We start from the raw sequence: 238,363 nt of genomic DNA, 5'->3' as shown, positions 1-238,363 counted from the left end.
GTCACAGATGAAGGAACGCGTTGCTCAGATTGCAAATATTCTAGGAAGGAGCAATATCCCTCGTTGAGACGTTTGCAGTTGTCGGCTTGGAGGGTGCCTGGACCTCTAGATGTAGCTCTTGAGCTGTTGTACAAAGATGGAACTAGACGCATCTCCCCAACCCCCCCCCCCACGCTCCCTGCAGGGCCATTTTGTGCGAGCTGCCTCTCAGCGTGGCATCTGCCCAGGGACTGTCTTTTGCGTCCAATAGTTCTGCAAACATAACCTTAATTGGATCATCAACTGAATCTAATTTGCCGAGTTTTCCCCCCTCCCCACCCCGTGTTTCATTACGGGTCTGGGCAAGCGAGCAGCGTGCACGCCACTGCCAGCTGCGGGAGAGCTGCTGGCAGCTTCCAAGGATGAGGCTGGAGCATTTAGCTCTGCTGTAATGAACTTTCCTGCTAATTATTTTTAGGCACTCCCAGCTTAAATAAGAGCCATCGTTCCCTGCCGTGGCCTGGCTGGAAGGGGCTGGGCTGCTGCGTCTCTGCGGTGCAAGACTGAGCTTGCTTCGGTGCAGCCTGGAGGGTTTCGGGATGGAAGCGATGGTTTGTGCGAGGTCCTTCCTCAGAGAGGGGAGGGAGAGAACAAGGATGGATTCCCCCCCCCCCGCCCTGTATTTTAGCACAAAGTGCTTTTACTGAGCCTGGATGGGCTCGGAGGGTGCTAGCGTGTTTGCAAGGAGCCGTGCCTGCAAGGCAGAGGTGCTGCTGGAAAGCCCCACGCATGGTCAGAGATATTGGGGTGCTGGAACCCAAGGTTTGTGAGCTGCTGGGTTTTGCCTTGAACCCACCCAGGCTCTTTGCGGGTGCTGCACCCACGAGGGCACGAGCCCAGCAGCACCTTGCAGCTCCCTTCCGCTGCAGCACCCAGCAGCGTGGCAGCCCCGGGAGGCTTTCCATCCACGGGGCGAGCTCGGAAGGAATCGGACCAGTTTACTTTCCTGAGATGGCTCTGAAATGCAGATTGACCTCGTGGTCGGGGTCCCGGGACACAGAGGGTCCCTTCCCAGCTGGGCTCGTGACTTTGCTTCTCTTTTTTCTCCAGTTCTCCGCTGCTTTCAGCGGGATACCTTAGTGAGCTGCCCTGTGTCTCGGGGATGTTTGTCTCGACGCTGCAGCTTTACCCCTGCAACAAAACACCCGCGGTGAGGCCGGGCTGTGCTGGGTGCTTTCCGTTCTTCCGTGATGGTGAATTAATAGAGAGCAAGCGAGCTGTAGGAGCTCCCGTGTGCTTGGAGACCAAAGCAGGGAAGAGAAATTTTGGCTTGGCAATACAACTGAGGCCAAATTCCTCCGGGCATCCGCCACCTCTGATCTTTGCCCATGGGAGCAGCGGGGATGGCACCTGAGCAGGGAGCCTGGGGTGCTGCGTGCCTCCTGGCTGCTCTATAATAGATGAGGGAGCATGATTTATTCATGTTCACCAGCACCGGCTAGTATTTAGGTCATTATTTCCATGAAAGGTCTCAAAGAACATTTAAATGTGACAAAAACTCCGATGGCCTTCGCCTCAGCTGGGTGAGGTCTCCTTGTCTCTCTGTCGCTGCTCCTGCCTTTCCCTCTTTATCCGGAAACTCGGGCATGTCTGGCCCGTGGGTTGGCAGTCCTTGTCCTGACAGCAGCCCCCATGGGTGATTATAAAAGTGCCTTTTGTTCTTGCTAGGTCACAAAACTTGCCAACTTTGCTTTTAAAGGTTTTTTTTATTATTATTATTTTAAAGCAGCTTCTTTTCTGTCCCAAATGCATCACAGCCGCCTTCCTGTAGGTAGTTCTGCTTCCAATGGGACATGAGCGGGGAAATACTGATGGGTGATTGTTACCCTGATTCTTCTGATCCAGCCTCCTACCTCCACCTCCGGTTGCTTTAATGGTGGAAAAAGGAAGGGCAGCGGGCGTACGCCTTCCACGGGCTCTGTGCTGCTCCCAGCCAGGCTTGAATCTCGCCCGATGGGGATGGCTTCCATCACCAGCCCTTCTCCCGCCATCAAGCCCCAACTCCACGCCGATGGAGGCTGTGACCGAAGAGGAGAGATGCTGGGACGGGTCTGTCCAGCTGTGGTGATGGTAAATCCTGTGGCAGTGCCGAGGTAAAGCCTGCTGCCGCCGGGCAGTTCTGGCTGCCCGTCCGAGGGAGTTTCAATTCCTGGTGTTGGAAACTAGGCTCCCAGGTACGGCAGGACCCGGTGCTTGTGCTGGGATGGAGCAGGGGGGAGGCACTGGGATGGAGTGGGGAGGCACTGGGATGGAGCAGGGGGGAGGCACTGGGATGGAGCAGGGGGGAGGCACTGGGATGGAGCAGGGGGGAGGCACTGGGATGGAGGGGGGAGGCACTGGGATGGAGTGGGGAGGCACTGGGATGGAGTGGGGAGGCACTGGGATGGAGGATGAAGGTACTGGGATGGAGGATGAAGGTACTGGGATGGAGGGGAGGCCAGGAAAGCTGCTCATGGCAGTTTGGTGTAGAAAGGCAAGCGCTGCCTGGCTCCCGCGCTCGGTTCCTACGGAGCAGACCCAGCACGCCAGGCTGCTCGTGCCAGAGTGAAGGAAGGGCTCGGATACCTGAATTAAACCTTCTTCTTTCAAAAGGTGGATGCTGTCCTGAAGGTTTGCCTTCCATACGGCTCGGGTACAGGCACCAGCTGGGCTCTGCTGGTCCCTGTCCCTGTGTCCTGTCCCTGATGGGAGCTGCTCCGAGTTCCCTCCTGGAAGCAAGCCAGCCGTGGCAGGCGAAGCAGCAGCGGGGAAACAGCCCTCGGATGCAGGACCAGCTTGGAGGCGTCCAGGAAAGGAGCTGCCTGCTGCTCTTCCCCTCTGCAGCACAGAACGATACGATCCTCTTCATTACGGATAAGTTATAAATTTTACCAGCTTCCAGCAGATTTTTCCTGGTGGGTTGTTTGCTTATTTTTCCTTACTCTTAAAGCACTGACTGTAATGATTAATCACCACTTGCTCTGCACATTACACTTCCTCATCAGCCCCAGCGAGTTGACAAGAGTGATGGGAGCTGCAGAACGTCCAGAATCGGAGCTCAGCCCGTTTCGCTTTTCACTGAGCCAATTAGTGCCTGGTTTTATGGTTTTCAGTTGGCCCATTAAACCTGCTACCTTCAAACAAATATTTCAAAATCTACAGCATTGGAAAAACATACCGGGAAGGATCTTTCTCTTTTTGGGGGGGGTTGGAGACTTCTCCTGCCTGTTGTGAAATCCTTCTGTGAGGGGTCCCCGTGTCTCTAAGTCCAGTAGAGAAAAGCCAGGGTGAGATGCAAGGACCAGAAGCTTTAAGCAAGAGAAATGCAACACGGAAATGGTTTGCACGGGGTGAGGCTCACTGGATGTGCCCCAGTCTGGTGTTAGACAAACGGAGACCAGAAGTCAGGGGTGAATTTTTTTTTATTGTTTTTAAGTCATAAGAGTCATGAACCATAGAAACGGCTGGCCGAAAGGCAAGGAGGGTCTTCCATGCCTTAGCAGCTGCGTGTTTCCTTCTCAAATATCCATCCTAGCTCAGCCAGCGGCTGTTGGTGAGACTGGCTGGGTAATTGCGCTGGGACTGTGCTGGAGCAGGGAGATGTGATGGCATCCGCTGGCTTTGAAGTCCATGAAACCGCCCGGAGGCTTGCACCCTGCTGACCCTCAGGGAGATAAATGAGCTGCTCTGCAAGGAGCCGTTTAAACCCTCTGCTTCTTGTCCCTTAGAGACGAGTGGCAGGGAGCAGGAATTTTCCCTCAGCTGCTTTTGGTCCAGAAAACCCGGTGTGGTGGGCTGGGTTTTTCCTTCCTTGGATGAATAGCACCTAGATGATGAGCGGGGCTTTCTGCCTACACGCGCTTCGTGGCTCTCGGATGCAGGAATCATCCGGGGTTGCTTGCATCCACTGCTGCTTTTCTGGTTGGAAATGTTTCTCCCCCATTTTCCTCCCCAAAATGAACAGCAAGCGATGCTTTAGACGGCTCAGAGTTGCATCAATGGTGTTGGGTTGGGCAGGACAAGGGACACGCTGGGCGTATCTGACACGTGGGAGATGCTCAGCTGCTCAGGATCTTTGGGTCATGTTTGCGGTCCCCGGTCCCAGCCCCACGCCACCCCACGTCTCTGTGGATGTTCAGCCCTGCCCTCCCGCTGCTCTCTCATCTCCTTCCCTTCTGTCCTGACAGCAGAGCCGTCTTGCCATAATTTACTTATGTGCTTTAGTACTGAGACCTCGTTTGCCTCCACTGAACCAGTAGAGCTTGAAAATCCTATTACTCCTTTCTGCGTGCCTGTGTCCCCGTCCCCCCGCCATGCCCTGTCGTGGGTTTCTGCCCTGTGGGTGCCCTCCTGGGGCTCGTAATCCGGTCTGGTACCATCAGCATTTTCGTGTTGTCCTGGCACAGCTTCCCGGGGATGCGGAGATGTTATTAATGCGCAAATCCCGCAAAATTAGCGTGGAGCGTTTCAGCCCCCTTAACAAGCAAGGAGTAAATAAACCTGGTGGGTGAGGGTGGGCGAGGAGGGGAATGGCTTTCCCCCAGCTGGCCGGGAGCAAAGGTGCCAGGCTCCGTCTTGAGCAGAGGGACACGGTCCCCCGAGCCCCGTTAGCACCCAGCACAGCCTGGCAGGGAGCTGCCTACACCTGCCTGCGCCGTCCCACCCCGGTTGTAGCCCTCGCTGATGCTCAGCTGCATCCCAAGGCTCCGGAAGTTTCCATGGCAACTCCCCGAGCATCCACGCTGCTGTTGCTGCTGCGGAGAGCTCTGGGGCCCTGCACAGCGTTGCCTCCTCTGCCTGCCCTGCCTGTGCTCAGGGTGGGCTCAGCAGCTTGTCAACATACCCAAAAGTTTGGGCATTATTTATATTTTTTTAAAAAAAAATTATTATATTGATATATATTTTTATATCTATTTACATATTTTTTTCTATATATGTTTATATATTCTGTGCAACTCAGGAGAGCCCTCTAGGAAGGCGAACGGGGGGATTTTGGTTGCAGTGCTTGGGCGTCACGAGGCTGCGATGCTCGAGGATATCCAAAGGGCCACAGCTGGGGGCTCCAGGGACCAGGGCTTCGACGTGGCGGGGTGCCGTGCCCTTTGCGTTAGTCGGCCCAGGTACTTGTGCGTACTCAAGCGTGCGAGGACGCGTGCGTGGCTCCGGCAAACCGTGCGTGGGGTGATTTTTGGGCAGGTCTCATTCCTCCCTGCAGCTCGGATCTCTAAACCCACCGGTCCCGTTAGGATGCTTGGCCCATCTCTGATTCCTGCCGGCTCTTCTGCCCCTCATTGGAGATGATAAATAAGAAAGAGCTGGCAATTAGCTCGCAGTGAGCCTGCAGCAAGGCACCCGAGCCCTTTATTCGGAGCTGCCTGTGTGAACAAGACTCTGTCTGGCGCAAAAACTTGAAACCAGCCACCTGGCTTCGCAGGCAGAGCCGAGCCCCTCTCCTGCTGAATGGCACTCAAAGGCAGATGATGACCATTATCCCAATCCGTAGCAGCAAATGATGCATTTCCAGCCCTCCAAGTGCAGCCGCAATTAATCAGAGTCTATTTATGGCAGGCTATTCATCAAAAGGGAAGAAATCATCAACATTGTAATGGGAGGCTTTAATGTCCACGCATTCAGAAGCAAATCTCAGCAAGCTGCTTCCAATCTGCACAAACATCTCGCTGTCGTGGAGCGGGAATACATTTCCATATTAATGACCGGAGGGGCTGTTATTACTTCCAGGGAATGTGCTGCTCATGTGGAATGAGCGTGCTGGCTCCGTCAGGATGCGGCCCTGGGTGGGCAAAAGCAACGTGGCTTTGAATTTGGGCAGGTGTCTTTGCCTGTCCCCTCGTCCTCTGCTGTTGCGTGAATTTAATGACTTTTCAGCAATGCCAGAGGTGTGTTTTCAACTTGGGCCGTTGGTCCGGTTCATGATCTGATTCTACTGACAACCACGAACACGTAGATGGGGTAAAAAAAAGTCATGATCTCCTTTCTCCGTTAATTCAGCAGTTGAGTTGGTAGCTGGATCTACCCGTTTGCTGGATTTGGGCAGGAGTAACGTTGCTCATGAGGCTTCTGCTTCCTCGCATCTCCTCTTGGGAGGGAGAGCTGTCGTGCAAGGGCGTGTTTCATCTTAGAATCGTAGAATAATTTGAGTTGGAAGGGACCTTTAAAGGGCATCTAGTCCAACCCCCCCCTGCAATGAGCAGGGACATCTTCCACTGGATCAGGTTGCTCTTGGTGGTTTGCTTGTAGATGCTGGTGTTCAAGAGGTGGGATGGAGAGCCACGTGGCTTCCGGAGGAGCAGGCGGCAGGTTTGGTGATCCCCAGGCTGTTTTGGGAGCAATGCTCCATTCCTCCCTACCCAGCATCTCTAGTGGGTTATTTGGTAGGGAATCCCCTTCCCTCCCTGCTTTGCTGTTCAGTGGAGGCATCCAAGTCTCAGTAGTTTTCGACTGAATGAAGGGGGGAAAAAATCCTTTGCTTTTTTCCTGCTTATTTATTGTGCAAAGTGCTGAAAGAGCCAGAGCAGAAGGAAGAGGCCCCTTGTGCACAGACAACAAAATTACCCAGACATCAAGGCTTCCCACCAGGAACACTTGCCGGCAAAAAAGCTTTTTTTTTTTTTTTTTTTAATCCCTCTCCAGCAGTTGGAAATTTGCAGAGCAGGAGCCTGGCTGTGGCCCTCGGGGAAATCTTAATTTGAACAAAGCGGCTCTGATGATTTCTGGGGATGGCCAGGGAAACCTGGGAATTACTTGAAAGCTTCAGGGCCAGGTGGGGTTTACATCTTCTGTGACACACAAGGCTAAAAACTGCACGTGCAGCGCAGAAAGTAGGGGTCAGGCAGTGCTAGCGTCGTGATCACTGGGATGAACTAGTTCCCTCCTCTTCCTCTCCAACTTCATCTCTTCTGGAGCATCCTTCGTGCTGGGAGGTCTTTCCTGGGGCCATGTCTATCTGCTCTTGCTCCCTTTTATCTTCATGGAAGCTTCTGCTCCTGTTTGCCAGGAGCTTGCGGCAAAGGAGAGCGCTTGCACGCCAAGCAGAAGCATCTGCCATCGCTCGGGTCCCGCTCAGGGACGCGGCTTTGCATGGTGGTTGTTTCGGGGCGCGGGAGCAGGGGCTGCTCTCCAGATGAGCGTTATGCCGGGACGCTGGAGGCCACCCAAGGAGCAGACAGACCAGATGGAGACACGCTTCCAGCCGGGGTTCGTCTCTCTGTGCTGCGTTGGAGCTGGCTGTCCCAACCCCCTGTGCATCCGTGGAGAGAAACCGGCTCTTCTAGGCGATCCACCAGGTTTATGTGAGTGTCCTTCAAGAGGACCTGGGACTTTACTCCCTTAAACAAGCCTGTGGTCTCCTTTTGGATCAGCTACATCTGGAGCAGGGGCTGTGTCATTCGTTCTGGTGTAACAGGGCTTGATGTCGAAGCTACCAGATGATTTACAGTCCTCGCCGTCAACGATTCTATTCAGCCTGCGCAGAGATCTTGAGTGGTGCTTGCTTCAAACTTTTAATCAAGACGCCAAGGTTTGGCACGCGGTGAAGGGAGCCCCCGAGGTCCCCACTGAACGGACCAGGTGGATGTGAAGGACACCGAGGGTGAGACTGAGGGGTTCTGCAGGGCTGAGAGGTTCAGGCAAAGTGAGGGATAAACCCCACGGAGGTTTGCAGCCAGAGAAACGTCCTTCCCCTCTGCTCCCAGCTTTGTCCTCCTCATATTGCCCAGCCAGGCAGCAGGACAGCTTGAGCTGTCCTCCGTCTCCTGCTCCCCGGTGCTACGGGTGGACACGGAGCAGGCGGATGGACGGACAAAGCCGGATCTCAGGACAGCTCAACGCAAGCCCAGCCTCTTCTCATTCCTTCTCCTTGCCTCCTTCCCATGCTGTCCCCATCTGCCCTTCTCCGCAGTCATCGTTCTCGATGGTCCTTGCTTCCAATCTGCTTGCCGCTGCTCGTTCCCACTCTCGTCTGCTGGATTTGCTCTGTGCCCCCATCCCAGGTTTGATGATATTGCGATGGCTTTGGCACTCTCTGAATCCTCCTTAATCGGCTGCGGTTCGCTGCCTGGGATTGCAGATTGAAATAGCAAATTTTTTAACTTTTTTTTTTTTTTTCTTTTTTGGCTGCTGTTATGCTGAACAGCAGGAGCGCAATTAGCAGCAGCATTAACGGAGCAATCTGGAGCTGGTCCCCCTCTGCTATGCCCTCCTGTGCTGTGGCTTTTTTTCTCACCTCACTCTCATTTCTCACTTTCAGCAGCAAAATAACCCAGTGAGTTGAGAGGGTGCATCCCCCCCACCCCCAAATCACATCTGAAGCCTTTATTTGGAAAGGCAGCCTGCCATTAATCATTAATAAACCAGCCGGAGACGACGCTGGATTCCTAGAAGGTTTCTATTCATAACGAGCGTCAGTTAGAAAAGTTCATCATATGAACTCCGACGAATGGACTGCACCAACAGCTCTTGGACACCAACTCTCTGCCGATCGGCTCCTCCGAAAACCGACGTCGGATCCTCTGCCGATCGCTGGAGCTCGGCAGAGGATCCGACGTTGGTTTTCGGAGGAGCCGATGTCTTCAGCTGGGTCTCTCCTCTGCTCTGGCCACTGTTAGCCCTGCTCCTCCCTGGGTGCTGGGAACGCGTGTGGGTCCTGCTGGGTCCTGGGCACCCAGCTCCGTTCATCCCGGCACTGTCTGTCCAGATAATTAAGCTGCGTTTAAAAATATCCTGCGATGTGGCAGGGGGCGGGGGGGGTTTAGTGTTTTATTTCCATGATCTATTTAAATATGTATCTTACCTCTGCCCGGTGAGAGACAGGACAGCTCGTTAGCTGCAGATCTGGTGCTAATTGCCTGATAGGGAAGGTGAGTCATTCCCAAGCTGTTCCTTACTCATTCGACCAGGGAACCAGCACCAGCCAAAACAAAATCCTGCCTTCTCAATGCTGCCGGGATGCGGTTGCAAGGTGGGCGAGCCTGCGTGGATGGGGGGTCCTGGGGATACGTGGGTGCACGCAAGTGCGTGTGCTTGCTCCGAGACCCTCAGGGTGTAAGGATAAATCCCTTCGCAGCGATGATGCTCACCTGGCTGGACTCTCCTGGGGGGATGCTCTGGGGCATGGTACCCCCAGACCTGGCCGGTCCTGGTGCAGGCGCAGGCAGAGCAGCCCGGCTGGAGTCAGAGCCTCCAAGTACCTGCTCAGCTATAAAATATTCCCTCTTGTGGGTTATAAATAGTGTGAGATGTGATTGCAAGTGAAATCACTTTTAATATAAAGTAATGAGAAGAGGAGGAATGCAGGCAGGAAATATCGCTGCTGCTGGATCAACCTGGATTTAGCTCTGAAATTAAACAGCCTTGGGGGACCCCAGGATAAATAAAGGTGAACAAATGGCTCCGAAGAGGAGATAACATCGAGGCTGGGCTCATCGAGCAAGGCAAAGGTGCTCTGCTGGTCTGGCTGCCGTTTATGTAAATAGTCGGACCCTTCGAAGGGCAGCAGCTCAGTGCCTGCCCCTAAATAGATTAAAAATACACCTTTATTAGCTGTGTCATGCTGCAAGGTGGCACGTGGGCTTGACCTGCGTGCCTTCCTCTGCGTCGTGGGCCGTCGGGATGATGCTCGTAGCGTCCGCCTGGGCGCAGTGGAGGCAGAGCGTGGGCTGGCTCCTGCCTGGGGAGGCTGCGGGTCCGGTCCTGCTGCTGCCTCAGCCGGGCTCGGGCTCCATTGACTTCCAAGAGCTCCTGGACTTGCAAGCTCAGGAAGCACCTCGAGCGCGCCAACTTCTTGTTTTCCATTTTGGGCTATTTGAATGCACCAACCGGGACCGCCCAAGCTCCAACTGTAGCAACGAGGTGCAGAATAAAACATGGCAATGGTAGGGGAAGGTTTTGAGGGAGATGGGTAGCGTAAGAGCATCTCCTGAAGGACCTGAAGCCGGGAAGGAAACAGTTGAAACCGTTTAGGTACCTTCTTCATCCCATAGGCTCCAAGTGACAGTCGTGAAGCCTCCAGCTGCAGGAGGAGCAAAACAGGAATAAAATAAAAGCCGGACACTTCATGTGACAAGCCACAAAATTTTGGATGGGGACAAAAAGCAGCCAGAGGAAGCGAGGGCTTAATCACCTCAATCTGGAGATGGCTTCGTTATTATGGCTCTCATGGAAAACATCTATTCAAGGGCTAGACAAAAGGAACTGAGTATAATCAGGAGCCAGTGTGTTGAGCAGTGTTTCCCACACAAACAGCATCTTCAGAGATGAAAGAACAATTTACAAAACAAAGGCATGGCAATTCTTCCAACTGATAAAGAGTCCAACAATAGATATTTACCCACAAAACGGCTGTGAAGGAAATCTTAATGAGGAGCGAGGAGGTGAAATCGTGTCCAGCAGTGCATGTCAGGAAATCGCAGTGCTCGGCAGCATCTGGAAAGACGACGACTTCTGCGCCTGCCGCACGCCGGCCGGTCCCTTTTGGTGCCTCTAGAAAGTAACGGAGCAACATTGCATGGTACGTTAAAGAAACAGGGGAGAAAAGTGCTTGGAATTACAGCTGTCTCCTTTACACCCAAATATTGCAAACCCCTGCTGAGAAAATTAGTTGCCGTATAATTAACTCTGAATTATATTGGCAATAAATATGTAATTATATTTGTACTAGTATGGGCGGCTTGCGATCACAAGTGGCATTTAGCAAAACAAATGACCCAGCGAAAAGTCCATTGGCATCCTGTAAAATGCTGGTTGGCTTTTTTTTTTTTTTTTTAACTGATTTACCAGAAGACATGAAACACGTGAAGACCACCCTTCAGCATCGCCGTATCTGGATGGGGAACGGACTCCTGGTCTGCCAAGCCCAGGGCGTGTGTGGTTCTGTTGTCCTCTCTTGGCAAAAGTGGGATTCTGAGGGAGATGGACCCAAGTTCTCCAGCAATTTGCACGGACGCGCCCGGGATGCAGCAGCAAAGGCTCCTGCCAGCGTCCCCACACCCCAACCCATGGGGCAGCTCGGATGCTGTCTCTCACTGTCCCTAAAAGTACCTTCTTCCTGGGAAAACCTGCCCAGGGGAGGATTCGGGAAATTCTCAAGGGGATTTGGGCTTGGAAAAAGCCAAGTCTTGTCTTCCCTAAGCTCGCTTCGTCCCTCCCAGGACTCTTGGGCATTTTTGCTTTTGCCCCGCTTTGCAGAAGACTGTAAGGCTTCAGAATTGGTTCAGCAATGACTCCGGAAGGCAGCAGGATCCCTTGCGAGCCTCGGCAAAGCCCTTCCAGAGCGTCCCGGGGCTTTCACCAGGCTTTGCCGATGCCCGCGTGGGTCCTGGGTCCCTCTCGACTGGGCTGGGTGATGGGAAACCCTTCAGCTTCCTGCTTGGTTGCAGCCTTCCCCATAGGATTTATCTTCATGGAGTAAGCCCCGGCATCTGCAAGGTAACAGCTTTTTTGGGCTTCCCCTCCCTCCCTGTGATGAGGGGAAATGGGAAAAGGGCAGGAAAGTGGATCAGACATGTGAGAAAAGCTCTTTCCCACTGGAGATCAGGGCTTTCCTGGGCTGCACTCCCCCTTCTTTAACCCCCCTCTGGCTCCAGACCCCTTTGCTTCATAAGTTATTCCTCACTGCGAGTTAATTAAGGAGTTGAACCTGCTCTGAACCCATAAGGTGCCACATCTCACAGCTCTGGGAACCTTCAGCATTAATTCAACCTGTAATTAAGACTGTTTTTACTGACAGGGCAAGCCACCCCATTCTTCTCCAGGTAGCACGTGTCTGGTGTGGAGGCGATGCTCTGAGCGGTGAAAGCTTCCAGGGGGAGCGTGGCTGCAAGCCTAATCGGGCTCTCCTTGCTTTCAACCCCCTCCTTTTGAATGCAGAAGCTTTCTGGGAAGCAATTCCCTGGTGCTAGTGAAAAATACACTTTCATCGAACAAATGCCAGCCCCATCCATCCTGCTCTGACACGAGCTTGGGACAGGAGAGGATGGATTGAGGGAGGGCTCCCCTGTCACCCTCCCTACAATGCATGTTGCTTCCCTGTTTTCCTTGTAAGCCTGGGAGCTTCCAGTTTTCAGGTATCAGAGGGATGCTCGTGGAAAAATAACGTATGCACACACACGTGCATAAAGGCAATTTGGTGTGGAAGGGGATCGAAGCCCTACGGACTGCAGGGACCCTAATAAATAATACACACACATAAAACAGAGAGTCCTTGCCCCAAAGAGCTCATGGTTTTAATTACAGGATGCCTAGAGGTAATATGAGCGTGAAGGGGGTGTGTGTGTGCAAACACTCTGAAGCACGCCAGCCCCTTCCCTATTCAACAGGGAGAGAGTTGGGTTTAGGTATAAGCAGATCAGCTGCAGGCTGACAAGTTAAATATATGTTTGTAGGAAGAAAAAAAAAAAAAAAAGAAAAAAGAAAAACCCTGAGCAGGAAAGTGTCTGTGCAGGGAGCAGGCGCTGCCTCCGAACATCTGCCTGGGAAGCACCAGCAGTTGCAGAGGTAAACGCCGTGGTTGGGATAACAGATGGGGAAAAAGGCTGGGGATGATGGAGCCCGAGCGAAGGGGATGGGGCAGGCGGCAGCGCTCTCCCCCCGGGCAGAGACATCCCCTGCAGCACCGGGCTAACAGAGCTCAGCAATGCCATAAATATTTTTTTTTTGGTGCTCTTTTCCTCGAGGAGATCAGGTCTGTGCATCCTCTACGCTCCGCCCCATCCCTGCTCTGCTCCTTACCTTAAGAGTCGCAGCTCTGCGACTCTTCGTCGACAGTTTTGTAGCGGGCAGCCGGGAGCGTTTTCAGCTGCTCCTCGTGCTCCTGCCTGGCCCGGGCAGGGGCAGCTCTGCCTGCTTTTCCCTGCCAGCAGCCCCAGAGCCACGTCGGTCACCAGAAGCGGAGCATCAGCTGCACCCCAAGATGCCAAGCCAGGCTCTCCCATCGCTAGGCTTCACCCCTGGTCTCCAGCAACCAACTGGCACGGAGCTATCATCCCCCCGCAAAAATACCTCTGGTGGCCCAGCTCAGCCTTGAGCCAGCCCGAAGCCTCAGGAGGAAACCTGCGGCCGCACAATTTGGGGGTTGCATCCAGGCAGGGGGTACAGTACAGACCCCAGCTCCCGCTGGGGACCCCAGCTCCCCCTCTCCATCCCTGCGCAGGAGGGGGACTCATCTCAACTCCCCCCAGCGCATCAGGGACCCAGCTCCTGCTGTTGTGGCAGCTAATTTTAGAGCTTATTTATTAACATTTTAACACGAAACGTGCATGAAATATTCACCCAGTGTGACAATACATTTTTATGGCAAGGGAAGCCTTAAATATTTAAGAGGCATTTTGCAGTATCAGTGGCAGGAAGCATTTATGTCTGACTCACAGCACAACACTACAATTTGAGCTCAGCTAATCTTCGCCGCTGCTTTGAGCTACGTACCCCATTCTTGGGGTGCTGGTTGGAGGTGATGGGGGGTGAACACCCCCCCCCCCCATTCTGCTGAGGGGAGTGAGATGAGGAGCTGCTCGTCTGCAGGAGCATCTCTCCCAGGCTGCTTTTGCAACGGGGGAAGCAAAGTCCTTTCCCCTCTCTGTGCTCTTGTTCCCCCGGCCCCACAACTGAGCTGCTGGCAGCCCAGCAAAGCCAGGGACAAAGCCCCAAGGTTAAGGCTGGTTTCACATCCAAGGGACAAGCTGCATTTAGCTGACCAGAGGCACTAGCCAAATTTTCTTTATTCCACATTTCAAGAGCACAGACACTCTAGCAGCAGCTAGAACGGACACGCAGCTTAACAAAAACCTGCACGAACCATGAAACTCCCCATACCTGATCCTATTAGAAGCGTTTAGAAGGAGCCTAAGTTTTCTGGGCAGGGATGACAGGCTGTAAAGCACTTCAGAAGAGCCTGTTAGAAGAGCAACCTTCCCCTGGATCAGAGTAAACCAGCACCATCTTCTGCTGTGTTGAGAGAATAATTTGTGCCTAAAGCCACAAGATTAAGGAGGCGTTGAGCTGAGTTTAAGACCGTTACAAAGCTGAGCCTGTCAAACTGCAGCCAGAGAGAAGGTGAGGCTTGGTCCAGCCACAATTTGGGGCTCCCCACAGATTTTAAGCCAAGTTTGGAGAGATACGTCCCCAACCTCACCAGCATCGGAGTCCTGAGACGAGCAGCCACGAGGACGCGGTGGTGGCAGGTGGTTTTGTGGTCAAGCAGCCGCTGGCTCGCTGGAGGAAGAGCTGCCGAACATCTCCTGGGAGGCATAGGTCAGGTAGAGAAAGCCATCCTCATCCTTGTTGTCACGGTACAGCTCCTGCATGGTGATGGCCATGTTGGGCAGCCCTTTGTTGTTCACCAGCAGGTAGAAGGTCTGGGAGGAGGCCAGGCAGAGCCGTGTCCTGCCGAGAGGAAGGCGAAGACAGCGTGTGGGTGAGTATTGCCCAGCACCAGGCAACGTGGCAATCGGGGACGCTCCCGAAGGAGCACCCATCCACGGGGACACGGTGCTTGCGGTCCCTCCCAAGGGGACCGGGCTTCAGCATCACCTCCCTCTGGTGCCAGCTACCCACCAGCACCCACAGGCACAAGGGTGGGTGCTAGGGCACGGTCAGCTGCTCCCCAAAACATCTGTAAGGGCCAACCCCCAGCCACAAGCTCTCACCTCCATCTGTCCTGAACTGTGCTGCCAGGAGATGTTGGTCCTTTGGGAAGGTTTTCAAGCAGAGCCCAGAGTACGAAGGTTTCAAGTCAGCTGCAACGGTGCTGCTTGTTTGCAGGGCTGCTAATCACCTACCCCCAATTAACAATTCACCTGTACTGCAGGTCCCCAGGAAAAGAGCTAATTGTCACCTTTTATCCCAGCAAGGGAGGAGTGGGAATGGGTGGAGGAATTCTGCCATAAGGCACCCCATGCATTGGCAAGCAAAGGCTAATTGCATTAGGCTAAGTCTAAACCCTTGCCCACTAAACACTTGCCCAGTGGAGCAGCCAAAGTGGCTTCTAAGCCAAGCTGTTTCACAGGACCAGCTGCATCTAGACTGGGCTTTTGCACTGGTCCAGGGCTGCGGACCCCCCGCCTTGCCCCAAGCAAGCCTTGGCCCTGCTGTGTCACTAACGGCTTACCGCAGGGTGACAGCAAACTGGGACAGGGGCAGGTCCTGGGACACCAGAAACTTGGTCCTGTTCAAGGGAGGCAAGGTCTTCTCCTTCTGGTAGCGCTCCACAACCACCTGCAGCGGGGAGAAGATGCTGGAAGGGGAGACGGGGACTGGGAGGCTTTGGGACCACTCTTGCAGGGGTACCCAGGGAAGCAGAGCTGCGGTCTTCCGAGTCGAGCCACAAAGTCTTTAGCAAAGACTCTCAAAGTTTGCCTTTCAACTGGCCACAAAGAGAGCGGGGCGCAGCCCTTACCGGGATCTTGTTGGGATATTTGATCCGGATCTCCGTCACTTCGTGCATCCTGGTGGCTGTGGAAGAGAAAAGAAGGAGCAATAAGTGCAGCCCGTCCCAGTGCCTCTGCTCCGCTGCTCCCCTTGTCCCCAGTTATCTACCAAGGCTTTTCCTTTGCTTGAACGGGCGAGAGCTGCTGTCGCCTGGTTGCATTTTCTGGAAGGACAAGCAGGCAGCTCGAGGTGCAGGCAGGATCGGTTCCCTGAGCCCTGTCGTGGGCAGCTGCTGCTGGCAGAGCTCCTAATATAGGCTCATCCTGCTCCACCTGGGCTGGGGATAGGAGGAGCTGGGATGCTCAGCAGGGTGCTGGGATGGATGGAGGGATGGGAGAGAGAGAAAAGAGCTGTGGTTTGCTCCTTACAGACATTTTGGGGAGCAGCTGGCCATGCCCTAGCACCCAACCTCACGCCCGTGCGTGCCGTTGGGTGACCGGCACCAGAGGGAAGCGATGCTGAAGCCTGGTCCCGTCAGAAGGCACCGGTGATTTAAAGTCCTTCATTTTCCCACCAGACCGATGCGGCGCTTAACGAAGCAGATTCATCTTCCCTGGGACAGGACTCGGCGTGAGCACAGTGGAACCGGTGCCAGCCCAGCGTCCCTTCCGTGCGCCCCGGCAGGCTGCAGAGGCACTTTTCTTTTCTCCATGAGCCGGCTGAGCTGGTGTGCCAGGAATTATTGCTTTTTAAACCTCTTCTATCCCCTGGTTCATCTGAAGGGTCCTGGCCCCCACGCAGAAGCTGGGCGAACGATTCCAGCGATGAAACTACGCTGTGGATTAGATAATAATTGATGGTCTGAGGTGGTTATCGCAGCCAGCAATAACTCTCCGCTCAGCAAGCGGCTGCTGATGGAGTTACGGCTGCGGAAGGGAGTCTGGGGGTGTTTGCCCCCCTGCCCCACCACAGCCCTGTCCCTCTCTGGGGGATAACACCCTGCCCTGGCACATCAATCCCACCCGGAGTGGGACCCGGCTGCGGGCGCTGCCGCTACCCAGCAAATATCGGCATGCGTTATCCTGACAGTTTAATTCTTGCGCTATCTCTGTTTTGATTTAACGAGGGGCTTGTGTCAGGTGGGATCCATAAAGCTGCCGAGAAGCCGGCTCATTCGCATGCTGCAGGTATTTTTCACGCGGTGCCAATTCCCTGGGTCAGGAGAGAGGCGGCTTTTGAAAACAAATTAGACCCCATTACACCAATTAGACCCCATTTGTCTTTTTATATATATATATATTTTTTTTTTCCCCCTTCATTTTTCTTCCGGAGCTGCTCATGCGTGCTCCACCGGCTGCCACCCCTCTGCCACCTCGGAAAAGGGAGGAGGCAAAAGCAGCCCAGATCATTTAGACATGCCAAAGACTTAAATTAGCCTCGTTTAAATAAGCTCTTTGGCATAACGGGTCCTTTTGGGCTGCAGCTGCTGGAGGAAGGAGATGGCTTAGGAGGAGACGCTGCCTTCGGGAGGAGAAGCACCTCACTGCGCATCCCGGTCTTCTGCCGCCAGCGTTCTCCTCGGAGCAAGGCAAAATCCTGGCTGGGTTTGTCCCCACCTTGCACCGAGCATCTCAGCCCCTGCCCCGGGGTGTAACAGAGCACAGGGCAATCATCATCCTTTTTTTTTTTTTCCTGATGTTTCGTATACATTTTTAATATATTTTGCCATTGTGCAATATATTAGTCTGTATTACTTTGCCATAAAAAAAATAAATCCCTCAGACATGCTCATCACTGGTTTGGAAAATTACATTAGCAATATATATTCCATCTGTGTAGCGAGTTAAGCCATTATAAATTTATACCCCTAATAAATTGAGTTCTGGAAAGTTTGCGTGGGATTCCAAGTGGAGTTTCACGGGGGGGGCCCATTTTTCTCCCAGGTGATTTCTTAACAATAAACTGATAAATATTAAAGCGCCTCTCAATTTGCTAATAAAAGGAATTGATTACTGTTCGCTGACTTAATTCCGCTTCCAGGCAAGTGCTAATGGCTTTGCTGTGAGCAGAAAAAGTTGTGAATTTAGGAAAAAAAAAAATAAAATCTCCATTTTAAATTAGTTCATTAATGGTGAGCATCTATTATTTATTGGTTTAATTTCCAAATATCACTGCAGTACTGGGCTGGGAATCCCGGGTCGTCATGGAAATGTGATGCTTTCATTAGCATGAGCTAATTAATTAAAGATGAAGGGAAATTGCTTTTCCTGATTGGGGGGGGGGGAGGTTTTTTCCATCCATGCTTTGTCCCTGGCATTGTCCCCTCTGCTGAAATGGGGTTTTGCCAAATCTGAGCCGGGAACCTCACGTGGAACAGGAGCATCCGTAAGGAGCCCCTGAGATTAATTTCCTTGGAGAGTAAATATCACTGGAATAATCCAAATAAGATAAAAGAATAATAAAAAAAAATGCAGGCACAGAGCTGGGATATGGGAGGTAAAATTTATACCTGCAGCTTCCCCAGCTGCTGGCTTGGCCTGCGGGAAGCGGGATCTCATCTGTATTCCTGCCTGCCCGCTCCGGGCCCTCGCGGAGCAAATTTCAGCTGAAACTCATAAATAAATCCTCTTCTGCACAAGTTAAGTTTTATTCATAGCTCATTTTGTGATACACTGGAATAAAATAAAAAAAAAAAAAAAATCCCCCTAGATTTATCTTTAATCTCACATTAAATATTAAAGTGGGAATCTCAGCCCCAGCCCGTGGCCGGGCTGCCCCAGTGCTGGGGGGAGAGGAGCCCCAGCTGGGGGGCACAGGAGGTTTTTGGGGGTCTCTTGCCCCCCAGGCTCTCGGGGCTCCCCGTTATCTTCGCTGCGCAGCGGGAGGGATGCTCAGCCGTACCCCCAGCACCCCTCGAACCTGCCCTGGCGTTTCAGCGCTTCCCTGTGCGTGTAGGGCTATACGATATAGAACCTATCTCCGTATGTCACAGCTATCTATATAGATTATAGCTAACACGTATATATTATAGCTAAGATTTCGATACATTATAGCTAATATGTGTATATTATAGATAAGATTGCTGGATACATTACAGATAGCTGAATATATTCTAGAGCAGGTATCTGTAAGCGGGGTCGTGCCCCGCTCCCGGCTGCTGGTCCTCACCTGGGGAGCAACCGGGGATGCTACGAGGAAGCTAACAGACAGGTTCCTCCAACAGCAGCAATTTGGCCCTGGGGGGAGACCCCAACCCATCAATTACCTCCGGCGAGGGGCCGCCAAACCCATCCAGGGCAGCATCTCCCGCTGCCGGCGGCTAACGCAGCCCCTGCGTGGGCCGGCGAGCGGGCAGAGGGTCCCGAGGGCAGGGGGACGAGGGATTGAAGCCCAGCTTTTTCTTTTCCACGGCCTATTTTAGCAGTGACAGCTATACGCTCCCGCTGCTAACCGCTTCCCTTCCATAAATAAGCCTCAATTATTGAGCTCCCGCTGCTTTTTCGTTAGGGGGAAAGTCCCCGGCGGGCCGTGACGGGCGCAGCGGCTGCGAACACAACAATACGGCTCTGCAGTAAACATGATTAGTGCTGTATCCCCGGCTTGGGCAGGCGCGGGGGTGGATTTGCTGACGCTTAATGACGAAGCGAGTTATTAACGGAAGGGCTGGCGCTTGGCGAGCCAGCAGACGGTTACCCAGCCTTGGGTGGGTGTCCCACTGGGGTCCCGCTGAGCCCACGCCACTGGGGACCCAGCACGGGGTCCATCGTGGGGGGGGTTTCTCGCGACCTGGGCACCCCGGGGCATTGAGCACGACCGAAATATTTTGGAAACCCTTTTTTTTTTAACACCAGCCAAAGGAGCCACCGCCACCCCCAGCTCGAGCGCTGCATTTCCCCCCCACCCCCCCCACCCGCTCCATCCCCAGCCGGGATCGGTGCTGAATAACCAATTCGGCTCCTGTTAGGGCTGAGCCTTCGCGAGAATTACAATAAGCTGGAAAAACCCAGCCTGCAGGATGAGTGATTTCGGGCCGGGAGACAGGCTGTTTTCCAGAAGAGTTTCTACATGTGTAAGGTTATTAAATGCCTTGGGGTTTTTTTTTGTTTTTCCCACCCCCCCTTTCTTTTGTAGCCTAATAAATAGCGGCACAAAGGAAAAGCACGGGTTTTTTTTCCCCCAGCTGTAGGCACCGACCGAACGTGCCTCGAACAGCAGCTGCACTGCAGCACTTGCTGCGTCGCCTCGGTGGGGCCGGGGCTCCGGTCCTGTCCCTGTCCCCACACAGCGTCCCCCTCAAAGGACACCCGAGGCTAGGTGAGGCAGGGAAGGTGACCAAGGTCCCTGCGGGGCAGTTGGTGGCATCGTCCTTGCCCCGGTGCTCCCCTCCCGGCGAGCCTTTTCCCAAAGCTTTATCTCAGCCCCATCAATCTTCGTTACCGAGCCCGCTGGTGCTGCGGTGGCATTTTGGGAGATGAATCCAGCCTGGGTTTGAAGGTGGGGGATGATGGCCAGCACCGGTGGAGGGAGGAGAAGTGGGAAGAGTCTTGGAGAGATGCGGTGGGGCAGGGCTCGAGGTGCCGACGGCCGCCCCTGCGGCTCCGTGTCGGCCGCGGGGCCGCCCCCGCGGTGAGGGACGCAGCGTCCCTGACACCGGGAATGACTAACCGTGGCACGGGGCCCTCCTGCGCGGAGCTGCTGAGGATGCCGCGGTCCAGAGAGCCTCTGTGGTGCCCAGTCCTGTGCCGCTGGCACGGCCCCGTGCCCAGGGCTCGCTGCACGGGTGACAAGTGGCACTTGGGACACTTGTGTGGGACGGGATGGGGATGGGGATGGGATGGGAATGGGATTGGATAGGAGAGGATGGGATGAGGATGAGGGATGGGGATGGGATGGGATGCGATGGGATGGGATGCGATGGGATGGGATGGGATGCGATGGGATGCGATGGGATGGGATGGGATGGGATGGGATGGGATGGGATGGGATGGGATGGGAGAGGATGGGAGAGGATGGGAGAGGATGGGATGGGATGGGACTGGATGTGAGGGGATGCAGGTGAGGCAGGCAAGCATTCCCGCTCCCAGCCCCTTGCTGTTCCCTGCTCGCTTTGCACCCCAACAGCCAGCACCCCCCTGCGTGCCTCCCGCTGTGCTCACCTACTGTCAGGGGGGAAAAAAACCACCCACCCCTCACTTTGCTGGAAGCCACGGGGTGAGAAACAAGCGCTTCTCGCAGGCGAGCAGCAGCCGTGCTGCGTGCTGAGCCTGGATTAATATCTCGGTCCACAGGTCGCTTGGATACAGCCTCTGCCGAGATGGGGAGCCTTGCTCAGGCACTAATTGCTAAATAACTGCTGCAGGGGGTTTGCCAGCCGCTGCCCGGAGCCGGCAGGCGTGTGGCTGCACATTGCACACCCCTTGCACGGTGCAAAGTCCTCCATCCTCCTCCTCCTCACCTGGCTTTGCTCAATAACCATCCTCGCCGTGCCAAGCCGGGTGCCTGCTCTTGGCCGCTGGCCCGCACGTGCTTCCGACAGCAAATTAAACTCCCTGCATGAGCGAGCCTCAAGCCACCGTGTGAAAAGTGGCCGGCGGGGGCTTGGCCGAGCCACCCTCCACATCCTGCTCGCAGGGGCTGGGGCCGAGATGCTTCGGTCAGGGCTCGCAGCACGGCGTTAATCACCTTCCCGTGGTCACAGCCCGGCCGGGATGCGGGAACGAAGCTGGAAAAGCAGGGATGTGCTTCAGCGGACGCTGCCTGCGCAGGGTGGGGAAGCCCAGCACCCAAACCCAGCAGCACCCCAACGCACCCCCATCACCCAGATGGCGCCGGGGCCAAGGTGCTTCCCCGAGCGCCTGGACGATGCTCTGCAGAAGGGGCACTCAGGGGGCTTCTCCTCCCCCAGAACCTATTGATGACCCCTGCGACGAGCCCGTTAGCATGGGCGGAGGCGAGCCGAGCTTCCCAGCACCCCAAAACACACCGCCACGGGGGGGGGGCTGCTGAGATCTAGCATCGCTGCAGCCCTCCGAACCCACTCCTCTTGCACGCAACAGCTGATGGGATTAGCGGGGATTATCCTCTTGTTCCTCACTCCTCTCTCTCGAGGAGAATAAACGTCACAAGGTGCTTCCAGCCTTGATTTTATGCTCTCAACCCAGGTGCCGGCACCGTGACGCCGTCCTTGGGGCAGGGATGGGGTTCCAGGGTTGGACCGGTACCCCCCTTTCCCCTGCCCAAAGCCTGCAAAGGTCCCAGGGCTGCGACGGGGAACTGGAATCGGTGATGTGACCTCTGCGGGCTTTAACATACCCCGTCCCCATCCTTGTCCCCATCCTTGTCCCCATCCTTGTCCCCATCCTGCCAGCATCCCCACGCAGCTCTCTGCCCAGGTTTGGCGGGGAGGGGAAGGGCAGGGGTGTCTCTGCTTGCAGGAGTCCTCCCCCCAGTTTGCAAAGCATCTCGCAGGGTCCGGCCTGACCCGTAGCCCTGGGAAGCACAGCTCTGCAACTCGATTTTGTAGGCCCATTTTAAGCTTTATTACGCCTGACCGTGCTCACAGGAGGTTCGCCCGAGCGGCGAGGCTGCCTGCCGAGCCCCAGGCAGCGCTGCTCCCTCTGCCACCGCCAGCCCTGTGTCCCCTCCGTCCCTTTGTCCCCTCCCACCCCATCCCCTCCGCATCCCCTCCGCATCCCCCCCATCCCTCCCACAGCCCCTCCACCCCTCCTCACCTCTGGGCAGCAGGTTCCTGCTCTCCCCCGGGGCCAAGATCCCACTGCCCCAGCCCCGATGGGTGCTCATTTTGGGGCGAGCCACCCACGCAGGGTCTGCTCCCCCCCTTGCAGGGTCTGCTCCCCCCGCCCGCTCGCTGCAGCTGCACTATAATTTCCCTTCCCTTCCTCCTCGCCTCGCCCAGCTCTGCTGTAATTTCCCCAGCGCCGCACCCGCATGCATTAAACATGCCCATAAACAACATCGCTGGCTGCCAGCGCACATCTGGAGGAGAGGGCTGTAGATTAGAGCCAGCTCCTGGCATCTGCCGGCAGAGGGGATGCAGGAAAAGGGGGGGAAACCAAACCATCAAGTGACAAATAATAATAATTTTTAAAAAAAATTGGGGGGGAAAAAAAGTATCAGCATGAGCCCCATCAAATGTCAAAGAGACTGGTTTTATTTGCTGTGAAAATAAAGATGTAAATTGGAAAAAAAGAAAACAAAACCAAAAACAAACCAGAAAAAACAACCGAGGTCAGCTCAAATGAAGGCAGCAGAGATCCATGCGCCACGAACCGCGGGAAGAAACCAAAGAAATATTAAAAAAAAAATAAAAATCAAAGAGGAGGAGGAGGAGGAGGAGGAGGAGGAGGAGGAAGGCTCCATCCATCCCCTAGAGAGAATGGCTGAGGCTGAAGTGTAGAAAAATAAAGAGCTGGGGAGGGAGAGCACAGAGGAGTCCGGCGCAGGGTCACAGCTCACCCGACGTCTTTATGACGTGGAAGAGCGTGACGTTGTAGATGACCTGGTGGCCGTTGTTCCAGGTGTAGAGCACCCTCTCCCGCGGGTTGTAGTCCAGCATGGATATGTGGGAATACTGGTTGTGGAAGGGAATATCCGTGTATTCGTAGCTGGAAGTGTTTGTGTAGTAGGCAAAATAGATCTTGGCGCCGGCGAGGTGTGAGTTGGTGACGTAGAGCGTACCGCAGATCATGAAGGACTCTCCGGCGCTTCGTTTGGGGTAACCCGTGTCCCAGCTATGCAGGACCTCCAGCGTCTGGGGGTCCACCCGGCTCACCACGATGTTGCCGGCGTTTTGGTTGGTGGTGTAGACTGCCCACAGCCCGCTCTCGTCCACCATGAAGTCGATGTCGGAGAAACCACCCCAAGAATAAGGGAAAGTGTTGTTGTAGCCGGCGCCGGCGAGGCTGCGCTGCACCAGCACGCTGCGGGAGCGAAAGTGGTATTTCACCGCGATGTTGCTCTGGTATTTGTTGTAGTAGAGGGACCCGTTGAAGACCACGTGGCCGGTGCCGGCCCAGGGATGCGGCAGGAGATGCTGCACGAAGTTCTGCCCCGTCACGAAGTCGTTCAAGGTCCGAAACTCCAAGACGCGGCGGCCCTTGTAGTAACCGTCCATGTACCACACCTGCAGCAGGCTCAGGTTAGGGATGCCTGGCCAAAACCCGGCCCCCACCCCCATCAAGACTGGCTCCCAGGACAGACGGACGTGACCCATGTCCTGCACAGCCCCCACCCCAGCACATCGCAGCCATTTACACTGCTGCCACCTGCCAGGACACAACATTTTTCTGGCTTCCCCCTCCTTGAAACACGATTTCTGCTCTTTCTGCAGATCAAATGCTTGGCGAATTTTTAATAAGAGGGGGTGCTTCATCAGAAACACCCAGCGTGACCGAGCCCCCACCCTGCAGAGACTCCGAGGATGCTCCTGCCCAGGCTCCCACCACGGCGGCCCAGTTTGCTTCCTCTGCGCTTGGCAGAGCTCCGCAGAGGCAGCGTGTGCCCCACGCGCAACGGAGCAGAGGGTTTGCACCCGCACGCAGGCACTCCGGCAAGCGTGCACCCCGGCAAGCGTGCACTCCAGAGAACATGTACAAAGGTGCGTGCAGCCCGGGCAGCGTGCACAGGTAGCGTGCACCCCAGGGAGCGTGCAAAGGCAGCGTGCACCAATGTGCTTGGACCCCAGGAAGTGTGCAAAGGCAGCGTGCACCAATGTGCATGGACCCCAGGCAGCGTGCACAGGCAGCGTGCACCCCAGGGAGCGTGCAAAGGCAGCGTGCACCAATGTGCATGGACCCCAGGCAGCGTGCACAGGCAGCGTGCACCCCAGGGAGCGTGCAAAGGCAGCGTGCACCAATGTGCATGGACCCCAGGGAGCGTGCACAGGCAGCGTGCACCCCAGGGAGCGTGCAAAGGCAGCGTGCACCAATGTGCATGGACCCCAGGGAGCGTGCACAGGCAGCGTGCACCCCAGGAAGTGTGCAAAGGCAGCATGCACCAATGTGCATGGACCCCAGGCAGCGTGCACAGGCAGCGTGCACCAATGTGCATGGACCCCAGGCAGCGTGCACAGGCAGCGTGCACCCCAGGAGGTGTGCAAAGGCAGCGTGCACCAATGTGCATGGACCCCAGGGAGCGTGCACAGGCAGCGTGCACCCCAGGGAGCGTGCATCAAGGTGCATGGACCCCAGGGAGTGTGCACAGGCAGCGTGCACCCCAGGGAGTGTGCAAAGGCAGCGTGCACCAATGTGCATGGACCCCAGGCAGCGTGCACAGGCAGCGTGCACCAATGTGCATGGACCCCAGGCAGCGTGCACAGGCAGCGTGCACCCCAGGAAGTGTGCAAAGGCAGCGTGCACCAATGTGCATGGACCCCAGGCAGCGTGCACAGGCAGCGTGCACCCCAGGAAGTGTGCAAAGGCAGCGTGCATCAAGGTGCATGGACCCCAGGGAGCATGCACAGGCAGCGTGCACCCCAGGGAGCGTGCATCAAGGTGCATGGACCCCAGGGAGTGTGCACAGGCAGCGTGCACCCCAGGGAGCGTGCAAAGGCAGCGTGCACCAATGTGCATGGACCCCAAGCAGCGTGCACAGGCAGCGTGCACCCCAGGGAGCGTGCATCAAGGTGCATGGACCCCAGGCAGCGTGCACAGGCAGCGTGCACCCCAGGGAGTGTGCAAAGGCAGCGTGCACCAATGTGCATGGACCCCAGGGAGCGTGCACAGGCAGCGTGCACCCCAGGGAGCGTGCACCGAGGTGCACGGACCCCAGGCAGTGAGCACCCCAGGGAGCGAGCACCCCAGGGACGCACTCCCTCGTGGAGGCACAGCCAGGAGGGACATGGCAGCAGGAGCCAGGCAGGTTGCAGGGGACACGGTGCCCGAGGAGTGCTGGGGTTTTGCAAAAATTCAGAGCCCGGCCTGCCAAGAGAGGAGCTGCCCACCTGCAAAATTCACCTCTGCTTGGGCCTGGGAGAGTTTTAGGGAAAGCCACCCAGAAAAAAGCCACGCGGGAGCCACGGGAAGCCCAGGCAGGGCTGTCCGCTCCCGCCCCATCCCCATGGGTGCCCATGCCACTCACCCGGCTGTCGGCGCTGGGCGTCATCGTGTCGGTCATCCACGACCCAAAGCGGGAGCCCGATGCTCGGATGGTGATGGGATTGCTGACGCCCGTCAGCTTCCCGCAGCCTGGGGTGGGGACAGAGTTCAGGGTTAGGGGTGGGCATCCGGGACCACGACGTTGCCCAGCTCCCTCCGGTCCTGTAGGCATCATGCACCGAGCGGGTGCATGAACCAGGGCTCCCCTTCACCCCAGGGACCCCCCAGGAGTCTCAGGGGACAGGGGACAGGGCAGCAGGATGGGGGATGCTTAAGGAAAAGGCACCGCTGGGCTCCGGCAGCTATTCCTCAGCAAGGAAAGGCGGCTCCTGCACGGGTCCCAGGGCCCGGCCGTACCAGCAAACACCCCGCCGGCACATACTGGAGGATGCTGGGCTGCCGGTGTTATTATTATTCGGAAGAGATCGGCAGTGCAGCAAAACAGGAGGCCCAGCACGTGGGCAGAGCGCATGGCAGCTGCAGGCAGCAGCGGCGGCGGCTTGGGTTCTCTGAAACGGGAAGCTGGCAGCATTGGCTGCCTGCCCTGCCTGCACAAGGAGGGACCCCGGGCTTCCCTGCACGTGCGGGGACGCTGCTGTGAGCGGGGGACCTGGGTGCCCACCCACTCCGGAGCTGAGGTGGCGGGGACCGTACCCAGTTTTTGCATGCAGGCGTGCAGCCGTGCCTCCAGCATCAGCACCCGCTGCTGCAGCTCCTCGTAGTCGTAGGCGCCCATCTCCTCCTGGATGGCCAGCAAGCTCCCGGAGAGGTTCCTCACCTCCTCCTTCAGGTGCACGATCAGCCTCGTGTCCGACTTGTACTGATCCAGGACAGGCATCAGAGGCAGCAGCTCCGTCATCTTGTCCTTGAGCTCCTGTTTAAGGGGTGCAAGGGGAAAAAAAAACCAACACCCCCCCCCTTAAATTAAACCCCTGCCTGGAGCCTGGTGGTGCTTGTGCCCATGCCTGCTGTCCGTCTGTCCATCCCGCCGGGGGGGGGGGTAGCAAGGAGCTTTCCAGCACAGCGGCACTGATCGAGGAGCCTCGTTAACAGACCAGAGACGAGCCCTATTCCCTGGGCTGGTAATTAATAACAATTACAAGGCTTTGCATCTTCCAAGCGCTTGGGGAGCGGTAGCTAATGAATCACCCGCAGCCGATGCTATCGCCTCGCTCTGCAGCGTGGGAACCAGGCAGGATCCGGCCCCACTGTGGGGGTAGGGGGTGACATCCCCCCCTCCCCAGCCAGCCAGGAGCAGCGGGGTGGCTGGGCACGGAGCGATGCTCTACGCAAGAGGGATGCAGGAAGGTGCAGTGACAGCGCTGGGGGAATAAGAGCAACAGGCAGAGCTATAATGCCAGGTCCAGGGTTTCAAAAAATCTCCGCTTATTTTAGCACAAGGAGGAGGTTAAGAGGCGTTTTGACCTTGGCTTTGGAAGCAGCCAGGCAAAGGCTTCAGCCACCCGGCAGGCAAAGGCTGAGCAGGTCCCCAACAGCCAACATGGGAACGGGGTGCAAGGACAGGGTGGGGAGAGCATGCCAGGGATGGGTGATGGCTCCAGGCAACGGGTGCGCGTGCACCCAGCACCCTGCGTGCCGCAGGGACGCTCAGCTCTGGGATTGCCACGGGGATGCTCGATCCCGGGAGCCATGCGTGATCCTGCCAGGCTTGTGCCAGCCGCCGGACCGGCATGGCAGGGAAGCAGCGTGGGGGAAGCATGGCAGCGAGCCGGCCCTGGCTGCAAGCCGCTCCGCTGTCTCCTTCGCTCAAGGACGCTGTAAATCCACAGCCAGCGCCTCCGTCCCGCTCCGAGGCCCTGGCCCTGCTCGCCGTCCCACGGCTCAGCTGGTTTTCCTGGGAACAAGCCCGGCTCGCCAGCACCTTTCCTCCCTCCTCGCCTTTCATTTCAGGGCGGCATTACCGGGCCAGCATTCTCGCGTCTCAGCCGGATTGCATCCCGGTCACGGGGCTCAGCACCTCCCTGCTGTGATTAAACCAGCCGAGACATTTGCTGGAGCTCAGATGTTTAATCAATGTCTCGTCTCTGCAACTGTCAGCGCCCAGCGTCCACCCGAGCATCCTCCGGCCCGTTTCGGAGCCAAGAACCAGCCGCTCCGGAGACAGAAACACTCTTTAGCTGTCAGGATGAAGCCTTGAGGCTCCCAAAATAAACCAGTGCCCCGGGGGTGGGGGGGCAGGTAATGGGATTTCTTGGGGGTGCAGAGCCGCTGCACCACGGGCAGCATTGACTTGCAGGCTGCATCGATCAGCACACGGCGCTGGCGGCTGCCACGCGTCAGGTGGAAATCGTGGCTTTGCCGGGGAAGAGCGGTGTTTTGTTTAATTAAAGGTGTCGATTCGCAGCCAGATGGGCTGGGAATTGGCCATCTCTGCTGTCCCGTCACCGGCACAGCTCCCTCCATGGCACCCGGGCAGGCGGCAGGATGTGGCCCCGGGTCGGTTTGCCCTGAGCCTTGTCTGCGTGCCCGCCACGGCTGGGCACCCTCTCCTGCTCCTGCACCCACCCTGCACCCTCAGGTGACACAGGGATGCTCGGCCACCCGGACTGCCACAGGGATGCTCAGCTCTGGGACCACTCCAGGGATGCTCGGCCACCCAGACCACCGAAAGCAGGACCCTTCCCAGGGTGCCCACCCATGTCGTGGCATCACACAGCACGGCGTGCTCGGGGAGGGCTGCCGAACCTGGCAGCTGGTCCCACGGGGCACGAGAGGCATCGGGGGGGGGGGGGCACGGGCTCACCTGGAAGCTCTTGGCGTTGAGGCTCTTCTGGCTCTCAGCAGCCACCTTCAGCCTGGAGTCCAAGCCCTTCATCAGGGACTCGGTGTTGCGCACATATTGGAGGTCCCGGTAGGTCCGGAGGTCCAACACCTCCATGGACTGGGAGATGTTCTGCACCTGCGCGATGGGACGGCATGGGGGGGGTGATAAAGCCCTCGCTCTAATTAACACAGCCCCCTGCCCCATCTCTGCTGCTAACAAAGAGGCTGGAGCCGGGGAAATTTGGGGTGTGGAGGCAGAGAGGGGATGGGGAAGGCAGAGCAGCCCCCAGAACCAGCTCAAGGCCACCGGGTGCTGGTGGGGACACAGCCCCGGGAGACCCCACCCGGTGTCCCATCCACAGGGAGCCGCAGGACGAGCAGCTCCCCGCTCCACCGCACCAGCATTTATGTAAACGCTTGTGAGAAAACTCTTCCCCCTGCAGCTTTAATGTATAAAATAATGCGTTTTACTCATCCTGCTTCAGCTGTTATTTGTTTTTTTAAACCACCCGAGCGCACATTTCCCAGCCCGGTCTATGAGCTTTCATTCTTTAATTTCATCTGCCGCAGCCGGCAAAGTTATTTTATTTCCACGCTTTCAAATGACGTGAACATGGCCGTGTTCCTCAAACGGTTATTTATTTATTAGTGCCGGCCCCGCTGGTATTTACGGTGCCGCCGCCGCTTCGGAAGGGAGCTGCTTAAGAGGCGTTTTTGCAGCACGTTATAATAAAAGTTTAATCGGGTTTGCGGTGTGCCTGCCCGTACGGACGTGTAAAAACCAGGGGGAAATTAAATGAGCCCTGCTCAGGCACACGGCTCCCCGCGGCGGGGAGGGGAAGGCTAGTGGCTTCTGCCAGCATTTCTGCAGAGCCCACGGGGAAGGGGCCGGGAGCGTGGGACCTGCGGTGGGAAACCATACGTCCCCCGTTCCGCACGGGGAAACCACCCGAGCTCCATTAAGCATCATTTGGCTCATGGGGCCGCAGCCTAAAGCGTGCTTGGGATTTATCTCCCGGCTGATTTCATCTCCACGGCCACGTGGCGGGCTCGGTTCGTGCGGCGATGGCATCGCCACGTGCCGGTGGCACCACGGATGCACGGTGACACCCTTCCAGCAAAACCTAACGGCCACGCAGGAGGATGCGAGCGCTGCTCTCTGCAGCGGGACGCAGGAGTGGTAAGGATGCTCGTACTGGCAAACAGCAGCTCTTTGCACAGCGATATTACGCAGGGAGGGAGGGAGCTGCGGGTGTCCTCGCCGGGACGCGGTCACCACACGTCCCAAGGAAAGGGACGAGCCTGTCACACCCCGCCATGGGGTGCACCCACGCTGGAAGGGGCTCCCCCACCATAGAGGTCCAAGCTACCGGGCAAGGCTCTGCGTCTTCCCCACCCACAAATTAACCACTTCGTTAGCAGGCTCGGCTGGTAATGCCAATTAGCACCGGGCCGGCCAACGCTGACCTTCTCCATGAGCTGGCGGAGCTGGTGGCTGCGCAGGTCGCGGGAGCAAGTGCCCTGGACAGGGATGACGGCCGTGCAGAGGCATTTGCCGTCGGGGGCTTGTGCCGAGGTGTAAACCTGCCAGCCTTCGTCGGGGCTCTGGAAGAGGGTCTGCGGGAAAGAGGAGGGGAGATGTCAGGCCCCCGAAGGATGCCGGAGCCGCTCGCCCGCCCGCGCCAGGCTCCCCATGCGTGCCCGGGCTTCCCCAAAACCACAGGGCTGGGGCAGGGCTGGCAGGGCGGCATCGCCTTGGCAAGAGGCTGGAGGATCTTTCCCTCTTGCCGTCACCCGGCTGGGGACAAACCAGCCAAGGGAGCAACGTCGCAGCGCCAGGATGAGCCCACCAAACCCTTCCTGAAGCGTCACCATCCCCGCGTGGCGCCGGCAAAGCTCGCATCCTGCCACGGCGCAGCCCCGTGGTCCTGCCCTGCCCGCTGCCGCCTCCCACACAGCTCCTCCAAAACCCGTTCTCATCCCGGTGGATCTGAGCCGCTTTGCATTTTTCCCTCCTTTTAGGTTTTTATCCAGGTCATTTAATATTTTTTTCTCTCTCCAAGGCTCATTTCGCCACAGCGATCTGCTCCAAATACGGAGTTTTCAGCTTCCCAGCAGGTCCTGCGCTCCCAGGCCGGCCACGAAATGACAGCGGGATGGGAGGGAATGACGAGGAAACACTCTTCATCATCTCCCACCAGCCAGCTCCGCATCCCTCCTCTTCCTCCCGCAGACCCAGCCCAGTGTTATTTCCCACTAATAGGGTTGATGAGGCAGGAATTTCCTCTGCCGTGGCCATCTCGCCGCTGGAGGGGAGCGGAGCTACGAGTACAAATTGCTAATTCCTTCCCCTTGAATTTCGGGTCTCTTCGACAGTGGTGGGGAAACACCGGCACATCCCCCTGCGCGGGTGGGCACCCAGGTGGCCACCCAGGTGGCCACCCGGGCATCCCCAGCTAACCGAGCATCCCACCAGCCCCGCTGCCCTCGGAAAGCTGATTTTTGCCTCCAGCTGCAGCTTCTCCAAGCGGATCCAGGGTCGGGGTTTTGCTTTTGGTCTCCCAACACAGCCAAAGATGGGGGTGACCACTGCAGGCTCCCGCTGCCCCCCATTTTCAGCTGGGTCTCACCACGCTCGCCCCGAAAACCAAGCAGAGAAACATCCACCACCCCCCCTCCTTCCTCCCCTTTGCCTGATTTATTCATGCCATAAGCTGGCGTTTTTGCGCTGGGCCATTTAGCATTTCATGGGTAATTCATAATTATTAATTATGAAAATCAAGAGCAAACTCATCGCTCTCCAAGCGCCTTCTGCACCGAGCCAGGCGAAGATAAATGACCCGTTCCCTGTAACAAGCCAGGGACGATACTTTACTTTACACACAGCGGTTTTAACTTCATGTTTCACATCGGAAGGGATTTATTGGACACGGCGGTGGCTAAACACCGTTCTCTAACCTCCAGCGCAACGAGAATAAATTAACTGACGGCAGTGTAAAACTCGCCCTTAACCGAGTAAATTCCTGAGTTATCGCAGGCGGAGGTAAATAGAGGATTTATTCAGCCCAGCTCCAATGCAGCGGAGATGGAGCCTGGTCAGCGCGGGGGCCGGGAGCCCTCGGCAGCCCCGGCTGGTGACGAGCCACATCGTGGGATAACGAGTCCTTAGGAAGACGCCGGCGGATGGCGTCGTGCTGGCAGACGGCATCGTGCCGGCTGCTCGCTGCTACGGCAGGTGAATTAATATGATGAGCAATTATCAGAGATGCATGTTGGGAAAGACTGAATGGATGGCGATGTGTGCTCCTACCCACCAAAATTGGGGTCCCCATGGCAGGAGGGGGTCCCCCCCCCCAGCTGCTCCGGGCACGGCGTGGGGCTGGCACCCATGGCACAAGCACCCGCAGCCAGCACAGGCGCCACTCGATCTCCCACCCCCAGGATCCTGGGAACATCCTGTGCGCCAAAAGCTTCATTTCTGCCTTCAAAAAAAGCTACTGAAATGAAAAAGCCCAAAGCAAACCCGGAGCAACCTGGGCAGAGCATCCGCAGTCACCGAGGAACCATTTCCCTTTACCCAGGACCCTTCTGGCCGTGGCTGAGCAGCGTGCAGCCATGAATACTTTATAGAGGGCTAATGCATAATTAATGCCAGGCAGCAGCCTGTGGCAGGCAGGATGCGTGCAGGCAGCGCTCAGAGCCACCGATTTGGAGGCTGGCAGAGCTCCTCTGCCTGCCAGATTGGGCTTCGCACGGCGCGGAAACCCTGGTGTCCATCCCGAGCGACCCCGGGATGTGGGCGAGCATCCATGGGCGAGAGCCGGATCCCGGGAAGATGCAGTTCCACGGCCACGTCCAGCCCCCCTCCCTGCAGATAACCCCCAGGGATGGAGGTGGAGGGCAGCCCTGCCCGCGCCTGCCCACTGCGGCTCGGGGGCCCGGCGGCGGCGGCGGCTGCTGCTGGCGGTATTATTAGGTTAAACGCAGCCTGTGCAATCTGTCACTGGGTTATTAATTAGAGCTCCCCGGGAAAGCTGCCTGCTCGCAGCTCGGGAGAGGAGAAACTGCTGACACCCTCGGCCGCGGTGCAGAGAGATGCCAGGGAGCCGGTGACCGGTGCGGGGGGGGGGGTTGTCAGAGCACCCCAACCCCTCTCATGGGGGACATGGGGGTCCCCAAGCATCCAGGAATCCCCGCTCGGCCCCTTGCCTCAGCAAAGCAGCCATGGCTGGGGGCACTGGGGTCTGACCAAGCGCCCTTCGAAGCCAGGAGACCCCCAATTGGCACGGGCGGTAAAGGCAAGAGCCCCTCCACGCCTCTGCCCCCTCCTTCTGGAGAGGGACCGCTGGTGATGGAGCCGCTGCAGAGGATGCTCCGGTCTCTCCCCGTTGCCGGCCGGAGCATGGTGCTGCTCCTCCGGCAAGTTGAGAGCCGGTGCCTTGCTCCAGCACTGGGATCTGCAGCGACGGTGTCCCCGTCGTGCCACAGGGCCGAGCTGATGGGAGCACCCGGGCCTGGGCTGGACGAATCCAGCTCTGGACCTCAGAGCAGAAAAGGAACCGCTGTTCTCTAGAAAGGGGCTTCAAGAGTCCCTCAACAACGGCAAAAGGCCACGCCGGGCATCACCATGCCCGGAGCTGAAGCCAGGGAGGCCAGCATCGGCTTTTGGGTAAGCCCGGCTCATTTCGGCATCCAGCACTGCCTTGCTAAACCCAGGCGGGAGATCAGCTCCGCAACCAGCATGCCAGCTCCCCGCCACGGCTGCGCCAGCGGCCCCTCGCACCCCGTGGTCCGGCACGCCATCCCGGCGGCTCCGGTGGGCGGTTGCGCCAGCCCGTTACAGCCGCATTAGCAGCGCTCCTTCCCGGTGATTAATGATTTTACAACGAACACCAAAGAGTGACTAATGATTAGCCAATTATTGCAGAGCAGCGCCTGCTTTACCCCGAGCGCCGCTAATTGCCCTGCAACATGATTGCCTATTTGGTGGTGCCCGGTGAGACCCCATCGCCACGCGCAGGGCCGCAGCGACGAAGGCCACTGCTCTCATCCTCCGCAGAACCTCTGCCGGGAATGGCACCCCGAAAAAGATCCCTAGGGATCCCAGGGATCCCTGTGGAATGGGTCGAGGGTTGCGGGGAAAGACCCTCACGGCTGGGACTTGCACCGGCCAAGGTGGGGGGAGCCACCCGCTGAGCCCCCAACAGCTCTGCCGATGGCTCCGGCGGGGGGGGGAGGCCAGGGCAGTCGCTGCCAGGAGCGGGGGGCACGCAAAGCTGGTCGGCTACTGCCGGCGGGCAGCACGTCCGCCAGCCCAGCTGACGGCAGCGTCCAGATGGGCTGTGCCAGCTCCTTCCTCAAACACCCCCAAACCAGATCTCCCCCCCCCACACACAACCGAGATCGGCACTGGCAATGGCAAGAAGCGCCTGCCTTGGCAGGATTTCCCACCACAGCCCCCCAGACAGGGTGCCCAGTCCCACACGGGAAGGCTCCGGCTATCGGAGAGGTTTTCTCACGATGAAGGATGTGGCCCCACATCATGGCCCCCCCACCAGCATTACCGGCTACGGCTGGGTGCAAGCCAGGCCCCGCAGCACCGACCGCGCAGCCCAGCCCTTCCCGGGTGCGGCATCACCTGGGGCGCAGCCCAGCCCTGTCGCTGCCGTTGCAGCCCCCCAAAACATCCCCCCGCCCCCGCCACAAGCGTGTCCCCCTCCACTCCCAACTTGTTTTCATGCCGCACACCCAGCCCCGCTCTCACCGGGGTTTGCACCGAAGGGTTGACACCAGCCGCAGCCCGGAGAGTCCCAGGGGAAATTTGGGGTGCCCCAGCCTGGGGACAGCCACCAGCTCCCCAGGGTCCTGCGACCCAGGGGGCTCACCCCCCTTCCATAGCCAGGACCACCCCCCCGCGCAGGGGCCCAGCTCCCCCCCCCCAGCCCTGCCCCAGCCCCCGGGAACTGCCCAGCTCAGGTCTCCCGTGGGAAAGAAGGGGGTCAGGAGCCCCCCACACCCCCCGCAGGGGTCTCCTCCATTGGACAACCCCAGCCCCAGGCTCCCCAGTGAGACCAGCCCCAGTCGGGGGGTCCCCAGTGCCTGCCCTGCCCGGGGGGGAAGGCAGGAGGGGGGATCCTCGTGCCCCGGGGGGGTCCCGTGTCCCCTGCCCGGGGAGGGGTCCCCATGCCCGGGGAATCCCCGGTGGAGGGGGTCTTGTGCGCAGGGGGAAAGCGGAGGGGGATCCCGTGTCGGGGGAGGGGGTCCCCGGTGCACCTTGCCCGGGAGGAAGGGAGGATGGGGGGTGCCTGGGGGAAGGCGGAGGGGGGTCCCCACGCCCGGTGGGGGAAGAGGGGGGGTCCCGATGCGCCGCATCCCGGGGCCGCCCGAGCCCGGCGGGGGCCGGTACCGGTGGCGCAGCTCCGCGCCGCCGCCCGGGCATCCCCCCGCCCCAGCCCTCTCCCGCCGTACCCGCACCCCTTCCCCGGTGCTCCCCTCCCCAGTACCGGGCCGACTCACGATCTTCTCGGAGGTACCGGCCCGTGACACGGCGGTACCGTTGAGCCCCACCAGCGAGGGCAACGTCTGGGACATCCAGTTGGTGACCATGGCCATGGTGCTCAGCACGGCCCCGATCTTCAGCAGCGGCACCGTCATGTCGCCGTCGCCGCCGCCGCCTGCCCATCACACCCCGCCACCCGGTCCCGGTCCCGGTCCCGGTGCCGGTGCCCGCCGGGGCGAACCACGCACCGGCCCCGCCGCCTGCGGAGCCCCCGCGCCGCGCTCGCCCTTATAACGGGGCCGGCGCCGCTCCGGAGTGACGTCGGCGCCGCTGGCCCCGGGCCAGCCCGGTACGGCCCCGGTTTGGGGCGGGTCTGCCCGGCACGGTTCGGGGTGGTCCCGGTTGGGGATGGTCCCGATTCGGGGTGATCCTGCCCGGCACGGTTCGGGGTGGTCCCGGTTGGGGATGGTCCCGATTCGGGGTGATCCTGCCCGGCACGGTTCGGGGTGGTCCCGGTTGGGGACGGTCCCGATTCGGGGTGATCCTGCCCGGTACGGTTTGGTACAGTCCCGATTCGGGGTGATCCCGTTTTGGGGTGATCCTGTCCGGCCCCCGGTTGGGGACGGTCCTGCCCGGCACGGCTCGGTACGGTCCCGGTTCGGGGTGGTCCCACCCGGCACAGCACAGCACCCATCACCCCGGGCCCAGCCCCCCCAGCCCCCCTTGAGGCCCCACAAGCCCCCCCCCAGCTCCCTTTGGAGCAGCCCAGCATGGCCTGGGCTGGGGGAGCAGGACCCCCAGAGACTCCTGGTTTCGGGGAGCAGGACCCCCAGACACCCCCGGTTTGGAGGAGCAGGACCCCCAGAGACCCCCGGTTTGGGGGAGCAGGACCCCCGGAGGCCCCTGGTTTGGGGGAGCAGGACCCCTGAAGATCCCTGGTCTGGGGGAGCAGGACCCCTGCAGACCACTGTTTTAGGGGAGCAGGACCCCCAGAGCCCCTTGATTTGGGGGAGGAGAGCCCCAGAGACCCCCGGTCTGGGGGACCAGGACCCCCGGAGACCCCTGCTCTCCCTTACCCTCATCCCAGTATCAGGGACCTCAGCACCCCAGCCTGTTTGGAGGCTGCAGCCACCCCGAGCACCCATCACCCCGGGCCCAGCCCCCCCAGCCCCCCTTGAGGCCCCACAAGGCCCCCCCCCAGACACCCCAAATTCTCGTCTCCATCCTCACGACAGCCCACGGCTGCGGGGACCAGGGAGGATGCGACCCCTCCACGGCCCCCCACCTCCTGCCACCTCCCCCAGCGCACCCCATCCCCACAACAGCGACCTCCCTGGGGTCCCCCCGGACACCCCAAACCCTTTCAGCAGTTCTGCCGGTGGGTGCCCACCCTGAGCACCCCACGGGACCCGGCCCACTGGGTGCAGCGGGACCCCCGAGGCTTTGAGCATCCTCGCCCTGTTTTTGCCTCCCATCTCCCGTGCCACGGTCCCACAGTGCCACCGCGTGGGGACAGACACGCACAGCACAGGGGCAACCACGGGGAAAGCCCACACCCACCCACCCCCTCCCCACGGTGCCCCCACGCCGCGGGTTTCGGGGTGCTCCTGGGCTTTGTGCTGCAGACACCGGCTCGGCCACCACCGTGGAGGGGACAGGGAAGCACCCACAGGGGCAACTGTCCCCGTGTCCCCAGGGACGAGGCCCTGGTAGGTGGGGACGGCCAGCAGACCCCAGCAGGGACTGAAGGGTGGGTGCTCACCTCTGAGACCCTCCCTCAAGTGCCCAGGAATCCCCAAAGTGGGGATCTGGCCCCACGGGGGATCCACGCTGGGTGCAGCCGCCACCCAAGACACGGGTGTCCCCTTGCTGTGGCCTGCAGTGATGCGGCTGCCACATTAAGGACTCATTTTGGGGGGGGGTTGACCCCACGGCCATGGGGCAGGGCTTCCAAACCCCCCATCTCCCACCCGCCACGAGCCCTGCGTGCCACGTGCTCCCACGGGGACACCCACGGGGCGAGCGTGTCACTGGCACCCCGGGGTGCACGGGGCGGGCAGCTTCATCTGAGGGGCTTTGCACAACCAGGACAGCGTGGGAGGATGGGGGACCCCCCCCTTGCGACCCCAAAACCTCCTCCCCACCTCTTCATTACTCCGTTGCAGCGTTCCCTTCCAGCCCAGACGAGGAATCTGCCTGCAGATAGACAGCTCATTAACTCCAGCTCGTTAGGTGGGGCTGAGCACGGTGCTGGGGAACGAGGTGCAGATGCAGCAGGGCCTCGGTGGGGCCACGCACCCACCCCCCAAACCCACTGGGGCAGTGGGAGCAGAGCAGCTGTTTAGGGGGGAAAGGGGGAGATCCAGATGCGGCCAAGGCCCGCCCGGAGCTCCCCACATCCCAGCCATCTCCAGCCGGGTCCCCGCATCCCATCCCTGCCCCGTCACCCCCCAGATGAGCCCCCCGGATGGGTAGCACCCGGAAGAGGAGTCTGGTTTGGGGTCCCACCCCAGCCCCATCGCCTGTAGCTTGGGGACACACAGGGAACACGAGCAGGGAGGTGGCAGGGCCACGCTCTGGGCAGGCTGAGGACATAATTTCTGCCCGGAATTGGCCCTGATTCAGCCCCAGTGTCACCCCGCCACCCCACAAAAGCACCTCTGGGAAGCAGCTGCGGGGAAGACCTGGCCAGGCCAGCGCAGCCCCCAGTCTGGCAACCCCAGCTCATGCATATTCAACAGGCTGCACAACCGCCGCTGAATATTCAGCAGAGCCAGCTGCTAATAACGAACCACTTAATTGCAAATAACGCCAGGCCCAGCACACAGCTCTGGCTGCTGACCCACGGGCCCCAGGCGGTGCTGAACCCGGTGCACGGGGCTGCAGGGAGAGGACGGGGCCACCGCGGGAGCCCCCAAACCGGCCCTGTCCCCACGGCGGCTTGCGGCAGCCGCTGCGGGTTGACCTCCCGCAGCCCCGGAGGGCCGAGGCGCTTTGGAGGACGGAGGCAGCCCCAGGGTATAGGGAGGACACAGGGACACGGAGCTACGTCCTCGCCGTCTCGCCCCTTGGGACCTTCCCGCCTCGCCACCTCTGCCCCGGCACAAGGATGCCGCTGGCACGCGGGCGCTGGGACGGTGCCATCCCTGGTGGCACTGGGCGGAGGGAGGCGGGTGGTGGAGCCACGCTGGCCCTGGCCCCACTGGGACACGGCGCACAAGCCCGTGACACCCGCCTTGGCGGGCGCCTGCGCAGCTGCCACCCCCCCAGCAGTGCCGGGCACAGCTGGAGCACAGCTGGCTCTGGCGCACCTCCGAGGATGCTGGTCCCTCCCGGTGCTGTCGCGGTGGCTGCCCTCAGGGGACCCGAGTGACCCCTCTGTCCCCCCACGGGCAGATCATCCCGGCACAGAGCCAGCACCGGCCCCAGGCCCTGCCGGGGTGCACCTGTGGGTGCCTGCTCCCCCCCCAGGCTCCCCCCAGACCCACCCGCAACCCCACGGTGTCCCCCAGGGTGGGGACAGCTGGCACCCCACGTCCACACTGGTGTCAGGGGCCAGCCCGGGGCACGTGGCACGGCCCGGGTAAAGCGGGATCCAGGCCGTTGCCTTCCCTCATCCTCGATGGCCACGTGTGAAGGCGCTCCCATGCCAGTCCCACCAGAGCCATCCGTCACCCACGTGTCCCCACCACCGCACTGGCACAGGGCAAGGTCCCCAGCATCCCCCAGCTCAGACCGAGCACCCTCCTGGGGTGTCCGGGGAGGGGTTATGCCACCATCCCCGCACCCAGGTGGCCGCCCAGGTGGCCACCCCCGAGGCCGGGAGGGTGGTGGGACACCGGGGCGAAAGCCCAGCACTCACCCTGGGCTTGGGAAGAACCCCAGCACCCGAGTGCCACCCACAAACACCTTGGGGTGCCCGGTGTCCCCTGGGGTTGCCCAGTGTCCCCATCCTGGGGACATACCCAGGGCAGGTCCTGGCATCCCCACCGGCCCCGGTGCCAAACCGGCATCCCCGGGGGAAGCTGAGGGCACCGCCCGGCCCCCCCTCGAACCGATCCCCCCCTCCCCCCCCCACCCCCGGCGCCCCCGCCCTCCCTTACCTGCATCGCGGGGGAACCGGCGGAGAGGAGGAGGAGGAGGCCGGGGAAGAAGCGCATCCTGCAGGCACGGACCCCGCCGGGGCCGCCCCGCTGCTGCCGGTACCGGAGCCTCACCGGGCCGGGTCGGGTCGTTTCCCCGGTTGCTACCGGAGCCGCAGCCGCTCAGCGCCGCCGCAGCCGCATCCCCCGGCCGGGCCCCGCCGCCGCCGCCGCCGCCTTTGTCCGCGCCGCGCCCCCGCCCCGGCCGGGCCCCGCCGCGCTGCCGAGCGGGACCCGCCGCCACCGGCTGCAGCCGCGACACCGGCCCGGTGCAGGGGGCGGCGCGCCCGGTGGGGGAGGCTGGAGGCACCGGGTCGGACCGGGCCGGGCTGGGCGGAACCGAACCGGGCTGAGCTGGGCGGAACCGAACCGGGCTGGACCGGGAGGGAGGGAGGGAGGGAGGCGGCCGAGAATCCCCCCCCGGGGTACCCGCAGCCCGGCCGAGGGGTGCTCGGGGATGCTCCCCTCGCCGGGGTGGCCCCGGGTCCCCTCTCCGGGGTCCCTGGGGATGGAGGTTTGGGGGGGGCGGGGGGCAGCCGGGATGCCCGGGTCCCCTGGGCTCGGGTCCAGTCGCCACCGGTGCTCCTTGCCCAACCCTGCCCCTCGCATGCCCACCGCCCCGGGGACAGAGCCTTCCTAGTCCCCCCCAAAACTGTCCCACGGGGACACAGCAATGGGTCCCCAGGGTGGGGGCAGCTCTCTGGGACTCGGGGGGGGCTGGCAGTGGGTGCGTGCCCAAGCCAAATCCCTGTGCACAAGGGCCTCGCACGCCCTCGTGCAAGTGGGGACACGAGGCCGGCAGCCTCGGGGCGCCACGAACCCCAGTTTGGGGTGCGCAGCCCCCATCCATCCCGCAAAAGCTGCCCGTTTCCATGGAAATCGGCAAGGATCGGGGGTGGGAGACGGCTTCGATACAGTCGGTTTATCGTACAGTAACTGCAACGGCACCGGGACCGGGGCTGAGCCTCGCGTGCGGCCCCAGCCCTGTCCCCAACCTCCCCACGTCCCCTCTGCCGCGCGGGACGGGCTCTGCCGTGAGCTGGGGCGATTCCCCCCAAGGGGCAGGGGGGCTCCCCCCGCCACCCACTCCCCCCAAGGGGGGGGGCAGAGCATTGTGGGGGCGAAGGAGGAGGTTTAACTCCCACCACCCAGTCCCCCCCGGGTCGTGTCCTAGCCTGGCATGGGGACACCGGCTCCGTGGCAGCCGGGGAGGGGGCTGGATCCGGGCCCGTCCGGTCCCCGCAGGCGTCGGGATGGGGCTCACGGTGTTGCCGTGCCGAGGGTAACGTCCAGTGCTTCACTAAGGGGGCTCTCGGGGAGCGTTGTAGCACCACGGGGAGGGCGCTGGCTCGAACCCCCTCCCTACAGTTTGGGGCACCCTGCCCCAGCTTTCCCCCTGCCCCCCCAGGGAGCCGGCAGTATAAATAAGGGGGGGCCGTGCGGGCAGGAGGGGATGGCACTGCGGCAGCTCCAAGTCCTGAGTATGCCAGAGCAGGCCCCGGGTCACTGTCCCTGGTGCGGGGGGCGGCAGAGGGAGCGGAGACACCCGCCCCCAAGCCGTCCCTCCCCGCGCGCTGTCTGGGGCCGCGCTCAGCCCATGAAGCAGACGGGGCCCAGCTCGAAGCCGAATTTCTGGTTGGCGTCTCCAAAGTCAATGACGGCCACGTCCATCAGGGGCAGCCGCTCGACACGGGACGAGGTCACCTCCAGCACCGTCTGCTCCTGGCCATGGCGTCCCTGCGGAAAGGCGGCAAATGTGGCGTACGGCGTGGCCGGGTACGCCATAGGCAGGCTGGGACAAGCGATGGGGGGATGTAGGCGGTGTAGACGGAGATACGGCGTCCTCGTGGCGTGGGGACTCACCTGGCAGCCGTCGTGGAGGGCACGGACGGGGGCAGCCGGGTGGTTGTGCCCCAGCTCCTCTTCGTTGGCCCCGCGGAAGCGCAGGGCACGGGCAAAGGTGCCGGCGCGAGCGTCGTACCAGGCGACGGCGTGCTGGCAGTTCAGCGTGAAGTTCTGGCGGGCGCTGGCGCTCAGGAGACGCAGGAAGGTGAGTTGGGTCACGGGCACGGCATTCCCGTCCGCGTCCACGTAGGAGAACTGGGAGGAGGACGGCGCAGGGGCTGAGACACAGGCACCCATCTGCACCCGCCTGCCCAGAGGGCGATGCCACACGGGGCGGGGTCTGCCTTCCCCCCACCCCAAGGCCGGAGCACGAGGAGCTCCCACGCTCCCACCTTCTTGCCCCTTTTGAAGGTGCTGTACCACGTCCCCGGCTTCTCCCTGTTCCAGGCGGCCAGTCGGACCTGCGGGTGACAGAGACGGTGTCGGGGGCGAAGCCTCTCCAACCCCTGGCCCCACGGAGCGTGAGGAAAAGCCAGCCCCAAGCTGTCCCCATCGCATCCCCACTGGGAGGGCTGCTGGGGGGTGGTTTTGGACACCCAGATTCTCTCTGCCCTCGCTCAAACTCACAGCCTCGAACTTCTTATCGGGGAAAAGACAGGTCTCGCCGCCGGCTGTGAAGTTACAGAAAACCCGGAAGGCGTCTCGGGAGCAGCCCTGGTTGGGGTCAATCCAGTACTCGCCTGGGAAAGGAGGGCAGGAAGGACAGACAGACAGATGGTCTGGCTCCCTGCTGGCTCTGGCCGAGCCTTGGCCAGGGACACGCCACAGGGGCACTGCCTGGCATGATAAAAAGTCCCCCCCCCTCCCTCGGAGGGGGTGTCCTTCAAACTGACCCCCCCAAAACCTCACCGTCCTGGAGGTGCGGGTGGCAAAGCTGCAGCTCCCTGCAGACCCGCGCGGGGCTCTCGGCGGTGCCCAGGGGCCGTCTCAGCTGCTCCACCTCGGTGCGCAGGGAGCTGAGCGACGCGTACACCTCCTCCAGCCCCTCGTAATCCGGGGGGGCTCCCTGCTCCCCTGGAGCCCCTTTGGTTGCCCGCCGGTGCCTCCTGCTCCGGCTCGAGGGCAGCGGCTCGAGCAGCTCGGCTGGGCGGCCCTGGGACAGAGAGGGATGAAGAGGTGAGAGCAGGAGATGGAGGGACCGGGCGGCAGGATGAGGGGGGTCTGGGGACACCGGAACCCTCCCGGGAGGGGACACACATGAAGTGGTGTGTCTGTCCAGCGCATCCCTTTCTCACCGGTGGTCCCGGGGGGCCGGGGGGGCCTGTGTCACCTCGGGGGCCCAGAGCACCCTGCAAAAGAAGAGGACTCAGCACCACAGCACTCGTTCCCTGTGACGGGCCCCGGGTTCTCCCCTGGGAGCACATTAGGAGCTGCCCCCCCATCCCCATCCCTCGCCAGCACTCACCGGTGAGCCTTTGGAGCCCTTCTGGCCCAAGGGTCCCTGCGAGGAAGAGGAGAGAGGCGAGGGGCACTGGCTGGGCACGCGGTGATCCCATGGCAGCTACGCCCGACCCCTCCCCAGAGCTCGGGTTCCCCCCTGCCCCTCTCACCCTCCCGGGGATGAAGCCCCCAGGGGTCTGCGGAGGAGTTAAGGGCAGGCAGGAGACCCTTGGTGAACCCACACCGCGCAGGCAGATACTCACCGAGAGCCCGGGGGGGCCGGGGGGCCCAGCGGGGCCGGTGGGTCCAGCCAGACCCTGTGGGTAGAGACAGCATCAGCCCTGTGCTCGAGGGGGCTGCGCCCCATCGGCCCCTGTACCTTGTCTCCCCCCACATTCACCCAAGCCCGGAGCCCAGGGGAGACACCAAATACTCACAGGGTCTCCTTTGGGTCCCGGGGGGCCCTGGATGCCCGGGAGCCCCTGGTCTCCTTTCTCCCCCATCTCTCCCGGCGGTCCAATGAGCCCAATCAATCCAGCGTGGCCCTGGGGGCGAAGGGCAGCGTCAGGCAGCCCCCTTGCCAGGACCAGGGGGGGGCTCAGGGACGAGTCCGGGGTGAGGGACGCCAGCTCCTGCACGACCGTCACCTCATCTCACCTTATCTCCCTTGTGGCCAGGGTCTCCCTTGAGGCCGGGCAAACCCACGGGACCCTGCAAAAGGCCAAGAGGGTGTCAGGCACCCTGGACTGTGCCCAGCTCAGATCACCCGTGCCCAGGGCTCGCTCACCCTGACTTACCAGGGGGCCAGGTGGTCCCGCTTGTCCCGGAGCCCCCAGCAAGCCTTGTTCGCCCTGGAAGACATTCGGTGTTGGCGAGGGACCCGAGGCTGAGCCCCCCCAAAACACCCCTCCAAGCTGTAACCCCTCAGGCTACAGCCATCGTGCCCGAGGGGATGTCCCCCAGGGCTTTGGGGACACGGGCAACATCCCCCCCCGCAGTCCCCGACTCACAGCGGGGCCGGGGATCCCACGCAGTCCTTCGGAGCCCGGCCGTCCCGGCGGCCCCTGTACCCCCACGGGGCCCGTCTTCCCGGGTGGCCCCTCGGTGCCGGGCTGTCCCTGGGGTCAGGAGGACAGACAGAGCTGAGGCTGGCACCCCGCAGGACCCAGCCCCACCTCGTCAGGGGGGGCTCTGGTGCTGCCACAGGCTGGCGGAGGTTTTTAGTGGGTTTGGGGAGCTCTGGGGTGTACTGGCCACTGCTCACCTTGGCACCCTTCTCACCCTGACGGCCCTCGCGCCCCATCGGTCCCACGGGCCCCTGGACAAGGACACAAGGGACACCGGGAGCTGCGTGCTGGCCCGGGCCAGCCCCACCTGCAGTCCCACTTCACCCCGTGCTGTCCCTCCCCATTTCAACCCTCGCCCTTCCCCTACTCACCCTCCGTCCGGGGGGACCCGGGGGACCCGGCTCCCCTGATGCACCTGGTGGACCCTGAAATGAAGCCAGTGGGAATTTGGGGTGAGGGGAGAGTCCCCCAGTCGGGACTAGGGGAAGCACAGAGGACGAGGGATGCGTAAGAGCCCTGGGAAGCAGCACAGCTCAGCTAGAGCCCCTTGAGCCCCCCAGCCCAGGGTGGTCCCACTGGGAATGCGACCCCCCCTCGTGCAGCTGTGATACCCCCAGCTGCCCCACTCACCGGCAGACCGGGGTCCCCGCTGTCACCCTTCTCTCCAGCAGCTCCGTCCAGACCCTGTGACACAAGGGAGGGTGAGCACTCCCCTAGCCGAGCCCCCTCAGCCCACCCCCGGGCTGTCGGGGCACCGGGAAGCACCGGCGAGGTGGAGCAGGGAGAGAACCGTGGCATCCTGGCACCTCCCAACCCCATCACCACCCCAGGGTGATGGCAGCGAGGCAGCGGGTGACACCGGAGCGCCACAGGGGACGTGGGTGCTGGCCTCAGCCCTGGGGAAACCCCGGGAGTGGGGCAGCTTCTGCCCTGTGGCCTCTCTAAGGGGTGAAGAGGGGCTACTCACCGGCACGCCAGGGTCTCCGGGGGGGCCGGGATCACCAGGGAAGCCGACGGGACCCTGCAGAGAGAAGGGGACACGAGCGTGGGACTGGGAGGGAGCCCCAGACCTTCTGCGTGCTGGGAAAGCAGAGGCAGGGAAAGCGATTAGAGCCTGCAGGGCTATTGGGGGAGGATGCGGGGGCTCAGGGCAGCGTCCCCCGGCCCCTCCATGCTCGCTCCTTCCCTTACCAGGTTGCCTTTGGCTCCATCCTCTCCTGGTGGGCCCTTTTTGCCAGGGGGTCCAGCTGCTCCCGACTGCCCCACGTCTCCCTTCTCCCCCACATCTCCTTTCACACCCTGCGGAGGGACGGGGTGGTGGGTCATGTTAGAGCAGGGAAGGGGCGGTTGGGGCAGGAAAATGTTCACCAGGAGCTCTGCCCGTGCTTTTTGTGGTCAGCGAGAGCAGGATCTGGCCCCTGCTCTCCTTGGCTTGCCCCCTACAACACACCGTGTTCCCCTCTGCGATACTCACGGGTGGTCCGGGCTCCCCCGGGGCTCCGGGATCTCCCGCTTCACCCGGCTCACCCTGGGCGAGAGAAAAGCAACGGGGCAGATGCTGCCGGGTGCTGGGTGGCGCGGGCAGCTCTGCCCAGCCCCAGCACCCAGACTGAGACCCACGCCGCCCTCCCGAATGCAGACTTACCTTTTCTCCCACGGCACCTGGCTGTCCCACGCCGCCCGGCATTCCCTGGGGGCCCTAAAGGCAAGAGGATGGGGGCTACCCACGTTGGGGGCAGCCCCTGCATCCAGCAGCCCCCCGCCGAGCCCCCCAGGGACGTATTTACCTCGGCACCGCTGGGTCCCTGTGGCCCACGAGGTCCCGGCGCGCCAGGGGGGCCCTGTGGGAAGTACAGAGGGGGGTCAGATTGCAAAGGGCGGCCGAGCCGTGCAGCTCCCACGGGAGAGGGAGATGTGGGAAGCTGGAGACAGGGCGGAAGGAGGCGGAGGGGGAGCGGTGGGCACGCAGAATGGGACGGCCGTGGTGTTTCCTTACCATGGGGCCAACGTCTCCGTTCTCACCCTTCTCGCCTGGTGGGCCCGGCATGCCCTGCGGGGAGCGTGGGTTAGCCCCGGGGGGTCTGGAAGCCCCTCGGGCAAGGCAGAGGGTGCCCGGGCAGGCTGCGCAGAGCCCGGAGTCGCGTGTCCCTTGTCCCTTCTGTCCTGGCAGACCCAAGCCCACCCCTCTCCGCTCCTTACCTGCAGGCCAGGGGGGCCGCTTAGGCCGAGGTGACCCCGCGATCCCTCATCTCCTTTCTGCCCAAACATCCCCTGCTGCCCGCGGCGCCCCGGCTCCCCGTCCGCACCCTGCAAAGGGAGAGGTTGGGCTCAGCGCTGCCTGCCCCACAGAAACCCCGATGTGTGGGGTGGAAGGGTGGGGAAGGGAGCCAAGAAGGGAGGTGGGGTTCAGTTAAGGGGGTGGGAAGGGTGCTCGGCAGCTACTCACCGCAGGGCCAGGGTGCCCGATGGGTCCCTGGATTCCTGTCGGTCCCGGAGGGCCCTATGGGACAGGAGCACCCACATAAGGTTAGGGCAGCCCCCAAACATCTGCCTGACTGCTCCTGCCTCCCCCAGCTCCCGGAGCTGCTCTGCCCCTCGGAGAACTCCCCCTCTCAGGCAGAGCAGCCCCTCGGCACTCACCACCTCGCCCTTGTCGCCTTTGCTGCCCTTCTGTCCGGGAAGCCCCATCTCGCCCTGCCGCAAAGGGAAGACGGTGAGAGCCCGCGGCCAGCGAGAGACGGCGAGGAGGGAGTGCTGGCAGCCAGGGAAAGCTGCCATGGCTGGGGAGTCACGGCCAAGGAAATCCCGGCACTGGGGAAACCTGCCACCACCTGGGAAGCAGTGCCAAGGAAGCCTGCCAGGACCAACAGCCCGCTGCCGCCCGGGGAATCCCCACTCCCGGGAAGCCATAGGGGAAACCTGCCCCATCCCGGAGGTCCCCCAGCCCTGGGACATGCCCTCTGCGAGGGGACTTGTCCCCAACACTTGTCCCGGGGTCCGTTCCCTGTGCTGTCGGTAGCGAAGTGCAAAGGAGCCATTGCTGGAGGTGCTGACTTGCGTCCCCCCGACTTACCTTGTCCCCATCTTCTCCGGCGGGGCCGGGGGGTCCGCCCGGACCTGGCAGCCCCATGGGACCCTGGATCCCATCATGCCCAGCCGGACCCATGGGACCCCGCTCACCCTGCAAGCAGGAAGGGGAAGGGCTGAAAGCAGGGCTGGCCAGGACGCACGGGAGACACAGCTTGTCCCAGCGCTGCCCCACACCTCCTGCCTCACCCCACACACCCTCTTGCACCTACCGGGGAGCCCTTCTCGCCAATGGGACCGGGGGGACCCTGTGCACCCCCCCGGCCCGGCAGTCCAATGCCTCCAGCAGCCCCCGTGGGGCCTCGCTCTCCGGGGGAACCCTGGAGAGAAGAGAGAGGTGGGGTGGAGGGAAGAAGGCCCCGGCAGTCTTCCTCCTCTCCAAAGAAACCTTTCTCTTTATCAACTAGAATTTTAAGCAGGGTGGCAAAATTACTCCCCAATGAGTATATATATTCCGGGGCAAACCCCAAAACGCCAGATAACTCCTCAAATGTCACAATCCTTTGTACTCACTGTGGGTCCAGGGGGACCAGGGGGACCTTCCCCACCCTTCAAGCCAGGTGGACCCTGTAGGAGGGCAGGGAAAATGGTTAGAAAGGACCCTACTCCCCTTTCCCGAGGACCGTAACAGGCTGTGTCCAAGCCTGGGACAGCACTGACCGTCTCTCCGGGTGCCCCCCGTGTGCCGGGAAAGCCGTGGATGCCTGGGGGGCCGCTCTTACCAGGGATGCCAGCGGGGCCAGGGTCACCCTGCAAGGTGGAGAGGAGTAGCAGAGAGCTTTTCTTCGTCCCCAGCAAGCTGGGGAGAGCCCTCGTGCCCTGCAGAGCTCAGAGGGGACCCAGCCCCGCTTGGCTCAGGCTTGTGGTGGTCCGGGTGAGCGGTTGGACCCCCAGCACGGCTCCTACCTTGGCTCCTTCTCGGCCAGCAGCTCCAGGCAAGCCCTGCTCCCCAGGGGGACCAGGGGGGCCCGGGTGCCCCCTCTCTCCCACAGGTCCCGTCTCGCCTGATTTACCCTGTGGGGAAAGAGCAGGGTGAGCATCAGGGGGTGCCTCCATCCCACCGGGCTCTCTTCAACACAAACACCTCCTGCCTCCATCCCCAGTACTCACCTGGGGTCCCACCACCCCTGTGGGGCCGGGGGGGCCGGTTTTGCCATGAAACCCCTGCAGAGGAAAGAGAAGTTAACGCTGGGTATTGCCAGGCGTCCCCCACCCCAGGCAAGGGAGGCAGAGGACCCACCGGCTCGCCACGCTGTCCCGGGTGTCCTGGCAAGCCATCCTTCCCGGCAGGACCCTGGGTAGGAGCAGAGGTAACAGGGTGGGGGATACAGACTGCGTAGCTGGGCTTCCCCCTCCGCTGCCTGCACCCCACAGGGTGCAGCGGGAGGAGGAGGATGTGCCAGCCCGACTCTGTCCCCCACGCCGTCTCAAGCACAGGCAGGACCAGGGCAGGACCACGCACAGACATCACCACTTACAGGGGGACCTTTCGTGCCTGGGAAGCCATTGGGTCCCTGCGGACCTTGGGGACCCTGTGGGAGGGAGAGATAACCCAAGGTCAGCGGCAGAGGGGCCTTTCCCCCTGGCCCCACAGCACCCAGACCCTCTCCCCATGCCCAGCACCCCGTTTTCCCTTTACTCGGTCCCTTTGCAGGGGGACACCCCTCCGCTGTGCATTGACCGCCCCCCACTTACCTTCTCTCCCACCGCACCGGGGGCCCCGTCATGGCCAGGATCTCCCTGGGGAGACAGAAACAGGGTGAGGGCAGGAGCGTTAGACCCTCACCCTCCCCACCACCCCACGTCAGACCCACTGCCAGCACCCACGGCCAAGGAGCCCTGATAACAGCAGGGAGATGAGGACGTGGGGGACAGCGGGGACCCCGTGGCCAGGCTCCCACCTACCTTCGGGCCGGGTTTCCCCGTGGGACCGGGCAGACCTCGCTCCCCTGGGAGGCCCTGTGCAGGCAGGAGGCAAAGAGCGGGGTGAGAATGTGTGGGGCAGGGAGTGGGGCAAGGAGAGGGGGAGACGGGGTTGGAATTGGGGGGTACAGTGCAGGGAGCGGGGTGGGGAGCTGGGGGACCGGGATTGGAGTGGGGCAGGGAGCCGGGAGGGACACGGCTGGCCCCAGGGTGGTTCCCATGGGATACAGGCGGAAGTTTGGGATCCGGTCACTGTGGATTACAGTGGTCCCCAGGGTCTGGTTGCTGTGGGAAATGACCGGCTCCAGCCTAATTGCCATGGGATACCGGCAGGCTGCCGAGTGTGTTGTTGTGGGATACGGCAGACCCCAAGCTCTGTTGCCATGGGTTACAGCCGGCCCTAGGATGGTTGCCGTGGGAGACAATCCACCCGGGAATGGTTGTGGTGGGATGCAGCTGGACCCTGGGATGGTCACGGTGGGATACAGCCGGCCCTGCGGTAGTCACCGGCCACGGCACACGGGGTGATTCCTGTCACCCCCAGCTCGGGGCCGGGGCTGTGGTTACTCACCGGGGACCCTCGCTGTCCAGTCTGTCCAGCCTGGCCGGCCTTGCCCTGCAGGGAACGAGGAGGTGGTGGGGAGAGCAGTGCATGGGGCAGCCCCCCACTCACCCACGCTCCCCCCCACGTCCCCCCCGAGGGGACAGAGCGTGCCCGAGTGCGTTTGCGGGAGGGCACGTAGCACAGGAACGGAGACGGCCACGGGGCTGGGTCCCTTCCCCAGCTTTGAGTTCAACCCAGCCCCTCTCTGGCTCGCAGAGGGGGTGGCAGAGCAGGATGTGGGGGACAGGGAATGGTCCAGAGGGACGGGACGGGGTGCCACAGCGGGATAGGGCTGACTCACCCTCTTGCCTTTCTCTCCTGCCAGCCCCATGGGACCCTGGAAGCCAGTGGAGCCCTAAGGAGAGAGAGGATAAGTGATAACCCAGGGCCAGCGAGGCACCTGGGGTCCTGGGGACACCCCAAAGGCTTTCCTGTGCTCACCTTGGGGCCCTGGCGCCCGGGATAGCCCGGAAGACCCGGCACTCCCAGCTTGCCCTGCGAGGGAGAGAGCAGAGTTAAGCCGTGGGCTACGAGGGACACAGGGACGGGGCCACAGAGCCACGGGGTCCCCTCACCTTCTCGCCTGCAGGGCCAGGAGCACCCGGTTCCCCCACGGGACCCGTCTGCCCCTTCAGCCCCTCGGGGCCATCCTCGCCGCGGGGGCCAAGCAGGCCCTGGTCACCCTGGAACGGTAACGCAGAGGTGCGGGGAGCACGCTGCCAGGGGGGCAGGGCTGCTCCCTTGGGTCCCCAGCTGTCCCCCCAGACAGAGCTGTCCCCCCCTCGGCTCCATGCCTCCCCCCGCCCCACCCCAAATCCTGCACCCAGCCAGAAAAACCCCACGGGGCTTCGTGGCACCTGCAGCCAACCCACACAGCCCTGACGAGACCCCCAGCAACCCCACCCAAGGACCCCACTTACCCTGTCACCCTTGGGGCCCATGTCCCCCTTAAAGCCGGGGAATCCATCTTCTCCCTGAACAGAGGCACATTTTGGGGAGCTGGGACTGCGTTAGCCCTGGTGCAAGCCCCAGATGGGGTCACAGCGTGGGGCTGAGCCCCAAATCCCAATACAGAGGGGCTGCCCCCACCTGCAGCTATTTCAGGGCAGGGATGAGTGCCCCCCAACACCAGGGACCCACGGCTACCGTAGGACAAGGACCCCCATCCCCGGCTGTCCCCTCTCCACGACACCTCTTACCTTCTCCCCTTTGCTGCCCTTCAGACCCCGCACGCCAAAAGCTCCCTGCAGAGACACAGAGGGGTTGGAGGGATGACCCCAACCTGGGGGACACCCCCACACCGTGCCTCGGCAGAGCCCAGCAGAGGGGGAGGCTGTGCTTACCTTCACCCCACGGGGTCCCGGATAGCCGACAGGACCAGGGGCACCCTCAGGGCCCTGGGGACAGAGAGAAAGTCAGCAAAAACGGGATCCCCCCCTTGGAAAGAGGACCCCTTCCCCCTGCCCAGGGCATGAGCCCCTTACCTGGAGGCCCTTCTCTCCGGCCGGCCCTTCTCGGCCGGGGTGACCCTGCAGGGATGCACAAGAGGTGAGCCCCAAGCCGGGACGGTGACGCTGCCCTGCAGTCCCCGCTCCCCCGGGGACCGGAGTGACCCCACAGCCCCTCGCAGGTACTCACTGGGGGTCCGTCGGCACCAGCCACGCCCTGTATTCCTGGCTTCCCTGGTGGGCCCTGGGCGAGAGGAGGACGTGTGGGGACGCAGAGGGACTGGGGTCACCCCTGTGGCTCCCCAGCACCCGCTCAGAGCTGGGGCAGCTCCGGACCCCCGCATTCATGCTGGGTCCTGACTCACCTTCTCCCCTGGCAGCCCCACGGGGCCCTGGGGGCCGGGCAGACCCTGCAAGAGAACAGACCGGGGTGCTGGGAAGGGACTGAGGGAGCACCCGAGCCCCCAGTCCCACGGGGACACCCCGCTGGCCCCCCATCACCTCCACGTACCTGCGGACCGGGGTTCCCTTGCTGTCCCGGGGGTCCCGGCTCGCCGTGAATTCCCTGGCGGGGGGCAGAGAAAGTCCGTCAGCACAGCAGAAAACCCCCTCAGACCCCAGGATGTGCCGCTCAGACCCTCGCTGCACCCCCGTGCACCCTCCCGGCCCACGCACCCCATGAGGGCACGTGACAGCTCTCACTCCAGCCCTGCCTCCCCCTCCCTGGAGCATCGCGGTGTCTTGCTGGCTAATTCGGGCTGGGTGCTCCCAGGGGGGACCCCATTGACACCCACCACGTTGCCTTTGGGCCCCGGCGCTCCGTCAATGCCACTGGCACCCTGCGGAGGAAAGAGGGAGGGTCAGGGTGATGCTGCGCCCCAAGGTGACACCGTGACAAGGACAGTGCCGTGCCCAGGCTGATGGGTGATGGAGAAAAATCCCCTTGGCCCAAGGCAGGGACAGATGGACAGACAGACAGGCAGGAGCGGTGTCTCATACCGGTGGTCCGGGGGGCCCAGGGGAGCCGCGTGAGCCGATCAGGCCTCGCATACCCTAGAGCCAAGGACAGAGGGGTCAGTGGGGGCTCAGATGGCAGCACTGACCCCAGCACCCCATATTCCTCGGGGCGGGGCAGTCCTGTGCCCAAATCTCTCCTCCAAAAAACCGCAGGGAGGAAGCTGGGGGCCAAGCATGCCCTGCACTGCTCCTAGGGCTGGGGGAGAAGCCAGGCCAGGCTCCCGGTGCTGGCAGCGGGTACTTACGGGTTCCCCAGGCTGTCCCCGAGGTCCTGGGAGGCCGTCCGAGCCCTAGAGAGGACAGAGCGGAGCTGAGGACATCCTGCCAACACCAGCAGGGCCCGATCCTTCCCCATCCCTCCCCATGCTCCTCACCTTGGCGCCTTTCTCCCCGGGGGGGCCCGCTGGTCCTGGCTTCCCCATGTCACCCTGCAGAAGAGAGAGGGTGAGGTGGCGTGGGGATGGTGGTGGCAGGAGGGGAGACGGTGCGGTCTCACTTACCCTGTGGCCCTTCTCGCCTGGCAGCCCCGGCAGCCCGTCGAAGCCCCTGTCACCCTGGGGGGTAGGAAAGGCGTCAGGCTGAGCCCACATCACCCCCTCTGCCGGGTGTCATGGGCCCCCACCCTGCTGCCAGCACCGATACCACCCCACGCACGAGACCTTGGGTCCGGTTTCCCCCGGGAGACCCCTGGCACCATCCGCTCCAGCGCGACCCTGCAAGACAAGTCGAGGGAGTGGGAAGGGGCCCGAGGCTCGGAGGTCCTCGGGACAGGGACGGGAAAGGGGCACCCTGGCACGTGACAGAGGACCAGGAGATTTGGGGGAGGCAAAACCCGAACCCCCAGTGCTTACCCGTCTGCCCAGCTTCCCTGGCGGCCCCGGTGGTCCCTGCATTCCCCGGGGACCCTGATGGAGAAGAGGGGAAGGTGTCAGGGCTGGGTTTGCCTGCCGCCTGCCAGACGTCTGCCGGGGCATAACCCCATGTGCCGTCTCCTTGCACAGCCCAGCCGAGCAAGACTCACCCGTGGCCCCGTGGCCCCTGCGTCTCCTTTCAGGCCTGGGTGTCCAGGTAGACCCTACAAAAACAGGAGAGCGTGGAGACCCGACCACGAGGGTTCGGCTCGATGAGGAGATGTGCCCAACAAGGTGCATCTTAGTGGGGTGGGCTCCCCACAGCGGCCCCCACACCAACCGTACTCACCAGAGGTCCCGGGCGGCCGGTCAGCCCCATGGGACCTGGGGGACCCTTCATGGCAAGCTGGGGAGAGAAGGGAGGAGAGGGGTGAGGGGGAGCGGGGAGGCTGGGCAGAGGGGGCTGGTCGCGGGGGTCCTTACCTTCGCCTGCTGCAGGATCGCTTGGGCTTGGGCTTCTTGGAAAGAGACAGTGGGACCCTTGAGGGAGTCTCCGCCAAACTGGAACTGGGACGAAGGAGCAGGGTGAGGGACGGGGGAAGCCACTGGCCCCCAGCCCTGGGGATGGCCAGCTCTGTGTCACCAGACTCCACGGGGAGCAGGCAGAAGAGTCCCCGAGGGTCCCATCCTGCCTCAGCGCTTACCGGCAACATGATCATGGTCCCTGCCGGGCCACGGATCCCGTCAGCTCCTGGCAGCCCTGGCCGTCCCGCGGGACCCTAGCAGAGGGGAAGCGGGGGATAAGCCGTCATCGCGCCGGCAGAAGCCAGGCTGTCAGGTCAGGGCTTGCAGCTCCATCGCCCCGCATGCACGCCGGCATGCACCAGCAGGACCGCCGGGACGCCTGCGGCCCCAGCCCTGCTGCAGGGCGGCTTTGGACCCCGTCACAGCCCTCCCCATCTGCTCCATACCTGATCTCCAGGGTCCCCGGGCAGCCCTGGGAGCCCCGGTGGTCCCAGGGGACCTGTTTCCCCCTGCGGAGAACACAGAGGCACGTTAACGCTTTGTCATCTCCAACCCCTCCCCACAGCAGCCCCTCGCTCCTCACCGCAGGGCCTGGGGGTCCCGGTGGCCCCTCGAATCGCCGACCCTAAAGAAGAGAGCGAGCCCCGTCCTGCGAACCGTCTCAGATAGGTGGCCCTGGGGCGCCGCAGAGGGCTGGGGGCCACGCGTCCCCAGGGGGGCCATGCCCCACTCACCGGCTCCACGATGGCTGGCTCGCCCTTCTCCCCCTTCAAGCTGGGCTCCTGCAAAACACTGGGGTGAGGAGAAACGGCCGAGAGCTGGGCTGGGGTGAAGGGCTCCAAACTGCCCGTATCAAACTGCTTGGCCAGCCGTAGCTGGGGGGGGACCCCGGTCCTTGTCCCCAGCGTTACCTGGGGAGCCTGGATCACCACCTCCTCCCGCTCAGCGGGGCCAAACCGCTCCCGGCTCGCAGGGTCCCCATCGTCGTAGTCCTCGTAGCCTGGCAGCTCCGTGCTGCCAGCCCCAGCGACTCCATCCTCCTCAAGTTCAAGCACAAGCTCTTCACTGGTGTCCTAAGAGCCGGGGAGATGCTGGGGGTGTGGAGGGGGGGGTACATCCCCTGCCTGCCCCAGCCCCCGGCCCTGGTGCTACCTCGAAGGGGCTGGTACTGTTCAAGGTGACGCTCACGGTGGTGGCAAGGCTGGAGGGGACCGGCGGCAGGGAGCTCTCCTCCGCGGACGGCGTCGGCGTGGGCGCGCTGGCCTTGGGCGATGCGGAAAGGGCGCAGGGTGAGGAAGGGAGCGCTGCGGCAGAGGGAGGTGCTGGCCCATGACCCTTGTGGGGTCCCGCAGGCCGGCAGGGCTGGGGGATGCCCTGCTTTTGCAGGGGGCCACGGTCGGACTCGGGACATCCCTACCCCACCACAGCTCCTGCCTGGCTTTGGGACACTGGAGCCATTCCCCTTTTGGGACAAGGCACCGGGACTCCCGCTCCTCGGGGACCGCCGACTTGCAGCGATGCTGGGGCAGAGGGGAAGGCGAGCCAGGGCTCGGCAGCTGCTGCTCCCAGGCGCGGGGGCGGCCGTTCCCCCCCATGCCGGGGCCGCACGGCCCCTGGCTCCAAGCAGCACCTGGAGCACGGCCACCCCTCGCTGGGTCTCTCCGGCCCGGCTCAGCCAAGGCTGACTCATCAGCAGGAGGGGCTACCGTCCCCAGGCCGCCCTTGGCCAGCGCCGCCGTCCCCAGCTGCAGCCGTGACCCATTTCCAGAGCCAAAGGGGCCGAAGGCAGAGGCGGGGTGCTGGCTCCTGCCCTGCCCTGGCGTCTCCACCCAGGGGGTCCCCACCAGCTCCTGGGACACGCTCCGCAAGGCCAGGAGCCGTGGGGATGGCTCAGCCCCAGGTGACAGCGGGATCGGCGTCCTTGTGGGGATGCGCCGGCCGCCCGGGATCCCCCGAATCCCAGGGAGGAGCCGTTCTGGCCAGAGCCCTGCAGTCACGTCCAACAGACCCAAAGGTCCGGTTCCACGGGGGCCAGAGCGGCTGGAGCCGGCCCGCTTTGTCCCAGACCATGCAAAGAGGAGGCTGGGAGTTGCTCTGGATGCAAGAGGCTGCGCGCGGCACGGCACAAGCTTCGTGCACAGGCACCGCCAGCTCTGGGACGCATCTGGGTCCGCCTCAGGCCATGCACACCTGGAGCCGCTCTGTATTTAAGCCCAATTTGGGTCCCGGAGCCAAGCTGCAGCACGCCGCTGGCCAGCGGGCAGTGGCAAGCTGGGGAGCGGGCACGCCGCAGCCAAGCGCAAGCAGCAGGTTAGCAGAAGTGGGTTAACCGGGGTGGGTTAAGCAGCCGCGGAGGCAGGTTAGTCACACTCTCTACCTGGCTGGCCGTGACAGAGGGCACAGAGGCCTCGTGCTGCTCCGGCAGCTCCTTGTTCCTCCTCTTCTTGCCCTTGCCCTTCCGCTTGCCTTTCCCCTTTCCCTTCTTGCCCTTCTTACGTGGGGCGGTGGTGGGCTCCGGGCCGCTCTGCGAGGGGCAGCGCAGACGGCAGCGGGGAGAGAAACGCGGGCATCAGGGGCCCTGGCAGCTCCCCCCACCGTGACACCAAGCCTGGCAGCATCCCTGCGGGCTGCCCAGCAGGGTGGGGGCTCCCAAGGGTCCCCCCCAGCCTTTCCCCTTCCCAGTTTGGGTGCCTACCTCCTCCAGGAAGGGGGCGAGGAGAGGGTAGGGCAGGGGCTGGTCACAGTCTGGCATGTAGAGCTGGCAGTAGGAGCGGGCGGCCTCGGGATCAGCCACGATCAGCAGCTGCTGGACATCACCCTATGGCAAAGGAGAAGGGGGGGAGCATGAGGGAGTGGGTTTTCTTCCCACCCGTATCCGCACCCTGGGCTGGTCGGGTGCCCATGCACACCCCGGACACGCGTGCAAGAGCCAGTGCTCGTGGCCAGCCCCGTCCCTGCGGCAGCCGGCCGGTCCGTGGGCGGCTCGTGGACACCCCCTCGGTCGGGCAGAGGGTGCAGGGGGCGGCGAGCGAACAAAGGGACCCTTGTCTGCGTGCTGGGGACAAAATGGGCGGGGGGAGCCAGACCCGCTCGTCTTGCTGCCTCAGTGACGCCTCTTTGCCCATGGCCCCTGACATTTGCAGCGGGCAGGAATGCAGGAAGGGGAACCAGGTCACCCCATGGGGACGGGGACACCCCATGGGGACGGGGAGCAGCCCCCAGCACAACCAGGGCCTCTACCGACCGCGGCAACTGGGTCCCCCCTTTCCCCAGAGCCCTCATGACCAAGGCAAGGGCGCTGCGAGACAGCCAGGGGCTCTGGCACAAGGATTTGAGGAGGGACCCACCTCGAACACCTCCTCATCCAGGAGGCGGGCCCCGAAAATCGTCACCCCCTCGGTGCTAACGAGGGGCTGGGGTCCCCGCTCCAGCGGCAGCATGGCAAGGAGGTGGCAATCCACCAGCAAGGAGACATTGGTGCCCTCCACGGCCAGCGCCACGCGGTGCCACCTGTGAAGACAGGACTCGGTCGCAGCGAGAGGGGCCGGAGAGACCCCCCGTCCCCGTCCCCGTCCCCCCGCCGGCACTCACCTGCCATCAGCCAGGTTGACCCTGCGGAAGACGGGGTACTGCTCGGGGGCTGGCCGCCCCTCCTGGTCCTCGTAGAGGAAGACGGGTGAGAGTCCGATCTCCACGCCCAGCTGCTGCACGCCTCGCTCATCATAGATGGAGAGCAGGAAGGCTTGTCCTCCGCGCCGGGCACGCACCGTGGCCAGGATGGAGAAGTTCTCGGGGAAGGAGCCATCTGCAGCAGGGAGGAAGGGGGTAGCCATCAAGCTAAGCCCCCCCCCGCCCCGGTGTGCCCCGAGAGGCGGCTCTGCACCCCGAAAGGGGATGCTCGCCCTTGGAGCGGCTCGGTTTGCACCCCGTGATGGGCTCGGTGGCCCCGCGGTCAGCCGGTGCCATACCGGGGAAGAGCTGCCGGGTGGGCGCGCTGAGCTGGGTGCGGTTGTCCACGCGGAAAGCAAAATCGGGGTCTTCGGTCCCCGGGCGCTGCAGACAGATCCCAGCGGTGACGGAGACGCCGTCCCGGCCATCCTGCATGCCCAGCGTCTGCAGCACGTCCACGGGCACCACTGCGGGGCGAACAGGGACCCTTCAGGGGGTGGGGACCCACTGGAGACACCCCGGCCGTTCTCTGTGCTTCCAGCCGAGGACCGCGGCCACATCCCCATCCCCCTGCCTGCCTCCTGCCAAGCCGGGCCGGCCCGGTGCCAGGCAGCTGTGTGGGCCCAAGGTCTGGTCCCGCGGCCGCCAGATTCCTTCACCGCATTCCTCCGCCCCCGGCCCTGCTCTGCACCCCACGGCACGGGTGCACCCCGTGGGGCGGGAGGGCTCCGTCACCCATGGGAGACACCCTCCCCCTCCCCTTGTCACCTCTAAGCGCAGCCCAGCTGCACCCAACTGGGGGTGTGGGGAGAGGGTTGGGGGTGTGGGGAGAGGGTTGGGGGTGCTGCCCTCTCTCTGCAGGGAGCCGGACCCCGATCATCGGCTGTGCCCGGGCGTGTGGAGGGTTAATCCGGCACAGCCAGGTGTGGGTGGGGGGGGGGTGCGGGCTGGGGGCGAGGTTGCAGCCACATCAGAGAGCACCGGGGGGGTCCCCCAGCCCGGGGCAGCAGCCACCCTCCCTGCCGGAGAGGCCTGTCTGGGCAGGCCAGGCAGGGGGATCCAGAAGGGGGGCCCAGCAATTCCTCCTGGGGCTCCCCAAGCTGCCCCCAGCCCCCCCAGCCCGGCTGGGGCACCCCAAGCATGAGCGGGGGCACGGCAGGACAGGGCCAGGCTGGGAACGGGCTGACCCCGCTCCGGCCGAGCCGTCTCTCAGGCCCTCCTGACCCCGGCACATGGGTCCGGCTTCCTGCCGGTGCTCCCCGGGGAGAGCTGTCACCCGGCCGGGGTGTGCCGGGGTGTGGACCCCCCACCCCGGGCTGGGAACCCCCGGTACAGGGCTGGTGGGTGGCCCTGGAGTGGCTGTACCGGCCAAGCCCCTCCGGATGCCAGACGCGGGTGTGTGCGGCGTGAGGGGCTCAGGGAGCTGAGGAGGGGGGGACAGGGGTGCCAGCGGCTCGGCACCGCTCTTGGTAAAGCCAAGGGGTAGGGTGCGGCGAAGCTGGTGGGAGCGGGGCGAGGAGGGGGGCCCCCCACAGCCTGTGGGAGCCCGCACCAGTGCTAATCCCCATTACTCACGCTTCAGGTGCTCCCCCAGACCCCCCCGCTGCCCCCCGGCCGGCCAGGGGACCCCCGCATCCGGCTCCTCATCCCGCTTGCCCCCCCCGGCCCGGAGGCAGCACCCTTGCCAGGGGGGACCCAGTGGGTGCACCCCTGCCCTGGGGGGAGCACCCCTACCAAGGGACCCGTGGGGTGCACCCCTGCCCTGGGCGAGCACCCTTCTCCCACAGGGAGCACTCCCTCCCCAGGGGGAGCACCCCACCAAGGGATACGGGGGGAGCACCCCTAAGGGACCCACGGGGAACACCCACGCCCCGCATCCCGGCGGGGCGCCCCCAGGGGTGCCCCGACCCCCCCCCCGGGAACACCGTGGGCCCCCCCCGGCCCTGTCCGTGGTGCTGAAGGCGGCGGGGCCCCCGGGGGGCCCCACGCGTGACAGCACCGGGGATCCCGCGGGGACACCCGCGTCCCTCCGGTCCCCACGCCGGGTCCAGGGGGCTCAGCCTGCCGGTACCCCCCACCTCCCCGCGGAGCCGTGGCGTGAGGGGGGGGGGGGGGGGAGCGGGACACGCGTGGGCGTGGGGTCCCTCCACCCGGTGCGCGTTACCTGCCCTGGCCGGGGGCAGCCCCTGCAGCACGGCGAGGAGGGCGGCGAGGAGCGCGGCGGGGACCGGGCGACCCTCCATGCCCGGCCCGGTGAGTGCCCGGTGCCCGGTACCGGAGCTCGTAGCCCGCCCTGCCCGCTCCAAGCACGTCGGGGCTGCGGGGAGGGGAGGGGAGGGGAGGGGAGGGGAGGGGAGGGGAGAGGAGGGGAGGGGAGGACCGGCCCGCCGGGAGCCCCCGCCTCCCGCCCGGCCCGGCCCACGGGCGGGCCCCGGGACCGACACCGGCGGGTCCCGGCTGCGAGTTCCCACCGCCCCGAACGGTGCCGGGGACCGACGAGAGTCCCCAGCCCCACGGCGAGGTTTAGGGGTGCGGAGCCCCCCACCCTGCTCCCAGCCCCACGGCGAGGTTTAGGGGTGCGGAGACCCCCACCCTGCTCCCAGCCCCACGGCGAGGTTTAGGGGTGCGGAGACCCCCACCCTGCTCCCAGCCCCACGGTGAGGTTTAGGGGTGCGGAGACCCCCACCCTGCTCCCAGCCCCACGGCGAGGTTTAGGGGTGCGGAGCCCCCAACCTGCTCCCAGCCTCACAAGCAAGGACAGTGGATTTTGGGGTGCAGAGACCCCCACCCTGCTCCCAGCCCCACGGCAAGGTTTAGGGGGGCGGGGGCCCCCCCCCTGCTCCCAGCCCCACGGCAAGGTTTAGGGGTGCGGAGCACCCCAACCTGCTCCCAGCCCCATGGCGAGGTTTAGGGGTGCGGAGCCCCCCACCTGCTCCCAGCCTCACAAGCAAGCACAGTGGATTTTGGGGTGTGGAGCCCCCCACCCTGCTCCCAATCCCACGGCGAGGTTTAGGGGTGCGGAGACCCCCACCCTGCTCCCAGCCCCACGGCAAGGTTTAGGGGTGCAGAGCCCCCCAACCTGCTCCCAGCCCCACGGCGAGGTTTAGGGGTGCGGAGCCCCCAACCTGCTCCCAGCCTCACAAGCAAGGACAGTGGATTTTGGGGTGCAGAGACCCCCAACCTGCTCCCAGTCCCACGGCGAGGTTTTGGGGTGCATAGCCCCTGCCCCACTCCCAGACCCACAGCGAAGACGGTGGGTTTTGGGGTGCAGGGCCTCCCAACCTGCTCCCAGCCCCACAGCAAGGATGGTGAGTTTTGGGGTGCAGAGACCTCCACCTTGCTCCCAGTCCTGCAGTGAGGTTTAGGGGCGCAAAGCCCCCCGCCCCGCTCCCAGCCCCACGGCAAGGACGGTGGGTTTTGGGGCGCAAAGCCCCCCGCCCCGCTCCCAGCCCCACGGCAAGGACGGTGGGTTTTGGGGCGCAAAGCCCCCCGCCCCGCTCCCAGCCCCACACCAAGGCTGGGGATTTTGGAGCGCTCGTCCCCACAGCAAGGCTGGGGGGTTTTGGGGACCCCCCCACCCCACGGTGCAGCTGCCGCTCGGCCGGGCTGGCCCCCGGGGCCCGGTTGGCCGGAGTCGCCCCATTGCCTCATCGCCTGAGTCACGGCCGCTCGGCTCCGCTCCCCCGGTTTTCCATTTCCCGGCAAATATTTACCGTCGTCTCTGCAGTAACAAGCCCCCACGGATGCCCCCGGCCCCCCAAACCGAGCCCCTGCCCTCCCCCTCCGGGCTTTGGGGGCAGCGCAGCCCCCTCCCCAACCCTCAGCCACCTTCTCCCAGCTTCCCCACGGACCCCCCCCCGCCCCCCGTGACAGGTTGGGGGGCTGTGGGGTCCCTGATGGGCACAGGGTGGGCACCCCACTACAGGACCGCAGCCACGCGGGCCGTCGCCTGGCCTCATGCCACGTACCCCGGCCGGGGGGTCCCTGAGGGGCTTGCCGTGCCCCGTGCCGGCGGGCAGGGGAGGGGGCCGAGGCCCGGTGGACCCCCGTGCCCTCCCCAGGGGGAGGTTGATCCTGCTCCCACGTGACGCTGGGTCCTGATCTCATAAGAGCCTTTGGACCGCGGGCCAGCGCAGCCATGGCCACCCCCGCGCTCCGCACCGTCCTCGTCACCGGCTGCTCCTCCGGCATCGGCCTCGCCGTCGCCGTGAGGTTGGCGCAGGACCCCCAGCAGCGCTACCAGGGTGAGGAGCGGGGAGGGGACCCTTCCACGTTGTCCCAGGAGACCCCCGTTGACCCACGGCCCCACGGCTGCCCCGGCAAGGAGGGGACGGGAGCCCTCCGGCATGGGGCAGTGGCCTGGGGAGGGTGCGGGATTTGGGGTCCCACCGCTCCCTGCTCACCCCGTCCATCCAGCCCCGGAACTCCTTTCTCCTCGCAGCCCCCAGGACTTGAAATCCCGTGGCCCCAAGCTCGCAGACACCCCCCCCCCTCAGCACACGGAGGCGTCCCTGTGCCCCCCCAACCCACCACCCTGCCAGGCGGAGCGGAGCCAGGGACGTGGGGCAGCCCCACGGGGACAGGGACAGCACGAGCAACGCGTGGCTGCGAGCGCAAACACACGCATAACCGGGGCCGGCAGCACGCTCCCACCCGGATGGACGCACACGCGTGCGGTCCCCGCATGCCGTCCTCGTTCCCGTGTCACCTGCTGTCGCACATGTGTGTGTCCCCACAACTCCGCTGTCCCACCACCGACCCCGAGCCAGGGCCGGGGATTAGTCCCGAGGGGGGATTAAATGCCGTGTTACCAAAGCAGCTTAGGGAACGGCGTCCCGGCTTGACCCTCCAACCCCGGCTGGCATCCGGGGTCCCCCTGACGGGGGCCGGGGCTCCCCGCAGTCATCGCCACCATGCGGGACCTGCGGAAAAAGGAGAAATTGGAGGAGGCAGCGGGATCGGCGCTGGGAAAGACGTTGAGCATCCAACGCCTGGACGTCTGCAGCGACAGCTCGGTGGCGGAGTGCATGGGGAACATCCCCGGGGGACGGGTGGATGTGCTGGGTGAGCGGGGTGCTGGGTGGGGGGGGCCTGCGTGGGGTGGCCGGAGGGGGTCTCTGAGCCCCCCCACACACACACACTCACACCGTGCCGCAGTGAATAACGCCGGCGTGGGGCACGTCGGTCCCGTGGAGAGTATCAGCGTGGAGGAGATGAAGCGCATCTTCGAGACCAACTTCTTCGGGGCCGTGAGGATGATCAAGGCCGTTCTCCCCGATATGAAGCGGCGGCAGAGCGGTCACATCGTGGTCATCAGCAGCGTCATGGGGCTGCAGGGTGAGGCGGGGAGGGGGTCCCCGCTGTGTGTGTGTGGGGGGGGGGGGGGAAGGGGGTGGTCTCGCTCCAGAAGGGGTCTCACGGAGCTCTTTGCCCACAGGGATCGTCTTCAACGACGTCTACGCCGCCTCCAAGTTCGCCGTGGAGGGATTCTGTGAGAGCCTGGCCGTGCAGCTGCTCCAGTTCAACGTCTTGTGAGTGCGAGAGGGCGCGGGGGGGACCCCAGAGGGCGCAAGGGTGGCTCTGGCACCCCACCCTGAGCACCCACCCCGGCCCCACAGCGTCTCCATGGTGGAGCCGGGCCCCGTGAACACGGATTTCGAGCTGAAGCTGATGGAGGAGGTTTCGCGCTCTGAGTTTCCCGGCACCGACCCAGCTACCGTGCGGTACTTCAAGGACGTGTACCTGCCGGCTTCCCACGAGATCTTCGCCACGCTGGGGCAGAGCCCCGCCGCCGTGGCCGAGGTGAGGGGCTGGGAGGAGGTGTGGGGGGCTTCTGAGGAGGCTCTGGGGGCCGTTCCGAGCCCCCCGCCGGCCCTGAGCTCCCCCCCTTTCCGCTCGCAGGCGATTGTGAACGTGATCGGAGCCAGGCGTCCGGCTTTCCGCACGCAAACCAACCGCCTCTACACGCCGTTGGTGGCCCTCAAGTACGCGGATCCCTCGGGGGACCTGTCCGTGAGGACCTACTACCGCTTGCTCTTCGACTACGGCACCCTCTTCCACCTCAGCATGGGCGCCCTGCGGTGCCTCACCTGCGGCTGCTTCCGACGTAGGGTCACCCCGCTCTGAGCGGGGCATCCCAAGGCGGGGGGGAGGGGGCTACGGCTGCGGCCCCGCACCCCCCAGCATCGCTTACAGCAGGATGGACGGACGGCACCGGCGGCTGAACATGTCCCCCGGGGGTCCCCGGTGCCGGAGACGGAGATGGGGGGGGTTCTCCCAGCAGAATGGGGTCCCAGTGGGGCTGAGCCTTCCATGGGGTGGGAAGGAGGGTGGGGAGCCTTGGGGGGTTGAGGAGCCTTGGGGGGGTTGAGGAGCCTTGGGGGAGTTGTGGGAACTTGAGGGGTGGGGGAGCCTTGGGGAACCTTAGGGAGCCTGAGGGGCTTTGGGGAGCCTGGAGGGGTGGGGAGCCTGGGGGTCTCTGGGGGACCTGAGGGTGTTGGGGAGCCTGGGGGGGTCTGGGGGACCCGGGGAGGCTCTGGGGGACCTGGAAGTGTTGGGGAGCCTGCGAGGGGGGGGGGCCTGGGGAACCTGGGGGTGTTGGAGGGGGGCTGAGAGGGACCTGGGGGGGTCTCTGGGGGACCTGGGGAGCCCGGTGGGGCTCTGGGGGTGTTGATGAGCCCCGGAGGGGGGGGGTTCTGAGGGTCTCCAGTAAAGCGTGTGACTTCGCCCCCCACAGCCGCCCCCTCGCACTGACCTTCGCGGCGGCAGCGATACGGGACGGCGGGGCCCGGGGTTCGCCGGGCCGGGTGGGCGGGTGAGGCGGCCCCGGCCCCTCAGGCCTCGCACCCCGCCATGGCGGGAGCAGGGACGGTCGGGCCGGGCCGGGCCAGGCCGGGCCGGGCCGGGGGAGACCCCGCGGTGCCGCGGGAGAGGGCCGGGGGGAGCGGGAAGGCCGCGTAACCATGGCAACAGCGGGCGGAACGCGGAGCGGCGGCAAGGGGCACGCCGGCTAGGGACCGACCGGAAGTGACGCAACGGAAGTAGCCGGAACGCGCGGGAGGGTGCGCGCCGGAAGTGCCCGTGGCCGCATGGTGGTGGTGGCGGCGGCGGCGAGATGGGGCGGCCGAGCAGAGTACGGGCCGGGCCTCGGCTGGGGGCAGCGGGGACACGGGGAGCGGGAGCCGGGCCTCGGCCGGGGGCAGCGGGGACACGGGGAGCGGGAGCCGGGCCTCGGCCGGGGGAAGCGGGGACACGGGGAGCGGGAGCCGGGCCTCGGCCGGGGGGAGCGGGAGTCGGGGCGGCCCTGGAGCGCGGCAGCGGGATCGGGCTCTCCCGAGGAGGAAAGGAGGGGACGAGGGGCCCGGCTTTACCGGGGATCGGGCCTTTCCGGGCGGGAAAGGAGGGGACGGTGGACCCGGCTGTACCTGGGATCGGGGGCTTGGGCCTTCCCGGGGCGAAAGAGGGGACGAGGGGCCCGGCTGTCCGGGGATCGGGTCCTCCTGAGGGACAGGAGGGGCTGGGGGCCCGGCTTTACCGGGGAGCGGGGGCTCAGGCCCTCCCGGAGGGGCAGAAGGGGATGGGGGACCCGGCTGTACCGGGGATCGGGGGCTCGGGCCTTCCCGGGGGGGAAGGAGGGGACGGGGGGCCCGGCTGTCCGGGGATCGGGTCCTCCTGAGAGACAGGAGGGGATGGTGGACCCGGCTGTACCGGGGATCGGGGGCTCGGGCCTTCCCGGGGGGGAAGGAGGGGATGAGGGAGCTGGCTGTCCCGGGAATCGGGCCCTCTGCGAGGGGCAGAAGGGAATGGGGGGACTCAGGCCTTCCCAGGGGGGAAAAGAGGGGCCGGGCTGGCCCGGGGGGGATGCTCCCCCTCTCCCCGCCGAGGTCTGCCCATCCCCGCAGCCCCCAGCCCTGACCACCCCCCACAGAGCAAGAACCAGAAGAAGGAGCGGGCGGCGGCTCTGCAACACGCCCAGCAGGAATTCGGCACCGTCCCTCACTCCTTCGTCTTCCACCGCGGCCGCATCGGCAAGAACGTGCGGCAGCTCATCGCCGACATGAGGAAGGTGATGGAACCCTACACCGCCAGGGCCCTCAAGGTGAGCTCGGGGACGATCCTCCTCCGCCTGGGGAGGGCCAGATCCTGCCCCTCCCCAGGCTAAAGCGGAGCCCTCGCAGCCAGGAGGCCGTTCGGCGCGGGGGGATCCCAAGGGCTCGGCCGCTCTGTGCCGCAGGTGCGGAAGAACAACTCCCTGAAGGATTTCGTGGCCGTGGCCGGGCCCCTGGGGGTGACGCATTTCTTGGTCTTCAGTAAATCGTCCTCCAGCATTAATTTTGTGAGTAGCGCGATCCCCCGTGACTTGGGGTCTGCTCCCCGCCAGGCTCCTGGGATTCGGGGAGGCCCCTCCGCAGCGGCTGTGCTCCCTTTCACCGCCTCACACCGGGTGCCGGCACCTTTTGGGGAGGTTTCCGCCCCCCTCGCAGATGCAGATGATGACAAAATCCCGTTGAGTTCATACCGTGATTTTATACAAAGTAAACGCACTGATGCGTCTGCGCCGGAGGGGGTGTCGGTCCCGGCGGCGGCACTGCCGGCGGCTTCCCCCGGCGCTGAACGCCGCTCCTCTCCTCCCCGCAGAAGCTTTTCCGGCTGCCCGGCGGCCCAACGCTGACGTTCAAGGTGATGCAGGTGGGTGTTCGCGGAATCCCCCCCCCCTTTCCTTCCGGCGTGAGGGGCAGCGTCTCGCCCCCTCCTCATCCTCGTGTGTCTGTGTCCCCCCGCTCCAGTACTCGCTGATCAAGGACGTGGTCTCGTCTCTCAAGCGGCACCGCATGCACGAGCAGCAGTTCACCCACCACCCGCTGCTGGTCCTCAGCAATTTCGGTCTCCAGCAGATCCAGGTCAAGCTGATGGCCAGCATGTTCCAGAACATGTTTCCCTCCATCAACGTCCACAGGGTAAGCGAGGTGGGGGGGCTGTCCCCACACCACTGGGGGGGCTCGGCGCCCATCCCACCACAGAATCACAGAATCGTATCGGTTGGAAAAGACCTTTAAGATCATCGAGTCCAACCGTAAACCTAATGCTGCCAAGCCCACCACTGCACCATGTCCCTAAGCACCTCATCCAAACGGCTTTTAAATACTTCCAGGGATGGCGACTCCACCACTGCCCTGGGCAGCCTGTTCCAATGCTGGACAACCCTTTCAGTGAAGTAAAATTTCCTAATATCCAGTCTAAACCTCCCCTGGTGCAACTTGAGGCCATTTCCTCTCGTCCTATCGCTTGTCACTTGGGAGAAGAGACCGACCCCACCTCTCTACACCCTCCTTTGAGGTCGTCGTTGAGAGCGATGAGGTCTCCCCTCAGCCTCCTTTTCTCCAGGCTGAACAACCCCAGGTCCCTCAGCCGCTCCCCATCAGCCTTGTGCTCCAGACCCTTCCCCAGCTCCATTGCCCTTCTCTGGACACGCTCCAGCCCCTCAATGTCTCTCTTGGAGCGAGGGGCCCAACACCGAACACAGCATTCGAGGTGCGGCCTCACCAGTGCCCAGTACAGGGGCACGGTCACTGCCCTACTCCTGCTGGCCACACTATTTTTGATACAAGCCAGGATGCCATTGGCCTTCTTGGCCACCTGGGCACACTGCAGGCTCATATTCAGCCGGCTGTCGACCAACACGCCCAGGTCCTTTTCCGCCGGGCAGCTTTCAGCCGCTCTTCCCCAAGCCTGTAGCGTTGCATGGGATTGCTGTGACCCAAGTGCAGGACCCAGCACTGAGCCTTGTTGAACCCCATACAAACGGCCCCAGCCCATCGACCCAGCCTGTCCAGGTCCCTCTGCAGAGCCTTCCTCCCCTCCAGCAGATCAACACTCCCGCCCAACTTGGTGTCATCTGCAAACTGACTGAGGGTGCACTCGATCCCTTCACCCAGATCATTGATAAAGACATTAAACAGGAGTGGCCCCAGCACAGAGCCCTGGGGACACCGCTTGTGACCGGCCGCCAACTGGAGTGAACTCCATTCCCCACCGCTCTTTGGGCCCGGCCATCCAGCCAGTTCTTTACCCAGCGAAGAGGACACCCGTCCAAGCCCTGAGCAGCCAGTTTCTCCAGGAGAATGCTGTGGGAAACCGTGTCAAAGGCTTTACTGAGGTCTAGGCTTTACCTCCTCCTGTGTTCTTCAGGCTTCGATTCTAGGGCCAGTTCTCTTCCATATATTTATCAACAAGCTGGAGGCAGGAGTTGAATACCAAACTGGGAGGTGCTGTTGATTCTCTCGAGGGACAAGAGGTTTTGCAAAGGGATCTAGATAGATTGGAGCATTGGGCAAGGATTAACGGGATGAAATTTAATAAGTCTAAATGCCGGATTCTGCACCTGGAATGGAGTAACGCCAGGCACAAGTATAAATTGGGAGAGGAGGGGCTGGAGAGCAGCCCTGCAGGGAGGGATCTCAGTGCGCCCTGGCAGGGAGATGGCAAACCGCGTCCTGGGGAGCATCAAACGTGGCACAACCACGAGAGGGATTATCCCGCTGTATTCATCTCGAGTACCGCACGCAGTTCCGGGCTCGACCATTTGAGAAGGACGTGAAAGAGGGCCCAGAGGAGAGCAACCAAGCTGGTGACAGGGCTGGAAGACGTCCTCTGAGGACTCTGGGTTCGTCTCGTTCGAAGAAAAGGAGGCTGAGGGGTGACCGCGTTGCTCTCTGCAGCTTCCCGAGGAGGGGACGTGGAGAGGGAGGCGCCGAGCTCTTCTCCCTGGGATCCGGTGATAAGACATGTGGGAACGGCTTAAAGCTGTGTCAGGGAAGGTTTAGACTGGACACGAGGAAGCATTTCTTTACCGAGAGGGTGGTCAAACGCTGGAAGAGGCTTCCTGGAGAGGTGGTCGATGGCCCAAGCCTGTCAGTGTTTAAGAGGCATTTGAACAAGGCCTGTAACGTGCTTTAAGTTTTGGCCAGTCCTGAAGTGGTCAGGCAGTGGGACTAGATCGTTGTAGGTCCCTTCACACTGAAATCTTCTCTCTCCTCTCCTCTCCCTTCTCTCCTCTCCTCTCCCTTCTCTCCTCTCTCTTCTCTTCCTCCTCCTTCCACAGGTCAACCTCAACAGCATCAAGAGGTGTTTACTTGTCAGCTACAACGCGGAGACGCAGCTCCTCGATTTCAGGCATTAGTGAGTGTCGCGCCCCTGATTTTGGGGGACAACCTGCCTGCGCCCCGTGTCTCAGCGCTGACCTCTTCCTCCTCCTCACAGCAGCGTGAAGGTCGTGCCCGTGGGCGTGAGCAAAGGCCTGAAGAAGCTGCTGCAGGAGAAGTTCCCCAACATGAGCCGCCTGGAAGACATCAGCGAGCTGCTGGTGAAGTGCGTGGGGGGGCACGGAGGGGGACAAGGGTCCCAGAGGCGCCTTCTGGCCCGTCCCCAAACGCCTTCCTCTCCCCCGGCAGAGACATAAACCTGTCGGAGAGCGAGGCCGAGCAGGACGGGACCCACAACGTCCTGGAGCTGCCGCAGGCGTACGCCGGCCGAGGCAACATGAAGGCACAGCAGAGCGCCGTGCGCCTCACCGAGGTCCGTGATGGCGGCGACACCGCGGCTGCCATCACCCCGGGGGATACGATCGAGCCTGACCGGAGCTCTCCCGCATCCCCCCGTTCCCACAGATCGGACCCCGCATGACCCTGCAGCTCATCAAGGTGGAGGAGGGCCTGGCGCAGGGCAACGTGCTCTACCACAGCTTCAGTAAGTGCCGCAAAACACCGTCTCCAGCAACCCGCCGGCACGGGGGCTCAGACCGGGGCGTCTCACCCCCCTTTCCCTGTGTGTTTAAGTCCACAAGATGGAGGCGGAGGTGAAGGAGATCCTGGCCCGGAAGGAGGCGAAGCTGCAGCTGAAGGCAGAGCGGCGGCAGAAGCAGGAGGCGGACGTGGAGCGCAAACGGCAGCAGCGCAAGGCTCACAGGTGAGGGCGGCGTGGCAGCGGCAGGGTCCGGCAGCGGCCTGGCAGAGGCTGACCGCCTCGGTGGCACCGCAGGGAGAACAGCCTGGCAGGGACCCGGAGGAAACGACAGCAAGACAGTGACAGCGACGCCGAGGATCCCGGAGCGCCGGAGCAGCAGGATACGGCCGAGCAGTCGGAGGAGAGCGATGCGGAATATTACCGGCAGGAGGTGGGCGAGGAGCCAGACAAAGGTGAGTCTGGAGGGGACCGAGCCCACCCTGTCCCCTCCTCCCGCTGACAGTGGCTGATGATGCGAAAACCGTGAGCTCTCTGTGATCTCGGTTCAAAGTAAACGCACTGACACGTCCCTCAGCCCCAACGCTGCGCCCCTGTCACCCCTTTTTCACTGAACCCCCCCCTCCCCCCCCCTTTTTTTTTTCATCTATCCTCCCCCCAACAAGATCTGTTCCCCGACCGCACCAAGAGGAAGCGAAGCTCCTTAGGCACTGCCCCGCTACGGAAGCGACGACGGCGAAGCCAACCGGAGCATCCCGTCACCGTCCCCGGCCCTCGCCCCACGGCACCGGGGAAGCGGCAGAAGGGAGACCCGGTGCCGAGGGACTCACGGCACCGTGGCAGGGCCAGGCAGGGGGTGGCCGGCCAAAAGCTGCGTCGAGGAAGCAAGCGCCCACCCCAGGAGGGGGCCAGTTCCGGCTCCGGCCGTGCCGCCTCGAGGTCGAAAGGGCAAAGGAAGCTGCTGCCAAAGGGGAAGACGATTTTCAGGCGGCCTGGACGTGCCAAGAAGGGGAAGCGCTGAGGCACCAGCCGCCGGCCACGCACCGAGACTGTGGGGGGGAAGAGGAAACGGGCCCCCCCCTCCTTGTTCCTGCTCTTGTGCAATACACTGCTTGGAACGAGCCTCTGTGGCTGTGCTGGGTTTGGGGGCGGGAAAAGGGGGGTCCCCTGACCTGTAACAGTGTCCTCCCCACCTAGGGTGGCCCTTTCTGTGCCACCCTGGTGCCCTGGCAGGAAGGAGAAGCACACGTAGCTCCTTCCCCCTTTGCGGCCAGGGTAGAAGGCAGCTGCCAGGCTCTGTCTGGGTGCTGCCCTTCGGAAGAGGAAGTGTCCTTCCCTGCCTGCAGCCGCCCCCCCGCCAGCCTCTTGCCCCCCAGTGTCCCCAAAACGGGGCAGGCCCCGTGACTGCCACCGAGAAGGGAGGGACGGGAGAGGAGGGAGGCAAGCACAGACCCCCGAGGAGGACAGGGTGAGTGGGGCGAGCGGTGGGGCTGCAGGCAGAAGCGTGGACCCCTGCCTGCACCCCGGGAGTCCTGCCTGCACCCCGGGAGCTGGGCGAGGGGGGAAGACAGACAGGGGGATGTGTTTTGTCCCCACCCTGGGACCGCAAGACCTCGGTCCCGGCACAAGGCAGCCGGGGCTCACCAACCCTCACCACTTCCCTGCGCGGCCATTTGCCAGCAGCCACACCTCGTGGCCGCATTCTGCTTCCTCTTCCCTGCCTGCAACGTAAACTACACCCCTGCTTGCGGCCACCAAAAAGAGGCGGGGGGGGACACACACACGACACCGGGAGGAACCCCCCCCGAGATGGCCACCCATCTCGGTCACTGCGGTAACTTCAGCAGCTTCCAGGAGTCGCTGTGGCTGGTGCTGGCAGCGCAGTTCCCACCGGCGCTGGTGGGTAACGGCATGGCCATCTATTATTTTGCCGTCCACGAACGCTCCTGGCACAGCGGCATCATCTACTCCTTCCACCTGGCCGTCAGCGGGATGCTCTACTCCCTCTCGCTGCCATTTCTGGCGGCGTATTACTACCCACCCAAGAACTGGCGCTACGGACCGGTGCTGTGCAAGCTAGAACGTTTCCTTTTCAACTGTAACCTCTACGGCGGCATCTTCTTCGTCACCTGCATCAGCCTCAACCGCTACCTCGGCATCGTTTACCCGCTGTGGGTCCACGGGCGGCTGCAGCCGGGCCACGCCAAGGCGCTGAGCGCGGTCGTTTGGGTGTTGGCCGGGGCGCTCTCGGCACCCACCTTTTTTTTTTCGGAGCTGCAAGAAGCGGAGGGAGCGATCGAGTGTTTGGGGAGCACGGCCCCGCAGCGGCTGCGAGAGTTTTATCCCTACAGCCTGCTGCTGGCTGGGCTGGGCTGCGGGCTGCCCTTCCTGCTCACCGCCTTCTGCTACGCCGCCATTATCCGCACTGTTTTCCGTAATCCTCACCTCAGCCGGCTGGAAAAGCGGAAGGTGGGAATACTGGTAGGGGCGGGAGTGGCTCTTTACGCCTTTTCCTACCTACCCTACCACATTTTCCGTAACCTCAACTTGTGGCGTCGCCTGCTGCGACCGGGCACGGAGAACTGCGCCGTCTCCAGAGCCATCCACTCCACCGCTCAGGTCTGCAAGATCCTCATTAACCTCAACATCTGCCTGCAGCCGCTGCTCTACACCGCCCTGGCCGACAACATGCAGAGCTGCTGCAGGGCCGCCTGCGGCACCGGTACCGCCAACGGGGAGCGGGCTGAGCACGTGGAGCTGCGACCGGTGGCCTAGGAGCCCCCTGGGGTGGCCCAAGGCGGCCGGTGCACCCTATAGGGCTTGGTGGGGCCCTTGGGCACGTGTTTCCCTACCAGAAAGGGCAGCAGTAACAATGGGAGAAGGGGGATTAAAGCCGAAACTACAAGCACGGCCTCATATCGCACTTTTTTTGGGCAGATATCCCCCTTTTTCCTAGCAGAAAAGCTGAGGACGAGCCTAAAAAACAAGGAACATCGGTGCCGTGCCCTTCCCCGCATCGCTGGCTCGGGCACTGCCATCCCCACCGTGTGCCTGGGGTGGGGGTGAGTCAGGGACGGCCCCGGCTCTGCCACGGGACGGTGCGGTGACAGGGACGGGGCTGCTCCCTGCGCGGTGAACCCCCGCCCCAGCTCAGATCGAGACCTTGGTGCATACCAGACCGTGCGTCTTTATTTAGAAGCGCCGATTGCTCTTGCCGAGAGCAGGCGCGGCACCGGCGCAGCGGGTTCAGTTGGTAGAGGGTCTGCGGAGGAGGAAGAGAACGCAGTAAGGAAAGGGGAGACCACGGTAAGGAGAGGGGCGGCCACATGCGGGACCCCCCAAGACCGGGCAGCCACCCCCAATCCTCCAAACCACCCCCCAGCACTTACTTGGCCCATTCCACGTTGAGGATCAGGTGGTCGTAGCCAAATCCGGAGACCCCAGCGATAGCCCGGGCTGCATCCTCCCGGCGGTGGAAGCTGATGAAAGCAAAACCCTAGGGTGGGAGGAAAGCGAGAGGGTGAGAGGAAGCGGGGGGGTCTCCTCCTCAGCCCCCCTAAAGGGGAGAATCCCTCCGTGTCCACCTTGGACTGCCCGGTGGTCTTGTCCTTGGCTAAATAGATCCTAGAGATGGAGCCGAAGGGCCGGAACAGCTCCTGGAGATCAGTCTCACGCGTGTCCTCGGACAGGTTGGTGACACGGATGGTGGCGTTGTCGTCGGCTGGTAGGGGGAAAGACGAGGAACGTCAAGGCGGGACCGCGGCCAGAGCCGGCACGCGGCACCGCGGAGGCCCGGCTTCACGCGCCGCTAAGGCCCGGCGTGGGTGGGGAGCAGGGAGGTTGCCCCTACCCCGAGGACAGGCCTGACTTACCCCTGCGGTTGGGCTGCATGGACTCCCCGCGGCGGCTGGCTCCGTCTCTCAGGCTGGGGGGGACGTACTTGCCCGTCTTGCTCTGCTGAGCCTGCACCGGCTCCGGTTCTGAGGGCAAGAAAGACAACAGAGAGGAGGCGAGGCTGCCCGCAGGCAGAGAGCAACCTCCCCCCTTGCCCCCCCATCCCAAGATAAAGGGGTGCCGTACCTCCAGGCAGCTTCTCCTTCTCGCCTGTGGACAGCCCCAGCTGCTCGGCCAACTCCTTCTGCATCGGCCCCAAGGTGTCCTTGTAGGGACAGCGGGTAGTCCAGTGGTCACCCTTGCAGATACGGCATGAGACGATCTTCTGCCCCTTCAGCTTGTTCATGGGATCCTCCTCCTCTTGGCAGTTCAGGTCCTGGGGGACAGGGAGACTCCTGAATCCCACAGGACCCACCACGCACCCGGGCACGGCCTCACCAGGCGCTCCCCACCGGCCCACGAGCTCCCACCGTGCCCAACCCACCTCCTTGCTGGTGATGAAGGTCATAAAGACATCATCGCTCACGGTGGTGGTGGCCACGTTCGGTCCGGGGGCGTCAAATTCCGAGTTGCCAAATTTCTTCCAGTTCTGGGAAGAAAACGAGGTGGGGGGGGAAAGGAGGGCTCGCTCGCACAGCACATCCCCGAGCAATCGCTGAACACGGAGCGGGAGCAGCCAGCGGGAAGGGAAACGCTCCCCACCAAGGGGTCGTTGGGAGGTTGAGAAGGAAGGGACAGAAGCGGAGGGCTGGGAAATGAAGCGGTTCCGCTGGAGCGCAGCTTTCCCTCCCAGCAGAAAGAACGCTGTCCCCTCCTTCGCCCTTCCCGCAGGAGATGCTCACCTTCCGACGGGCCACCGCCTTGGAGGCCTTCCTGGTTTCGATGCGGAAGGTGCGGATAATCTGTAAGTCACAGAATCACAGAATCGTATCGGTTGGAAAAGACCTTTAAGATCATCGAGTCCAATGGTAAACCTAACACTGCCAAGCCCACCACTGCGCCATGTCCCTAAGCACCTCATCCAAACGGCTTTTAAATACTTCCAGGGATGGCGACTCCACCACTGCCCTGGGCAGCCTGGTCCAATGCTGGACAACCCTTTCAGTGAAGTAAAATTTCCTAATATCCAGTCTAAACCTCCCCTGGCGCAACTTGAGGCCATTTCCTCTCGTCCTATCGCTTGTCACTTGGGAGAAGAGACCGACCCCACCTCTCTACACCCTCCTTTGAGGTTGTCGTTGAGAGCGATGAGGTCTCCCCTCAGCCTCCTTTTCTCCAGGCTGAACACCCCCAGGTCCCTCAGCCGCTCCCCATCAGCCTTGTGCTCCAGACCCTTCCCCAGCTCCGTTGCCCTTCTCTGGACACGCTCCAGCCCCTCAATGTCTCTCTTGTAGTGAGGGGCCCAAAACTGAACACAGTAAAGGTACAAAAGAACTGATCGACGCAAGAGGAGGGACGACAGACGTGCCTCCGCCCCGCAAGTGCCAAGTTTGGGGCTGCCTGAAGCAGCAGAGTCGAAACAGGGCTCCAACGGGACGTCCCTGCTGACGTACGGCTGCCCGGTGCTGCCCGACCGCGCAGGCAGGGATCAGCCCCTGCGCCGGGGGCAGAGCCGAGGGCTCTGGGAAGGGAGAAGGGGAGCTCGGCAGCGGGACAAAACCAAAACGGCAGCCGGGGACGCGTTGCTCACCTTCACCTTGCGCCCATCCTCCTCCTCACGATACTCCGTGATGGTTTTGATGTTCCCGTTGATGAGTTCTTTTGGGGAGGGGAGCGGGCCTGCGGGGAGGAGAGGCAGTGGGACAGTGATGTGGGGGAGGTGGCAAGAAAAGAGCCCCCCCGGCCTCTCACCCAGCTCTCACCTCCCTTCAGCAGCTCGGCCTCGGCGCTCAGGCTGCCCCCCAGCACCCCGGGCAGGGGGATGTCCTTCAGCAGCTCGCTGGTGATGCATTTGTCTGCGGGAAGAGAAGGGGGACAGTCACCCCCTCGCTTGGGGCGAGCCTGGCAGAGGGGAAAGGAGCCCTGCGCCCTGGCACAGCCTCTCCTCGCAGGGAGGAGCTGCCCTGTTCTCTCCCCCGAGCATGGGAAAAGGCCAAGGAGCCAAGAAATCTTAGCTGTTCCAACCCCCTGGGCTCCCTCAGCCCCTGAAATGGGTGGAATAAGGATGGTGAGAGGGGTCCTGCTCCCTGTTCCAGGTCAGGCATGCTCTGCTCGCAAGGACAGGCCTTGGAGAAAAGCTTGGGAGCCTGTTTGGAGTCCTGGACAAAGAGCAGGCACATCTCTGGGCTGTTTTAGGAACAGCAGCTGCTCTTTTTCTCTGGAAAAATTCTCCGGTTACCAACAGGAGGAGCAACAGGAGAAAAAGGGGGAGGGAACCGGCCTGCCGCAGATGAGGCAGGAGTCACTCACCGTCCTCTCCACCCTCCTCTTCCACCTGGTCGGCCCAGCTGGGCTTTGAGCTGTGGAGAAAGCAGAGCCTTAAACCCGCTTCCCCCCCCCCGCCGGGCCCCCTGTCCCTTCGCTCGGGAACCCCGCTGTCCCCTCAGCTCCGGGCTCCGGCCAGGCCGCTGTCCCCCTCACCCCGGGCCCCAGCCACCCCCGACGTCCCCCCTCACCGCTCCCGTCGCACTCAGGCCCCGGCACCGCCACCACCCCCTTCCCCTCACCCATCACAGCCCCAGCCCCGCCCGAAGCCCCCCAGGGCCCGACAGGCCCCACACCCGGGTTCCGCCGGCTGCCGCCAGGCCCCAGCTCCGCTCCCCCCGAGGCCTTCCTCCCCTGAGGCCCCACTCCCTGGGCCAACCCCAGGCCCGACGCTCGGTCCCCGGGACCCCCCCCCGGGCCCGTTCCCGTCCCCTCACTCGTAGTCGCCCGTCGGCATCGCGCTCCCACCGTCCTCACGCACAGCGACCGGAAGGAGGCGCCACACTTCCGGCGTCATGCGCCACTTCCGGCGTAGGAGAGGCGGAAGGGGCGGGCCGCACTGCATGCCGGGAGGCGGTTGCTAAGCAACACCTCGGTGGCCCCCCGCGGGGCCGAGGCCTAGACTAGGCCCGGAGAAAGGAATGGGGTGGAGGGGGCGAGGGGGTTATAATTTATAGGAGAGATTTATTTGAAGAAATATTACAACATATAAAAACTACATAAAGTATCAATTCCCACTTGTACAAAGCGGCCGATTATTTTCAATAGAACGCGGCATAAAAACGGGGAGCGGGGCCCCAGGGCAGGGCCGGGACCGGGGGGGTCCCACAGGGCTCTGCCGGGGGCCGGGGGGGGTCCCGGGGCAGTAGTGGAGTTCGACCATCACAGACAGCGGCAGAGGGCAGCCGGGAGACAGACACGAGCAGGGCTGGGGCAGGGAGGACGGGCCACGGCGTGTCGCCATGGGCCAGGAATTTAAAAAAAAAAAAAAAAATCAACTCAAACAAACAAACAAACAAAAAAAAAAAGGGGGTTAAAATAAATCAGTGCATGTTTGGGAGTCCTGGTGCCAGAGGAGAGGCCGCGCGTCAGTCGGCGCTTTCCGTGGTCTCCATCTTCTCCGGGGCGCTGGTCTCTGGGGGGAGAGGAGGGGGTGACACCACCGTACCCCAACCCAGGAGGGGAAGGACGGGCCCCGCAGCCCCCAGCCCTAAATCGGGACCGCCCCGATGGCGGGCTGAGGCTGGGGACCGTGTTTCCCACCCCCCTGCCCTGCAGCACAGAGAAGGGACGACGGCAGCAGCTCCCGGCGCAGCACCTACCCGCCATGTCTTCTCTCAGCTTCGCCAACACACACGACTTGATCTCCAGCCCGATGGCTTTGGCTAGAGGAGGAGGCACTGCATTACCGACCTGCGACAGAGGGAGGGTTACGCTGGGCACCGGCTCCGCCACACCGATAGCAAGGGGATGCCGCCAAGGAGGGGTTTGTTGCCGGCAAGCGGCCACCGCTTACCTGTCTGTGCTTGTCGAGGATGTTCCCGAAGAGGCGATAGGTATCGGGGAAGCCCTGGGAGCGGGCGCACTCCCTCACGCTCACCACCCGGTGCTGCTCCGGGTGCAGCACCCGACCCTACGGCAGCAAATAAAACCAACGGTCGGGACCGCGGCGGCCATTCGGTGCGGCTACGGGCGACGCCTGCCCTTCCTGGCGGAGGGGATGGATCTGGTGGCACCCACCTGCTTGCCCATGGGCTCAGGGTTGGTGACGGTGGTGCTGAAGAAGCCGTCCCACTCCAGGCGCCCATACAGCCCGGCCCAGTGGTTGTGCCGGTTGCCAGTATGGGGCAGGCACCAAGGGATGAGGGTGTTGAATTGCCGGTCCGCGGGGTCGCAGGGCTTGCCTGGGGAGATGGGGAGGGTAAGGCATGGCGGGGGGGGGGGGCGGCGGATGGGCAGCCATGGTCGTTTCTGGGGAGCCAGCACCTACCTTCGGCACAAGAGCAGACCCCCCGCAGCGCCCCGGAGCTGCTGCGACCGTTCTTCTTCTCGTGGTGCGTGTACCGCAGCTTGCGCGTGGTCGTGCCGTCTGACAGCCGCACCTCGATGTTAGGCAGGTCGCGCCAATCGGAACCGGGGGCCAAGGGGATGTGTCTCATCCGGGCTGCGACCAGGGCGCTCATGTCCTGCCAACAACAAACCTGCCATCACTGCAGGGGACACAGAGGGACGCCAGCCACCCCAAGAGCCCCGGTCCTCTCTCCGAAGAAGGCTGGGGGAGAGGGCTAAGTCCCAGCAGCTCCGCCAGCCTCATCTTTGGGAAAATTAATGAGGGAGGGCTTGGGGACGGTCCCTCTCACCCCACCTCACATCCAACCTGCCCTTGACCCCCATCTCAGTTTGAGTCTGGGGGGTCCGAGCGCAGCCCGGCCCCCCGTTGAGACCCCAGCATCCGCACCTTGCAGATATGGTCCCTGAGGATGGGCTGATACTGGGAGCCCCGTATCTGCCGCTGGAACCAGGACTGGGGCTCCCCGTTGTAGGAGATCTCCAAGGCAGAGGCACCATTCCTGATCTCCGGCAGGTCGGACATGGTGTCCCGCACGGTGATGGTGCGGAAGGGGCCGGAATACGTCCTGAGAGGAAGGAGGGAGCCGTGAGCGGCCGAAACCTCGCCCTCATCAGCCCCGGCGTGGCTCCGAAGGCTCACCGGGTGATATTGCTAACGAACTTCTTGTCGTCCACCACGACGCTCAGCTGACAGGCACGGGGTGCGAACACGTGCAAAGGCTCGGGGAACATGGGCAGCTTCTCGCCGGGAGCTGCGGCGAGGACGATGGCTCTCCGCCGCGTCTGGGCCACGCCGTACTGGCCGGCCTGGGAAGGAAGGGACAATTCCTGAAGGCGCTGGGAGCTTCCCCGTCCAGCCTGTGCCCTCGAAGAGCTGGGAACGTCCCCAAAGCCACCCAGGGAAGCCAAGGAGCAACGCAGCCAACTGCTCCTTCGGAGGGGACGGTTTATGGCAGAGCCGGGTGAGAGCAGAAGGGGGTTTCACCCCAGTTAATTGTCTCGGGGTCACCCAACACCCTACCTGTAGGACCCCGAAGGTGCACTGGTAACCCATGCGGACAAGGCAGCGCAGGGTGAGCTTCAGCACCATGGAACGCTTGAAGGACACAAAGTTCCTGACGTTCTCCAGAAGGAAGAACCGCGGTCTGTAGTAGTCGCAGTAGCTGTGAGGAGGGAGAGGGACACGTGAGCAAGGACAGAACAACATTTGAGGTGAGGGTCCGCACCCGCACCCCGACACAGCTCCTCGCCACCTCCCCTGCTCACCTGAGGAAGGAGACCACCAGGGAGTTCTTGAACTTGGAGTAGGTGCGGGAGTTGAAGCGGTTCATGCCGCTGAAGCCCTGGCACGGGGGACCACCGCACAGCATCTCCACGTCCCCCTTCTGCGGCAGCTTCTGCCCCAGCGAGTTGGTCTTCTCGCCGGACATGACCAGCTTCAGCAGGACGTTGCAGTCCTCCGTGAAGACGGTAGTGCCGGGATTGTTCAGTCGGAAAGCCTGGGCGGCCGGTTCCCACATCTCGATGGCCCAGAGCGTCTCCGACACGCCTGGGGAGACAAAGCGGAGGATCTTGAGCCTGTGCGGAGGAGCAGAGCGCTGGCTCGCACTCCCCGATCTGGTATGTGCCGAAGACAACCACCAGCTCGGAGGAACCGAGCGGCCAGCACCGATGCCCATCTCCCCACGGGCTCTGCTCATCACCCCACCGCTGTCCCCGCTCTGCCGCTCACCTGCCTGGTGGAAGCCCTCGGACAGCCCTCCGCAGCCAGAGAAGACATCCAGGGTCCGCAGCTTGGGGAGCTTCAGCTCAGCCGGCTCCTGCTCGCTTGGCTCGCAGCTCACTGACGACTTCCCTTTGCCTTTGCCTGCGAACAGAGCCCCGCTTGCATCAAAAGGCAAAGTCATTTCCTCCTCTTAGTGCTTACAAGGCAGATTCTTCTCCCCCTCCTCCGCAGCAGTTAAAACATCAGCTTCAAGCACCTTTCTGCCCCTTAATTGTTTCATCGCCGCTGCCAGAATACGCCCTTGCATTTGGAAGGGAAGCCTCTCGTCTTTCCCCTGTGCGATCCCTTTCCATCCAACAGCCCGTGGGCGCAAGCAGAGAGTTTCTGAGGGTCAGACGGGCACAGCGATAACTCACAGGGCAGCTCCCTGTGCTGGGAGCAGGGTACAAAGCCCTACGCTACGGAGCGGCAGCCAGCCCCTGGCAGAGGGTTGCGAAGTGAAAAAGCTTTGAGATTTCTCAGGGACCAGGTGCTCTCGCTGCGAGGTTGATTTTGAAAAGATTAGGTGCCTTAAAAAACAGAGCTGCAGACCACATCGCTGCATCCTGCCAGAGCACTGGAGCAAGGAGGAAGAGCACAGAAACATCTGGTCGGCGGCACGTCTTACCTCTGCTCGGCAGCATGTAACGGCAGACGCGAACCGGTTCACCCACCCGAGACCTCTCTCCCCAAGCAGACTTACCTTTCCCTTTCCCTTTCCCCTTCCCTTTATTGCCAGAGCTCCGAGCGTGGTTGGGAGGATCTTCAAAGCTCTTGGTTTTTGCGTTGTAAGCCTGGGGAAGAGAAAGGATTCAGGACACTTGAACGCAAAGAGCTTTTCTAGCTCAGGAACAGCCGAGGCATTGCCAACACCCCATGGGAGCTGCAAAACCAAAGAGCAGGACACAGGCACAGCGCTGGGGCCCACAGAAGGTCCGTCACCTCATTCTCCATTGCCTCAGGGAGCTGGGGTGGCCACCTGAGGGTCCAAATTTGTCCCCTCAGCTCCACAGGGAGCAACTGCTCCAGCCAGCTCCTGGTGACGCTCAGATGAAAGCTTCCTTTGCATCTGAGACTTAGTCCCCAGGAGGTTGCAACGAGCTACAAATCCTCGCTCTGCACAACGGCTCCTGTGTGCAAAACACACCCGGAGAGGCAGGACAGCCTGCGTCAACAGGCAGAGGTCGATACGCCCGCTCTGCTCACAGTCCCCGAGGGCTCGGCACGCCTGGGGACACAGCCAGACCCCTCAAACCCCGGCTTCCTCACCTCCAAGAAGTAGAAGCGGTCGAGCCCACCAGCGGAGTAGTCCTGGATGCTCTCCGTCAGATCCTCCCCGTACACCACCGTGCAACGGCCCTGCACGGCGCGGAAGTCAACCGTCGTCTCCTCGTCGCTCCAATACAGGAGGTTGATGTCTGCGTGGTAGCTGGCTTTCATGGACTTGTGCGTGTTCTCGGGCCTGCAGGGATAAAGCACCTGGATCAGGGAAATATTTTTGGCAACATCCTCACCCCGGTCCAGCCTCCGGCGCTCACACCGCTCTGTCTACCCAGAGAAAGGAGGGTTTATTTCCTCCGGCTGCGCATGCTTGCTGGCATGGCCTGGGCACAGCACCAAAGGGGTGATTTGTTTCCAAAGGGAGTTTTTTGGGGGGTCTCTTAGGAGAGAGGGGGAATTGGCACCGGAGCCAGTAAATGAATTTAAAGGCAAAGAGATCTGAAGCGAGGAGAGCTCTTAGGCTCGAAACACGCAGAGTCTGAGCGTCAGCACGTTCCTCTCCCACTGCCAAGGCTCTTCGCACACATCCCTCTGTGGCGTGGGGGAGATGACTAAGAGCCTGCAAATGTTTGGGTAAACACCCACGCCCTGGGACGGCACTGGCGGCGCAGCTCGGCACCGGGTCTGAGCCCAGACCGCCGCAGCGGTAAGCCCCTTCGAGCAGTGCCCGCACTGCGCCGACCGACCACGCCACGATGCTCGAGACACCTGGCTCCGGAGCAACCTCGAGCTGATGGTGCAGAGCTTTTCCCAGCACCCGAGATCTCGGGGGGGGGGGCTCTGCACCCCCATAACGCAGACCCCAGCAGCACCGCTCACCTGTAAAACTTGCAGATGCGCAGCTTGATGTCGGCCTCGTTGGGTTTGCCGTTGCTGCGGATGTTGCAGAAGATCTCTTTGATGCGGCCAACGCGGTAAGGGTCGGGGGCATCCAGGTTGCTGCCCTTGATGTACTCCGAGTACTTGCGGTAGTGCTCCGGGTGCAGCTCCTCATCCACTGCCTCTTTTTTGGGGCGCTTGGCCGGGCTGGCAGGTTTCACGCTGGGGAGAAGGGGAGAGAAGGAGGTTGAGGTATCCCTTTCCCCCCAAAAAAAACCCGCTAGCAGCACAGACCATCCTCCTCCCACATCGCTGCCTAGCCTGCCTGCTTCCTCCTCTTCTGCTCTCCTTGGTGCAGGGTGGGCACCAAGCCTCCTGCTCCGCAGCAAAGGCATTTTACAGCCAGACCAGCACATAACCATGCAGCCAGAGGGGTGCACAGCTGCAAACCGAGGTGCCTACACCTTGCTGCCCCAGCCCTCTTCCCAAAGAGTTTTGCCATTTCTCCTCCTGTAATTACAGGCAGCAGGCAGGGTCTTGTTTCACCTTTCATCTACCCAGGCTCGCTCTTCTGAAGAAAAAGCGATGCACAAAAGGATTCCGATTCATCTGCCAAAACACGGTAGCTCAGCGACCAGGATTGTCTGATCAGAGAGAAGTCACTCCGTTTAATGACAGGAGGTGAAACTGGGGTTAGAGGCACCTTTATTTTTAAGCTAAGCTTTTGGAAATTAGGGTGATAGGTGCTTTGTTTACAGGTGGGATTCACTACCCAGAGACTACGTCCTCTGCTACCAAAAGCTTGACCGAAGAGCATCCTGAGAAGTGCTTACAGCCCCCTGCAAGCACCAACCTGAAGGAAAAGGCTTCCGGCAGGAGGTAGACGCCATCTCCCACCCTGTACTGCACTCCGTTCTTGGTGGCCATGGCGTAGAACATCTTCCCATCCCCTTCTTCCAGGGGCTCAGCCACTTTGGGTATCTCCTTGTGCCTTACCTCGTCCAGGCGCGTGCAGCTCATGCAAAACCTGTGGGAAAGGAAGACAGCAGAGCGCGGTGATGGGGACCCTGCTGAGGCCAGCTGCGGTGCTGCCGGGAGCCGAGAGGCTCCTGCTGCCCATTTCAGGCAGAGCAGATCCCAAGAGCCTCTGCCCTGCGCACGCTCACTTGTATTTGTTGTCTTCCGTGGGCTGAGTTTTCGGTGGGGACTCGAATCGAGCGTACTCCTGGTCGTACCACATCTGATAAAAGTAAGTTCTCCCGTCGTCTTCCACCATCTTGATCTCCATGTCCAGCCCGCCCTGCTAGGAGAGAGGTGTTCACAGGGATCGGTGCTGCTGCCCGTGCTGTGCCTGGCCCAGGCCAGCTGGGGTTTGCAGGGCTGTCACCCACCTCCATGGACCAGTTCTCCGAGGGTGCCTTGTAGATCACTTTGACTTTGCCATGGATGTAGGAGAGCTGCATGTCCTCGCACTCATCCACCAAGAAGAGCTCCAGGGGGTCAGAGGTGGCCCCCAGGACGGTGTCCGAGCCGGGGCAGAACCAGTGCGCGTGGAACATCTGGCCACTGCTGTCCTCCCACATGGCTGTCACCCTGAGGGGGAAGGAGCCAGGGTTATGGGGCACCAGGAAAGGGCTGAGCTGCTCTGAGCCTTGCCAGAGCTGGAGAGTCCCCAGACAGCAGCATGGCCAAGCAATTAGGGTTCTCTAATTGGGAACATCAGCTGTCCCCACAAACATCCACCCCAGCAGGAGCAGAGACTCGTCCCCTTCAGCACCACAGCACCGACCTGGCGAGGTAGAGGGGCTTGGTGGGATCGTCGGGGCTGACGGAGACGCAGTCTCCCACCTCCAGGGTCTCCGAATCAATGCAGACCCTCTGGTAGTAGTCCTTCTTCCCATCGCTCTGCAGAAGCGGGAGGACAGTAGAGAGCACCGTTAAACTCTTCGCTGGGTAAAGAACTGGCTGGATGGCCGGGCCCAAAGAGCGGTGGGGAATGGAGTTCACTCCAGTTGGCGGCCGGTCACAAGCGGTGTCCCCAGGGCTCTGTGCTGGGGCCACTCCTGTTTAATGTCTTTATCAATGATCTGGGTGAAGGGATCGAGTGCACCCTCAGTCAGTTTGCAGATGACACCAAGTTGGGCGGGAGTGTTGATCTGCTGGAGGGGAGGAAGGCTCTGCAGAGGGACCTGGACAGGCTGGGTCGATGGGCTGGGGCCGTTTGTATGGGGTTCAACAAGGCTCAGTGCTGGGTCCTGCACTTGGGCCACAGCAACCCCATGCAACGCTACAGGCCTGGGGAAGAGCGGCTGAAAGCTGCCCGGCGGAAAAGGACCTGGGCGTGTTGGTCGACAGCCGGCTGAATATGAGCCTGCAGTGTGCCCAGGTGGCCAAGAAGGCCAATGGCATCCTGGCTTGTATCAAAAATAGTGTGGCCAGCAGGACTAGGGCAGTGACCGTGCCCCTGTACTGGGCACTGGTGAGGCCGCACCTCGAATGCTGTGTTCAGTGTTGGGCCCCTCGCTCCAAGAGAGACATTGAGGGGCTGGAGCGTGTCCAGAGAAGGGCAACGGAGCTGGGGAAGGGTCTGGAGCACAAGGCTGATGGGGAGCGGCTGAGGGACCTGGGGTTGTTGAGCCTGGAGAAAAGGAGGCTGAGGGGAGACCTCATCGCTCTCAACGACAACCTCAAAGGAGGGTGTAGAGAGGTGGGGTCGGTCTCTTCTCCCAAGTGACAAGCGATAGGACGAGAGGAAATGGCCTCAAGTTGCGCCAGGGGAGGTTTAGACTGGATATTAGGAAATTTTACTTCACTGAAAGGGTTGTCCAGCATTGGAACAGGCTGCCCAGGGCAGTGGTGGAGTCGCCATCCCTGGAAGTATTTAAAAGCCGTTTGGATGAGGTGCTTAGGGACATGGTGCAGTGGTGGGCTTGGCAGCATTAGGTTTACGGTTGGACTCGATGATCTTAAAGGTCTTTTCCAACCGATACGATTCTGTGATTCTGTGAAATCCCCACGCCGGCAGCCCCCTTCGCAGGCCAAGCACCCACCTGGCAGCAGGGTCTTGCCAAGCCTCACCTTGATGGGCTCCCCCACCCAGGAGATACGGCTCTTGTTCTGCTTCTTCTTCCTGCCCTGCAGCATCTTCTTGGGCGATGGCATCTCGGGGATGTTGTCATCCACCTCCTCGTCCTCATCAGCTTCCCGGACGGCCAGGTTGGGACACCTGGGGACACAGGGACCGTCACTGCAGGAGCACACAGTGTGGAGACCATGTTCTCTCTCTCCAGAGGTGGAGAGGACTTTGGCAGGAGACATCGCTGCCAGGGGGAACACACCTCCTCTGCAAACAAGCCTGCTTACTCCGTCCGCTGCCCCCAAACTTCACCATGTTCTGGCAAGCCTTGCACTTCCCGCACTCGGGCTGCTGGCAGACCTGGAGCAGGGAGAGGGGACAGGCTGAGCACAGGCAGATGCAGCGGAGATGTCCCAGACAGGAGGGACGGGGACCGAGGGGAGCTCGGTGGCCTCGGGAAATCGCTCCCCTGCCCCAAAGGAGCGACCCCAGAAGAGGCCATTCAGGCAGGATGGAGGGGACGAGGGGAGGATCAGGTCGCTTCAGCTCCGCGCCAGCCCGCCATTACCTCGCAAACACCGCAGCGCCGGCGCTTCATGGCGTTCTCCTTGTCATCTTCTTTCTCGTCTTTCTCGATCTGCTCCGAGAAGAAGGTGTCGAAGATGAGGTATACCAACTTGGTGGTGGTGGCTTTGGTGGGACCCTTGTCCTTGTCTATTTTGGTGGGGTGCCGGATGGCCTGCCGCCTGACAGCTCGCCTGCGACCAAGGTGAGAGCGGTGAGAGGGGACTCTGTGCCTTGTATCGCTGACAGCTACAGCCACAACAAACAGCTTGGCACCCAAGGAGCGTCCCCAGGGAACAGAGCTCTCCCCAGGGCACCCAACAGCCAAGGACCACGGCAGGATCCCCCAACAGGCACCCAGGTACATCCATGGCTGGCAGGGGGTCCCGAAGGAATACTACAGCAGGACAAAGAGCAAAGCCAGGCTCTGGGGACCCAACCCAGTGCTTTTCCTCCCTCGGGGCAGCACTCGGCAGAGGGTTTTCCCAGTTTTGGGAGGATTTCTACTCCAATCTCCCAATGCCGCTCATGCCACTGACCCTAAATCCTCAGGTCATCCCAGCTGGCAACAAGCAAAAGGGTTTTCCTGGAAGGATCCCTTGTGCAAAGCTGATGGGGAACCAACCTGCCGGGCTTCTCCTGGGATGCTGCAAAGCCAAGTGCCCCCCAAAGAGCGTTTACGCGGGGACACGGGGCTCACCTCTTCCCCAGGGTGACTCCAGCCAGCTTGATCAAGTCCCTCATGCAGGGCGTGATGAGGACGGGGGGTTCATCGCTGTCCCCAGCTTCGTCGTAGCTTTCCACCTGCTCCACCACGAACTGGGCATGCCGCAGGAGCGAGTCCTCTGTGAAGCGGTTGAAGTTCAGCCCCGCGGGAGGTACGGTGGTCTGCGAGGAGGGGGGGTTGGTTAGGGAAAGGGTGGCAGAGCAACACTCGCCCCCGGATACTGCCGCCATCGGATTTTCACCTCGATTTTGTTGAGCAGATCCTCGTAGCTGACGTCGCGGTTGTTCTGCAGGAACTCGACGACGATTTTGCTCATGTAGATCTTCTCTTGCATGAGGGCGAAGATGGGAGCGTACTCCTCGCTGGGCTCCATCAGGATATAATCCGCGAAGGCTGCGGTGGAGAGATTGCGGCAGGCGGTTAAATACCAGGGAATTTGGTGGTATTTAAGGATGAGCTATGACTGTGGCGAGCAGGTCCTGGGGAGGGGAAGACCAGGCCGTCCACGCTGCTACAGCACCAGGACCTAAGCGTGCGGGGAAGCTCTACCACGAGCCAGGACCCACGGTCACTCAGCTATCACCACCAAAGCGAGGGGGGAGTGGGGACGTGAGGTGGGGCACGCTATCCACGCGCTAGCCTTTTATTTTTGCTGTTACCTAATTAGAAAGCAAAGACAATCCGGGGGTTTTTGCTGTCACTACAAACTCCATTTGCTGATGCACAGGAGAGTTAAGTCCTCCTCTGATATCACCAGGTTATTGGAAGGGTTCCTTGCAGAAATGGTGAAGGGAAAAAGCTTTTAAACCCCCAAATATCAGCCTTCTTCCCCCAGTTTGGCTAGAGAGTGAAAAAGCCAGCTGGGACACAGAGCCAAGGGCTGGCCGGGACTGGGCATTCCTCCAAGACCTTTCTCAACACAAACTTGTCCAAAAAGTCCGGGGAGTAGAGCAAGAAAGCAACAGAGCCCTGCAACGTGGGCCAAGAGGTCAAGAGCAAAGAGAAAACTCTCTCCCAGCGCGACCCTGACCCATCCCCGCGTTGTGCCGGCAGCTTCCTGCAGAGGAGGGGCCGGAGGATGGATCCTGCCTGGGAAGGGCTGGCAGGGAGACACCCGCCTCCAGCCACCTTGCTCGTCCCAGCTCCGCGCAGGGCGCTGCTGGCAGCTGCGAACTCAGCAGGAGGTTCTATATGCATTTAACATAAGCCTGGGTGTTGCTGAGCTAAATAAACCCAGACCCGAGCTTCGGCACAGTCCTCCACCGCGCCACATGCTCGATGGTGCAAGTTCCCGGCGGCAGCAAAATCCATGAACCCAAATAAAGCTCCTTCGCCATCCGGATGCGCGGCAGAGACTTAAATCCCAAGCCAGGCGCGCTTCCCGAGCCCAACCTTCCCCGTCCTCGCTCACCCACCTGTGGTGAAGCCGATCAAAGCCTTCTCCCCTCCATCGAACCCTGTGATCCACCAGGCATTTATGGGTCCCAGCTTCTTGGCTCTCACCCCACCTGAAAGCGAGAAAACACAAATTTCAGTCCTCGGTGCCCAAAAAAACCCCAAGCAGCTGTGGGTGACAAAGTGCCACCCGGATCCAACTTCATTTTGCGCGTGGCATTCAGCTGAAATTTAAGGTGACAAACCAGCTGTCCCCGCAGCCCTCGAGGCTCCTCCGCGTCCGACTCACCATCCAGACAAGGGTTATCGTCGTAGATGGGCTTCACGGCACCGCTGAAATACAGCTCGATGTTCCTCTCGATCAGGCCGGTGTCAAAGGGGCACAAGTGACCTCGCTTGTCGTAGACACTGGTAAGGGACAGAGGTTGTAGTTTGATGCGTTGTCCTGCAGGGTTTGCAAATCCAGCGGGTTTTTATAGCCTGATTTCCCATATCTCACCTAAAAGAGGTGACCTTGTGCTGCGGCAGGTCCTCGTAGCTCTCAAAGCCATCTTCGTTAGCATCGAAGAGGGACAAGCGCTCATCCGTCAGCATTTCTGGCTCCTCCAGCTGAACGAGGGAGAGACACGGATGTTTAACGAGCGTTCCCGTTAGCGTGACAGCTCTCCCCGGCCCCGGAGAAGGAGCATTAAATCCCTTACGGCATCATCAGGATCCCCTTGGAAGAATTTGAGGTCGGGATCATCGAGGTACTGTCTGCAGTCAATGCACTTGGGAGGGGTGGTCTGCAAGACACGGGAGACGGCGTCAGCTTTTCTCTTCCCCTGTGAGATTCAGCCCACGATCAGGTTCAAAGCTCCTTCCCCAAACGGTCCCGTTCATTAGCGCAACCCTCGTTTTTTAAAAAAAAAAAACACAGCCAGGCAGCAAAACAGTGGCCGCTGCCCTCACTTTGAAAGTGGCCCAAGCTCATACAGGCTGTGCTGCTCCCCACCTTCCTCGAGGGGGTTCATTTTTGGAAGCTGCACGGGCTGGAAATGGCTTTATCTTTCCTTTAGGGAAGTCCAGCCACTCTTTGAAAGCGTTAAAAGCATTAAAAAAGCTCCCAAAAATCCTGAGATGGAGGTAAATGAACTTACTTTAGCAGGTGTTGTAGTTTTAACCTGAGTAATTTCATCTTTTATCTCCGACCTGGGTGTAAGAAAATAGAAATGGATGAAGACGCAGAGCAGCGTTACGTCATCGTCTCCGCGCTAAGGAGGCCAGGGTGGAGGGAAATGGGCACCGACGGGCACGGACCCAGAGCAGGGAACGCTCTCCTTCCTCCTTACCCGTCTTTGGTTTCGATTTTAATCCTTTTCTCATCTTGTTCCTTGAGAGAGAAACGAAGGGGTGTAAGGGGAGGCTGGAGAGCACGATGCTCTCCAGGACAACACGCTCAACGCCAGCGCGACAGCCGGCCGAGACCTCGGCCGCCGGCGATGCCAGCACACACCTTCTCCTCCAGCTCCTCTTCCTCCTTCTCCACGCTCATGACCTCCTGCTTCACTTCCCCGTTCACCTCCTCTGATTTCCGTTTGTTGGACCTGCCGGGTTTTAAACACAATGCATCAATCCGAGGCTCCGATGCCACGAGGGTTTGCGGGGGGACAAGGGGCTCTCCCGGCACCGACAGGAGCGGGGCTCCCCGGGGAAGCACCCGGCAGGTCCCCAAGGCCACTCTTGTTGGGAACCACAAGTTTTGGGATCGAACCCATCAGCCCTGGATGGCGGAGAGAGGAAGAGGAGGGTGAAGGCTCCTGGGGGACGCAGAAAAAGGGGTGCAGGTCCCAGTCCTGCCACCATACTGACCCTTTGGAGAACATGCTCAGGATGGTCGGCTGCCGGCCGGAGCTCCGAGTGACCCGGGAACTGGCGGGAGACTCTGTTAGGAAGAGGGCAAGGGATTGCGTTAACGGCGGGGACCCGCTGCCCTTCCCCTCCCGCAACACCCCATGGGGCTGAGACCACCGCAGGCGACAGCACCCTTCTCCCTGCACCCCATCATCCCCACGGGACTGGGACCACCGCAGGCGACAGCACCCTTCTCCCTGCACCCCATCATCCCCACGGGACTGGGACCACCGCAGGCGACAGCACCCTTCTCCCTGCACCCCATCATCCCCACGGGACTGGGACCACCGCAGGCGACAGCACCCTTCTCCCTGCACCCCATCATCCCCACGGGACTGGGACCACCGCAGGCGACAGCACCCTTCTCCCTGCACCCCGTCATCCCGGAGCAAGGCAAGGAGACCCCAAAACCCCTCCCAGGGGGGATCCCTCCAGGAATCGCCATGCCCCAGTTAGTATTTAATGGTAATAAATTATTTCATCTAAGCGTGTTGGAAAAGAGGATGGAAAACCAAATCGCTCCCAGTGCCACCGTTACTTTTGCTTTCCCCGTTGGATCGGCTCCTCCTGGCCTTGCGCGCCCGCGGCATGGGGACCGACAAAGAGGAGGAAGAAGAGGCGGCTGCTTCCTCCATCTCCATCGCGCTGTCTTCTTCCCCATCGGGTCCTGCTCGCTCCGAGTCCTCGTCGCTCCCGTAGGCGCCGTTTTTGGAGCACCCGTTGGATGCCTGCAGCAGCGAGGCTGCGTCCCCATTCTCCGCTGAGAGCTCTTGGTGGAGCAGGGCTTTCACCTTGGCCAGGTACCTCTCCTGGGAGGGAAGAGCATCGGTTAAACCGCCCGGCTCCGGTGAGCCGCGCCGCCAAGGAGCCGGCACAACCCAACCCGCCAGCTCGCCAAAAACCAGGGTCTCACCTCCGACAGCTCCTCGCAGCGGAGTTTGGCTTCCAGCTCGCTCAGCTGGTTCTGGACGTCGGCTTGGAGGAAGCCATGGATGAGGCTCAGCTTCTCCTTGACGCACTCCTGCGGGGACGGAGGGGACGGCGTGGGGCGGGCGGCGGTGACGCTCCCCGCGGGGCTCGGCGGAGCGGCATCTCCGTAGGCGGTCGGGCTGAGCCGAACCGCCTTTCGCTCCGAATCTGGGCGCCGCTCACCCAGCTCGCGGGGACCCTCCCGATAGGAGGTGACGGCGGTTTCCATATGACAACGGACAGCGCTGACACCGGGACTACGACCTCACCGGGTCCAGGGAGCTGGGCCAGCAAGGGAGACACGGGGGTCTCACTCGGCTAGCCTGCCGCACCGTCCCCCCGCCCCCCATGCCGGGGTTCTCTGGACCCCCCCCAACCCCCGCCATCTCGCGACGCCGTGGCGGCACAGAAACAAGAGGCTCGGGAGCACCGATGAATTGCAGTCCCCTGCTCGGCACCAGAGTCACGTCCGCGCCGAGCATCCAGGGAGCCGGCTCCGGAGCCCCGCTGACTCCTGCAGCTGCAAGCCGGAGCATCCCGTGTCCGATGGCAGCACCCGATGCGGGACCAGCGGTGACGGCACAGGATGGCAGCGCCCAAATTGGAACCAAGGGCGAGTGGAAACGCGGGTCCTGGCGATCCAGGGACACTCACCTTCTCGCTCAGGCTGTCTTCATCCCTCTCCAAGTCCTGCAGCCTGCAAGAGAAGCGCGTTGGGGGTAAGACCACGCTCCGATGACGAGGTTACGGGGGGACAGCGACGGGCAGGGGCGACCGGGACAGACCCCAAAATCACCTCGACGGCTCCAGAAAGAGCACTCACCGAAGGAGCGGCACGGGCTGCGACCGTAAAGATGGGCCAAACTCCCTTGGAGCGAGAGGGATGCTCGGCTCCCAGGAGGGGAATAAGAGGGGGCCAGTAACGGGATGCCGGTACCCAAGGGACCCCCCGAGGGAGCCGTGGGGGCTCGCTGCCCACCCATGCCCTGCCCCGGCGTGGAGACGGCAAAAAAAAAAAAACCACGGGGAAGAAGCCACGTGTCGTCTTCCCACGGCGCTGGCGGCACAAAGCGGTGATGGAGGGTGGGGGGAAGCGGCCGGCGCTGCCCCTGCGCGGCAGGGACAGCCCCCAGCCCCACGGCGAAGGGATGGTGAGGAGGAAACCCTGTCCCTACCACCGCTGCCGGGGGGCTCGGCACGACCCCAGCGCTCCCCCCGGTTCACCGCGGCTCTCCCGCCAAAACGGGGAGCCCATCTGCTGGACCGGGGCCATGCGGCCGCCCCCCGGGAACACTTCCGTCTACCGGGACACGGGACGGGACCTCTCCAGTGCTGCCGGCACGTCCGGCACCGGCTCCATTCGCTCCCATCTCACCTCCAGCTGCCCGCTTTTTCGGCTTCCTGCCCCCACGCCACCACCGCTTCCTTCGAGCCGGGGCCAGCGGGGAGGGAGAGGGGTCCCCACCGCCACCCCCCAAAAACCGGGAGGGCGATAAATCCTGTCCTGTCATCAGCACCTGGGTTTGAGGACGGCCATGCAGCCGGAGCTCCGGCAGAGACCAACGGCAGACGGGGAAAGGTCGGGGCGCGCCAAGGCTGTGCCGCGCGGCCGCCGCACCGGAAGAGGGATAGCCGAACCGGAGAACGGCTCGGTGGCGGCTGGCGAGTGTGGGCCCCCCCTTCCCGCCGGCCAGGGGATGCCGGGAGGCGAGCGGAAGGGACAATAGCCAGCGGGGAATACGGCGCAGGAAACGCCAACCCCTCCATGTGCCCTCCCCGCTGCCGGCGGCGGGGCGAGAGTCAGGGGGGACGCGGGGACGGTGCCGGATCCCTCCGGAGCGAGGAGGGGGATGGCTCGAAACCCCCCGTCCCAAGGGAAGGCAAGGTCCCCGCTGCACCCTGCTTCTGCCCCGCCCCCCCCCCGCCCCCCCAGGAAAGGATTTCCATGCCCCCCAACCCAGAGAAAGGTGGGGGGCCACCCAAGGTCCCCCCCACGCCGACCGGGTGTACCTTCGCTCCCTGCCCCGAGCGGCAACGTGGGGACAAAGCCGCGCGGGGGCAAGGCCGGGCATCCCCACCGCCACGTGGGGCCCGGCTGCAGGGCGGGAGCACCCTGACGGCCCCCCCCAGGGAGCCCCCCCACACAGCCGGGGGTCAGGGCTGCCCTGTGGGGCAGAGGGGGCTGTGGGGTAGCCCCGGTGCGGTGCATCGCATCGCCGAGCTGCGGTGGGGCTCGGCGGGGTGTGGGGGGCCGTGGAGCGCAGTGCCGGGGGGCGGTGTGAGCATGGGGGGTGTCAGGGCGGTGCTGGGGGTCTACGCGATGCATGGGGGGCAGTGCACTGAACTGGGGGTGCCAGGGCAGTGCTGGGGGGTCAGTGCACTGCGGGGGGGCAAGCAGTGCTGGGGGGTCAGGACACTGCACAGGGGGTCAAGACACTGCACGGGGGGGGGCAAGCAGTGCTGGGGGTCCATGCAGTGCATGGGGGGCAATGCAGTGTTGGGGGTCAGCGCAAGGCATGGGGAAGAGCGGGGTCTGTGCAGTGCAGGGCTGGGGGCTCAGCGCACTGCACGGGGGGGGGGGCAAGCAGTGCTGGGGGTCAGGACACTGCACAGGGGTCAGTGCACTGCACGGGGGGGGGGCAAGCAGTGCTGGGGGTCCATGAGGTGCATGGGGGGTCAGTGCACTGCAGGGGGAGGGCAATGCAGTGCTGGGGGTGAGGACACTGCACAGGGGGGCAAGCAGTGCATGGGGGTGCAGGACACTGCACGGGGGGGCAAGCAGTGCTGGGGGGCCCATGAGGTGCATGGGGGTGCAGGACACTGCACGGGGGGGCAATGCAGTGCTGGGGGTCCATGAGGTGCATGGGGGTGCAGGACACTGCACGGGGGGGGGGGCAAGCAGTGCTGGGGGGTCCATGAGGTGCATGGGGGTGCAGGACACTGCACGGGGGGGCAATGCAGTGCTGGGGGTCCATGAGGTGCATGGGGGTGCAGGACACTGCACGGGGGGGCAATGCAGTGCTGGGGGTCCATGAGGTGCATGGGGTGCAGGACACTGCACGGGGGGCAATGCAGTGCTGGGGGTCCATGAGGTGCATGGGGTGCAGGACACTGCACGGGGGGCAATGCAGTGCTGGGGGTCCATGAGGTGCATGGGGGTGCAGGACACTGCACGGGGGGCAATGCAGTGCTGGGGGTCCATGAGGTGCATGGGGTGCAGGACACTGCACGGGGGGGGCAATGCAGTGCTGGGGGGTCAGCGCAAGGCACGGGGAAGAGCGGGGGGGTCAGCGCAGTGCCGAGGGTCAGCACAACGCGCAGGGGTTGCGGTGCACGACTGGGCATCGACGCAGCGTGCGGGGCGCAGCGCGGTGCACGGGGGTGCACGGCATTGCAAAGGGGGTGCAGCGCAGCGCTGGGCTCCCCACGCTGCGGGGGGTGCAAAATTGGTGGGGGTCACCGCAGTGCAACGCTGGGAGGGGCGTCAGGGCAACGCTGTGCAGTGCTGGGGGAGCGGGCTGTCAGCGCGGCGCCAGGCCCCCACGCTGCAGGGGGGTCAGGACAGTGCAAAATTGGGGGTGCCAGTGCAGTGCTGGGGGGGCCAGGGCAGTGCAATGCAGTGTCGGGGCGGGGGGGGGGTCAGGGCAGTGCAGTGCAGTGTCGGGGGTGTCAGGGCAGGGCAGTCCCGGGGTGGGGGGGTGTGTCAGGGCAGGGCAGTGCTGGGGGAGGGGTGGGGGGTGGGGGTGTCAAGGCAGTGCTGGGGGTGTCAGGGCAGTGCCAGGGGCTGTCAGCGCAGTGCAGTGCTGGGGGGGGGGTGTCAGGGCAGTGCTGGGGGTGTCAGGGCAGTGCAGTGCAGTGCCGGGGGGTCAGTGCAGTGAAATTCCGGGGGGGGGCGGGGGAGTCAGTGCAGTGCAGTGGTGGGGGGGGGGTGTCAGGGCAGTGCCAGGGTGTCCAGGGCAGTGCAGTGCTGGGGGCGGGGGCGTCAGGGCAGGACAGTGCAGTGCTGGGGGGTGTCAGGGCAGGACAGTGCAGTGCTGGGGGGGTGTCAGGGCAATGGAGTGCAGTGTCGGGGGGTGTCAGTGCAGTGCAGTGCTGGGGGGGGCCAGGGCAATGGAGTGCAGTGCAGTGCTGGGGGGGGGCAGGGCAATGGAGTGCAGTGTCGGGGGTTGTCAGTGCAGTGCAGTGCTGGAGGGGGGTCCAGGGCAATGGAGTGCAGTGTCAGGGGGTGTCAGTGCAGTGCAGTGCAGTGCTGGAGGGGAGCATCAGTGCAGTGTAATGCAGTGCTCGGGGGGGGTGTCAGTGCAGTCCTGGAGGTGTCAGGGCAGTGCAGTGCCGGGGGGGGTCAGTGCAGTGTAATGCAGTGCTGGGGGGCAGGGGGTGTCAGGGCAATGGAGTGCAATGGCAGGGGGCTGTCAGTGCAGTCCTGGGGTGTCAGGGCAGTGCAGTGCAGTGCTGGGGGTCAGGGCAGTGTAATGCAGTGCTGGAGGGGTTCAGGGCAATGGGGGCGGGGGGCTGTCAGTGCAGTGCCAGGGTGTCAGGGCAGTGAAGTGTGCCGGGGCGGGGGGGGGGCGCAGTGCAGTGCCGGGGGCTGTCAGTGCAGTGCAGTGCCGGGGGTCAGCGCTGTCCCGGGAGGGGTGTCGGGGAGGGCAGGGCAGTGCACTGCAACGCCGGGTGACTGTCACGACAGCGGCGGGGGGCCAGGGCAGGGCGGCGCGGTGCCGGGGGGTGGGGGGTGTCAGCGCGGTGCCGGCGCTCAGCGCAGCGCAGCCCGGGGCCGGCCACCGCCGGGCCCGGGCGGGGAGCGGGGGGAGAGGCGCTGCCGGGGCCGGGGACCCCCCGCCGGCGCAGCCCGGGGGGCAGCGGGGCCGGGGGCAGCGGGGCGGCCCGGGCCGGCATCGGGGCGGCGGCGGCGGCGGGAGCGGCGGGGCCGGGCGGCGGATTCGCGCGGAAACCAGCGGCAGGGGCGGGGCGGCGCCGGGCGAGACCATGGTGGCGGAGGGCGGGGGGGAAAGGGGAGGGCGGGAGAGACCATTCCGCGTAGTAGGGGCGGGGGACGGACAGACCATTCCGGACGGGAGGGGAGGCCCCTCCCGGGGCGGGGGACCCCTCACCTCCCCGCCCCGGGCCGAGGGGGCTGCGGGCCCGGCCGGGGGCGGTACCTGTCCGCGGGCGGCCGGAGCGGGGCGGCCCGGGGAGACGCGGCCCGGAGGGGCCGGGCCGGGCCGGGCCGGGCGGGAGGGGCGGGAGGGGCGCCTCAGGGGGACCGTACCACTGCGGGGACGGGAGGGGGGAACTGCGGGGGGGGCGCGACCGTACCACTGCGGGGACGGGGGACGTGCCACTGCGGGGCGGGAGGGGAGGGGGACCGTACCACTGAGGGGAGGGGGCGACGGGCCGTATCACTGGAGGATGGGGAAGGGGGTACGGGCCGTACCACTGGGGGACGGGGGGACACACGGGCCATAGCACTGCGGGGACTGGGGGGAGAGGCCGTATCAGAGCGGGCATGGGCTGTACCACTGTGGGGATGGGGGTGTGGGCTGTACCACAGAGGGGGACACGCCGTAGCACAGCGGCGATGGGGAGGACACGGACGGACGACAGGCTGTACCATGGCAGGGATGGGGGGGGGGACACACAAACCGGGGTTGCCCAGCCCGGTGCAGCCCCAGGGCTGCTCTACGCCACCCAGCACCCAGTGACCCCCCAGGGTGGGACCCAGCCACGGGGCAGCAGAGCCCCACGGGGGCCGTACGGGACCCCCCGCACCCGCCAGCCCTCGCACACACATGCGACGCGGTGCAAACCCCCGGCACAGCCCCGTGCCAGGCCCCCACGTCCCCCCACGTCCCCCCGCGCCTCGGCGAGGCGGCGCAGAGACCACGGGGGCTGGATCGGCCCCTCGCCGGGGAGCTCGGCACCCCCTTTTCCTGGCCCCAAAACAGCCGACGGCCCCCCGCCATCTCCCGCCTGGTTGAAATGAATCACGGCAGCCGCGGCCCTTCCCGTTCCCACGGGATTCCCCCATCCATCACCATCCTCGCCAGGAGCTGCCCTCGGCATCCCGAGGGGGACTTCGCCGGCCGGGCTGGGGGGGTTCCCGGTGCCCCGCAGCCCCACGGTGATGGGGAAACAGCGGAGTTTCCCCTCCACGTTACCCACGGAGGCCGACGGGGATGGGCGTGGGGCCCCAGCGCTGCGGAGACAGCCAAAACGCCACGGGTCACAGCCGGGGCACCCACAGGGTGCCAAAATGGGGACTCGTCCAGACAGTGGGGGGGGGGGGAAGGAAACGAAACCCCCCTCCCATTTCCTCTGCACCCTCCGAGGGAGGAAACGGGGCCAAATTGGGGCATCAAAGGTTTCGGTGCCGGTATTGGTGTGCCGAGCACGAGCCGGCACTGGGGAGCACAAAGCACCGGGTCGAGGTGGCTGCAAGAGCAGGGAGGGGGTCTGCAGGACTTGGGGGGGGGGGGACGGACGGACATGTGTCCCCTCACTTCCCCCCGGCAGGGCTTCCCCAAAATGTGCCACAGCGGGGAAGCGGCTGCGGTTGGAGCCGGAGCCGTGTGAGACGGAGGCGAGGAAGCGCCTGCCCGGCCCGATGCTGTGGCATCACCCGCCAGCGTGCGGGCAGGCGGTGACAGCCGGGGCGAGGGCGAAGATCCGCAGCCCCCGACACCTCTCCTGGGTGCTGGCACCCGGGACAATGGGGAAAGCACCCAACTCCATTCCCGGAGCGGGGAAGGGGATGCTCAGCCCGGCTCTCTGAGGTCCCTGGTGGTAAAAGCCGCCGAGCGTCGAACGTCCCCATCCGGCCAAATTTGGGGTCCCCCCCATGTCCCCTCCCAGCTCCATCCCCTCCGTCCCTCCCCGAAGGCACACCAGGGAGCGGGGATGGAGGGCGACTCGGTGGTCCCGGTCCCAGGCCAGGAAGGAGGCGGAGGCAGGTGAAGAAATGGCATTTTACTAGAACTGTCATCCCTGGGGGGGGGTCACAAGGATGGGGTGGGGCCCTGGCGGAGCCGGCCGCAACAGGGCCCCCCCCGCTCCGCGTGCCAGCACGCGGCAGGACCATGGAGCAGGGCGAGAGGACGTGGGGGTCCCCGTATGTGTCGTGTCCGTGTCCGTCCCCCCCCTCTTGCCACGGCGAGCGCCCCAGGCCCGGCTTTCCCGGCAAAGCCCCCCCCCCCGCCGCGGGCCGGAGCAGTGGTCGGAGCCACCCACGGTGCCGGGGAGCAGCCGGGGGCAGAGGATTTGCCACTGGCGCCAGGGGTGCCGCGGGGAGCCGGGCGCGGGGAGGGGCCCCAGGACCCGTCTGACAGGTCCCACCGAGGCCCCGGGGCTCGGGCAGGGCGTGGGAAGAGCAACACGCGTGCCCGTGCCCGTGCACACGCACATGCCAGCGCGCGCACCGGTCACGGCAATCCCAGCCGGAGCATCGGCATCGCCACCGGGGATGCCGGGAGGGATGCCCGGGGGGAGGCGATGCCCGTTGGGATGCCCGGCGGGGGGATGCCCGGGATGAAGGTGCAGTTGTCCATCCGTACCTGGAAAAATGTCCGCCCCGACTCCGCTCCCTTCGTACCACTACCCCGGCCGTGGGGCAACCGTGGGGCAGCCGTGGGGCGGCCAGGACCCCCTAGACGGAGGTTGTACACTCATGGGTAATAGGCGAGGTGGGTAACTCATATTTTGGGGTGCAGCGGTCCAGCGAGCTGGAGGTGCGGAGCGGGAGCCCGCAACGGCCGGAGGGCTGGTCCCGGCGCCCGGCCCCGCAGCAGCACAGCACCCGCAGGAACTCCCGGCGCATGTCCTTGCTCCGCAGCGTGTAGATGATGGGGTTGGCGGCCGAGTTGAGCATGGCGAAGGCAAAGAAATAGTTCGCCTTATAGAGGATCTGGCACGCCTGGACGGAGCAGGAGGCGTCCATGAGGAGGATGATGAAGGCCGGCAGCCAGCACACGATGAAGGCTGCCAGGACGATGGTGACCGTCTTGAGCAAGGCCAGGGTCTGGGCGGTGGCGATCTCGGCGTGGCTGGAGCGCACGATGCAGTAGATGCGGCTGTAGAGCCCCACGATGGCGAGGAGGATGAGGGTGAAGATGGTGATGATGAAGAGGACGTAATATTTGGAGTAGAGGGGGAGGACAGTGGAGCAATCCCGCAGGTCGCTCATGCAGTTCCAACCCATGATGGGGAGGCTGCCGATGGCGGCAGCGATCACCCAACAAGCCCCGATGAGCAGCACCATCCGACAGTTCTTGTCGCTGCTGTAGACCTTCACCTTGGTGATGGCCACGTGGCGCTCGATGGCGATGGCCAACAAGCTGAAGACGGAGGCGGCCAACGTGGCAAAGGCCGTGCCTTCCCGTACGAACCACTCTACCGGTGTCAGGTTGAAGGTGGTGGCTCCGGAGAGCAAGATGTTGGCCATGAAGGCCAACCCGGCCAAGAGATCGGAGAAAGCCAAGTTCCCGATGAAGATGTACATGGCCGAGTGAAACTTCTTGTTGCGGCAAACGGAGATGAGGACCAGCAGGTTCTCCAGCACAATGAAGCAGCACAACATGACGATGAAGCCCACCCAATGGGAGGCGGTGGGGGAGCTTTCCGAGCCCCCCTTGGTGTAGTTGTAGTGTTCCCGGATCTTCTGCGTGTTGAAGTATTCCTTGTAGATGCTCCCCATGGTTCCTCGCCGGCTCCGGCACTGCTCGCCACCCGTCCCACCGACCTCAGCGCTGCCAGGACATGGTGTTGGCGATCCCGGGCTACGGAGACCTGCGGGACAGAACAGACGGGGTGGGAACGGCATCAGGGTCCCCCAGCCACGGAGAGCTTGTGGGGGGGGGGTGCGCATCTGGCTTGGTGTGGAGAGAGGTGCAAGATCCTGCTGTGCAGCATCTGCGCCGGAACAGCAGAAATGACTCAAAAAGGAAATCCTGATGGCTGGCGATAAGAAAGATTCACCTTCGAGCTGCCCGGGGTGCAGAGTGCGGCCGGTGGAACCATCCTCCCGCCACCACGGGGACATGGGGGTGGCTGGAGGTGACATCCCGGGGTGAGCAGAACCGTGGTGCAAAGTGGCCGGGGACAACGACGACACGGGGGGACCCTCCCTTAGGGACGGGGGGCTGCTGTGTCTTCTCCAGGGGGGTGGAAGAGCCGTGGCTGGGATGGGCAGGAGACCCCCGCACCCGCCCCAGTGAGGGACGGGGACCCGATACTGAGCCCCCTGGTTGGGGGACGCGATGGGACTTGTACGGCCACCCCCTCCAGTTAGGGTGGGGGGACCGTGCACCCCAAAATTAGGGACAGGGGACACGGTAATGTCCCCCTTTCCCTGGTTCGGGGGGGGACGGGACCTGGTACCTCCTGGTTAGGGAGGGGGTCGCCGCATCTGCCCGGCTAAGATGGGGCACCCAGTACCGTCAACCCCTCCCAGTGCCACCCCTCCCCAGTTAGGGACGGAACCCCCGGTTATAGGGCCCCCCCCCCCAGTCCCGGGACCCCCGAGGGGAGCGGGTGGGTCCGGGGCAGGACCGAGCTCGGGGTAGGGGGGGTGGGGGGGTGGAGAGGGAGGGAAGGAGCCCCGCGCCCCGCCGCACCTCCAGCCGCCGCCCGCTCCGTCCCGGTCCCGTCCCGGTGCCTCCCGGTGCTGCCCCCGCCGAGCGCTGCCTCCCGCCGCCGCCCGGGCTCTTGCGCAGCCGCGCCCGGTGCCGGGGCACCGCCCCTCGCTCCCGCCGCCCCGGGACCCCCCCCCGGTCCCCGCCGCGGTCCCCGGTCCCGGGAGGAGCCGCCGGTCCCGGGAGGAGCCGCCGCCCCGAGCAGAGGCGCGGCCGCCGCGGCGGAGCATCCGCCGCTTCCCCTTCCCCTTCCCCGCGCCGCCACCGGCCGCCCCCGGCCCCGGGCAGCGCCGGGCGGAGCCAGGGCCCGGGGGGGGACGGGCGGGGAAGGGGGGCGAGGGGGCCGCCGGGATCCTGCACCGGGATCCTGCCCAGGGATCCGGCCCCGGGACCCCGCACCGGGATCTGCACCGGGATCCTGCCCAGGCATCCGGCCCTGGGACCCCACACCGGGATCCGCCCTGGGAACCCATACTGGGATCCGGCCCCGGGACCCCGCACCGGGATCCTGCCCTGGGATCCTGCCCTGGGATCCGGCCCTGGGACCCCACACCGGGATCCTGCCCCGGGATCCTGCCCTGGGACCCAGCCCTGGGACCCCACGCTGGGATCCAGTGCCCTGGGATCCCGCACCGGGATCCTGCCCTGGGAACCCATACTGGGATCCGGCCCCGGGACCCCGCACCGGGATCCTGCCCTGGGATCCGGCCCTGGGACCCCACACCGGGATCCTGCCCCGGGATCTGCACCGGGATCCTGCCCTGGGACCCAGCCCTGGGACCCCACGCTGGGATCCAGTGCCCTGGGATCCTGCCCTGGGACCCCGCACCGGGATCCGGCCCTGGGACCCCACAATGGGATCCTGCCCTGGGAACCCATACTGGGATCCAGTCCCGGGACCCCGCACCGGGATCCTGCCCTGGGATCCTGCCCTGGGACCCCACGCTGGGATCCAGTGCCCTGGGATCCTGCCCTAGCATCCTGCCCTGGGACCCTGCACCGGGATCCTGCCCTGGGAACCCATACTGGGATCCGGCCCTGGGACCCCGCACTGGGATCCTGCACTGGGATCCTGCCCAGGGATCCTGCCCTCGGACCCCACACCGGGATCCTGCACTGGGATCTGCACTGGGATCCTGGCCTGGGATCCTGCCTTGGGACCCCGCCCTGGGACCCCACGCTGGGATCCAGTGCCCTGGGATCCTGCCCAGGGATCTGGCCCTGGGACCCCACCCTGGGATCCTGCCCTGGGAACCCATACTGGGATCCGGCCCTGGGACCCCGCAATGCGATCCTGCCCTGGGATCCTGCCCTCGGACCCCACACTGGGATCCGGTGCCCCCTGGGATCCTGCCCTGGGATCCTGCCCAGGGATCCTGCCCTGGGACCTTGCACCAGCATCCTGACCTGGGACCCCACACCAGGATCTGGTCCTGGGATCCTGCCCTGGGATCCTTCCCTGGCATCCTTCTGGGACCACCCTGGGACCTCACACCAGGATCCTGCCCTGGGACCCTGCACCAGGATCCTGCCCTGGGATCCAATGCCCTGCGATCCTGCCCTGGGACCCTTCACCAGGATCCTGCCCTGGGATCCAATGCCCTGCAATCCTGCCCTGGGACCCCACACCGGGATCCTGCCCTGGGACCTCATAGTGGGATCCAGCCCTGGGATCCAGCCCTGAGACCGCACACTGCGATCCTGCCCTGGGATCCGATGCCCTGGGATCCTGCCCTGCGACCCCACACCATGATCCTGCCCTGGGATCCTTCTGGGACCACCCTGGGACCTCACACCAGGATCTTGCCCTGGGACCCTGCACCAGGATCCTGCCCTGGGATCCAATGCCCTGCGATCCTGCCCTGGGACCCCACACCGGGATCCTGCCCTGGGATCCTGCCCTGGGACCTCATAGTGGGATCCAGCCCTGGGATCCAGCCCTGAGACCGCACACTGCGATCCTGCCCTGGGATCCTGCCCTGGGTTCCAGCCCTGAGACCGTACACTGTGATCCTGCCCTGGGATCATTCTGGGACCACCCTGGGACCCTGCACCAGGATCCAGCCCTGGAATCCGATGCCCTGGGACCCAGCCTTGGGATCCTGCCCTGGGATCCTGCCCTGGAATCCGATGCCCTGGGATCCTGCCCTGGGACCCAGCCCTGGGATCCTGCCCTGGGATCCGATGCCCTGGGATCCTGCCCTGGGACCCAGCCCTGGGATCCTGCCCTGGGATCCGATGCCCTGGGATCCTGCCCTGGGACCCAGCCCTGAGATCCTGCCCTGGGATCCGATGCCCTGGGATCCTGCCCTGCGACCCCACACCATGATCCTGCCCTGGGATCCGATGCTCTGGGATCCTGCCCTGGGACCCAGCCCTGGGATCCTGCCCTGGGATCCGATGCCCTGGGACCCAGCCCTGGGATCCTGCCCTGGGATCCGATGCCCTGGGATCCTGCCCTGGGACCCAGCCCTGGGATCCTGCCCTGGGATCCGATGCCCTGGGATCCGATGCCCTGGGACCCAGCCCTGGGATCCTGCCCTGGGATCCGATGCCCTGGGATCCTGCCCTGCGACCCCACACCATGATCCTGCCCTGGGAATCTTCTGGAACCACCCTGGGACCCCACACCATGATCCTCCCCCAAGACCCTGCACCGGGACCCCCCCTGGGACCCCACGCCCAGCCCCCATGCTGGGATCCTCCGCTGGGACCCCCCTCCCAGGACCCAAGTACCCAGGGGGGGGTCCCAGGCAGGATCAGGGTCTGGGGGGGTCCCATGCCCAGAGTATCGGGGGGCTCCCCAGCAGGATCACAATCTGGGGGGGTCCCAGGCACGGGGTACCCGGGGGGGACCCAGGCAGGATCAGGGTCTGGGGGGGGTCCCAGGCATGGGGTACCCAGGGGGAGTCCCCAGCAAGATCAGGATGTTGGGGGGTCCCAGGCACGGGGTACCTGGGGGGCTCCCCAGCAGGAACAGGGTCTGGGGGGGTCCCACGCCAGACCCATCCCCTCACCCACCAGGCCAGGGCGAGCATCCCTGGGGCCACCGGGGGGTGGTGTGGGATGGGGGCTGGGAGCCCCCCGGCCATGGGCGCAGGGGGAGGGGCGGCGGGAGCGCACACAGGACCCCTTGTTCCCGAAATATTCCCCGCTCCGACCCCGGGGCCATTCGGCCACCACGGAGCAAATTGGATCAGGCCCGGGCAGCCGGTGCCCGGCTGGGCTTAGCGCCGGGCTTAAATAGCCACGGAGGCGGTGGCCAGATGGTGCCGGGCAGGATCCGGCCCCGCGGGGTGGGGGACCCATCGTGCCCCCCGCTCCGGCACACGCACGTGGGTCACACGCACGTGTGGGTGGGTGCTCAGGCACGGGTGGGGGAAGAAGATGCGTGGCGTGGCGCGGCGCGGTGTGGCGTGACCTCCCGGCTGGCCACCGCCGCCAAACCGCCCCGGCACAGGGACCCCCGAGAACTTGGGGACCCCCCGAGCCGTGCGGTGCCAGCCCCATCCTAGCCAAGGCGGCCGCTCGGCGCCACGCCGGGCATGGAGTGTTTACCGAGCCGTGGCCGGCGGCGACCCGGCTACCGGAGCCCTGGCAGCACCGAATACTCCAAATTCCTCCGTAGCTTGGGGGGTCCCAGCTCGGGGGGGGCAGGGGCGGAAGGTGCAGCAGGAGCTGGGGTGCAGCCGGCAGCACCCCAACACCGAGGGGGCACCGCGGGGATGAACCGGGGTGCAACAGGGCACCGGCAAGGGCACGGCGGTGCCACGGTGTGTGGATGAGGGCACCGGCACACCGGGACACCCAGGTCAGTGCCAGCCAGGGCACACGGGTGCTGGCACGCCGTTGCACACCCGGCTGGGTGCCACTGAGGGCACACGGGTGCCGGCACCCCGTTGCACACCCGGCTGGGTGCCACTGAGGGCACACGGGTGCCGGCACGCCGTTGCACACCCGGCTGGGTGCCAGCCAGGGCACACGGGTGCCGGCACCCCGTTGCACACCCGGCTGGGTGCCACTGAGGGCACACGGGTGCCGGCACCCTGTTGCACACCCGGCTGGGTGCCACTGAGGGCACACGGGTGCCGGCACGCCGTTGCACACCCGGCTGGGTGCCAGCCAGGGCACACGGGTGCCGGCACCCCGTTGCACACCCGGCTGGGTGCCAGCCAGGGCACACGGGTGCCGGCACCCCGTTGCACACCCGGCTGGGTGCCAGCCAGGGCACACGGGTGCTGGCACCCCGTTGCACACCCGGCTGGGTGCCACTGAGGGCACACGGGTGCCGGCACGCCGTTGCACACCCGGCTGGGTGCCTGCCAGGGCACACGGGCGCACACCCAGGGGCGCAGACTCAGCGGCACCCTGCGGCACCCAGGGACGTTCCCCAGGGCAGCACCGGCGATGCCAGCCACGGGCCGGCGGGTGCTCACCGCAGCCGTTAGGCGTTGCACAAGCGGGGAACTGGGGGGTGCCAACGGCGTGGCTCCCCCGGGGCCTCCGCCAGCTGTGGGCCAGATGTTGGCAAGGCCAAAACAGCTGGCCCAGATCTGGGCACCCACTTCCCGCCCCGGCGCAGCAGGGTGGCCTGGCCGCCGGCGAGCGGGACAATGGCTGCGGCCAGTGGGACCGCCACCATCACCGTGGTGGGGCCGTCACCGAAGACCCCCAGCCACGGAGGGTCCGGCCCCCTGAGCCCCCCCAGGGTGTCATCCGTGGGGCACCACACTTGGTCACCGTGGGGCAGCCCCACTCGTCACCGTGGGGTGGACGAGGGTGCGGGCACGGCCACCCTCGGGGACACCCCGGGGCCCCACCCACCCTCCCGGGTGGGGTCCATTTGTGGGTGCCCCCCCCCTCACCCGGGGGGCTGGAATGGGCGTGTGGGGACGGGACGGTGGGAGGGGGAAACGCGTGGGTCCCACGCGCGGAGGGGGAAGGCACGGTGCTTGAGAAGGGAGGGGGGATCAGCGTCTTACCGGTTGTTTTCCCGGTCCCGGTGCCGCTGCCGGTGCCGCTGCCGGTACCGGCAGCGCAACGCTCCTGCCCGCCGACCGGTTGCAACATGTGCGGGGAGCGGGGCGGGGGGGCGGGGCGGCCCCGGGCCATTCCCCCGCCCCGTGGAGGGGCGAGGCCACTCGTGTCCCCCACCCCCACAACCCACCCGGACGCCTGGGTCCCTCGTGGGGGACGGGGGGCAGATGAGTGGGTCCGGAGGGGGAAGGGAGACCCCAAAAATAGGGCGGGGGGAGGGGCAGGAGCCTTCCTGGCCCTCCACCCCGCCCCCGTGGGGTGCTGGTGTCCCCCCACCCCCCACCCCGTGTCCCATTACCAGGGGGTGTCCCACGGGGAAGTGGGTCGGTGGCTTTGCATCACGGAGCTGTGTGACGACAGTGACGGAAGGGGACACATCAAGGCGGGTGGGGGTTTCCCCAGCCCCCCCCCCCCCCCCCCCCCCCCCCCAAAAAAAAAGGGGGGGCGACACCCACTCAGGAAAGTGCCGGAGCCAGGGGGGACCGGTGGTTTCCTGCACCCACAAGCCAAAGCGCTGGGGATTGGAGCGCAGGATCGGGCCCCGAATCCCAACCGCAGCACGGGGCCGCATCCCTCACCCCCACTTTTGGGAAGGGTTTTTTTTTTTGGGGGGGGGAGGGGAGGGGGTGTCCTCCCCCCCCTTTCCCAACGCTTTGGCAAAAGGATTTTGGCGCCTGGAAACGCTTCCAGGACTTTCCACGGCTCGGCCGGGGGCCAGCGAGGAACTGGGGAGGGGGGGGAAGGGTCCTGCAAAGGGAGGGGAGGGCTGGGAAGGGGAGACACCCCCCTCTCACCCCCTTCCCCCCCCCCAGCAGCCCCCCCAAATATTGAGCAATTCCCGAGCAGCCCCTGGGCGCTGGGAGAGGGGTGGGGGGTCCCACCGACCCCGCCGGCATCGAGGGGCCGCCGGCGAGGGGCCGGGGAAGGGATTTAATTAGAAACAGGCGGTGGGAATGGGGGGGGAGGGGACGGGCAGGCAGTGGGGGCCCTCCCCCCCGAGCCCTCCCGCCCCCGGACCCCCGGGACGGGCTGCGCGCGGCTCGGCCTCCGTGACTTGGCCGACGGAGCCCACCCGCCTCCGTGCCGGGGCCGGATCCTGGGCTCGCCGAAAGGGGATGGGAGGAAAAGCGTTCCCAGATGGTGGGGGGGGAGGCCCCCCCCCCCCTCCCTTCCCCATCCTGGCCCCCCCATCCTGGCTCCGCACCGTGGGCCGAGTTCACCGCCGGTTATCGGAGCTCAGGATACGACCGGGATAAAGACGCCGGCAGGACCCCCGCTTCCCGGCAGCCCACCCGGTGCCACCCGGTGCCACCCCCAGGCTGGACCCCCCCAGCCGGAGCACGGCGGGGGCTGCTGGTGACCCCACTGTCATGGCCGGCTCCGGCCCCGCCGCGGTTACACCACCACGGGCGTCGAGGCAGCCATCCCGCCCGGTGTCCCCTGCGCCACCCCGGTGCCATGTGGGCCAGGGGAATGCCGTGATGCCACCAGGATGGGCCGGGAAGTGGCACTGGGAAGCAGCAGTGGTGCCGGGAAGGGGCACCGGGAAGCGGCACTGGGAAGTGGCAGTGGTGCCGGGAAGGGGCACCGGGATGGAGTAGTGGAGCCAGGAAGGGGCACCGGGAAGCGGCACTGGGAAGTGGCAGTGGTGCTGGGAAGGGGCACCGGGAAGCGGCACTGGGAAGTGGCAGTGGTGCCGGGAAGGGGCACTGGGAAGGGGCAGTGGTGCCAGGAAAGGGCACCAGGAAGCAGCACTGGGAAGTGGTGGCAGTGGTGCCGGGAAGGGGCACTGGGAAGTGGCACCGGGAAGTGGCAGTGGTGCTGGGAAGGGGCATCAGGAAGCAGCACTGGGAAGGGGCAGTGGTGCCAGGAAATGGCACCAGGAAAGGGCAGTGGTGCCAGGAGGGGGCACCAGGAAGCGGCACCGGGAAGTGGCAGTGGTGCCAGGAAGGGGCACCGGGAAGGAACAGTGGTGCTGGGAAGGGGCACCAGGAAGCGGCACTGGGAAGCAGCAGTGGTGCCAGGAAGTGGCACCAGGAAGGGGCAGTGGTGCTGGGAAGGGGCAGTGGTGCCAGGAAGCAGCACTGGGAAAGGGCGCCGGGAAGGGGCAGTGGTGCCGGGAAGGGGCACTGGGAAGCAGCACTGGGAAGTGGCAGTGGTGCCGGGAATGGGCACTGGGAAGCAGCACTGGGAAGTGGCAGTGGCACCGGGAAGCGGTACTGGGAAGCAGCAGTGGTGCCGGGGAGGGGCACCAGGAAGGGGCAGTGGTGCTGGGAAGGGGCACCAGGAAGCAGCACTGGGAAGCGGCAGTGGTGCCAGGAAGTGGCACTGGGAAGCAGCAGTGGTGCCGGGAAGGGGCACCAGGAAGCGGCACTGGGAAGGGGCAGTGGTGCTGGGAAGCGGCACCGGGAAGGGGCATTGGTGCCCGAAGGGGCACCGGGAAGCGGCACGGGTGCTGGCACCCACCGCCGCTCCCTGGGCAAGGGTCGTTGGGTGCTGCTGGCCCCAGCCTGGCCACGTCCCCAGAGAACACCGCGGCGAGCGCGGTGCCACCGCCATGGCTCCAACGCCAGGCCCCACCCGTGGGCACAGAGGGTTTGGGGCTGGAGGCCGATGCCGGCCCCGGCGTGGGGGGGTCCCCGACACCCCAACACCAGCCCTGAGCCCCCCTCCAGCGCAGCTGGGCACCCATGGGTGCTCTGCCCGCCGGGACGTCCCCGCCATGGCGGGTCCGGGCTGGGCCCCGTGGCCGTGGGAGAGGCGATGGGGTGGGGGGCACTGGGGGGCTGTGCCGGGGATAACGGGGTGGGGGCCCCGCTCCCTCTCCTCCCCTCCCTTCCCCACCCTCCTCTTCCCCCTCCCCTTCCCCACCCTCCTCTTCCTCCTCCCCTTCCCCATTTCCTCCCGCCCCCTTCCGCTTGCGCCGGAAGTCGCGCCGCGCTCCTTGACGACGTCATCGCGGCGCGCCGGGCGGCCGCACGCTCCCGCCATGATCCGGGCGGGGGGGGCCCGCGTTGTCGCCGCCGTCAGGGCCTGGGCCTGGGCCCGGGGCCGGGCCGGGGCCGCGGGGGTGAGGGCCGGGACCGGGACCGGGAGCGGGAGCGGGGGGGAGCCGGGGCTGGGGTGAGGGGGCCCGGGGCCGCGTAGGGGGCGAGCGGAGGCCGGAGGCCGTCGCCACCCCCCCCCGCTCACAGTCGCCCTCCCGCAGGTGTCGTCCGCCCCCGCCGGGCCCCCCGCTGTCCCCGAGCCCCCCAGGGGTGAGTCCGTGGGGATATGGGGGGTCTGGGTGGGGACAGCGGGGACGGGGTGTCCGTGGGGCCAGGGCCATCGTGGGGACATCAGGGACAGGGATGACAAGGGTCAGGGCAGCGGGGACAGGTTCCTGTGGGGCCAGGGCAGTGGGGACACGCTGGGGACAGCGGGGACTGGGTGTCCGTGGGGCTGGGACCATCGTGGGGACATCAGGGACCGGGTGGCCGTGGGGCTGGGACTGTCGTGGGGACATCAGGGACCGGGTGGCCATGGGGCTGGGACCGTCCTGAGGACATCAGGGACCGGGTGGCCGTGGGGCTGGGACTGTCCAGGGGACATCAGGGACCGGGTGGCCGTGGGGCTGGGACCGTCCAGGGGACATCAGGGACCTGGTGCCCGTGGGGCTGGGACCGTCCAGGGGACATCAGGTACCGGGTGGCCGTGGGGCTGGGACCATCGTGGCGACATCAGGGATCTGGTGGCCATGGGGCTGCGACTGCAGGGCCACCCTGGGGGTGCGGGGACAACCCGGGGACGGATGTCCCTGGGCTTGGGGTGTGCGGGGTCCCCCCTTTGTCCCCAGCTGGGGGTTCCCCGTGGCTCAGCAGAGCTGCCACGATCCCCCCCTGCTCTTGTGTGTCCCCCCCCAGAGAAGCTGCTGCTGTCACCGCTGCCGCGGTCCCCCGTCCTGCGGGCCTGCAGCGTCCCCGTCCCCTCGCACCTCTCCCCCGTGCAGGCCTGGGTGGAATCGCTGCGGCACCACGATGACGAGCGCCGGGGCCTGACCGACCTCCACCCCGACGTCTTCGCCGTCAGGCCCAGGTGGGGCTTGGGGGGGGGCTGCCGGGGAATGGGGGGAGCCCTCAGGGACGTGCTGGGGGGTGGGTGGGGGTCCCCGGGTGGGGTCCCCTCGTTGAGTGCCCCCGTCTCCGCAGGCTCGACATTCTGCACACGGTGGCGATGTGGCAGAAGAATTTCAAGAGGATCGTGAGTATGGGGGAGGTTTTGGGGGGGCAGAGGGGGTTTGGGGGGCAGAGGGGGGTTTAGGGGGGCAGAAGGAGGGCTGGGGAAGGAAAGGGGGCTTGGAGGGGAAGGGGAGGTCTGGAGATGGAGAGGGAGGTTTTGGGGAGGGGAAGGGGAGGTCTGGGGGAGAGGGGAGGTTGGAGGGGTGAGGGAGGGCCTGGGGAGGGGAAAGGGGGTCAGGAGGGGAAGGGGAGGCCGGGGGGGACAGGGAGGGGAAGGGGAGGTCTGGGGATGGAGAGGGAGGTTTTAGGCAGGAAAAGGTCTGAGGATGGGAAGGGGAGGTCTGGGGGGGACGAGGGAGGGTCTGGGGAGGGGAGAGGGGGTCTGGAGAAGGGAAAGGGAGGCCTGGGGGGGGGGCAGAGGGGGGTCTGGGGAGGGCAGAGGTGGGTCTGAGAAGGAACAAGGAGGGAGAGGGGGGTCTGGGGGGGTCAGAAGGGGGTCTGGGGGGTCAGAGGGGGTCTGGAGGAGGGAGAGGGGGTCTGGGGGGTCAGAGGGGGTCTGGAGGAGGGAGAGGGGGTCTGGGGGGCCAGAGGGGGTCTGGAGGAGGGAGAGGGGGGTCTGGGGGGGTCAGAGGGGGTCTGGAGGAGGGAGAGGGGGTCTGGGGGGCCAGACAGGGGTCTGGGGGGCAGAGGAGGGTCGGGGGGCCCGGGGGAGGCGGGGGGGGTCGCAGGGCAGCAGCCTGTCACCTTGCCGCAGAGGAGACGGCTGGGACCAGGACTCCCGAGTCCCCTCCTTGCGTGGGGAGGGGGGCGGGGGGGTGGACACGAGGGGCCTGTCCCCAACTGTCCCCGTGTCGCGTGTCGCCCCCCCCCCCGCTTCCCCGCAGAGTTACGCCAAGGTGAAGACGCGGGCAGAGGTGCGGGGAGGCGGCAGGAAGCCATGGCGGCAAAAAGGGTCGGGCCGAGCCCGGCACGGCAGCATCCGCTCGCCCCTGTGGCGTGGGGGTGAGTGGCTGCGGGTCAGGGGGGACCCCCGGATGGGGGGGGGGGGGCTGCAGCCGGGCTCGGGGGAGGGTCACTGAGCCGGGACCCCTCGCAGGGGGCATTGCCCACGGGCCGCGGGGTCCCACCAGCTACTACTACATGCTGCCCATGAAGGTGCGGGTGCTGGGGCTGAAGGTGGCACTGACGGTGAAGCTGATGCAGGTACGAGCTCCTCGGTGTTTTGGGGGGGGGGCTGGGGAACGGCGGTGACCCCCCTTTTCATCGGCAACGTGTCGTCCGTCCGTCCGTCCCCCCTCGCAGGATGACCTCCACGTCGTCGACAGCCTGGAGATACCCACCGCCGACCCCCAGTACCTGCTGGATCTGGCGCGGTACCGGCGCTGGGGCCGCTCCGTCCTCATCGTCGACGTGTGAGTGCGGGGAGCCCCAGGGCCGGGCAGCGGTGCCGGGGGCTCCGGGGGTGCCCCCCACCCCATCCCCCCACCCCAATTTCACCCATTTCTCTCCAGCAACGAAATGCCGGAGAACATCGGAACCGCGGCAGCCGGCCTGAAAACCATCAACCTCATCCCGGTGTTAGGTGAGAGCTCCACGGTGACGGTGGCTGCTATCCCCGGGGACCCCCCCCCCACCCCAAACGTGGCGGGGACCCCCCCAAACCCCCCCCCGCCGTGCCTCCGCAGGTCTCAACGTGCACAGCATGCTGAAGCACGAGACGCTGGTGCTCACGCTGGACGCCGTCACCTTCCTGGAGAAGAAACTGCTGTGGCACGACACCCGTTACTCGGCGCTCTACCCCTTTTCCATGCCCTACAGCGACTTCCCCTAGCCCCCCCGCCCCCCTACCAGGCAGGGTGAGACCCCCCTCCCCCCGAGCAGAATCCGACCCCCGGGCAGGATCCGGCCCCCATCCCTTTTGGAAAGGGTTTTTTGGGGAGTGCCGCGTGCTGGCGTGGCCATTAAAGCGAGGTTTCTCCCAGTTGTTGCTTTTCTTCTTGTTGGGGGGGTGGGGGGGGTTTGCTCCCACCTCCGTGCCCCCACATTAGCAGTCCCTTTGCAAACCCCCCCCAGATTTGCAGCCCCCCCCCCAGATTTGCAGGATCGTGGGGTGCCGCGTGGGTTTGGCATCTCTGGGTGGCTGGGATTTTCGGGGCCACCGTGGCGGAGGGGTTCGTGCCCCAGCAAGCCCAGCCACCCCCTCCTCCTCCTCTTCCTCCTGCAAAGGGGCAGAGCTGCAGCCCCCCCCTCACCGACGTGCCGGGGTCCAGCCGCCCTTACCGGAGCCGGCGAGCGTTTCGGTGGGAGCTTTGCTCGCCGGGGACGGCGGTCAGGGTTTCGGGGTGTCACCGGAAGGTGGGCCTGGCTGCTTCCCCCCCCTCCTCTCCTGTCCCCGGCTCCCAGGGCTCTGGCGCTGGAGGGCGGGGGCCGGTTGCAGAGGAAAAGGGGAGGAAATGTGGTAAGAGACAACGCTTCCCTCGCTGCCCCCCCGGCAGCACCGCGCTCGCCAGTGCTGGATGATGGGTCCCTCTTGGAGCTGGGGGGTGACGGCCTTCCTTTTCCTCCTCCTGCCGGGGGGTGAGTTGGGGTGGGGGGGGACGCCTTCCCTCCCCACGCTCGGCCGGGACGCCGGGAGCCCACCGGCGTTGCGGTTGGGTCCCGGTGTGTGAGGGTCCATACCGGTGAGGTGGCGGAAGAGGCTGAGGGTGGTTTAGGGAATTCCAATGCAGGTCCCGGTGCCGGCCCCCCTCCCCGGTGCCGGTTTGGGGGTACGGTGGGTCCAGGCATGGCACTGCAGCCACCGGAGGGGGGGTGCCGGCGTGGAAGCAGTTGGTTTGTTAGCCACATCCTGGGCAGGACTTTGCTAACGGGCGCCGGATCTCTTGCCCGCGCCTTGTTGAGGGGGGGGGTCACACCCAGCGCTGGGACCCCAACCGGGTCCCGCCGTAACTGGGTGCCCTCTCCCAGGGCACCCCGTTCCCTGCCGGGTGTCCATCTCCCCTGAGGAACCGACGGTGGAATTCGGCACCTCCCTCCTCCTCAATTGCACCAGCTCTTGCCGTAACTACAGCCGGCTGAGCTGGGAGGTCTCCATCACCAAGATGGAGACGCGGGGACCCGGCTGGGTGTCCCTCAGCATCCCCAACGTCACCGACTGGAGCTTGGAGCTCCAGTGCTTCGGCGTTTTCGGGCAGCAGCGGGATATCACCGCCACCACCCTCCGTGCTTACCGTAAGGACCGTGGCAATGGGGGGTGGCACGGGGCGGGGGGGGGTCCCAGCACCCTCCCAGTCCCCTCCACCCCCCCCTTGTCCTTCCCCACAGGGTTCTCGCCCCCCCAAATTTACATGGAAGGCGAGACGGTGGCCAGCAGAGAGGCACGCGTCACCTGCAACGCGTCCGCCCAGGTTTCCCCCTCTGACCCCCCGGATCTCCGCCTGACGCTGCGGGGCGCGGGGCTCCCCCCCAGAACTCACCGAGGTCCCTCCGTGGCGTTGGGTTTCACGGCACGGCCAGAGCAGAACGGCCGGGAGGTGACGTGCGAGGCCGCGTTACAGCTTGGGCGCCGTACGGTCAACGCCAGCGCCGCGGCCGTGCTGTGGGTCTGGGGTGAGTTTGGGGACGCGGGGTCGGGGGACGCACGAGCCGGTGGGGCCTGGCGGAAAGCCCGCTCACGGCTGGAAATGCCGGTGCCGGCGGTGGTGCGTGCCCCGTGGTCGGGGTGGTCTCCGGCATCGGGGTGAGGAGGAAAGCGGGGACCCAGCTGGGCTCTGGGTGTCACATCCCTGCCACCCCCCCTCCTCCAGCCGCCCCCCACGATGTCCGGGTGTCTGCACCACGCACCGTCTTCACTGCCGGTGACAACCTCACGGTGATGTGCCGCGCAGAGGGGAACCCCTCGCCGCGGCTCCGCTGGGAGCTGCCCACCAATGCCAGCTGGGAGCTGTGGGATGGCGGCACCACCGTCACCATCCCGGCTGCCCGACGGGCGCACGGCGGCACCTACCGCTGCCTGGCTGAGAACCGCTACGGTGCCGGCGCTGCCAGTATCGACATCGTCTTCCAAGGTGAGCGGTGCCCGCGGTGCCTGGTGGCACCCGTGGGTCCTGGCATGAGACTGGGTGCCACGGCAAAGGGTTGGCACAGAGCGGGTGTAAGCGATGGAGAAGGGGATGGAGATGGCATCTCCCGGTGATGCCAGAGAGGTGCCGGCATCTCAACCCTACCCTCTCCCCGCAGGATCCCCCCGCAGCCCCCTGATCCCCGTGGTCGTGACCTTGGTGGTGGTCACCGTCCTGGCCGTTCTTGCCATCTCCTGGTGGCTTTACCGCGCCCAAGGCTGGAAGCAGATGCCGGATGGATCCCAGCCTGGCTAGTCCTGCCTGTCCGTGCCGTGCGGGAGAGCAAAGAGCAATTTTCCTCCATGTTTCCGTGTATTTTTCCAACCTTTTCCTGGTTTGCCGGCTCCGGCACGCCGCAGCCGTGAGGGCGACGTGCGGGAAAGGCGGGTGAGGCCCCAGACGTTGATCCTGGCTCTTGGCACCGCGTTTGCGCCGGAGGGGAAAATCCTGGGGCAGGTCTGGACGTGGCCGGGGCGCGCGGGGTTTCCTGGCACTCACGTGGCTGAGCGTTAATGAGCTGCCCTCGTTAGCGGGAGGGCAGAGGGACACGTGGGAGGTGTGAGGCCATGCCGGGGCTGCCGCTGGGATCCCGCCAGCCCCTGCCTTCCTGTCGAGGTCGGGTCACTTCGGCGCTGGCTCTCCCAGGGACCCGGAGCTCGCAGCGAGCGTGCGATGGAACCTAGAGACCGCGGCGAGCGTGCAAGAGGCTTGGAGCCCGGGGCGAGCGTGCGATGGAGCCCGGAGCCTGCCCCGAGTGTGCAGTGGGGCTTGGAGCTCGCAGTGAGCGTGTAATGGAGCGTAGGGCCCGCAGTGAGCGTGCAGTGGGGCTTGGAGCCCGCAGCAAACGTGCAATGGGGTGTGGGGCCTGCAGCGAGCGTGCAAGGGAGCTTAGGGCCCACAGCGAGCGTGCAATGGAGCCTGGAGCGTGCCACGAGCGTGCAATGGGGCTTGGAGCTCGCAGCAAGTGTGCAATGGAGCCTGGAGCGTGCCACGAGCGTGCAATGGGGCTTGGAGCTCGCAGCAAGTGTGCAATGGAGCCTGAAGCATGCCATGAGTGTACAATGGGGCTTGGAGCTCGCAGCAAGGGTACAATGGAGCTTAAGGCCCCCAGCAAGCGTGCAACGGAACCTGGAGCCAGCAGCAAGCGTGCAATGGGGCGTGGGGCCCACAGCGAGCGTGCAATGGAGCTTAGGGCCCACAGCGAGCGTGCAATGGAGCCCAGAGCCTGCCGCGAGCATGTAAGGGAGCTTAGGGCCCACAGCGAGTGTGCAAGGGAGCTTAGGGCCCATAGCGAGCGTGCAATGGGACTTGGAGCCCGCAGCAAGCGTGCAATGGAGTCTACAGCACACAGCAAGCGTGCAACGGGGCTTCAAGCTCACAGCGAGCGTGCAATGGAGCTTAGGGCCTGCAGCAAGCATGCAATGGGGCTTGGAGCCCGCAGCGAGCGTGCAACGGGGTTTTGAGCCCGCAGTGAGCGTGCAATGGGGCTCGGAGCCGCCAGCGAGCGTGCCAAGGGCTGGCTGGCACTGCTGCTACTCTGGGACCGGGCCGCTGGGCACCGGAGCAGGGCCAGGGCAGGATCTGTCCCCAGGCACGGGGAACCGGGCATGGGCAGAGCCACAGCAAGGCCAGGAGGAAACGCTGGTGCTCGGCGCATGCCGTGGCCGGGAGCTGAGGGCGCGCGTGGCCCCGCCGTGTGCCAGCAGGGTCGGGGGAGGCCGGGGCAGCCCCCAGTCAGGGCCTGCGGCAGCTGGATGCCGCGGCGGCCGGAGGCAGGAGGAAACGGCTCAAGTGCCGGTTCCTGCTAGGAGCTGCCTCGGTGGCAAGAAGGGGATGCTGGCACGTGGCCCTGTCCTGCACCGGGGCCATGTCCAGCACGGGAGGGGACCGTGTTCTGCACAGAGGTTGTATCCTGCCCAGGGCCGCGTTCAGCATCGGGGGGGTCATATCCTGTGCAGGGGGACCGTGCTGTGCGCGGGGCCGTGTCCTGCACCGGGGCCATGTCCTGCACCGGGGCCATGTCCTGCCCCAGGGCCGTGTCCTGCACCAAGACAGTGTCGTGCACCGGGGCCGTGTCCTGCAGCGGGGCCATGTCCTGCACTGGAACCGTGTCCTGCCCCAGGGCCAGATCCTGCAGCGGGGCCATGTCCTGCACTGGAACCGTGTCCTGCACCGGGGCCAGATCCTGTACTGGGGCCATGCCCTGCAGCGAGACCGTGTCCTGCACCGGGGCCGTGTCCTGCCCCAGGGCCAGATCTTGTACCGGGGCCATGTCCTGCACTGGAACCGTGTCCTGCACCGGGGCTAGATCCTGCACCGGGGCCATGTCGTGCACCGAGACCGTGTCGTGCACCGGGGCCATGTCCTGCACTGGAACTGTGTCCTGCACCGGGGCCAGATCCTGCACCGGGGCCATGTCCTGCACTGGGACTGTGTCCCGCCGGCTCGGCACTGGTGGCTGGGGCAGGACTGTCCCCGCTCCGCATTGCCGTGCCGCTCCCACTGCTGGTGGCATCAGTGCCACGGCCCCGTCCCTGCCAATCCGTTGCCGGGTCCCTGTCCCCTGTGTCCCTGTCCCCCACCTCCCTCCCCATCCATCCCGGTGTCCCCCATGTCCTGTCCCCCACGTTCCTCCCTGTCTACCTCCTGTCCTCCATGTCCCTGCCAATCCACCCCCAGGTCCCCTGTGTCCCTGTCCCCCATGTCTCTGCTGATCCATCCCCGTGTCCCCCATGTCCCTGCCAATCCATCTCCTGTCCCCTCTGTCCTCGCCAATTCACCCCATGTCCCTTGTGTCCGTGTCCCCGCCGTCCCTGCCAATCCACCCCATGTCCCTGTCCCCTGTGTCCCTCTCCCCCCCATCGCTGCCACTCCACTCCATGTCCCTGTCCCCCATGTCCCTGCCAATCCACCTCTGTGTCCCCCATGTCCCTGTCCCCCATCCCTGCCAATCCACCCCCATGTCCCTGTCCCCCAGGTTCCCCCCATCCATCCCCATGTCCCCCATGTCCCTCTCCCCCCGTCCCTGCCACTCCACCCCTTGTCCCCATCCCCCATGTCCCTGCCAATCCACCTCTGTGTCCCCCATGTCCCTGTCCCCCCATCCCTGCCAATCCACCCCATGTCCCCGTCCCCATGTCCCTGCCAATCCACCTCTGTGTCCCCCATGTCCCTGTCCCCCCATCCCTGCCAATCCACCCCCAGTCCCCCAGGTTCCCCCCCATCCATCCCCAGCCCCCCACCCTACTGCTGAGCCAGCACGGGGGCAGGAAACACACTTTGCCCTCCCCGCTGAGCGCCGTGGCCTCCAAACCCCGGTGAGTGCCGGGACTGGGGAAGGTCTCCGGTGAGATAAGGGGTTCCTGCTGGGAGCCAGCCCAAGGCCGAAGGGTGCTGGGCGCTGTCCGGCATTCCTGGCGTTCACGGCGCTGCCTCCATGACAGCGTCTAAACCAGCCCGGGGACGGGGACAACCCAGCCAGGGATGGTGGCCGCACAGCCATCGGGATGGGCGCAAGGCTGGGGGACACCACGGGAGCCATCACCAGCCACAGTGGGAACGTGGGACACCGGGTCGCGGCATTTTGGCGGCAGCTTTCGGGGAGGAACCTCACCGCCCCGGCACGGTTCCCATTGAGGCGCGTGGGTTCGCTGCCGGGTACAGAAGTGAAACCCCGCAGCCATGAGAAGCTGCACTGGACTTTCCGCCCCCAGCAGCTCTGGAGCCAGGGTGGCGGGGGTGTGCCGGCGGCAAGAGGGTTGGTGCCAGGGCTGGGTGTCACAACCAAAGCCTCTTGTAGCCTCTGAACCTTTTGTCCAGCTATGTCAGGAAAAGCAAACCCTGGGAAGCTAGGGGCCCGTGCCGTGCCAAGGGGTTGGAGCAGAGGGTTGCCAAGCCAAACCACCGGCGCCCCGGCTCTGCCTCCCGCTTGGCAGAGACCGAGGAGCCATGCTGGTATCCCCGGGGTCCGTCTGCTGCCCGTCCCCGCAGCCCCGCAGTTCCCACCGGCCAAAAAAAATTCCCTCACGTCAAAAAAACTGAATAGAAAAGAGGAAGCCGTGCGTTTCACTCCTCATCCCCATGCGTTCGGGATGAGGTCACCCGGCGGTGCCTTAACCCACCCACTGCCGCGCTAGCCGGGTGTGGTGGGAAATCATGTGCTGGGGGTAGTGGGAAATCACGGCTTGGGTGCGTAACGCTGAGCCCCCCCTGGTTTGGGGGTGCAGGATGGGAGCCCCTAGTCACCTCCTCTCTCAGCCGGTGGCAGCCAGCCCGGACCCCATGGTAGCCGGCGTGGCACCGGGGCTCGGCTGGGGGGACCCTTGTGGCACCGCTGGCTGGAGCGAGTCCCGTGGGGGCAAGCGGCTGCGGCATTTGGGGCAGGAGGGCAGTGGGGCAGACGAATTGCCCCAGCCTGGGGCAGGAGGGCAGTGGGGCAGGAGAACTGCCCTATCCTGGGGCAAGAGGACGGGGGGGCAGGAGGGCAATGGGGCAGGAGGGCAGTGGGGCAGAAGAATTGCCCCAGCCCAGGGCAGGAGGGCAGGGGGGCAGGAGGGCAGTGGGGCAGGAGGGCAATGGAGCAGAAGAATTGCCCCAGCCCGGGGCAGGAGGGCAGTGGGGCAGAACTGCGCCATCCTGGGGCAAGAGGACGGGGGGGCAGGAGGGCAATGGGGCAGGAGGGCAGCAGGGCAGGAGAACTGCACCATTAGGGGCAAGAGGACGGGGGGCAGGAGGGCAATGGGGCAGGAGAATTGCCCCAGCCCGGGGCAGGAGGGCAACTGCCCTGCGGTGGGGTCGAAGCCCCCCGGGGAGCCCCCTCCAGCCCCTTCCAGCCCCCGGGGTCGCCGTTGCCCCGGGGGAAACCCGCTGTCGAAGTCCCCGCCGCACCGGAATTCCCCGGGGATCGGGAGGGGCCGGGCGGGCGCCGAGCTCATAAAGCACCGCCCCGAGCGGGACCGACCGCCAGACGGAGGGACGGAGGGACAGACGGACGGAGGGACGGACGGACGGAGGGACGGACGGAGGGTGCGGTGCACACCGAGCCCCCGACCCGGAGACCCCGACCCTTCCCGGTGCTCCCGGAGAGCCTGAACCGACCCTTCCCGGTGCGCACCGAGAGCCCGACCGGATCCATCCCAGGGAGCCCGAACCGACCGGTCCCGGAGAGTCCAACCGGACCCTTCCCGGTGCTCCCGGAGAGCCCGACCGGATCCATCCCGGTGTTCCCGGGGAGCCTGAACCGACCGAGCCCGGAGAGCCCAACCGGACCCATCCCGGGGAGCCTGAACCGACCCTTCCCGGTGCACACCGAGAGCCCGACCGGATCCATCCCAAGGACCCCGAACCGACCGGTCCCGGAGAGTCCAACCGGCCCCATCCCAGTGCTCCCAGTGGACTGAGCCCACCCGGTGCCAGTACCGGTGCCCAGCCCGGCACCTCACCGCGCCATGCACCCCCCAGTGCTGCCGCTGGCCTTGTGCGCCCTGGGTATCATCACAGGTGAGGGGACACCGGGGGACACCGGGCTGGGGGTGGCACCGAGGGAGGGTGGCGGGGACCCGAGGACCCCCCTGGGTGCGTCCCTGGCACAGAGGGGCGAGGCCGGCGCGAGCGTGTCGGCACAAGCTCGCGGATGCAAGCATGCCACCGCGAGCACGTCGGTGGTGTCACGGCAAGCACGCCAGTACGAGCGTGAGCGTACCGGCGTGAACGCTTGTGTCAACATGACCTTGTCACCAAGAGTGTGTCACACGAGCGTGTCACGGCAGGGGGGATGCGTGGCCCCATTGACGCACCATGCGAGCGCAAGCGTGCCGCCGCGGTGTTGGCATCGATCCCTGCCCGGTACCGGCAGGGAGGGTGGTGGGGTGGCTGGGATGGGGGTCTTGGATCCATCCTAGCCCCCTCTTCCCGAAGCCATCGCCTCCGTGCCGTATCCCATGTGAGAACGCGGGGAGCGAGCGGGGAGCGAGCAGGAGGCGCAGCTGCCCCCGCCCCCTGTTTATCCTTGCGAAATCCCTGCATCGAAGTGGGAATTTTTTTTTTTTGGTTGTTCTCTTCCTGGCGCAGCGGTTATTCCAGGAAAGGGCAGGACTTTTCCCCTCGCCGGAAGAAGGGAAAACTCGCAGCCGCTCCCAGGGAATCCCCTACCCGAGTGTGCTGGTGCTGACTCACCCGGGGGGCTTCCTCCACAGCCCGGTGGGCTCAGTCGCGGATGCTTTGCCAGGAAAGCACCGGCACGTGGGGCGAGAGGGGACCGTGGGGATGCACTGGGCACCAGCTGGGGACAGCCGCCGGCGTCTCTGAGGCAGTCGTCCCCCACCCTGAGACCGGGTTTCTGGCTGAAGGCTTCCAGCTGGATGCGGGGGACGCATCCTGCCCACCGGCAAAGCCGGCCACTTCCCACAGCCGAAGGAGAAGCTCGGTGGCTTTGTGGCTTCTCCCTGCCCACCGCAGCTGGCCCGCTTCCCCCCTGCTGTGCCGGGGATGGGGACGAGCCCAGGCGTCCCCTTGGCCTTCCCCCTGCCGTGCCGGGGATGGGGGCAAACCCAGGGGTCCCCTTGGCCACCAAACCCCCCACCCCAAACCCCTGTGTTCTCCCAGCAGCGCGGTTGGGAGCCTCCTTCGAGTTGTCGGTCGAGCCGGCGGTGCCGGTGGTGGAACACGGCGGATCACTCCGGCTGAAGTTGAAGACGACGTGCCAGGATCCCAAAGGATCTGGCAACGTGGAGACATCGATTCGGAAGCAATTGGTGAGGACGGGGCCGAGGGAGACGGTGGTGGACCTGCTCAACGTCACCGCGTGGAACTCCAGTGTCCTCTGCTACTACAGCTGCAGCCAGCAGAGGAAGGTGGTGCCCACCAAACTCATCGTCTACCGTAAGGCACCGCGGGGAGAGGGGGTCCCTGCCCGTCCCGGCACACCGGCATCGTCTCCATCAAGCTGCGTCTCTCCCCCAGGTGCGCTGGAGCCGCCGGTGCTGGATCCCGTACCGCAGGTGGAGGTGGGTAAGAGCCACGAGCTGGTGTGCCGCGTGGCCGGCGTTGCACCAGCCCGGAACCTGACGCTGATCCTGCGGCGGGGCGGCGAGACGCTGCGCGCCGAAACCTTCGAGCGACACGACCAGGACGAGCCGGTGACGGTGCGGATGACCCACTGGGTGACGGCACAGGAAGGGGACAACGGGCAGAGCATCACCTGCCAGGCAGTGCTCGACCTGGAGCCCTACGGCCCACGGTTCAACACCACCTCCGAGCCGCAGGTGTTGACCGTCTACGGTAAGCCAGCGCCGGCATCTTACCGGCATTTGCTCCGCCGTGGTGGCGGCAACCGGCTCATCGCGGGGTGTTTCTCTCCGGTGGCAGAATTCCCGGAGGATCCCGAGATGGAGCCTCACATCTACCTGGAGACCAGCGAGACGGTGAACACCAGCTGCGCCGTCGGTCGCGTCTTCCCGGCAGCACGCTTCGAGCTGGCACTCGGCAACCAGACCCTGCCGCTTACCATCAGCCAGGACGGACACCGGGCCACCGCCGAGGTGTCCCACAGCCGGCCGGGGCACTTTGGGCTGGTTTGCACCGTGACGGTGGGACCTGTGGAGCGGAAGAAGGAGACCACCGTCCACGTCTACCGTGAGTAACAGCGGCGGTGGTGCTGGCAAAGACCCGCCGGCGGCACGGCCCTGGCGCGCTGCCGTGGGTAGGGGGGATCGGTTTCATGCCGCGGCGTCACCGGACCACCCTGGTGTTGTCTCCGTCACCCGCAGGTTTCCCCTCGCCGTGGCTGAACGTCAGCAGCACCAGCCCGGCAGCCGGCACGGCGGTGACAGGGCTCTGCGCTTTGCCACCCGGCCACTCCGAGGAGCTCCGGCTGCGGATCCGCGCCGGCCACCGCGTCCTGGCGTGGTGGGGACCGTCCCCGCTGCCCTTCAACCTGACGGTGCGCGAGGAAGACGATGGGACGGAGCTGAGCTGTCATGCTGAGCTACCCGGCAGCGGCAAAGCCTCGAAGAGGAGTGCGCCCGTCCGGCTCACCGTCACCGGTGAGAGCACGGCGGCCGGGCTCCGTGCCAGGGTGCTGAAGGGGAAATTGCCGGACGGGAATTAATTTGTTGTCCTTATCCCGGCTCTTCCCGCAGCTGGACCCCAGATGGACGATGGGAGCTGCCCCCCCAGCCAGAACTGGACGGAGGGGCAGGATGAGACCCTGCGCTGCCGGGCACGGGGCAACCCCCGGCCCCAGCTGGAGTGCACCAGGGACGGCGAGCCCTTCCCCGCCGGGGTGCCGCGCCCCATCACCCGCGCCCACGCCGGCGTCTACCGCTGCCGGGCCACCAACCCGCTGGGTACCGCTGTTCGGAACGTCACCGTGTGGGTGCACTGTGAGTGGAGACGGGGGTCCTGGGCGTCCCGGGGGTCTTGGGGGGTCCTGGGGGTCTTGGGGGGACGGTGGGGGCTCGGTGCCACTGACCACGCATCCCCGCTCTCCGGCAGACCACGACCCGGACTTGCTGCTCCTGGTGCTGCTGCCAGTGGTGGTGGTGGCCGCGCTGCTCGCCGGCGGGACGGGCTACGGCATTTACTACCGCAAGAAGAAAATCCGGCAGTACCGGCTGCAGGAGCGGCAGAAGCAGCTGGAGATGGGGCCGCCGCGGCCGCCGGGATGCTCGGAGGAGACGGCCGCTCTCAACGGTTCGGCGCGGGAGGCTCAGCCGTAGCTGGGCAGAGGCGGTGGAGGGGCCGGCAACCCCCTGCCCGTCCCGCTCCCCTGCCCATGGGCAAGTGCCCTGGCAAGGGCCGAGTGCCGCGGCCACCGGCTCCCTCCTACTGATGTGACGGTGACACCGGGCGGGAGCCGCAGCGGGATGGTGGACGCTACGGTGAGACGCCGCCGGTGGATACTCTTGCCACAGGGAGGTGGCAGCTCCCCGGCAGGGATGAGCCAGGCCGGCACGTGGTTGGGGTGCCGGGGAGGCGAGGCGCCAACCTCCCCCCATCACGGAGACGCTCCTTTTCTCTCCGAACTTTATCCCTTGGGAGACCCAAAGTCGGGTTTGGGATGGCCGCGGTCTCCTCCGATCCACGCGGTGATACCAGAGCCCAGGTCTTGGTGCCCCGGGGGGAGCATCCGGGCTGAGTCCCGGGATTTTGGTGCTGGAGCCGATGCCGGCGAGAGGATGAGGAGCCGGAGCAGAGGGAGATGCAGCCGCCGGAGCGGCTGGAAGATGCTGCTGCGACATTTTGCACCAATAAAGGCAGTTGGCAGCAGCGCCGCAACCTGCTGGGGTTTTGGTTGGGGATGGGGATAACCGAACCCCGGGGGGGCCGTTTCCGGTACCCCGAGTCCTCGGTGGCCGCAGTCGCGCTGAGCATGCGCCACAGTACCTAAACCCCGCTTCCTTCCTCGTGCCGCCATTTGCCCACTGGCTGCCGGCACTGGCGGCGTAGCCGGGGCCGGTGGGGCCGGGATGCAGGCAGGGCGGTGCCGGGGTGGAGAGGAAGGATGGAGAGCGGCCGTCGCAGCGAGGGATGGGGGGCGAGGTGGCTCTGAGCCGGGTGCCCCCCCCCGGCGCCCCCTCCCAGCGCCATGCGCCAGGGTGATGGGCTCTGGCTGCCGCTCCCATCCCCGGGGCTCCCCGCTCCCCAGCGCGGCAATGCCCCGGCGCGGCCTCCCTGCCTGGTCCCTTGCAGGGCTGCTCCTGGCTGTGTGCGGTGAGTGCCGTCCCTGCGTCCTCCTCGTCCCCCTGCACCCCAGCTCGGCCGGGGATGTCCTGGGTGTCCCCAGCTCATCCCACCTGCACCCCGACCCACCTCCCCGGGATGTCCCAAGTGTCCCAGCTGGTCCCCCCGCACCCCACCCCAGCTGGGGACATCCCATACGTCCAGGCTTGTCCCCTGCACCATCACCCGGCGGGGACGTCCTGTGCGTCCCAGCTCATCCCAGCTTCACCCCAGTCCAACTGGGGACGTCCCCTGTGTCCCAGCTCATCCCACCTCTATCCCAACCCACCGCCCTGGGATGTCCCAAGTGTCCTCGCTGGTCCCCCCTGCACCCCACCCCAGCTGGGGACATCCCATACGTCCAGGCTTGTCCCCTGCACCATCACCCGGCGGGGACATCCCAGGTGTCCCACCTCATCCCGTCTGTCCCCGCTCATCCCACCTTCACCCTGAGCCACGTCCCTCGGAGTCCTGGGGGTTTTGGGGGTCCTGGGGGTCTCAGAAGTATGGGAGGTCCTGGGGGTCCCGGAGGTCCTGGTGGTCTCAGTGGTCCTGGGGGTCCTGTGGTCCTGGTGGTCTTAGGGGTTCCGCGGGTTCTGGGGGTGTCAGGGGTCCTGGGGGTCCCGGAGGTCCTGGAGGTCCCAGGGGTGCTGGGGGTCTCAGAGGGTCCTGGGGGTTCTGGGGGTCCCAGGGGGACCGTGGGGGCTCAGTACCCCTGACCACCCATCCCCACTCTCCGGCAGACCACGACCCCGAGGTGGTGATCCTGGTGCTGGTGAGGTTGACAGTGGTGGCCACCTGCCGGGGATGGGGATGAGCCCAGGGGTCTCCTTGGCCTTCCCCCTGCCGTGCCGGGGATGGGGATGAGCCCAGGGGTCCCCCGCCCACCAAACCCCCCGCCCCAAACCCCTGTGTTCTGCCGGCAGCGCGGTTGGGAGCCTCCTTCGAGTTGTCGGTCGAGCCGGCGGTGCCGGTGGTGGAACACGGCGGATCACTCCGGCTGAAGTTGAAGACGACGTGCCAGGATCCCAAAGGATCCGGCAACGTGGAGACGTTGATTCGGAAGCAATTGGTGAGGACGGGGCCGAGGGAGACGGTGGTGGACCTGCTCAACGTCACCGCGTGGAACTCCAGTGTCCTCTGCTACTACAGCTGCAGCCAGCAGAGGAAGGTGGTGCCCACCAAACTCATCGTCTACCGTAAGGCACCGCGGGGAGAGGGGGTCCCTGCCCGTCCCGGCACACCGGCATCGTCTCCATCAAGCTGCGTCTCTCCCCCAGGTGCGCTGGAGCCGCCGGTGCTGGATCCCGTACCGCAGGTGGAGGTGGGTAAGAGCCACGAGCTGGTGTGCCGCGTGGCCGGCGTTGCACCAGCCCGGAACCTGACGCTGATCCTGCGGCGGGGCGGCGAGACGCTGCGCGCTGAAACCTTCGAGCGACACGACCAGGACGAGCCGGTGACGGTGCGGATGACCCACTGGGTGACGGCACAGGAAGGGGACAACGGGCAGAGCATCACCTGCCAGGCAGTGCTCGACCTGGAGCCCTACGGCCCACGGTTCAACACCACCTCCGAGCCGCAGGTGTTGACCGTCTACGGTAAGCCAGCGCCGGCATCTTACCGGCATTTGCTCCGCCGTGGTGGCGGCAACCGGCTCATCGCGGGGTGTTTCTCTCCGGTGGCAGAATTCCCGGAGGATCCCGAGATGGAGCCTCACATCTACCTGGAGACCAGCGAGACGGTGAACACCAGCTGCGCCGTCGGTCGCGTCTTCCCGGCGGCGCGCTTCGAGCTGGCACTCGGCAACCAGACCCTGCCGCTTACCATCAGCCAGGACGGACACCGGGCCACCGCCGAGGTGTCCCACAGCCGGCCGGGGCACTTTGGGCTGGTTTGCACCGTGACGGTGGGACCTGTGGAGCGGAAGAAGGAGACCACCGTCCACGTCTACCGTGAGTAACAGCGGCGGTGGTGCTGGCAAAGACCCGCCGGCGGCACGGCCCTGGCGCGCTGCCGTGGGTAGGGGGGATCGGTTTCATGCCGCGGCGTCACCGGACCACCCTGGTGTTGTCTCCGTCACCCGCAGGTTTCCCCTCGCCGTGGCTGAACGTCAGCAGCACCAGCCCGGCAGCCGGCACGGCGGTGACAGGGCTCTGCGCTTTGCCACCCGGCCACTCCGAGGAGCTCCGGCTGCGGATCCGCGCCGGCCACCGCGTCCTGGCGTGGTGGGGACCGTCCCCGCTGCCCTTCAACCTGACGGTGCGCGAGGAAGACGATGGGACGGAGCTGAGCTGTCATGCTGAGCTACCCGGCAGCGGCAAAGCCCCGAAGAGGAGCGCGCCCGTCCGGCTCACCGTCACCGGTGAGAGCACGGCGGCCGGGCTCCGTGCCAGGGTGCTGAAGGGGAAATTGCCGGACGGGAATTAATTTGTTGTCCTTATCCCGGCTCTTCCCACAGCCGGACCCCAGATGGACGATGGGAGCTGCCCCCCCAGCCAGAACTGGACGGAGGGGCAGGATGAGACCCTGCGCTGCCGGGCACGGGGCAACCCCCGGCCCCAGCTGGAGTGCACCAGGGACGGCGAGCCCTTCCCCGCCGGGGTGCCGCGCCCCATCACCCGCGCCCACGCCGGCGTCTACCGCTGCCGGGCCACCAACCCGCTGGGTACCGCTGTTCGGAACGTCACCGTGTGGGTGCACTGTGAGTGGAGATGGGGGTCCTGGTGGTCTTGGAGGTCCTGGGGGTCCTGGGCATCCTGGGGTCTCAGGGGTCCTGGTGGTCTTGGAGGTCCGGGGGATCCTGGTGGTCTTGGAGGTCCGGGGGTTCTGGAGGTCTTGGGGGTCTCAGAGATCCTGGTGGTCTCAGGGGTCCTGGGGGTCTCAGAGATATTGGAGGTCCTGGGGGTCTTGGAGGTCCTGGGGGTCTCAGCCGTCCTGGGGGTCCCATGGTCCTGGTGGTCTCGGGGTTCTGGTGGTTCTGGGGTCCTCAGGGGTCTTGGGGGTCCTGGAGGTCCCAGGGGTGCTGGGGGTCTCAGGAGATCCTGGGGGTCCCAGGGGTTCTGGGGGTCTGAGGGGGACGGTGGGGACTCAGTACCCCTGACCACCCATCCCCACTCTCCGGCAGACCACGACCCCGACGTGGTGGTCCCGGTGCTGGTGGGGTTGACGGCGGCGGCCGCCCTGCTTACCGGCGTGGTGGTCTACAGAATCTACTACTCCAAGAAGAAAATCCGGCAGTACCGGCTGCAGCAGCGACAGCGGCAGCGGGCGACGGAGCCGCCGTGCTCGGCGCAGGAGGAGCTCGCCCTCAATGGTGTGGGGCCGCCACCGTAGCCCCCCCAAAAGCCACATCCCCCCTACCCGGAGCCGAACCCCTCCCTGGGGCCGGGGGACGTATCCAGCCACCAACGGCAGCGGTGCAGGGGGCGGTGGTGGTTACACGCCCAGGTTGTGCCCACTGCTTGGTTTGGGGGTGCTGGGGGGGGGGGCTTGGTGACCCCAGGGATGGAGACCACCCCCCCTGTGCCCATCACCCCGGCCTCGGGCTCCCCTCCGGCGGGGGGGAGACATCTCTTAATGGCTGTATCGGCCTTGTGGGATCGTCCCAACTCACCCACGAGCTGCACGAGCACCTTCTAGTGACATGGGGGGAGAGGGTTAGACTGGGCTGTACTGGGTTAGACTGGGCTGTACTGGGCTGCACTGGTCTGTACTGAGCTGTACTGGGCTACGCTGGGCTGTACTGGGCTATGCTGGGCTGTACTGGGCTGCACTGGGCTGTACTGGTCTATACTAGGCTGTACTGGTCTGTACTGGTCTATACTGGGCTGTACTGGGCTGTACTGAGCTTTACTGGTCTATACTAGGCTGTACTGGTCTGTACTGGTCTATACTAGGCTGTACTGAGCTGTACGGGCTATACTGGGCTGTACCGGGTTGTACTGTGCTGTACTGGGATATACTAAGCTGTACTGGTCTGTACTGGTCTATACTAGGCTGTACTTGTCGGTACTGGGCTATACTGGGCTGTACTGGTCTACACTGGGCTGTACTGGGTTGTACTGTGCTGTACTGGGCTATACTAAGCTGTACTGGTCTGTACTGGTCTATACGAGGCTGTACTGGTCTGTACAGGGCTATACTGGGCTGTACTGGTCTACATTGGGCTGTACTGGGTTGTACTGTGCTGTATTGGGCTATTCTAAGCTATACTGGGCTATACTGGTCTGTACTGGTCTATACTGGGCTGTACTCGTCTACACTGGGCTGTACTGGGTTGTACTGTGCTGTACTGGGCTATACTAGGCTGTACTGGTCTGTACTGGGCTATACTGGGCTGTACTGGTCTATATTGGGCTGTACTGGGTTGTACTGGTCTACACTGAGCTGTACTGGGTTGTACTGGTCTGTACTGGGCTATACTGGTCTGTACTGGTCTATACTAGGCTGTACTGGTCTGTACTGGTCTGTACTGGGGATATGGGCAGGGGAATGGGTACAGGCAGGGGATTGGGGGTACAGGCAGGGGAATGGGGGTGCGGGCAGGGGAATGGGGTACAGGCAGGGGAATGGGGGTACAGGCAGGGGCTTGGGGTACAGGCAGGGGATTGGGGTACAGGCAGGGGATTGGGGTACGGGCAGGGAAATGGGGGTACAGGCAGAAGATTGGGGTACAGGCAGGGGAATGGGGGTACAGGCAGGGGATTGGGGGTATGGGCAGGGTAATGGGGTACGGGCAGGGGAATGGGGGTACAGGTGGGGGCTTGGGGTACAGGCAGGGGATTGGGAGTACAGGCAGGGGATTGGGGTACGGGCAGGGGAATGGGGGTATAGGTGGGGGCTTGGGGTACGGGCAGGGGAATGGGGGTACAGGCAGAGGATTGGGGTACGGGCAGGGGAATGGGGGTATAGGTGGGGGCTTGGGGTACAGGCAGGGAATGGGGGTACAGGCAGGGGTTTGGGGTACGGGCAGGGGAATGGGGGTACAGGTGGGGGCTTGGGGTACGGGCAGGGGAATGGGGTACAGGCAGAAGATTGAGGTACAGGCAGGGGAATGGGGGTACAGGCAGGGGATTGGGGGTACGGGCAGGGGAATGGGGGTACAGGCAGAGGATTGAGGTACAGGCAGAGGATTGGGGTACGGGCAGGGGATTGGGGTACAGGTGGGGGCTTGGGGTACAGGCAGGGTAATGGGGTACGGGCAGGGGAATGGGGGTACAGGCAGAGGATTGAGGTACAGGCAGGGGAATGGGGTACGGGCAGGGGAATGGGGGTACAGGTGGGGGCTTGGGGTATGGGCAGGGGAATGGGGTACGGGCAGGGGAATGGGGGTACAGGCAGGGGATTGGGGTACGGGCAGGGAAATGGGGGTACAGGCAGAGGATTGAGGTACAGGCAGGGGAATGGGGTACGGGCAGGGGAATGGGGGTACAGGCAGAGGATTGGGGGTACGGGCAGGGGAATGGGGGTACAGGCAGAGGATTGAGGTACAGGCAGAGGATTGGGGTACGGGCAGGGGAATGGAGCGGGGGTGGGGCTGGAGCTGGGATTGGGGTGCGGGGGGCTGGAGGCGGGGGGAGGGGATGGGAGCCAGAGTGGGGGAGGGGCTCTGGGGAGCAGCTGGGGGAGGCGTTGGGGGGCCGGAGCGGGAGCGGGGGGCTCCTGCCCCCCAACCGGGCCCCGCTGCCGGGCGAGCGCGGGCAGAGCCAGTGGGAGCCGGAGCGAGCGTGAGCGCGGCAGCGCCTGGTGCTCGCTGGCACCATCGCTCACGCCTCAGCATGACAGCGGCCCACGCCACGCCACGCCACGCCACGCCACGGCATGGCACGGCACGGTGAGGCCTGCTTCGGTTGCCGGCACCGGTGCGGGCAGGGAGGCGGCGTGGGCAGGCAGCGCATCGCCGCGTCGCGTGGGCCCAAGGTAAGGCCGGAGCGCGCCGGTGCGCGGCAGGGAGGAATCACGCCTCGCCCACGGCACCGTCACGGCGAGGGGCTGGCGGCGGGCGCGCGGGGGGCACCGGCCGTGGCGGCGGCATCGGCGGTGCGGCGCGTGCTCGGGGGGCACGGTGGCACGCACAGGCGATGCACACGGTGCACGGCTGCACGGGCGTGCGATGCACGCCTGCGTGGCTGCGTGCGTATGATGCACGCGCCTGCAGGCACGCGCAACGCGTGCTTGTATGCAGGAGACACGTGCAATGCACGCCCGCGTGCACGCAACACACACGCCTGCGTGCACACACAATGCACGCCTGCGTGCGTGTGATACACACGCCTGCATGCACACGCAATGCACGCTTGTATGCACAATACACGTCTGCATGCACATAATACCTACACCTGTGTGCGCATGCATGATGCACACACCTGCATGCACACGGAATGCATGCTTGCATGCATGATACACATGCACTGCACGCATGTAATAACACACACCTGCATGCACATGCAATGCACGCCTGTGTGCACATGATATACACGCCTGCACATACAATGCACTCCTGTGTGCACATGCAATGCATGGCTACATGCACATGATACACACACCTGCATGCACATGCGTGTATGCGTATGATATGCCTGCATGCACACGATACACAGGCCTGCGTGCACACGCAATGCACGCCTGCATGCACGTGATACAGCGGCATGCACACACAAGGCATGGCTACATGCACATGATACATGCTTGCATGCACATGCATGTATGCATATGATATACCTGCCTGCATGCACATGATGCACCCGCCGGCACGCACACGCAATGCACGCCTGCACGCACATGGTGCACCCATCTGCATGCACACGCAATGCACGCCTGCGTGCACACGATCTACACGCCTGCGTGCACACGCAATGCACGCCTGCGTGCACACGATCTACACGCCTGCGTGCACCTGATGTACCCACATGCAATGCGCCTGCAATGCACGCCTGCATGCATATGATATACATGCCTGCATGCACACGCAATGCACCCCTGCGTGCACACGGTATACATGCCTGCATGCACACCATATACAGGCCTGCGTGCACACGCAATGCACGCCTGCATGCACACCATATACATGCCTGCATGCACACGCAATGCACGCCTGGATGCACACGATCTACACGCCTGCGTGCACACGCAATGCACGCCTGCATGCACATGGTCTACACGCCCAATGCGCCTGCAATGCACGCCTGCGTGCATATGATATACAGGCCTGCATGCACACGCAATGCACGCCTGCATGCATATGATATACACACATGCGTGCACATGCAATGCACCCCTGCGTGCACACGGTATACATGCCTGCATGCACACCATATACATGCCTGCATGCACACGCAATGCACGCCTGCATGCATATGATATACAGGCCTGCGTGCACACGCAATGCACCCCTGTGTGCACACGGTATACATGCCTGCATGCACACCATATACAGGCCTGCGTGCACACACAATGCACGCCTGCGTGCATATGATATACAGGCCTGCGTGCACACGCAATGCACGCCTGCACGCACATGGTGCACCCATCTGCATGCACACGCAATGCACGCCTGCGTGCACACGATCTACACGCCTGCGTGAACACTATATACATGCCTGCATGCACATGCAATGCACGCCTGCATGCATATGATATACATGCCTGCATGCACACGCAATGCACCCCTGTGTGCACACGGTATACATGCCTGCATGCACACCATATACAGGCCTGCGTGCACACGCAATGCACGCCTGCACGCACATGGTGCACCCACCTGCGTGCACACGCAATGCACGCCTGCGTGCACACGATCTGCACGCCCGCGTGCACCTGATGCACCCACATGCAATGCGCCCGCAATGCACGCCTGCATGCACGTGCTGCACACACCTGCGTGCACACGCAGCGCACGCCGCCACGCACACGCCGTGCACCCCACGCACACGCCGTGCACCCACGCGTGACCAGGGGGTTGCCCCAACCCTCCCCTCCAGCCCCGCTGCAGCCGGGGCCAGTGCCCGTCCCCCCGCCCCGTCCCCCCCGCGAGTGCGTGGGCAGCACCCCGCGGGTGGGGGGGACACGGGGCGGGGGGGGGGGACACAGCTGGTTCCGGTCTGTCGCTGCGCCCACGCAGGACCGGTGCCTCCCCCGCGGCACAGCTGCTGCTGGCTCCGGGCTGCAACGTGTGGGGTGGGGGGGTGCAGGACGGAGCACGGGGGGCCCGATCCGGGCACGGGGGGGAGGGGGGGGGGGGTCCTGTGCAGCGCCGAGCACCGGGTGGGGGAGGACGAAGCCTCGGGAGGGCTGAGGCGGGGGCGGGGGGAGGAGCAGCCCCGCGGTACCGGCGCCGTCGTCGCCTCCGTGCGCGGCAGCGGAGGAGCTGCCTTCATCCCCAGCCTCCTCTTCATCCCCAGCCTCCTCATCCTCCCCTTCATCCCCAGCCTCCTCTTCATCCCCAGCCTCCTCATCCTCCCCTTCATCCCCAGCCTCCTCTTCATCCCCAGCCTCCTCTTCATCCCCACCCTCCTCATCCTCCCCTTCATCCCCAGCCTCCTCTTCATCCCCAGCCTCCTCTTCCTCCTCCTGTCCCCCCCCCAGCGGAGCCGGGACCCGATGGGCCCCCCGCTCGGCCGCGCGGTTGCTGCCCCGCTCATCCTGGCGCTCGCAGGTAGGGGGGCTCGGGGAGATTTGGGGGGGGCCCGGGATGGGGGATGGGGGCACGGGTGGACCCCGGGAACCGGGGACCCATCGTGCTGGGAAGCGGGGGTGGTCCCTGGGGTCCCCAGTTACCGGGGACCCTTAATTATAGGGGTGAGGGGGGGCACCCCTAGGGACCCTGTAATTATGGGGGGGCGAGGACCCCGAGGAGCCTGGATCCCTTAATTGGGGGGGTGTGGGGGTGGATCCTGGGAGCCCAGACCCCAGGCACTCTTAATTATGGGGGGGGGTTGGACCCCCAGAGAACCCTGAACCCCTGGGACCCATCGTGATGGGGAGCGGGAAGGGGGTGGCCCCCAGGGACCCCCCAACACCAGGGACCCTTAATGCTGGAGGGGCTGTGGGGGGACCCCAGGACCCCGGACACCTGGGTCCCTTATTTTTGGGGGGTGAAGGGGGGCTGGACCCCACGGACCCCAGGGACCCGAGACACCAGGGACCCCCATGCCAGGGGGACATGGGGGACGTCCCCAGGACCCTGGACACCTGGGTCCCTTTTTTTTGGGGGAGGGTGTGGACCCCATGGACCCGAGACACCAGGGACCCTCAGTGCCGGGGGGGGACATGGGGGGACTCCCAGGACCCCAGACACCGGGGTCCCCTCTCGGGAGTGGGGGGGTCTTGGCACAGGGCTCGCTGGGGTGGGTGCTGGGGGTCCCCCCGCAGCCAGGATCGGGGAGGGAATTTCCAGCCGGGGGGTGCCGGGGCTGAGCCGGTGGGGGCTGCCCGCGGTGGGGGCTCTCGCAGGGGCCGCCCGGGGCACGTTCACGGTGGGGGCCTGGCCGCGGGTGGCCGTGGTGGCCTTCGGGGGCTCGGTGGCCATCAACTGCAGCCGCAGCGCCTGCCCGGGGGGCAACGCCACGCTGGGGCTGGAGACCCCCCTGGCCGTGGCCATGGGGGCCGGCGGGCGCCGCTGGCAAAGCTTCCGGCTCCTCAACGTCTCCCAGTGGAGCCCCGGCGCTGCCACATGCTACGGGCGCTGCGGTGACACCCAAGTCAACGCCAGCGCCGGCATCCTCGTCTACCGTGAGTGCCATGGGTCATGGGGGGCCACGCGGCATGGGGAGCCGCGGTTGACGGTTCGGCGGTCGCCACCTCCCCAGGGTTGCCAGAGCGGGTGGTGCTGGAGCCGGTGCCGGCCGTGGCGGTGGGCGAGAGCCGTAACCTGACGTGCCGGGTGGTGGAGGTGGCTCCGGTGGGGAACCTGACGGTGACGTTGCGCCGAGGTGCCGAAACGCTGCGGACGGAGAGTTTCGGTGCTGCCGAGGGCAGTGCCAGCGTGGCCGTCAGTCACCTGCTGACCGCCAGCCCCGGGGACCACGGGCAGGCCGTCACCTGCCACGCCGAGCTGTCCCTGCGGCCCCATGGGCCCCTCTTCGCCCGCGCCGCCGTCCCCGTCAAGCTGTCAGTTTTCGGTGAGCCCCCACCGCACGGCCCGGCTCCGGCGTTGGCGCGGATGCTCCCGTCCAGGGGGAAGGAGCCGGGGAGCAGCTTGGCACCACCTTGTCCCTGTCCCCATCCCGTCCCCGGGCTGTCCCCGGCCCCAGCCCCAGCCCCGCTCCTATCCCCTTCCCATCTCATCCCAGTCCCCATCCAGTCTCTGTCCCCATCCCAGTCCCCATTCCCATCCCAGTCCCCATTCCTGTCCCAGTCCCCGTCCCAGTCCCCATTCCCGTTCCCATCCCCATCCCAATCCCATCCCAGTCCCCATCCCAATCCTGTCCCCGTCCCAGTCCCCATCCCATTCCCATCCCAGTCCCGTTCCCATCCCAGTCCCCATCCCCATCCCAGTCCCCATCCCATTCCCATTGCCATCCCAGTCCCCATCCCGATCCCAGTCCCCATCCCAGTCCCCATCCCCATCCCAGTTCCCATCCCAGTCCCCATCCCCATCCCAGTCCCCATCCCAGTTCCCATCCCAGTCTCTCCGGGACTGGCCAGCTGAGCGCTGTGACTCTAATCCCATTCCCGGTGCCCGCCGTGCCGTGCCGAATCCCCCCCTACCCTTGTCCGGTGCCCGGATCCCTGCTCCCGCCCTGGCACAGGGACCTCACCGCTGTCCCGACGGCAGCTCCGCATCCTCACTGGAGCCCGGTGAGGATCCGGCCGCCAGGATCCTCTCCCCGGCACTGAGGCGCAGCTGAGGACGAGGCACGTCCCCGGTGACGCCGCGTCCCCACAGCCCTCCCCGAGCCGCCCCAGCTCTGGGCTCCCGCCCGTCTTGAAGCTGGCACCACCGCCAACGCCAGTTGCCGGATCACCGGCGCCTTCCCCGCCGGGGACGTCCGCTTCGCCATCGCCCTGGCAGAGCAGAGCCTAAACTTCACCATGATGGCGGCCGGGGACGTGCTCACCGCCATCGCCGTGCTCTCAACCAGCACCCCGGGGCAGCAGGAGCTGACCTGCACCGTGGCGGTGGCAACGGCGGCACGGACAGCGCGGACACAGCTCCACGTCTACCGTAAGGTGCCGGGCACGGCGGGGCGGTTGCCAGAGCCCATCCCAAAATCCCACTGGACCCACGGCACCTTCCTGCAGGCTTCCCGGTGCCCGTCCTGGAGCTGAGCCCGGCATCGGCGCCGGCGGGCAGCGAGGTGACGGTGGCGTGCCGTGCCGGGGTCGCTGACCCCCCTGCCGTCCGGCTGCAGCTCCGCGATGCCGATGGGGGGGTCCTGGCCGAGGGGCCGCAGTCCCGGCTGGAGCTGCGGTTGGTGGCCCGGCGGGAGGATGACGGGCGGCAATTCGGGTGCCGGGCCAGCCTGGCCATCGGCGATGGCACGGTGACGAAGGACACGGACATCCGGCTCAGCGTGCTCTGTGAGTGCCACGCTGGAGGGTCCTGGCTGTGCCTGCGGCAGCCGGCACGGGCTGCTCCCGGTGTTCCCGGTGCATCCCTCGGTCTTTTCCAGACATGCCCGAAATGGCGGCGAGCGACTGCCCCAGCAACCGCACGTGGCTGCGGGGGACGCGGGAAGCGCTGTCTTGCCGTGCTGCCGGCAACCCCACGCCCACCGTCATCTGTGGCAGGAATGGTGTCACCATCAGCACCGGGGAGCCGGAGTTGGTCACCCGTTCCCGAGCCGGCACCTACCTCTGCAATGCCACCAACAGCCTGGGGATGCGGAGCCGGCTGGTGACCATCCACGTGGAGTGTGAGTGCCGCTGGCATCTCCCGCCGCTGGCATCTCCCACCGCAGCCATGCCGGCAGCAACCGCGCTAACCGGGACCCTGCTTTCCCCTCCCAGACGAGCCCACCCTGACGGAGAGGAGCTGCCCGGCACACCGCACCTGGGTGGAGGGGGAGCAGCGGGAGCTCGCGTGCCGCGCCGACGGGGACCCCCCGCCCAGCACCCACTGCGCCCGTGACGGTGGTGCTCCCCGCGTCCGGGGGAGCCGGGCCGTCAGCCGGGCCGACGCCGGCCGCTACGTCTGCCGGGCCACCAACAAGCACGGCTCGGCCGTCCGCAGCGTCGTTGTCACCGTCGAGTGTGAGTGCTGGCGGTGCCGGGGACGGGACGGGGATCTGGCAGTGCCAGGGGTGCCGAGGACAGGCTGCTGTCCGGGCTGCGGAACTGGCTGTGCCAGGGATGCTGTGGCTATGCTGGGGATGCCATAGCCGTACTGGGGTTGCCATAGCCATACTGGGTATGCCATAACTGTACTGGGGATACCGTGACCACACTGGGGATGCCATAGCCGTACTGGGTATGCCATAGCTGTACTGGGTATGCCGTGACCACGCTGGGGATGCCATAGCCGTACTGGGTATGCCGTGACCACGCTGGGGATGCCATAGCCATGCCAGGGATGCCATGTCCATGCCGGGGATGCCATAGCCATGCCAGGGATGCTGTGTTTGTGCCAGCCCGGCACAGCGCCCGGCCGCCTTGAGGGGGGACACCCGGCACCCAGCCCCCTGTGCCGTGTCCCTCCCGGCTTGCAGACGAACCGAGCATCGGCGAGATGGGCTGCCCGGCGCGGCGGCTCTGGGTGGAGGGGACACCGGCGGAGCTGGCCTGTGCCGCCAGCGGGAACCCCCCGCCCCACGTCGCCTGCGCCAAGCTGGGGGACGGCCAGGACCCCCCCCCCGCGAGCCCCAACGTCACCCGTGCCCACGCCGGCACCTACCAGTGCCGGGCAACCAACACCCACGGCTCTGCCCTCCGCAACGTCACCGTCGCCGTCGAGTGTGAGTGCAGGAAGGGGCTTTTTGGGGCGGAAAAGGGGGTTTTGGTTATTTTTTAAACGCCGGGCGGTGGTTTTGGCTGATGGACGGTGCCACCCCGGTGCAGACAGCCCCGCCGCGGTGAGCCTGCGTGTGCTGCCCTCCGCCAACGTCTCCCGAGGCGCCAGCTTCAGCGTGGAGTGCCGTGCCGAGGGGCTGCCCACCCCCACCTATGGCTGGGCGCTGCCGCCCGCCCCCAACCTCCGCTTCGCTGCCGATAACCGCTCGGTAGCCGTAGCCGGTGCCGCCGCTGCCAACCGGGGCCTTTATACCTGCACCGCAACCAACAGGCACGGCCGGCGAGCCGGCAGCGTGATGGTCCGGGTGGACGGTGAGATGGGGTGCATTGGTAAAGGGGGAGCGGGGGGGTCTCTCCGTCACCGCCACGGTGTCACCGGCACCTTCCTGCCCCGCAGAGAGCCGGTTGGCACTGCTGGCCTCGCTGGGCTCCCTGGGTGCCGTCACCGCGGTGGGTTTGGCGGCTGCCGGCGGTTATTACCTGAAGTCGACGGCGTGTAAGAAGGGGGAATACAACGTGCGGGACGCCGAGGGCTCCTCCGAAGCCGCCTGCCTGCACCGGCAACGGCAGGACCGCGGGGAGGTTTACGGCATCCAGCTCACCCAGCCGTAACTGGGAATATCCCGGGTGGGACGGGGGTTTGGGGGGCCCCGTGTGCCCCCCACCCCGGCCGCAGCGGGGTTTTGAGGGAATTTGGGGCTTTTTTTTTTTGGTGTTTTTTTTTAACCGCGTCAGTGCCATGCCGAGGGCGGCACAGCCGTAACTCAGGGGGGGGATGCTCCGGGGGGGGCCGCAGCCGCCGGATCGGCTCTTCCCAGGGGATGAAGCAACACCCAATAAATAATTCCGGTTTAATGGGAGGGAGGAAGATGGTGACTCCGGCTGCGGGGGGGGGACCCCGGGGTGAGCCCCCCGCTGCTGGCTCCAGGGAAGGGTCCTGGGGGTCCACCCCTCCCCCCACCTTTGAGTCCCTGATGTTGGGGGTCCCTGGGGGCCACCCCCCCTCTGCTCCCCATCACGGTGGGTCCCAGGTTTTGGGGCTCTCTGGGGGCCCAACCCCCCCCCCCCTTAATTAAGAGACCCAGCTGGAGATGGAGATGGGGACCCCCAGCCTGGCCACCACCTCGCTGTCCCCAAACCCCCTCCCACGTCCCCAACCTGCACCCAGGACCCCCATCATCGTCCCCACAGCTCCCTGCTGGGGCCACCAAGCCACCGGCGATGGCATCAAGACCCAGCCAAGCACTGGCTCCCCGAAGTCCCCCCAATGCCACAACTGTCACCCCATGTGTCCCCCCAGAGCAGGTGACACCGGGACACACCAAGCTGCCATCAGCACCAGGACATTTAATTGCTCCCAAGGGACCAGCCAGGACCCCGACACCCCCCAGCCCCCCCCAGCTCTCCGCCGCCGTCACCGCTGCCACCAACATCCCCTCGCCGCTGCCGGGGTCCTCGCCGTCACCTCCTCCCACCGCCGGCCGGGTGACACCGCTCCCCGCAGTGGGGACATTGGGGACGGGGGGTCCCACTCTTCCCGGGGATGTTCCAGCACCGCCGACACCGCACCCGGTACTTCTTGTACCTGGGAGAAATCCTCGGCGTGAAACCGGTGCCAGAGTTCCCGGGGGGACCCCGGGGTGGGGGTGTCCCCTGAGGGGGGGGGGCGTCACCAGGGGAAGGGGGGGGGGTCCCCTGTCCCCTACCTGATGCCGCAGGCGTTGCAGAGGGGTGTCCCGTTCTCCGCTGCCCGCCAGAGCGGGGTCCGGCGCGTCTTGCAGGAGGCGCAGCGCTTGCTCCCTGCGGGGGACACGCGGCTGCACCCCCAAACCCCAGCGGTGTCGGGGGGGGCCACGGACACCCCAGATCCCCCACTCTTACCCTGGGGGAGGGGAGCGTCGTCCTCCGAGCTGCTGCCCCCCCCGGGGGGCCCGGCCAGGGGGCTGCTCCCCCCGCTGCGGCCGGGATCCCTGCGGGAAAAAGGGGGGGGTCAGGGGGAGCACGGGGACCCCCCCCCCAGGATTGGGGGGACCCCTCGGGGGCTGCCGGGTCCCCAGGGGCCATCACCGGGGAGGGGGGAAGGGGGGGTCTGGGCCGGTGGGGAAGGGGAGGCGGGGAGGGAAGGTGCAGACGGACGGGGCAGGCCCAGGTGCCCAGAGGTGCGGCCGGACAGACGGACAACACACCCCGAGTTCCAGGGGTGCCCAGAGGTGCATCCAGATGGACAGAGCAGCCCAGGGGTGCAGCCAGCCAGACGGACGGTGCAGGCCAAGGGTGCTCAGAAGAGCATCCAGACAGACGGACGGAGCAGCCCGTGGCCTAGGGGTGCGTCCAGACAGACGGACGGAGCGGCCAAAAGCTTGGGGGTACCCAAAGGTGCATCTGGACAGACAGACGGTGCAGGCCAAGGTCCAGGGGTGCATCCAGACAGATGGACGGATGGAGCAGCCCATGGTCCAGGGGCGCGTCCAGACAGACAGACGGAGCAGGCCATGGTCCAGGGGTGCGTCCAGACAGACGGACGGACGGCGCGGCCCGTGGCCCACGGGTGCATCCAGACAGACAGACGGATGGAACAGCCCATGGTCCAGGGGTGCATCCAGACAGACGGACAGCGCAGCCCATGGCCCAGGGGTGTGTCCAGACAGACGGACAGCGCAGCCCATGGCCCAGGGGTGCGTCCAGACAGACAGACGGAGCAGCCAAAAGCCTGAGGGTACCCAAAGGTGCATCCAGACAGACGGACGTAGTAGCCCGTGGTCCAGGGGTGCATCCAGACGGACGGACAGAGCAGCCCATGGTCCAGGGGTGCGTCCAGACAGACGGACAGTGCAGGCCATGGTCCAGGGGTGCGTTCAGACAGACAGACGGAGCAGCCAAAAGCCTGGGGGTACCCAAAGGTGCATCTGGACAGACGGACGTAGTAGCCCAAGGTCCAGGGGTGCATCCAGACGGACGGACAGCGGGGCCGTGCCGGTACCTGCCGCCGCGGGCGGTGATGAGGAGGCGGCAGCCCTCGGCGCTGCCGGCGGGGAGGCCCAGGCGCATGCGGAGGGTCACCCCACGGAAAGAGGGGTCCCGGGGCTCGGCGCCGCGCTGGGGGGCCGCCTGCTTGCGCCGCCGCCCGCTGCCGGTGTCGCTGCCGTTACCGGTGCCGTTACCGGTGCCACCGGCCAGGTGCCGGCACTGGAGGCTGATGAGGCTGAGAGCGTCGGGGCCGGTGGCGGGGGCCGGGGGAGCCCGGGGTGCTCCGGGGGGCGGCGGGAGGCACCGGGGGGCTCGGGGGGCCAGCAGCCGTGCGGTCTCCTGCAGGAAGGTGAGACCCTCCCCGGGGGGGGCCGGGGGGCTCCGGGACCCCGGGGGGGGGTCCGGGACCCCCCTCCTGCCCGGGGGCCCCCGTCCGGGGATGGGGGTGCGATGGGGACCCCCCCGCCCGCTCCCCCAAGGGGCTGCACGGGGCCGCCCTGCTCCCCCCTGGGCCGAGCATCCCCGGTCCCGGTGCCCCCGGTTCCCCCCACGGTGGGACCATCCCCGGTGCCACCGGTTCCCCCGGGTTTGACCATCCCCGGTCCCGGTGCTCCCGGTTCCCCCCCGGCCGGACCATCCCCGGTCCCGGTGCTCCCGGTTCTCCCCCCGGTGGGACCATCCCCGCTGCTCCCGGTTCCCCCCGGCCGGACCATCCCCGGTCCCGGTGCCCCCAGTTCCCCCCCGGTGGGACCATCCCCGGTGCCCCCGGTTCTCCCCCCCTAACCGGACCATCCCCGGCCCCGCTGTGGGCCCACCCCCGGTACCCCCGGGCAGGAGCGCGGTCCCGGTGCCCCCGGTTCCCACCTGCGGGGGCCGCCGGTGGCGCCCGCCCCGGGGCTGGGGGGCGGCAGGAGGGGCCGGCAGGGCCCGGGCTCGGGCTCCAGGCAGAGCAGCCGCTGCAGCAGCGAGAAGTCGGGGGGCTGCCCCTCCAGGAAGAGCGGCTCCGCCATCACCGGCCCCGGCCCCGGCCCCGGCCCCGGCCCCGGCCCCGGCCCGGCCCTAAACCGGCCCCAGCTGCGCGGGGGCGGGGGCATGGCGGGGGCGGGGGGGGGGGGTCGGTGCACCGGGGAGGGACCCCGGGGGTGGGACCCCCGGGATGGGGCAGGGACCCCCAGGGTGGGGCACGACCCCATATGGGGCAAGGGACCCCGCCCCAGAACAGGACAGGGACCCCCCAGGGTGCAGCAGCCCCCGCCCCTACGGTGGGGCAGGGACCCCCGGAGGGGCAGGACCCTATATGGGGGCAGGATCCACCCCCACACGGTGGGGCAGGACCCCATATGGGGCAGGGGACCCCCAGGATGGGGCAGGACCCCCCCCCAGGATAGGGCAGGGACCCCCAGGGTGGGCCAGGACCCCCTTATGGGGTACAACCCCCCCCCCCAGGATGGGGCAGCACTGGGGGTCGTGCCCCACATCCCTCAGCCATGGGGGTCGTGCCCCACACGCTCTCTGACCCCCCAGGACCCCCAGCTCCTGCTCAGAGCCCCCCCTACCCCCCAGCTGTGGGGCTGATCCCGAAGGGTCCCCCAAATCCTCCCACCCCCAAACCCCACTCGGGGGGAGGGGGGCCCAGAGACACCCCAAGCACCGCTCAGACCAGATTTATTATTAACGAACCACGACGCTCGTTATCCCAACCCAGAGCCCCCCCGGGGGGCTGGGGGGGGGGGCAGAGCCCAGTGTCACCCCCCCCCCCTCCGTGACAGGACCCCCCCGGCTCTGCCGTCATCGTCACCATCACCGCAGCGTCTCCTCCTCGGGGGGGGGGGGGCTGTCCCGCCGCCCCGAGGGGCCGCATCCTGCTTGGGTACCCCACTCTGGGGGGGGGGGGTGTCATCCTGGTGGGGGTCCCGCCCCCCCCCCGGCTGTCAGTGGGGTTTGGGGACGTGCCCGTCCACGTAGAAGTTGCGGGTGACGCGGGGGAGGACAAAATGGGCCCCCTCCAGCGCCGGCGTCAGCAGGATCTGGCAGCCCAGGCGCGAGTTCTCCTGCAGCAGCGGGGCCTGGTCCAGCAGGTCGTCTTCCCTGGGGGGGACACACATATATATTTGCGGGGGGGGAGGCTGTGGGGGGAACCCCAGGGCTGGGGGAAGGGGGGGAGGTCCCGTGGGGTGGGGAGAGTGGGGGGTAAGGGGGCTGTGGAGGAGGTCATGGGGTGAGGGGCGGGGGGGCAGGGGGCTGCGGAGGAGGTCACGGTCATGGGGGGGTGGGGGAGGGTTGGGGAGGTTTGGGGGGCAGGGGGCTGCGGAGGAGGTCACGGTCGTGGGGGGAGGGGTTGCTGGGGGGAGGGTTGGGGGCAGGGGCTCGTGGTGGGGATGTTGGGGGGGCGGGGTCTGTGATGGGGCTGTTGGGGGCTGGGGGGGCAGGGGCTCCCTGGGGGGTCTGGGGGTCTCGGGGGGCTGCTGTGTACTAGGGAGGGGGTCGGCGTTGGGGGGCTGTGGTCCCTGGGGGGTCAGGGAGGTCCTTGGGGGGTCAGGGGTCTGTTGGGGTCCAGGGGTGCGGCCAGGGTCACGGTGGGGGTGTTGTGGGGTCTGGGGGGGGGGGGGGGTGTCCTGGGGGGGCTGCTGGGTCCCGAGGGGCGGTGTCAAGGATTCTGGGGGCATCAGGGGGTTTCTGGGGGTCCCCAGAGGACAGCGGGGATCGGGGGGGCGCGGTGGGTCAGCCACCGCTCGGGGGCAGGGGGCCGTTACCGCTCGTCGGGGGCCGGGAGCCGGTCGAGGTGGGGGGCGCTGACGTAGACGTGGCAGGTGGAGCAGGCCAGGGAGGCCTCGCCGGCGCCCGCGGGACCCCCGCTCAGCACCGGGACCCCCCCGGCCCAGCCCCGGGCCCGGTGCTGCCCCCCCCGCCCCCCCAGCCCTGGTCCCGGCCGTGTCCCCCCCCCCCGGTCCCGGTCGTCCCCCCCCCCCCGAGTCCCGATTCCTGTCCCCCCAGCCCCGGTCCCGGTCCCAGTCCTGTCCCCCCGGTCCTGGTCCCCATCCCGGTCCCGGTCCGGTCGTGCCCCCGCTTCCCGGTCCCGCCCCGGCCGTGTCCCCCGTCCCCCCCAGTCCCGCCCCGGCCCCGGCCCCGGCCCCGCCCCGGCCTTGTCCCCACCCCCAGTCCCAATTCCTGTCTCGGTCCCGCCTGCTCAGCCCCGGTCCCGATCCTGGCGCCGCCGTATCCCGCCCCCCCCAGTCCCCGTCCCGGTCCCGGTCCCGGTCCCGGTCCCGCCGTGTCCCCGCCCCAGTCCCGATTCCTGCCCCGGTCCCGCCCCTCCCCGGTGCCGTTACCGACCCTCCAGCTCCAGCCCGTGCCGCTGCGCCAGATGCAGCACGTTGTCCCCGACTCGGCCCCGCACCGGGACGTGACGTCCCGCCCGGTCCACGAAGACGACGTTTACCCTGGGGACGGGGGAAACACACACAGACACGCACCGGGACGAGTCAACACCGGGATCTCCCCCTCCCGGGACCGGTACCGCCGCCCCGGGACCGCCCCGGTACCCACACGGCCCCTTCCGGCTCCTCCGCCGCGGCCCCGCCGCTGAGGCCCCGCGCCGCTCCCCGCAGCAGCCGCCGCGTCACGGAGCCGGCGCTCGCCGCCGCCATGGAGGCCGCCATGACAGGCGGACACGTGACCGCTGCCACGTGACCCACGCTGCCGCCTGGCAGCCGCGCTGGTCCTAGTGCCCGCCCCCCGCCTCAGGGCTCGTAATTAACACCCCCCCTCCCCCCCCCCCCATTAAACCTGCCCGGTGGGGTACAGGGGACCCCTCGCATTGGGGGGGCCCTTGGAAGAGGGGGGGACACCCAGGGGACCCCCCTAATGGGGGTGGGAGGACACGGGGGGGGGGGGGCCTCCTTGCATGAGGAGTGGGGACCCAGGGGACCTCTGTAATGGGGGGGGCGGCTCCTTGCATGAGGAGGGGACACAGGGGACTCCCCCCAAATTGGGGGGACACCCCCACACGTGAAGTGGGGTGGCACATCGCCTCAGAAAGGGGGGACCACGTGCATGGGGGGACGACACACGACAACACCCAGACCCCCCCCACCTTCCTGGCCCTATTGGGGGGTAGAGATAACGGGGGGGTGGAGGACAGGGGTTGGGGTCTCCCCAATTCGGGGGGGGCTACCTCATTAGGGATAATGATATCACAGCGACCATCATAAAAAAGGGGAAGGGAGAGGCGATATAAATATAGCTTTACTTTGGGAAGGGGGAGGGTCCGGTGGGGGGTGGAGGGCAAGCCCCCCCACCCCCGTACAGCAAAACCAGACAGCATCGACAGTAGAAACAGGGCAACAACTCAAAACCCAGGAAACCCCCCCAAAAAAGAGGGGGGGGGGGGAGAAGAAAGGAGGGCAAGGACCCCCCCGAAAGCGCCTGCTGGGGGGCTGTGCCCCCCCACAAGTGGAGGGGGGGGGGGAAGGCGATGCCCCCCCCCCCCCCCCAGCCAGGAAGGGAGGAACCTTTTTATTCTTTTTTTTTTTTTTTTTTTAAAAAAGGCAATAAAAACGAGCGTTAAAGTAAAAAGGCAACTTTTACCCCCAAAAAAGTGTAAAATGGCGGCAGCTCCAGTCTTTAAAAAAAAAAAAAAAAACAAAACCAAAAAACACAAAAAACCCCCACACGAGTGAAATGTTAAGGGGAAAAACGGGGGGGGGGTTGTCCCAGCACTGCACCCCCCCCCCCCCGGGGCCGGGGAGCCCCCCCATTCCTCGCCCCAAGCAGCGGGTTAAGGCGGGGAGCGCATGTTTGGGGGGGGGGACACACACGACACACGACGACGATGACACGCGGCTCCCAGTTGCTGCTCTGGTGAAAAGGGGGCACTGGAAAAGGGGAAGGGGGTCTCAGGGATCCCCTTAGGGCACTGGGGGGCCTCCATGATGAGACCCCCCCCTCTCATCCTCTGGTGAAATGAGTGGGGGGGGGGGTCCTCAGGGACCCCCTTAGGGCACCAGGGGGGCCCCTCCATGATGAGCCCCCCCCCCCCCCAATCCTCTGGCAAAAAGGGGGGGGGCACTGAAAATGAGGGGGGGCTCTCAGAGACCCCCTTAGGGCACAGGGGGGGCCTCCGTGATGAGACCCTCCCTCATCCTCTGGTGAAAAGAGAGGGGGCATTGAAAATGAAGGGGGGCTCTCAGGGACCCCCTTAGGGCACAGGGGGGGCCCCTCCATGATGAGCCCCCCCCTCACCCTCTGGTGAAAAGTGGGGGGGGGGCTCTCAGAGACCCCCTTAGGGCACTGGGGGGGCTTCCATGATGAGACCCCCCCCAACAAAATCCTCTGGTGAAACAAGAGGGGGTCTTAGGGCACCGGGGGGGCCCCTCCACAATGAGACCCCCCCCCCCCCATCATCCTCTGGCAAAAAGGGGGGGGTCTCATGGATGCCCTTAGGGCACCGGGGGGGGGGGGGGGGGCCCTCCATGCTGAGAACCCCCCCATCCTCCAGCGAGCCAGGGTCAAGTCTTTCATATCACTTTAAAACCCTCCAAAAATAATAAAAAAAACAAAAAAAGAAAGGACTAAAACATTAAACCCCCCCCAAACCAACCCACATTTGTACAAGATTTACAGGGGGGGGTGTGGAATTTTTTTTTCTTTTTTTTTTTTGAGAGGGGGGCTAAAATATCCTCTTCCGCTTCAGGTAGGAGTCGGCGTAATGCCCCCCCAAACCCTGGGAGTGCTGCCCCACGTAGCAGCCCTCGGGGCTGGGCTCCGGGGAGGGCAGGAGGTGGGAGAAGGCTCGTTTCTGGCCACCCACGGGGGTCTGAAAAAGAAAAAAAATAAAAAAAAAATAAAAAGGGGGGGTCAGCGTGAGGGTTTGGGGGGCTGTGAGGGCTTGGGGGGCCGTGAGGGTTTCTTACCTTTGGGTGGGAGCTGTGCGAGTGGCTGGGGGGTCCCAAGGCGAGGACGGCGTCTGCGGAGCCCGACGGAGGCATCCCGACGGCCTTGCGGGGGGGGAAGAGAGGCGTTAAGGGGGGGTTAGGCAAAGGGGGGGGTCCCCTAAATCCCTGGGGGGGGACACTCTCACCTTGTTGAGGTGACTCTGCTTGAGCCCGGCTTGAAGGCCACTGGTGAAATAGGAACTGGGAGATCCTGAGTAAAAGGGAGGCAGGGGGGGCCCCAGAGCCCCTCGCTCGAACCCCGGGGATGAGGAGAGCTGGAAGGGGAAGGGCTGCGGATGACAATCGAGCACCCCCAAAACAGGACCCCCCCCCCCCCTCCCCCCCCCCAAGGTGCTGGGGGTGCTTTTTACCTTGTGCCTGCTGTGCCCGAAGCCCCCCAGGATGGGTCCAGCGTGGTCTCGCGTCTGGGGGTAAATCCGAGAGCCCAAATCCTTCCCCGGAGAGAAAACGGGTTAGAGGGGCTGCCCCCCGCTAAAAAAAAACTTCTAACCCCACCAAAATCTGCTTTCTCCCCCTCCCCAAAATCTTCAACCCCCCCCCTGCCCCGGTGCACCCACCGGCTGGTAGTCAAAGGCGTAGCCGTCTCCGGCAAGCCCGGGCGAGGGTAGGAGCGGGTCGGCCAGGGAGGGCTGGGAGACGCGGGGGTTGGAGACGCTCCCCAAAACGCCGCCTTTCAGATTAAACGCTTTATTGGCGGCGCCTGAAAAAGGCCGAGATTTGTTAGGAGGAAAGAAATCCGCCCAAAATGACCCCTTCCTCCCCATTCTTTATCCCCGGGGTGGGGTGGGGGGGAGATTTCTTTTCTCCATCCCCGAGCGGGGCGGAGGAAAACGGGGAGCGGCGGACGCTCACCCCCCAGGCTGTTCGCCGGCAAGAGGCTGTGCAGGTTCAGGTAGGGGTTGAGAGGAATCTTGAAGTCTTTGGGGGGTTCCCCCAGGAGCGAGACCTGCGAGAGAAACACTCGGGGGGCTCAGGCACCAAAAAAACCCCAACCCCCAGCCCCAAAACCACGTCCGGAGGGCGTTCGGTGAGGGCGCAGAGCCGTCCCCCCGCCCCGAGGTGCCGCAGGTTTGTCCGGCAGCGAGGGGACCTTACCCCGGAGGAGGGAGGTCCGTTTTCGCTCTGCTTTGGTTTTTGGAGGCCGCTGATGACGGATCCCAAAATGGAGGTGGTGAGACCCTGCAGGGCCGGCGGGGCGACGGCGGGAGGGGTGAGCTGAGGCACTTGCGTTCCCAGCACCGAATTTTCCCGATCTACTCCGACCGGTCCCAGGAAAGAAGCCAGGGGTACGTTTCCAGAAGGCAAAATCGGTGATTTTACGTGTCCCTGTGCCATGTCACCGGGCAAGGGGCCACCTGGGGAGACAGAAGGAGAGGGATGGCACCGGTGTTCAGCCCCCCCCCTCCCCGGGCTCGGTTTCAGCCCTTCTCCCCCCTCCACGCAAACCGCCTCGCCCCGGCATCCGTCCCCCACCGGGAAAACCCAACCCCGGTCCCCTCCGCTCCTCCCAACTCACCGGGGGGGATCCCCCGTGCGGCTCTTCCCCCCCACCCCCCAAAAAAAAAAAACCAGCAAGGGGATCGCGCCCTCAGCCTGGCACCGCGCCTCAAAGCGCGGCGAGCTCCGCGGGGATCCCCTTCTCCGCTTGAAAGCGATGCCGGGCAGAGCCGGTGCCGCGCCGGCGGCTGGTACCTGAGGAGAGCTCTCCCAGGAGCTGGCTGGGGGGCTGCGCCGGCGCGTTGGCCAAACCCAGGGCGCCGTGGGGCAGGGAGCTCAGCGGCGAGTCGCCCAGGATCCCCGGCTTCTGCGAAGGACAGCAGGAGGTTAACGCCGCGCGAAGCCGGATCGTTCGTGGCAGATCCGTGGCTCCGGAAGCGGCGGAAACCCCGGCGCTTGCGGGACAGAGGGGAACGGAGGCGGCACGAGGGCTCCCGGAACGTGGCCGTCGGCTAAAAGCTCGGCACAGGCACGGAGAGGAACACGCCACAGGCACCGAGAGAGACCCGGCCGCAATTTCACCGCTCCTTAAGCGGTGAATACGAGAAATAACACCGGGGAGACGCTCCCCGCCACGGTTCAGCACCAATTTTTGGTTCAAAACGGTTCATTTGCGCTGGAACGAAGGAGCCAACCCACCCAGCCCTGCGTAGAAATTGTTTGCCGAGCCGGTAAGTTGAGGGGGAGCCCCATGAGGGATGGGGGAGGGGGCTCCCCTTTTCTCACCCCCCCAACAGCAAGCCTGAGCTCGGCGTGGGGAGCGGCTCAACAAGGGCGGGAGGGAGGCAGAGAGCCGATGAGCCGCCTCGCCGGATCCCCGGAGAGGAGGCCGAGCCCTGCAGGCTCCGAGTCGGAGCAACGACTCGCTTCTCCCCCACAAGGAGAGCGGCTCCGGCCTTTACTGGAGTCACCGGGGTGAGCGGTGTCACCGCCGGACCCCTCGCCGGGGTCGCTGCCTGGTCTTAAGGACGGGAAGGAGGACGCGGGGAAGGCGCCGGAGGGGTCCCGGCGCTACGGCTCGGCACCACCACACACGCAGCACGTTAACGCGCCGGCTGCCTCCTACCGCTCACATGGAAGAGGGTTTGGTTCTCCTTGTTCTGCAGCAGCCGTGTCCAGATTTGGGTCTGCAGTAACAGGGAGTTGCCAAGCAATGCCTTCTGGGGCAGAAAGCACAGCGAGAAAGACCAGAAAAAACAGAAAATCACTCAAAAAGAGGAGAAAACCAAGCAGGGGGCGGTTCGAGAGGCACGGGGAGAGCGAGAAGCGCGGCGGGGAGCTTTAATCCTCTTTACTCCTCTCTCTTTGCTCCTCGAGCAGCAACAAGAGTTTCGGGAGAGGCCGCGGAGGCGCGCGAGCCGGAGCGGAGATACGAGGCGAGGGCGGCGGCGTAAAACGGCAGCGACACGAGCCCGCTGTCGCGTTTGGGAGACCCCTGCCCATCCGCGGCAGCGCAGCCAGGACCCTGATCTAAGAGCAGATCCGTTTCTCGCGGAAGCGAAGCGGGCAGGAGCGCAAGGGCTCCGGCCCGACGGCGGCATTGGCGTCCGCGGCGCAAAGGGAAGCTGGCGTCGGTGAAATTTCCCCCGTACCTGCTGCTGCGCTTGGGTTTGGTTCTGCAGCGCGAGTTGGAGGAGAGCCGTGGAGAGGGCCGGGTTGGTCACCAGCGGCACGGAGGGAGCGGCGCCGAGGATTCCTGGAGGGAAAAGACGCCGGAGGAACGGCCTGCTGCGGCGAGGACGAACCCCCCGGGCTCTGCTGTGCGTTCGGCCTTACCCTGTTTTCCTCCGACGGCCCCGTGGAGGAGCGGGTTGAGCAGCAGCTGGAGGGAAGCGGGATTTCCCAGGCTGTTGAGAATTTGGAGGATATTCGGCTCGGGGAGGAGCCCTTTCCCACGATTCAGCGCCTTAAACCCAAAAAGGAGCGGTGTTAAAAGCAAGACAAGCGGCTTCGAGGCTTCCCTCACCACGAGCCACCCCAAAATTACCCTTCTGCTCCCAAACCCAGCAAGATTCCAGCTCCCAAAATCCAGTTCCCAGCAAGATCGTTCTCAAATATCTCATCGTAGGGCAGGGAGGAAACGACAGACCCATCCCTACAGCCGATGAAAGCCGAGGCGCAGCGGTAACCGCGCAGTTTGCCATCGGTATCGGCAGCTACGCCCTCTGCAATCCTGCTGGCGCGGCACCTGCCCGGTAAAGCTCTCCGCGCCCAGCAGCTGCTGGATTTTGGCGACAACCGGCGTTCCTGCTCTGAATTTTACGGCGGTGTGCAGGAACACGGGAGGAAGGGGGGAATTTGTGTCGTGCGACCGGAGCCTGGCAGCGTCGGCACGCCAGAGATGCCCGGAAGCGGGAGCTACAGGCAACAGATGGCCGCTCCGTAGGGGATCCGATGGGAAACGCGCCGGCTGCTCCACGACAGCCTGCTCCGGGCTGGATACCCGACCTTGGGAATGCCATCACGGTGACGGCAAACCGCAAAGGGAAGAGGGAGCAAGGAGGAGGAGGAGGAGGAAGCAGCACACACGCAAGCCTCACCGTCGCCTGTGCGGCTATCAGGGCGGCCAACATGCTGCGGCCGGGAGGGCCGGGAGCACAGAAGGAGACTCGGACGTGATTCCCGGCGAGCGGCAAACCGTCCGTGGCCTGCTGAACCATCTCTGCCATCTCCGCCGACTCGTATTCCAGGACCGCGAAGCCTTTCAGCTGCCCGTCCTGACCGTAGGCCAGCTAGGAGAAAAGAAGGATGCCAAAAGGAGGGCTAGCACGATGGGAAGAGAGGGAGCCAGCACCGGCGAGACCCGAAAAGATCCTCACGCCCCGCTACGAGGCCGTCGCACCCCGGGGTGCTGCTCTCTTGGGGCCGTCAACCCCAAGAAAGAGCGTGGGGGGGCCCGGAGAAAGGCCGGCACCCCCGAAAGAGTGCTGCCGCCCCCCCTAAATCCTCACCTGGCAAAAAACGGGGGAGCAGGCGGCGGAGAAGACCTGCCGCAGCTCCTCGAGGTCGGCGTAGTTGTGGGGCAGCTTGTCGACGCACAAGCACTTGGAATGGAGGAGGTCTAACGTCAACTGGTTGACGTCCGTCCAGTGGACGTAGAGAGTCCGCGTGCCCAGTTGCTTCCCCAGCAGATCCGACTTGGCTCTGGCCGCCGAATCTTTTTTCATATATTCCACAAAGCCGTAACCTTTCGAGTGTCCGGTTTTTTCGCTGTAAACCAGGAAACAACGTTCCAGGTTGCCGAAAGGTCGGACCAGCTCCTCGAATTGTTGTTGGGTGTAGAGCTGGGGGAGGTTGGCGATGCACAGGAGGGCGTCCGTGGGCTGCAGCTGCACCGAGATCTCCTTCTCCCGGATTTTACTCAGGTGGAATTTTTTAATGGCCGATTCCGCCTGTTCCCCGTTGAGCAAGGTGACGAACGCTGCGGGAGCAGAGCGGGGAGGGAAGGGTGAGGCCGCGCGGCGCCTGTCGTCGCCCCAAAACGCGAAGCCGCGGCGCAGGGTTAAACCTCAGGTGATCGGGGATAAAATTCGTCCCTCCGGCCGCCGTTAGCACCCAAAGCCCCGACGAGGCGACGGGAAAGTGTCGGCAAGCGCCGGCCGGTGAAGTTACGCCGTCCCCGGTGAAGCCTCGGGCGAGGCAGCCCCGTCCCCGCGCTCCAGGGAGACACTGGGGACAGGGAGGGCGTCCCCGGGTCCCGGCCACCCTCACCGCCCAGGCTGGAGGAGCTCCCGTGGCTTCCTCCGTCCCCGAAAACCATTTTTGGGGTGAGGGGGATAACGCTGCCGGGCACAGCCCCCCCCAAGAGGGGCCGGATTGAACACCCTCGGTTCGGAAAACCACCCCGGGGGTTTCGGAACGCGAGGCAAATCCCACGTCGCGAGGTACAAAGTCTCTTGGGGCGGGTTTCTAAACCCCGTAGCCGTTAATTTTCCGCCCACCGAGAGCTCGTCACCGCACAGAGGGGCCGGTGGAGAGACCGTACGCAGTCACCCGGTAGCGGATAAGCCACCGGACGCGGCACCGGGCCTGAGCCCGGCTGCGGTGATGGATTTGGCGTTGAGAGAGGGCTCGCCGTTGCCGGAGACGCCCGCTGCGAGAGCAGCTTACTCACCAGTCCCTTTGTATTTGTCCACAAAGCAGTATTTCAGCTCGTAGTCGCTCAGCAGATCGTGGACTTCCTGGATAAACAGAGGGATTTTAAATAAAAATAAAGCCAAAAATAAAAAAAAAAGAATCGGCTTCTAGGCAAAGAGAACCCCCGGGGATCCTCAACGTGCGCCGAAAAGAGCCCCGCGGCCCCGCTATCTTCCTCCTTCCTCGCAGCGTCACCTCCCTCGTCCCCAATTTGCCACCCCGGGGGTGTTTATCCCTTCAGGCCACCCGGGGAAGCTGCTCCTCCTCCCAGATAAACATCTTCAAACCAGTCACCAGGGCGCTGGCGTTGCCGCCGGCTCAAGAATTTGCCCTCGCCGAAATAATTTACAGACCTTCGGCCTCACCGACGCTGCCGGGCGAGCGTTAATTCCGGTTTATGGGAAGGGGAATTAAAAAAAGCATGTGGAGAGAGCACCGAGGTGACGGGGGCTTCGGGGGGCTCGTTAAATGGCGCCGGCTCTTCCTCAGAGCCGGGTTTGAGGGGTGCTGGGGGGGCGACTCCCCTCGTCCTCCCCCGGGAACCGTTAAAGCCTGGGAAACGGGGTTTAGGGGGGGAAGCGGGAGGGTTTGGGGGGCAGGAACCGGGGGAGCCGAGGCCGTGAGGGGTTTGGGGAGCCCCGAGGAGCAGCCGAAGATCCAGACGCAGGAGCCGATGGAATTTGGGACCCTGCCCCGGCCGCCCCTGCCCATTATCCCGGCTCCTCACCGGTACCGGGCTCAGCTTTGTCCTCACCACTCCCCCCCCCAACCTCTGCGTCCCCCCAAACCGGCTCCTACCCGAGACCCCCACCCCGCTACACCCCACTCCCAGTCCCGGGGGAGCTCGGAACCCCCCCAGGCCCATCCTCAGCTCTCCCCCGGCCTCAGCCTCCCCCCCGGTCTCGGCCCCGGGCCCGGGCCCGGCCTCCTCAGCCCCCGGTCTCGGCCCCGGGCCCGGGCCCGGCCTCCCCTCAGCCCCCCGGTCTCGGCCCCGGGCCCGGGCCCGGCCTCCTCAGCCCCCGGTCTCGGCCCCGGGCCCGGGCCCGGTCTCCCCTCAGCGCCCCCGGTCTCGGCCCCGGGCCCGGCCCTAGGCTCCCCTCAGCTCCCCCGCTCCCCCCTCAGCCCTCCCGGTCTCAGCCCCGGCCCGCACCTGGTTGCTCACGTCGGCCGGCAGCCCGCGGATCAGCACCTTGCGGCGGTTCCGGAACTGGCGGGCGCTGCGCTCCAGGCGGCTCCGCACCTCAGCCAGGTCCAGCACCGGGAGCTCCTCCTCAGGGGCCCGGCCCAGGCCCGGCCCCGGCCCCGGCAGCTCCGGGCTCGGCCCCGTTACGGCGCCCGCCAGCGAAAGCGCCGCTGCCGCCGCCGCCGCCATCTTGGGCACCCGCCGCCTCCTGGGACCATCGAGAGGCAGCCGGCGGGTAGAGCGCCGTCAATACGCCGCCGCCTCATTGGCTCGCCCGCCGCCGCGCCCACGCGGCAGCATTCGGGGCGCTTATTGGGCAGGGCGAAAAAAACAAGCCGGGCGCAACGGCGCTCTCTATTGGGCGGAGACGCCCCTTATTAGCATTCGGCCTCCTGATTGGACAGAACGGGACGAGCCCTGCGGTTACCGGGCTCGCTCGTCCCTATTGGCTGCTTCTCAGGGGCCACGCCCCTGACCGACCCGCCCCCTGACCCCCCCCCCAGCCCTATAGAAACCCTGAGACACACCCCCCTCACCCTATAGGGACCCCTGACCCCCCACACCCCCTATAGGGACCCCAAGACACACCCCCCTCACCCTATAGAGACCCTAAGACCCCCTTATCGCCCTATAGGGACCCCAAGACACATCCCCCTCACCCTATAGGGGCCCCTGACTCCCCTCACCCCCTACAGGGACCCTAAGACACACCCCTCACCCTATAGAGGCCCCCTCACCCTATAGAGGCCCCTGACCCCCACACCCCCTATAGGGAGCCCAAGACCCCTTATTGCCCTATAGGGACCCTAAGACACACCCCCCTCACCCTACAGGGGCACCTGACCTCCCCCACCCCCTACAGGGACCCCGAGACACACACCCCTCCCCCTATAGATGCCCCTGACCACCCCCAGCCCTATAGGGACCCCAAGACCCCCTTATTGCCCTATAGGGACCCTAGAGACACATCCCCTCCCCTATAGGGGCCCCTGACCCCAGCCCTACAGGAACCTCGAGGCACCCCCACCACCATATAGGGATCCTGAGACACCCCTCCCCTCACTCTAGAGGGACCCTGACCCCTCCCTGCCCTATAGAAACCCTGAGACACCCCCACCACTACCCTATAGGGACCTCTGCCCTCCCCCGGGCCCTACAGGAACTCCCAGACTCCCCCTACAGCCTATACAGACCCCTGCCCCCCCCCCCCCCCGGGCCCTATAGCAACCCCAAGATTCCCCCCTACAGCCTACAGGGACCCCTGCCCCCCCCCCGGGCCCTATAGCAACCCCAAGATTCCCCCTACAGCCTACAGGGACCCCTGCCCCCCCCGGGCCCTATAGCAACCCCAAGATTCCCCCCTACAGCCTACAGGGACCCCTGCCCCCCCCAGCCCTATAGGGACCCCAAGACTCCTCCCCATAGCCTATAGGGACACCTGCCCACCTCCGGGCCCTATAGAGACTCCCAGACTCCCCCCTATAGCCTATAGGGACCCCTGCCCCCGCCCCATAGGTACCCCAGCTCCTCCCCAGCCCCACAGCACCCCCAGGGTGGGACCCCCCCATTCCAGGGGGTCCCCAGGGCCCTGCTCCCCCCATAGCCTATACGGACCCCTGCCCACCCCCAGGCCCTATAGGGACCCCAAGACTCCCCCTCCAGCCTATAGGGACCCCTGCCCCATCCCCAGGCCCTATAGGGACCCCAGACTCCCCCCAGAGCCTATAGGGACCCCCCCCCATTCCAGGGGGTCCCCAGGCCCCACTCCCCCCCAGGCCATATATGGACCCCTGCTCCCCTCCCAGGCCCTATAGGGACCCCCCCCCATTCCAGGGGGTCCCCAGGGCCCCGCTCCCCCCAACCAGACCGGAGATGAGGGGGGTCGTTACATCCTTTATTGGGAGACGACCCCTGCGGGGGTGTGGGGGCCCCCCACCCCGCAAGCCCCCCTCCCCCACCGCTCCCGGGGGAGGGGCAGAGAGCAGGCAATAAATAATGGGGGAGGGGGAGAGACAGTTTGGGGGGCACCCAGCCCCCTCCCGGCCCCCCAAAACCAGTCCTGGGGCAACAGCCGGGCCAAGGGGGGGAGGGGGGACACAGGGGTGGGGGTGGGGGCAGAAACACAGCGGAGACCCCAAACCCCCATAAAGTGCCAAATTCTTTTGCTGAACCCCCTTTTTTTGGGGGCGGGGGCCACCCCAAATCCCATCAGGAAGGAGATCCGGCACCCAAGGCGAGCCCCCCCCAGCGGTGGAGCTCCCCGAGGAAGAGGAGGGAGCGAGGTGGGGGTGGGTAAGGCCGTAATCCCCCTCCCCCGCAGCCCCCCAATTCATTCAGGTACCCCCCAGTCTCATTCACAGTGTTCGGCGAGAGCGGCGTGCCGCGGTGTGCCGCGGCGACGGGCGCGCGGCACGGCGGCGGTTGCGGAGCGGGGTGGAGGCGGGGGGGGGAGGGGGTCCCACAGAGGCGGGGTGGGGGTGGAATCCCCCCCCTTGGGTGCCGCTCTGCCACACCCTCACCTCGCCAGCCCGGCGTTTCCTTAACCCCGCACCGAAACGTCGCCGGGAAAATGTCCCCGGTTCCTCGGCTTCCTCCCGGCCGCGTCCCGGCTCAGCAGAGGCTGAAGACGGAGGGAGCCTGCGCCCTGTATTTCTCATGGAAGTTCTTGAGGATGGGGACGAGGTTGTGGAATGGCGGGCGGAAGGAAGCCTCCGCTTCCCAGCAGTTCTTCATCAGCCGGTAGATCTGGGAAGGAAGGGAGGGAGGAAGAAGGAAGGAAGAAGGAAGGAAGGGAGGGGATGGCTGCTGGAGAAACAGCCGGCGGCAGCGCGGCGCCGGGGAAGAAGTCCTCGCTTCTGGAGCTCTGCCCGCGGCCTTCGGGCCCCCGACTTCACCTTTCCCTCCTCTTCCTCGCAGCGACAGGAAGCCCTTCCCACTTCCTCTCTGCCCTTCCCACTTTTCTCCTTCCTTCCTCACTCTTCCCCTTCCGCACTTTTCTCCTTCCCCTTCCGCACTTTTCCTCCTCCCTATTTTTCTCCTCCCCTCCCCACTTTTCCCCTTCCCCTGCCCATTTTTCTCCTTCCTTTTCCCCAATTTTCTCCTTCCCCATTTTTCCCCTTCCTTCCCCCATTTTCCTTCTCCCCCTCTTCCATTTTCCTCCTTCCCTTCCCACTTTTTCCTCCTCCCCCCTCCATTTTCCTCCTCTTCCCACTTTTTCCTCCTTCCCTTCCCACTTTTTCCTCCTTCCCTTTCTCCCCTCTTCCCCTTCCCTCCCCATTTTCCTCCTTCCCCTTCCTTCCCCCATTTTCCTCCCCCCTTCTCCATTATCCTCCTGTTCCCCATTTTCCTCCTTGCCTTCCCGCTTTTTCCCCTTCCCTTTCTCTACTCTTCCCCTTCCCCCCCCATTTTCCTCCTTCCCCTCCTCCATTTTCCTCCTCTTCCCTTCCCCACTCTTGCCCTTCCTTCCCCCATTTTCTTCCTCTTCCTTTCCCACTTTTTTCCCTTTCCTACTCTTCCCCTTCCTTCCCCCATTTTCCTCCTCTTCCCTTCCCCATTTTCCTCCTCTTCCCTTCCCCATTTTCCTCCTCTTCCCTTCCCCATTTTCCTCCTTTTCCTTCCCCATTTTCCTCCTCTTCCCCCTTCCTCCTCATTTTCCTCCTTCCCTTTCCTTCACCCATTTTCCTCTTCTTCCCTTCCCACTTTTTCCCTTCCCTTCCCACTTTTTTCCCTTCCCTCCTCCATTTTCCTCCTTTTCCTTCCCCCATTTTCCTCCTCTTCCCTCCCCACTTTTTCCCCTCTTCCCCCTTCCTCCTCATTTTCCTCCTCCTCTTCCCTTCCCCATTTTCCTCCTTTCCCCTTCCCACTTTTTCCCCTTCCCTTTCTCCCCTCTTCCCTTTTCCTCCTCATTTTCCTCCTTCCCCCCTTTTCCTCCTCCCCTCCTCCATTTTCCTCCTCTTCCCTTCCTACTTTTTCCCCTTCCCTTTCTCCACTCTCCCCTTCCCCCCTCCCCCAGGGCCCGTTGCCGCCCGCTGGGAGGGACGCCCAGCCGGAAGGACGGACAGCCGTCGGGACAGCTGGCCAGCCGTCGGGACGCAACCCTCACCTCGCAGGGACAGTCCTTGGGACTGGGCAGCCTCTTCCCCCTGTCCAGCAGCTCAATCAGCCGCAACACCGTCATCTGCCCCTGCGTCGCCCCGATCATCTCGATGAATTTCTGCAGGAAATGGAAGAAAAAAAAGGAAAAAAAAAAAAAAAATCAGCCGCAATCACCGGCTCGGCAAACACCGCGGCGGTAAAACCGGCATCGCCGAGCGGGACTCACGACGGGAGGGCTCTGGCCGGAGTCGCAGCGGGTCAGGAGCTCGTAGAGCGTCACGCCGAAGGACCAGACGTCGGACGCGTAGTAGAACTTACACTCCTTGAGGCACTCCACGGCGTACCTGCGCGGTCGACGCCGCCGGTGAGCGCCGGCGGGGCTCGGCGCGCGCCTCCGCTCGCCGTACCCGACCCCGGCGTCGACCCTCCCAAAGGACCCGGCGCGGTGAGGGGAACCGTGCTCACCAAAAGACGGGGCTGTCCCCGTCCTCGCAGACGCGGTAATACTCGTGGCCCTCGGGGATGGCTTTGGCTAAGCCGAAATCCCCGATTTTCACCACGTTTTCGTTCTCCAGCAGCACGTTGCGGGCGGCGAGGTCCCTGTGGATGTAGTGGAGGGAGTGCAGATAGGCCATGCCCTGGAGACGGCAAAAGGGGGGGGGTCAGAGACAGTTTGGGGGGGTTAGAACCATTTTGGGGGGGGTCAGAGCCATTTTTGGGGTCCCAGAGCCATTTTTGGGGTCCCAGAGGAGCCCAGCGTGCAGATAGGTCCTGCCCTGGAGATGGCAAAAGGGGGTCAGAGACAGTTTGGGGGGTTAGAACCATTTTGGGGGGGGTCAGAGCCATTTTGGGGTCCCAGAGCCATTTTTGGGGTCCCAGAGGAGCCCAGAGTGCAGACAGGCCATGCCCTGGAGAAGGGAAAAGGGGGGTCAGAGCCATTTTGGGGGGTGGGGCCATTTTGGGAGGTTAGAAGCACTTTGGGGGGTCAGAGCCATTTTGGGGGGCAGAGGAGCCTGGAGTGCAGGTAGACCATGCCCTGGAGAAGGGAAAAGGGGGGGTCAGAGACAGTTTGGGGGTGGTTAAAGCCATTTTGGGGGTCAGAGGCATTTGGGGGAGAGGAGCCCAGAGCACAGACAGGCCATGCCCTGGAGAAGGGAAAAGGGGGGTCAGAGACATTTTGGGGGGTCAGAGACACCTTGGGGGCAGAGGAGCCCAGTGTGCAGATAAGCCATGCCCTGGAGAAGGAAAAAGGGGGTCAGAGACAGTTTGGGGGGTCGGAGACAGTTTGGGGGGGTCGGAGCCACTTTGGGGGCAGAGGGGCCCAGTGTGCAGATAGGCCATGCCCTGGAGAAGGAAAAGGGGGGTCAGAGACAGTTTGGGGGTCGGAGACACTTTGGGGGGTCAGAGCCATTTTGGGGGCAGAGGAGCCCAGTGTGCAGATAGGCCATGCCCTGGAGAAGGAAAAAGGGGGTCAGAGACATTTTGGGGGGGTCAGAGCCATTTGGGGGGCAGAGGAGCCCAGTGTACAGATAGGCCATGCCCTGGAGAAGGGAAAAGAAGGGGTTTAGAGCCATTTTGGGGGGGGTCAGAGCCATTCTGGGGGGGGCTCCGGCTTTACCTCGCAGATCTGCTGGGCGAAGAGCAGGATGTGGGCCAGGCTGACGTTGTGCTTGGGCAAGTAGTCTCGCAGGCTGCCGAGGGGCACGTACTCCATGATCAGCTGCACGATCTTCTCTCCTGGAGGAGGAAGAGGAGGAGGAGGAAGGCGGCGTGTTTGTGGGGAGAGGGGAACAACCCAGAGACACCCCAAACTCCAACCTTCTGCCAAGAAAGGGGATCTTCCCCCCCCCCCCCCCCCAGCCCCCAAAAAACTCGGGGAATTGGGGTTTTTAGCATCTCTCTGCGGCAACGCCGGCACCGGGGCTCGGACGACGCAAGCTTGGGCTGCGCTGTTGGTGTTTGACGACAACACCGAGGGAAGAACTCGCGTGGGGGAAGAGACAGCGACCGCCCCGCGGGCGCCACCAAAGCCACCACGCGTCCCCCCTGCCCCGGCCGCCTTACCCTGCTCGCTGCAGCAACCCTTGTATTTGACGATGTTTTCGTGATAAAGCGTTTTGAGGATCTCGATCTCCCTCTTCCAACTGGTCAGCAGTTGCTGGCTGCAGCCGGATTTGAGCGATTTGACAGCCACCATTTCCCCCGTCCCGTCGTTCGTCGGGTCGTAGCAATACAGGCTCACCTTGCCGAAGTGACCCTGGCCGAGGAACAGGCACAGAATTTTGACATCCGGCTAGGAAAAGTTTGTCCGGCTTCCCCAGGCCGGGAGCAGCCTCTCTGGAAGCTCTCCATAGGGCTCAAGAAACTCCTCGGAGAAAGGGGAAGTCTTGAGTGGAAACAGATTAAAAATAAAAGACTTTTGACCCTCGTCCGGATGTACATTTTTTTGGAAATTGGTCTGGAAAGGGGCTGGTTCAGCCACAGGCGACCAGAGCATAGCACCACGATAACCGGCTACGAGGGAAACATCCTCCCGACCGGCTCCGAGCCCCTCCGCGCTCCCTGTCCTACCCAAAACGACCAAGCCGCCCTCGGTATCTTTACCAGCTCCGTGGTCCGTCGGGGATTTATCGTATCAGCTCCTTCGGGGATTCAGATTCATAGAATTACTTAGGTTGGAAAACTTTTAAGATGGAGTCCAACCGTTACGCTAAAACCACCGACTCCACCGCGAAACCGTGTCCCCGAGCGCCACGTCCGCGCGTCTTTTAAATCCCTCCGGGGACGGTGACTCGACCCCTTCCCCGCGCAGCCTCTTCCAACGCTTGACAGCCCTTTGGGTGAAGGAATTGTTCCTCGTATCCAATCTAAACCTCCCCGGGCGCAACTCGAGGCCCTTTCCTCTCCTCCTACGGCTCGGGAAACCTCTCGGGGAGCCGTGGCGAGCGATGAGCTCTCCCCGCAGCCTCCTTCTCTCCAGGCCGAACAACCCCAGTTCCCTCGGCCCCTTCTCTTCTCCTCCAGACCCTTCGCCGGCTTCGCCGCTCTCCTCCGGACGCGCAATCCCACCTCAAACCCTGCGGAGCCCCTTCCAGCCGGGGCGCATCGGGGAACGCCGGGGCGGTTTGGGTGGGAAGGGACCTTAACGCCCACCCGGCCCGGCCCCCTGCGCCGGCAGGGACGGCTTCACCCCCGTCGGGTCGCTCCCAGCCCCGGCCAACCCCACCTCCACCCTTTCCCGGGCCGGGGCACCCCCCACCTCGCCGGGCACCCTTCTCCCCGCCCTCAGCGGACGGAATTTCTTCCCCGGACCCCGGCCCAATCTCCCCTCTCGCCGTTTAGAACCCTTGCCCCTCGTCCCGTCGCCGGGAGGTCTCCCCGGAGCCTTCTCCCCCCCGGGCTGAAGACCCCCGCCTCTCCCAGCCCCCGCTCCAGCAGAGGGGTTCCGGCCCTCGCAGCGTCCCCGCGCCCTCCTCCGCTCCCGCAGCCCCGCGCCGGCCTTTCCCCTGCCGAGCCCCCCGCGCCGGAGAGAATCGCGGAACCGGAGAATCCCCGCGCTCGGAAAAGACCTTTGAGATGGGCGAGCCCGACCGTCAACCCAACGCCGCCCACGGGCGGGCTCCCCGGGGGGCTGCCGGCGTCGAGGGGCCGAATCCCCTCCCTCGCCCCCAAACCGATGGCCCAAGCGCAGGATCCGATGTCAAACCTCGCTGAACCCCTTCCTCGTTGAACCTCTCCTTCATTGCACCTCTCCCTCGCTGGGCCCCTTCCCCACTGAACCCTTTCCCCGTTGAACCCCTTGCTCGCTGAAACTCTTCCCCGTTGAACCCCTTGCTCGCTTGGGAACCCCTTCCCCGTTGAACCCCGTCCTCGCTTGGCCTCTCCCTCGCTGAACCCCTTCCCATTGAACCTCATCCTCGCTGAACCCCTTCCCCGCTGAACCTCGTCCTCGCTGAACCCCTTCCCTGTTGAACCCCTTCCCTGTTGAACCCCTTCCTCACTTGGCCTCTCCCTCGCTGAACCCCTTCCCCGTTGAACCCCGTCCTCGCTGAACCCCTTCCCTGTTGAACCCCGTCCTCGCTGAACCCCTTCCTCGCTTGGCCTCTTCCCTGTTGAACCTCTTCCCCGCTGAACCCTTTCCCCATTGAACCCCTTGCTTGCTTGGGAACCCCTTCCTTGCTTGGCCTCTCCCTCGCTGAACCCCTTCCCCGTTGAACCTCGTCCTTGCTGAACCCCTTCCCTGTTGAACCCCGTCCTCACTTGGCCTCTTCCCTGTTGAACCTCTTCCCTGCTGAACCCTTTCCCCATTGAACCCCTTGCTTGCTTGGGAACCCCTTCCTTGCTTGGCCTCTCCCTCGCTGAACCCCTCCTTGCTTGGCCTCTCCCTCGCTGAACCCCTTCCCCATTGAACCCCTTCCCGCTGAACCCCGTCCTTGCTTGGCCTCTCCCTCGCTGAACCCCTTCCCTGTTGAACCCCGTCCTCACTGAACCTCTTCCTCGCTTGGCCTCTTCCCTGCTGAACCCTTTCCCCATTGAACCCCTTGCTTGCTTGGGAACCCCTTCCTTGCTGAACCCCTTCCTTGCTGAACCCCTTTCTTGCTTGGCCTCTCCCTCGCTGAACCCCTTCCCCGTTGAACCTCGTCCTCGCTGAACCCCTTCTCCGTTGAACCCCGTCCTCGCTGAACCCCTTCTCCGTTGAACCCCGTCCTCGCTTGACCCCTTCCCCGTTGAACCTCGTCCTCGCTGAACCCCTTCTCCGTTGAACCCCGTCCTCGCTTGGCCTCTCCCTCGCTGAACCTCTTCCCCGTTGAACCTCATCCTCGCTGAACCCCTTCCCCGTTGAACCCCGTCCTCGCTTGGCCTCTTCCCCGTTGAACCTCATCCTCGCTGAACCCCTTCCCTTGCTGAACCCCTTCCCATTGAACCTCATCCTCGCTGAACCCCTTTCTCCGCTGAATCCCTCCCTCGCTTGGCCTCTTCCCTATTGAACCTCTCCCTCGCTGAACCCTTTCCCCGTTGAACCCCTTCCTTGCCGAACCCCTTCCCCGTTGAGCCTCTCCCCTGCTGAACCTCTTCCTCCTTGGGCCTCTTCCTCCTTGAATCTCATCCCGTTGGGCCTCAACCCCTCGCCCCGGCCCGGCCCAGACCCCTCCGCGGGCTCTCCCCTCGAGCAGATCCACGCTCGCTGCCATCTACACACAGGCCGCGCTCCATCCGCACCACCCAGCAGAGGGGTGCCGGCCCTCGCGGCGTCCCCGCGCCCTCCTCCGCGCCGCGCCCTCCTCCGCGCCCTCCCCCCCAGCTCCCCGCACCCCGAGGACCCCGAGCTGGACACGCGGGATTCCGGCGGGGACGGATCTCAAGATGTCGCTTACCTCCCCCAGCTCCCGAATCTTTTTCAGGTAACGCTTCTGAAAGACGGTGGGGTCCGACACCGGGAAGTCGGGGTTCACCGAGGTGACGTCCACCAGGTCTGGAAGCGAAGGGGTCGAGGGGAGAGCGGAGCTGGCTCTGACGCAGACGCCTGGCGCGTCGTCTCTCCCAACCCCTGCGCCCCGCGCAGGGCCTTTTCTTTGCCCTTTTTTGCCTTTTTTTCCTGTTTGTTTTGGGGGGGTTTTGCCCCCTTTTTTTTTTTTCCTTTCTTGGTCTTTCCTTTCCCCCCTTTTTGCCTTTTTTTGCCTTTCCTTTCCCCTTTTTTTTGCCTTTTTGGGCCTTCCCTCTCCCCCCTTTTTGCCTCTCCTTTCCCCATTTTTGCCTTTTTTGCCCTTTTTTTTTTTGCTCCTTTTTTTTTTTTCCCCCTTTTTATTCCCCCCCCCTTTCTTTTTTGCCCCCCCCCTTTTTTTTTGCCTTTCCCCCTTTTTGCCTTTTCTTTCCCCCCTTTTTGCCTTTTTTGGCCTTCCCTTTCCCCCTTTTTGGGCCTTCCCTTCCCCCCCTTTTTGCCTCTCCTTTCCCCATTTTTGCCTTTTTTGCCCTTTTTTTTGCCCCCCCTTTTTTTTCCCCCTTTTATTCCTCCCCTTTCTTTTTGCCCCTTTTTTTTTTTTTTTTGCCTTTCCCCCCTTTTTGCCTTTTTTGGCCTTTCCTTTCCCCCTTTTTGGGCCTTCCTTTCCCCATTTTTGCCTTTTTTTGGCCTTTCCTTTCCCCCTTTTTGGCCTTTTCCTTTCCCCCTTTTTCCTTTTTAGCCTCTCCTTTCCCCCTTTTTGACCTTTTTTTTTTTTTTTGACTTTTTTTTTTCCTTTCTTGGTCTTTCTCTCCCCCCCTTTTTGGCCTTTCCTTTCTCCCCTTCTTTGGCCTTCCCTTTCTCCCCTTTTTTGGCCTTTCTTGGCCTTTTTTTAACCTTTTTTCCCCTTTTTTCCCCCACCTCTTTTCCTTCTTTTCCCCCCAAACCCTTTTTTTCCTTTTTTTTTTTTGGCCTTTTTTTTCTCTCCTTTTTTGGTCTTTCCTTTCCCCATTTTTGCCTTTTCTGGCCTTTCCTTTCTCCCTTTTTCCCTTTTTTGGCCTCTCCTTTCCCCCTTTTTTCCTTTTTTGACCTTTCTTTTCCCCATTTTGGCCTTTTTTGGCCTTCCCTTTCTCCCCTTTTTTGGCCTTTCTTGGCCTTTCTTTAACCTTTTTTTCCCCACCTCTTTTCCTTCTTTTCCCCCCAAGCCTTTTTTCTTTTTTTTGGCCTTTTTTGGCCTTTCCTTTCCCCATTTTTTCCTTTTTTGGCCTTTCCTTTCCCCATTTTTGCCTCTCCTTTCCCCCTTTTTGCCTTTTTTGACTTTTTTTTTTTCTTCTTTTCTTTTTTCCCTTTCTTGGTCTTTCCTTCCCCCCTTTTTTGCCTTTTTTTGGCCTTTCCTTTCCCCCATTTTTGCCTTTTTTGGCCTTTCCTTTCCCCCATTTTTGGCCTTCCCTTTCTCCCCTTTTTTGGCCTGTCTTTAACCTTTTTTTCCCACCTCTTTTCCTTCTTTTCCCCCCAATCGTTTTTTCCTTTTTTTTTTGTGTGTAACATTTTTCCCCCTTTTTAACCTTTTTTTCCCCCCTCCTCACGCAGAACCAAAGCATCTCCGCAGCCACCCCCACTCCACCACCCCCTCTCCATCGCCGCCAAAGCCCCGAATGATTCGGGGTGCGGGAGGAACAACGGGGCCGTAAAACCTCCCCGAAAAACCGGGATGCCCGCGGCCACGGAGCCTCACTGTGCGGCTGGAGCTGGGTGAGATCCCGCAGGATGGTCCGGAAGGACGGCCGCTCGACGGGGGTGTAGTTCAGGCACTGACAGATGAGGGTGGCCAGCTCCTTGCAGGACGGCTCGGGCAGGCGATGCCTTTTCTCATAGAAACGCTCTTTCTAAAAGAAAAGAAAGAAAAACGGGTCTCAAACGGGGGGCTGGATCCATCCCGGAGCGGAGGAACTGGGGATGGAGGGAGAGGAGACGGTAAATCACCTCCGAAGGAGTGCGTTCCTTGAGCGGGACGTCGGCGTCGAAGCAAATTTCCAGCAACGTGGTGCCAAAGCTCCATTTGTCGGCTGCCGTGCTGAGGTTTCCCACATCCCGGACGCATTCCGGAGCGATCCAGGGGATCCGATCCACGCGTTCTTTGGGAGAAGGAAGGCAAAAAAAGTGAGGCTTTGCTGAGGATACGGACCCCAGGAACGTGGGGAGCGGGGGGAGATGCTCCCCGCGGGATCCCAGCCACCGGGGAGCAGCGGTGGGATTGTCCCCGACAGCAGCTTTGAGGCCAAAACCAGCCACCGTCACGGAATTTGCATGCCCGCACGTTCAAAATGCCATATATCACAAAAAATTAAGGTCTGAAAGGCAGGCAAGACCTTGCCGAAACAGCTCAGGCGCAACCCACGCTATTTATTAGCTACTTGAGCTGCAGAAGCGGGGAAAAAAGCAGCCGGATTTTCAGCTTAGAACAAGCCCAGGCCCAGCCCTGCTCCATTCGAGCAGGGGATGACCGAATACCTTCTCGAGAGAGCACCGTAAAGCTGACTCCGGGGTCGCTGAGCTTCACGAAAGGCACAGATCCGTCCTCCAGCCCCTTCCTGGCCAGCAGGATGTTTTTGGCACACACGTTGCCGTGCACCAGGTTTTTATCCTCCTGTAGAAAACAAGGGGATAGGAAATCTTGGGAGAAATTCCCGCCGCCGTCTCAGAACAAGGTCAAGGTCTACGGGCTACACCAAAATGCAGGACTCCTGGCTCTAATTATTTCTGCCACCTCCCTGTCTCATTATCCCTTTTGCAGGAAGCCGAACCCGGAGGGAATAAAAGGCATGGGAGGATTACCCGGCGCTGGGGTGCGTGCCCTCACAAGCAGCCAGCGAGCTTTCCCAAGCCGCTGGCCGGAAGCCCAGCGAGCGGGGAAGGCAGCGTCCTCATCGGAGGCTCGTCCCAGCTCACGCGGCCCCAAAATGAAGCTACGGAGCCGGGATCCAGCGTTCGAAGTTCACCTGAGCTACCCCCCCAGCCGCTCGCTTCCAGGAAAGAGGGAGCGAGGACGAGTCTTGCGGGGCACATTACGCTAAAAATCTGCTTGTCTGCTTGGAGGGCAGAGGAAAACGTGGCAGATCCTTCTTGCCACGCTGCCGGCAAGACCCAGGGGTGCAGCTGGAGCAAAAGGTGCTCAGAGGCGATCTCCGGCACGGTTCCCTGCCGGGAAACCCCCAGCTCCCGGCCTCATTTACCAGGTAGCTCAAGGCACTGGCTAACTGCTTGGCCACGGTGATTTTCCAGCCCACGGTGACCCGGCCTTTCTCTTTTCGCAGCAGCACGTCCAGAGGTCCGTGTTCCACGAATTCCTCCACCATGATATCTACGGAAGATGGAGATATTATCCCTCAGCCCGGCACAGGAGCCGACTGGCGATGGCCAAGGCGAGGGGCCGGGCCAGCTGCAGCAAAAGGTGGAGGAGAGCCCCGTACTCACTCTCGGAGCCTCGCACGCAGACTCCGTGCACGAAAGCCAAGTGCACGTGCGACACTTGGCTCATCAGGCTGGCCGTCTCGAAAAACGCCTGCGGGGAGAGGAGAGAGGGTGTCACGAAGGCAGCCGGTCTCTCCGAGCACCTCGAGAGCGGCTCGGAGCTGTTTTCCCGGGGGGCGGGGGGGGCTCACCAGGGCGATGTCTCTGTGGCTGGGGTCCAGGACTTTGAGGACCACGTGCATCTCCCGGCTGTTGTTATTCTGCTCGGTGGAGAAATACTCGGCTTCGTCGTCTGCCCCGGTGGTCCCGCAGACGTTCAGCACCCCGTCGTAGATGTTCGTGCGGGTGCCCTGCCCCAGGTGAGCTCGCTGCGGGCGGATGGAGAAGGCACGTGGGTGTCAGACCCCCAAGCCAACATGCACGGGGTGGGGGGGGGATTTTCAGCCTTGCGCGCACGAGCCGCCTCTCCCCCCTTCCCTCCCCGTCACCTCCGCACGCCGCTGCGGAGGGCAGGGAAGAAACTGCCTCCCGCCCGGACCGCGCTGCCTCTGCACGGCTCTTTTCCCCCCTCTCCTTGAAGGGAGAAGGAATAAAGCGCCAAACCAAACCCAACAACTGCTCCGCGTCTCTCTCCTCTTTGCACCGGCGGCAGCAGGGGTGCGGTAGCATCCCCCCAGTCAGGAGAGCAGCTTCCTCCGGCCAACGTATTTACCCACAGCCTGCCGTAAACCCCTCCGCTCGGGAGGGCAGAGCACGCAACCTGAGTGATCTCGTTCTTGCGGATCTGGTGGAAGCTGAGCTGGGTGAGGTTAAGGATCTGCTTGGCACTATCCTTCACCTTCCGCGTGATCAGCAGGTCCGAGATCTCTGCAAGGAGGAGGGAACGGACGGACGTTAAAAGTCCCAGAAACTATCGGACGCCCTTGTTCGTCGAGTCCGCCGGAGGGAAGATCATCCATCCTCGTACCTCCTGGTTTGGGGGGACAGCATCTCTTCACCGTGAAGCTTTCATCGCCAGACTTGAGCGTGCAGCCCTTGAGTACATCCAAGAGCTCCCGCAAAGTGGAAAACTCCCGGTCCCACCCTTCCAGAACAAAGGAGTTTCCTTTTTTTTGGATCCGGAATTGCCTGTACTTGAGGGCTCCCTGCACTCCAGGAGCCTGGAAAAGACAACGTTCAGGACAGGCGTCGCAGCTCGCCGTCACGCAGCGCAGCCCAGCTCGTCCCTAACGAGACGAGCACCTGCCGGAGCTCGCCATTCTGCGCTGGGAATTGCGTCTTACCTGCTGGTGGCCCCTTTTCACCACGGAGAGAATCATCCTGTTGAAGTCAAGGACGCTCCAGCGGATGACGTAGAGTCCTTCCTCCTGCTCCTCCCGGCGCAGCTTGGCAAAAACAAACTCTTCCCTGGCAGCAGGAGGAAAGGGGAACGGCTTCGGATAAATCCCGAGGACGCGGCACATCTCTCCTCGACAACCCCCGCACCCTCCGTCAGGAAAAAAACAAACAAACAAACAACCCGCTTACTGCATGGGCCCGTGGATGCCGTTCAAGATGCTCATCACGACTCGCGGCGGTGCCACTTCGTGACACAGGTAGTGGCTGGAGTCAGCCGTCAGTCGGAAATAACCATCCACCAGCGAAACCAAGGAGAGAGCGCTCTCGGAAGATGGGAGAACCACCTCCTGGAAAGAAAGAGGGGAACCGGGGTGAGAAGTCAACGAGCGAGAGGGAAAGCAGCCCAAAATCCACCTATCCCTTTGCCAGCCCAAGGAGGAGAGCATAAAACTCGCGCTTGCTGGCATTAACCCCGGAAAAAAATCCTTGTTCTGCCCAGCGCTGCCTCCTCCCGGTCTCTGAAACGCAACAAGGGGCTCCCACGTGCATCGAGAGGGTCAGCGGAGCAGCGGGGAGAGAACAAACCCCACTCACCAGGCACTTGTTGTCCTGCCGGTTGATGCTGACCCGACAGTCCTTGATGACGATGTGCGTGATCTCCCGGAAATCGCAGAAATGGACCCATTTCGGCTCGCTCCACTCCGCCGGCTGAGTCGGCCCCTTGGGCTCCAGCTCTTTGTTTCTGCTCTTCCTCCCAAAATATCCACGATGGGAGAAGTTTTCGATGCTCTGCAGAGGTGGAGATACAAAGGTGTCGGTTCCAGCCCTTCCTACCGCTGGGAAATGGCACCGCTAGCTGGTGATGGCTACTGGCCAAACTGGGATAAGCTGGAAAGGAACCCGGGGTTCCCGGAGAGCCCGAGGAAAAGCCCAGGAGCGCGAGTTAAGGAAAAGGAGCCGGCGTGGGATGGGATTCGGATGGGAACGAGCACCGACCCACCTCTACGGGCACGGGCCGCCACTGGATCCCGCTCGTGCCGGTGACGAGGACTTCGTGGGTGACAGGTCGGTCCTTGGGGAGCAGCGCGTGCCCATGCTCCAGCTGGGAATGTCCCCCGTTGATGTAGAGCTGCGCCTTCTCGCCCTCGGAGGAGGTCTCCAAGGAGAGGACGGGGAAGAGCTCGCTCCCGAAGCGAGGCGCGAGGTGCTCCAAGGTAGCCAGGTATTTGTACATGATGTCCTGCACCGTCAGCTTGCCCGTGCTGACCGTGTGTCGCTGGAAACGCTGCACAAACTTCTTGAAGACGTTTTTCATGCGGAATTTGGTCAGGTAGTTGTTCTGCTGGATCTGGCGGTAGAAGGAGCGTGGGATGCAGTCCTTGAAGCTGCGGGTGGGAAGGAACAACCGGTCAGCGAGATCTCACGGGCGCCTACGGCAAAACGCGCAGCCGGAGGAGGCACGACCGATCCGTCACCTAAACCAGCCCCAGACTCGCTCCCGGTGAGGAGGACAGAGAGGAAAGAGGGCGAGAAACCTGCAGAAACCCTTCAGACAACGCCAGAGCAGAAAAGTCCTCAGCCCCGAGGCTGCGAAGCCAAGCAATCACCTGTATTTTCTGGCCACTTCCTCAAGGGAGATGCCTTTTTTGATGGCGATGTGAGAGAGGTGAAGCACGGCCATGCCCAAGCTTTCGTTCTTGAACCTCTGGATCTCCTGTTCACTCTGGAGGTCTTTCAAAGACGCAACATCGTTGATGAACTCAAATTTCCCCTATTAAAAAGTTAAATAAAGGGGGGGGAAAAAAAAAGACCCTGCACTGAATTCCAGAGTGTTTTCTCTCATCTTTTTTTATTTTAAAGGTGTAATGGGTTCCCCTTCAGCTCGGTTCCCGGCCTCCCAAGGAGGCTTCAAGCAGGATAAAAGCTTTCCGAGGGCAAAACTACAGCTGCGTTTCTCCTTTAAACAAAACCCTCGCAGATGGAAAACCAGCTCCTGACAAAGGCGGCCGAGCCAAATCCGGCTGGATCAAGAAAATCACCCAGGTTTCCACAACTCCAGGTGCGCCCAAGCCTCCGGCTCGTCAGCTCGGTTCGTTACCTGCTCAAACAGATACTCGAAGGAGGATTTATCAAGCAAGGCTCCTCCTTGCAGCTTCTCGTCGGGGGATTCGCTCTGTCGGGGCACGTTGCGATAAACCGCCGGTTCCTTGTCGTTCATCCCGTGCCAATTCCGAAAGTAGTACCTGGAGGGGAGGAGGAGAGCGGCGCTCGCACGTGGGGACGGGAGGGCTGCGGTCCGTCCCCGCCTTCTCGCGCAGCCCAGGGCGGCCAAAAAGGACGCCCTGGTTTTGCCTCTAAAGCCAAACCCGGGTTCAGCGGCTGCCCCGGACCTGCTCAAGGTTTGTTTCACCCGTAAATCTCCTCCTTCCGGGCCTGGAACCAGCTCCCAAAAAGGGTTTCGCAAAGGTTTTGTCACCGGCTGTCTCAAGAGGACGGGGAAAGGACCGGCGGACCGAGAGCAGAGAGGTCTGTCCCACCCCAGCGCAGCCGGGGATCCCGCTCCGGGCTCAGAGTGCTGGGTTTTGGGGTTGTTTGGTTTGTTTGTTTTTTGGTTTGTTTTTTTTTTTTTAAGAGCCAAACTTCTTGAAACCTCGCTGCTGACACGAGAATCAGCCACGTCCTCGAAAAACATGACCTGAGCACGAGGCGACGATTGAAACGCCGGGAGGCAAAGGGGAAGCAACCTCTTCCTGCCACCAAAACTGGTTCTTTTAACCGCGTTTTACGACCAGCTGTGCCGTACAGCACACAGAATACAGCCCCAGCAGCAGAGCTTCGTTAAACGGACCCTAATTAACTCTGGCCGCAACCAATCCCGACCCGCAAACGCCTCTTTTAGCAGCACTGCTCCCCACGATGCCGTTTCGCAGCCCGGCTTGCCCCACGCCGAGCTTTCCTGCCACGGGAGCTCCGAAAAACGGAGAGCAGCCGGGGCGAGGAGCATCCCTCCGAACGCCGCGTTTAAAAAAAACAAAAAGAACAAAAAAAGTCAGCACAAAGAGAGCTCTGCGGGCAGGGCGAGTTTCCTTTCTCACTGCTCAACCCCCAAAGCCACATCTCCGCCTGCGGTTAACGCGCCGGGGTTATTTTGGTGCTCAGGCTGCAGGCACCCGCGCCGGCCCGAGCGGCTTCGAAACCAGAACCGAAGGGAAAGGACTTTCCGGCCCAAAAAGTCCGAGCTCTGCGACTTATCGGCAGCCGGAGAGCTACGGATCACGGCGCTCTGCTCCTGCGAGGCTGAAGGACGCGGAGGTGAGGCCGCTCGGAGCCTTCCTCCTCGCACGCCGGGAAGCGTTGGCTCCCACGGCCACCGTTTCCTCGGACAGCAGGGCGCAGCCGCGCGCGCCACGACGTCCCGGCGAGGCACGGCAGATTGGCGGCGAGCCGGCGCGGCACCTCAGAGACCATTTTCTGCTGCCTGGGTTGCGTTCGGCGCGAGGGCCAGCTGCGGGGAGAGGCCTCGGCTCGAGACGCCGCAGTTCCCCAGGAAGAAGGAGGTATTGCAAGTCATAAAAAACGGGCTAATAAATCTCCAAGCCAGGTTTTCCGTCTCTCCTTCGCTTTTACCTTCGCTATGACTCACCGTGAAATAAAAAACCCAACCAACACAAACCCAAACTCCAACAAAACCAGCCTGAAAAAAGCTCTCCTAATTAATTTTTCCAGGCTAAAGGAGAAGCAGGGCTTCCAAACGCGTCCTGTTCCTCGTTTAATCCTTCCGAGCCCGATTTAGACGAGCCCCGCTGAGTTTGCTCAGCTCCCCGACCCCGTGCCAACCTCCGCACGCGTTTTCCAGGCAAATCTGGAAACCCAACAGGTAACCCGGGGGTGGAAAACTCGGGTTATTTCCAGCGCAGCCCCTATTAAAGCTCGGCACGTCTCCGCTCCCGCAAGCGAAGAGGAGTTCGGCCGCTCCGCAGGGGCTCGGCTCCGGGAAAGACGGGAGCAGGGGTCGGAGCGGAGGGAAGCGGCCTCACCTCATGCGGAAAAGCAGGTTGAGGTTGGTGTCTTTGCCGATTTTGAAGACGTGGTTGGGCGGGAGCCAGACTCGGCTCTGGGTGTCATAGAGGGCGAAGAGGCTGTAGCACAGCGGCGTGATGCCTGCGAAGAAAATACCGTTCCCGTGAGGTGCTGTCGAGCCCGCAAAAAACTCGCAGCTGCCAGGAAAAAAAAAGAAAAAAAAAAAACAACCAACAAACCCCTTCTTTCACCCTTTTTCCCTCCAACCGCTCGATTTTACTGGCAGCAGAAACCCACCCGCGCTACCGACACCGAGACGTCCTCCTCGTCCCCGCTCGCAAATGTCAGAGGCAGGATAGGCGTTAAAAATGTCATTTAAAAAAAAATTTTAAAATAAAAAAATAAAAAGAGAGCGCCGCGCGTCTGCCGTCCTTCTGGCGCGCTCGGGGAAAGCCAGCTGGCTTGGGAGCCTCCGCGCTTTTTTCTTCCGAATAAACGGCCGTGCAGAGCTGCTTACACCGCACCAAGGGGAAGGGAAGTTAACAAAACCCATGGGAAACAGGAATCGAGAGCGATTTTGCCGGTTAAACCGTAGGCGAGAGCTAAAACCCTGCTCCTAAGGGTTAAAAGAGACCTCGGCCGCCCTTCATTCAACCCAACACGGCTGCGAAACGGCCCCTCGGACCGGGAAGAGCCCGAGGCGCAGGTGCCCGGGCCAATTTTTACGGCTCCGCCGGGAGAAATCCACGGCGAGGGGAAGCGGAGCGCTCGTTAAACGGCGACGCTGATGAGTCAGAGGTGAAGTAATTGCTTTTCAACTCATCGCGCTCCAATAATTCACAGACCCGTTGGCCGGAGCCCGGGGGTAAAACCATCCCACCTCACTTCTCAGGAACTTCGGAGCAGGCGGGGATGCCGAAATTCCACCAGAGGGATTTGCTAACGGCCAGTTCCCGGGAAAACAACACAAGAGCTCAGATTTATCGGATAAAGAGGCTTAAACAGTCCCAGAGATTGGGAAAGTGGAAATTTCTCCGCCCCGGCACGCAAAGCGGTTCGGGTACGGCGGTCTCGGAAGAGAGCCGGAGTTCCCCAGCGCTCACCGATCCTCCGGGCGAGGTCGATGCAGATCTCCTCGGCGCTGAGCGTGCCCTGGGCGTAGGTCTGGCACCGCTCCCGCTCCTCCTCGCCGCTCCAGTGCAGGCAAACCTTCAAGCCGCCGCTCGCCGAGAAGCAACAACCTTCGGCGTCCGACTCGCTGTGCTTCACCGCGCATTGGCACAGAGACATGGCGACGGCCCCCGAAGACGCCCCGGCTGGGGGGAAAAAAAAAAAACAACAACAAAAAAACCTCAGAGAAATAAATAAAACCAAGCGTTAGCAAAGCAGGGAGGAACGCCCCGCCACCAGTCCCTCCCAGTTGGGTAACTGGGAGCCCTCCGTCCCGACGCCGGGGCTACGCACCTCGCCGTCAGATGAAGCATAACGCGGTGACGGTCTCCGAAGGCGGCGCGGGAGGGGGCTGTAATCACCTGGGGCGGGGGGAAGCGATCCGTCGGTGAGACCGGGAAAGCCAGATCCCTCCGTGTCTCCCCAAACCGTGGCACCGGCACCGCCCCCACCGCCCCCCCGATCTCTCATGGCAAAATCCGGCGCCAATTCCCCGGCTCTTTTGGTTTTTTTGGTGATGAAGGCCAAGCAGATCTCACCGCCGCAGCTCGTCTTCCTCCGACGGCGATAAATACGGCGGGGAGCTCTCGCTCAGGGCCGGGACTCTCGCGTCCCCTCGCTCTCTCGTCTTAGCGAGCTCGCGGCAAGCTCGCCGTGCCACCGCGCCGGGCTTTGCACCTTTTAAACGAAGCCAGGGCTGCAAAAGAGCCGCGCCAAAGCCGCCCCGCTACCAAAAACAGCTTCGCCGCGCCGTATCGACGCCAAACGTGGCGCGGGGAGAAGGACCCGGCGGTTTTATCTCCCGCCGGGGGACGGCATCAGCCCAACGCCACCGCCCCGGCGATACGGTGAAGGAAACCAAACCGCGGAGCAAAGCCCGGCACTCTGCCTTTTCAAACATCCCGCTGCCCACGTCCCCGTCGCGAGGTTTTCCTCCATCCCACGCCCAGCGGAGAGGTGAAACAAAGAGGTTTCGCCCCCCAAAAAAATAACCCGGCGCTTTGGGTGCGGGGCGGTGTTTGGCCGGGGTAGGAAAAAAAAAGAAACAAAAAAAAAGAGAGGTACCAAAAGCAGCTCCCCCTTTTCCCCGGAATTTTGTGGCGAGTTTTCCCCTTCCAGGAAAGCACCTCTCCAGATCCTCTCAAGGCGAAGCACGCGCCGGCATTACTTCAGCTTCCGCCCGCAGGCGCGGAAAGATCCCGAAGCCAAATTTTGGCAGATTTCCCCCAATTCCCTCCCTGGGAGGAGAACGGAATCCGAAAGAGGCTGCTGCGCCGACGGCTTCCTCATTTCTAAAAAAACCAGGGGAAGGCGGTGGAACCGGCGGCAGCGCCCTGGAGCGGGTCGGCGGGAGCTCAGCACCCCCGAAAAAGCGAGAAAAAACCTTTAAAAGGCTTTTTTTTTTTTTTTTTTTTTTTACGTGGTTGGTCTTGGCATCCGAGCCCGGTGCCGACAGCAGAGCGAGAGCGCCGAAATTTGGTTTAGGAGCGAAAAAACCGGGATCCAAACCACCGCAGATTTCCCCAAGCGACGGGTCGGTGAATCAAATGAACCCCCAAAGCCCCCCCCGCGCGGAGAAGCCCGCAGGGATCCCCCGCTTTTATTCCTAACGGGGACAAACGCCGCCGCCGCAGGGCACAAACCTTCCCGATTTCACCCCAATTTCCGTCTCTGCCGTCGTGGTTTCTTCCACCCGGGCGTCTCGGGCTCCAAGCACAGGCCTGGGGGGGGGGGAAAGAGAGCGGGAAGCGAGTTACGAGCCATGTTTTGCCACCGCGGCGCCGATTTTGCCCGTCCCCGCTCCAGATCTGCCCACGCTCGGCCGTGCCGAGGACTCGGGTCATCGCCGGGGATGGATTTTTGGGGCATTTTGGTCTCTCGGAGGGGTTTGGTTTTTTTTTTTGCCCCCCCATGCACGGCCAAGCCGCCTCGAGCCTCTGGTCACATCCCCGGGCTGTTAACGGCGCCCGCTACCCCCCGTTTGCTGCCTGACCCCGCGTTTCTGAGCGGGGAGCGGAGCACACGCGTGTTTTCCTCCGTGTTTTCTGCGTGTTTTGTTTTTCTGCGTGTTCCTGGGGCGGCGGGGCAAAAAAAAACCCACCCCACATCGCCCGGCGAGGGAGGCTCGAGTTGCCCCGGAAAGGGAAAAGCGGCAGCGGGCTTTGGTCATGGGGCAGCGTAAACGGGGTGCAAAGTCCAGTGGTGGCTGGGAAAGGGCAAAGGGAAGGGCGGAAGCGTGGGGGGCAGCGGGGACCACCGGCCCCACGGCGGGAGGGGAGGGGAGGGGAGGGCAGGCAGCTGCCCGTGCCCCTTCCTGCAGGCAGCCGAGCCCTAACGCCACGCAACCGGCCCCCCCCCGCAGCCTCTCGCCCCACAGCCCCCATAGCCTGACCCACGCCACCCCCCCAGCCCCACATATCCAGACCTTCCACTCGTCCCAGCCCCACATATCCGGACCCCTCGCACCCCACACCTTCCAACCTCGCGTATCCTGAGGATCCACCCCGCGGTCCCCCGCCCCAAAGCCCCTCAGATCTCACAGCCGCACGCTCTGACCCCCACACGCCCCATAACCCTGGGGCCCCCAGCCCCACATCCCCTGACATCCCCCGGGCTCACAAACCCTGACCCCCACCCCTGACACCCCCAGCCCCACACATCCTGAGACTCCCCCCCAGAGCCTCCTAGCCCCACACATCCCGAGACCCCCACTCCGGAACCTCTTAACCCCACACACCCTGACACCCCCCCCCAAGCCCCTTGGCCCCACAGGCCCAGCCACCCCCAACCCTCACCCCACAGGCCCCAGGCCCCAGACCCGACCCCCAGCCCCCGTCCCCCGCCCCTCCCGGGGCCCCCGGCCCCGGCCCCGGCCCCGCTCGTACCGGGCCCCGCTCCCCGCCGGCCCGGCCGCCGCTCCGGCTCCCTCCGCCCCGCAGAGCCGCCGCCTCCCATTGGGCCCGAGAGACGCGCGCTGCCATTGGCCCGCGGCCGCCACGCTGCCACGCCCACACGCCTTCGCCCCATGGGCGGAGCGCTGAGCACGGCCCCGCCCCGAGAAGGGTCGGCGGCAGCGGCTATTGGCTGCGGAGTGGGGAGGGGGCGGAGTCTGAGAACGGGAGGGAGAGAGGGAGGGGCCACAGCTGGATCCAACCCAGGGGGCGTGGCTAAAGGCGACAGCTGGATTCAACCCAGGGGGCGGGGCCACAGCTGGATCCAAGCCAGGGGGCGTGGCTAAAGGGGGCACAGCTGGATCCAAACGAGGAGGCGGGGTTGGAGGGGGCACAGCTGGATCCAAGCCAGGGGCGGGGCTAAAGGGGCACAGCTGGATGCAAGGCGGGGGCGGGGCCGCAGCTGGCTGCAAGCCAGGGGCCACATCTGGAGAGCAACACAGGGGGCCCCCCAAATCCCCCTCCCCATCCCCCAGGAGGGGCAGGGGGACCGCAGCTCCCCCACCCCCCAGGGGCTCCGCCTCGTCACCGCCCCCTCCCCCAACTCTCCACCCCCCGTGTCCCCTCCCCCAACTCTCCATCCCCCGTGTCGTGTGTGTCCCCCCCCAACTCTCCACCCCCCCGTGTCGTCCCCCCACCTCTCCATCCCCCCAAACTCTCCACCCACCCCCGTGTGTCCCCCCACCTCTCCATCCCCCCAACTCTCCACCCACCCCCCAAACTCTCCACCCCCCCCCGTGTCCCCTCCCCCGGCTTCTCCACTCTCTTTATTCACCGCAGCCTCGCCCCCCCATTTCATCCCCACCCCCCCGGGCCGGGGGAGGGGCACAAGCAGCTCACAGACATCACTAAGAGCATAAAGCACGGGGGGGGGCAGAGACCCTTCCCCCCTTTTTTAACTTCCCCCATCCCCCCCTTTTCACCTCTTTGCTCACCTGCACAGCTGGGTTTTTTCACCTTTATAACTTTTTTTTTTTGCACGTTTACAGCTTTTTTTCCGCCTTTATGGCTTTTTTCTCACCTTTAGAGCTTTTTTTACTCCTTTACGGCTCTTTTTTTTTTTACCTTTACAGCTTTTCTTCACCTTTACAACTTCCCCCCCCCCCTTTACAGCTTGGTTTTTTTTTTTCCCCTTTACAACGTGGGGTTTTTTTCCCCTTTACAGGTTGTTGGGTTTTTCCCCCCTTTACAGGTTGTTTTTTTTTATGCTTTACAGCTTTTTTCACACCTTTACAGGGTTTTTTTTCTACCTTTACAGCTTTTTTTTTTTAACCCCCCAGCTCACGGATTTCTTTTCTCCTCATCGCCGTTTTCCTTCTTAATTTCCTCGTAAAGGGCTTCGCCGCCGCCGCCTTTCTCGGCTCCCTCCCCTGCCTTGGCGTTGGGGACCCAGAGCCCCGAGTCGATGCATCGCTGCATGTGGTATTTGGCCTCCTGCAATTGGGGGGGACGGGGACGGACACACGCGAGGCTCAGAGGTGTTGGGGGGGGGTCCCGCTGCCTGCCCTGCCGCAGCAGGGGACCCCCCACCCGTCCCCGCCGCGGGCTGGGGAAAGAAATCACCCACCGTGGGATCCATTTTGCTGATCGTGTCCTGCAACATCTGCACGTCTTTGACGTCAAAGCATTTCTGCAGCTCCTGCCGGGCCGAAGAGACGAGGCGGGGAATTAAATCGCGTCAAACCGGGACCAAATGTTGGCGTTTTAAACCCCCCTCCAAAAAAAAAATAAAATAAAATAAAATAGCGGGGGGATACTCACGGGCGGCAGGGATTCGTACACCTCCACGGGGTCGAGGCCGCCGGGGCCCAGGCGTTTCTGCCGCTCCTCTTCCTCGTATTCCTTCATCGCCTTCTCGATGCGAACCTTGGCTCGGCCTCGCACCCGGTCCTTGAAGGCCTCCAGCTCGTCGTTGAAGCCCTCCATGTACTGCTGGTCAGCCGTCTGCCAGGAGAAGTTGGGGTGAAGGCATCGGGACCCCCGTTTCCCCTCCCCAGTCCGTCTCAGGGTCCCACCCGGCTGCATCTCCTCACCCTCGAGGTGCTGAAATCCGGCGGTACCCAAAAATCCCCTCCCTTTGGGGGGTTCAGCGCGGTTCTCACCTTAATTTTGGTGAAAAACTGGCGGAAGCAAGCTCTGGGATCGACCTTCAGGCTCTTGGCCAGCTCCAGGATGAACTGCATGACGATGGTCTGGTGGGCTACCTGCTCCATCAGGGCGTGTTTCTGGGGGGGGGGGAGAAAAATGGGGGTGAGGACCCCAAAAATTTCCCCGTCTCCGCGTTCCCTGCATCAGGGAGGTCGGGGGGGTTCATCCCCAACCGCTTTTCGGGCAAGGTGCGGGTGGCGCGCGGCCTGAGTTTGTAGATGGCAGCGAGCGGGGCGGGAGCGTGGATCTGCTCGAGGGGAGAGCCCCTGGAGGGATCTGGGCCGGGCGGAGCGAGGGGTTGAGGCTCAAGGAGGGAGGAGAGGCCCAGCGAGGTTCGACGTCGGATCCTGCGCTCGGGCCATCGGTTTGGGGGCGAGGGAGGGGATTCGGCCCCTCGACGCCGGCAGCCCCCCGGGGAGCCCGCCCGTGGGCGGCGTTGGGTTGACGGTCGGGCTCGCCCATCTCAAAGGTCTTTTCCGAGCGCGGGGATTCTCCGGTTCCGCGATTCTCTCCGGCGCGGGGGGCTCGGCAGGGGAAAGGCCGGCGCGGGGCTGCGGGAGCGGAGGAGGGCGCGGGGACGCTGCGAGGGCCGGAACCCCTCTGCTGGGGCGGGGGCTGGGAGAGGCGGGGGTCTTCAGCCCGCGGGGGAGAAGGCTCCGGGGAGACCTCCCGGCGACGGGACGAGGGGCAAGGGTTCTAAACGGCGAGAGGGGAGATTGGGCCGGGGTCCGGGGAAGAAATTCCGTCCGCTGAGGGCGGGGAGAAGGGTGCCCGGCGAGGTGGGGGGTGCCCCGGCCCGGGAAAGGGTGGAGGTGGGGTTGGCCGGGGCTGGGAGCGACCCGACGGGGGTGAAGCCGTCCCTGCCGGCGCAGGGGGCCGGGCCGGGTGGGCGTTAAGGCCCCTTCCCACCCAAACCGCCCCGGCGTTCCCCGATGCGCCCCGGCTGGAAGGGGCTCCGCAGGGTTTGAGGTGGGATTGCGCGTCCGGAGGAGAGCGGCGAAGCCGGCAAAGGGTCTGGAGGAGAAGAGAAGGGGCCGAGGGAACTGGGGTTGTTCGGCCTGGAGAGAAGGAGGCTGCGGGGAGAGCTCATCGCTCGCCACGGCTCCCCGAGAGGTTTCCCGAGCCGTAGGAGGAGAGGAAAGGGCCTCGAGCTGCGCCCGGGGAGGTTTAGATTGGATACGAGGAACAATTCCTTCACCCAAAGGGCTGTCAATTGTTGGAAGAGGCTGCGCGGGGAAGGGGTCGAGTCACCGTCCCCGGAGGGATTTAAAAGACGCGCGGACGTGGCGCTCGGGGACACGGTTTCGCGGTGGAGTCGGTGGTTTTAGGTTAATGACAGGAGCCGACGACCTTCAGGGTGTTTTGGCCCTAAACGATTCCCCGATTCCTGGCAGGAAAAGCAAATCAACCGGCCGCGGCAAGGCCAGCGAGGCGAGGACAACGCAAGCCCGGCAGAAAACCGGCAGGAGGAACGGGTTTCATCCCGGTTTCTCACCTCTTCCACCTCCAGATCGATGCACCAGATGACTAAGTAATTAGCCGTCTCCTCGCAAACGAGGTGAGGGTTATCGGAGAGATATTTCTGGCTGTCGTCCCAGCGCCGCAGCATCCCTTCAAAGCAGGGCAGCCCCAGTTAGCAGAGGAAGGTTTTTCCGCTCGTTAAAAAAACAGAACGGCCTCTAAACCTCGTCAGCACAAAAAAAAAAAAAGGGGGGGGGCAGGGGGAGAGATGACTCATCCCAAGGTTAAATAATTAAACCTCCCCCCCCCCAAATTATGATTAACGAAGGCAGCGCGTGACGCTTCGCCTCGGCTGGGCAAAAAAAATCTTGTGAAAAAGATGTTAAATCGCCTGTTCCCCCGAGCGGCGGCTCCCCGGCTCGACGGCTGCAGGGAGCACCCCCCTGAGAAGGGGTTGCCGGCCCCCCCCCCAAAAAAAACCCCCCTGCCCGGCACTCACCGAAGTGTTTGATTTGTTTCTCGTATCTCTCCACGAAGGTTTTGTGTTTCTTTTCTTTCTGTTCCTCCGTTTCTTCCTTCTCCTCCGGTTTGACGTTGAAGACGCTCTGGGGAGCAGAAGGATGTGAGCCGCCTGCCCAGCGACGTGGGGGGGGTGGGGGGGGGAGTTGGGGGGCTCCCCCAAAACCCACCTTGCTGAAGCCGTCTTTGCTGAGGGTGTCCACGTTCCAGGGCATGTTCTTCTCCTTCTTCTTCAGCTCCTCCAATTTGTTTTCCCAGCTTTTCTCTTCGTTCTTCAGCTGCTGGGCTTCGGCCTGGAGCTTTTCCAGCTCCCCCTTCCCGCTCTCCGGATCCGCCACCTCCAGCTCCTTCATTTTTTTCTGGCACTCGGCGAGTTTCCGTTTGCATTCCCTGCATCCTTTATCCAGCTCTTCTTTTTCCTTCTGGAATTGCTCCATCCTCTCCACTCGAGCCTGAAGGCGACAGGATGGGAATCACGTCAAGGGCATCGTTAAATCTCTCCCGCGGCCCTTCCCGGCCTCGTTAACGACGTTCCGGGAAGCCCCACGCTCTCCCGGGATTTTTTTATCCCTGTGGAATCGGGAGAAGCACAAGGAGCTGCTGTGGGGGGAGACCAACACCCCCAAAACCCCCTTGGTTTCGAGAAAAACTCAAGCCTCTTCAGGCAGCTCCGGAGTATTTTGTTGGAATGGGGAGGGAACAGCTCGGGCAGCAGCTTCCTTCCTTCTCCCCGCCAAATCGGGGCCGATTCCGCAATACCGCGGCTTCCAGCTCCCCAAAAATTCAGTCTGCTCCGGCTCTGGGAGAGCGTGGGGGTACGCAGCCCCCCCCCACTTTACCCCCCACCCTCCGAGCTGGGAGAAACCCCCTGCGAGAAACTGGGGGGGGGGGAGGGGGGTTATGGGAGCCCAGCCCCGTCCCGCAGCCCCAGGCAGGGGACGGTCCCAGGGTGACCAAGCCCCCTCAAGGTGTCACCTCCCCGGGCCCGGGGCCCCTCGGCTGTCCCAGCCCCCAGGAGGAGCCAGGAGCCCCCCCACATCCAACAGCAGCCCCCGAGGGGGAGGGGAGCCCCCCCCGGGGCAGCCCCCCAGCCCGCTCCCCCGGGGAACAGGGAGCCCCGGATATGGCGAGGATGGGGGGGAAGGAGCAGCAACCCGGGGGGGGGGGGCCCGGGGAGAGGGGGTGTCACAGGGAACTGGGTGCTAGGGGGATGGGGGAGACCCCCCCCCCCAGGGGGGTGCTGGGGCCGGGCACCACAGGAATGGGGGAGTCCCCCCCTCTGGGGGGTCCTTGGAGCTGGTTCCCATGGCAACAGGAAGGGGGGAGCCCCCCCTTCCCCTCCCTATACCCTCCCTATGGGGGTCCCAGGGCCGGTCGCCACGGGAATGGGGACCCCCCCGGGGGGTCCTTGGAGCTGGTTCCCATGGCAACAGGAGAGAGAGACACCCCCCCCCCCATTCCCCTCCCTGTGGGGAGCCGGTCGCCATGGGAACGGGCCTCCCGGGGGAGCCGGGCCCAGGGCTTTGGGGCGGGGGGGGGGCGGGAGCCCGGGCCGCCCGGGCCGCACCTGGTGCCGCCATCGGAAGAGACTGGCCGTGTCGATGTTGGGGTGAGTCTCGTCCTCATCGTCCGAGACCTCGATGTGGTCCCACACGCTGTAGTCCACCATGGCGCGGCCGCCCCGGGGCCCGCCGCCTCCGGCCGCTTCTCGAAGCCTCCAGCACCCGCCCCGCCTACTTCCGCTTAGCGACGTTAGCACTTCCGGACGCGCCGTCTGGCGCACTTCCGGGTGCGCCCGCGGCCCTCTGCGCATGCGCGCATCTCGCAAAGGGACGCACCGATGCGATCCTTTCGCCCGGTACAAAGATGGCGCTGGTTTTAAAGAGACACGCACACTGACAAGGGGGCGGGGGGGGAGGGACTCCCGCTCGACGCCCCAAGGCCTGGGGGGCTGGGGACGCCCCCCCCTCGGTCTGGGGACCATGGGGACAGGACATGGGGGGACAGGGACATGGGGGCACAGGGACATGGGGGGTCAAGGTGCCCTGGGGACAGAGGGACATGGTGGCACAGGGACATGGAGGGACATGGGGGCACAGGGACATGGGGACAGAGGGACATGGGGACAGAGGGACATGGTGACACAGGGACATGGGGGGACATGGTGACACAGGGACATGGGAACACAGGGACATGGGGACACAGGGACGTTGGGTGACATGGCGCTTTGGGGGGACAGGGACATGGTGGCACAGGGACATGGGGACAGAGGGACATGGGGACAGAGGGACATTGGGGGACATGGCGCCTTGGGGGGACAGGGACATGGTGGCACAGGGACATGTGGACAGAGGGACATGGGGACAGAGGGACATTGGGGGACATGGCGCCTTGGGGGGACGGAGACATCGTGGCACAGGGACATAGGGTGCTCAGGGACATGGGGACAGAGGGACATGGGGACACTGGGGGACATGGCACCTCGGGGCACAGGGACATGGTGGCAGAGTGACGTGGGGACACAGGGACATGAGGGGACACGGTGCCTTGGGGACAGAGGGCCCTGGTGGCACAGGGCTATGGTGGCACCGGGCTGGGGACACGGGGCCATGGACACCCAGGGCCATGAGGGCAGAGGGACAGGGGACACGGGGGCAGAGGGACACGGGGACACGGGGACACAGGTGGGATGCTCGGAGCTACCGGGGGGCCGGGGGACAGCGCTGGGGGTGCCCGGTGCTGGGGGGACATTGGGGACACCGGGGTGCCCGGTACCGGGACACCCACCCCCACACCTCCGGTGCCGGGGGGACACACGGGGACACGCGTGGGGCCGGGGCGGGGGGGGGGGGAGCCGCTCCCGCCGCGTTTCCGCCGGCGCCGCCGCTGTCACCGGGCGCTTTCGGCGGCACCGGGGCCGGTACCGGGGCCGCCTCCCGCCCCGCGCCGTGAACAAAGGCAGGTGGATGCCGGGGAGCACCGCGGCACCGGGAGCCGGCCAGGTACGGCACCGGCAGCGGGACCGGCACCGGGCGGCACCGGGGAGGCCCCTTCCCCCGTCCCCGTCGTTGCTGCCGGAGTCCCCCCGGTGCTTCCCCGGTGCCGAGCATCCCTCCGGTACCCCCGGGGCGGGGGGGGGGGGAGCCCCGGCACCGTGCGATGGCCGGGAACGGTGTGCGGCGGCGGCTGCAGCTCGGAGAAGCCGCGGGGGGCTGCGGGGCTGCGGGGATCCGGGACCGGAGGCTCCGGGGCTCCGGGGATGCGGGACCGGCGGTTCCAGGGCCGGGGGCTGCGGGACCGGGGCTGCCGGGATCCGGGACCGGAGGCTCCGGGGCTCCGGGGCTGCGGAGATACAGGACCGGGGGCTCCGGGGTCGGGGGCTGCGGGACCGGGGCTGCCGGGATCCAGGACCGGAGGCACCGGGGCTCCGGGGATCCAGGGCCGGGGGCTCCGGGGTCGGGGGCTGCGGGAAGGGGGGCTCCGGGGCTGGCACCCACCGAGTCGGGGTGCACCGAGCACGGGGGGCCCGGGCACGGGGGGAGCCGGTACCACAGGAGCCGGTAACGGTGCTGGACCCTGGGCGGGCAGGACCCCCCGGTGACGCCGGTGTCCCCGAGCTGCGGCACCCCTGACACCGGCTGGGGCAGCGCCGGACCCCCAAACCCCCGGGGACCCTCTTCGGCCGTGGGGTCCCACCGGGACGCGTCCGGGAGCTGCCAAGGCCCGAAGCCGGACCCGCCGTCGGGTTTTGCTGGCAGCGAGCACCCATGGGTGGCATCCCCGGCACCCCGCAAAAACCCCTTCCCACCCGAGGAGGGGGTCCCCAAATCCCGTGGGACACCCAGGCCCGGCGGGGACCCCCATTCCCACGGTTTCGCGGCAAGCGCGGCACGACGCGGTGTCACCGGGCCCTGGCGCACCCGGGCGAGCAGTGGGGTCCCCGTGTGGGATGGGGGGGGACACGGACCCCTGGAACGGCTGGGGAGGGGGCTCAGGGTCACCGGGGTCGTGGTGCCGGTGGGTGTCCCGGCAAGGGGGGACGGGGTGGTGGGGTCCCCGGTTGGGGGCTGGGGGGGACACACGAGGCTGTCAACCGCCTGGACCCCCCCCAGGCCCGGCACTGCCGCGGGGACACCGGGGGGTTTGGCACTGCCGGGGCCCCCCCAGGCCCGGCACGGCTGAGGGGGGGCCCCAGGCATCCCCACGCGGGGAGCGGCCAGGAGCGATGCCAGTGCCGGCGTGCGATGCCGGTGCCGGGGAAGGGGATGCTGCCGGGAGCGATGCTGGTGCTGCGGGAAGGGATGCCGGTGTTGGGGGAGGTGATGCCGAAGGGATGCCGGTGCCGGGAGCGATGCCGGTGCCGTGGGAAATGATGCCGGTGCCGGGAGCGATGCCGGTGCCACGGGAAGGGACGTTGGTGCCAAGGGAAGCGACGGTGGTGCCGGGGGAAGCGATGCCGATGCCGGGGGGAAGCGATGCAGATGCCACGGCCAACGCTGCCGTGGCCAACGCTGCCGATGCCGCGGGATGCGATGCTGCGGGGCGCGATGCCGGGGTTTCCTTGGCAACCTTTGCCAGGAGGAGCCGGGGGGTCCCCAGGGTGGGAGCTGGGGCTGCCGGGAACCGCCACGGAGCGGCTCACCCGCCGGCACGGACCCCCCCGGACCCCCCGGCACCGGTGCGTGGAGGCACAGCGGGGGAGTCTGTGGCAACCAGGGGGGGCTCCGGTTGTGCCGCGGCTGCAATGAGCGTGTCAGGGCTCAGCCTGGCTCCCCAGGGACACCCCCCCCCCCCAGGTCCCGGCACGGGCTGGGCTGCCGGGGAGATGCCGGGGATCTCCCCGCTCCCCCCCTCACCGTCAGCTCTCACCCGCAGGCGCCGCAGCCCCCCGGGACGTGGCGGGGTCTCCCCGTTCCCCCCGCATGGCCCCTGTGCCCTGAGCCCCGGTGCCGGACGGGCACATGAGGAGGAGCCGGAGCGAGCTGGCCGGGCCCGAGGAGCAGGTGAGGCAGCACCGGCGCGGGCACCGGGGGCACCGGGGGCACCGGGGTGGGGATGGGGTCCCAGGGGAGCATGCGTGGGGGGCTGAGGGGTCCCCACCGCACCCCGGCCCTGGGGGTCCACAGCAGAGGGTGAGGGGCTCCTGCTTGGGTGCCGTGCCGTGCCACGCTGTGCCATACTGTGCTTTCCGTGCCGTGCCGTGCTAAGCCATGCCATGCCGTGCTGTGCCATGCCATGTGGTGCGAGGCTCCCTGGCCGTGCCATGCTGTGCCGTGCCATGCTGTGCTATGCTGTGCCGTGCCGTGCTGTGCCATGCCATGCGGTGTGAGGCTCTCTCCATGTGGTGCCGTGCCGTGCTGTGCCATGCCATGCCGTGCTGTGATGGCCTGTGCTGCGCCGATCCATACCATGCTGTGCCGTGCCGTGCCATGCCGTATGGTGCGAGGCTCCCTGGCTGTGCCGTGCCACGCCGTGTGGTGCTGTGCCGTGCTGTGCCATGCCACGCCGTGCTGTGATAGTCTGTGCTGCACCGATCCATACCATATCATGCCATGCCGTGCCGTGCCGTATGGTGCGAGGCTCCCTGGCTGTGCCGTGCCATGCCATGCCGTGCCGCGCCATGCCATGCTGTGCCGTACTGTGTGGTGCGAGGCTCGCTCACCACATGGTGCCATGCCGTGCCGTGCCGTGCCGTGCCGTGCCACACCACCCCGTCTGACCTGTCCCCATCCCTTCCTCACAGCCCCCCCCGGAGACGCCGGACCCCGGGTGCTGCAGCCGCTCCCCCCCCTCCCCGGGGATGTTGGGTGCCGATCTGCGCCGCGGGCGCCGTCGCCTCTCCGCCACCCTCCAGGTGCCCCCCTGGAAGCCCCCAGAGCGGCCGCGCTCACCGGAGCCCGCCGGCCTCCCGCGCCCCACCACGCTGCCCCTCCGCATCCCGCCGCGCATCGCCATCACCCACCCCGAGCCCCCCAGGTAGGGATGGGGTTGGGGGTGGGGGGGGGCACACATGCGGCGCGAGGCTGAGCCTGTCACCGCGGCGTCGGGGCTCCTGGTGGCATCGGGGACAGCCCCCCCCCCCCCTCCGGGCACTAACCCCGGGGGGATGTGGTGGCCCCGGCCCGGGGGGGCGAGGCCAGGGACCCCCTGCCAGAGCCGGGACGTGTCCCCGGGCTGGGGGTCCCGCCGGGGTGCCCGGGGTGGGGACGAGGCGGGGACGTGGCCGCGATGGGGCCGGTGCCGGGGGCCGGGGACGTGGCCCAGGATGGTGCCCGGGACAGGGCCAGTTCCTGGGATGGGGACGTTCCCTGGGACAGGGACAGAGCCCAGGGATGGGGACAGTGTCCGGGACGGGGACATTGTCCACGATGGGGACGTTGCCTGGGACCAGGACAGCGCCCAGGACAGGGACGGTGTCCGGGTCGGGGACGGTGCCCAGGATGGGGGACACTGCCAAGGACGGGGCCAGTTTCTGGGGTGGGGACAGTGTCGGGGATGGGGACGTGGCCCGGGATGGGGACAGCGTCCGGGTGAGGGACATTCCCTGGGACCAGGACAGTGCCCAGGGTGGGGACGTGGCCTGGGATGGGGACGATGCCAGGGACGGGGACGTGGCCCAGGACAGGGACATCGTCCCCGATGGGGACAGCGCCGGGGACCCGGCCAGCGTCCGGGATGGGGACGGTGCCAGGGATGGGGACATGGCCTGGGATGGGGACGGTGCCCAGGACGAGGACAGTGCCCACGCGGGTGACACCGGCGCTGTCCCCGCCGCAGCCGTGGCACCAGCCCCCTCGCCAACACGGCGCTGCGAAGAGTGGCCGGCCCCGGCGTCCCCGCTCCGCTGGCCGCCACCGCGTCCCCACCGCGTCCCCTCCTTGGGTTGGGGGGGGGGGGAGCAGCCCCCCAACGAGGCCACCCGCTCCCCCCCCCCCCTAATTCCCCCCACCCTTTAATTACGGCTGCCGGATCCCACCGCGCAGACCACCGCCGGTACCAGGCCGCGACGCGGTGAAGCGCCAACCGACGCCGTCGAGCCGCGGCGAGCGCGGTGGGAGCGCGGTGACCCGGCCGGGGGGCCGGATGCGTCCCCGGTGCGGTGGCGGTGGCGGTAGCCTGCGCGTGCCACCAGCCCTCCCTCGCTGCAATGAATCATCCGCCGAATTTTCCAGGGTGTGTTCCCGCCCGGATCCCCGTTTCCCATCCTGCAGCCCCCCAAATTCCCAATCGCCGGCGGTTTTGCCGGGCCAGGGTGGGATTTTGGGGTCCTCCACCCCCCCCCCCCGGCTGCTCTCTTGGGTGGGTGACATTAATGGGGGACATTTTTTTTTTTGGGGGGGGGGTGGGGGGAATGCGCTCAGTCTCGGCGCGGTGTCGGCAGCTGCCTGCACCCCCTCCACGCCGAGGGGTTCCACGGTAAAACCGGAGCCGCCGGTAGCTGGAAGTTGGGGGGGGGTGTCACATCAGACCCCCCGCTTTGTGCCTGGGGGGGATGCAGCCCCCCTCTCCCGGTGATGGGGGTGGGGGATCAGCTCGGGGGTGTTGGGGGGCACCGGGCAGGCGTGGGGACCCCCCGGTGGCCCCTCAGGAGGGTGGGTGCTCGCCGGGGACCCCCACCCTGACCCTGGGGGTCTCTGCAGTGACATACAGGAGGGGGGACCCCCACCCCAGCCCTGGGGGTCTGTGCAGCGCCACGCACAAGGGGGGGACCCCATTCCAGTCTTGGGGGGCCTGTGCAGCGCTGTGCTTGGGGGGTCACCCCCATTGCAGCTGGGGGTGCCCGCAGCACCGTGCACCCCAAATCCACAGTGGGGTCCGTGCCGCGCCTGGCTCGGGGGGTCCCGGTACCGCTCTGGGGGTCCCTGCTGTGTCTGCTCGGCCCCCCCCGGTGTGGGTGCTGGGGGGGCTGGTTTCTGCTGGGGGGAATCTCGCGGGGGATCCCTGCATGGGGGGTCCCCACAGGCAGGGGGATGCCCCGATAGGGGGTCCCCGGGGGAATCCCGGGGGGTCCCGGGGAGGGGATTTATGGGTCCCTGGGGATTCCCGCATGGGGGGCAGTCGGGGGGTCTCCGCATCGGGGAAGCCCGGGGGGTGGTGTCCGCTGTGGGGGGGTATTGGGGGATCCCCGCCGGGGAGGGGGATATCGGGGGGAACCCCACCGTGTGGGGATATCGAGGGGGTGTCCGCCGTGGGGGATATGGGGGAGGGATCCGCCGTGGGGGATATCGGGGAGGGGATCCCCGCCGTGGGGAGATATTGAGGGGGATCCCCGCCGTGGGGGTTATCGGGGGGGGTGTCCCCGCCGTGGGGGGTTATCGGGGGGATCCCCGCCGTGTGGGTATGCGGGGGGTGTCCGCACCGCCTTGTACCTGCGTGGGGGTCCACGGGGTCCCGGGGCGGAGCCGCCGCCGGGGGCGGGCGGGGGTGGGGGGGCAGGTCCCGGAGCGGGGGGAGGCGCCGAGCCGGGCGCGCAGAGGCGGGACCGGCAGCGGGACCGGCAGCGGTACCGGTAGCGGTACCGGCAGCGGCGGCGGCAGCGGCGGCGGCAGGCGCCTCCCCCGGGGTCGTCCCAACCGGTTGCACGGGGCCATGAGGAGCCCGGGGCCGGGAAGAGCCGCCGCCGCTCCCGCCGCCGCGCCTCGCTAGGGACCGGCACCGGCACCGGCACCGGGAGGGGGGCTCCGGTATCGGGACCGGGTCCGGGCATCGGAAAGCAGGACCGGTACCGGCAGCAGGTTGGGCACCGGGAGCGGCTCCTTTCCCGGCCCCCGGCAGCATCTCGGGGTCCCCGGTTCCTCCCCCCGCCCCCCCCCGGTACCGCGGATGATGGAGCCGGTGCCGAGCTCCAGAAAAAGCCTCTCGCTGTCGCTGCCCGTGCCCCGGGAGGGCCCGAGCACCCTGAAGCCCCCCCAGCACCTCTGGCGCCAGCCCCGCACCCCCATCCGCATCCGCCACCGCGGCTTCTCCGACACCGACCGGCACCGGCCCCGGCCCATGGAGCGCGCGGACGCCGTCGACACCGGGGACCGGCCCGGGCTGCGGAAATCCCGCATGTCCTGGCCCTCCTCCCTCCACGGGACCCCCGGCACCGGCAAGCGGTAGGTGACAGTGGCGGGGACAAACACCCCCCCTCCCCCTCCTCCCCCGGAGCCCCCTCGGGACCGGAGGCAGGACACCCCCCTCCAAGCATCATCCCGGTGCTGGTACCGGAGGGAGAGGCGGGACCCCCCCAGCAGCATCCCGGTACCGGAGGTGGCAGGAGGGACCCCCCCATCGTTATCCCAGTGCCGGTACCGGAGGCGGTGGCAGGACCCCCCCCAGCATCATCCCGGTACCGGGACCGGAGGCGGGACCCCCCCAGCATCATCCCGGTACCGGGACCGGAGGCGGGACCCCCCCAGCATCATCCCGGTACCGGGACCGGAGGTGGGGCCCCCCCAGCATCATCCCGGTACCGGGACCGGAGGCGGGACCCCCCCAGCATCATCCTCATCCCGGTGCCGTGGCGGTGGGAGGGAGCCGGTGGCCGTGCCAGTGCCGGGGATGGATCCGGCCCGTGGGCTGCCGTGGGAGCGGGGAGCGGCAGCGGCACGGGGGGGTCACGTCCCTCCGGACCCCTGGCCTGGCCAGACCCTTCCCAGGGTCCCCTGCCAGGCACCGGGGACGGTGATGGGGTCACCGGCACCGGCACAGCTGTGGCTCCTGGCTCTGACCCCCCCTGCCCGTGGGTGCCCCATGGGTGCTGGTCCCGGCGGGGTTTGGGGGTGTCCAGGGACCCCCTAAGACCTGATCAAGGGCACCCCCATCCCGGCAACCGCAGTTTTGGGGTGACCCCCTCGTGCCACCGGCTCTGCCGGGGTGAACCCGCTCCCGGGGGTGGTGGGGGGTGGTGGTGGTGGTGGTGAGCCGAGCCGGCCACGGCACAGCCACCGCTGGGACCCTCGGGTGCCGGTGTGGGGGTCCCCAACCCGATGCCGGGGTCAGGGGGTGCCAGGATCCATCCGCCGTGCCGGTACTTGGGAGATGTGCCGGATCGGGAGATGCTCGGTGTGGGGGGACGGATGCAGCACCCCCAAACCGGGGGGGGGGGGGGGAGGGGGAGAAACCTCAACCGCCCCCCGGGATCCGTCTGTGCCGGCTCTGCCCATTCCCGGTCGGGAAGTTTTTTGGGGAAAACAACTAGGGAACACGCCGACGGGTGGTTGTGCCGCGACAGCAGCATGTGCCGGGCACCGCATCCTTCCGGCAGAGCCGAGGGGGCAGCGGCACCTCCGGCTTCATTAGGGGAGCTAATTTATGCGCAGGAGGCTCAGCAGATGGTCGGGACTCGGGGGTTTTATTTCCTTCCTCCTCCTCCTCTTCCTCCCTTCCCGACGGAGTTTTCCCCCCTCCCGCCTCGAGGCGGCTGTCAGGTGGCGAGCGGCTGGGGAGGGTGTTGGGGCGCGGGCAGAGCCGGCAGCCCCCCAGTGAAACCGGGGCTGCCAGGGGGCCACCCCCGAATCTGGGGGTTGGGATGCCAGACCCCCCTGCCACGGCATCACGTTAAACCCCCATCGGTGAGATCCGGCAGACGGGCGATCTCCCCCCCGCCCCCCGCCTTATCCCGGCATCCCCAATCCCGCTGCCGGTGCTGGCATGGCTCAACCAGGAAGAACCGGCTCAACCCTCGGTTATGGGTTTCTCCCTTCCTGGAGCAATTAGTGTAATTAAACAAAACGAACGTGAAATCCCAAGCTGGGATTTCACCGGGGCAGAGGCGGATGGCCAGAGCCCGGTTCACCGCGGCGGTGCCAGGATCTGTCCGGCTGCTGCCGGCTCCTGGAGGCTTTTCCCGGGTTCGCTGTAGCCCTCGCCCTAATTAATTCCTCCTGCTTTAATTCCTTTCCTTTTCAGAAAGAAAGAAAGAAAAAAAATAATAATCAAATCGACGCCAACCTTGCGCCGCTGGCGGGTCGCGGCGATGGCGGCAGCGCCGCGTGCCGCCCATCGCAGTCCCTCCGGCGTTTATGATGTGCCGTAATCTTTTTCGAGGGGGATGAGTCACCTGCGGCCATTAAAAGTGATTCACGTTTGTCTCCGGCTCCCGGAGCAGATCCCGGTCGGGAGGAAATCCCGCGCCGGCAGGCGAGCCGTGTGTGCCGGCTGCCAGGAATAGCAGGGACGCCCCTTCTCGCCGCCCCCGGGGCCGGCTGGGCGCGCAGGCCGATGCGGCACGGTACGGCACGGCACGGTACGGCACTATATGGTGTGGTATGGGCCGGTACGGTGGCACCAGGCTGGGGGTCCCTCTGCACAGGGGGATGCCAGCGGTGGTCCTGGGCGTGGGGATGTCCCGGTGCTGGTGACCGTCCCCACCCCTGTCTCCTGCCCGGTCTGCAGCTCTTCCTCCTCTCCGTCTCCATCCCGTCTCTGTGCCCGTCCTCATCCTCATCCCGTCCCCAGCCCCGTCTCGTCCTCGTCCCCAGCCCATCTCCTTCCTAGTCCCGTCTCCATCCTCATCCTCAACCTTTTCCCGTCCCCATCCTGGCTTCATCCCTGTCCCCATCCCCATCTCTTCCTCGTCCCCAGCCCAGTTGCCTCCATCCCATCTCCTTCCCCCTCCTGTCTCCGTCCCGTCCCCCTCTCTCCCTTGTCCCCATCCCATCTGCCTCCATCCTTGCCTCCAGCCCCATCCCATCCCCTGCGGGGGGGGCCTCGGGGTCCCCTCCCTGCCCCACACCCCCTCGGGGACAGGGACGGGGACAGGGATGCACCCAAACTGGCTGTTCCGGGATGAGGCCGGAGGAGCGGGTGCCCAGGGACCGCCGGAGACGAGCCGGGGGGACGACCACGTCCTGCCTGGCTCTGCCAGGGAGTGGGCACCCCACTTCTGGGGTGCTGGACCCGCCAGCCCCCCCGAATCGCCCTGGCAGGATCCCATCCCGCATCCCAAACTGGGGGGGGGGAAGGAGCCGGGACACCCCGCCGTCCCCTTGGGTCGCCAATCCTCTCGGGATAAACGGACACCGGGGACCCTGGGGACACCGGGGGGTCCCCATCCCCGAGGATCCCCGGCCCGCCTGCCCCCCGTCTCTCGCCCGGCAGCTGCGGCTCCCGAGGCGTGAAATAATCCCAATAAAATCCCAAAAAAGCCCTTTCCCTCCCCAGAGCCGGTTGCTAAATTTGCTGGCTGTGAGTCACCCCCCCCCGCTGCCTGCACAGCCCCCCCGGCTCCCCCGCCCCCGCAGCGGCTCCCTGCCAGCCCCGGGGGGATGGGTGCTGCACCCAACGGGGACCCCGTGGGGCTGGGGACCCCCATGGGGCCAGGGACCCACACAGGACTAGGGACCCCCCTGAGGCTGGGGATCCCCATGAGGATGGGGACCCCCATAGGGCCAGGGTCCTCCATGGGGCTGGGCGACCCCATGGGGCTGGGGACCCCCACAGGACCAGGGACCCCCATGAGGATGGGGACCCCCATGGGGCCAGGGTCCTCCATGGGGCTGGGGGACCCCATAGGGCTGAGGATCCCCACAGGACCAGGGTCCTCTGTGGGGCTGGGGACCCCCATAGGGCTGGGGACCCCCACAGGACCAGGGACCCCGCTGAGGCTGGGGACCCCCATGAGGATGGGGACCCCCATGGGGCCAGGGTCATCCATGGGGCTGGGGGACCCCATGGGGCTGGGGACCCCCATAGGGCTGGGAACCCCCACAGGACCAGGGTCCTCCATGGGGCTGGGGGACCCCCATGAGGATGAGGACCCCCATAGGGCCAGGGTCCTCCATGGGGCTGGGGGACCCCACAGGGCTGGGGACCCCCACAGGACCAGGGACCCCCATGAGGCTGGGGACCCCCATGAAGCTAGGGACCCCCATGGGGCCAGGGTCCCCCACAGCGCTGGGGGACCTCAAAGGGCCAGGGACCCCTATAGGGCTGGGGTCCCCTATGGGGCTGGGATCCCCAATGAGGCTGGGGACCCCCATAAGTCCAGGGTCCCCCCCAGGGCCAGGGTCCCCCATGAGGCTGGGGTCCCCCCGGGGCCGGGATCCCCTATGGGGCCAGGGTCCCCCCGGGGTCCCGGTGTGGTGTGGGGGGGCTTGGAGCTGGCACAGGAGCGGGCAGGCTGTGGGGCACCGGGGGCTGCGGGGCACCGGGGGCTGTGGGGCACTGGGGCTGTGGGGCACAGTGCGGCACCATGGGGCACAGGGGGCTGGGACCCCCTCGGGGGTCTGTGCCCCCCACGAGGCCCCGTCAGGACCCGTCGCTGTGGGGCGCAGGCGGCGCCATGGGGGGACCTGCTGCAAAGGGGAAAGCGGGGTGCAGGATCGAACCCCAAAGCCAAGGGGACCCCGAATCCCTGGGGGGCGAGGGGCGTCCCCAGGCTGCTGGGGGGGGCAGGATGGGACAGGGACAAGGGCAGGGATGGGGACATGGGATGGGGACAACGGTGGGGATGGGGACAGGGACAGGGATGGGGACAGGGACATGGGACAGGGACGGAGGCAAGGGCCTGGGGTGGGGACAGGGACATGGGGACAGGGATGGGGACAGGGATGGGGACAAGGGTGGGGAGGGGGACGGGGACAAGGGTGGGGATGGGGACAGGGACAGGGATGGGGACAGGGACATGGGACAGGGATGGAGGCAAGGGCATGGGGTGGGGACAGGGACATGGGGACAGGGACGGGGACAGGGACAAGGGCAGGGATGGGGACAGGGATGGGGACAAGGGTGGGGAGGGGGACAGGGACAAGGGTGGGGAGGGGGACAGGGACAAGGATGGGGACAGGGACACGGGACAGTGATGGGGACGGGGGCAAGGGAGTGGGATGGGGACAGGGATGGGGACATGGGACAGGGATGGAGACAAGGGTGGGGAGGGGGACAGGGACAAGGATGGGGACAGGGACAAGGATGGGGACAGGGATGGGGACAGGGGTGGGGACAACGGTGGGGATGGGGACAGGGACAGGGATGGGGACAGGGACAAGGATGGGGACAGGGACATGGGACAGGGACGGAGGCAAGGGCATGGGGTGGGGACAGGGACATGGGGACAAGGGTGGGGAGGGGACAGGGACAAGGATGGGGACAGGGACACGGGACAGGGACGGGGACGGGGGCAAGGGAGTGGGATGGGGACAGGGATGGGGACATGGGACAGGGATGGGGACAACGGTGGGGATGGGGACAGGGACAGGGATGGGGACAGGGACATGGGACAGGGACGGAGGCAAGGGCATGGGGTGGGGACAGGGACATGGGGACAGGGACGGGGACAGGGATGGGGACAGGGATGGGGACATGGGGTGGGGACATGGGACAGGGACGGGGACAGGGACAACCTGGGCCCATCTGGTCGGGATTGGCCCGGAGAGCATCCGGCCCCACGTGGCTTTCGGTCACCCTCGGTCCCCGTCACACGAGGGGCCGCGAGGGGGCCGAGCCCCGCCGGGTTTGGGGGGGCCGAGCCGTGCTGGATTTGGGGGGGCCGAGCCGTGTGCTCCCCAGGGCCCCGCTGGCCCCCCCCCCTCCTGGGGGTCGTGGGGACATGGGGTCTGGACCCCCTTCCCGGGGACACACGGGGTCACAGCCCCTTTCGGGGGACGCTGGGGTTGGGACCCCTCCCCGGGGACACGCGGGGTGCACCGGGAGGGTGCAGGCCGGGGGGCTCGGGGTGGGGGCAATGGTGGGGGGGCTGGGACCCCCATACAGCCCCCTGGGCAGGTTCCCACGGGGGTCCCCGGTGAGCGGGACCGGGGGGATCCCCGGAGAAGGGTGCAGGGACCCCGGGGGGGGGCTTAGGGACCCCTGGAAAGGGCTCAGAGACCCCCCCCAGGCAGGGTGCAGGGACCTCCGGGGGGGGTCAGGGACCCTGGTGGGTTACAGGGACCCCCCGATGGGGCACAAGGACCCCCAGGCGGGTCTCAGGGACCCCCAAGGTGGGACTCGGGGACCCCCGGGGGGGCTCAGGGATCCCGGGGGGGCTCAGGGACCCCCAGGCTCAGTGTAGGGCCCCCAAGTGGGACTCGGGGACACCCGGGGGGGCTCACGGACCCCCATCCACTCCCCCGCCCCCGAGAAGCCCCGGCCCGGTCCTCCCCCTCCCCGGTGGCGGGCGGTCCTGGGGCGGTCCCGGGGGATGGGCCCCCCCCCCTACCCCGCCCCCCTCCGCCCCCCGCCCCCTCTCACCCCGGCCCCCCGCTGCCCCGCTTTCGGGGGACTCTGGGGAAGCAGGGCCCCCACCCCCGCTTGCCCCGGGGCGGCTCGGTAGAGGAAGCCGGTAGAGGAAGGGGGGGGGGCCGGGGCGGGAGCACCCCCGTGTCCCCCCCCCACGCACCCATGGAGCGGGGGGGCACCCAGCGGGCCAGTGGCGGGAGACCCCCCCCAATAATTGAGCGGGGGGGGCTGGCGGCGAGGTAAGGGGGAGCAGGGGGAGCACCCCAAGGCCGGGGTGGGGACACAGACACCCCCATACCCAGTTTGGGGGGGGACAGCGACCCCTCCCATGCCCATGCTGGGGTGGGAGAGGACCCCCCCCCATGCCCAGGAGGCGAAGCGGGGCCCCCATTGTATGGGACAGGCCCCTCCCCCCCAGGTTTTGAGGGACAGGGGTGTCCCCCATGCCCAGGTTTAAGGGAGGGGTCCCTTTGGGGGGGGGTCCCCCAGCAGCAGCCTTTGGGTGCCCCCCGGTTGCCTGGGGACCCCCAATAACGAAGGGGGCCCGAGGGGGCAGGGCGCCGGGTTCCTTCCGCGGCCCAGGGGAAGTGGGCGATGGTTGGAGGGGGAGGGGACGACACCCACACCGGGGGGGCCAAAAATGGGGGGTCCTGGTTGTGACATTGGGGTCCCGGAGTGCCCAGCACTGGGGGACACGGAGGCTTGGGGGTGTCGGTACCGGGGGGGGGTCTCGGGGTGCAGAGTCCCTGGAGACCCCCAACCCGCGGGGGCTGGTTTGGGGGTGCCGGGCACAAGGGTCATGGGGGTCCCGGTCTTGGGGGGTCCTGGGGCACAAGGCTTCTGGGGGGCTGGTATTGGGGGGCCCCGGGATATGAGGCTCCGGGGGGGTCCTGGTATTGGGGGTCCCAGAGCACAGGGCTCCCAGGGGTCCCGGTGTTGGGGGTCCCGGTCTTGGGTGGGCCCTGGGTCATAAGGCTCCTGGGGTCCCGGTATTGGGGGTCCCGGTATTGGGGGTCCCAGTATTGGGGGTCCCAGGGCACAAGGCTCCCGGGGGTCCTGGTACTGGGGGGTCCCGGGACATGAGGCTCCCGGGACTCCCAGTATTGGGGGGTCCTGGTATTGGGGGGTCCCAGTAGTGGGGTCCAGGGGCACAAGGCTCCCTGGGGGTCCCGGTATTGGGGGGTCCCGGTATTGGGGGGTCCCAGCTGCCACAGTCCGGTGTCTGGGGCGGGCGCCTGGTGCTGCCACCCACTGCGGGACCCGTCCCCGGTCCCTGGGTCCGTCCCCCCCCGGGGGCACCCCCCTGACCCCCACCGGCATGGAGGCCCGGGTCCCATATCGCGACGGGGCCCGCAGGGTCGGTGACGGCTTCGGCCAGCGGGCACCAGCGCCGGCCCCGCGGCGAAAGGTCGCGGTGGGAGCACGAGACAGCGGCTAAAATTAAGCGCCGGCACCCAGCGCGGTGACGCCTCGGTGACACGGCGTGCGCGGTGATGCCGGTGCACATGGTGACACCAGTGTGCGCGGTGACGCCGGCGCACGTGGTGATGCCGGTGCACATGGTGACACCAGTGTGCGCGGTGACGCCGGCGCACGTGGTGACGCCGGCGCGCACGGTGACGCCGGCACCGGCTCGCACAACCGCCGATAGGAGAGTCTGGCGGCACGCGGGCGGGCAGGCAGCGTGGCACGGCCACTGTCACCGCCGGGCACGTCACCGATGGCACCAGGAACGTCACCACCGCCGCTGGGCTCATCGCCGTCGCCGGCACCGCCGCCGCACAGGGTGGGGCTGCAGCGGGCCCGTGCCCCGGCGTCGTGCCGCGTCTCGGGGAGCTGCGGGGAGGGGGGGGTCCCAGCCTGGCCCCCCCCGCCCTGTCCCCGATGTCCCCCTGTCCCTCCCCAGCTTCGAGGTGGAGAATGGCCCCTCGCCGGGCCGCAGCCCGACGGACCCCCAGGCCAGCCCGGGGCTGGTGCTGCTTGCCGGCGGCCCCCCCGGCCAGCGCCGCGAGTCCTTCCTCTACCGCTCCGACAGCGACTACGACGCTTCCCCCAAGAGCATGTCCCGCAACTCCTCCATTGCCAGCGAGGCGTGAGTACGGCCCCCCCCCCCGCCCCCCCCGGGATTCCCCCGGACCCCCCCAGGGCCCTTCCATGGACCCCGCGGACCCTGGGCTCCCTGGGGACCCCCCGCCATCCTTCCAGGGACCCCCGATACCCCCTGGGGACCCCTCTGCCGTTCCCCAGGGACCCCCCATATTCCCTGTGTACCCCCTCCATCCCCTTGGAGACCCCCAATATCTCCCCAGGGACCCCAGTATCTCCCCAGGGACCCCCATCCCCCTGGGTACCCCCATCATCCCCCAGGATCCCCAATATGTCCCCAGGGACCCTCAATATCCCCCAGGGTCCCCCCGGGGACCCCTTGCTATCCCCTGGAGACCCCCAATATCCCCCAGGGACCCCCCACCATCCCCCTGGGTACCCCCAATATTCCCCAGGGACCCCTCTGCCGTTCCCCCAGGGACCCCCATATTCCCCTGTGTACCCCCCTCCATCCCCTTGGAGACCCCCAATATCTCCCCAGGGACCCCAATATCTCCCCAGGGACCCTCAATATCCCCCAGGGACCCCCATCCCCTGGGTACCTCCCGATATCCCCCAGGGACCCTCCCCAGCCATCCCCCTGGTGACCCCCAATATTCCCCGGGGACCCCCACCATCCCCTTGGAGACCCCCAGGGACCCCCGATATCCCCTCTGAGCCCCCCCCATGCCACTGCGGGCCATGTCCCCCCAAGGGTGCGTGGGGGCCTGAGGGGACCCAGGCCCCCTGCCCCCACCTGCTGACACCCCCCCATTTCCCTTCCAGCCACGCCGAGGACCTGATCGTCACCCCCTTCGCCCAGGTAGGGCTGGGGGGGTCCCCGGGGGGGTCCCCGGAGTGTGGGGGGGGTGCGGGATCGGGCCCTGCACCCCCAAGCCCTGCCAGAGGGGTGGCGGGGGGCTGACCCCAGCGCTCGCGGGTTGGGTGATGCCACCGGTAGATTTGGGGTCCCTGGGGGGCTCCCCCTCTCTGTGTCTGTGCCCCCTTTTGTGTCCCTCACCCCCCGTGCCCCCCCAGGTGCTGGCGAGCCTCCGCAGCGTCCGCAGCAACTTCTCCATCCTGGCAAATGTCCCCACCCCCACGTCCAGCAAGTGAGTGACCTTGACCTTGACCCTGACCTTGACCCCGACCCCATGCGGGGGTCCCGGCCAGCCCTGACTCACATCCCCCTCTGTGCCCCCCCACCCCAACCTTGCAGGTGGTCGCCCATCGGCTCCCAGCCCCCGCTCTGCAAGGCCACGCTCTCGGGTAAGGGGGTCGGGGCTGAAGGGGTTAAGGGGGGGTCGGACCCCGGGCTCGGGGGATTTGGGGGGGTTTGGGGGGGATTTGAGGGGATTTGGGGGATTTGAGGGTGATTTGGGGGATTTGGGGGGTACAACTGGCCGTGCCCCTGTCCCACTGGGGAAAGTGAGGCAGGGGCCTGGCAGCCCCCAGCTCCCCCACTCCTGTCCCCAGGGGGTCCCTGCAGCCCCCCTGAGTCACGTCCCCGTGTCCCCCATCCCGGGGGTCCCCACGGCCCCAGGGGGTCCTTGCACCCCCCATCCCAGAGGGGTGCCCCCATCCCTGGGGTCCCCCATCCCCAGAGGTGTCCCTGTACCCCCCATCCTCACTGCCCCGTCCCTTGGGGGTCCCCGCAGCCCCATCCCCAGGGGGTCCCTGCCCCCCATCCCGGGGGTCCCCCAGCCCCGTCCCCAGGGGCTCCCCACCCCCATCCCAGGGGACCCCATCCCCAGAGCTGTCCCTGCAGCCCCCACCCCTGGGGGTCCCTGCTGCCCCATCCCTTGGGGGTCCCTGCAGCCCCCTGTCCCTGAGGGTCCCCGCTGCCCCAGGGCTGTCCCCGCAGCCCCCATCCCTGGGGGTCCCCAATACCCTGTCCCTTGGAGGGTCCCCGCAGCCCCCGTCCCTGGGGTCCCCCATCCCCAGGGCTGTCCCCGCAGCCCCCTATCCCCGGGGGTCCCCACAGCCCCATCCCTTGGGGGTCCCCACAGCCCCCCGTCCCCGGGGGTCCCCCATCCCCAGAGCTGTCCCCGCAGCCCCCATCCCTGGGGGTCCCCGCTGCCCCAGGGCTGTCCCCGCAGCCCCCATCCCTGGGGTCCCCAATACCCTGTCCCTTGGAGGGTCCCCGCAGCCCCCGTCCCTGGGGGTCCCCCATCCCCAGAGCTGTCCCCGCAGCCCCTATCCCCAGGGGTCCCCACAGCCCCATCCCTTGGGGGTCCCCACAGCCCCCGTCCCCGGGGGTCCCCCATCCCCAGAGCTGTCCCCGCAGCCCCCGTCCCCGGGGTCCCCCATCCCCAGAGCTGTCCCCGTGCCCCCCCCGTCTCTGGGGCTGTCACCGCCCCAGGGGGGTCCCTGTACCCCCCCCCATCCCGGGGGTCCCCGGGGGTCTCAGGCCGCCGCTGTCCCCGCAGAGGAGACGTCCCAGCAGCTGGCCCGGGAGACGCTGGAGGAGCTGGACTGGTGCCTGGAGCAGCTGGAGAGCCTGCAGACCCACCGCGCCGTCAGCGAGATGGCCTCCAACAAGGTGGGGGGCCGGGGCGCCGCGGGGGAGCCCCCTGTGCCGCGGGGACGGGGACGGGACACTGCTGTGCCATGGGGACGGGGACTGGAGCCCCCTGTGCCACCAGGATGGGGACAGACCCTGCTGTGCCATGGGGACGGGGACGGAGCCCCCTGTGCCATGGGGACGGGGACAGGACACTGCTGTGCCATGGGGATGGGGACAGAGCCCCCTGTGCCACCAGGATGGGGACAGACCCTGCTGTGCCATGGGGACGGGGACGGAGCCCCCTGCACCATGGGGACAGGAATAGACCCTGCTGTGCCATGGGGATGGGGACGGAGCCCCCTGTGCCATGGGGATGGGGACAGGACAGTGCTGTGCCACCAGGACAAGGATGGACCCCACTGTGACATGGGGACGGGGACGGGACAGTGCTGTGACACAGGGATGGGGACAGGAATGGACCCTGCTGTGCCACCAGGATGGGGACGGACCCCACTGTGACATGGGGATGGGACAGTGCTGTCACATGGGGACGGGGACAGGAATGGACCCTGCTGTGCCATGGGGATGGGGACAGGACAGTGCTGTGCCACCAGGACAAGGATGGACCCCGCTGTGCCATGGGGACGGGGACGGAGCCCCCTGCACCATGGGGACAGGGACGGGACACTGCTGTGCCATGGGGACGGGGACGGACCCTGCTGTGACATGGGGATGGGGACAGGGCAGTGCTGTGCCACCAGGACAGGGATGGACCCCACTGTGACATGGGGACAGGGACGGGGACGGGACCCTGCTGTGCCATGGGGATGGGGACAGACCCTGCGGCGGCACGGGGACAGAGATGGGGATGGGCACGGGGACAGACCCTGCTGCGGCTGAGGGATGGGGACGGGGACAGGGACAGGGACAGGGACGGACCCTGCTGTGCCATGGGGACAGGGACAGGACCCCAGCTCCATCATGGGGACAGGGACGGGGGGACAGGACCCCGGCTGTGCCACAGGGTTGGGGACAGGACCCCGGTTCCGCCGTGGGGATGGGGACAGTGGGCTTTGGGGTCAGGGACAGAGGGGCTGGTGGCAGCAGGGGGTTGGGGACAGTGTCCGGCGTCTGCGTGGGGTCCCTGGCCTGTCGGGGGCCGGTGGTGGCAATGGTTGTGCCGGTGGTGGCAGTGCCGGTGGGGCCAGTGGCAGTGGCTGTGTCGGGGTGTTGGTGGCACCGACACCGGTGCCAGCGGTTGTGCCGGTGGTGGCAGTGCCGGTGGGGCCGGTGGCAGCGGCTGTGTCGGCGTGTTGGTGGCACCGACACCGGTGCCAGCGGTTGTGCCGGTGGTGGCAGTGCCGGTGGGGCCGGTGGCAGCGGCTGTGTCGGGGTGTTGGTGGCACCGGCGGCGGTGCCGGTGGCACCAGGGCCGGTGGCCGTGGTTGTGGCAGCGGTGGCGGTGGTGGCGGGTGCCGGTGCCGTAGCCGGTGCTGCAGGTCTGGGTGCAGGATCGTGCCCCTCCGGCGGGTCCCCGCGTCCCCGTGGGCCTGTCACCCCCCCCCCCCCCGTGCCACCCGTGGAGGGGTCCCCATCCCAGCGTGGGGGGGTCTGGGGGGTCCCCACCCCAGTGTGGGGTGACCCCTGGGGGTCCCTGTCCCCGCGTGGGGGGTCTGGGGGTCCCTGTCCCAATGTGGGGTGACCGCTGGGGTCCCTGTCCCAGTGGGGGGGCCCTGACCCTTTGGGGGGTCTGGGGGGGCCCGTGGCCCATTGAGGGGTGACCCCGGGGGTCCTTACCCCCACGCAGGGACACTCGTGGGGGTCCCCCTCCCAGTTGGGGGGGGGGGGGCCCAGCCCCAGGGGACCCCAACACTGTCGTCGCCCCCCAGCCCGAACGCCCGGGTCCCCCCGAGCCCCCCCCGGCGCTGCGGCGGGGCCGTGGCCGTGGCCGTGGCCGTGGGCAGGGCCGGGGGGAGGAGCGAGGCCCCGCAGCCCCGCGCAGGCGTGCGGCCCCCCGCCCGGCGCTCCGCGGCCTCCGCAGCCCCGACGGGACCCCGGCCCCCCGGCACGCCAAGACCCCCTACGGGACCCCCGCGACCCCCGCGACCCCCCGAGAGCCCCCTGACCTCCCCTCCCCCCGCGATCCTCTGCATCCTCCCGCATCCTCCCGCATCCCTGCCCCCCAGCACCCCCACCCCCGCACCCCCACACCCCCCAGGACCCCCCCGCACCCCCACACCCCCCAGCCCCCAAGCCCTCTCCACCCCTCCCCGTCCTCTCGCCCCCCCCCCACCGCACCCTCCCCATCCTCTCCATCCCCCCCGGCCCCCCACCCCCGATGGGCTCCGGGGGTCCCCCACTGACCCCCACCACCCCGGCGGGGGGGCTGCAGGAGCCGGGGGAGGGGGCTTCAACCTCTGGAGTAAAGAGGGGAGGGGGGCGATGTGAGGGACCCCCGGCCAGGCGCAGCGCCGGGGGGGGCTGGCGGTGCCCTCCCAACCCAGGGGGCCCTGCGCCCCCCGGGTCCCGCCATGCCGAGGGCCCCCCGCGTCCCACCGCCTGCCCTGGGCCTTAGGAGGGTGCGGGTAGGGGTGCTCGGGGAAGGGGGGCCCCCCGGGAAGCAGGGACCCCCGGTTCCCTCGGGGTGGCAGGGGGGCCCAGCACCCCAGCCGCCCCCGCCCCCCCGGCCGGAAAATGCCCTTGGTGGATTTTTTCTGCGAGACCTGCGCCAAGCCCTGGCTGGTGGGCTGGTGGGACCAGGTAAGGGGGGCACGGGGGGACACGCGTGACCTTCCCTCCCCCAATGTCACGGCGGGACCCCCGAGCCAGCCCCGGGGGGGACGCCCCCCTTCCCTGCATGCTGCCCCCCCCCCCCCCAGCTTAGAGGGGGGGGTGTGGGGGGGGGTTTGGGCACGCGTGGCCCCGTCGTGGGTGGGGGGTGTCTGTGCTGGGGGGGAGGGGAGAGGGGTGTGTGTCCCCCCAGTTTGGGGGGGAGGGGGGCTGCACCGGCGCGCAGAGACCCGGCAAACTCCTGACACCCTCAAGTTGAGGGTGGTCCCTTGGGGGGGACCCCCTCCGCGTGGCACAGCAGGGGTTAAACCCCCCCCCAGGGACCGGGATGGGGCAGTTGCTATGGAGACTGCGGTTGCCATGGAGATTGGGCGGAGGGTCCTGATTGGCTGATGGGGGAGGGATGCGGGTGATGCTCTTCACCCCCCCCCAGTGTTGGGGGCAATGGGGGGGTAAAAGGGGGGCATCCCCACCCCTCCCCAGGACGCCCCCCGGGATATTGAGGGGGGCGGGGCCACACCCCCGTGGGGGAGGGGCAATGGGGTCTGGGGGTTTGGGGGGGGGGGCAGCCCAGACGCCTGGGTTCCCCGAGGCTGGGGGGGGACACGACACGGGTGGGGACCCCCACCTCGCCACAGCCTGGGGGTGCCCGGGGGGGGGGAGGCCCTGTGCCCCCCCCAGCCCCCCCCGGCCCCGCTGCCGAGGGATGAGTCACGGGGGGGGAGGGGGGGGCAGCATCCGGGCCCCGCTCAAGGACAGCGAGGACTCGGGGGGCGCCGGGCCCCCCCGCTGGCGCAGGACCCCCGGGGGGGGGGGGCACCCCTGGGTGCCACCGGCTGGGGAGGGTCCTGGGGCTGGGACAGCGGCTGGAGGCGCTGGTGGCTCCCAGTGTCCCCCCCCAGTGCCACCAGTGTCGTGTCCACCCCCCCCCGTGCGGAGCCTCTGGGCTTCCCTGGGGTAAAGCTGTGGTGGCCCCGTCCCTGTCCCCGTCCCTGTCCCTGTCCCCGTCCCTGTCCCCGTCCCTGTCCCCGTCCCCGTCCCTGTGTCCCCTTCCTCAGCCCCTTCCTGTCCATCGCCATCCCCACCCTGTCCCCTTCCCATTGGCACCCTGTCCCCGGCCCGGCCCCATGCCTGTCCCCATCCCATGCCCTTGTCCCTGTCCCCATCCCCTTCCCATCCTTGTCCCCACCCGTGTCCCCATCCCCGTGCCCATCCCCAGCCCATCCCTGTCCCCGTCCCTGTCCCCATCCTTGTCCCCATCCTTGTCCCTGTCCCTATCCCCTTCCTATCCTTGTCCCCACCCCTGTCCCCATCCCCATCCCTGTCCCTGTCCCCATCCCCATCCCCATCCCTGTCCCCATCCCTGTCCCTGTCCCCATCCCACCCCTGTCCCCATCCCCATCCCTGTCCCCATTCCTGTCCCTGTCCCCATCCCCTTCCCATCCTTGTCCCCACCCGTGTCCCCATCCCTGTCCCCATCCTTGTCCCCATCCCCATCCCTGTCCCCATCCCACCCCTGTCCCCATCCCCATCCCTGTCCCCATTCCTGTCCCTGTCCCCATCCCCTTCCCATCCCTGTCCCCATCCTTGTCCCCATCCCCATCCCTGTCCCTGTCCCCATCCCCACCGTTGTCCCCACCCGTGTCCCCATTCCTGTCCCCATCCCTGTCCCCACCCCTGTCCCTGTCCCCATCCCCTTCCCATCCTTGTCCCCACCCGTGTCCCCATCCCTGTCCCCATCCTTGTCCCCATCCCTGTCCCTGTCCCCACCCCTGTCCCCGTCCCTGTCCCTGTCCCCATCCCATCCCACCCCTGTCCCCTGCAGGTGACAGGACAGGGCTGCCCCCCAGGCTGGGACCCCCCGGCCCCCTCGGGGTCTCCGTCCCTCCCCAGGGCTCGAGCCCCTGGAGCCGGGGGGGGCCCGGTGGCTGGGGGCTCCGGGGTCCCAGTGGCGGGGGCTCCGGGGGGTCTCGGGGCTGGGGGCGATGCGGGGGTGCCGGAGGGGTGATGCTGGGGTTCCGGTGGCAGGGGGCGATGGGGGGGGTGCCGGAGGGGGTCCCGGGGCTGGGGGCGATGGGGGGGCGGTGCCGGTGGCGGGGGCGACGCGGGGTCCCTCACCCCTGCCCCCCAGTTCAAGAGGATGCTGAACCGGGAGCTGAGCCACCTCTCCGAGACGAGCCGCTCCGGCAACCAGGTCTCCGAGTACATCTCCAGCACCTTCCTCGGTGAGACCCCCCCGGGACCCCCAGGGACCCCCGGGGCCACCCCAGGGACCCCCGGGGCCACCACCAGCCCCCGGGACCCCAGGGACCCCGGGACCACCCCAGGGACCCCGGGACCACCACCAGCCCCGGGACCCCTGGGACCCCCAGGGACCCCCGACCACCCCAGGGACCCCCGGGACCACCACCAGCCCCCCGGGACCCCCAGGGACCCCCGGGGCCACCACCAGCCCCCCGGGACCGCCCCGGGACCCCCAGGGACCCCCGGGGCCACCCCAGGGACCCCCGGGGCCACCACCAGCCCCCGGGACCCCCTGGGACCCCCAGGGACCCCGGGGCCACCACCAGCCCCTGGGACCCCCCGGGACCCCAGGGACCCCGGGGCCACCACCAGCCCCGGGACCCCCGGGACCCCCAAGGACCCCGGGGCCACCACCAGCCCCCCGGGACCAACACCAGCCCCCGGGACCCTCCCAGGGACCCCCAGGGCCACCAACAGCCCCCGGGACCACCAACAGACACCCTAGGACCCCTGGAACCCCCAGGGACCCCGGAACCCCTGCCAGACCCCCAGGAACCCCCACCAGACCCCCTGCGACCCCCAGGACCAACACCAGCCCCCAGGGACCCCCAGAACCCCTGCCAGACCCCCAGGGACCCCCAGACACCCTGGGACCCCCAGGGACCTCCCCCCCCCAGCCCCCAGGGACCCTCGGGGTCCTCCCAGGACCCCTCAGGGACCCCACCAGCCCCCAGGACCCCAGGGACCCCCAGGACCAACACCAGCCCCTCTGGGACCCCCAGGGACCCCCGGGACCCCCAGGAGCCCCCGGGACCCCCCCAGCCGCAGGCAGGGCCCTGGCACGCCCAGCCCCGCGCGCGCTCCTGCACGCGTTCTTGCACACGCAGCCCTCGCACGCGCGTGCCCGAAACGTGCACCTGTTGCACGCGCCTCCCACGCGCGTGCCTGCTCACGCGTGCTCCCGTGCACACGCGTCCCGTGCACACCCATCCCGTGCACACACATTCCTGGCACACACATCCCTTGCACACGCATCCCGTGCACGCGTGTCCCTTGCACACCCATCCCTTCCACACGCACCCCGTGCACACGCATCCCTTGCACACGCACCCCGTGCACACGCACCCCTTGCACACGCATCCCTTGCACACACATCCTGTGCACACGCGTCCCTTGCACACCCACCCCTTGCACGCACATCCCTTGTACACACATCCCATGCACATGCACCCCTTGCACACGCACCCCTTGCACACGCACCCCTTGCACACGCACCCCTTGTACATGCATCCCGTGCACACGCATCACTTGCACACCCATCCCTTCCACACGCATCCCGTGCACACGCGTCCCGTGCACACACGTCCCTTGCACGCACATCCCTTGCACACGCATCCCGTGCACACGCGTCCCTTGCACACCCATCCCTTCCACACGCATCCCGTGCACACGCATCCCGTGCACACGCGTCCCTTGCACACCCATCCCTTCCACACGCACCCCGTGCACGCACGTCCCTTGTACGCACATCCCGTGCACACGCATCCCTTGTACATGCATCCCTTGTACATGCATCCCGTGTACACGCATCCCGTGCACGCACGTCCCTTGCACACACATCCCGTGCACATGCACCCCTTGCACACGCATCCCTTGTACACGCATCCCGTGTACACGCATCCCGTGCCCACGCGTCCCTTGCACACACATCCCGTGCACACGCACCCCTTGCACACGCACCCCTTGCACACGCATCCCTTGCACACACATCCCGAACACATGCATCCCTTGCACACGCATCCCTTCCACATGCATCCCGTGCCCACGCGTCCCTTGCACACACATCACTTGCACGCACATCCCTTGCACACGCATCCTGTGCACACGCACCCCTTGCACACGCATCCCTTGTACATGCATCCCGTGCACACACATCCTGTGCACACACATTCCTGGCACACACATCCCTTGCACACGCATCCTGTGCACACGCATCCCTTGCACACGCATCCCGTGCACACGCATCCCTTGCACACACACCCCGTGCACGCGCGTCCCTTGCACACGCGTCCCTTGTACGCACATCCCGTGCACACGCATCCCTTGTACATGTATCCCGTGCACACGCATCCCGTGCACGCACGTCCCTTGCACACCCATCCCTTGCACACACATCCCTTGCACACACACCCCGTGCACGCGCGTCCCTTGCACACGCGTCCCTTGTACGCACATCCCGTGCACACGCATCCCTTGTACATGCATCCCGTGCACACGCATCCCGTGCACGCACGTCCCTTGCACACCCATCCCTTGCACACACATCCCTTGCACACACATCCCGTGCACACGCATCCCTTGTACATGCATCCCGTGCACACGCATCCCGTGCCCACGCGTCCCTTGCACACACATCCCGTGCACACGCACCCCTTGCACACGCATCCCTTGTACACGCATCCCGTGCACACGCGTCCCTTGCACACACATCACTTGCACGCACATCCCTTGCACACGCATCCCGTGCACACGCACCCCTTGCACACGCATCCCTTGTACATGCATCCTGTGCACACACATCCTGTGCACACGCGTGCCTTGCACACCCATCCCGTGCACACGCATCCCGTGCCCACGCGTCCCTTGCACGCACATCCCTTGCACGCACATCCCTTGCACACGCATCCCGTGCACACGCACCCCGTGCACACGCATCCCTTGCACACACATCCCGTGCACACGCACCCCGTGCACACGCATCCCTTGCACACACATCCCGTGCACACGCACCCCTTGCACACGCATCCCTTGCACACGCATCCCTTGTACACACATCCCATGCACGCACATGCCTTAAGCATGCATCTGTTGCACACGCATCCCACAACCATGCATGCTCACACGTGCTCCCTTGCACACACATCCCTTGCACACCCATCCCGTGCACACACCTCCCACATCCATGCATCCTTTGCACGCATCCCTCGCACACGCATCCCTTGCACACACGTGCCTTAAACATGCATCTGTTGCTCATGCATCCCACACACACGCACGCTCACGTGTGCTGCCTTGCACACGCATCCTTTGAACGTGCGTCCCTTGCACACACGTGCCTTAAACGTGCATCCCTCGCACATGCCTGCTCCATTGCACACGCATCCCTTGCGCAGACGTCCCGTGCACACGCATCCCTTGCACGTGCATCCCTTGCACACAAATGCCTTAAACGTGCATCACATGCACATGCCTGCTCCATTGCACACACCTCCCTTGCACACCCACCCTTGCATCCCTTGCACACGCCTCCCATGCACGTGCATCCTTTGCACACACATCCCTTTCACACGCATCCCTTGCACACGCACCCCTTGCACGTACATCCTTTGCACAGGCATCCTTCGCACACGCATCCCTTGCACACTCCTCCCATGCACGTGTATCCCTTGCACGCTCATCCTTTGCACACGCATCCCTTTCACACGCATCCTCTGCACACACATCCCTTTCACACGCATCTTTCGCACACGCATCCCTTGCACACGCATGCCATGCACGCGCATCCCTTGCACACACATCCCTTGCACACGCATCCCTTGCACACACATCCCCTGCACGCACATCCCTTGCACGCGCATCCTTCGCACACGCATCCCTTGCACGCGCATCCCTTGCACACACATCCCTTGCACGCGCATCCCTTGCACGCACATCCCTTGCACACTCCTCCCATGCACGCGCATCCCTTGCACACGCATCCTTTGCACACGCATCCCTTGCACACGCATGCCATGCACGCGCATCCCTTGCACACACATCCCTTTCACACGCATCCCTTGCACACTCCTCCCATGCACGTGCATCCCTTGCACGCGCATCCCTTGCACACGCATCCCTTGCACACGCATCCCTTGCACACACATCCCATGCACGCACATCCCTTGCACGCGCATCCTTCGCACAGGCATCCCTTGCACGCGCATCCCTTGCACACGCATCCCTTGCACGCACATCCCTTGCACACTCCTCCCATGCACGCGCATCCCTTGCACACGCATCCTTTGCACACGCATCCCTTGCACACTCCTCCCATGCACGCGCATCCCTTGCACACGCATCCTTCGCACACGCATCCCTTGCACACGCATCCCAGCCCATGCATCCCTTGCACGCGCATCCCTTGCACACTCCTCCCATGCACATGCATCCCTTGCACGCGCATCCCTTGCACACGCATCCTTCGCACACGCATCCCTTGCACACGCATCCCTTGCACACGCATCCCAGCCCATGCATCCCTTGCACGCGCATCCCTTGCACACGCCTCCCATGCACGCGCGTCCTTTGCACACGCGTCCCTCCCCCCGCCCCCCCTCCCTCGCCCGGCGGGGGGGCTCCCACGGGCGCGGGGGGGGGGGGTGGGGGCTCCCCGCGGTGCCGCGTCCGCGTCCCCCGCCCCGTCCCCACGCGTGTCCCGTGTCGTCCCCCCCCCCCAGACAAGCAGCACGAGGTGGAGATCCCGGCCCCCGGCCCCAAGGAGCGGGACAAGAAGCGGCGGCAGCCCCCCCCCCCGGGGCAGATCGGGGGGGTGAAGAAGCCCCCCCCCGGCTCCAGCCCCGGCGGCTCCGGCGTCCCCCGCTTCGGCGTCAAGACCGACCGGGAGGAGCTGCTGGGCAAGGTGGGGGGCAGCCGGGTTTGGGGGGTGGGAAGAAAAAGGGGGGGGTCCCAGGCCGTACCCACCTTCCCCTCTGCCCCCCCCCCAGGAGCTCGACAGCCTCAACAAGTGGGGGCTGAACATCTTCCGCGTCGCCGAGTACTCCAACAACCGCTCGCTCAGCTGCATCATGTACAGCATCTTCCAGGTGCGGACCCCCGGCCCTCCCCCACCCCGGCCCTCCCCCGCACCCCTCCCGTGCCCCCTGAACCCTCCCCATCCCCCCAAGCACTGCCCATTCCCCCTAAACCCCCCACCCCACTCCAACGCTTCCATCCCCCTAAACCCTCCCCATCCCCCCACAGGCCCCCATCCCCCTAAACCCTCCCCATCCCCCCACAGGCCCCCATCCCCCTAAACCCTCCCCATCCCCCCCACACCCCCACACCCCTAAACCCTCCCCATCCCCCACACCCTCCCATCCCCCTAAACCCTCCCCATCCCCCCACACCCCTCCCATCCCCCTAAACCCTCCCCATCCCCCCCACGCCCCCATCCCCCTAAATCCTCCCCATCCCCCCCACGCCCCCCATCCCCCTAAATCCTCCCCATCCCCCCATACGCCTCCCATCCCCCTAAACCCTCCCCATCCCCCACACCCCTCCCATCCCCCAAACCCTCCCCATCCCCCACACCCATCCCATCCCCACTGAACCCTCCCCATCCCCCCAACCCCTCCCCATCCCCCGAAATCCCCTCACCCCACCCCAACCCCTCCCATCCCCCTTAAACCCCTCCCCCATCCCCCCAACTCCCCATTCCCCCACCCCTCCATCCCCCTAAACCTCCCCCATCGCCCCAACCCCCCGAACCCCCCATCCCCCCACCCCTCCAAACCCCTCCTCCATCCCCCATCCCCCATCCCCCAAACCCCCAAGCCCCCAACCCCCATCCCCCAACTCCCCATCCCCTCACCCCTTCATCCCCCTAATCCTCTCCCCCATCCCCCCAACACCCCATTCCCCAACCTCCCCATCCCCCTAAACCCCCATCCCCTGACCCCCATCCCCCTAACTCCCCCAACCCCATCCCCCGATCCCCGATCCCCCATCCCCCCAATCCTCCCCCATCCCCCTAAACCCCCATCCCCCATCCCCCTAATCCTCCCCCTCCCCCATTCCCCCCAACCCCCATCCCCCTAAACACCCCATCCCCCATACCCCCATCCCCCTAATCCTCCCCCATTCCCCCATCCCCCCATCCCCCTAAACCCCTCATCCCCCGACCCCCATCCACCCTAAACCCCCATCCCCCATCCCCCTAATCCTCCCCCACCCCCTAAACCCCCATCCCCCTAATCCCTCCCCATTCTCCCCAACCCCCATCCCCCTAAACCCTCATCCCCTGACCTCCCCATCCCCCTAACTCCCCCAACCCCATCCCCCTAATCCTCCCCCATCCCCCGACCCCCATCCCCCTAAACCCCCCATCCCCCATCCTCCCCATCCCCCTAATCCTCCCCCATCCCCCTAAACCCCCATCCCCCTAATCCCTCCCCCATTCCCCGACCCCCATCCCCTAAACCCCCATCCCCCATCCCCCTAATCCCCTCCCCATCCCCATGACCCCCCATCCCCACTAAACCCCCATCCCCCATCCCCCTAATCCCTCCCCCATTCCCCCAACCTCCCATCCCCCATAAACCCCCCATCCCCCGACCCCGCATCCCCCTAAACTCCCCATCCCCTAAACCCCCATCCCCCATCCCCCTAAACCCCCTCATCCCCCGACCTCCCCATCCCCCCTAAACCCCCATCCCCCCAACCCCCATCCCCCAACCCCCCCATGCCCCCACCCCCCGGGGTCCTCCGGGGGTGGGGGCGGGGCTGACCCCCCCGCCCCCCAGGAGCGGGACCTGGTGAAGACCTTCCGCATCCCGGTGGAGACGCTGCTGACCTACGCCCTGGCGCTGGAGGACCACTACCACGCCGACGTCGCCTACCACAACAGCCTGCACGCCGCCGACGTCCTCCAGTCCACCCACGTCCTGCTGGCCACCCCCGCCCTCGACGTGAGCCCCCCAGCCCTCGGGGGGTGGGGGGGACCCATGGCGGGCTGGGGGGAGCCATCGTGGGGTGGGGGAGCCATGGCGGGGTGGGGGAGCCATGGCGGGGTGGTGGGACCCTTCGTGGGTTGATGGGACCCATCATGGGGTGGTGGGACCCATCGTGGGGTGGTGGGACCCATCGTGGGTTGATGGGACCCATCATGGGGTGGGGGAGCCATCGTGGGGTGGGGACCCATCATGGGTCGATGGGACCCATCGTGGGGTGGTGGGACCCATCGTGGGTTGATGGGACCCATCGTGGGGTGGGGGAGCCATCGTGGGGTGGGGGACCCATCGTGGGTCGATGGGACCCATCGTGGGGTGGGGGGACCCTTCGTGGGTTGATGGGACCCATTGTGGGGTGGGGGGACCCATCATGGGGTGGGGGGACCCATCGTGGGGCAGTGGGACCCATGGCGGGGTGGTGAGACTCTTTGTGGGTTGATGGGACCCATCGTGGGGTGGTGGGACCCGTGGCGGGGTGGTGGGACCCATGGCAGGGTGGTGGGAGCCATCATGGGTTGGTAGGACCTTTAATGGGGTGGTGGGACCCATCGTGGGTTGATGGGACCCATCGTGGGGTGGGGGAGCCATGGCAGGGTGGGGGAGCCATGGCAGGGTGGTGGGACCCTTCGTGGGTTGATGGGACCCATCGTGGGGTGGGGGGACCCATCGTGGGGTGGTGGGACCCTTCGTGGGTTGATGGGACCCATTGTGGGGTGGGGGGACCCATCGTGGGGTGGGGGGACCCATGGCAGGGTGGTGAGACTCTTTGTGGGTCAATGGCACCCATCGTGGGGTGGGGGGACCCATCGTGGGGCAGTGGGACCCATGGCAGGGTGGTGAGACTCTTCATGGGTTGATGGGACCCATCATGGGGTGGGGGGAGCCATCGTGGGGCAGTGGGACCCATGGCAGGGTGGTGGGAGCCATCATGGGTTGGTAGGACCTTTAATGAGGTGGTGGGACCCATTGTGGGTTGATGGGACCCATCGTGGGGTGGTGGGACCCGTCGTGGGGTGGGGGACCCATCGTGGGGTGGTGGGACCCATGGCAGGGTGGTGAGACTCTTCGTGGGTTGATGGGACCCATCGTGGGGTGTGGGGAGCCATCGTGGGGTGGTGGGACCCGTGGCGGGGTAGTGGGACTCTTCATGGGTTGATGGGACCCATCGTGGGGTGGTGGCACCCATCGTGGGGTGGGGGACCCATCGTGGGGCAGTGGGACCCATGGCAGGGTGGTGAGACTCTTCGTGGGTTGATGGGACCCATCGTGGGGTGGGGGACCCATCGTGGGGTGGGGGACTCTTCGTGGGTTGATGGGACCCATCGTGGGGTGGGGGAGCCATCGTGGGGTGGGGGACCCGTGGCGGGGTAGTGGGACTCTTCATGGGTTGATGGGACCCATCGTGGGGTGGTGGGACCCATCGTGGGTCGATGGCACCCATCATGGGGTGGGGGGAGCCATCGTGGGTCAATGGCACCCATCGTGGGGTGGGGGGACCCATCGTGGGGCAGTGGGACCCATGGCGGGGTGGTGAGACTCTTTGTGGGTTGATGGGACCCATCGTGGGGTGGTGGGACCCATCGTGGGGTGGGGGGAGCCATCACGGGGTGGTGGGACCCATGGCGGGGTGGTGGGACCTATCATGGGTTGGTAGGACCTTTAATGAGGTGGTGGGACCCATTGTGGGTTGATGGGACCCATCGTGGGGTGGTGAGACCCATCATGGGTCGATGGCACCCATCGTGGGGTGGTGGGACCCATCGTGGGTTGATGGCACCCGTCGTGGGGTGGGGGACCCATCGTGGGGTGGTGGGACCCATGGCGGGGTGGTGGGACCTATCATGGGTTGGTAGGACCTTTAATGGGGTGGGGGACCCATCGTGGGGTGGTGGGACCCATTGTGGGGTGGGGGGACCCATCGTGGGTCGATGGCACCCATCGTGGGGTGGTGGGACCCGTGGCGGGGTGGTGGGACCCGTGGCAGGGTGGTGGGAGCCATCATGGGTTGGTAGGACCTTTAATGGGATGGTGGGACCCATCGTGGGGTGGGGGACCCATCGTGGGGCAGTGGGACCCATGGCGGGGTGGTGGGAGCCATCATGGGTTGGTGGGACCTTTAATGGGGTGGTGGGACCCATCGTGGGGTGGTGGGACCCTAAGCCCCCCACCCCCGGTGGTGGTCCAGGTGGTGGTCCCTGGATATGGGGGGATCCCTAAATATTGGGGCGCCCCTGGGTGCTGGGGGGTCCCTGGATATGGGGGGGGTCCCTAAATATTGGGGGGTCCCTGCCTGTTGGGGGTCCCTGGGAGCCCTCCCGCCACCCACCCGAGGTCTGGGGGTCCCCAACTTTTTTTTGGGGGGGGGCGGGGGGTTTTGGGGTGCCGGGGCGGGTGCTGAGGGCGCCCGGTGCCGCAGGCGGTGTTCACCGACCTGGAGATCCTGGCAGCCCTCTTCGCCGCCGCCATCCACGACGTCGACCACCCCGGCGTCTCCAACCAGTTCCTCATCAACACCAGTGAGCGCGGCCAACTGGGACGGCGGGGGGGGGGGCGGGCCTCGCACACGCGCGTGCACCTCGCACACGCGTGTGCGCCTCGCCCGCGCCCGCGCCGCGTCTCTCTCTCGCGCGCGCGAGCCGCCTCCCGCCCACGGTCCCCGCCCGCCCCTGCGCCCGCGGTCTTGCAGGCGGGCGCGGGTGTCGTCTTGCACGCAGGCCGCCTTGCACACGCGTGTGTCATCTTGCACACGCGGTGTCTCGCACGCGCCCGTCGTCTTGCACGCCCGTCGTCTTGCACACGCGTGTCATCTTGCACGCACGCTGCCTTGCGTGCACCCGTCGTCTTGCACGCCCGTCGTCTTGCACACGCGTGTCATCTTGCACAGACGCCATCTTGCACGTACCCGTCGTCTTGCACACGTGTGTCATCTTGCACACGCACTCCATCTTGCACACGCCCATTCTCTTGCACACATGGGTCATCTTGCACACGCATGCTGTCCCGCTTGCATGTTCTGTCTTGCATGTGCCCATCATCCTGCACACACGTGTCATCTTGCACACACATGTCATCTTGCACACGTCCATCGTCTTGCACATGCGTGTCATCTCGCACACGCATGCTGTCCTGCACGCACATACCCTCTTGCACATGCCCGTCATCTTGCACGTGTACGCTATCTTGCACACACCCGTTGTCTTGCACACGCGTGTCATCTCACACACGCATGCTGTCCTGCACCCACGCATCACCTTGCAAATGCCTGTTGTCGTGCACACGCGTGTCATCTCGCACACACGTGCTGTCCCGTGCGCACCCACCCTCTTGCCCACGCGTGTCACCTCGCACACGCATGTGCCCCGCGCGTGCCCACGCCCGTCGTCTCGCCCGTCCCCACCGCCCCCTCCCGCCCTCCCCCCAGCTCACCTCGCACCCCCCCGTACCTCACCGCCTGTGTCCCCCCGTGTCCCCGCCGTGTGTCCCCTCCGTGTCCCGCCCATGTCCCCCCGTGTCCCCCTCCGTGTCCCCCCCGTGTCCCCCCGTATCCCCCCGTGGCCCCCCGTGGCCCCCTGTGTCCCCCCGTATCCCCCCGTGTGTCCCCTCCGTGTCCTCCCATGTCCCCCGTGTCCCCCCATGTCCCCCTGTCCCCCCGTGTGTCCCCCCATGTCCCCCGCGTCCCCTCCGTGTCCCCCGTGTCCCCCCGTGTGTCCCCTCCGTGTCCCCCCGTGTCTCCCCGTGTGTCCCCTCCGTGTCCCCCCGTGTCTCCCTGTGTCCCCCCGTGTCCCCCCGTGTCCCCCCGTGTCCCCCGTGTCCCCCGTGTCCCCCCAGACTCGGAGCTGGCGCTGATGTACAACGACGAGTCGGTGCTGGAGAACCATCACTTGGCCGTGGGCTTCAAGCTGCTGCAGGAGGAGAACTGCGACATCTTCCAGAACCTCAGCAAGCGCCAGCGCCAGACCCTCCGCAAGATGGTCATCGACATGGTAGCACCCCAAAAAAACCCCAACACCCCCAGTTTATTTTTTTTTGGGGGGGGGACACCTCCTGACCCCCCCCTCCCCCTTGTGTCTTCTCCAGGTCTTGGCCACCGACATGTCCAAGCACATGAGCCTCTTGGCCGACCTCAAGACGATGGTGGAGACCAAGAAGGTGACGAGTTCCGGGGTGCTGCTGCTGGACAACTACACCGACAGGATCCAGGTGCCACCCCGATGTCCCCAACTGGGCGTCCCATGGGGACGGGGAGCCTTGGTGGCACCACGATGTCCCCAACTGGGCAGCCCATGGGGACGGGGACCCTTGGTGCCACCCTGATGTCCCCAACTGGGCATCCCATGGGGACGGGGAGCCTTGGTGACACCACGATGTCCCCAACTGGGTGTCCCATGGGGACAGGGACCCTTGGTGCCATCCTGATGTCCCCAACTGGGTGTCCCATGGGGACAGGGACCCTTGGTGCCACCCTGATGTCCCCAACTGGGCATCCCATGGGGACGGGGACCCTTGGTGCCACCCTGATGTCCCCAACTGGGCATCCCATGGGGACGGGGACCCTTGGTGCCATCACAATGTCCCCAACTGGGCATCCCATGGGGACAGAGAGCCTCGGTGACACCACGATGTCCCCAACTGGGCAGCCCATGGGGACGGGGACCCTTGGTGCCACCCTGATGTCCCCAACTGGGCATCCCATGGGGACGGGGAGCCTTGGTGGCACCCTGATGTCCCCAACTGGGCATCCCATGGGGACAGGGAGCCTTGGTGCCACCCTGATGTCCCCAACTGGGCATCCCATGGGGACAGGGAGCCTTGGTGACACCACGATGTCCCCAACTGGGTGTCCCATGGGGACGGGGACCCTTGGTGCCATCCTGATGTCCCCAACTGGGCATCCCATGGGGACGGGGACCCTTGGTGCCACCCTGATGTCCCCAACTGGGCATCCCATGGGGACGGGGACCCTTGGTGCCATCACAATGTCCCCAACTGGGCATCCCATGGGGACAGAGAGCCTCGGTGACACCACGATGTCCCCAACTGGGCAGCCCATGGGGACGGGGACCCTTGGTGCCACCCTGATGTCCCCAACTGGGCATCCCATGGGGACGGGGAGCCTTGGTGGCACCCTGATGTCCCCAACTGGGCATCCCATGGGGACAGGGAGCCTTGGTGCCACCCTGATGTCCCCAACTGGGCATCCCATGGGGACAGGGAGCCTTGGTGACACCACGATGTCCCCAACTGGGTGTCCCATGGGGACGGGGACCCTTGGTGCCATCCTGATGTCCCCAACTGGGTGTCCCATGGGGACAGGGAGCCTTGGTGCCACCCTGATGTCCCCAACTGGGCATCCCATGGGGACAGGGAGCCTTGGTGACACCACGATGTCCCCAACTGGGCATCCCATGGGGACAGGGAGCCTTGGTGGCACCACGATGTCCCCAACTGGGCATCCCATGGGGACAGAGAGCCTCGGTGACACCATGATGTCCCCAACAGGGTGTCCTCAAGCATGGGCACCTCCATGGGGACAGGGACCCTTGGTGCCACCCTGATGTCCCCAACTGGGCATCCCATGGGGACAGGGAGCCTTGGTGGCACCACAATGTCCCCAACTGGGCATCCCATGGGGACAGGGAGCCTTGGTGACACCACGATGTCCCCAACTGGGCATCCCATGGGGACAGAGAGCCTCGGTGACACCATGATGTCCCCAACAGGGTGTCCTCAAGCATGGGCATCTCCATGGGGACAGGGACCCTTCGTGCCATCCTGATGTCCCCAGCTGGGCGTCCCATGGGGACGGGGAGCCTCAGTGCCACTCTGATGTCCCCAACAGGGTGTCCTCAAGCATGGGCACCTCCATGGGGACAGGGACCCTTGGTGCCACCCTGATGTCCCCAACTGGGTGTCCCTGAGCACAGGCATCCCATGGGGACGGGGACCCTTGGTGCCACTCTGATGTCCCCAGCTGGGCATCCCATGGGGACAGGGAGCCTTGGTGACACCACGATGTCCCCAACTGGGTGTCCCATGGGGACAGGGACCCTTGGTGCCATCCTGATGTCCCCAACTGGGTGTCCCATGGGGACAGGGACCCTTGGTGCCACCCTGATGTCCCCAACTGGGCATCCCATGGGGACGGGGACCCTTGGTGCCACCCTGATGTCCCCAACTGGGCATCCCATGGGGACGGGGAGCCTCGGTGGCACCACGATGTCCCCAGCTGGGTGTCCCTGAGCACAGGCATCCCATGGGGACAGGGACCCTCGGTGCCACCCTGATGTCCCCAACCGGGCATCCCATGGGGACAGGGAGCCTTGGTGACACCACGATGTCCCCAACTGGGCATCCCATGGGGACAGGGACCCTGGGTGCCACCCTGATGTCCCCAACAGGGTGTCCTCAAGCATGGGCACCTCCATGGGGACAGGGACCCTTGGTGCCACCCTGATGTCCCCAACTGGGCATCCCATGGGGACAGGGAGCCTTGGTGACACCACGATGTCCCCAACTGGGTGTCCCATGGGGACAGGGACCCTTGGTGCCACCCTGATGTCCCCAACTGGGCATCCCATGGGGACGGGGACCCTCAGTGCCACCCTGATGTCCCCAGCTGGGCATCCCATGGGGACAGGGACCCTCGGTGCCACCCTGATGTCCCCAACTGGGCATCCCATAGGGACGGGGACCCTTGGTGCCATCTTGATGTCCCCAACTGGGCATCCCATGGGGACGGGGACCCTCGGTGCCACCCTGATGTCCCCAACTGGGCATCCCATGGGGACAGGGACCCTTGGTGACACCACAATGTCCCCAGCTGGGTGTCCCATGGGGACGGGGACCCTCGGTGCCACTCTGATGTCCCCAAAATGAGGTGGGGGGGTCCCCAGGGGTGGGCGGTGAGGTGACGGCGGGGGGCTCGCGGCAGGTCCTGAGGAACATGGTGCACTGCGCGGACCTGAGCAACCCGACGAAGCCGCTGGCGCTGTACCGGCAGTGGACGGAGCGGATCATGGAGGAATTTTTCCGGCAAGGGGACCGGGAGCGGGAGCGGGGGATGGAGATCAGCCCCATGTGTGACAAACACACCGCCTCCGTCGAGAAGTCCCAGGTGTGGGGACAGCGGTGGCGGCGGGGGGGGGACGGGGACGGGGACGGGGAGGCGGAGGGGGACACGCGCACACGGACAGAGCAGGGGATGGGGTGGCCCCAGCAGGGTGGGCCCATGGGGGTTGGGTGGGGACGGGGAGCCTCGGTGGCACCAGGATGTCCCCAGCTGGGTGTCCTCAAGCATGGGCATCTCCATGGGGACAGGGAGCCTTGGTGCCACCCTGATGTCCCCAACTGGGCGTCCCATGGGGACAGGGACCCTTGGTGCCATCCTGATGTCCCCAGCTGGGTGTCCTCAAGCATGGGCACCTCCATGGGGACAGGGACCCTTGGTGCCATCCTGATGTCCCCAACTGGGCATCCCATGGGGACGGGGAGCCTCGGTGGCACCACGATGTCCCCAGCTGGGTGTCCTCAAGCATGGGCACCTCCATGGGGACAGGGACCCTTGGTGCCATCCTGATGTCCCCAACTGGGCATCCCATGGGGACAGGGAGCCTCAGTGCCACCACAATGTCCCCAACTGGCCATCCCATGGGGACAGGGAGCCTTGGTGCCACCCTGATGTCCCCAACTGGGTGTCCCATGGGGACAGGGACCCTTGGTGCCATCCTGATGTCCCCAGCTGGGTGTCCTCAAGCATGGGCACCTCCATGGGGACAGGGACCCTTGGTGCCACCCTGATGTCCCCAACTGGGCATCCCATGGGGACGGGGAGCCTCGGTGGCACCACGATGTCCCCAGCTGGGTGTCCTCAAGCATGGGCATCTCCATGGGGACAGGGACCCTTGGTGCCATCCTGATGTCCCCAACTGGGCATCCCATGGGGACAGGGAGCCTTGGTGGCACCACGATGTCCCCAACTGGGCATCCCATGGGGACAGGGACCCTGGGTGCCACCCTGCCGTCCCCAACCACGCCTGTCCCCCCCACATCCTCCCATCACGGCCCCCGCCAGCCCCAGAGGGGACGTGTGGGGGGGACACGCAGTGACGGCTCCAACTCCCCCAGGACCACCGCGTCCCCTGCGTCCATCTGCGACACCCGTGTCCACGTCCCCCCGTGTCCCCCGCATCCCCCGTGTCCGCGTCCCCCCGCGTCACCCGTGTCCGCGTCCCCCCGCGTCCCCCACGTCACCCATGTCCGTGTCCCTCCGCGTCCCCCGTGTCCCCCGCGTCCCCCGTGTCCGCGTCCCCCGCATCCCCGTGTCCGCGTCCCCCACGTCCCCCGTGTCCGCGTCCCCCGTGTCCCCTGTGTCCCCCGTGTCCCCCACATCCCCCGTGTCCGTATCCCCGTGTCCCCCGCGTCCCCCGTGTCCGCGTCCCCACATCCCCCGTGTCCGTGTCCCCCGTGTCCCCCGCATCCCCCGTGTCCGCGTCCCCCGCGTCCCCGTGTCCGTGTCCCCCGTGTCCCCCGCATCCCCCGTGTCCGCGTCCCCCGCGTCCCCCGTGTCCGTGTCCCCCGTGTCCCCCGCATCCCCCGTGTGTCCGTCCCCCGCGTCCCCGTGTCCGCGTCCCCCGCGTCCCCCGTGTCCGTGTCCCCCGCGTCCCCCGTGTCCCCGTGTCCCCACATCCCCGTGTCCGTGTCCCCTGTGTCCCCCGCATCCCCGTGTCCGCGTCCCCGCGTCCCCGTGTCCGTGTCCCCCGCGTCCCCCGTGTCCCCGCGTCCCCGTGTCCGTGTCCCCCGCGTCCCCCGTGTCCCCCGCGTCCCCCGTGTCCGCGTCCCCCCGCGTCACCCGTGTCCGTGCCGCCCTAGGTGGGCTTCATCGACTACATCGCGCACCCGCTGTGGGAGACCTGGGCCGACCTGGTGCATCCGGACGCGCAGGAGCTGCTGGAGGCGCTGGAGCAGAACCGCGGCTGGTACCGGCGCCGCGTGCCGCGCAGCCCCTCCCCCCCCGCCGCCCCGCCCCCCCCCCCGCCCCCGGCCCCGGCCCCGCCCCCCCCCCGCCCCCCCGCCGCGGAGCAGCCCCCGGGGAGACCCCCGGGGGGGGGGCGGGGCGGGGCGGGGGGCGGGGACCCCTCCCCCGCGTAGGGGGGCGGGGCGGGGGGCGGGGCCCCGCCGCGGGGCAGGGCCGGTTGACCAATGGGCAGGGCGGGCTGGGGCCGCCGCTCTGACGTCATCGGGTCGGCGGCGCCCTCGGTTTCTCGCAATTTCGCGCTCGTTTCGTTTGATTTTCACTTTATTTAAAGTCCAGGTCCACCTTAATTTCATTCCCATTTCTTTTTAAATTTTTATTTCGTTTCAGTTGCCGTTTTATTTTAATGTCATTTTACGTTTATTTCCTCTGAAGCTCATTTTCACTTTATTTCAATTTCATTTTCATTTTATTTCACTTTCTTTTTAAATTTTCCGTTCATTTTCAGTTCATTTTATTATTTCCTCTGAAGTTCACTTTCACTTTATTCCAATTTCATTTTCATTTTATTTCACTTTCATTTCATTTCCATTTCATTAAGTTCTTTTTAAATTTTCCGTCCATTTTCAGTTCATTTTGTGTTTATTTCCTCTGAAGTTCACTTTCATTTTATTTAATTTCATTTTATTTAATTTTAATTTCATTTTATTTAATTTTAATTTCATTTTATTTAATTTTATTTTCATTGTATTTAATTTTATTTTCATTTTATTTAATTTTAATTTCATTGTATTTAATTTTAATTTCATTGTATTTAATTTTATTTTCATTTTATTTAATTTTAATTTCATTGTATTTAATTTTAATTTCATTGTATTTAATTTTATTTTCATTTTATTTAATTTTAATTTCATTGTATTTAATTTTAATTTCATTGTATTTAATTTTATTTTCATTGTATTTAATTTTAATTTCATTGTATTTAATTTTAATTTCATTGTATTTAATTTTAATTTCATCTTCATCAAATTTCCATTTCGTTTTATTTTCATTTCTTTTTAATTTTATTTCAATTCATTTCATTTTAGTTCTACTTTAATTTTCATTTTCTCTCTGTTTCATTTCAATTGCATTTTACTTTTATTTCAATTTGATTTCATTTTAATGTCCTTTCGATTTCATTTTAACTTGATTTCAATTTTATTTCCGTTCCCTGTCAGCTCCATTCTGACCTTATTTCCATTTCTTTTTCATTTTCTTTTTCTTTTCTTTTCTTTTTTCCCCCCGTTTTCCTTTCCCGGGGTTCATTTGGGGGGGCAGGGAATTTTATCGTATTTTTTTAAAAAACTGGAAAAGACAAAAAAAGAGATTTCCCCGCGGGGAGGGGACGGGGACAGGACCCCTCCCCCCGGGGCGGGCCCCCCGCCCGCCCCCAGAAGCCATTTACGGGGGAGGGGCCCTGGGGGCGGTTTGGGGGCGGGGGCGCAGCCCCCACGCTGGGGTGCCCCCCAAGTCTTCCGCTCGCTCCCCTTTTTGCACAGGGGCCGCCGGCTTTGCCCCCAGATTGCTCCGGGGGGGGGGGGCTCTTTTTGGGGGGGTCTCATCCCCCCTGGGTGGGGCCCCCAAACCCGCTGGGGGCCGTGCAGGGTGGGGGGGCCAGGCCATAATTGGGGGTCTCTCTCCCCCCCCCAAATCCCCAACAGATGAAGCAATAACGAGGTGCCCCCCCCCGCAAATCCCCCTTTGAGCCGGGGGTTTGGGGGCAGACCCTAAAACAGCTTTTTATTTATTTATTTTAATTTTTTTTGGGGGGGGGGGTCCCCCATTTCCAAACACTGTACTGTAGCATCGGGGCTGGGGTCTCCCTTAATTTGGGGGGGGCACGGCCTGGGGGGTGCAATGGTGCTGGGGGTTTGGGAATGTTGGGGGGGCATAGAGAGCTGAGACCCCCCAAATTTTTTTTTTGGGGGGGTGTCAGGCCTGGCCTGTGCCCCCGCGACGTGGCCTTGTAGCGGCGGGATGGGGGTGGGCTCAGGAATTGGGGGGGCCTCGGAATTCTGGGGGTCCTCGGAATTGGGGGGTGTCTCGGAATTCGGGGGGTCCTCGGAATTGGGGGGGTCGTGCAGAGCTTTTATTTTTGTACGCGGTGGCGTTCTGTACATACTGTGAATAGCGTGGCCGGGACCCCCGGGGGGGGTCCTGGGGAGGACCCCCAAAACACACACCCCCCCAACCCCCGGGGTCCCTCCCCCGGGGGTCTCCCCCTGCCCCCTTCTCCCTCCTCCGCCATCAGCTTGAATAAAGAGGAGAAGGGACCGAGTGTGGGGGGTCTGTGCTGGGGGGGGACAGGGAACCCCTGGGGTCTTACGGCCCCCACGGCCCCCGGGGGGTCCCACGGATCAGGATCGGGCCCGGGGGGGGGGGGCATCCCAAAGGTTTTTGGGGGGGGGTCTCTGAGGCCAAGCCCGGGCCCTGAGGGGTCCCACAGACCAGGCTCAGCCCCGGGGGGGTCCCACAGACCCGGGGGGGGTCCCCCAGTCCCGGGGGGGGCCGGGGGGGGGGGGTGTCCCCACAGGCTGCCATACCATAGAGAGGAGACCTCCCAAGGCCTCCGAGCCGGCTGGAAGGTCCCCAAGGGCGCGGCCTCCTCTGCCGCCCCCCAGCGGTTATCCGCGATACCCGGCTTCCACTAAGCCAAGTGCGCATGTGCGGGGTATGCGCGTTGCGGCGAGGCTTGAGCGGCGCATGCGCGGAGCTGCCCGGCCCCGCCCCACCCGGTTCAAACGGCGGCGCGCGCGCACCGAGACCCTCCCCCCCCCCGGCGTCCCGAACCGGGAGAGCAGGTAACGGGGGGAGGGGGGGTTACCGGTCCCCGTCGCCCTGGGGGGGCCATGTCCCCCCCCCCCCCAGGCGGGTGTTTAGTGAGGGCAGGCCCGGCCCGGGCGGGTCTTTGTCCCCCGCTGGGCCCAAGGGCCCGGTTGGAGGCGTCTGAGGGGGGGCCCCGCCGTGGTGGCCTCGTGTGGGAGGGGGGTCCCCGTGTCCTTCAGAGTCCCCTCAGGCCTCCCCCACCCCCAAACCGCCGTCTCTGCCCCCCAGGGCCTGTCACCCCCGCCCCGTCACCCCCCCAGCGCCTGCCACCCCTCTTCAGGCCTCCCGCCACCCCAAACCACGGCCCCCGACCCCGCTGCGACCCCCCTCAGCCCCCCCAATCCCTGTCTCCGCTCCCCAGCCCACTGGGGTCCCCCCCGCAGACCCCCCTCCATCCCAGTCTCCCCAAACCGAGGCCTTTACCCCCCCATCTCCCCTCCCACCACAGCTCCTTTCCTTCAGCCTCGCTCCCCCCCCACTTCCCCCTCACCCCCAAACTTTGGGGTGCCACCACCCCCATAAGCCCCCTCCCCCAGCCCTGTGGGCCCCCCCGCCCCCAGGCCCCCACCATGCTGAGCAAGCGGATGCAGGAGCTGGAGGAGGTGAGCAAGGAGCTGCTGAAGGTGCTGCTGTCGGACTGGGCCGACACCCTCCTGCGCCGCAGCCTGGACAAACGGAGCCGGATGGACGACAAGCTGCTGGCCTCGCAGGCCGCGGCCGCCCAGCTGGTCAGAGGTGAGCCCCCCCGCTCCCCCTCACACAGTCCGTCCGTCCGTCCCCCCCTCCCCGGCGTCACCCTCTGTCCCCAGAGCTCACTACGGCCGAGGAGACGGTGGCAGAGACCCTCCTGGCCCAGGAGAGCGAGCTCCAGCGATGCCTCCGGAGGCTGCAGGACCTGGAAGAGGAGCTGCTTCGGGCACGGGAGGCCGGTGCCAGCCTGCAGGCCAGCTCTAGATATCCTTTTTGGGGGTGGGGTGGGGGGGAGGTGTCCCCCTTGTCCTTTTTAGGGTGTGTGTGGGGGGGTCCCCACGCACTCGGTCGTCTCCCTTCACTGCCCCACCGCCCTGCGCCGGGAGCTGGAGGAGCTGCGGGAGGAGAGCCGGCGGCTGGAGGAGGACACGGAGCGGGAAGAGGACGCCGTACCCTCCGCCACGTGAGTAAGGGAAGCGGGACGGTTAAAGGGGGGGGGGGAACGGGACACGGGGGGGACCCCAAGGCACCTCCGAGCCCCCCCCACAGGTACGTGACGCAGCTCTACTACAAGATCAGCCGCATCGATTGGGACTACGAGGCCGAGCCGGCGCAGATCAAAGGCAGTGAGTGTCCCCCAATGTCCCCCTCGCCCCCGCCATCCCCTGCCCCCTTAAACCCCCCGTGTTCTTCTCTTCCCCCCCCGCACCCCCCAAAGTCCACTACGGCCCCGACATCGCCCAGCCCATCGACATCGACGGCAACCGCCATTCCCGCTGCTTCGTCAGCGATTATTTGTGGAGCATGGTGCCGACGGCGTGGTGAGCGGCACCGGCACGGACTGGGGGGGGGGCACCGATCCCCCCCCTCGTCCCCCCAGCACCGATCCCGCCCCCGGCTTAATCACAAAAGTCTCTTTTATTCATGTAACAACGGGATTTGGAAATCATTAAAACCAGTCAAGCGGCTGCCGGGCTGGAAGGTGGGTGCGAATCCGGCTTCCCCCCCTCCCCAAAACCAGAAGGGGGGGGGGGATTTTGGGGGTGCCGCAGCCCCCCCGTGAGCTGTCCGTGTGGCTAAGCGAGGCGTGAAGGTGGCCAGCGGTGACTTCCCGGCCACCCCTCTCCCCGCCCGCCGCATTTACCCGCCGCCGTGGGGAAAAGGTGTGGGGCGGGGAGGGGGGGGGAAAACCGCAGCCCCGGTGGCTGCACCGCGGCCGGTTCTTCCCCCCCCCCACCCCCCCACCCCTCAATTCCACGGCGGCGCCGGGGTTAGCAGGGACAATCGGGTCGGTCGGTTTGTTTTCGGCACGGTTCCATGGTGATGGCCACCCCCACCCCGCTGCGTCCCGACGTCATCCGCGTCACCTCCGTCCAGGCGTCGGCGGCGGGGTCGTAACACTCCACCGAATCCAGGAACGTGTGGCCGTCGTAGCCGCCTGCGGAGACGATGACGGTTTCGGTTCTTCCTCCTTTCCCACCAAAACGGGGGGGACCCCCACCTCGAGGAAAAACACCCCCCCCCCCTACACCTACCCAAGACGTAGATCTTGCCCTGGTAGACGGTGACGCCGAGGGCGCTGCGCCGGTACCGCATGGGTGCCACGAAGGTCCAGGCGTCCGTCTCCACCTCGTAACGCTCGGTGCTGTTGAGCTGGTCCGTCCCGTCGTAGCCCCCCATGGCGTAAATGCAGTTATTGAGGGCGCAGACCCCTGAGGTGAGGTGAGGGGGGGGGGGGGCACAAACCCCTTTTTAGGTTTAAACCCTTTTTTAGGACACCCCCCCCAAAAAAAACCAAGATATTTTGGCCCGCCGCCACGTCCTCACCGGCGCCGCTGCGGATGGTGGCCATGGGGGCGATGGCTCTCCAGGCGTCGTGCTCGGGGTGGTAGCGCTCGGCGGAGCTGAGGCGGGCGGTGCCGTCGAACCCCCCCACGGCGTAAAGGAGCCGGTTCAGCACCGCCACCCCCACCCCGATCCGCCGCGTCAGCATGGGGGCCACCAGCTGCCACTCGTCCCTCTCCGGCTCGTACCTGGCCGGGGGGGTGACAGATGAGGTGACCGCAGGGACCGAGCACCGCGGAAGGGGGGGGGGGGTGTCGCTGGCACCCGTGGGGGAGCTGTGCCCCCCCCCTCCCCCCCAGGGCAGACCAGGGCTGGTGTTATTACCCCCCGGGGCAGATTTGGGACCCCCTGGGGCAGATTTGTACCCCCCCTGGGGGCAGATCTGGCCCCCCCCGGGGTTTGTGTTCTCAGCCCCAGGGCAGATTTGTGCCCCCCAGGGCAATTTTGGGGCCCCCCAGAGGCAGACCTGCCCCCCAATACAGATCTGGGCCCCCCAGGCACACTCGCCCCAGGGCTTATGTTCTCAGCCCCAGGGTCAGATTTGGGGCCCCCCAGGACAATCTGGGGGCCCCCCAGGGGCAGACCTGGCCCCCCCAAGAGAGATCTGAGCCCCCCCAGGCAGACCTGCCCCCTCCCAGGGTTTGTGTTCTCAGCCCCAGGGGCAGATCTGGGGCCCCCAGGGCAGATTTGTGCCCCCAGGGCTTGTGTTCTCAACCCAGGACAAATTTGGGCCCCCCCAGGACAATTTTGGGCCCCCCCAGGGCTTGTGTTCTCAACCCAGGACAATTTTGGGCCCCCCCAGGGCTTGTGTTCTCAACCCAGGGGCAGATTTGTGCCCCCCCGGACAATTTTGGGCCCCCCCAGGGCTTGTGTTCTCAACCCAGGGCACATTTGGGCCCCCCCAGGGCACATTTGGTGCCCCCAGGACAATTTTGGGCCCCCCCAGGGCTTGTGTTTTCAACCCAGGGCACATTTGGCCCCCCAGGACAATTTTGTGCCCCCCCAGGACAATTTTGTGCCCCCCCAGGGCTTGTGTTTTCAACCCAGGGGCAGATTTGGGACCCCCAGGACAATTTTGGGCCCCCAGGGCTTGTGTTCTCAACCCAGGGCACATTTGGGCCCCCCAGGACAATTTTGTGCCCCCCCAGGACAATTTTGTGCCCCCCCAGGGCTTGTGTTTTCAACCCAGGGGCAGATTTGGGACCCCCAGGACAATTTTGGGCCCCCCAGGGCTTGTGTTCTCAACCCAGGGCACATTTGGGCCCCCCAGGGCTTGTGTTCTCAACCCAGGGGCAGATTTGGGGCCCCCGGGCAAATTTGTGCCCCCCCGGGCAGCCCTGCCTCCCCTCCCAGGGCAGACCAGGGCTCGCCTTCCCTCCCCGTGTGTGCGCGTGTCCCCCCCCACGCCCCCTCCTCACCTCTCCACGCTGCTATGATGGATGCACCCGTGCGACCCCCCCACGGCGTAAATCATCCCGTCGATCACCCCCACGCCGATGCGGTTTCGGGGGACGCTCATGGGGGCGCAGGGGGACCACCGGTCGGTCATGGGGTTGTAGCAGTCGATGGCCGCCGAGTCCGTGTTCCCGTCGGGGGAATTGTTCCGTCCCCCCACGGCGTAAAAAAGCCCCCCCACTACGCAGCCCCCCAGGCCGCTCCGGGGGACCTGGAGGTCGGCCAGGCGGATCCAGGAGCCGTCGCGAGGGTTGTAGGCTTCCAGGTAGCTCAGAGACTGGCGGAAGTAGCCGCCGGCCGTGTAGATGAGCTGCCCCGCCGTGGGGGTCCGGCACGGCAGGACCTGGGTGGGCTTGTGGAGGGTCAAGTCCTGGAAAATCTGCGCCAGGTAGTCCTTGGAGCGGGCGTCGGAGCGGAGGATTTCGCACTTCTGCAGCTGCGTCTGGAGGAAGTGCGGGGTGAGGGAGTGGCAGCGGACGGCGCGCAGCAGGGCCTGCACGTAGGGGCGACGGCCGGGGCAGTCGCGCTTCACCCAGTTGATGCAGGCGTGGAAGACCTCGGACTCGCAGCGCACGTTCAGCTCGTCGCGGCCCACCAGGGCGACGAGCTGGCAGGGCGAGAGGTGGAAGAACTCCTCCTGCTGCGAGACCTGCGGGGCGGGGGGCGCAGGGTGAGGCGGGCGGCCGCCCGAGAAAACAACCAAAAACAGGACAAAAAGCACCCCCAAAAAAAACCAAAAACAACAAAAAAACCCCCAACAAAACAAAAACACCCCCCCAAAAAAACAAAAATGCAAAAAAAAACCAACCCCCCTCAAAAAACGCCCAAAAAACGCCCAAAAAACACCCAAAAAACAAAAACAAACACCAAAAAAACCACCAAAAAACAAAAAAAAACACCAAAAAACCAAAAACAAACACGCAAAAAACCAAAAACAAACACGCAAAAAACCAAAAACAAACACGCAAAAAACAAAAAAAACACCCAAAAAACACCCAAAAAACACCCAAAAAACACCCAAAAAACACCCAAAAAAACACCCAAAAAACAAAAACAAACACCCAAAAAACCAAAAACAAACACGCAAAAAACCAAAAACAAACACGCAAAAAACCAAAAACAAACACGCAAAAAACCAAAAACAAACACGCAAAAAACCAAAAACAAACACGCAAAAAACACAAAACACAAAAAACACCCAAAAAACACCAAAACAAAAAAAACACCCAAAAAACCAAAAACAAACACCAAAAAACAAAAAAAAAAACCCCAAAACCCCAAAAAACACACAAAAAACCAAAAACAAACAGAACAAACAAAACCAAACCCCAAAAGAAACCAACAAAAACCCCAAAAAACACAAAAACCCCACCCCCCCAAAAAACAAAACCAAACAAAATAAACCCAAAAAACCCAAAACCAAACAAACAAAACCCAAAAAAAACCACAAAAAAACCCACCCAAAAAAAAAAAACCCCAACGCCCCCCCCAGCCCCCTGCCCCCCGCAGCGCGGCGCCTCGGGCCTTCCCCGTGGGTTTGCCTCCATCTTGGGGGCTTTTTTGGGGGGGGCGGGGACCCCCGGCTCCGTGACCCCCCAACAGCCCCTATTAATGGGGTGGGGGCCCCCCGCTCTGTGCCCCCCCCGACAGCCCGTGTGAAGTGGGGTGGGGGCCACTCCCAAGCCCCCATCCCCTGGGGGGTCCCCACGGCTCCCCAGTCCCGGGGGGCTCTCCCCCAGGACCCAAAGCCCTTTGGGGGGGTCCCCACATCCCCTGTGGGCCCCCCCATTCCCTGGGGGTCTCTCCCCCATGCCCCAAAGCCCCTCGGGGGGGTCCCCACATCCCCCCATGCCCCAAAGCCCTCGGGGGGTCCTCACTTCCCTGTGGGCCCCCCATTCCCTGGGGTCTCTCCCCATGCCCCATAGCCCCTCGGGGGGTCCCCACATCCCCCATGCCCCATAGCCCCTCGGGGGGTCCCCACATCCCCCCATGCCCCAAAGCCCCTCGGGGGGTCCTCACTTCCCTGTGGGCTCCCCCATTCCCTGGGGTCTCTCCCCATGCCCCAAAGCCCCTCGGGGGGGGTCCTCACTCCCCCCATGCCCCAAAGCCCCTCGGGGGGTCCTCACTTCCCTGTGGGCCCCCCATTCCCTGGGGTCTCTCCCCATGCTCCAAAGCCCTCGGGGGGGGTCCCCATGGCTCCCCATGCCCCATAGCCCCTCGGGGGGTCCCCACATCCCCCCATGCCCCAAAGCCCCTCGGGGGGGGGTCCCCACATCCCCCCATGCCCCATAGCCCCTCGGGGGGGGGTCCCCACATCCCCCATGCCCCAAAGCCCCTCGGGGGGTCCCCACGACTCCCCATGCCCCATAGCCCCTCGGGGGGTCCCCACATCCCCCATGCCCCAAAGCCCCTCGGAGGGGGTCCTCACTTCCCTGTGGGCCCCCATTCCCTGGGGTCTCTCCCCCATGCCCCATAGCCCCTCGGGGGGTCCCCACATCCCCCCATGCCCCATAGCCCCTCGGGGGGGTCCCCATGGCTCCCCATGCCCCATAGCCCCTCGGGGGCATCCCCACATCCCCCCATGCCCCAAAGCCCCTCGGGGGGGGGTCCCCACTTCCCTGTGGGCCCCCCCATTCCCTGGGGGTCTCTCCCCCAGGACCCAAAGCCCTTTGGGGGGGTCCCCATGACTCCCCATGCCCCATAGCCCCTCGAGGGGGGGTCCCACATCCCCCATGCCCCATAGCCCCTCGAGGGGGTCCCCACATCCCCCATGCCCCATAGCCCCTCGAGGGGGGTCCCACATCCCCCATGCCCCATAGCCCCTCGGGGGGTCCCACATCCCCCATGCCCCAAAGCCCCTCGGGGGGGGGGTCCTCACTTCCCTGTGGGCCCCCCCATTCCCTGGGGGTCTCTCCCCCATGCCCCAAAGCCCCTCGGGGGGGGTCCCCACGACTCCCCATGCCCCATAGCCCCTCGGGGGTCCCCACATCCCCCATGCCCCAAAGCCCCTCGGGGGTCCCCACATCCCCCATGCCCCAAAGCCCTCGGGGGGTCCTCACTTCCCTGTGGGCCCCCCCATTCCCTGGGGGTCTCTTCCCCATGCCCCATAGCCCCTCGGGGGGTCCCCACATCCCCCATGCCCCAAAGCCCCTCGGGGGGTCCCCATGGCTCCCCATGCCCCAAAGCCCCTCGGGGGGGGGTCCTCACTTCCCTGTGGGCCCCCCATTCCCTGGGGTCTCTCCCCAGGACCCATAGCCCCTCGGGGGTCCCCACATCCCCCATGCCCCATAGCCCCTCGAGGGGGTCCCCATGGCTCCCCATGCCCCATAGCCCCTCGGGGGGTCCTCACTTCCCTGTGGGCTCCCCATTCCCTGGGGTCTCTCCCCCATGCCCCAAAGCCCTCGGGGGGTCCTCACTCCCCCATGCCCCAAAGCCCCTCGGGGGGGGGTCCTCACTTCCCTGTGGGCCCCCCCATTCCCTGGGGGTCTCTCCCCCAGGACCCAAAGCCCTTTGGGGGGTCCCCATGACTCCCCATGCCCCAAAGCCCCTCGGGGGGGTCCCCATGGCTCCCCATGCCCCATAGCCCCTCGAGGGGGGTCCCACATCCCCCATGCCCCAAAGCCCCTCGGGGGGCTTCTTGCTTCCCCTGGGCCCCCCATTCCCTGGGGGTCTCTTCCCATGCCCCAAAGCCCTCGAGGGGGTCCCCATGGCTCCCCATGCCCCATAGCCCCTCGGGGGGGTCCCCATGGCGCCCCATAGCCCCTCGGGGGGGTCCCCACGACTCCCCATGCCTCATAGCCCCTCGGGGGGTCCCCACATCCCCCATTCCCCATAGCCCCTCGGGGGGGTCCCCATGGCTCCCCATGCCCCATAGCCCCTCGGGGGGTTCTTGCTTCCCCTGGGCCCCCCCATTCCCTGGGGGTCTCTTCCCCATGCCCCAAAGCCCCTCGGGGGGTCCCCACATCCCCCATGCCCCAAAGCCCCTCGGGGGGTCCTCACTTCCCTGTGGGCCCCCATTCCCTGGGGTCTCTCCCCAGGACCCAAAGCCCTTTGGGGGGTCCCCATGACTCCCCATGCCCCAAAGCCCCTCGAGGGGGTCCCCACATCCCCCATGCCCCAAAGCCCCTCGAGGGGGTCCCCATGGCTCCCCATGCCCCAAAGCCCCTTGGGGGGTCCCCACATCCCCCATGCCCCAAAGCCCCTTGGGGGTCCTCACTTCCCTGTGGGCCCCCCATTCCCTGGGGTCTCTCCCCATGCCCCAAAGCCCCTCGGGGGTCCCCACATCCCCCATGCCCCAAAGCCCCTCGGGGGGTCCCCACATCCCCCCATGCCCCAAAGCCCCCGGGGGGTCCCCACGCCCCCCTCACCTCCCCGAAGTGCATGTAGATGTACTCGCGCGCCTTCTGGTGCAGCTCGAGGCAGCCGATCTGCTCGGCGAAGTTGGCGATGCCGATGGCGTTGCTGGGGTGCAGCTGCTGCACCAAGAAGTCGCAGCAGGCGCGGACGACGCTGTCGATCTGGTACATGACGGCGCCGTTCATGACGTGGAGGACGCACTTCTCCCCCACCGAGATGGACGCCGTGTAGGCGAACTCCACCAACCTCTCCATCACGTGGGGGTGAACCCCCTCGATGGGGATGACTTCCATCCCTCGCTCCCGTAAGCCCGTCGTAAACATGGCTTTAAAAACCGGACTGGAAGAAGCCAAAACGATTTTATGGGCCGGGAAATCGGCGGGCGGGACGTCGTGGCGGTAGCGGACGCGGAGGGTGACGTCGCAGAGCTGCCCGTCCAAGCGGAGTTGGTTCATGATGGCCAAGGCGGCTTTGGGGTGCTCCTCCAGGCTGTAGCTGAAGGACCCCGACCCCCCCGGGGAGGGGGTCACCTCCGCCTGGCATTCGGGGGCGGGGGGCCGACATGGCGCCAGCATCGCAGGCCCCCCGCCCTGGGGTGGGGGGCTAGGAGGGGCGGGGGGGAGGAGAACCTGCGGAGAGAGGGGAGAGGGTTAGAGGGGGGGGAAACTGAGGCACGGGGAGGGGGAGCCCCCAGTTCGGCCCCAGTGTGTGCTGGGGAAACTGAGGCACGGGGGCGGGGGGGAGGGGGGAGAGGGAAGGGACCCCCCCAGATCAGCCCCGGGTCGTGCTGGGGAAACTGAGGCACGGGGGGGGCGGGGGGGGAGGGAAGGGACCCCCCCAGATCAGCCCTGGGTCGTGCTGGGGAAACTGAGGCACAGGGAGGGGGGAGGGAAGGACCCCCAGTTCGGCCCCAGTGTGTGCTGGGGAAACTGAGGCACGGGGGCGGGGGGGGAAGGGACCCCCGGATCAGCCCGGGGTCGGGCTGGGGAAACTGAGGCGGGGGGGGGGGGCGGGGGGGAGCCCCCCAGTTCGGCCCCAGTGTGTGCTGGGGAAACTGAGGCACGGGGGGCGGGGGGAGGGGGAGAGGGAAGGGACCCCCAGATCAGCCCCGGGTCGTGCTGGGGAAACTGAGGCACGGGGGGCGGGGGAGCCCCCAGTTCGGCCCCAGTGTGTGCTGGGGAAACTGAGGCACGGGGGGGGCGGGGGGGAGCCCCCCAGTTCGGCCCCAGTATGCGCTGGGGAAACTGAGGCACGGGGGGTCGGGGGGGAGGGAAGGGACCCCCCCAGATCAGCCCCGGGTCGTGCTGGGGAAACTGAGGCACGGGGAGGGGGGAGAGACCCCCCCCCAGTTCAGCCCCAGTATGCGCTGGGGAAACTGAGGCACGGGGATGGGGGGGTCAGAGGGAAGGGACCCCCCACGCACCCACTGGGGAAACTGAGGCACGGGGGGGAGGGACCCCCAGATCAGCCCTGGGTCGTGCTGGGGAAACTGAGGCACCGGGGGGGGGGGGGGGGCAGAGAATGGGGTCAGAGGGAAGGGACCCCCCCCAAATCATCCCGGCACCCACTGGGGAAACTGAGGCGGGGGGAGGGTCAGAGCGAAGAGATACTTCCCCACCCCACCCCCACCCCGGCCACCCCACCACCCACTGGGGAAACTGAGGCACGGGGGGGTCTGTCCCCAGTCCCCCCCCCCATTTCCACTTGCAGGCCCCCTCCCCGCCCCCATCCTCCCTCCCGGTGTGGGGGGGTCCGTCCCCACCCGTGCCCCGCCGTGTTTATGGGAGGGGGTGCAGGCAGCCACGAACCCCCCTCCCCCAAATCCCCCTCCCCTCATTCCGGGGAGGGTCCTGGGGCGGGGCGGGGTCCGGGGGTCCCGGGGGTCCCGGGGTCTCACCCGGCCATGGCGCGGTCCCGGTGGCGGCGGGGGGCGGGGGCCGTGACTAAGCAGCGCGCGGAGCCCCCGCCGCGGTAAAAGTCCCGGCGGCCACGCCCCCCCCGGCGCGACGTCACCGCCGCCGCGCCCCCCCCCCTCCCCGCCAGAATAAGAGTCCGCGGTGGAGCCGGCCCCGGAGGCGTCACGGGGGGGGGGGGGACACCTGGGGTCACCCGTGGGGGTGTGGTCGTGTCACCGGGGTGGGAGGGGCTCCCGGTGTCGTGTCCCCCCCCCTCGGGGGGTGGGGTCCTGCCGGTGTCCCCCGGGGGTGTCCCCGTGTCCCCTCTCGCGTCATCCATGGATGTCCCCGTGTCCCCTCTCAGTGTCCCCCGGGGGTGTCCCCGTGTCCCCGGGGGTGGAGTCCTCCCGGTGTCCCCCGTGGGTGTCCCCTCCCACTTCCCCTCCCATGTCCCCCGTGGGTGTCCCCTCCCAGTGTCCCCCGTGGGTGTCCCCGTGTCCCCTCTCGCGTCATCCATGGATGTCCCCGTGTCCCCTCTCAGTGTCCCCCGGGGGTGTCCCCGTGTCCCTGGGGGTGGAGTCCTCCCGGTGTCCCCTCCCGTGTCCCCCGTGGGTGTCCCCTCCCAGTGTCCCCCGTGGGTGTCCCCGTGTCCCCTCTCGCGTCATCCGTGGATGTCCCCGTGTCCCCTCCCGTGTCCCCCGAGGGTGTCCCCGTGTCCCTGGGGGTGGAGTCCTCCCGGTGTCCCCCGTGGGTGTCCCCTCCCACTTCCCCTCCCATGTCCCCCGTGGGTGTCCCCTCCCAGTGTCACCCGTGGGTGTCCCCATGTCCCTGTCGCGTCATCCGTGGATGTCCCCGTGTCCCCTCCCAGTGTCACCCGTGGGTGTCCCCATGTCCCTAGGAGTGAAGTCCTCCCGGTGTCCCCCGTGGGTGTCCCCTCCCACTTCCCTCCCATGTCCCCCGTGGGTGTCCCTCCCAGTGTCCCCTGTGGGTGTCCCCGTGTCCCCTCTCGCGTCATCCATGGATGTCCCCGTGTCCCCTCTCAGTGTCCCCCGGGGGTGTCCCCGTGTCCCTGGGGGTGGAGTCCTCCCGGTGTCCCCCGTGGGTGTCCCCTCCCACGTCGTGTCCCCTGTCGATGTCCCGTGTCCCCTCCCGTGTGCTCCGTGGGTGTCCCTGTGTCCCCTCCCAGTGTCACCCTCGGGTGTCCCCATGTCCCCGGGGGTCGGGTCCTCCCGGTGTCCCCCGTGGGTGTCCCTTCCTGCGTCCCCTCCCGTGTCCCCCGTGGGTGTCCCCGTGTCCCCTCCCAGTGTCACCTGTGGGTGTCCCCACATCCCTGCGGGTGGAGTCCCCCGCGGGTGTCCTCCCGGTGTCCCCCGTGGGTGTCCCCGTGTCCCCTCTCGTGTCATCCGTGGGTGTCCCCGTGTCCCCTCTCAGTGTCCCCCGGGGGTGTCCCCGTGTCCCTGGGGGTGGAGTCCTCCCGGTGTCCCCTCCCGTGTCCCCCGTGGGTGTCCCCTCCCGTGTCCCCGCGCTGTCGCGGCCGGGCGGGCTCCCAGAAGGGCTTTTATTAAAAACTCGGTACAAAACGGGGGGGGGGGGGAAGAGCCGGGGGACGCGGGGACAGGGACGGGGACGGGGACAGGGACGGGGACGGGGACAGGGACCCCAGCCCCCCGGTACCCGCCAGCCTGGGCGGGGGGGGGACGACAGCGTCCTCGCAGTGACACGGGTGGGGACAGGGACCGGGACCGGCAAAGGGCGGGGCCGGGGCCGGGGCCACGGGTGGGGACAGGGCCACGGGTGGGGACAGGGACAGGGCCACGGGTGGGGACAGGGCCACGGGTGGGGACAGGATAAGGACACGGGTGGACAGAGGGACCAGGGGTGGGGACAGGGACGGGCCGGGGACAGGGACCCAGCACCAGGGACGATGCCGGGACCCTGCGGGCCCCCACGCCCCCCTCACCCCGGTGCCCCCCTTCCCTCCCCAGCGCCCCCCGCCCCGCTCGTGTCCCCCCGCCCCGCTCGCGTCCCCCCTCCGCCTGGCCGACGACCTCCCGGACGGGCTCCCGCTGCCCCCGCCCCCAAGCTGGGGATCCCCAACGTGCCGCCGCCGCGACCCCCGGCGTCCGGCCCCCCCGGCCCGGCCCGGCAGCAGCCCCCCCGCAGCAGGCGGAGGACGGCCCGGCACATCTCGCGGCTGGTGCCGGTGTAGATGAGGGGGTTGAGCAGGGAGTTGGCCATGGCCAAGCCCAAGAAGTAGTCGGCGTGGTAGAGCACGGCGCAAGCGCGCGGGCAGCACCAGGCGTCCAGGAGGAGGAGGAGGAAGAGGGGCGACCAACAGGCGATGAAGGTCCCCACCACCACCGTCACCGTCTTCAGCAAAGCCGGCGACTTCGGCGACGGGCGGAGGTTGGCCGAGCGCCGGACGGCGCGGTACAGGCGAGCGTAGAGGACGACGATGGTGAGGAGGATGGCGAGGAAGACGGCGACGCAGAAGAAGACGTAGCGCTTGGAGTAGAGGGGGAGGACGGTGGAGCAGGCGGGGAGGTCGCCCAGGCAGTTCCAGCCCAACCCCGGCAACGCCGCCAACGCCACCGACACCCCCCAGCTCGCCGCCACCAGCGACCACATCCGTCCCCTCTTGTCCCCCCGCGTCACCCGTACCCGCGCCATGGTGAGGTGCCGCTCCACGGCGATGGCCAGCAAGCTCAGGACCGAGGCGGCCAAGGTGAGGAAGACTCCGCCTTCCCGCAGGAACCACAACGCCGGCGTCAACCGCAAGGTGTTGGCGCCGGAGAGGACGATGTTGGCGGTGTAGGCGACGCCGGCCAGCAGGTCGGAGAGGGTGAGGTTGCCCAGCAGGTAGAACATGGGCGAGTGGAGCTTCTTGGTCCTCCAGATGGTCACCAGCACCACCAGGTTCTCCACCACGATGAAACCGCAGACGAGGAGGAAGAGGAGGGTCTCGGGGCGCAGGCCCCCCCGGTAGCGCCCGGCGTGCAGCTTCCCGGTGTAGTTGTAGTGGAGGGTGAGAACCGCGTCCTCGGGGAAGGGCCCCGGCGCCATGCTGGGGGCGGGGGGGGCTACATGGCGGGGAGCTGGGGGGGGAGACGGGCGGTGAGCGTGGGCGCGCTTGCAGGCGCGCGCCCCAAATGATCTGTGCGCGCGTGCGCGCTTGCAAGCGTGCGCCCAAAAGGGTCTGTGCGTGTGCGCGCGCTTGCAGGCGCGCGCCCCAAAAGGGTCTGCGTGCATGTGTGCGCTTGCAGGCGCGCGCCCCAAATGATCTGTGCGCGCGTGCGCGCTTGCAAGTGTGCGCCCAAAAGGGTCTGTGCGTGTGTGCGCGCTTGCAGGCGCGCGCCCCAAAAGGGTCTGCGTGCATGTGTGCGCTTGCAGGCGCGCGCCCCAAAGGGTCCCGCGTGGGTGTGAGCTTGCAGGCGCGCGCCCCAAATGATCTTTGTGTGCGTGCGCGCTTGCAGGCGCGCGCCCCAAAGGGTCCCGCGTGGGTGTGAGCTTGCAGGCGCACGCCCCAAATGATCTGTGCGTGCGTGCGCGCTTGCAAGCGTGCGCCCAAAAGGGTCTGTGCGTGTGCGCGCGCTTGCAGGCGCGCGCCCCAAAAGAGCTGCGTGCACGTGCATGCGCGCGCACTTGCAGGTTTGCACCCCAAATGGCCCCACGAGGATGTGAGCTTGCAGGCGCGCACCCGCAAGGGTCTGCACACGTGTGCGCGCTTGCAGGTTTGCACCCCAAATGGCCCCACGAGGATGTGAGCTTGCAAGCGCGCACCCCAAATGATCTGTGCGCGCGTGCGCGCTTGCAAGCGTGCGCCCAAAAGGGTCTGTGCGTGTGCGCGCGCTTGCAGGCGCGCGCCCCAAAGGGTCCCGCGTGGGTGTGAGCTTGCAGGCGCGCGCCCCAAATGATCTGTGCGCGCGTGCGCGCTTGCAAGCGTGCACCCAAAAGGGTCTGTGCGTGTGCGCGCACTTGCAGGCGCGCGCCCCAAAAGAGCTGCGTGCACGTGCATGCGCGCGCACTTGCAGGCGCGCACCCCAAATGGCCCCACGAGGATGTGAGCTTGCAGGCGCGCACCCGCAAGGGTCTGCACGCGTGTGCGCGCTTGCAGGTTTGCACCCCAAATGGCCCCACGAGGATGTGAGCTTGCAAGCGCGCACCCCAAATGATCTGTGTGCGCGTGCGCGCTTGCAAGCGTGCACCCAAAAGGGTCTGCGCGCGTGTGCGCGCGTCCAGTCGTGCACCCTAAAAGAGCTGCGTGCACGTGCATGCGCGTGCACTTGCAGGTTTGCACCCCAGATGGTCCCACGAGGATGTGAGCTTGCAAGCGCGCACCCACAAGGGTCTGCACACGTGTGCACGCTTGCAAGCGCGCACCCCAAATGGCTTGTGCACGAGCGTGCACTTGCAGGCGTGCGCCCAAAAGGGTTCCACGTGGATGTGAACTTGCAAGCGCGCACCCAAAAGAGCTGCGTGCGCGTGTGCGCGCTTGCAGGTGTGGACCCCAAATGGTCCCACGAGGATGTGAGCTTGCAAGCGCGCACCCCAAATGGCCTGTGCACGAGCGTGCACTTGCAAGTGTGCACCCAAAAGAGTCTGTGCACGTGTGCACGCTTGCAGGCGCGCGCCCCAAATGGTCCCACGTGGATGTGAGCTTGCAAGCGCGCACCCCAAAAGGGTCTGTGTGCGTGTGCGCGCTTGCAAGTGCGCACCCCAAATGGCCTGTGCACGAGCGTGCGCTCACAAGCGTGCACCCCGAGGGTCTCACGTGAGCGCGCGCTTGCAGCCGCATCCCAAGCTGTCTCACAAGCGCGTGCTTGCAGACACACGCCCCGGAGGGTCTGCGTGCTTGTGCGTGCTTGCGAGCGTGCACCCCAAAGGGTTTCACGTGAGCGTGCGCTCACAAGCGCGCACCCCAGAGGTCTCATGCGAGCGTGCGCTTGCAAGTGTGCACCCCAAAGGGGCTGTGTGCGAGTGCACGCTCGCAAGCGTGCACCCCAAAGGATCTCACGTGAGCGCGCGCTCACAAGCGTGCACCCCAAGGGTCTCACGTGAGCGCGCGCTCACAAGCGTGCGCCCCAGAGGTCTCATGCGAGCGTGCGCTTGCAGGTGTGCACCCCAAAGTGTATCACCTGAGTGCACGCTCGCAAGCGTGCACCCCAAGGCTATTGCGTGAGCGTGCACTCCCAAGCGTGCACCCCGAAGCGTCCGCGTGCGCGCTCGCGAGCCTGCGCACGGCGCGGGGCCCGCGCACACGCGTGTGCTCGCGGGCGCGCGCCCCAAAGGGGCCGCGCGCGCTCGCGTGGGTGCTGCCCCACGGGGCCCCTGCCCACCCGCCCACGCGCCCCACGGGCCCGGGCGAGCGGCGGGGGCCGCCGCGGGGTCCCCCCGTGGGGGGGACCTGCCCAGGTATTTGGGGTGGGACGGGTGCGGCCGGGCCCCACGGCGCCGGTGGGTCCCACCCTGCGCCCCACGGGAGGAGATGGGGGGCGGGGGGGGATGGGGGCAGCCGGTGCGGCGGGGGCAGCAGCCGTGGGGCTGGGAGGATGGGGGTCAGGGCGGCTGTGGGGCAGGATAATGGGGTGTCTGGGTTGCTGTGGGGCAGGATGATGGAGGTCAGGGCAGCCGTGTGGCAGGATAATGGGGGTCAGAGTGGCCGTGGGGCAGGACGATGGGGATCAGGGAGATGTGGGGCAGGATAATGGGGTCAGAGCGGCCGTGGGGCAGGATGATGGGGGTCAGAGTGGCTGTGGGGCAGGATGATGGGGGTCAGGGGAGGTGTGGGGCAGGATAATGGGGGTCAGAGCGGCCGTGGGGCAGGATGATGGGGGTCAGGGGAGGTGTGGGGCAGGATGATGGGGCTCCCCACAGCCGTGGGGCCGCCACGCAGCTCCATTCCCCGCCGTGGGGCAGGCGGGGGGCTCCCGGGGCCGCCCCGCCAACGCCGGGGGGCTCCGTTCCCGGCCTCCCCCGCCCCCCTCCGTGCCTCAGTTTCCCCCGTGCCCCCCCCGGTGTTCCCCCTCCCCCCGGGGCCGTTCCCGCGGGGGTGGGGGAGGGGGGGTCCCCGCCCGCCCCCCGGACTCACCGCGGTCCCGGCTCCGCTCCGCCGCTCCGCGCTGGCTCCGGTGGGGCGCGGCGGGGCCGGGCGGGGCCGGGCGGGGCCGGGGGGCGGGCGGCTCCTCCCCCCCCGCGCCCCCTCCCCAGTGCGGGACCCCCGGGTGCACCGGCCCCTGCCCCACCCGGGGCTGAGCCCCCAAATCCCCCCCGTGCCCCCCAGCCCCTGCCCGACCCACGCAGGAGCCCCCAGATGTGAACGAGCCCCCAGATGTGCCCAACCCCCCACATATGCCCGAGCCCCCCAGACCTGCCCAACCCCCAGATGTGCTCCCCACCCCCAGATGTGCCCCCCAGATGTGCTCCCTGCCCCCCAGATGTGCCCCCCAGATGTGCTCCCTGCCCCCCCAGATGTGCTCCCCCAGATGTGCCCCAGCCCCTCTGGAGCCCCCGTACCCCCATGGACCCCCCCTCGCCCCCCCCAGCCCCCGCCGCCGTGCCACGTGGGGCAGCCCCACTGCCGAACCGGTTGGGCCTCCCGCCGCCGCCAGTGTCTGTCTGTCCGTCCGTCTGTCCGGGCAGGCCCCAACCTGCACCCCCGCCCCACACGGGGAACCCCAAGCTCCCACGGGCTGTGGGGCACAGACACCTGGGTCCCATGGATGGGGGGGCTATGGGGCCAGGACGCCTGGGGCCCACGGGGTGGGGATCTATGGGGCTCAGACACCTGGGGCCCACGGGGTGGGGGATCTATGGGGCGCAGACACCTGGGGCCCACGGGGTGGGGGATCTATGGGGCGCAGACACCTGGGGCCCACGGGGTGGGGGATCTATGGGGCGCAGACACCTGGGGCCCACGGGGTGGGGATCTATGGGGCGCAGACACCTGGGGCCCACGGGGTGGGGGATCTATGGGGCGCAGACACCTGGGGCCCACGGGGTGGGGGATCTATGGGGCGCAGACACCTGGGGCCCACGGGGTGGGGGATCTATGGGGCGCAGACACCTGGGGCCCACGGGGTGGGGGATCTATGGGGCGCAGACACCTGGGGCCCACGGGGTGGGGGGCCGGGCAGGGCTCCCCCCCACTGCGGGTGCTGGGAACCCCCGCGGGCGGGGGCAGGCGCTGGGCTTGGCGCTGCCAAAGGCGCCCGCGGCACCGCGGCGCACCCAGCCCCACACCCAGCCCCACAGCTGCCGTGGGGTGGGGTCCCTGCGGTTGTGGGGTGCTGGAGCCTGAGGCTCCCCGGTCCCATGGTGCCTGCACCGGCACCGGCCCCACATCGATCTGTGGGGCTGGCACCCCTCCGTGGGGCCGGCACTGCCATCTGTGGGGCTGGGCCCCCTCTCCATGGGGCTGGACCCCCTCTCCGTGGGGCTGGGACCCCTCTCTGTGGGGCCGGCACCCCTCACCGGCACCGGCCCCACATCGATCTGTGGGGCTGGCACCCCTCCGTGGGGCCGGCACTGCCATCTGTGGGGCTGGGCCCCCTCTCCATGGGGCTGGGCCCCCTCTCCGTGGGGCTGGGACCCCTCTCTGTGGGGCCGGCACCCCTCCGTGGGACCGGCACTGTCATCCGTGGGGCTGGGACCCCTCTCCATGGGGCCAGCCCTGCCATCTGTGGGG

General features: G+C 65.4%; 20 protein-coding genes across 39 annotated transcripts; 8 read left to right on the top strand and 12 right to left on the bottom strand.

Moving 5' to 3' along the window:
* Positions 1-14,097: 14,097 nt before the first annotated feature.
* On the bottom strand, positions 14,098-15,616 carry LOC140645153 (microtubule-associated protein 1 light chain 3 gamma-like). The gene is made up of 4 exons (XM_072848405.1): positions 15,565-15,616; positions 15,425-15,480; positions 15,137-15,243; positions 14,098-14,412 (listed from the first exon to the last, which is right to left on the bottom strand). The coding sequence occupies exons 1-4, from the start codon at positions 15,614-15,616 to the stop codon at positions 14,223-14,225; spliced, it is 405 nt and encodes a 134-aa protein (XP_072704506.1). The 3' UTR covers positions 14,098-14,222.
* A 7,019-nt stretch (positions 15,617-22,635) lies between these two features.
* Positions 22,636-39,029, bottom strand: OLFM2 (olfactomedin 2). Its single transcript, XM_072848404.1, has 6 exons — positions 38,898-39,029; positions 29,763-29,912; positions 28,276-28,431; positions 26,166-26,385; positions 25,495-25,601; positions 22,636-23,539 (listed from the first exon to the last, which is right to left on the bottom strand). Exons 1-6 carry the CDS (start codon positions 38,952-38,954, stop codon positions 22,862-22,864), a joined length of 1,368 nt encoding a protein of 455 aa, XP_072704505.1. The 5' UTR covers positions 38,955-39,029; the 3' UTR covers positions 22,636-22,861.
* An 824-nt stretch (positions 39,030-39,853) lies between these two features.
* COL5A3 (collagen type V alpha 3 chain) lies at positions 39,854-63,416 on the bottom strand. Of its 4 annotated transcripts, XM_072848485.1 has the most exons (69): positions 63,167-63,416; positions 61,558-62,222; positions 61,224-61,334; positions 56,712-56,879; positions 56,335-56,548; positions 56,091-56,253; positions 55,439-55,561; positions 55,121-55,267; positions 53,896-54,006; positions 53,655-53,816; positions 53,478-53,525; positions 53,327-53,368; positions 53,190-53,252; positions 52,923-52,997; positions 52,702-52,785; positions 52,568-52,624; positions 52,389-52,442; positions 52,219-52,272; positions 52,027-52,080; positions 51,868-51,921; positions 51,742-51,795; positions 51,613-51,657; positions 51,350-51,403; positions 51,145-51,189; positions 50,862-50,915; positions 50,716-50,760; positions 50,541-50,594; positions 50,387-50,431; positions 50,246-50,299; positions 50,102-50,146; positions 49,823-49,876; positions 49,478-49,585; positions 49,344-49,397; positions 49,204-49,257; positions 48,870-48,914; positions 48,281-48,334; positions 48,071-48,115; positions 47,854-47,907; positions 47,616-47,669; positions 47,486-47,539; positions 47,282-47,389; positions 47,036-47,125; positions 46,889-46,942; positions 46,588-46,695; positions 46,362-46,469; positions 45,929-45,982; positions 45,735-45,788; positions 45,488-45,595; positions 45,285-45,338; positions 45,076-45,129; positions 44,934-44,987; positions 44,763-44,816; positions 44,480-44,587; positions 44,256-44,309; positions 43,919-43,972; positions 43,660-43,713; positions 43,486-43,539; positions 43,232-43,339; positions 43,019-43,072; positions 42,879-42,932; positions 42,659-42,766; positions 42,485-42,538; positions 42,247-42,282; positions 42,077-42,130; positions 41,691-41,934; positions 41,409-41,521; positions 41,174-41,242; positions 40,800-41,036; positions 39,854-40,673 (listed from the first exon to the last, which is right to left on the bottom strand). In XM_072848485.1, exons 4-69 carry the CDS (start codon positions 56,845-56,847, stop codon positions 40,527-40,529), a joined length of 5,214 nt encoding a protein of 1,737 aa, XP_072704586.1. In that variant the 5' UTR covers positions 56,848-56,879; positions 61,224-61,334; positions 61,558-62,222; positions 63,167-63,416; the 3' UTR covers positions 39,854-40,526. The 4 variants fall into 4 exon arrangements, with proteins under 4 accessions (XP_072704586.1, XP_072704585.1, XP_072704583.1 ...); XM_072848484.1 differs by lacking the exon at positions 63,167-63,416 and having other exon boundaries at positions 61,558-62,724; XM_072848482.1 differs by lacking the exons at positions 61,224-61,334; positions 61,558-62,222; positions 63,167-63,416 and adding an exon at positions 58,577-58,744.
* Positions 60,551-62,538, top strand: RDH8 (retinol dehydrogenase 8). The gene is made up of 6 exons (XM_072848324.1): positions 60,551-60,656; positions 61,315-61,476; positions 61,570-61,749; positions 61,850-61,943; positions 62,031-62,214; positions 62,314-62,538. The coding sequence occupies exons 1-6, from the start codon at positions 60,551-60,553 to the stop codon at positions 62,536-62,538; spliced, it is 951 nt and encodes a 316-aa protein (XP_072704425.1).
* Positions 63,417-63,448: 32 nt separating the features above from the next.
* On the top strand, positions 63,449-71,045 carry P2RY11 (purinergic receptor P2Y11). The gene is made up of 13 exons (XM_072848323.1): positions 63,449-63,544; positions 64,340-64,510; positions 64,646-64,747; positions 65,050-65,100; positions 65,199-65,369; positions 67,514-67,590; positions 67,672-67,779; positions 67,863-67,986; positions 68,079-68,157; positions 68,247-68,376; positions 68,449-68,606; positions 68,817-69,165; positions 69,567-71,045. The coding sequence occupies exons 1-13, from the start codon at positions 63,527-63,529 to the stop codon at positions 70,924-70,926; spliced, it is 2,898 nt and encodes a 965-aa protein (XP_072704424.1). The 5' UTR covers positions 63,449-63,526; the 3' UTR covers positions 70,927-71,045.
* A 273-nt stretch (positions 71,046-71,318) lies between these two features.
* EIF3G (eukaryotic translation initiation factor 3 subunit G) lies at positions 71,319-75,011 on the bottom strand. The gene is made up of 11 exons (XM_072848481.1): positions 74,907-75,011; positions 74,455-74,504; positions 73,908-74,000; positions 73,736-73,824; positions 72,888-72,947; positions 72,530-72,634; positions 72,232-72,421; positions 72,024-72,131; positions 71,736-71,872; positions 71,541-71,647; positions 71,319-71,413 (listed from the first exon to the last, which is right to left on the bottom strand). The coding sequence occupies exons 1-11, from the start codon at positions 74,984-74,986 to the stop codon at positions 71,398-71,400; spliced, it is 1,035 nt and encodes a 344-aa protein (XP_072704582.1). The 5' UTR covers positions 74,987-75,011; the 3' UTR covers positions 71,319-71,397.
* Positions 75,012-75,144: 133 nt separating this feature from the next.
* On the bottom strand, positions 75,145-94,002 carry DNMT1 (DNA methyltransferase 1). Of its 7 annotated transcripts, none has more exons than XM_072848476.1 (35): positions 90,546-90,703; positions 89,683-89,725; positions 89,212-89,310; positions 88,973-89,080; positions 88,598-88,868; positions 88,018-88,090; positions 87,662-87,752; positions 87,498-87,538; positions 87,306-87,357; positions 86,868-86,990; positions 86,666-86,775; positions 86,456-86,574; positions 86,187-86,279; positions 85,013-85,164; positions 84,745-84,932; positions 84,049-84,238; positions 83,743-83,840; positions 83,483-83,630; positions 82,194-82,309; positions 81,796-81,997; positions 81,571-81,707; positions 81,258-81,431; positions 80,405-80,626; positions 79,574-79,766; positions 79,008-79,098; positions 78,272-78,406; positions 77,806-78,088; positions 77,561-77,702; positions 77,180-77,346; positions 76,928-77,105; positions 76,460-76,655; positions 76,210-76,373; positions 75,986-76,102; positions 75,792-75,854; positions 75,145-75,604 (listed from the first exon to the last, which is right to left on the bottom strand). In XM_072848476.1, exons 1-34 carry the CDS (start codon positions 90,563-90,565, stop codon positions 75,807-75,809), a joined length of 4,584 nt encoding a protein of 1,527 aa, XP_072704577.1. In that variant the 5' UTR covers positions 90,566-90,703; the 3' UTR covers positions 75,145-75,604; positions 75,792-75,806. The 7 variants fall into 7 exon arrangements, with proteins under 7 accessions (XP_072704577.1, XP_072704574.1, XP_072704575.1 ...); XM_072848473.1 differs by having other exon boundaries at positions 75,792-75,882; positions 90,546-90,702; XM_072848474.1 differs by having other exon boundaries at positions 75,792-75,882; positions 81,571-81,704; positions 90,546-90,702.
* A 1,979-nt stretch (positions 94,003-95,981) lies between these two features.
* Positions 95,982-103,726, bottom strand: S1PR2 (sphingosine-1-phosphate receptor 2). 2 transcript variants are annotated; one of them, XM_072848497.1, is made up of 2 exons: positions 103,637-103,726; positions 95,982-97,809 (listed from the first exon to the last, which is right to left on the bottom strand). In XM_072848497.1, the coding sequence occupies exons 1-2, from the start codon at positions 103,722-103,724 to the stop codon at positions 96,671-96,673; spliced, it is 1,227 nt and encodes a 408-aa protein (XP_072704598.1). In that variant the 5' UTR covers positions 103,725-103,726; the 3' UTR covers positions 95,982-96,670. The 2 variants fall into 2 exon arrangements, with proteins under 2 accessions (XP_072704598.1, XP_072704597.1); XM_072848496.1 differs by lacking the exon at positions 103,637-103,726 and adding an exon at positions 98,637-98,989.
* A 2,894-nt stretch (positions 103,727-106,620) lies between these two features.
* On the top strand, positions 106,621-109,814 carry MRPL4 (mitochondrial ribosomal protein L4). The gene is made up of 9 exons (XM_072848558.1): positions 106,621-106,761; positions 106,900-106,948; positions 107,594-107,765; positions 107,879-107,930; positions 108,793-108,910; positions 109,005-109,111; positions 109,211-109,320; positions 109,420-109,490; positions 109,594-109,814. Exons 1-9 carry the CDS (start codon positions 106,681-106,683, stop codon positions 109,737-109,739), a joined length of 906 nt encoding a protein of 301 aa, XP_072704659.1. The 5' UTR covers positions 106,621-106,680; the 3' UTR covers positions 109,740-109,814.
* A 113-nt stretch (positions 109,815-109,927) lies between these two features.
* On the top strand, positions 109,928-112,334 carry LOC140645218 (intercellular adhesion molecule 1-like). The gene is made up of 5 exons (XM_072848555.1): positions 109,928-110,485; positions 110,876-111,139; positions 111,233-111,517; positions 111,715-111,975; positions 112,148-112,334. Exons 1-5 carry the CDS (start codon positions 110,425-110,427, stop codon positions 112,282-112,284), a joined length of 1,008 nt encoding a protein of 335 aa, XP_072704656.1. The 5' UTR covers positions 109,928-110,424; the 3' UTR covers positions 112,285-112,334.
* A 4,649-nt stretch (positions 112,335-116,983) lies between these two features.
* On the top strand, positions 116,984-121,292 carry LOC140645174 (intercellular adhesion molecule 1-like). Of its 2 annotated transcripts, none has more exons than XM_072848455.1 (7): positions 116,984-117,528; positions 118,636-118,908; positions 118,990-119,307; positions 119,395-119,661; positions 119,796-120,071; positions 120,168-120,410; positions 120,523-121,292. In XM_072848455.1, exons 1-7 carry the CDS (start codon positions 117,477-117,479, stop codon positions 120,744-120,746), a joined length of 1,653 nt encoding a protein of 550 aa, XP_072704556.1. In that variant the 5' UTR covers positions 116,984-117,476; the 3' UTR covers positions 120,747-121,292. The 2 variants fall into 2 exon arrangements, with proteins under 2 accessions (XP_072704556.1, XP_072704555.1); XM_072848454.1 differs by having other exon boundaries at positions 118,633-118,908.
* Positions 121,293-121,343: 51 nt separating this feature from the next.
* ICAM5 (intercellular adhesion molecule 5) lies at positions 121,344-135,398 on the top strand. The gene is made up of 16 exons (XM_072848322.1): positions 121,344-121,740; positions 122,676-122,948; positions 123,030-123,347; positions 123,435-123,701; positions 123,836-124,111; positions 124,208-124,450; positions 124,874-125,078; positions 131,123-131,478; positions 131,556-131,867; positions 132,635-132,913; positions 132,991-133,269; positions 133,362-133,604; positions 133,699-133,941; positions 134,397-134,642; positions 134,746-135,009; positions 135,095-135,398. The coding sequence occupies exons 1-16, from the start codon at positions 121,497-121,499 to the stop codon at positions 135,307-135,309; spliced, it is 4,263 nt and encodes a 1,420-aa protein (XP_072704423.1). The 5' UTR covers positions 121,344-121,496; the 3' UTR covers positions 135,310-135,398.
* A 3,920-nt stretch (positions 135,399-139,318) lies between these two features.
* Positions 139,319-141,397, bottom strand: FDX2 (ferredoxin 2). The gene is made up of 4 exons (XM_072848571.1): positions 141,211-141,397; positions 140,992-141,104; positions 140,418-140,499; positions 139,319-139,752 (listed from the first exon to the last, which is right to left on the bottom strand). The coding sequence occupies exons 1-4, from the start codon at positions 141,321-141,323 to the stop codon at positions 139,596-139,598; spliced, it is 465 nt and encodes a 154-aa protein (XP_072704672.1). The 5' UTR covers positions 141,324-141,397; the 3' UTR covers positions 139,319-139,595.
* A 550-nt stretch (positions 141,398-141,947) lies between these two features.
* RAVER1 (ribonucleoprotein, PTB binding 1) lies at positions 141,948-150,672 on the bottom strand. 2 transcript variants are annotated; one of them, XM_072848536.1, is made up of 14 exons: positions 150,403-150,672; positions 149,230-149,296; positions 148,067-148,536; positions 147,656-147,847; positions 146,892-147,021; positions 146,708-146,811; positions 145,311-145,422; positions 144,714-144,973; positions 144,471-144,564; positions 144,176-144,318; positions 143,969-144,049; positions 143,744-143,887; positions 143,577-143,660; positions 141,948-143,479 (listed from the first exon to the last, which is right to left on the bottom strand). In XM_072848536.1, the coding sequence occupies exons 1-14, from the start codon at positions 150,622-150,624 to the stop codon at positions 143,333-143,335; spliced, it is 2,250 nt and encodes a 749-aa protein (XP_072704637.1). In that variant the 5' UTR covers positions 150,625-150,672; the 3' UTR covers positions 141,948-143,332. The 2 variants fall into 2 exon arrangements, with proteins under 2 accessions (XP_072704637.1, XP_072704638.1); XM_072848537.1 differs by having other exon boundaries at positions 141,950-143,479; positions 143,744-143,872; positions 150,403-150,670.
* Positions 150,673-152,745: 2,073 nt separating this feature from the next.
* TYK2 (tyrosine kinase 2) lies at positions 152,746-172,929 on the bottom strand. Of its 4 annotated transcripts, none has more exons than XM_072848516.1 (27): positions 172,852-172,926; positions 171,610-171,687; positions 170,506-170,644; positions 170,261-170,328; positions 169,900-170,112; positions 168,814-168,937; positions 166,875-167,019; positions 166,384-166,547; positions 165,777-166,161; positions 165,371-165,565; positions 164,966-165,123; positions 164,722-164,845; positions 164,406-164,598; positions 164,199-164,305; positions 163,630-163,806; positions 163,442-163,529; positions 163,201-163,328; positions 162,479-162,614; positions 161,951-162,102; positions 161,703-161,853; positions 159,906-160,003; positions 156,595-156,787; positions 156,149-156,267; positions 154,996-155,168; positions 154,757-154,874; positions 154,538-154,648; positions 152,746-153,180 (listed from the first exon to the last, which is right to left on the bottom strand). In XM_072848516.1, exons 5-27 carry the CDS (start codon positions 170,084-170,086, stop codon positions 153,046-153,048), a joined length of 3,561 nt encoding a protein of 1,186 aa, XP_072704617.1. In that variant the 5' UTR covers positions 170,087-170,112; positions 170,261-170,328; positions 170,506-170,644; positions 171,610-171,687; positions 172,852-172,926; the 3' UTR covers positions 152,746-153,045. The 4 variants fall into 4 exon arrangements, with proteins under 4 accessions (XP_072704617.1, XP_072704618.1, XP_072704615.1 ...); XM_072848517.1 differs by lacking the exon at positions 172,852-172,926 and adding an exon at positions 172,068-172,258; XM_072848514.1 differs by lacking the exon at positions 170,506-170,644 and having other exon boundaries at positions 172,852-172,929.
* Positions 172,930-174,195: 1,266 nt separating this feature from the next.
* CDC37 (cell division cycle 37, HSP90 cochaperone) lies at positions 174,196-178,792 on the bottom strand. Its single transcript, XM_072848549.1, has 8 exons — positions 178,613-178,792; positions 177,216-177,497; positions 177,026-177,131; positions 176,561-176,676; positions 175,020-175,142; positions 174,679-174,861; positions 174,485-174,556; positions 174,196-174,351 (listed from the first exon to the last, which is right to left on the bottom strand). Exons 1-8 carry the CDS (start codon positions 178,712-178,714, stop codon positions 174,199-174,201), a joined length of 1,137 nt encoding a protein of 378 aa, XP_072704650.1. The 5' UTR covers positions 178,715-178,792; the 3' UTR covers positions 174,196-174,198.
* A 1,122-nt stretch (positions 178,793-179,914) lies between these two features.
* PDE4A (phosphodiesterase 4A) lies at positions 179,915-217,958 on the top strand. 2 transcript variants are annotated; one of them, XM_072848540.1, is made up of 17 exons: positions 179,915-180,047; positions 181,921-182,048; positions 182,789-183,021; positions 194,114-194,299; positions 195,079-195,115; positions 195,331-195,404; positions 195,512-195,561; positions 196,722-196,834; positions 201,720-201,813; positions 206,329-206,510; positions 206,596-206,694; positions 208,393-208,557; positions 211,016-211,115; positions 212,428-212,582; positions 212,677-212,799; positions 215,531-215,713; positions 217,468-217,958. In XM_072848540.1, the coding sequence occupies exons 2-17, from the start codon at positions 182,007-182,009 to the stop codon at positions 217,744-217,746; spliced, it is 2,115 nt and encodes a 704-aa protein (XP_072704641.1). In that variant the 5' UTR covers positions 179,915-180,047; positions 181,921-182,006; the 3' UTR covers positions 217,747-217,958. The 2 variants fall into 2 exon arrangements, with proteins under 2 accessions (XP_072704641.1, XP_072704640.1); XM_072848539.1 differs by lacking the exons at positions 179,915-180,047; positions 181,921-182,048; positions 182,789-183,021 and adding an exon at positions 185,745-186,143 and having other exon boundaries at positions 217,468-217,956.
* A 2,353-nt stretch (positions 217,959-220,311) lies between these two features.
* On the top strand, positions 220,312-222,096 carry SPC24 (SPC24 component of NDC80 kinetochore complex). Its single transcript, XM_072848569.1, has 6 exons — positions 220,312-220,413; positions 220,999-221,173; positions 221,248-221,392; positions 221,499-221,591; positions 221,678-221,754; positions 221,847-222,096. The coding sequence occupies exons 2-6, from the start codon at positions 221,008-221,010 to the stop codon at positions 221,951-221,953; spliced, it is 588 nt and encodes a 195-aa protein (XP_072704670.1). The 5' UTR covers positions 220,312-220,413; positions 220,999-221,007; the 3' UTR covers positions 221,954-222,096.
* On the bottom strand, positions 222,028-229,396 carry KEAP1 (kelch like ECH associated protein 1). Of its 4 annotated transcripts, none has more exons than XM_072848543.1 (5): positions 228,796-229,396; positions 224,392-225,077; positions 222,956-223,161; positions 222,664-222,840; positions 222,028-222,566 (listed from the first exon to the last, which is right to left on the bottom strand). In XM_072848543.1, the coding sequence occupies exons 1-5, from the start codon at positions 229,357-229,359 to the stop codon at positions 222,400-222,402; spliced, it is 1,800 nt and encodes a 599-aa protein (XP_072704644.1). In that variant the 5' UTR covers positions 229,360-229,396; the 3' UTR covers positions 222,028-222,399. The 4 variants fall into 4 exon arrangements, with proteins under 4 accessions (XP_072704644.1, XP_072704646.1, XP_072704647.1 ...); XM_072848545.1 differs by having other exon boundaries at positions 222,664-222,781; XM_072848546.1 differs by having other exon boundaries at positions 224,392-224,870.
* S1PR5 (sphingosine-1-phosphate receptor 5) lies at positions 229,388-236,842 on the bottom strand. Its single transcript, XM_072848321.1, has 3 exons — positions 236,768-236,842; positions 232,737-233,774; positions 229,388-229,413 (listed from the first exon to the last, which is right to left on the bottom strand). Exons 2-3 carry the CDS (start codon positions 233,740-233,742, stop codon positions 229,388-229,390), a joined length of 1,032 nt encoding a protein of 343 aa, XP_072704422.1. The 5' UTR covers positions 233,743-233,774; positions 236,768-236,842.
* Between the last annotated feature and the right edge of the window lie 1,521 nt (positions 236,843-238,363).

This window comes from Ciconia boyciana, chromosome 31 (assembly GCF_034638445.1).
Source record: "Ciconia boyciana chromosome 31, ASM3463844v1, whole genome shotgun sequence".
NCBI lineage: Eukaryota > Metazoa > Chordata > Aves > Ciconiiformes > Ciconiidae > Ciconia > Ciconia boyciana.
The sequence above is the reverse complement of the archived record's forward strand: the minus strand, read 5'-3'. Positions and strand labels throughout refer to the sequence as shown.

Excerpts from the sequence above, each read along its gene's own strand:
- FDX2 (XM_072848571.1), bottom strand. The coding sequence starts at position 141,323 with ATGGCGGCCTCCATGGCGGCGGCGAGCGCCGGCTCCGTGACGCGGCGG. Across the intron at positions 141,105-141,210 it reads GAGGAGCCGGAAGGGGCCGT|GGTAAACGTCGTCTTCGTGG; the intron begins GTGGGTACCGGG and ends CCCCGTCCCCAG. Across the intron at positions 140,500-140,991 it reads GCTGGAGCTGGAGGGTCGGT|GCGAGGCCTCCCTGGCCTGC; the intron begins AACGGCACCGGG and ends CCGCGGGCGCCG.
- CDC37 (XM_072848549.1), bottom strand. The coding sequence starts at position 178,714 with ATGGTGGACTACAGCGTGTGGGACCACATCGAGGTCTCGGACGATGAG. Across the intron at positions 177,132-177,215 it reads GCAAAGACGGCTTCAGCAAG|AGCGTCTTCAACGTCAAACC; the intron begins GTGGGTTTTGGG and ends TCTGCTCCCCAG. Across the intron at positions 176,677-177,025 it reads GAAACAAATCAAACACTTCG|GGATGCTGCGGCGCTGGGAC; the intron begins GTGAGTGCCGGG and ends CCTGCTTTGAAG.
- TYK2 (XM_072848514.1), bottom strand. The coding sequence starts at position 170,086 with ATGTCTCTGTGCCAATGCGCGGTGAAGCACAGCGAGTCGGACGCCGAA. Across the intron at positions 167,020-168,813 it reads AACCTGCTTTTCCGCATGAG|GTACTACTTTCGGAATTGGC; the intron begins GTGAGGCCGCTT and ends CCTCCCCTCCAG. Across the intron at positions 156,788-159,905 it reads AGATTCGGGAGCTGGGGGAG|GGTCACTTCGGCAAGGTGAG; the intron begins GTAAGCGACATC and ends TTCCTCGGCCAG.
- SPC24 (XM_072848569.1), top strand. The coding sequence starts at position 221,008 with ATGCTGAGCAAGCGGATGCAGGAGCTGGAGGAGGTGAGCAAGGAGCTG. Across the intron at positions 221,174-221,247 it reads GGCCGCCCAGCTGGTCAGAG|AGCTCACTACGGCCGAGGAG; the intron begins GTGAGCCCCCCC and ends CTCTGTCCCCAG. Across the intron at positions 221,592-221,677 it reads GACGCCGTACCCTCCGCCAC|GTACGTGACGCAGCTCTACT; the intron begins GTGAGTAAGGGA and ends CCCCCCCCACAG.
- OLFM2 (XM_072848404.1), bottom strand. The coding sequence starts at position 38,954 with ATGCGCTTCTTCCCCGGCCTCCTCCTCCTCCTCTCCGCCGGTTCCCCC. Across the intron at positions 28,432-29,762 it reads TCCGCCAGCTCATGGAGAAG|GTGCAGAACATCTCCCAGTC; the intron begins GTCAGCGTTGGC and ends CCCATCGCGCAG. Across the intron at positions 25,602-26,165 it reads CGCCTGCATGCAAAAACTGG|GCTGCGGGAAGCTGACGGGC; the intron begins GTACGGTCCCCG and ends TCCCCACCCCAG.
- DNMT1 (XM_072848473.1), bottom strand. The coding sequence starts at position 90,565 with ATGGCCGTCCTCAAACCCAG. Across the intron at positions 87,753-88,017 it reads CTGAGCATGTTCTCCAAAGG|GTCCAACAAACGGAAATCAG; the intron begins GTCAGTATGGTG and ends AAAACCCGGCAG. Across the intron at positions 78,089-78,271 it reads CGAGGGCTTCCACCAGGCAG|GCGTGTCGGAGACGCTCTGG; the intron begins GTGAGCGGCAGA and ends TTGTCTCCCCAG.
- KEAP1 (XM_072848543.1), bottom strand. The coding sequence starts at position 229,359 with ATGCTGGCGCCATGTCGGCCCCCCGCCCCCGAATGCCAGGCGGAGGTG. Across the intron at positions 223,162-224,391 it reads CATCATAGCAGCGTGGAGAG|GTACGAGCCGGAGAGGGACG; the intron begins GTGAGGAGGGGG and ends CCCCCCGGCCAG. Across the intron at positions 222,567-222,663 it reads GGGCAAGATCTACGTCTTGG|GCGGCTACGACGGCCACACG; the intron begins GTAGGTGTAGGG and ends TCGTCTCCGCAG.
- LOC140645218 (XM_072848555.1), top strand. The coding sequence starts at position 110,425 with ATGATGGGTCCCTCTTGGAGCTGGGGGGTGACGGCCTTCCTTTTCCTC. Across the intron at positions 111,140-111,232 it reads CACCACCCTCCGTGCTTACC|GGTTCTCGCCCCCCCAAATT; the intron begins GTAAGGACCGTG and ends CCTTCCCCACAG. Across the intron at positions 111,976-112,147 it reads TATCGACATCGTCTTCCAAG|GATCCCCCCGCAGCCCCCTG; the intron begins GTGAGCGGTGCC and ends CTCTCCCCGCAG.
- P2RY11 (XM_072848323.1), top strand. Across the intron at positions 67,987-68,078 it reads GCGCCGTGCGCCTCACCGAG|ATCGGACCCCGCATGACCCT; the intron begins GTCCGTGATGGC and ends CCGTTCCCACAG. Across the intron at positions 68,158-68,246 it reads CGTGCTCTACCACAGCTTCA|TCCACAAGATGGAGGCGGAG; the intron begins GTAAGTGCCGCA and ends TGTGTGTTTAAG.
- ICAM5 (XM_072848322.1), top strand. The coding sequence starts at position 121,497 with ATGCAGGCAGGGCGGTGCCGGGGTGGAGAGGAAGGATGGAGAGCGGCC. Across the intron at positions 123,348-123,434 it reads GCAGGTGTTGACCGTCTACG|AATTCCCGGAGGATCCCGAG; the intron begins GTAAGCCAGCGC and ends CTCCGGTGGCAG. Across the intron at positions 124,112-124,207 it reads CGTCCGGCTCACCGTCACCG|CCGGACCCCAGATGGACGAT; the intron begins GTGAGAGCACGG and ends CTCTTCCCACAG.
- COL5A3 (XM_072848482.1), bottom strand. The coding sequence starts at position 58,655 with ATGGAGGGTCGCCCGGTCCCCGCCGCGCTCCTCGCCGCCCTCCTCGCC. Across the intron at positions 49,877-50,101 it reads AGGGCAGCAAAGGGGAGAAG|GGAGAAGATGGATTCCCCGG; the intron begins GTAAGAGGTGTC and ends GCCTCTGTTCAG. Across the intron at positions 49,586-49,822 it reads TGGGCCCCAAGGGTGACAGG|GGTGACCAGGGCCTGCTTGG; the intron begins GTAAGTGGGGTC and ends TTACCGTTCCAG.
- S1PR5 (XM_072848321.1), bottom strand. The coding sequence starts at position 233,742 with ATGGCGCCGGGGCCCTTCCCCGAGGACGCGGTTCTCACCCTCCACTAC. Across the intron at positions 229,414-232,736 it reads GGCGGGGGCAGCGGGAGCCC|GTTCTCCTCCCCCCCGCCCC; the intron begins GTCCGGGAGGTC and ends CTCTCTCCGCAG.
- LOC140645174 (XM_072848454.1), top strand. The coding sequence starts at position 117,477 with ATGCACCCCCCAGTGCTGCCGCTGGCCTTGTGCGCCCTGGGTATCATC. Across the intron at positions 117,529-118,632 it reads CGCCCTGGGTATCATCACAG|CAGCGCGGTTGGGAGCCTCC; the intron begins GTGAGGGGACAC and ends GTGTTCTCCCAG. Across the intron at positions 120,411-120,522 it reads CGTCACCGTGTGGGTGCACT|ACCACGACCCGGACTTGCTG; the intron begins GTGAGTGGAGAC and ends GCTCTCCGGCAG.
- RAVER1 (XM_072848536.1), bottom strand. The coding sequence starts at position 150,624 with ATGGCGGCGGCGGCGGCAGCGGCGCTTTCGCTGGCGGGCGCCGTAACG. Across the intron at positions 148,537-149,229 it reads GGACAAATACAAAGGGACTG|CGTTCGTCACCTTGCTCAAC; the intron begins GTGAGTAAGCTG and ends CTGCTCCCGCAG. Across the intron at positions 147,022-147,655 it reads TGATAGCCGCACAGGCGACG|GCGCTGAATCGTGGGAAAGG; the intron begins GTGAGGCTTGCG and ends TTTGGGTTTAAG.
- MRPL4 (XM_072848558.1), top strand. The coding sequence starts at position 106,681 with ATGATCCGGGCGGGGGGGGCCCGCGTTGTCGCCGCCGTCAGGGCCTGG. Across the intron at positions 106,762-106,899 it reads GCCGGGCCGGGGCCGCGGGG|GTGTCGTCCGCCCCCGCCGG; the intron begins GTGAGGGCCGGG and ends GCCCTCCCGCAG. Across the intron at positions 108,911-109,004 it reads CTCGCCCCTGTGGCGTGGGG|GGGGCATTGCCCACGGGCCG; the intron begins GTGAGTGGCTGC and ends GACCCCTCGCAG.
- RDH8 (XM_072848324.1), top strand. The coding sequence starts at position 60,551 with ATGGCCACCCCCGCGCTCCGCACCGTCCTCGTCACCGGCTGCTCCTCC. Across the intron at positions 60,657-61,314 it reads CCCCCAGCAGCGCTACCAGG|TCATCGCCACCATGCGGGAC; the intron begins GTGAGGAGCGGG and ends GGCTCCCCGCAG. Across the intron at positions 61,750-61,849 it reads CAGCGTCATGGGGCTGCAGG|GGATCGTCTTCAACGACGTC; the intron begins GTGAGGCGGGGA and ends CTTTGCCCACAG.
- EIF3G (XM_072848481.1), bottom strand. The coding sequence starts at position 74,986 with ATGACGCCGGAAGTGTGGCGCCTCCTTCCGGTCGCTGTGCGTGAGGAC. Across the intron at positions 72,422-72,529 it reads CCTTCATCACCAGCAAGGAG|GACCTGAACTGCCAAGAGGA; the intron begins GTGGGTTGGGCA and ends CCTGTCCCCCAG. Across the intron at positions 71,873-72,023 it reads CATGCAGCCCAACCGCAGGG|CCGACGACAACGCCACCATC; the intron begins GTAAGTCAGGCC and ends TCCCCCTACCAG.
- PDE4A (XM_072848540.1), top strand. The coding sequence starts at position 182,007 with ATGAGGAGGAGCCGGAGCGAGCTGGCCGGGCCCGAGGAGCAG. Across the intron at positions 195,116-195,330 it reads TCGTCACCCCCTTCGCCCAG|GTGCTGGCGAGCCTCCGCAG; the intron begins GTAGGGCTGGGG and ends GTGCCCCCCCAG. Across the intron at positions 201,814-206,328 it reads CATCTCCAGCACCTTCCTCG|ACAAGCAGCACGAGGTGGAG; the intron begins GTGAGACCCCCC and ends CCCCCCCCCCAG.
- LOC140645153 (XM_072848405.1), bottom strand. The coding sequence starts at position 15,616 with ATGCAACCAGGCGACAGCAGCTCTCGCCCGTTCAAGCAAAGGAAAAGC. Across the intron at positions 15,244-15,424 it reads AATATCCCAACAAGATCCCG|GTGGTTGTGGAGCGCTACCA; the intron begins GTAAGGGCTGCG and ends TCCCCGCTGCAG. Across the intron at positions 14,413-15,136 it reads CAGTTTGCTGTCACCCTGCG|GACACGGCTCTGCCTGGCCT; the intron begins GTAAGCCGTTAG and ends TCCTCTCGGCAG.
- S1PR2 (XM_072848497.1), bottom strand. The coding sequence starts at position 103,724 with ATGTTGCAACCGGTCGGCGGGCAGGAGCGTTGCGCTGCCGGTACCGGC. Across the intron at positions 97,810-103,636 it reads CGGGACCGGGAAAACAACCG|GTCTCCGTAGCCCGGGATCG; the intron begins GTAAGACGCTGA and ends TCTGTCCCGCAG.